The sequence below is a fragment of the Pseudonaja textilis genome, chromosome 3 (genome assembly GCF_049901715.1).
Source record: "Pseudonaja textilis isolate UNSWEBS1 chromosome 3, rPseTex1.2, whole genome shotgun sequence".
NCBI lineage: Eukaryota > Metazoa > Chordata > Lepidosauria > Squamata > Elapidae > Pseudonaja > Pseudonaja textilis.
In genome coordinates, this window is record NC_141992.1 from 151,705,372 (window position 1) to 151,993,729 (window position 288,358).

Here is a 288,358-nt window from a genome sequence, read left to right on the forward strand (position 1 = left end):
GTATATATTCAGGATACTGGCTATATAGAAGAAGACCATGGATATCAACTAGCAGTCCATGAACACCAACTAGCAGTCTGAAGACATGATGAAAACTCTTTAGTTTTACAACATATGGACAGATGTAACCACAGTTTTAACTGGGGAACTGTGAGCATCCTGGATTAAACCAAGTCCAAAGACACTGGAGAAGTCCTGGAAGTTTGGTATTCAGAGAAATTGGCCATCAATGGGCATATAGACATAGACAACATAGACATATTACTCAAAAGACACAATAAAACAAACAAACAAAAAGGGAACAAAAAGACCAAAATACCTCCTCATGAGCAATCAACACCCAGATGAGCAGAGATTAACACCAAAATTAATGTTATACCACAGTCAAAAAGCAATCAATACCCCAATCAGGAAACTTCCAAACAAGCTAACAGTAAACAGCCTAATCAAAGAACGGCCAAGGTCACTCCCACCAAAACTGATAAGGATACCGATAACAGAATTGAACTGATAACAGAATATAAAATGAGAGCAGAATTCCACTCCCTACTAGCATTGATGATGTTACCTAGTTTGGTAACGAAATGTCTGCAAGTAAAACAACTAATAAAGGAAAAGGTCCAAAGGTGCTTTTTAAAGAGACAACTGGACTTTGTTTTTCTTTGAAGACATTTTACTTCTCATCCAAGAAGCTTCCGCTCTGACTGGATTGTGGGGAATGGAAGGATTTATATTCCTTGCAGGAAGCTGGTCATTTCCATTCTTTTAGAGAGTAGTTTAGGTGACTTGAAAGTTTATCTGTGATCTCAGAATTACCTAAGTAGTGCAAATGGGTGTAAATCCTTCCATTCCCTACATCCAGTCAGAGCTGAAGAAGTGTTGGTGCAGATGGTCTTAGAGGTTCTTTGGTTAGCCAGTTTATTGTTGGTTTGTTTGGCAGTTCCTTGACTGGGGTATTGTTTACTTGATTGTTGGTCTGATTTTAATCTTAAATAAATGTATGATCATCTGGCTGCTGATTGCTGGTAATAGGTGTTTTAATCTTTGTTCCCTTTTTGGCTTGTTGACTGTGAAAACAATCAAGTTCAGAAAGCACCAAGCACCCCACACTGACTTTGTAAATTGTAAATTATTTGGCAATAAGCTAAAGCCATTATTATGGCTAACAATTATCAGGAGCATCCAAGCTGAAATTTCATCAAATTTCATCAAAACATTTGCTATGACATCACAAGCTTCACCCTGATATATGTTCCTACAAAATCATGATGTAAGTATAAAAGAGCCTGATTTTTGTGTTATGACCTCACAATGTTTCAACATAACTCATGCATATGTAACTAATATTAGTTTTTTTTAGTAAGACTGGATTAGTAGGACCTCTTGTAAGTATTAACTAACAAGTATTGATACTTCAAGTTAGGTATTAATTGGCATGCCTCACTATTGGTTTGAGGATATTTACACACGATGAGGATAATAACCCACAGTTCTTTCAGTAATTCTTGTGTTATGATTAAACTTTAGGTTTCAAAGATGTTTAAACCTAGGAAACTGTATTTTGGAGGGCAGGGACAAGATTGTTAGTGAAAATTCATGGAATGCAGTACTCACTCACTCACTCACTCACTCACTCACTCACTCACTCTATCTATCTATCTATCTATCTATCTATCTATCTATCTATCTATCTATCTATGAATAGCATTTTAACTGAAAGTTGATTTTCATTACTTCAATCCCCAGCAGAAGAATCCATTAATTCAGAAGGCTTTATCAGAGAAGTAGAGCAGCTATGCAGAAGATCAAGGATGGAAGAGTATTTTCCTGGTAACTGAACAACTAAAGTTGAGTCAGCAACTGCAATACAGATGAACCTGAGAAGTTCTTCTCTTGTTAAACACAGTCTTTGATGATAAAGGCTAGATAGAGAGCTTATCTCTTGAGATACTTAATTAGGTTGTGATTCCACATATTTCTCATTCTCAGCATCATGCCTCTAATCAACAGCTCTTGTTTACACAGAAACACAATCTTCATAAATTAGTAAATGCCTCTTATCCAAATATCAGTTTATGCTGAAAACATTTGCAAGTCTTTCCTTTTAATCAACACAGCAACATGCCAGGTTGCCAAATATTATAAGCTTCATAACTCAATTCATTTGGGGCTTGGTCTCTTTATTGCCCTGTGCTTTGTGATTTGTTCAGTGCAGGTCTATTTATAAACCTTATGAAGTGACTGCCAAAAATGATAGTCTTAAATCATGTTCCTCTCCTTTCCTTAAAACATTTAGCATAGTTTGTTCTTTGTTCTAGTTCCTTTGTTTGTGTCATCTAATTATTTGAGTGGTGACAATGGAATATAGAGTAGTACAATAAAATGTCACAAGTAGGAGGGGGTTTTTTGGTGTCTTTTTCTAGCATGAAACACTTTCTTGTCTTTTCACTACAACATATATTTATCTGAGAAAACTCAAAAAAGAAACCTGTTCATTGCAAAAAGAAAAAATGTTGTAGTTTGGAGAAGTGACATATTTATAATTCCCACTAAGTAGTCCCAAAGACATTGTTTCAGGCAGATGCCATGTTAAAATTATGGCAGAATATTCAGAAGAGATAAGAGGTAACCATGAAGTTATTCAACAGATGATGCTTTGATCTCCTTAATTTGGCAGTCACTGAAATGGAATTAAAATGCATAAGGGGGCTTTGCAATTTTCCTAAATAAATTCTAGCTTGTTTGCACTAATATGGCTTTCAAAATTTCTTCAGGCATAACCCTTAAGTAAAGCATGTGGCAATGATCTAAGTAGAAAGTTATGAAGGCATTGGTGACACAGTCCCCCTCCCTCAAGTTCCACCATTAGCAATGAAAGAAGACACCCTTTCAACACTTATGCCCTGAATGTCAGGAAGCAGCAAAGCGGCTTCAAAACACAATACAGAATCCAATTGTAGCCCAGCTCTTTTAAGGAAACCATACATACCAATATGGATGTCTAGTATGGATTAATATACCGATTTTAATCAACCATTGGTAGGTTTGTGTGTATTGAGTCTTGTTCCTAAAATAATGCATGTAAACTGCTTTAATCTCTTGGAATGCAAAATATAATCCTCCTGGGATAATTGTTGACATTATTATCACTTTTGACCTCAAGAGGTGGAATTTAAAGACTTCAAAGTAGAAGTAAGAGTTTCTTACTTCGCTTCTCCATGGATGTCAGTGACAATCTTCACTATTTCCTAACTGCCACATTGCTCAATTTTTAGTGAAGACATAGTACAGTTGCTGCAAATGACATTATGGTATAGTACTATCATAGCTTAACTTGATAGCTTCTGTATCTGGCCAGCAGATGTTGCTGATGGTGCCAAGACGCTCCAGAAAAAAATAGCTCACCTTTCTCTTTCTTCACCTCCATTCCTTATTTTTACATTATATAATGACCTTTAGTAATGTGGTAGTATAAAGAAGATAGGGAAAGCATGCAAAATGTATCTGCAAAACTTTTTCAAATCCCTTAATAACAGCTCCACTATGAGTCACATGACCTGGAATTTAGAGTTTTACAGTGTAGGAGTAGCAACATTCTCAAATGCTAGAAATGCCCTGAAGCCTTACCGCTCAGCCTTAATGACTTTAAGATATGTGAACTTCAACTCTAGAATTCAGCCTGCCAGCTGGAGAATTCTGGGAGTTCAGGTCCACTAATCTTAAAATTGCTAAGCTTGAGAAATGCTGCTTTAAATTGTTGCTTTACAAAATTTGCAACCATTTTCTAGAAATTGTTTTGTCTGCTGATCCAGCCTGATCCAGTTCATTTTCAAGGTCAATCTTTCTTTTGCCAACTTATCCCTTTCCATTAAATGTGGCCTCTCTTTACATGTTTTCATCCCCCTGTTACTTTTGGTTGGATAAAAAACAAAATCAGGAAAGCCTGCAGAAAATTGCTTTTCCCATTCCTTTGCCAGCAATGGCCATGGAATATAACTTTTTTTTTTGAGTAATAAAGTCACAGATTTCATCTCTTCCTTCTTGTACAGTAGTTTCTGTGCATGTCCAAACAATAAGGAAGGCAGAAGGAAGTAATGGGCAGAGGAAGCTTATAAATGAACAAACAGCAACATTTGACTTACTGTTTTCACCTACCTTTCCCAGAGGTAGGAGGGATCCATTTTTCTGGAATATTTTTTTCTCTGCTGCCCCTACAGATTCAGCCCATTTTGCAACAGGATCTTATTTATTTGCCTAAACCTGCACATCAAATTTGGTTTGTTTCTGTTCTGTTTTTGGAAACAGGTAGATATCCTGCTTATGAGAAGTTAGACAGGTAGAGATGGGCAGAGTAATAAGACTCTTTTTATAATTTCTTTTATTAAACCTTTTATTTAACCTCCAACCTTTTATTGGCTTGGAAACAGTCAAAAGGTAAAAAATGCCCTTGGCTTGAACTTGACTCCTGGGGTGCACACAGTCATATCCATGTCATTTTCTTGGCAACAGCATGGAAGCACTTTGAATGGCTGTTTTCGGGGATGTTTCTTCTCCATCGAGCCTACACCCCAGGAATTTCCTGGAGGTTCTGCCCTATCTAATTCCTAATCCCTTTATCTCTCTGAGCCCAAAGGGTTCATCAGGTCTTAACTATCTGCTACAGTAACGTAGCGCATAGAAAGAAATGCTTAAGATTGATTTGTGATTTTTTTAAAAATTAAGTCGTAAGATTTGACTGAGTTTCAAAGATACGCAAATGGTCATGTTTTCTTTTCTAATTTTTTTTGCCTTTTGTTCTTTGCTCCCCATCTGGTTTTGTGTCACTACAGGGAAGATTCTTCTCACTGACATGCTGTTTCTGGAAATATGTTGACTTTTTCTGCTGCGGATGTTTTGCTTTCTTCTTTCATGCCAGAACTGAAACATAAGCTGCTGGAATGAGTAGGGGAGCAGCTTTCTGACATGCACTAACTCCAAATAATATACTTAATTAAATGGAATGCTCTTATATTTCTTGGGGTTTCTTACACTGATTCCTGACTACCTTGTCTATATATTGTTAGATGTACTTCATATTTTGTGAAATGTACTTGTTCAAAACTTATTAGTAATTACTTGGTACTAAGTTGCCTTTCATGTAGGATAGGTTCCCTCTATTGATTTATATGTATGTATTTGGAAATATATAACCTTTGTTTAGAATGAGTATTTCCAAGACTATGTACAAAAAAACAATGGTAAGAACAATATGTTCAAAATCAACTTATTACTAGGAACCCAATAGTTAGGATTGTAATATGAAGCACAGTACAATTGCCCATAGTTGATTTACTAATTGTTTGCAGAATCCACTTTTCTAAATTCACCTAACATTCTGAATCCACTTTTACAGCACAGGCATGCTAAAATACTATAGACTTATTTGTTATGGAAAAAATTATTGTAATTTATAGCTGCATTGTCACAGTACTTTTCTTTTTAACAAATTATAATTGCAGGGCTGCTTCCACAGTGGCAAACAGCTAAAAAAAATTTCCTAAAAGAAAGTGAGGAAAAAGTTTCAAAAGAAAATGATTCATTACAGATGAGATAATCCATCTTTTAAAACTCTGATGCATCCCTATATTTACAATAACTTCTGTCCTTGGGCGATAGAAAAGTTCATTTATTTTATTTATTTATCAATCGCCTACAAGGTAATAGGTATAAGTATAAACATGAGTAAGAATACAGGAAATAGGTACGAATAAATGGGAACAAGTTAACACCGGACTCTCCTCTGTATCGCTGGATATCCTAAGCTGGGGCATTTTATATAGAAAACGAGTCGCGTTCTTTCTTTTCAAAGATGCATACTATGACCTTTGAAGCTGTGCGAAGTGCTTGCCTCGAAGCTGAATCAGCTGCCTTTACTCTACAAACCGTCCCCGTTTTCCGAGGAAGCGGCTTAAAATCGTTCTGAACGGCTTAGGAATGTTTCCCTCCCGCATCACGAACCCCCCCTCCCCCCACCGCAATCCCCATTTCAGGGTCTTTGGCTACCACAGCTACTGCCGGAGCGAACCACCCCGCAAGGGTGGCGATGTGACGCTTGGGAAATAGCATCATGCCTGGGCGGGAGTCTCAGGTAGCCAGCAGTGTGTCCCTGACATCTTTGAATGGAGAGAACAAATATGTTCACGTTGGGGGTTCCCGCGGGATCCCGGGATTACACTCCGCAGCACCCAAGCCTCAGGGAGGGACCCCATCCTTGTGGGAATGGTTTCCGCCGGACCTGCCGGCTTGCCAAGGGCTGGAAGGCTCACATACTGCAGAGGGCGGCAGAGATAAGGGCGGGTGACAAGAAGGGGCGGGCGCGGCGGAGCCGGACTGCTGCTGCTTCGCGGCAGAGTAGAAAGCGGCAACAAAAGGCATCTCCGGAGCCCGAGACTTCCCGCCCTTCCACCTGTGGAGCCGCTTCGCGCCGCTCCAACCAAACCGCGAGGGAAATGGGCGGCCGCGCCTGCTCGTGGCAGCTGGTGTTCCCGGCTCTGCTGCTCCTCGGCGGTGCCGAGGGTCAGCTTCGAGGTGAGCGCTCCATTCCAACGAAGCTGCGGGGAATCCCGAGGGCCGTTGAACCCCGAGCCGTTGCCGCAATGCTCAGTGCGGCGGCGGCGGCGGCGGCCAAGCCTTTGCCCGGGACATAATCCTTGTCGAAAGCACGTGAGGATGGGTCCGCGTCTTGAAGGCTTCGGGAGTCCCAGTCCTCGAACTACCCCCCCCCTCGGCCTTTGCGTCGGATACCCGCATGCCTGGTTCCTCCGGCCGCGCAAGGCGAGGGCGCGCAGCCGGAGTTAAGGGGAGCGGGGAGGGGGGGGTCAGCGCGCCCAGGTCAGCGGGACGCGATGCTCCGGCGGCGGAGAAACATCTTCGATTTCTTCGCGTGCCTTTTTTTCCCAGCTCAGGCGGGGAGGGTGGAAAAGCTCCCGGAGTTCGTGCTCCGCCGGCAACACGTGCTTAAAAGTTTAAGTTTTCGGTTTCCACCGATGGGGAGAGAGAGACACAAAGGCCAATGTTAAGATGCCGAAAGGGGCTGGAGGCTTCATTGATTTATCCCGGGAAAGATCTTCCTTTGCCCCGAGAGCAGCTCTGCTACCCCTCGCCTCGATTGGCTTTTCCCCACCGCCTTGGCTCTTCCAATTCCCATCCGCCCTTCTCTGTTCTTGCCGGCCATCCTGTTTGCAATTTACAACTCCTTTCTACCCCTCTCTTTTCCAACTCTTCTCCACCGTTTCATCTTTTTGCGGCAATGGGATTTCGCCTTTTGCCGGTTGAGTTGAAGCCCCCGCCATCTGCTTTAAAGTGGGCTTATGTATTTCTTCGTTTTGTTTTCAATAGGGTGAAACAAAACAAAAAAAGACATTAAATATACTTTAAAAAAAAGTTTAGAAATGTTTGTCTTCTTGCGGGTTCCGGTGGAATTGCCCTCAAGGCTGGCATCTTGCTTCCCCACAACAATAGACTGACAGTATTCCCCTTCCAGCCTTCAGATGCTCTTTTCTTTGTAGGTTGGCTGAGTCAGACATGAGAACTATTAGGGGTTCTAGAGCCATTGTAACTCTGAAGGCTGCTGGTTCTCCTCCCCCTCTTTTTTTTCCCTTCCCCCTGGGAGTTTGCCTTTAGCAAAATGGCATTTGGGACTACATAGGCTATGATGCATCCTGGGCTACTCAGACCCAGGAACTACCCACCGCATGGGAGTGTTGGATTTCATGAAGTTGCTTTTGTGCAGCCGAAACAAGTGTGTAATCAGCTATTCACAACAGATAACAGTGATGGAATATAATATTGTGAGTTCTGGTGAACGGGAGAAAGAAAGCTTTGGAATATATATTGTATATGTTCTATGAGAACTAAAAAAAACATGCTTGCAGAGCTGCTGTGGGTGGAAGAATATATTCTAAGCACATTATAAATTATAACGATTACAGCTGGATCTCTATTCTGAATTGGGGATGGATGAGGAAGAGAATAAAACTATTAAGATTGAAAACACATGTTGTTTCTATAAAGATATAATTATTAATGCCAAAAGTTGTTTTTAAAAATTATTTAGTAGAAGAAATCATGCCTTAATTCTCTCTCTGTGGGGGGTCAAACAACAGCATAATCATATCATAAAAGTCAGTCAATATAAGAATAATTTTAAAGTCAAGAATTTAAGATTTAGGGAGATTGAAATAGGTCCAGCGAACAATAATAAAGATGATCAAGGAGTTAGAAACTAAGCCAGTGGTTCTTAAACAGTTTCACTCTATCAGTGTACTCCTATCCTGGTCTCAATGTCATTAACCCCCCCCCTCCCCCCCAAGGCTATAGCTTTACACATCATGGCAGTGTCAGCCTCATTTTACTTCACATTTTATTTGTTTATCAACATAAAACATACAAACAAAAATAATGGGAAAGTAGGGGAGGTAATAGGGAAGGGGAAAAAGTGAAGGGGAAAGAAGAAGAAAAGCATTGACTTCCAACTCTTTTTAGCACAATAGAATAAGATAACATACAACCTCAAAGTTTTACTTTTACATACTAATATATACTCGCCATTTCTATAATAACAAACCTAAAATACAGAAGCGTATTCCAGGTGGAAAGAAAGTTAATTGTATTTTCTTTAATTGAAGCAGTCAATTTGGCCATCTATTTTTACTCCCTCACCTTTTGCAACCAGTTATCTTTTGTGGGAATTAAAGTAGCTTTCCATTTTTGTGCATAAAGCATTCTTGCCGCTATCAGCATACATTTGAAGTCCTTTTAGGAAGTGGCAGTCTCAAACTGGATTCCCAAGTCACAAACTCCATTACATCCAGGAGGGGAGGTGGTAATTAACCCCAGTTTAAGAACACTGAATTAAGCCTAATGAAGAGACAAGGATGAACTGGATAAGTCTTAACAGTAGAGGTAGTCCTCGACTTACAAGAGTGACCATCCCTGTGGTCACATTATTTATATTGATAGCTTGATAACTGGTTCATATTTATGATGGTTGCACTGTCGCGGGGTCAACCTTTTGCAACATTTTTACAAGCAAAGTCAATGGGGAAGCCAGATTCACTTAACAACCATATTACTAATTTAATAACTTCAGTGATTCACAAATGGGGCAAAGAAAGTCGTAAAATGCGGCAAAACTCACTTAGCAAATCACTCACTTAGCAAATTGCTCACTTAACAACATAAATTTGGAGATCAATTGTGGTTGTAAGTTGAAGACTACCTGTATTAGCAGCTATTAAAGCAGGTGATTGAGTCCTTTCAGTGGATATGTTCAAGCAGAGGAATAGCTACCTCTCTGGGTTGCTTTATCTTTGTTTCCTAAATGATGAAAAAGGTCACTTGATGGTCTAAATAGCCCTGCCTTATGTTCGTATGATTCTGCATCCCTTGATAATGCTAAGGTTTCTCAACCTTAGGGACTTTAAGATGTGTGGACTTCAATTTCCATTACTTAGCCAACTGGCTTTCTGGGGAATTCTGGAAGTTGAAGTTCACACATCATGAGGGTGCTAAGATTTGAGAAACTGACAAAAGACAATTATTTCCTTAAATGAGAATTGCCATTTCCAGTAGGTCACTGCAGATCACTATGAAATTGTTATTCATAGTTACGAGTAAACCATTCCTGTGAGCTATTAAGTATGCAATAACGTACTCTGAAGTAACCTATGGGCCATTTTTGCTGGTGACAGATTATCCCAGGAGTAGGATAAAGTTACGTTTGAATAACTGGACTGATGGCTATATATTGTTAGTTTTTCACAAAGGAAAGATTAGCAGACTTCCTGGTGCTTTCTTGATGTACTAAATTACAATTCCTATGCACAGTGTTATAGAATGATAATTAGAATCTGGTAAATTTTTGGGGTTGGAGGAGACTGCTACAGTGGAAGCATGAAATCCCAAGAAATCTTTAGTAGTTGTTTGTCTTGGACAAGAACACCGGTGTATGGATATTACCTTTCTCTGATCTCTCCTTTTCTGGAAGTACTGGAACTCCACATAGCAGAATTTATTATTTGAGAATTGTGTAAGTTTTACTCATACCACATCTGGAGAGAACAGCTTGTGGACATGAGTGTGTGACGTGTATTTATTGTTTATCAGAGAGATTGTGCAAAAATTGTTTTTTTGCCTAAATCCAGATTTCATTATATATTTGCTGTTACGGAAACCTTTTATGTATTCCAAGAAATGCACTTATCTGACAAAAACTCACTGTTAATAGGTAAATGGATGTGATAAATTCAATCATGAGGAATCAACGTATTTATATTTCATAGTAGAAAAGTAATTTTAAATATAATTTTGATATAGCTGTTATACTGCTTACATAATAGATAGTATCTAGATTCTACATTTTTACATTTAATACTGTATTTCTTATAACATGCAATGATGAAAAAAGCAAAATGCTAAAAACATACATTGCTTGGTGTGTTTTATTTATTTATGTCTTTTCTCTCTGCTAGATGTTGCAAAACAAGACTTTTATTTACAAACAAATTTGTGACCTGTTTTTCATTACTTTTATTGGAAATGCTGTGCCCATTCATCAATTTTTACAGTATCTCCTTTCATTTTTAAGTGCTCTTTAATTTCCACCCAATTTTCTGTAATATTTTCCATAGAAAATGTGGAAAAAAATGGAATAACTCTACAGTATTTTTAGTTAATACTGTTTGAATTACTTGCTCAGCAGATTGCGAACAATTTATTCATCTCCTGAACACATTAAAAAAATGACTTGTTAATAGCTCGGTGGTATTATAAGCATTTTACAGTTTTGTATAAGAGTAACTATATAATTTATTTCTGAGGTAATAAGATCTTGGACAAAAGACTATGAAGCACAGATTGTAGTATTCTGTGGGTTTTAAAGGGCAAAGTATTTATTTCTGCCAGTTTGGTATGAGCATTTGGAATTGTCCTTGCATTAAAAATATATGTATCATCCTCTTCTATGAGGAGAATTTTTTTTGTACTAACCATCTAGACCACGGGTGTCAACTTGCAGCATCACATTGCTGTCATGTGACATATAGCAATGTTTTTCCCCTTTGCAGAGCTGGGGTGGGTGTGTCCTGCGTGTGATATATCCAGTCCGTGGGCTGCCAGTTTGACACCCCTGATCTAGACAGTACTAAGAAATAAAAAGGGACATAAAATTTAATACTGGCTGGGTTAGCCCATCAGTGTCATGTTTTAAGCTATGGTTTGCTCAAAATCCATAATACCTGTCTGCACACTAATAATACACGAATCACGGTATTTACATGCTAAACCAGCCATGTCATATTCAACGCCCGTGGGCTGGACCCGGACACGGGGTGCTTAAATCCAGTTCATGGAGCCAGTCTAGAAATATCAAAGCACTGGCCCACAGTGCCTCTGGCAGCTAAAATGGGCCACTTGTGGCTCCTGGTACCCCGTTTTAGCCTCCTTGGCCTCCTGAAGCACTCTGTCTGCCAAAACCAGACTGAAACCAAGCCACAAAATGGGCTGAAAATGGCTGAAAAACGGGCCCCAAACAGGTAAAAATTGGGTTCAAAACGGGCCCATAACATGCTGAAAAAGCAGGCTGAAAAATGAGCTCAAAACAAGCCAAAAATGGCCCCAAAATGGCTGACAAAATGGGCCCAAAATGGGCTGAAAATAGACCAAAAACCAGGCTGAAAAATGGGCCAAAACCAGCTAAAAACAGCCTGAAAATGGGCCACGTGATCTGTTTTTGGCTGGCAGAGTGCTGCAGGTGGCCATGGAGGGAGACAACAGATCCTGTTTTGTCTGGCAGAGTGCTGCAGAAGGCATCCGCCTCCCCTTCCAATTGTATTATTCCCCTTCCATGCTCTAATCTATATGATTCATTACAGTAGATTTTGCAACCAATTATATTGATTATTTAGTAATTGCTTATTTTTATGTATGGAAGTTTTGAAGTTGCTTTTTTAAAGTGGAACTACTGATAGATATAATGGATGGACTGTGGTCATGAACCTTTTTTTTGCAGAAATATCATGACCATCATGTAATTACATACCTGTCCATTTTCTTTGCCACAATTTTTTACTTTTTCATGAATGTATTTGGCAAGCATCTGATAGAAATCTGAATGAATGAATGTCCTCTGCATTTGTAGTAGGGGATATGTTGGCCTCCTTTTCCCTTTTTGTGTCTCTAATGGTTTTATATCTCACCTCTTTTCCACTGTACAACATAATATGGCATAGAGGTAGTCCTCAATCACAATTGGAATTGAAATTTGTAAGTAACTTTTTAAAAGCGTCATTAACTTTGAACAGTTAAACAACCAGTCATAAGTCAAGGACAACCTCTACATAGCATGATGTGAGAAGCAGAGCCTCTATAAAGATAATGAAAATATCACTAAATAGCTATTACTACATGCTCTCAGAACATACCTTTGCCCCATTGTTTTATGAAGAACTTTATAAAAATTTGCTGAGCTCCTGGCAGTGCAGTGGTTAGAATGCAGTATTGTAGGCAAACTCTTCCCACAGCCTGGAATTTGATACCGACAGGCTCAAGGTTTTCTCAGCCTTACATTCTTCCTAGGTTGGTAAAATGAGGACCCAGATTGTTGGGGGAAATATGTTAACATTGTAAACTGCCCAACGTCAGCATCTCATCCCCAACAATTGGACACTATGGGATGGTATATAAGTTTAAATGCTTTTGCTCTTCCTATTATATTAAATTCTTATTTTTTAAAAAAATCTTAAATCTTTTGAGAATGTAGCTGCTATCATTTTGAAAAAAAATACATATTTTTTGTATTAATTTGAATAGAACAAAAATTATTGTTTATTGGTTTAAAATTCTAGGAGCAATATGCCATCTGCCTTATCTAATCAGAATGATAAATTACTTCAAAACTATTTTAATATAACTGCAATTTAATCAAAATTCTTGCAATAATGAGTATGGTAAATAAAAACTAAAGATTCTTTTATGTGCAAAAAAATAGAATACACGAGATGGAAAAGTGATCCCAAGAGGAACATCTTTATATATTTATGCATATACTAAAAAAAGGAGTAGTCTTGCACAGTTAACTATGGCCTAGCTTACTGTTGATATACTGTACATGGGGATCCTATTTAGGCTGTGAAAGATTTACAATTTCTTCTCTGCAGGATGCGCCTATGAGGATTCAGTGGCTTTAGCAACAAACTCACAAAAACAATTCAGCCTAATACGTATAAAGTGTAGAGGCTGATTTAAAAATATCACTGTATTCTGATTCATCCTTCTTCAATATGATACCATTCCAATTTATTTGGTGACTACTCTTAATTTCATCCACAAGTTTATTTTGAGTTATAAATTAATAATGAAATCAATGAAATGTAAATTAATTATGATTCCAGGATTAATCCAATGCTTTTCGGGTTTTTCTAAAAGTTAAGGTTTTCTTAATTATTTTTTTTAGTAATTTTTGTAGAATAGACCTGTAAAATAACAAATTTGATTTGGGGCCTAATATGGGGTGACCCAGAATTCTAGAAATGGACTATTATTATAGTCCAGTCCCACTGATGTCTGGATCTGAAGTAAAAAAAAAAAATGAAATTCTGTTCTCTCAGAGTCTAGAGTTTGAAAATCGATTTTTATTTTTCATCAGAGTATGATAAAACTATTTTAAAAGATGATTACTTTTTCTGAGTTATAGTGAAGATGACTGATGAGTCAGAACTTTTCTACAAATAACTACGTCTCTAGGTCATATCAGCAATACCTGATATAACATCATCACACAGCTGGATAAAGGGCACAGGAAATCCTTCTCAGCCCCCAATTTTTATTAAAGCTTCCTCCCCCACCCAAATATTTGATTGGCATCTCCAAGGCAAACAAGAATTTCTTTTGAAAAATGAACCGACTCAAATGCTTGCTTTTCTCTTATCCTTCCATTTCTTCTTTGTGCTCTTCCTATAGCTTGCCATACCCAGAATGGAGTAGGTAAAGGCCCGAAATTCAAATGTTTTGACTTGTATATTTTGCTCCGAGTAGATGAAAAGCAGTTATAAATAACCCTACTTCTCTTTCTAATTAATTGCACACTAATTTGATTGTCATGCACTGTTTGCAAAATAAATTGGTTATCACAGGTAGTCCTCTACTTACAACAGTTCGTTTAGCGACTGTTTAGAGCTACAACGGCAGTGAAAAAAGTGACTTATGGCCGTTTTTCACATGACCATTGCAGAATCCCCATAGTCATGTGATCAAAATTCAGATGCTTGGCGACTGACTCATATTTATGATGGTTCCAGTCTCCCAGATTTGTGTGTGATTACCTTTTGCGACCTTCTGACAAACAAAGTCAATGGTGAAGCCAGATGCACTTAACAACCATACAACTGTGGCAAGAAAGGTTGTAAAACTCACTCAACAACTGTCTCACTTAGCAACAGAAATTTTGGGCTCTTAGCAATGTTGGGCTCAATTGTGGTTATAAGTTGAGGACTACCTATATTTATAACTCCAGCTAGAATAAAATAGCATTTATTATGCCCATACCTACAAATATTGTGAAGCTGTTTTGAATAGGATAAAGATTAAGTTTACTAAACAAATAATTTTGCCTATGTCAGAAAATGTTGTCTTTTGTGTACCAAAAAAATATCAGCACGTACTGATTAGTTGCAGGTATTTACAGGACTTAAAGACAGAAGGATTCTTCTGAAAGTTCCCTTTGTTCTTTAATAAGGATTCAACAGCTGCTCTCCTTGGAACACTCCTTGCTGTTATCTTCTAGACAGGATAACGAAATACTATATACGTTAGAAAACCATGCTATATTAAGAGGTTACTTAATTTTTTAAAAAATAAATAAATATCAAAAATTGTTAAAAATATTTAATGGTTGTACTACAACTTTTATAAAATCCTCATATTGCCTCTTGAAACAGCAGTTTAGTGTTTGTGACAATTATTTTGTAGATGTAAATTTGTTCCTGTTCTGTTTCTTTTTTTTCTGGGGGGGATATAAAAAAATCCAAGAAATTAGGTATTACTCCAAAATAAAAATCTTGTGTTTTTCCAATATATTTACCAAAAACTGTAGCTGCCCCAATCTTTTATAGGATTTCTATGTATACATCACTTTTTATCTTCTGGAAGGAAGATTTCTTTTTTATTGTCAGCAGGGGATGGTGGTGCCAAACTGATAAGAAATATTATCTGTGAAGTTTGTAACTTGAAGGAGTTTAGAGGATTGTGAGCTTTAATGAGATCACGTCGACACTGAAATATTCAAACAGAAAAGCAGATGGTTTTATTACTTCCTCTTGGAATTAATGGCTTCAAAACGTTGTCCAAAGTATTGCAAAATGCATTGCAAGACAAGGATGCATTCTTTGCGGAGAACAAAAATAATGTACTTATGTCTGTGTATTCAAACCTCTTAAAATTTATTTATTATTTAAACACACACACACACACAAAGAGAGAGAGAGAGAGAGAGAGAGAGAACAAGAGAAAGACAGAGAGATTGCTGAGAATAAAGAGAATAGAATATGTGACAGAAAAATCATCATATTGTCCTAGTGCTATATATAGAAAATGAAATTGACTAAAATAGAATATTGAAATCTATAGCATAGTTTAATAATTTTAAACACACACTCATAGACACACTATTTAAATAATTAAAATTAGTTTATATTTAAGATTTCATACAGCTATTATGCATTGACAGTTGTATTTATTTTTTTGGTATATAACTTCTTTGGGGGACATTTTTGTGCAAGTTACAACAAATATATGCTTTGGCAGTTTTCCAAAAATTAATCTGTATTAACTGTACATTCTTTTTCAAAATTAAAAGTACAAAAGTATATTTGTTATCTCCTGATGCAAAAAAATCTAAAGATTTAATTATTAACAAGATATCTGGACTGAATGATAGATGATATATTTGATACTGATGAGGAAAGTATATTTATAATTTTTGAATAAGCTATACTTCAATTGGTTATAATTTTTTCTCCTAGACAAGTCAGGCATTGTAAGCAAAGTTGCAGCATTAAATAAAGTAGAACAGCTATTTTGTTGCAGGACAATGTGCCATTTAATTTTTTATTACCAGTTTCAAGAGAATGAAAAAATTCGCACAAGTAGAACTCAATTCCTTTGGAAGTGGGGCAGGTAACAAATGCTCAGTTAAAACACTCTCTCAAAGGAGGCCCAATTGAGTGGTAAGATTGAAAGCATTTATTTATTTAGTGTATGACATTAGCCAGGATACTACAGTGTTAGTACAGAGTAATTGTTTGGCTGCCTAAGATTACTCTTGTATGCTTGGTTCATGCTCATGCACTATCCATGGTGCATCACGGGATGAACTAGTGCCACACTCAGAATGGTTAACAGCAATCTGCTGTGTCATCTGGTGTTTTTCCCTCCACAGATATTGTCTCGCGTTTGGGCATTCGGGCAGGTCCTGCACCGGTTGGGATCGTACTTCCACATGAAGCGCTATTATTTCTCCCACCGAAGTGATACCTATTTATCTGTATGCAGTCTATATGTAACATGGTTTTGAACTGTAGCTTGGCAGGAGCTGAGGCATGTGACAGGAATTACTCCATCACATGTTGGTAGGACTTGAATCACCAGAGCACAGACCTTCTCCAGAATTTATGCAACTATACTTAAATGATTAGACAGAATACAACAGCTTGCCCTTAAATAAATAAGAGGACAGGGAAATTTTTCCCCCTGAAAAATTTATCACTTTTTAAATCAAATGTCATTCATACTTGAGTATATATTCAGCCTCTCTAACCCTCTAACCAAGGGTTGTCAAACTTGTGGCCCCGGCCCTGATACGTTACACGCTAGCCATGCCCATGTCTGCTTTAGCCAAGGGGAAAAAGTGATATGTCACATGATGCCACCGTGATGACGCAAGTTTGACACCCCTGCTCTAACCCATTGAAATTTCCGTACTAAGGGTGATAGAATATCATTATGTAAAAGATATCCAGAATATTTGTTTTGAAATAAAATATACACATATCGATGTACTCTTCTGTTTGAATACTATAATAGTCAAAATCTCTACTACTTTCTCCCAGCTCAAGTGGGTACGCTTTTAAAAATTCAGTACTATAATTATAAATGTCAGATAAACTTTCCCAGGTATAAAGGAGAAGATTGCAAAATGAAATTTAAATGCTAAAATGGAAAATGGATCTGTGATTGCAGTCAGTTTTATAACCAAAAATATTTCTCAGCACTAACTATAAATTGAATTATTCCTCAATATCTAATGTGGTCTATTCAAACACGGTGAATTATGCTTTTTGATTTAGCATTACGTAGGTATTTATTCAAATTACAGCAACTTCAGTGAAATTTATTTTCATGCTATATTTAGAAGGCATTTTTATGTTCAAGATACAACTTTGTTCCGAAGTGAAATAATCTTGGATATCCTTCTATCATTTTTAAAAAAAAACTGAGACAACTTATCTGGCTCTTAAAAGAAAGAATGCACAGTTGGGTAAAAAAACACAAATTGAATGCCACATTATTATGGTAGATAAAAAGTTTTGAAAGAACTCCAATTCTTCACAGTTTGCTTGTTTAAATTAATGCTGCCTCATTTGTTTATTTTCCTAAGCACAAATTAGCATTACTATCTCATTAGTGCTTTTTCAACTAACAAAAGTTAAAGAAAAAAAATAAGATCCAGAAAATTGGTAGTCCCAAATCCTAAATATATTTACAGTTTCCTGGGGAGCAACCTTATTAGTCTGTTGCAATAAAAATCACATACAAGTAGTACTCAACTTATGGCTACAACTGAGCCTAAAATATCCATTGCTAAGCAAGACAGTGGTTAAATCTGTTTTGTCCCTATTTTATGACCTTTCTTATTAAGTGAATCATTGCAATTGTTAAGTTAATAACATGATTGTTAAGTGAATTTGGCTTCCCCATTGAGTTTGCTTGTCAGAAGGTTGGAATGTATGACTTTGGGACACTGCAACTTTCATAAATATATGCCAGTTGCAAGCATCTGAATTTTGATTATGTAACCATGGGGATGCTGCAATGTTCGTAAACATGAAAAATGGTTATAAATCACTTTTTCAGTCCCATAATTTCAGTCACTAAATCTCGTTTATTGTGCTTTATGAGGAAGATTTTAGTTAGAAAAATGGGAGCCCCTTTATGACTAAAGATATGCATTACAACTCTACAGCACTTCCCATACTCTGAATTGGGCCAATGGAATTGTACTTTTGAGATACAAACTTTAGTGTGCCATGTGAGGCTTTATACTGTCCGTGAGTTAGTAAGGTGTTGTGTTAATTGACTATCCTTTGTTAAACTTAATATATAGTTTAGGACTATTTGTGAATCCTGATAATATTCTTTATTTTCAAATCATAATTAAACAAATTGGCTTAATGTGATATATTGGAATCCAGCAAACCTATAAAATAGAGCTTGTTGTATTACTCCCAGGTTGTTTAGTCAGTGCAAATTACATTCACTGTATGTCTTTTCAAAGGTGTAGATATCAATACCACCACCAGCACCAAAACTACCACCCATTTATCAGGTTCTGGATTTGAAACATCGACTATTAGTAGTAATGTACATAAGTAATATATGTGCTAGGCCAAGTAATGCAGTCCCAGGTAACGCTTATCCTTTAACCTAGAAAGCACTTTAGGTACTTCCACAGCAAGACTGTGCATAGGAGTAATACAAATCATTATAATTAATGAACTGATTCTATCCATTCCTATAAGGTCCAAGTGCTTTTTCCAGGTTTTCAAGGACACTAATCTATTAAAGGACACTATTAAAACAATTAAAAGGGTACTAATGTTTTTCAATCATAAAGGGTAATAACTACTATTAAAACTAGTACAGTTTTTTCCCCACTGGTCAATCTTATTTTAGTTATTTCTCATTAAGTTTTTATCTCTAGCTACTATTCATTTGTACTTGTTTGTTGCTTAACTTGTGACTGTTGTTGGGCTAAAATCCTATCTATCCTACCACAATCAAATTGAGTAGAGGGGTAAAAAAAACCAAGGATGTAGTTTCTAGATAAACTTTAAGCGTATCTGCTCTAATATCCAAAAAGGTAAGAAAAATCTTCATGAGAAGTATTGCTATTCTTATATTAATGGGACTTTCCTAAAAAAAAAAGCCTATCACAGTTAAAGATTTGAGAAGATTTTTATTTTTTTGTTCTGTTTTAAAGTATCCTCTTAATATAGCTTAGTTGTTGGCAAAAATATTGATTAAATTGGTCTATGATGAAGAAAAACACCCTTTCATAAAGTTCAGAGAACTATTCTTCATATAGTGATTCTCTTTCTGTGATATTCTGTGATATATTATAATAAAACAATTATTTGTTAATGTAGCAAATTTAGAGCATGTTGCTACTCACACATAAGAAATTATTTGAGGATTTGATAAAGACTGCCATAAATATTAATAAAGATTGACATCTAATCTCTTTCAGGTTTATTTCCTGCCATTCTAAACCTAGCTAGTAATGCTCATATCAGCACTAATGCTACATGTGGTGAAAAAGGCCCCGAAATGTTTTGTAAACTTGTGGAACACGTTCCAGGTCGACCCCTACGCAATGCACAATGTCGAATGTGTGATTACAATAGTGCAAATTCCAAAGGCAAGTTTATTACATTGTACTTTTTTCAGATATCTGTGAATCATTGTCAGCCCTATCAAGTAGATCAGACCAGGAAGGAATAGAATTTTGCAACTCTGATTATACTGAATACTGCATAGTATATTGTTCTTATACTTGGCTAAATTAAAAGTGTTCAGCTGCTTCTGAATGTTATCACCTTGTTCTGAATTTAAGTAACTACCTGCATATTTCTTTTCTTATTCTCTACACCACTGGTGTCAAGCATGCTGTGTCATGTTGCCATCATATGATGTTTTGTGACATTTTTCCCATACGTGGAGCTGGGGTGGGCATGGCCTGCGTGTGATGCATCCGGCCTGTGGGCCACTAGTTTGACATCCCTGCTCTACACACAATTTTTTGAATAGAGCATACAGCTAGTAAGGTCATATCATTTGAATGCTCCAATTTAAACATAATTCTGAGTTGTATTTAATCTTAGATTTGTGGTCTGGTCTTATATAGCATAGTCTAGATTGATTTAACTGATTTATTTTCTTTTTATAACTTGTATACATTAATATATGTGAGTGGTTGTAGCATGGAAATAATACATTAAAAGAAACTGGGAAAATTTGATTGTAATTTGTGTTTATTTTAGAGCAACATCCTATCTCAAATGCTATAGATGGTACTAATCACTGGTGGCAAAGTCCTAGCATTCAGAATGGAAGAGAATACCATTGGGTAACAATTACTCTAGACCTAAGACAGGTAAGTAGAGGCAGTTTGTTTTCATTCCTAAAGGACTATTTGATTTTTTTAATTATTGCTCTCTAGTGTACAGTGATAGCAATTGGAAAATTATCTCATGCTTCTTAGAACATGAAGGTCACCCTTATCTTTATCTCTGTAACATTTCTGTGAGGTAGATTGGATTGAGATAAATAAATGCCGATAGCAACTCAATGCATGCATGGTTCAGTTGAGTCTTGCATTTAACATTTTTCTGTTCCTGGTACATATCGACACACTGTACTAGCAAATGTCAGAATTGCTTTGAACTATTGCAGAGCTGACACTCAGTTGATTGACCCTATATATATCAGCAATATATGTGACATATCACTTACATTTTCATCCTTCCTTCATAAGCATTTGATTACTAGAATTCAGCAAGAAGTACTGAGCTTTCTCTGGATTGAGTGCAATATTTGATCTTGAATAGTGTGCTAAGAAATGTTCAAAAAGGCAATGCCTGGGGTGAGAACAAAGATGAAATGAAGGCAATTTCATTTGTATTTAACAACTTATAGAAAACGTAGTAGTTGTTTTTCTTTACTGTTATATTAAAAATGCATTTTGGTTAGTGCAGCTTAGCTATATGTTCTGCACTAACTGAATAAACTGAAAATAAGTGACCAAAATTCATAGATACTCATACATACATTCTTAATATTTGCTAAAATGGAATGATTATCTTTTGAAAAAGAATTAAAGGATTATTTTGAAATTATATATCAAAACCCCATCAGGAGATAAGAAAATTATTTCTCTGGAGAGCTTTAAAGATGAAAGCATACGCAGAAAAGCAATTTATGTCTCAATACTAAGCCATTATTTGTAAAAAAGATCACTTTTCTATGAACAGTTGTGATAACTTAAAATATGAAACAGCTGTTGACCTAGCTAGTTATATAAATATGGAAGCAGCTCTGATTGAGTAATTTGCAGTTGATATATATTTTATCAGCTTTGAACTAGCCTTTCATTATATGGTATTTGATTCAAAATTAAACTTGTAAGAGACAAAATTAACATTGGCCCATCTGCAGTTCACTGCTAAACATATTATCCAGACTTTAATTAACTTTTTAAAAAGAAGCATCATATCATTAATATGTAGAAAGTCTTTCCAAATTGGCATTGCATCTTCTTAAGGCATTCCAGTATTCATTACATTTCTACCTTTCACCATGAAATGCCTGTTTTTCCTTATTTCTTTCTGCTTTACAGCATTTTTTTTAAAAAAAGGATTTCATACCAATATACATTTGTTCTCAGTAAGAAAACATTTGGCTTAATAAAGATTGCTTGGGATCTGTGAATGATTACTTCTCAGTTATTAATTTTAAAATGGGGAAATTGCCGAATGTGTTCCAAGTTCTTCAGCTGTTTGAATTGCCTCAAGGGAGATACATATATAATAATTTCTAAAACTAATCTTGAATTATTAACCATTTTCTAAGAAGATATAAATTAAAGCATTAGTTTGGAGAATTAATACAGTAAGTGAAACAGTTTGATAGTAAATCTGCTCATTGTAAAACACAAGATGATGAAAATCAGCCCTCTTTCGTGGAAGATAGTAAACTGCTAAGAGTGGGAAGAAAAGAGGAATAGATGTGGAATTATTTAATCATTATGTAGATTTAGAACTTGCTTTTGAAACAAAATGACATCTCAAAATTATTTTGTTATGGCTTCCTTTTTTGCCCTGATAAAAGTTACTTAGCAGAAGTTCTTGAATTTTTGTGATTTTATCTAATTAACAATAGTTCAGCCTGTTGGGTAAATCTGACAATTTATGAAATGCTAAGTAATGATTTGTTAGGGTGATCCTTGGATTCGTATTATATTTTCCTAGAAGTATCTTCTGGGAGGAGTATCAAAGTAGGCAAGATAGTAGTCACAGCTTGCAGTTGCCCTGGTTGATGTCACACAAATGTACAAAGGGATGGAATTTCAATCATGGTGACATGATTTTCAGTTAATTATAGTTAAGATAAACCATAGTTCTTAATCAGTTGTGTGCAAACTGTTTTGGACAGTTTCTTGCACCTGGTCTATGAAGTCAGGTTGGTAGATATAAGACCAGGAATAGAAAAGATTGCAGGTAAAATATCTTTCTGGTCAGTCCTGATCTTTCATAACTTTATGTACTTGTTGTTTTCTTGGCTACAGTAATGGAATGATTTCTAGTTGCCTTATTTGGGTATCTGCATTTTTTTAGTTACCAGTCTCTGATATTTTCTGGTGGACTTTATTAAGAGTTTATTTTTCTTTTCCTTAGCTACAGATAATGGTTTTAATCAGGGATGGGATTCAATTTTTTTAACTGGTTCTGTGGGCGTGGCTAAGTTGGTGGGCATGGCTTGGTGGTCATGTTTTTGGCTGGGTGTGGCCAACTCAACATCACTCACATAGAGGCACGCATCTCCTCGCCTGGCCTCTCATGACTATGGGGATGTTGCAGCGGTGGTAAGTGTGAAAAATGTGCCATTGTAACTTTGAATGGTCACTCCACACAAGCAAAGTACCAGCAAAGGAGGGGGGAAAAACTCTGGAGAAGTTCCAGAGACAGGAAGTCTAGTCCTGCCAAGAACGTAATAAAGGTTAACAGGCAGTTTCTGTAAGCAGCACCAGAATGTTTCCTTCCTGCTTTCCTTACAGGATTAGGCCCATAATTTCTTCTAACAACCAGTTCTCCGAACTGCTTGGAATGTTAACAATCGGTTCTAGTGAATAGGTGCGAACTGGTAGAATCCCACCCCTGGTTTTAATAGTATATCACACCTCCAATAATTTCTATCATTCCCTTCCCATTTCATATTGCCAAGTATCATACATGAGAAAACAGAACAAATAAAAGAATAACAAAGTGAAAAGGGGAAAGACCTGGAGGCTAGCAAGAGCATATTAATGGATTTTTTTGTGCCTTGGTAGTTGTGCTGTTGTTCATGTGGCTGTGAAGGGAGAACAATAGAGCAACTGTTGATGGGAAATGCAACAAAAGGTTTCTTTGCATTCGCTGCTTCCATTTATTTCCTACATCCTAACTAGTCATGCATTATTTATCATTAGAACATTATGGTTTGAGGCAACCCTGCAATCTGTAGTAAGGAAATTATTAGCTAACTTTATACAAATGACTGTAATGTTTCCCTAAAGGAGAAAACTCATTTTTGTTGTTGAAATTAAAATTAATTGATTCAAGGAGAATTGGGTGCTGAATAGAAGTTTCTTTATAGTAAGGAATAATCTGTCTAGAAAAGTGTTCGACCTAGACGTACTAGAGGTTTTCAAACAGGGGCTGACCTGTTAATTAGGGTTTTGTGAACTTCTGAATCCAGCAGGAAATTGAATCAGATAACCTACTGGATCATTTCCATCTCATCTAAGTTAAAAAGTGTGCAACAATTTCCGTGCATGACTTAAGGATATAGGGTAATTCAGATTTAACTCCAAAGCATTTGTGCTAGGTCTGTGCATGGACTTGGAACATGTGCATTCTAGCAAAGATCTTTTGGAGTTGTAGAGAGAGAGCTGAGAAAAGGAAAGCTTGCAGCTTGTGAACCTGGAGAATTAGAATGTATGTGTCAGGTGGGTGCTAAGCAATGAGAGCAGGAAAGGAAGGTTTGCACTGGAGATGAAAAATAGGTGGTGCTGGATGGAAGCAGCAAATGGCTATAGAAAAATGGCAGCCAGGAAAGTAGAAAGTAGAGGGTTGGGTGGGAAAGAAGCTTTGCATTGCTAGAGAAGTAAGATATCTGGACCAAGTGGGTGCAACGGTAGGAATGAAGTGGCAGTTAGAAAGGAAAGAATGGAGTGGTAGAGAGAGGGCTCAGGTGGGTATGGGATGACACTGGTGACACAGGAAATTTCAGGTAGGTATGGGTAGACCCAGTGTATGACACACCTAAGTTCCCTTCTGATGGTGTTCAGAAAGTTGCTGAAAATATTCCTGTTTTCCCCATCTTTGAGTCAGAGTATCGGTAGAGCCATCATAGGATGTTTTGTTGTTATATGGAGTTTTCCTTTTGAAAGTTTATGATCTCTTTCATTTCCTTTTCTTTTTAATGTCTTTTGCTTTTAATGTCTGTCACCCTGAGTTATCTGCAGTTGACTGACCTAAGCTGTACATGAATGAATGAATGAATGAATGAATGAATGAATGAATGAATGAATGAACTTGGCAGTGGTTAATGGAAGTTAAAATAATGGTCTATGCAGAGTGGTCCTGCTGAACCTCTGCACCAAAATATGTTTGTTCCATGCATTTTTCATTTCATTTGTATCACTAATTCATTCTCTGATTCTATGAAGAATAGGGAAAGATTTATGCCTCTACTTTTGCTTGGAATCAGACCAACTCCACCTGTGATTTCTTGTAGGGGAAAAGTTACTCAGAAACACTGTAAATTACGAATATGGGAATGGGAAAGAAAGGTGCTATAACATGTGGTCCAGTAATGCACTTCAGCTCCAACTGTTTCCTGATGATTTGCAAATACTGTATCAAAATCAATAACTAACTCAGAAAATTTGTGCATAGACAAAGATGAGTTCAGAGTCACTGTAGAAAAATTCAGTCCTGAAATATGTGGTGATTGCATAGAATAAATAAAGGAGAATATTTGTAGCTCAGGGTTGAAATGAGAGGTCATTGGTGCATTCTGAGCTTGGTTGTTTTCTTGCAGACATTCCGTTACCCGAACTAAGTAATATCATCAGTGCTCGTGATGATGGTGTTACCTAGTCTGGTAATGAAATGTCTTCACTAAAACAGCCAAACTTAGGGAGCACCAAGGACCCCTGATTGCATAGAAGTATTACTGCAGGTTACATTCTTGGCCGTTTCTCCCTGCTGTCCCCTGAAAAGTAGAATTAAGTAGAATTAAAAAACACCATTTACAAGTATTTGCTTAGTGAGTTCTAACATACAACAGCTGGAATGTTAATTCTGATAGTTCCTAAATATTAAGGATGTGCACACTTTAAATTTATTAGGAAAAAAATATTCATCATTGCATAATCACAGCATCCCTGGCCTATTCATTAAGGCACACCTGCATTAAAAAACCTAAAAAAAAGATACAACATGGCATACACAGCTGTATCAAATATATTAAGATGAGAAATTTTTCCTTTGAAGAAAGCACTGAAATAAAAGCTCCCCCCTATTCCATGCAATTATTACATTATGATAGGCTGTGGTACCTAAGGGATCTCAGTTTCCCACAAGTAGTGGGAAAACATTAGAAGTGAAATTTATTTTGAAATACTACAGCTGCATTATGCACATTTTTAAACTCAGATATTGCACCTGAGTAATGAAATAATATCGTTGCTGGAAACTACTTATACATAGCAAACTGGTATAAATTTAAACTGGTACTTTTATGATGCTGTATTATTTGCAATTTGTTGATTATGTTAGAAATTATGTAAATAAGCAATTGCAGAGTTACACAGACCTAATTACAGAATTACCAGACCCATAATTGTCTTAAATCACACAAATAGGATAGTATGGCTCTCATTAGATATTTTATGGTTAAATGGCAGTCTGTTAGATCAAGCTTTTTAAAAATATATGTTGTAGTACTTAAAAGAGAAAATCATGATTTAAATAATCAAACTGTTTCTTGCTATCAGGGCATGTAAATGTTGTGTTTTACTTTCACATGGACTTGTTTTAGTGTATTTTGATGGTGTTCCTGAGAATTATTTTTTATTGTGGGAGCATATAAATATATTTAATAAATAATTAAAATAAATCTTATAAATTAAATTACAATTAAATTTTTAGGAATGTCAAGATATATCTTTGCATATATCTTTGTATATATTCAATCTGAAGGAGACCTTTTAGCATGGACCTATAAGCTAGCACAAACAAGTAATATTAAAATATTTTTAAATTTTAAATTAAAATTTAATTTTCAGCCTTTACTCCTGTTTTATATTTATGATGCTACATTTTAATTCTGTTTTCCCTCAATGCTTGGTTTTAAAGGTTTCATATGATGGGAAAAATATGTAACTTTTTAGTCTGAAAATTAGATCAAAATTAAATTGAACTCTGTATAAAGAACACTCATGGAACTATAATCAGCAGTTGAAATGTAATGCAAAGTATTTCTATAATAAATTATATAATCAAAAGAAGTAGCCTTGCATGTTACTGAAGCCTGTAAACCTGATTTTGGACATGTTTCTGATAAAAGATTGGTCCTTTTTGTTATGTTATTTTTAGATCTTTCAAGTTGCTTACATCATCATAAAAGCTGCTAATGCTCCAAGGCCCGGAAACTGGATTTTGGAACGTTCTGTGAATGGTATTGAATTCAGCCCCTGGCAATACTATGCAATTAGCGATACCGAGTGTCTAACCAGATACAACGTGACACCAAGACTTGGTCCTCCTACATATAAGAAAGACAATGAAGTGATATGCACTTCCTATTATTCTAAACTTGTTCCACTTGAGCACGGAGAGGTATGTTTTCTTTTGGTTCATGTGCCTATTATTTGTGGCCGTGGAAGGAATAAAATGATAAGGCGTTAACAAAAATCTCTCTGCTGAAAAGTTCATTCTGTTTTTCCTCCACCCATCTTTTATCCATCATTAGTAGCAACTGAGGCAAGTTTAATTTCTGAGGATCAAAAGCTTTCCAATTTATGAAACACTTCTTGCAGGGGACACTTTTAGTCTCCTCTGAAGTAGAATTCCACAGATCTGGTAGTATCTGAACAAGGAAATTATTCTTTGTTTTGATACTAAACTAGTGCAACACATTGTATGGTGCTGTATTTGAAAAATGTTTAGAATTTGAAATTAATGCAAAGTACTGCAATGAGGTTGCTAACCCAGAAAAGGAAAAGTACAGAGATTATATGTCTTTATAGAAAAATCTATAATGGGTGTTGTTTTCTAGGCATAATTCAAGGTGTTTATCAGAGGGATAAAATACCTCTTCTGCTGTGAACCTGTTCCATATTTTGGAGAGCCCCTTTGAAGATGTTGACCAAATGCCAGTATCTATTTCTAATAAACGGGAAGGGCCTTGTTCTGGTTACAATTCTTTTGTATTTTTCTCCTAAAGGATGCAAATTTGTCTGTACGCTCTCAGAATTTATAAAAATGATTTTTATTTGTATTGATTATGTTGTTTTTCTTTACACTTACATTTTTATTTCAAATGTTGAGGTCTAGTTTGTTTGCTTATAAAAATAGGACAGTTGATAAGCTTCATAAATAACACAATAGATAAAATGTATATTCTCCTTTAGCTGGATCTCAATTGTTTTGTAGAGAAAGTTTTTAATAAAATTGTTTAATTGCTTTAGGAAAAAAATAACACACTGGAATAAAAATCTAAATGACTGTATGCAGCTTGAACTCTGAAATAATTGTTGGCATCATTTCAAGGAGAGCTTGATCAAAAGAGCTGGCATTGGCAGGTCAACAGTTGATTGTTATTCCTTTCAAGCAGCTCTATTCATACTTGCTATCTGGCATAGATCAGAGAAGCAACCCATCTTATAAGGAAATTGTGCATTGAAAATTAACCTACAATGAATGCAGATAGAACTCTGACTTCAATACAAAGTTACTAGAAAAGAAATCTAAAATTTTCCTTAAAAGAGTATGCATTTGGAACTAAAACACTAGTAACATTAATTTAGTAAATGCTAAATTGCTGCTTTAGGCCCAGTTACAAGCATGGTCCAACGTTAAATTGAGATATCAGATTGCTGGATATTTCTGATGTTTCCTGAGCTGAAACATTTGTTCTAATCCTCATAATTGAAAGAAATTTAGAATAAAGCATGTTAGGAAATTTTACTAGACTTTTAACTGGGTTTAATGCTTTCCTGACTTTTAAAGTTAAATGGAATTAGCGTCTATACGTTCCAGACAGATTTTATATCATGGAGAATTCTTTGAATTAAAGTCAACATCTGGAGAGCATCCAAGTAGGAGAAGGCAGGTTTAAGTTCTCAAATTATTTAAACAAAAATCCAGCTGTCAACTTCATTGTTTTCATCCTCCTGCTGCTGCTGGCCAGGGATTCAGATGAGGGGGGCAGCCCTGAGATGTGCAAGCCGTGCAGAGCACAGGGGAGACTGCCAGGCCCAACAAGGGAGTGAGAGAGTGGGACAGGATGGTGAGGCATGGCATGCTTTGTTGCAGGCAAGGCTGGAGAGGCTGTCGTGTTTCCCTGGGTAGAGGCTATGAAGAAGACATTGTTCAGAGTGGTGGCAGAATTGTAGGAAGTGGAGGGACAAAGGCTTCTTGGAGAGCCAAAGCATGTTCTGCATATCACATTGGAAGTCCTTCAGCAGGCTTCAGTGAGGGGTGAAGGTGAGCCCAGTAACAGCAGAGTCTACCTGTAGGTCCTCTGTTCTTGGCCCAGCCTTCATCCTACAAAGCCTTGCAGGGTCTGCAATTTCAACATGTTGAAATCCGCAGATTGGTTGTTCAGGCTGCTTCACATGAGCGCTCGGTAGCTCACAGCAGGTTGAGGGCATTGAATTGCTCCTGTGATTATAAGTGCAGGCAAGCTGTCAAGTCCCCAAATTCTGATCAGGTGAACAGGAGGGTACTGCAACAGCCAGAAGTTTGAGGATCAGCAGTAACTTTCATTCAATGTTGCTGAAACTCTCAATAGTTACTGAATGAACGGTCATGAAGTATAGCTCTTCCTGAACTTCCCAGTGCACATATACTGATGTAACAGATGAGGAGAACAGAAACACACACACATGCAAACATATGCACAGATGGAATGCATTCCATTATTTTGTTACAAAGAAGAAAATATACATACTTCCAATGTCCAATTTTGCTAAAGGGATATGGAAAAAAAAACAAGAAATATGCTCTGCATACATCTTGGCGCTTTCTCTATAGCCTATAGTCTTAGTGACTAGTCCCTTTTTCTGTCTCATATGTCATTCATTTTCAACTTTGCATTAGACTTTTTTTGAGCTGTGGGATTCTATTGCCATTTCTCATATTTTTTTTCCTCTTTGGAATTTTTCCCGTTCTGCTTTTAGTACCTTCCTTTTAGGAATTGCTACCTACCTTAAAGTTCCTTTTCCTATTATATCCTTTTGCTGAGGGATCCTGCAGTCCTGCGGATTGTTCTTGGGTTTCTTTTAATCTATATTTTTGAAGGATATTTTTGAATACCTCTTTAAGCACATTTAGTGTCCTGTAAAATCCATAAGTTCAGCATGATTGCATTTCCACACTGTTTATTCCTTTGATTCTCCCCTGTTAGTTAGTAACAGGTCAAGGACTGCTGATCTTCCAGTGCTTTTTTCAAACTTCTAAAGCAGCCATTTGTCAGGATTGCGAGTTAGAAATTTCCGGGGAGGTCCACTCTTGGCAGAATTTATCTCCCCATAGAAAAAAAAGAATTTGTATGAGATACAGACAGCTGATTCAACATCTTTAAGAAGGAATGTAAGGGATGTGTGTGTGAGAGGAGGTATTCAGTGAACATAATAGAATTTGAATTTGGTAAATCTTGTGCAGATCAGTCCAGTTCTGTTATTGTGTTCTTGAGTTCTTGCTTTAAAAAAAAAGACTTTGAAAAAGCAGTTTTAAACAAGCAAATATAAAAGAAAGAATTTTATGTATAACAAACTGCAAATAAGAAAATAAAGCACTATTTGGCCTGAGTGTCACAAAATTTTGATTGTTCACCATTTTTCTTTTGACCTGTTTGCTAGCATACAAAAGCTTTTTGTTTTGTTTTGTTTCTGTACTATAAGCTCATTGGCTGGTAAATAATTCTAAATTCCTACAGAAGCCTATGAATGAGGAAACACCAGTTATTTTTACACAGATATGGACAATGTGCTTATAATTAAATTAGTCTTATTTTTTAGATACACACATCACTGATTAATGGGAGACCTAGTGCTGATGACCCTTCGCCAGCATTACTGGAATTTACCTCTGCAAGATATATCCGTCTCCGATTGCAGCGGATAAGAACTCTTAATGCTGATCTCATGACCCTTAGTCACCATGATCCTAAAGATGTTGATCCTATTGTTACAAGAAGGGTAAGCCGGTTCATTTATCAGTGTGCTTGAAACCTGTTATCTCTGCCTTGATGGAATTTATCCTAAAATAGGCTAAAATCCAGAATACTTGTTTATTTTTCAGCATGGAAGAATTAAGACACTTGCTTATCATTGTCTTATGGGGTGCTTTTTCAAATAATATTCCTGGAAATTAGGAGTACTGTGATACACTAATATGCTAAAATAGCATATATGGTGATGCGATGACACATGGGCTATCTTCCATATTAGTCAACTATCTGTTTGGTAACTATGGCAAGGGGTTTAAGTATGGATTTAGAGCTCTTTGGGGGTCAATTTGTTTATTACCTAGTTAATTAAATATTAGTAAACAAGAATTGCTCTTCAAATACAGAACTGATTGCTGAAGCCAACTTGTTAGGCAAGGAGCATGATACCATGCTAAAAATGCTGACAATTAGCTCATAAACCTTGTTCTGCAAAAATACTCAATTTATGCACTGAATGTTCTTTTATATAAAATACAGGTAGTATCTTGATGTCATGATATATTGTGAACAGTGCTTTGTTTTAGAACAGCAACAACAGTGGTGAAGTAGCATTATCTGAAGGGTCTAATACAGGGGTGTCAAACTCACAGCCTGAGGGCCAGATGTGTCATGTACTGGCTATGCTCCTGCCCGGTTTAGTGAAGGGGAAAAAAGTTCTGGTACATCACATGATGCCGCTGTGACGACGCGAGTTTGACACCTCTGGTCTAATACTATTTTACAATTAGGTTAACCTAACAGGTGCCATAACCCTGCTAAAACTATTCTTGTTTCATTTCTGTGAGAATGAAGACATATAGTTACTTTTTAAACTTTCTTTAAAACCAATCTTATTAAAAATATTTCTGTATATTAAAGTAGTTTTAATTTTGAACACATGTAAATCTGAGTGCATACAATATAGTGTGTTCTATTGTATATGTATGTCCTTGAACAGTTTTATGTTATTTGTAGGGATTTTTAGATTTAGCGTAAGAATATGACATAAGAATATGCCCTGACTGATCAGTGTAATTTGTGTGTGTGTGTGTATGAAGACTTTCACATGTAAACCTTATGTGTAAATTCTAACTGAAGTCAATTGCAATTTAGAAACTGGATTTTTAAAAAATTATAATTAAATATTTATGCATCATTATTTTCTAATGAATATTGGCTTATTGTGTTTCTGTTAAATGCATTAAACTTAATGACTCAAACTTTGCTTTATTTAGTATTACTATTCAATAAAAGACATCTCTATTGGAGGCATGTGCATTTGTTATGGGCATGCTCGAAGTTGTCCTTTGGATAAACACACAGAGGTACGTTTTTTTTTTACTTGTTCCTACAGACAAATGTGCATTTTGGCCTTTTTGAAAAGCAAGATTATTTAGAAAGATAATATGATTGTCTGCTGTTTATTGAAATGATAGCATTTCTAACACTTTTCTTTGTCTTATATCATATTAACTTTACATGAATTAAAGGGCCTTTTAAATCAGTGAACAAATATATACAAATCCAAAAAAGCTTATAGGAATAGGAACAGACATCGAGTGGATTGCTTTAACATTGCATAGGAATTAAGAAAATATGCTACATAAGAACGTATAGACTTAGTTCAAATGCATTATGTTTCCTTTTCTGGACATCTTCCTTACCAAATAAAACTATTTTGTATACACAGTTACACAATCATATATAGATAACATCTGCTTGCAAACAAACAGCTGTGCAGACCTGACAAGTGTTAACAATGCCTAAGCATTGCATAAGCACACTGCCTTGTAAAAACTTGTTAAAGTCCCGAATCATTAAAACATCTTAGATTTTTTTAGTCTCTTCACATTTTTTTGCAATTATTTTCATAGCTAAGTGCTTGAAGTATCTGATAAATTATTTTGTAAATGAAATATATACTACAGTTTATCCCTATATTATGCTTTGATGTATTGTTAGCTTTTTTGCCTTCTAGCAAATTTACCTCTCTGGTAATTTGTTCATTTTTATAAAAAAATGCTGAAATTACTTACCTGCAATCATGCGCCACATGTTAATATGTTTTATCCAGAATATCAGATAGGTGATGAAGAATCATGAGATGGAGTAAAATAAGAGTGACATTTTTTTTACTGGGAGTTGGATTTTAAGACAATGAAACTTAACGGGTTTTTATTTATTGCTGGAAAATAAATGTTTTTATTATTTTATAAGTAGAAGGAAAATAGGACAGTGTTCAGGAAATGGACAGTTAAGATCAAAATAGGCTACACAGAAGTAGTGTTTAATGAAATATATAAAGTCACAAAGAGAAGCCAATCATGAGGTCACTCAGAGACATATCATTTTAGATCCTATGAAATATTGAAATGTTTTGGTTTTAGTTATGGAATGTTTTGGTTATATGGAAAACCAATGGTACAAATCAGATATCACCTGGAACTTTGTTTTCAGCTCTAATGAACCAGATAAGCAAAGGACAGAAGCAGCAGTAAAGAATTTTTCAAATTACTACATTGACCTATCAGCTTCTGCTGCACTTCCCCCCCACCCCCACCCCCCAGCTTTCAAGCCCTGGGTTTCCATGTAGTTTGCCTTTTAAATACTAACCAGATCAACCTTTGCTCCACTTTTTTCAGAACAGCCTATGTTGGGTAGAAACAGATGTAACTTTCTCCAATTCTTTATTAAGTCATTCAGTTTCTCACATCTATTTTTAAATAAATGTCCACATTTGCACCTAGCGGTATCTGTCCACGTCATCAACAAGCAGCTTTGCTTGTTGTATCTGGATTTTAAAAGCTTTTCCCTTTCCTTTCTCTTTTGTTTTTCTTTTGTTCATACTATTGAACTACTTGTATTTATCAGTTGCTATTGTTGCTTTTTCATTGGATTCTTACAACTCTTACAGATGAGATTTTACACCAAGGTTTTGTACAAACTTACAATATACACAAGAATCTATCCAGCCCTAAACACTTAGAGGATATTTCAGGTATTTCTTAAATGTGGGATAAATAATTTTGTTTTAAGGTAATTAGTAATAGAATCATATTATAATTTATTTTCATGTAGAAACTACAATGCCAGTGTGAACACAATACTTGTGGTGAAAATTGTAATGAATGTTGTCCTGGCTACCATCAGGCACCATGGAGACCTGGAACTATTTCTGCTGGCAACAAATGTGAAAGTATGTGGTACTAAATGACAGATCTCTTAAAAGTTTACCACTTTACTGATTAGATAAGTAATCCATCCATCACTAAAACCATGAGTTTGACATGGGGAATTCTCTTTAATGATGCATAAATATTTCTAACACTGAAAATTTATAAGTAGTAAAATTTAAACCAAGCTTGTAAAACCAATGAATTTTTCATTTTTTCTTATCAGTCTTATCAGTCTGTCACCTTATTTCATGTAGAATTTAGATATTTGTAATTTTAATTTTCATTCTAATCTTTCAATAAAATATATAATCCAATATCTATATGTTTTGAGGAATAGAATGGATTTATTAAACTGAACATATCATGTTATGTATAAATGTATTATAGAAAATTAGATGTGAATTCATCAATAATCTTATTAGAATAAAATTGGGAATACTAAATAAACACTAGTAGCATAATACTCTTTTTTACTATAAGGTTTACAAATAAAGCTATTTTGATTAGTGACAGGTGGGAGACCAAAATTTTATTTATTTATTTATTCATTCATTCATTCATTCATTTATCATGTCCATCTCCCTGATAAGGCAACTCTACATGGTATTAATTATTATGTATTTTAATAGAAGGTTAAAGTCTTCCATCTATGTTTAATATTGAGTGTTATGTAAAAGGTTAATTTTGCATGTAGAATATAATGTGTTCAGTTTGTTTATCTGGTTGATTCACTTATTTACACACACACACACACACACACACACACACAAACACACTAAAAGAGTATTGGTTTTTTTTTTTAGGATGCAACTGTCACAACAAAACAGAAGATTGTTATTATGACCAGAGAGTAGCAGATGAAAAAAAAAGTATAAACATATTTGGTCAATTCAGAGGAGGTGGAGTATGCATAAATTGTACACAACACACCACTGGAATAAACTGTGATGTGTGTAGTAATGGCTACTACAGACCACAAAAAGTAAGAGGATTCTGAAATATTGTTTATCATTACTTGTAAACAATGCTAAAACTTGACATCTAATTTTTTTGAGCTTTACTGTTCATTTAATATGTGGTTAAAACCATGTGAATTCATAATGAAAGGAAAAGTGAAAGGATTCGGTCTTTGAGAAAAGACTAAGAAGTCTGTCCAGCCATGTACAAACAATTTGTGAAAATAGTATCTTATGTATATTTTGTGTTATTATACCTGTTACCTGTATATATAAACTCAACATTTGTCAAGACTTCATTTACAAATACATATTAGATCAAAAGAAGGGAATTTCTGGCTTATGGGACTTTGTACCCTTCTCAATTTAAGAAACAATCCCACGAAGCCTTTGGCTTTATTATAGCCTCATCTGTGCCCGTTTCTCTGTATGGTGTCTTTTCCCCACAGAGTCATACTCAAGCCATAGGGCCAGGGTTGTACAGATGCTCATGATTTTAGAAATAAATCTCTGTTCATTTCTGTAACATACAGAGAGTTTCCCGGTTCCACAATGGCTGGTTTCAACATTACCTCATTTATGCTTACATTTATCTAGTTTTTGCCTTGCACTCATCCCATGGAAATAACTAATCATCCTTGCCAGTTGAGATGCATATCTTCATATATACTCCTAAAAAGGAACAAAAATTCATTTTCAGTAGCATCAAACAGTTAATAAAAATTTAAAAAAATTGTACTTATTCCAGGTGTCTCCTTATGACAACAATCCTTGCCGTCCATGTGAATGTGATTTATTTGGGTCCTTTGGTTTTGACTGTGTTAAGGATAATAATCATGCCGACCCCGCAAAAGGTAAGAGTAACGGTCTAGGCAATATTTACAAAATCAGGTATTGGATCTATAAGAAACAACGAAACATAAAATTCAATTCAGTTTCTTTGGATCTTATTACTGCTGTACCTGTATAAAGGAAGAATAAGCAACTTTCTTGTATTTCTTTTACTTTTTCAAGATATTCAGCCTGGTCAATGTCATTGCAAGGAAGGGTATGCTGAAAAAAAATGTGACCATTGTGCTTTTGGCTACAAAGGTTACCCAAATTGCATACGCTGTAATTGTAGCCTCGTTGGCAGCATCAATGATGATCCATGTAGTGAACCTTGCCTTTGCAAAGTAAGTATAGCTCTGATTTTTAGTTTGATTTACTATACAGTGGTACCTTAGTACTCAACTGCTTTGAAACTCAGCAAATTTGGTACTCAATGCATTTTATGTGAAAATTTTGTCCTTATACTCATCATTTGTTTGGTACTTTTATGTACAAGCTTGAACTTGTGGGTGTCGGCTATCTTGTGACTCACTACCTTATTCCTTATGGGAAAAATGTGTTTGGTACTCAGCATTTTTGTACTTATGTGCCTCCTGGAACTAATTAATGATGAGCACTGAGGTAACACTGTACTAAAATTTTATTAATAATACACTTTAAAGTGGAATTTGTCCATTTATTTATTTTGAGAAATTTCTTTCTTAATAGCAATCCTACATCTAATTCTAACAATTAATTGGAGTTAAGCCAAAATCTACCAGATGGGGATTTAAACTAAGATACATGATACAGGTATATCATACATTTTAACACTGGCAAAATTATGTATCAGATTTTGTGATTAAATTTTGGCTTGGAAAGAGCAATTCCAAATTAAGATAACATTGGTGGGGAAGCGGGGTGCTTGGGAATACATTAGTTGGTTTTTTTAACCACTCACATTTACTCACATATTATTTATATCTACTATCTATAATGACTTTGATGTTCTAATATGATTTTATTATAAGCTTCAAGAAATTTCATTTCCCTGCCATTAGGCTTAATATTGAGCTTGTAAGTGCCAAAATAAAAAAAACCTGATTGAATGGAATTTAAACCAAAAAATGATAATGGCGAAAGTTGACCTTTTTTTTGTGACCATGAAATAGATTGACCTTTTTGAACCTGACATTCATCAGTTATGTGGAGCCTGTAGTCACAGTATGCATAGTCAGTATGATAATTGGTATCTTTGCTTGTCATGTGGACATTCTCAGTATAAAATACAAGTACTTACTGACACATAACATATAAAGGGTGAAAATTTTCTATTCAATACTTTAGTTCAGAAGAAAAGTTCTAGAAAATGTTAAGGTAAAAATGCTACTATGTTTTATTGTATGTTGGTTCTGATTATGTTCATAGGAAAACGTAGAAGGAGAAAATTGTGACCGTTGCAAATCTGGATTCTATAATCTTCAAGAAAGAAACCCACAGGGTTGCACTGAATGCTTCTGTTTTGGTGTTTCTGATGTGTGTGAAAGTCTTCCATGGTCCACTACTAAGGTATAATATGACTAATATTCCACAATTAGTATCTCATTTGTTTTCTTCAAGCATAAACATTCCCTGTGTTATCTTTGCCTGACAGGCATTCCATTTCAGTCTGATTTCCATAAATGGTTTTAGTCTGTTAATTATTTCACTCAATAAAAACTTAGGTGTAAAAGGCTGCAATTTAGGTTTAAACTAAAAAGCCAAAGAATATCTAAGAAATGGAATGATAAATATAAAGGATCCCAAGTGAGCAAAACATAATTCGTACTTCTACTTTATATGTGTTTGAATGATAGAAAGCAGCAAATTATCTAGAGATATATTATAATATTTGAAAGTACTGTTCAGTTACAAGTTTGCATACAATTTCCCTATTGAAAACCAAGCACTAAAAATTAAAGTAAAAGAGATGCTTGAATTTTAAGTATAAGTACCATATTTTTCGGAGTATAAGACATTCCGTACTATAAGATGCATCTAGCTTTTGGGGAGGAAAACAAAGGGGAAAAAATCTGTCTCTGCCTCCCAGCAATTTGCCTCCTTACAGCAAACAGCCTGGTCAGCTTCAGCACAGCCTGATTAGCATAAGCAGCTGATTGTTGGTTGGATCGACCTTCTGATAATCAGCTGTTTCAGGCTGCAGGGATTGCCATAGCCTATTACCGCCTCTGTGTGTCCCAGTTTTGGCCTCCACATCCCGTTTTCAGCCTCTGCACACCTCATTTTCAGCCTCAACGCGGGCAGTGGGGTTTGGAACCAGAGATGGTACTCAGCAGGTTCTGATCAGTTCTGCAGAACCAGTAATGGAAATGTTGAGTAGTTCAGAGAACCAGCAAATACCACCTCTGACTGGAGATTTTACATTATCTTTCTCCTTCCACGCCCACCAAGCCACGCCCACAGAACTGGTAATAAAAACATTTGAATCCTACCAATGATCGGAACGGACAGAAAATGGGACGCACAGAGACCGAAAAACTTTATCCTGTGATTTCTGTTTTGCTTGGATTATTCTGCCATAACACAGTATCATATTGTGAGCCAAATAAAAATAGAACTTTGCTAAAGCAAAACACACACAAACAACACACTTTCTGTTTCTTGATTACTTGAATGCTTGATCATGTTTCCTGCTTTATTAAGGTGTCTTCTATGATTGGGTGGGAGGTGACAACTCTATATTCTTCAAAAACTATACAACCTCAAGAAGATCACTTTGATAAATCTCATCAAATAAGTATTAACGACACTGAGGTTGCAAAAGTACTAAAACCTCCTTATTACTGGTCTGCACCTAAATCATACCTTGGAAATAAAGTAAGTACTCTGGAGGAAATGTGCTTTTTTCAGTGTTCTGTGTATGTATAAAGTTTTCTGCATTGCATATTCACTTTATTATATATATAATGTAATGTTCAAAAAGCATAGGACATCTTTTCCTAGGAATCCTACCATATTAGGATCATTAAAGTTAAATCTGGTATATATGTCATCTCTGCCTCTTGCTCAAAAAAATGGTGTTGGCATTAAGATGCAAATATTGTGAGCAAAAAGTATCGTGCATTTAAATATAGTAGCTGTTTTCCCATGTCTATATTTCTGATTTACTTATTGTACAGGAAAGATTTGATTTAAGAAATATTCAGAGAACTGTTGCAAGATACAATATGAACGTTAAACAATAATTATATTTAGGCACCTCAGTTGTTCTAAAAACTAAGAATTGGTTTTTGAAAATTTACGATTGTATGTAATAGAAAGATAGTGAAACTAAAAAGAGGCTCGGAATTAAAAAAAATCAGTAAATGTAAAATGTCAAGTGAGACATAGAAGTTAGAATGTGATGGCAAATATACAAAAGAAGATTTTTCTTAGGATTTGTTTTGTGTCTAATCTAGCATTTAACAGATAATTTAATAAGAAATCTTAAAAAGGTGAAATCTATTTTTGATGCAATATTTATATTTCATCTTCATATTGCCAAAAATAAGATTAAAAAATAACATTTTTTATTTCTTGCCTTTTGTGCTTTCAGCTCACTGCCTTTGGTGGCTATTTAAAGTATACTGTGTCTTACGATATTCCCATGGACAGTTCAGATAGTGACTTGGTATCTAGTGTCGATGTTATTATCCAGGTAATTGTATTAAATGGGCAGGGATACAAAATATTCTGAATGCTTTTGAGGGAGGAAATTCCAGACTTAGTACAGGTGGTCCTCAACCTCAAATCGTTAAGTGAAGCACCGTAACTTGATTGTTAAGTTTCCCAATTGACTTTGCTTGTCAGAAGGTCACAAAAAATGAACACATGACTTTGGGAACAGCAATGGTCATAAATATGGACCAGTTGCCAAGGGGCTAAATTTTGATCACATGATCACGGGAGGCTGCTACAAAGGTCGTAAGTGTGAAAAATGGTCATAAGTCACTTTTTTGGTGCTGTTGTAACTTTAAATGGTCACTAAATGAACTGTTGTAAGTCGAGAAGTACCTGTAGTTCCTTCTTCTGGTAGTAGTTCTTGTTCCTTTGGCAGTGCTTCCTAGAGGGTCTTCTGAATTTCTGCAGATGGTCCTTTAGTAGAGAGTTGAGAAAAGATACCCTTGCAACAATGAACTTGGAAATCTCCTCCAACATACAGACTTTTGGCTTTTAAATTTTTCTTTAAAGTTAAAAAAAAAATGTGGTGATATTTGTGTACACTGTCAGTGCATCTGATTCAAAGCCAAGAGCTGTCTTCTCCCTCATGGTGTCTTCCAGTTGTACTGAGAATTGGTTTAGATCAGGGGTGTCCAACCTTTCACCTTCCCTGGGCCACATTAGAAGATGAAAATTTGGTTTGGGCCGCACATAAAATAAAATAACAGTAACAATACCTGATCATCCAAAAAAACCATAGAAAACATAGTTAACATATTAAATTTATTTGGAAATGAAGTTAGTGAGATGTTTTTATTATTTATTATTAATTATTTATTAAAAATTATTTATTTTTTATCATGGTTTTTTTATCACAGTTTTTTTATCATGGTTTATTTTCCGGCCAAATTTTTTTGGGGGGGGCGGGGAGAAAGCTCACCCGCCTCGTGCCTACCTCTCCTCCTGCAAATGGCCCGGCTGGATGAGGCAGGACTGGAAGGCAGAAGCAGCAGCAGCAGTGAGGGCAGAAGCCTTCCCCCGCCACTGCTGCTGCTTCTGCCCCGCCGTGGCTTCTGCCCCCGCCGCCGCCGCCGCTTCTTCCCCCGCCACCACTGCTGCTTCTGCCCCCGCCGCCACTTCTGCCCCCGCCGCTGCCGCTTCTTCCCCACCACCGCTGCTGCCCCTGCCACCGCTGCTGCCCCCGCCGCCACCCCCGCCATCGCTTCTTCCCCCGCCACCGCTTCTTCCCCCGCCACCGCTGCTGCCCCGCCGCCACCCCCGCCGCCGCTTCTTCCCCCGCCACCGCTACTGCCCCCGCCGCGGGGGCAGGGGGGGCAGCAGCAGCAGCGGTGGTGGGGGAAGAAGCGGCGGCGGGGGTGGCGGCGGGGGCAGCAGCGGTGGCAGGGGCAGAAGCGGCGGCGGGGGAGGTGGCGGCGGGGGCAGAAGCAGCGGTGGCGGGGCCAGAAGTGGTGGCGGCGGGGCCAGAAGCGACGGCGGCGGGGCAGAAGCGGCAGCGGGGGCAGCGGCGGTGGGGACAGAAGCGGCAGCGGGGCAGAAGCGGCGGCGGCGGGGCAGAAGCGGTGGCGGCGGTGGGGGCAGAAGCGGCGGCGGGGGCAGCAGCGGCAGCGGCGGCGGGGCAGAAGCGGCGGTGGTGGCGGCGGGGGCAACAGCAGGAGGTGGCGCTCTGACGGCGCCCGCCTTTTCTCTTGCTGCTTGGCCTGGCACTCGCCTCGCCCCGCCCCGCGCCTGCCTCTCCTCCTCCTCCTCGCTGGCTCTGGCATGAAGGTTGGGGTGGGCACTGGGCCGCATTACGAGGTGACCTGGGCCGCAGGTTGGACAAGCCTGGTTTAGATGGAAAAGTAAAGATGTTAAGTGGGTTTTATGGCTAAGTGGGTTTATTTCCATGAAAATGTGTTTAAATTCATGATCTAGGCATTTCTTAATGGATGGTATGCAAAATGTTTTGAATTTGGATTGTTCAGAATACTTTATTTTAAATCCCAAACACCCCATTTGAACAGAGTTTAGAAACTGGAAGGTTTTGCATTTGAAACATACTTTTTTTCTTTAAAATCCTGATGTACTTCCAATATAATTGACATATAGATAAAGATATATGACATTTGAAACTGATGTTTTCCATTAAGAACAATTCAGATTCAAAACATATGACATACTCTTAAAAGAAATGTAAAGTTTGGAAAAGATAGTGTGGGTTTTGGGGAAAAGAGGAATCCTGGGAACCTTGTATGGTTTCCATTAAGTGTAGTTTTAAACAATTTCCAATTATACTTTAGAAATGTATAAAATAACAATACCTGTCATTTCAGGGCAATGGATATATTCTTTCTACAAGATCTGAAGGGCTGTCTTTGCAACCATATGAGGAATATTCCAGTACAGTGCATCTTATATCTGAAAACTTTGTTGATTTTAATACAAAGAAGTCAATAGATCGAGACACACTGATGACAGTTTTAGTTAATGTTTCCCGTATTCTACTTAGGGCCAGTTACAACACTGCAGAAAAATCTGTATATAGGTAATACAAAGATCTGCTTAATATATATATATTTCAGCCATACCAAAAGAATCACAAAAGAATCTCAAAAGCATTTAATGTGTTCTTTTATTAAAATATTCAAAAGTTTGGACAAAGTGCTAATTTTCCATGGGATAATATCAGATTCCCATTTTTTAAAGTTAAATAGGATTAAGTGATAGGAAATGTAAAAGAATAACAGACAAATAATTTGAAATGTATAATAGATTGTGAAATGTATTTTATGTGGAATTATGCATTCAGAACAAGAAACAATGCAAAGTTTTATCTCTGCATTTTTGTATTTTATGCATATGGATTATTTTACACAGTGAAAAAAACCCCAATACATTGTTTACATCATTTATTTCCCATTTTAATGTTATTACAGGTTGGACTCTGTGACTTTGGATACAGCAAATGCTAATCTTATAGATCTGTCTTCAGCTGTACATGTAGAATATTGTGAATGTCCACAGGGTTATTCTGGAATATCTTGTGAAGTAATTTCAATATTTTATTTATTTATTTATTTATTTGTTATGTGATGGTATTGCCTCATTTTAAAAAATGGGTTTTCCAAAGGGATCACGTGATCAATTTACTTACCAATGAAGCCATATATAGAAATACAATCGAAAAATATCAGCATGTAACCTCGTAGTAAGAAGTAAAAATCATCAAGCACAGTCAATGACCACCAGCTAAAAACAACAATAACAAAATAAAATCCCAAGAAATTTGTTTGAAAGGCCATATTTAATAAATATGATCAAAATTAAATAGATTAGAGAATAAAATGTTACTTGCCAGCATTGCCAAAATGTTACAATATGCACAGTCATTACTTCTTTTAGGAAATTCCAAAATTGTGGGGCATCTACAATAAAGATGTACTTCTCAGGGAATAAGACTACCAAAGATTAATTGATTTCCCTCCTTTATTATTTTTATATATGACTCAAGGCAGCAATACTATTTCCTCCTATTTTCCCCAAAACGATAATCCTGTGAGGTGGGTTGGCTGAGAAGAAATGGCCAAAGTCAGCCAGTCAGCTTTCATGCCTAAATTGGAATTAGAACTCACAGTCTCCTGGTTTCCAGGGTAGCACCTTAACTACTGTTCCAAACTGGCTTTAAAGATAATTCTAATAACTGACTCTAAGATAGCCACTTAGCATGCATATTAAGGCAGTGCAGCTTTTAAAGCACCAATTTGCATACCCAGTCATCTTTTCCCCTTCAAACTTGGTTTTGTGTCACATCCCTAGTCTATAAAAGCTTATTAGAAATTTATAGCAGTTAAATTTACATACAAATTGCCTTTTGACCTGCCATTTTGAAAATTGAAATGCCAAAACACCATTTCCTATTCTATCTGTCTAAAACAACTTCACATATTTTCCATTTTGTGAATAACATAACCTTTCTCTTACATTTTAAGGAACCCGGTGAGAGTTCATTTTCCCTGTAGCTAGATCTAAAATTAAAATCATGTCATTGTTATTCTTTCTCTTGTGAAAACTATTATTAATTTGTTATTTATTAATAAAACTCATAAGAATATTAATATATTTAATTAATAAAACTCATAAGAATATTAATATATTTAGAAAATATTTTCTGTTATATCCTATAAGAAAGAATTCACTAGTTTAGCTCACTTTTGAAATTGTTGTCAGACGTGAAATTGTTGTCAGACGTGCAATTAGCTTTTGTTAAATTTTCTGAAAAAGCACTATAGATCTAAAATTGTAAAGTTTATTTATAGGTAACATAGTTTGATTTGGTTTAATGGGTTTTCAAAATATTGTTATACTGAACCGTAAGGTTAGATTTATGATGATTAACACATGCTTGCTGTAATTTCTTTTTTTAATCCTATTTTTAGTCCTGTGTTCCTGGGTACTATCGAGTGGATGCAATACTTTTTGGAGGGATTTGCCTGCCGTGTGAATGCAATGGTCATGCAACGGAATGTGATAGTCATGGTGTTTGTATTGTAAGTTTGTGTCCTGCTTATAAGATCAAACCATTCCTGGTTTGTAAAATGTTGAACTTTTAAACAGGCATTAAACAGGGAGGGATACACATTTTCCTAACTATTTCTGCTACCTTTAAAGCAGGGGTGTCAAACTCAAGGCCTGCGGGCTGGATCTGGCCCACAAGGTGCTTAAATCTGGCCTGCTGGAAACAGCAAAGGACAGGCACACGGTCCCTCTGCCAGTGAAAACGGGCACCCAATCTCTGTTTTTGGCTGGGACGGTCTCCTACATCTCTCTGCAAGCAATAACGGAATTCAGAAAGTCCGTATGTGGGAGAGGCACACCCCTGACAAGAGTGACATCAAGATGGCCACGCCCATTTGTCCACACCCCACCACACACACACACACACACACATCCCGAGGTTAAACACAACCCTGATGCAGCCCTCAATGAAATTGAGTTTGACACCCCTGCTTTAAAGCCTATTTTTTGTGCACATTAAAGTACCTTCGAAGTCTGTCTTTAGTTATAACTAATGTAAAACATATTTTATAAGAAAATCTATGCAAGCTACAGCTTTTTTCCATTCAGGTCAATGGCCAAATTCCTATAGATTTGGATGGAAAAATACAGGAGCATTTTACTTTATTATTTTATTTGTATGGCATCAAAGTAATTCTGGGTGGCTCCTAACTGGTAATTAAGTTATTATTTTAAAAAAAATATTGTGAACATTATTTCCAGATAATATTTTCTTAAGAAATAAACATTATTTCTTTAAGGATGGAAATAAAAATATCTGAATGAATTGTATGATTGCCAAATTAAAATACACTTAATTTTCTTTTATTCCCTATCAAAGTAATGAAGCTAATTTATGAAATCAAATGTGCGTATCAGTTCTGGTAAAGGGCGCATGCTTAAGTTGTTGCTGTGAGTTTACAAAAGCTTATTGCCCCTGGCATCCCTGTTTCTTTGTGTTTGTTCTTTGAATACTAAATCTGCATGCTTTTTCATACTGAGCTCCCTCTGGGAATAAAATTCCATCCAAATTAAGTATCAAAAGGCTTCTTGTTTGTTTATAGGCATGTGAGCATAATACCACAGGGCAATCTTGTGAGCAGTGTTTGCCAGGATTCTACGGAATGCCTTCGAGGGGAACCACAGGGGATTGCCAACCATGTGCCTGTCCACTGAGAAGTGCTACTAACAAGTAAACTGCTTATTGGAAATGATATATAAAAACTCCAGCAATTTCAGAATAGGCGAGGCCACTAAGGGACAAGGGAGTGGAGGAAGGAGAATCAGAATGGGAAGGGGGAAAAGTCAAAAATTTCACTTCATTCTTCTCAAATGGTCACTCTTGTTGGCTCAAATGAGGAAGTTTTGTTTTTCTCAGTTTTTTAAAAGTTAAAATGTAGCCTGTCTTGAAAAGTAGTGTTGTATGCTGCTCGCATTAAAAAAATATCTGATAGAATTTTGCTATTTATATGAAATAAGAGTAATTTAAGCTGAGTCTTGCCAAGTGATTGGTAGCAGTCCAGTAAATTGTTTCAGACATTCTGGAGACGTTTGTCTTTTAAGGGATTTAAACATTTTTTCTCCTAAGTACTGTGAATCTTTCAGATACTGTAAAGTTGTTTATGAAAATCCGCATGCATGTAGCTAAGAATGTAATAGTCAATATACTTACACAGGTGTAATACAATTTGAAACAATAATGAGCGGGGCTTGATTTTAAATAGGCACATGCAGGATTACACACTGATTATATTTTCCTGTGTTCACTAATTACTACATTGTGCAGTCATGAATTGTGCATGTATTTGATGCATTAACTTTGTATAATCTCTCTCATAATTCTTAAGTTATTTATTTTTAGTTTCAGTCCTACTTGTCATTTGGATAACAGAGATGAAGTTGTCTGTGATAAATGTGCTCCAGGATATGCAGGAGTCAGATGTGAAAGGTATGGAGTAGCAGAAATGGTTGTTAGTCAAATGTAATTAAACATAGAGGCAACTCATATTTATGATGTTTGTAATATCCTGGGGTCATGTGATTATTTTTTTAACTTCTGACAAGCAAAGTCAATGAGGAAGCCAGGTTTACTGAACAATCGTGTTACTAATTTAACAACTGCAGTGATTCAGTTTACAAATATGGCCAGAAAAGTCGTAAAATTTCACTTAACAAATCTCTCACTTAGCAAAATAAATTCTGGACTCGATTGTGGTTGTAAGTTGAGAGCTACCTGTAAACGTATTTTGAATGTGTACAATATGGTTTATTCCTTCAAGATCCAATAAGCCCAACTATCTGATATGGCCGATTGTCTCATATTACATCAAAAGCAAATGACCAAGAAGTTGAATTATTTTATATCCAAAATGTATTGCAAATTTGATCCCGAACTAACTCTTTCAAATATATCTAAAGTTTTCAATACAATTGCTAAATAGTCTCAGCATTAACTAGCATATCCAGCTATCAAAATATGATGTTTTGCTTTAACATCTATGACATAGGTATTGTTGGCAGTAAGGTTCTTTTGTTTGAAATGAATGGCTGATTAATGTGACAAAGTAATTTTCTTCAAAGTAGAAGAATTGTTAAAAGGGTTGCAGGAAAATAAAAGACAGTTGTCCTGAACTTGACCAGTCCTTGCTGGAAACATATCCGTAGCTGTTTAAATGTAAAATAAAAAAGAGAAATGAATAAAAAGAAAAAATAGAAAGTGCAGGAAAACATAAGGAAGGAAGGAAAACATAAGAATATAGTAAAGAAATACATAAAGAAATGATTTCCTCCTTCATCACATATATAAATAATTTAGTAACTTATGTAACAGAAGATTATGTATGTCTTCCTTTATTCATAACAAATCCTCAATAACTTCTGTTCAGTTCTGCATTAAAATCAGAAATAACAACATACCTATTTTCACCTTGATAAAATAAATCAGCTTTATTTCCTTCCTTTTTACTTTCAACAATTTTGATCTTTAGTTCCTTCAAAGGGTGTCCTAGAATTTGATTTCTTCCAATTTTTTTCTTTGTTCTTTCTCCCAAAATTCTTCAAAGCTTCCGTTTGTAAATCCAATTAAATAGTAAAGTTATCCAGGTCACTCTGTTGCTTTGTTATTTATATATCCCTTTTAATTATTAAGACATCAGCTCGTTTCATTGGTATCTGCAGTATAGCATCTTTTACATATCATTCTTATAGCCTGTCATTTTTAAATTTTCAATCAGTTTCAGTCTTGTCTTTTAATAGAGTCTGTCTATAGAGACAGATACTCTTAAAATTAACTTCTGGTTGCATTATTCAAAAATTTCCTTCACTGTGTTAAATATTAAAATATTTTGCTCCATTCTATATTAGTAAATCAAATTTAAGTGTTCTTCTCTTTTAATTGTAATCTATAGTTCCTTCTGGTTCCTCTAATGTCCAATCTTCAAAGTCTGGTTTTTTTAAAAAGAAATTCAAAACAGCAGCATTTTCCCATGGGAAGGATTCGTATAATTAATTCCAAGTTTTTATTGAAGATGGCTATTAGTTCACTTGTAAGTTTCTAAAATTTAAATTCTAATCCCCTTTTGCTGTTAATTCCAAAATATTTTTAAGACCTTAAATTTGTGTTTAAAACCTCTTTCACTAAGGATTGAAGGAACTCCACCTGGTGCTATCAAACTTGATTATTGATCCAAAGATTACTAATAACTGAAAAACAGTTAAGAAGCAATTTCTGAAAGTGATTAGAAAAAGAAACATGGAAACCCGGTGTCCCTTTGAAAGTTCCAACCATGATTTGAGCAAAAAGATTGATATTCCCTCATCACCCTGATCCACCAGAGACAACTATCTTGTGGTCTCATCATCAGGAACAACCGTATGGATCACCTGTGGGTGATCTCAAATCCATTCCAGATATGGAAAGGAATTATGACAAGTTGGTCTATTATCATCTCTTTATTCTGCTGCAGTTGTGGACTTTAGCAGAATTGTCTGCAGTTTGCCATTTCTTCCCTGGAAGAGCCAATGTTACTGTATTGATCCATCTTTTGCAGTTTTTATAACTTTCTTAAGCATGGTATCTGCAGTGATTTTTCTTTTTGCACAAATAGATCCAAATTATGAAAATAAATAGGAAATATGATTGTAGTCTTAACCATCTAAACAGACTCACTGTATCAGTAAGATGAGTGGCATAATAAACAAACCAACAAATTTCTACTCTGATGCAATTGTCCTATTTTATGTGCAGATGTGCAAATGGATATTATGGCAATCCTTTAGTGGCAGGAAAACCATGTATTCCTTGTGATTGCAATGGAAATGTAAACCCATTGGAAGATGGCCATTGTCATTCAGTTACAGGGGAATGTTTGAAATGCATTGGAAATACTGTGGGACATCACTGTGAAAGGTGTGCTGATGGCTATTATGGGGATGCAGTGACCAACAAACATTGTTATGGTGAGTTCCTCATGATCAAGTAAATATAAAGTATTTTTAGTTGAATACAGCCAGATTGGTCCCCTGATACTAAATGTCAACTCATAAAATATTTCTATGGTCTTTTTAGAGTTGCCAACAGAAAGGTGCGGGGGGAAGAGCAGTGTGGCAGCTTGGAAATCAAAAGTGCATTCCATAAATAGTTTTCAAAGATAGTAACTAATTTCTGCCACGGCAAAATTCTAACTGGAGAACATGATTGATGACTCTTGGCTATGGATGTGCCTCATTGGAGAATATGAATTATGATACACCCAGGGGGTGGGGGAATACCAGGGTCAAGGGTGACAATGAATTATGTGTGTCAAGTCAGCTACACCCAGGCAGTGCCGGACATGTTAACTCCCAATAAATCCTTTTGAAGTTTTGGAAGTTTGGCTCAAGACTCATGATTTAATTGGGTAATTGCAGAATCTGACACTAAACACTTTCATTGGGGGTATCATATCTTGTTTCGAACTGATGTTCTGCATAAACTTTTCATAGACTTTGTCAAATCATTTTGTTTTACAACAAGGAAATTGTTTACAACAGTTGATCTTAAGATTAGAGTGAAGGATACGTACTTCTACTTTAAAAATGTGAGGTTTTCAGTACAGTATTTACTCTCAATATCTTATCAACAATTACCAATCAACAATGTTTTTTTTTTTCTGCATTTGAGCTCTGCCCACCCCAAGATTGTGAGATTATCATGAATACAGTTTACTCATTAATAAAATTAGGGAAGTCTCCTTCGAGTAAAAATACTTTCCACTTACAGTTGGAGTTCCTTGTTTTGTAACATTAATTTCTTTTTCCAAAAGATATAAATTTAAAATTATAATGCCCAGACTATAGAAAAGTAAGAAATTAAATTCTACATTTTATTTGGAAAAAAAGTATATAATTGTTACTATTGTGTATTTTGTCACAATAATAATCATCTTTTATCTTTGTTCATTTTATATCTAAGTTTGTGAATGTGACATAAACGGCTCGGTTTCCAGCGTCTGTCATCATGAAACTGGCCTCTGCCAATGCAAAGCCAATGTAGTCGGAAAGAGATGTGATAAATGCTTGGTAAAAAACAGCAATTACCTTACTAACATATTATGTTTTTACTAATTATTTGTCCACAGGGTCTAACAATGTACATATTATTTAAATTTCAGTATAATGGTGAAACAATCTAGGTGTAATTCATAGTAACTGAAAGGCACAATCAAACTAAGATGATACACCAAAAAGGGATTTTATTCTTTTTTGCTTGAAGTCATACTGCCCACTGAGAGATCATAACAGACTGGCCTAATTTTAATTCCAGAGATCTTGGGAATAGAGCCTTATCTATTATCAGCCTACATCATTTACATCTGTCTCTCTTTTCTTTATTCCAAATACAGCTGGCATCTGCAAGGCAGGAATGCTGGGAAGTGACAAAAACATATTTCCCAGTCTCCAAGGAATTATGAGATCAGTTTTATAAATCAAATTGATTGAGAAAAAAACATTTAAAATGATAGCTATACTGTCTGTGAGAATGCAACAAAGTTGTTGGATAAAGCTTCAGATAATTGAAGTATCGCTTTATCATTAAACTTTAATTTTTATAGTAATTTAAAATTAGGAAATTAAAAATAGAAACAGATGCCCTGTTCATCTCCATAAAGGCATACTTGAATTGATGTAATTAAACTCTTTATTATAATAGTGTCCTATCCTCTTGTCACATTTTAGAATTGACCCATGCATTAAAAATATAAAAGCTAAAATTAGACAGCCAGAGGATCTGGCATTAATTCGAAAATTAACAAGCTTTTTATCTCACCAATCTTAAATATACCTTTGAAAGTAGTTTCATGTTTTCAACACTGGCAAATTCTAACTATCAAAATATTAAATATCTAACACATTTAGGAGCTGTTTATATGCTAATAAAGGTTGTACTTTCCCGCTAAATGTTAAATTTATGACATTAGCATTTAATTGGTTTGTCTAATCAACTTGATCTTGATGTATTTCTACATTTTGACAGATATTAGTAGATAGTTAACTGTTAAAATGTTTCATTATTTTTTTTTATTAGATGAATCCCAGGGCATTACTTTAAAAAGTACCCAAATGCTTTTTTAAAAAAAAAATTCTCTGTGCTGTAAACATAAGAGAGAAAAACATTCCTTTCTAATGCACTTCCAAAGAGAACAGCAAGAGTCTATAACAGGGGTCTCCAACCTTGGCAACTTTCAATTTAAATGTGGTATTAGAAAGGAGAAGAAGAAGCGGGAGGGGAAAGGATGATTTAAAAAGTATCCAAATTCTTTTTTCTTTCTTTCTTACAGTTTGGTTATTATGGCCTCAGTACTACAGCTAGTTGCCTTCCCTGCCTTTGCAGTAAAATTGGCTCAGCTACAGAAGATTGTAATGAAGAAGGACAGTGTCGTTGTGCACTAGGAGTGGCTGGAGACAAGTGTGGACATTGTGCTCCAGGGTTTTATGCATTTCAGGATGGTGGTTGCAAACGTAATTTTTATCTCATAAACAGATCTTGCAATAACTGAAATTGTTCTAAAAGTGAAAACAGCCCATTGCCTAGGAGCTACAAACACAAGAGTATCAAAGTGATATGAAATGCCTCTTTGAAGATATTCATGTTGTCTTTAACATGGAGAATTGTGCTATCTAATCTGTTTTTAGATCCTACAATATAGTTATTTTATATTTATTTATTTATTTTTATCCTGCCCTTCAAGTAACTCAAAGCGGTGAACGTACTTAACATTTTTTCCTCCTCATAGTTTCCCCATGATGACTTTGTGAGGTGGTTTGGGCTGAGAGAGAGAGAGAGAGAGAGTGTCCCAAAGCCACCCAGCTGGGTTTTCGTGCCTAAGGCAAGACTAGAACTCATGATTTCCTGGTTTCTAGGCCAGCATCAAACTACACCAAATGGAGTTTGTCTCTCTCTCTGCCTCTCTCTTTTTCTTTCATATTACTGTATGAAGCTGGTCCATTTTAAAGGTGAATACAGATGGAAAAGATCAGACAATAAAAAACACCTCACATTTACTTGCAAAAACATTTACTTGATATAGGCACAATAATGGATGATTAAATTTCTTTTAATAAAAATTGGAAAACAAATGTTAGGATTTTGCAAGGCATTGATTTTCAGAATGATTAAATCCTAGATTTTTAAAAACGAACTAATAATTCTTCCAATTTACTTGTTTCTGTCCTGCCCTAATTGCAGCTTGTGATTGTGCTCATACTCACAATACATGTGATAAAGATTCGGGACAATGCATTTGTGCTCCTCATACAACTGGAGAAAAATGTGAACTTTGTGAAGAAAATTACTGGGGTCATGATATAGAAAAGGGATGCAAGGTAATGTGCTAGTAATATGTTAAAAAGGGAAATTAAGAATTTTGAAAAGTTGGATAAAATTTAATGAATTATTTTATATAAAAATATAAATATTATGGTTTTTTTTCCACCATGGGTTATTTCAGAGAAGTTTCTTCTTTTTTAAAATGCATCTAAATGGATAGTTAATAGATAGACAGACAGACAGACAAGTAGACAGACAGACAGACAGACAGACAGACAGACAGACCGACCAACCAGGTTAAACCAAGATAAAATCTACCATACAATCCATGAAATACTTGGGTGTAAGTAAAATAATGTAGCACAAAGATTAAACCTAAAACTAGTTCTTAGGGTTAAGAAAAAACATTAAAATTATAAGTGAATTATAAAAATAGAAATTCAATCTACTGTGCATTAAGTTCAGGATATAGAAAAAAATGTTTTATAAAATCTTATCTAAAATATTAATAAATTGTGATTGTTGGAGCAAATACAAAGATATCACTCTTGTAGATCAATTGGGTATGTTCATATTTGCTATACAAAATGTTGCTACATTAGGTGTAATACGGCTTTTCTTGCCTGATGAAAAAAAATTAACGTAAGATTTCTCAGAAGGCGTGGACCAGAGAATCCGTCTTCTACTATAGTAAAAATGATCAATACAAAGTTTTATTTTTGCTAATCCAATTTTTAGACAATGCAAATGTAAATATCTCAATTGCTGAAGTTCTAAATTATTCTCTAATATGTTAATTGAACTGTAAGAAATCTTGCTATCACAACCTTTTGCACTGTTACCTATAAAAAAAGATTGTATAGAAAAATTTATTTCCTAGTTCATTTTTTTCACATTGTATAGTATATTTCATTTTTGTAATATACACTGCTCAAAAAAATAAAGGGAACACAAAAATAAGACATCCTAGTTCTGAATGAATGAAATATTCTCATTAAATACTTTGTTTATTACATAGTTGAATGTGCTGACAACAAAATCACACAAAAGTTATCAATGGAAATCAAATTTAGCAACCCATGGAGGTCTGGGTTAAATTAAAGTGGAAAAAAACACTACAGGCTGATCCAACTTTGATGTAATGTCCTTAAAATAAGTCAAAATGAGGCTCAGTAGTGTGTGTGGCCTCCACGTGCCTGTATGACCTCCCTACAATGCCCGGGCATGCTCCTGATGAGGTGGCAGATGGTCTCCTGAGGGATCTTCTCCCACACCTGGGCTAAAGCATGCCCCAACTCCTGGACAGTCTGTGGTGCAACGTGGAGTTGGTGGATGGATCGAGACCTGATGTCCCAGATGTGCTCAATTGGATTCAGCTCTGGGGAACAGGCAGGCCAGTCCATAGCATCAATGCCTTCGTCTTGCAGGAACTGCAGCCACGTGAGGTCTAGCATGTGGCTCTCAGTGGAACCCAGGGCCAACCACACCAGCATATGGTCTTACAAGGGTTCTGAGGATCTCATCTCGGTACCTAATGGCAGTCAGGCTACCTCTGGCGAGCACATGGAGGGTTGTGCAGCCCCCTTAAGAAATGCCACCCCATACCATTACTGACCCACTGCCAAATCGGTCATGCTAGAGGATGTTGCAGGCAGCAGAATGTTCTCCACGGCGTCTCCAGACCCTGTCACATCTGTCGCATGTGCTCAGTGTGAACCTGCTTTCATCTGTGAAGAGCACAGGATGCCAGTGGCAAATTTGCCAATCTTGGTGTCAAACGTCCTGCACGGTGTTGGGCTGTAAGCACAACTCCCACCTGTGGACGTCACGCCCTCATACCACCCTCATGGAGTCTGTTTCTGACCATTTGAGCAGCCACATGCACATTTGTGGCTTGCTGGATGTCATTTTGCAGGGTTCTGGCAGTGCTCCTCCTGTCCCTCCTTGCCCAAAGGCGCAGATAGCTGTCCTGATGCTGGGTTGTTGCCCTCCTACGGCCTGCTCCACGTCTCCTGATGTTCTGGCCTGTCTCCTGGTAGCGCCTCCATGCCCTGGACGCTACGCTGACAGACACAGCAAACCTTCTTGCCACAGCTCGCATTGATGTGCCATCCTAGATGAGCTGCACTACCTAAGCCACTTGTGTGGGTTGCAGACTCCATCTCATGCTACCACTAGAGTGAAAGCACCACCAGCATTCAAAAGTGACCCAACCATCAGCCAGAAAGCATAGGAACTGAGAAGTGGTCTGTGGTCACTACCTGCAGAACCACTCCTTTATTGGGGATGTCTTGCTAACTGCCTATGCTTTCCACCTGTTGTCTATTCCATTTGCACAACAGCATGTGAAATTGATTGTCAATCAGTGTTGCTACCTAAGTGGATAGTTTGATTTCACAGAAGTGTGATTGACTTGGAGTTACATTGTGTTGTTTAAGTGTTCCCTTTATTTTTTTGAGCAGTGTATTATAGCTTATTTTAAACCAGTGTTGAAAATATTGTATAAGCCAGCAATATATCTAGCAATTTTAAACCATAATACAATTACAATCATTTATTAGATAATGTACAGCAACAACAGTGCTTTGATGTTTATTGAAACTTTCTGAATTTTTCAAACTCCAACCTAGATTCACAATTTTAAAATCCAGGGAATTTTTCTAAATGGAACACCTCAAGAAACTATTTTCCCTGATTTCATTACAGTCAACTTTATTGCATCCTAAAATCATTACTACAAAGATATATTTGTAAATTACTTTGAGACAACTTTTAAAATAAGTTCCAATAATAATTTTTAGAGAAATAGCTATATTTCTCTTTCTTATAGCAAAACAAACAAATGCTCTTGTAAAAGAAAACAATATTGGTGACTTTTTAATGACTGCAAAAAGTATTTTTAAACATGTTTTTTTTTCAAATTATAGGATTCTATCTTTTTTTTTTCAGGCTTGCAATTGTAGTCATTTAGGTTCCCTCAGTCTCCAGTGTGACCAGCTGACTTCTCAGTGCCAGTGTAAGCAAGGATACGGAGGGGACAGGTGTGCCCTCTGTGCTTTGGGTTACAGGGACTATCCTGATTGTATTCCTTGTGACTGTGATGCGCGTGGGAGTAAAGCCGAGATGTGCAATCAAGGAATGTGCAGCTGTGAAGAGGAAACTGGTGTGTGTGTTTGCAAGGTATAGCATAATAATAAGATAAAGCATTGGCCTATTAGGATTTTCATAATAGTAATAGCAACTTAGACTTAAATACCGCTTTACAGACCTCCCTAAGCAGTTTACAAAGTCAGTATATTGCCCCCAACAATCTGGGTCCTCATTTTACCGACCTCGGAAAGATGGAAGGCTGGGTCAGTCTTGTACTGGTGAGAATCGAACTGCCGAACTGTAGGCAGCCAGCAGTCAGCAGACATAGCCTGCAGCCACTGCCCCACCATGGCTCTTAATGGTTTTAATCATGGTTGTATGTTGTAGGAGAGAGAGAAAGAAAGAAAACTTGGTAATATTTTGAAGCAGCAGGAATTGGGAAGCATTGTAAAGGCACTTCTGCAAAAAAACAAAATTCTCTAATCACTTTGCCATTATATCAGAAAAACTTACCCTAAAGAATCTCATGCTACATTTCTGGTGAAAGAGAAGAGAGAACCAACAGAACCTTTGTCAGTTTCGCCAGGCTATTTCTCTTAAGAGACCAGCTGAAGCCAAGTAATTAAGGGAATATAAAATTGAAGAAATGGGCAATCTAAGTATCTTTCAAGCCTCAGCATTTCAGGGTAAAAAACTTTTTCCAGTTTAGATACACCCGAACTGAGCCATAAATATATTAACTATGATCACAGAAGTTTGACGTTTCCTTTAAAGTGGGGTAGAGTCTTCATGGGGAAGTGAGTTGGCTAGAATTAATAGTTACCTAGGGAATAAATACAAGCTTCTGTAGGTGTCTTATAGAATTATACATACTAAATATCTATTGTTGACATATTGTTAAGGCTACAAAAATACTGTTATTCAAGCCATGATGCTGATCGTGATCTCATCTTGCTTCAGGATAATGTCTTTGGATTACACTGCAATGAATGCAAAAGTGGGACCTTTGCTCTACATGCTATTAATCCTTTGGGATGCATCCCTTGCTTCTGTTCTGGGATGACAGAATTCTGTGCAGAAGTAGAAGGTTATGTGCGAATTCCGGTTAGTAAAGTGTACCGGTCTTATTTTCTTTCTATTCTAATTTCTTCCTCGCTTGATCACACCTGTTCTTGGATTGGGAAGACACCAGAATGTTTGGAAGAGTCTTAATGTTTCATAGTGTTCTGTTCAGAATTTTTCTGCCATCAAGAATTTTCTATTTTATTAATTTAGACATATCCAATTCCAAATCAGTTTATTTTGCTACTTTTAAGTTTCTTAAAATTAGTTGCAAGCTGTTCTGGTTGATTGAAAGTTCAATGCAAATACTTAAGTAACTCATAAATAAGTGAGTAAATCACTTATTTATATGCATTCCACTTGCAGGAAATTTTATATTGTTTTGAATTGTTTTTACTATAGAATTCTCTATGCATTCTTGAAATCCAAGTTTGGTTTCTTTTTGCTTTCTTTTCCTGCAATCTTATCTTCAGCTGATTTATTCGTATATCTAGAGACAGAAGGAGAAAAATATAAACAATGAAACACAATTGTGCATTCAATGTAGAAGCAGCTTTATACTAATACAAAATGTAAGGTGCGTTAATAAAATTCGCTCCAAATTTCGAAGGATGGGTGATGTGTTAGTTGTTTTCAGGAAGCATGTGAAATTGTTCTTAGTCTGAGACCAAATGTAGTTCATTTTATGAAAACGGATAACCTCTTGGCTTGTTATTGCAGATAACACTGACTCTAGAACAGGAACTATTACACGTGGTTTCTCTCAGTAACTTTACTGGAACAAGCGAAGGTGTATTTTCCCAATTTCCAGACATAGTAATGGATGCAGCAACAGTCCGCCAACACTTGAATGCAGAACCCTTTTACTGGAAATTACCAGATCAATTCCAGGGAAATCAGGTAAACATTTATTTTTCTGTCCTTTCTGTAGATAAGTCTGCAACTGAATATCTAAAAATTCTGAAGAAAATTCACTGTGTATTTCTGAATACTTACATTCATTAATATACATTCACTGTATGTTCACAGCAAAACTATTACAATTTTACATATCTTTTATTTTTGAGACCACCTGCATAATTTTGAAAGCTACTAGACTCAATAAGAATCTAGACTCAGAATGAATTTAGAGACAGAGACTGTAGCATATTCCTGGGGTTGTAGCTAGCTAGTACTGTCATTGAAAGCCCAACAAAATGCCGTGGTTTTCTGACTCTGAATTGATGCTCTCTTAGCTGTCTGATGTGTTGGTAGTTGTTTAACATAATTGCTACTTGGATTTTAAAGCATGGTATTTTTTCTAAAAGGAAGATGAAGGTGTGTTTTGGGGGCAAGGTTTCCCATACTGGGGAAGTACAGACAGAGTCCAGAAGAATGAAGAACTAGTTGTATATTTTTACAATAATCTACATTTCCGAAGTTGCATTGTATTGTTTTCATTGTTTATTGTGCTTATTCTTGTACTTGATTTTTATGTAAGGCATATATATTAAGATTACATTAAAGAGAAGTGTGTGACATTTAGGGTCTTCTATTTGCTAAGAATATGGTAATAGAAAAATTGCTGTTGAAAGCAAGCAAATAATGAAAGCAAGTGATTAAAAGGTGACTAAAACTAAGAAGTAGAGAAATAATGAAATTATCCCTCAAGAAATCCAGAAGCAAGGATATCAACTAGTATTGGGGACTGTCGAATTACATATCTTCTTGTAACAAATGTTAATTTGTTTTCATCAAATTACAATATCTTGCAACATAGTTCCTCACCTCATTTCCCCCCCCACCCCCATATTCTCAGTGGAGAAGCTTGTAAATTTTACTTTTACTTTTCTAGAATGAAATGCAATTGTTAGCTTTAGATCAGGGCTGTCAAACTCATGGCCCACTGGCTGGATGCATCATGCGCTTGGCTACGCCCATGCCTGGTTTAGCGAAGGGGGAAAAAGTCACAATACACCACATGATGCTGCCGTGATGCCGCAAGTTTGACACCCCTGCTTTAGATTGTTTTAAACGTGCTTGTTTGAAATCTTAGATTCCTGAACTGGCTTTTTAAAACTGAATATAGGTTAAGCTGATTATATTTCTTGATCCTGATGGCACAAGAAATTATGCTTAATGGAAAGCAAAAAGCAAAACCTAATTATATTGACTCTCTTGAAAAATAAGAAATTCCTGCTTGATTTGTAAATGAAGTCAATATATGAAAAGTAGTAGGAAAAAAGAGATGATTCTGGAGATCAGAGTTTGGAGCAGACCACGAAGAAAAAAATGGTCTGCTACTAAACCTAGATTTTAGTACTTCAAAAGTATCTTAAATTAACAATATATTTATTTATCAAAACAGCTCATGTCATATGGTGGGAAATTGAAATATTCAGTAGCTTTTTTTGCTCTGGATGATCTTGGAACTGCAAATCTTGAACCACAAGTTCTGATTAAGGGAGGTCGCCCAAGGAAACAGGTCATCTACATGGATGTTCCTGCTCCAGAAAATGGATTAAGGCAAGATGAAGAGATACTAATGATGGAGGTAAGACTAAAATTTTGGTTATATGTGTAGAAATGTATCTAGAGTTTTTGCTCACAGTTGAATAGACACATTGTTTGCTCTTTTTTGTGTGAACATAAAAAAATCATAGGCCATTTCACTTCAGGTTATTTATGTTTTATAACGTATGTTGTATGACATCATCATGTGACATATTAAAATGTCTCATGTCCATGAAAAATGTCCTTATTCTCTTTCAAATTTTGATTGGAAACCTATAGAAATTGAATGAAACAATTCTAGAATTGTTTTTAATAATAAATATGTATTAGAAGTTATATATACATACATACTGTACATTCAGTATATACATACGTAATACATACATAAACTTGTCCCAGAACCAAAAGCGGAATACAAATATCAGAGTTGGTTTGGAAATCTTTGCACAAATTACTGAAAGACTGGTTGCTGAGCAACTTCTCAATAAAACGTATATGTAATATGTAAACTTTATGACTTGAAGAGGGCAAAAATGTTATCACAGTTATGGCATAAGCAATAATACTACTTTGGGTTTGAATCTATCAAATAATATTACTATATTTTGAGCAGGAGATATTTTCTTGCGTCAGCCTTGCTCCTTACAGCCTTGTGCATCTGACTTTGAAAATAATTTTCAATATCTTTCAAATTTAGCATAATAATTTAGAATATGCTTAATTTACTATATGTTTGTTTCTCCGGGTTATTAATTTTATTCCACTGGGCTCATAAAGCCAGTGAAGACTTAATTAGGAAAGTGTCATGACTAATTCTTATGATCAGCTTTATTAAATGCAGAAGCACTCTACATTTCATATGCAATTAATTTTGGCAGCTAAGGTGTTGAGGGAAATATTGATAATACTCATTCAGTGACTATTTACAATTACCACAGTGATAAAAAAGGAAGTTTATAACCAATGCTTGCATTTATGACCTTTGCAGATTTGTAAAGCAAAGGAAAACTGAAGTAAAATCATAAAGACAATCGCAGTGCTGACAAAGTTGCCAGCCCCAATTGTGGTCACTAAATGAGGAATACTTATACACAAAAAACTAAAAAACAATATGATTAACCAAGTATGTGTTATTAACAGTTTCTAATTAATTTATGTTTATATTTTTCTTGTCTTTACCAGAACACCTGGAAATACTTTAATGCTGTTTCAGATGAATCTGTTTCACATTCTGACTTCATGTCAGTTCTGAGCCATATTGAATATATTCTTATCAAGGCTTCATATGGTCAAGGATTGCAACAAAGCAGGTAAAGTGCTCAAACTTTGATATTATTTATTTAATTATTTATTAAATTCATATAGCCATCGGTCACAAAACAAGTGACTAGGAGGCATATAACAAAGTTAATAAACAAGAGTTCACAAATAACTATTATTTTTAAAAACATTGAAAACTATAAAATGCAGCTTAAAAATAATGGGTAATAATAATGGAGTCCTTTTATTAGTTCACCACATATTGTTCGGTATATATAAATATAAATATGATATAAAGTTATGCTGTTTTTGATGGTTATGCTTCTAAAAAATGTTTCTGATAATCAGGACATTTTTTCAGAAGAAGCTCTGAATGCAGCATGATAAAATGCGGATTATAGTGCACAGTTTAGCAATCCTTTGTAGGTTATCTGAAAAAATATTAGTGCATATTCAGAGAAACTTTAATAAACATACCTAATGACTACCATATTCAGGAACATTATTATCACAGGATTTGCTATGCAGAGCAGCCTTGCTCTTCTGGTCCTTCTAAATATTTGGGGATGAAAATGTCCAGAAATGTCTAGCCAGGAGGGCCATTTGTTTAAGCCTTTTATTAATTTTTCTTACCTACTAGTACCTCAAGAATCCAAATTTTGTGTTTTGAAATTTATTTCTACCTTTTAATTTTGTAACCTATAGCTCTTTGCAGAAGCCATCCCAATTGGTAGGAAATAATAAGGAATTGTTATCTCTTGTCTGATAAATGAAGATTGCCTCATTTTTACTTTGTTTTTATGGAACACCTTTTAGAATCTCAAATGTCTCCATGGATATTGCAGTGAAAGCTGATTACATGCCTTTGGCCAAGGAACCAGCTCACCACATTGAAAAATGCCTGTGCCCTGGAGGTTATGCAGGATTCTCCTGCCAGGTATGGTATGTCTTAGTGAAAAAAAAATTTTTTAGGGTAACATCTTGTCATACCTTAAATGCCTTATTTAAAAATAAGTCTACCATGTTAATAACGTTCTTTTCTGTGTAGGATTGTGCACCCGGATACTATAGGGAGAGGCATGGAAACGCACACCTAAAAGTGTTACCCTCAGTAGTTTCATTATGTGTGCCCTGCCAGTGCAACAATCACAGCAGTGCTTGTGATTCAGAAACAGGGAAGTGTTTGGTATGTAAACTCCTACAAATAATCCTTTTTGTATCAATATTTGGGAGCTGCCCAATTTGCTTTAAGGTGGACAGTTATATAAATGTTTAAAATAAATGAAATAATTCAAGATAAAAAAGACCTCTGAAAAGTAAGATTTACAAAGCTAATACAAACAAGTATTAGACTATGAGAGGTTATTTTCTGAAAGAAACTAGTACAAGGAAAAAAGGATTGAAACACTAAATTAAACTGAGGCACACAATATTTCAAGATGCTCTGAATTCAAAATAACTGTTTCTATGGAGTGTGCTGCAGTAGTTTAGGTTAGCATGGTGGCCTTAACCACTTAAATTTTACAATTTTAATTGAAACATTATAAAAAATGAATCACTGATGGAGATGATTCAGGTGGCTTGAAGAAATTAGGGCAATCATCAAGGAATGTTAAAATAAGAAACTGAACTAATTACTTTCATTCCAAGGATTACCCATATTGAAATGGCAAGAATTTTCTACAGTTTTACTCCATTGGTTTTCTATAAATACCAATCTTTTTATAATTAAAGGAATACATATATTATCTGTTATTCCTGTCTATTGACATTTTAGGTAATTAGTAGGAGCACTGTGTATTTATGAAGTGGAAATTATTATTATTTTAATTTTAAAATTCATGAATTATTGCTTCCTAGGATTGCAGAGAAAATACAGTTGGTGATCACTGCAATATTTGTGCCCCTGGTTATTACGGCAAAGTTAAAGGATCCATCAATGATTGTTCACCATGTGCATGTCCAAGAACGAACCCTGAAAGGTAGCTAAGTATTCACCTAGCTGGCTTAATGATTATTTTACTTAATATAGTATTATATCAATAATAGATGGTGTGGCCAGCTACATTTCTAGGTGATTATACCTTCTTTTTAAAATCCTTGACTAAAATGGGATTTGTAATTCAGCTTAGTCAGATAATTTAATAGACATTATCATAGTCTAGTGGTTGATCTTGTGGTTGCATCACATCAGCCTTTCACAATGACTAAACATAATAATGCAACATTTTGGGAAAGTATTAGGCTACACAAAGACTGCAACAAGGAACAGATTTTTTTTTTTTAAAAAAAACAAGTTTTATTGATTTTACAAACAAACAAACAAAACAAAACATCATTAAACATTAAAAACATAAAACCTCTTTCCATTGTAGATCTTTACAAGGCAGGTAACATATTGCTTTATATCACGTACTTATAATTTATCCCATTTCCATATAAACACGTAAATTCCCTTTACCAAATTCCACATTGTTTCTCTTTAATCATTATTCAATCGTATTTCCTTTCTAATTTATCTGGTATTCAGTCATCACATTTATATTTTCCTCTGGCTTGTTTATAATTATTCTCATCTAGTCTTCCTCCGAGATTTTATTATTTAATTCTTAATTAAACACACACACATAAGACATGAACATAAAAACATAAAACTTTCTTCTAGAAAGTAACTTGGCCCCAGATTACCTCTTTTTGTATGGACTTCAATTGAATTCATGCTCTTCTTATATACCATTACCCTTCTTATTTACCATTCTATATCTATTATATAACTCCTCTCCACTTTTGCCTCATCTTAATTCTGTTTTATATATTTAATCTTGCTTTAAAGAAAAATATTTTTATATCTTTTGTCCATTTCTCCATTTACATCTGTCTCATTTCCAATTTAAAAAAGAATAGTTTCCCCTGGAATCACTAATCGGAGTATGATGCCTTTCTATCATTCCCCTGAATTAAAATTTAAAATAACACCTAAATCCCAATCAGATTCTGCTTAGTACATTCTACTATTTCAGAAACCAATACTACAGTAATAAATCCATAACAGTCAACACATTAGTCCATTAAACTCTATATTTAAACTAATATTTTAAACATTCTGTTTAGTATTTTATTAAAACTTAATATCATTCATTATTAAACCTTTTAAAGTTATACCTTGATATTTTAGTCTTTTATTAGATCTTAAAAAGTTCTGATTTATCTACTTATAATACAAATACCACTATTACAATACTCATGTGTACTTTGCAGAATCCCCCCCTTTTTTAAAAAAGCCCCATATATTACCCATTATCCCTAAAAAAAATTTCCTTTTCTCTATCTTGCTTTATACCTTTGTAACTTTTTCCTCCCTTTTCCCTTTCCTTGTTAGCCCGCCTAAACTTTTTACCCCCTCCTCTCCAAACCTCTGCCTTCTTGATTTCCCCTTTCTGTTGCATTCCTCTTTCCTTTTGCTTTCTAGCATTCTGTTGTTTTTGCATCTTCTTTTTCTCTTTCATAAACATTTTTTTATTTCTTAAGTCCTTCCTTTTCGCTCCTCTCTTTCTCCTTTCTTTCTTAGTCACACCGTTTAGTTCATTAAAAATGGCTTCTTCTTCCTCGGCTTCTTCCAGCTGTTGTTTAATTTGCTGACACATGACAAGTGCCATATCTAGGAAACAAAGGGCTTCTCCCATAACATCTTTGCCTTCTTTCTTTATTTTTAAATATTGTTTTTTTAGTTCATCAAGAGATAGAGCCATTTTAAACTGTTTCTTCTTCTCTTTCTGTATCCTCTTCTTATTATTAAACCAATCAGTTATTTTCAAACTTAAAACAGTTCCCAAAAGTCCCAAAGTCCCACAGTCATCAAACAGTCCAGGCAGAGTACAAGCTTCTTCTTTTTACAATTTCTCTTCTAGGGTTGAAGTCAAATTAGGGAAAGAAAAAACGTCCAATCTGTGCTTTAGGTCTTTCTTAGAATTAATTTCTGTTCTCTTTATCTTCAAGGCATCCCCTCCAGCAAAGTCTTAGAGTAAAAATTTGTTTTCCCATGCCTCTCCCTTCCCACTTATAACAAAGGAGTTTAAGTTTTACCTTCTATCAAAAGGCTGGTTTCCCTTGTCCATTTGTTAATTCCATAAGGGAGGGAGAGTAACTTCCCCTTTTCGTCACTTTTCTTCGCAGCTGAAAACATCAATCGGGAACATTATAGCTTCCCAGGTGTTAAATATGTCATTAAGGTCCCAGTTCGACCAAGAAAAGACTTTCGTTTCAAAACTCCTTCTTCCTCCTGCGCATTCTTTATCCAGTTGCCGGCTTCTTTATGGCGGCCATAAAGACCACCGCTTCACCGTCTTGAGAGAAGGGGGTTATTGCCGGCTGGGGGGGGGGTTGCGATAGCCCACACCCCCTGTCCGGATCCCCCCTTTCTTCAGCTGCCCCAACAGGGCAGCCTTAGCCTCCAAATCCGTCAGGATCAGAGGCACCAAGGCGGCTAGCACAGCAGGGATCGCAGAGAAGGCGAATCCCTGCTGTCACCGAAGCCGACAAACCGGAAGTCAACAAGGAACAGAATTGTATTTGTGCATTAATATAGTTACGCAACAATCTTATTTACCTAGGGAAATGGCTTATTGTAATCAATGAGACTGTGTGTGTGTGTGTGTGTGTGTGTGTGTGTGTATGTATTCAACTTTGTTCAGGTATTTTCCCAGGTCATTATAGTTGTGCTTTTAAAGTTGTAGCAACGTTTCGGCAGAATCTCATCTGCCATCATCAGACTTCTGTATAGTGAAGCCTGATGATGGCAGATGAGATTCTGCCGAAACGTTGCTACAACTTTAAAAGCACAACTATAATGACCTGGGGAAATATCCAAATAAAGCAATAAAGCTGAATACCATACATATAAATACCTGCGAATATGAATATATATTTATATATTTATATATTTATATTTATATATATTAATATCCCTACATACCTAATTATACCTATACAACAAGATATTGGGGTGATAATGGGGGGATTCAGGTTCAGGTTCACCCACATCTTTTGTAGATCATTGTGTTACTTTGGGTCAACCACACAATGACAGCCGAAATTATTTCATGGGATTATGATGGGGAAAAAATGGGGAAAGCAAGGGCTGTCTATTTCTTTAAGCCCTTGGATGAAACAATACAAATCTAATAAATAAAGGTATATACCAGTTGGGATAAATATGTTTTTCCTAAACCTAATGATTTCTTTGTTCTTCAAGCTTTAGTCCAACATGTGTTGCAAAAGGTATAAAAGATTTCCACTGCAATGCTTGTGTCACTGGATATGAAGGGCAGTATTGTGAAAGGTAAGATATTCAATTCATTAAAACTTTTGCAACAAATGTGCCTACATTAAGAAGAATTGACATAGCTTAATTTTAGTTGATTCAGACAGCATTAGGCAAAAGGAATGCAAAAATTCATTACCTTATTAGAAATATAGTAGATAACAAGTTGCTGTTATGTTTTCTTGTAGAATTAAAGTATTAACATAAAAACCTAATGACTATTAAACCTGATTTATTGGCTATCTCTGTGTTCTTCCGGCTTGTGGTTCTTCAATAGCAATAGCATTTAGACTTATATACCGCGTCACAGTGCTTTACAGCCCCTCTCTAAGCGGTTTGTAGAGTCAGCATGTTGCCCCAACAATCTGGGTCATCATTTTACCCACCTTGGAAGGATGGAAGTCTGAATCAACCTTGAGCCAATGAGACCTGAACTGCCAAACTTCTGGCAACTGGTGATCAGCAGAAGTAGCCTGCAATATTCTAACCACTGCACCACCACGGCTCCTAATGCCCTTCAACATAGGGAATATGTTGTATGTTTAAGTCTCAGGCTATTATGAGATTTGTAGCATGCTAAAATAAAAGACGAGATCCTGAAAGGACAGAGAGGACATTATAGTTTTATGATAAGTGGTATCTCAAGGTATCTTTTTTAAAAAAGAAGGCTAGACATTCAAGAAAGGCTAACTTGTCTTGGTTCTTTCTAGATGTTCTCCAGGTTACTATGGACAACCTAGAGTACCAGGTGGCAAATGTCAGCAATGTCAGTGCAATCAAAATGGTTCTCTCCATCACCACTGTGATCATATTTCTGGGCAGTGTGTTTGTAAGCAAGGTGTAACAGGACAGTTGTGTGATCAGTGTGATTCAAGGCACATTCTTGTGGAGAATGAATGTGTTTGTAAGTGCTTTATTTTTATTTTTCCCATTTGCTTTTTAAGTTGAAGTATGCCTAGAATGGGAACTGTTAAGTGCTGTTTAGTATTATTCAATCTGTAAGATATTGCTGCATGAAGCATATTTGTTCAGTTACATTCTTTAAAAAATGCTGTTTGTATTTTGGATATGACAGCTAAATAGATGAAGCTATTGAATAGTGTAAGTATTCCTGTAAGGAAAAGAAAGGAAATAGTTACAGAAAGAAATGCACATACAGAGAAGGAATAAAATTGCATAAATTTAAAAATATCCACTTAATATATTTATTTGTTGTGCATAGTTTCCACTTAACAAAGTTCTCCACTTAACAAAATTTGAAGGTTAAGAACTCTGTTTTCTGATCAATAAAGAATTATTGAGGAATAAAAAGCAGTGTGGAGGAATGAATGTAAATTCAATTAGTGAGAGAGTTACTCTAGATTCTCTGTTGGAAATAGGGGTTTTCAACATATGCATAGTTACCTGGAGTTATTATTTAGTATAATTATAAAGAAGTGGCAATGAAGAACTCCAAAAATGTTTCAGAAACTGAAGGAATGAGTGTCTAAATGGTAAATGCCATGAATGCCATGAATTAAAGTACATTATAAAATTTGTAACCATGTATATGATGATAATCTAACCATAAAAGAGTCTCTGAAGTTGTGTGGGTTTTTCCTGTATACTGTATTTTGGAGGCCAAGCATGAGACTCTAAAGAGATATCACAAAGGTTGTCATTCTTGTGTTAATCAATGAAATAATCTGTTTTTAAGAGGTACAAATGTGGGGGCTGCCTCTCTCCTTTTTTGTTTTTGGAATATATTTCACTTTCTGTTTAGTTTATGAATATACAAAACTTAATGTAAGCATTAATATAATATGTGTATTAACATGAAAACAAAATCTATAAATTCTTTCTTCAGCTTGTGATGATGACTGTACAGGGCAGTTGTTGAATGATCTGGATAATTTTGACAAAGCTATGCATTTGGTAAACTTAAATGGTGCTATCTTGGCACCTTATGGAGCACTTTCAGACTTGGAAAATGCCACAAAACATTTAAAGGTGTGTAAGCTGTTGCTTATCTTTTATATTGCAGTTTATATTATTGTGTAGGTAGCTGAAGATTAATATATTGATTACCACTGGGCTATTTTAAGTATGGTATGATTGGTTCTTATTCCTTCTATGATAAAACACTACTTCTAATTAGAAATAATTCCATGGAAACAACTGTTCTGAACTTGCCACCCACTAAGCCATGGTTGAGAGCTGGGCTGATAAATATTATGGTTAAGGAACAGCTTCTTGTCTTACTGTAAATCCTATATAAAGTGCATTAAAATAAATCTATGTGTTATTTCATGGAAAGAGACCGTTCATTTCACATGTTGAATTCAGTGACGATGATACTCCTAATAATAACAATGTTCCATATAGTTGTTATTATTTATATAATTACTTGTATAATTGCCTTTATAAAATATTTTCAAATAGAATAAAACTGAAAGGGGACATTTTTGTAGTTAGCCGCGCAGCTATCCAATAGTAATAGCACTTAACGTTTATATACCACTCCATAGAGGTAGCCATACAGCACTCTCTCAATGGTTTACAGATGATAGCATATTGTCTCCAACAATCTGGTCCTCATTTTACCAATCATGGAAGGCTAAGTCAATCTTGAGCTGGTCAGGATCAAATTCCCGGCAGTGGGCAGAGTTAGCCTGTAATACTGTATTCTAACCACTGTGCCACACATATGCTTCCATTCACATTTTGCACTGTGCAACATGTGAATGCGAACATATGTGGTATGCTCCCAGTGCCCCTCATCACTGATTCTCAAGAAATATTTGTTTTAAGGTGTTCCTGAGAGGTTCTATGTATGTGCTTATGCAAGTTCTGAATCACATTATTCCCTTCAAATCTGGATCACCGTGCAGCACTGGTAAAATTACATTGAAAGGTTATTACACATTCAGATTTTCAAAGATTCATCAATTGAATCTATAACTTAATATTTTTTAGACTGTCTCACTAACATCTTGGCTGAATTAAAATCTCACATGTTGATCAGTTTGTTTTTCAGTCACATACCAATGTAATATAGTATTTATTTCATTTTCTATTATATACCAACAAATTTCCTCGTTATTATACAGACATTTTAAGGTTTTCTAGGAAAGTTATTTGATGAAAAGGACTGTTAAAGCAACTAAGTGGGAATAATTGCATGCTAAAAGGTCTGAATTTAAATTCTTGTCTCCAATCTTGAAGCTGTTTGCATACACATTTTATTTCCAGGACGCTTTGGGAGTTGAAGAAAGTCCAAACTCTTTAATGAAAATCATGAATGGCAATCTTGATACAATATCAAATGTTTCAGATCAGTTCTACAACAAGGTAGGGATTTTGCTTCTTTATTTCAAGTTTAAGCTTACCTATTAGAAAAACAGGTAAAGTAAAAATTGGTAAAGTAGACCTGCAAGTAGAAGATACACCACAACATTGAATTGAATTGGGTAATTATAAATGTTTAGCTCTGTATTTACTGAGTGAAAATCTGTTTCAATAAAGAAGCACAAGATTTCCTTATTTACTGAAGAGCTTATCTAAAGCAGGGAAGATTATTATGTACCTTCACAGGTTATTTTATTTTATTTTGCCTGCCTTAGAGATTCGACTCAGCTGAAATATTTAATATTTTTCTGCCCTAGCAGTGTGCATGTATGTAAGTGTGAGATATGTGGAAAATTTGTGTCTGTGTGTAGCTTAAATGCCAAAATACGGCAAAATTAAGAGAAAAAAATCAGCTAATATTAATATATTGATTAAAATTAATTTCTTGTAAAATAAGAGTTGTAGAATTGTTCCTCATATCTGTCAATTCACATGTAATATAATCACATACATCTCCTTGCAACAATTACAATTAGACTGAAATAAGCATGGGCAAGAACAAAGGAGAAAGAAAAGTCTGAAAACAACAAGAAAGGGTTTGAACCTTTGCAGTAAATTGCATAGAGTTTAGTAGTTCTTATTCCCAAGTTGCTGCTTAGTCCAGCCTACTTACTTAGCAGCTCAAAGAAATGTAAGAACACTGTCAAAAGAGTCTTATTTTTGTTACGATAAAAAGATCAGTTAGGCTGTAGGGATAATAATAAATTAATAAAATAACAAAAAGGAAATCCTGGCATGCTTACTATAGAATAAAGGCTATTGAGTTCAATGCCTTTGTCTACATTCATGGTGACTCTTTGGTCGTTCATGGAAAACTGATCTCTACCTCACTTATGGTCTTCTTACACATCTTCTGGTGCATGGTAATTTGTCCCTTCTCCAATCATTACCTTTCATTATTTTCAGCAAAAACTACTACCTCTACCTTTTACTGGCTCTGTTAAGCTTTTCTTAGGGATTATAAGATTATCTCTTCTAAAATTCAAATGCAAGTATTTATAAATGCCGTTGCTTTTCCATTGAAAAAGTTTTTAGCATAGATGTTAAGTATCTGAAACACATCACTCTTTCTGCAGCATTTATTTGATAAAAATAATATAAAATGCTATTTTTACCAAATAAAAGGTTTGTTTTGCATGTAATTGAGTGACAATTGTACATATGTTCCTTATTCTTTGTTACGGTAATTAAGAGTCACAATTTCAATAGCATATTTCATAAAAATATATATTTGCTTTTTGTACTAGTTAACAAGAATATTAGAAAGAGAAGAAAATCTCAACAATGCTACAGAAGGTACCTTGAACAAGAGTAAAGAATTGGCTAAATTTATCAACACATTGCAGGCATCTATGAAAGGTAATGTGATTGGCTTGGGACTGTTATAGTTTTGGAGTAGAAATTAAATAAATAAAAATCTATTGTTTCTGTATTTGTATAAAATGATTTTTAAAATCCTTTTTTCTTCCCAATTATTTTTTTCTTTCTCCACCAAGTGCTTGTGGAAATGGCAGCTACTCTTAACACAACAGGAGATAGTGATTTCCCACAATCAAATAAAACACTTCAGAAATTGCAAGATGATATTCCCATGATGTTGGACATAATGCGTAGAAGGTATTTCCAGCAACTGCGTCAAGATAGTATACATGAATTAAAGTAAGTCTTTTTGCGGCTTGCTGCAGTGATCATAATTAATATTTAAGACAAGTAGAGAAAAATGTATCTGTCCTTTTATGATAAGAATGAATTGCTAAATGTAATTTCTAAGATGCTTAATGTATTAAATCAAATTAAAAGCTTAATGTCGTAAAACAACGGGATTTTCATTAAAATTAGAATTCATAATTTTTTAAAGGCATAACATGATTCATTGATGTTTATATGTGCTTTAAATTTAGCACTAATTTCCAGTTCCAGGAATTATACGGTCTATTGTACATAACTCATACCTCATGCAGATAAATTGTTTCAAGCTGTCTTTAGAGTAAATTGATTTAGAATTTAGATTTAGAATATGTTAGAAGTAGAGGGTGAAATATCTCGTATTAGGATATATATCACAGATATTTAGCAGTCAAGATTTCACTTGTGATAAAATCCAAAACCATGTTTTAATGTAATTTTGTATGGGTTTAGACATAATCAAAATGGGAATTTGTAAAAAAATAAAGGAAAATAATGAAATCTGATTTAATGTATGAATAAATTTGTAAAATATATTTAAAAGAATTGAGAAATATTCTTAAAGTTATAGTCGAGAAGATGCCATCCAAGAAAACATCTTTTGATTCCCATCAAGAGTTCTGATACTTTTCTACTCATTTTTCTGCTCTTGAGACCATGGCAAGAATAAATATTAAGCACATTCACCACGTTATGCCAAACAGATGAGTTTAACAATTTGGAATATGAATGCACAGAACGTCTTATGGAGGTTCTCAGTCATCTGGGTCATGTTGTGCCAAAGGACTAAGAAGCCTCTTGGATGAGAAGCAAAACATCTTCAAGGAGCAAACAAAGTCCAGCTGCCTTTTGAAAAAGCGCTTTTAGAATGCACAGTATGTTAGTGTTCATGGTCTTGTCACTGAATAGGAGATAGTTTCTTTATCTCCTTTCCTTTAAATATTTTGGGAATAACATCTTGTGATATTCAAACACAGGTCATACTTTAGACCAGTGGCCCCCAACCTTTTTTGTGCCACGGCCCGGTACCGGCATCACAAAATGATCCGCGGCCCGGTACCGGCATCAGCACGCATGACAAGGCAAGGCGAGCCGAGCGACCGGCCAGCCAGCCATCCCCCGCTTCTCCCCGCCACCTTCAACTCCTCCTTTGTACCTTTGTCGATGGGCTTCACTTCGGGATGGCTTCAGGACGGTCATTTGGCTCGCCTTGCCTTGGGTGCTGAAAGAATCCTTGCACCTTAGTTTCGTTTGAAGCCCCCCCTTCGATGAAACTAAGGCGCGAGGATTCCTTCAGGACCCAAACGCCGCTTTCCAACTGGAAAAGCTCACCCGGAAGCACTTTCTTGTCAAACAAGATGGCGGCGCCCAGCAAACCGGCGGCCCGGTAGGAAATGTTCCACGGACCGGTACCGGTCCATGGACCGGTGGTTGGGGACCCCTGCTTTAGACCATCCAAACAAGCCAAGATTAAATGCAACTTTGCATTTTATATCATAAGCACTAGTCTGTAATCCTAGGATAATGATTTGATGGAATGATAGGTGACTACAAACAATGTAAATAAACAACAAAGCCAAATTTCTCATTAGCTATATGAGACAGATCTTAACTTCCTCTAGTGTGGCTTTATTTTCAAGAGGATTACATAACTTTGTGTATGTCTTCCATATGTATTAGAAGTGCAGAAAAGTTGCTGACACGAATCCAGAGAGAATATTGGAGACCACAGCAAAAAATTAAGGACATTCAAAAAGCAGCAAAACGTGCCTTATCTGACCATAGCTCCAAACATCAAGAAGCCCAAGATGTTGTGAACGTAGCAAACAGTAACACTGAAGAGGCTAGACGTCTGCTTGTTCCTATTAATAACAACCTCAATGAGTTCAATGTAAGAAGACTCACAGCATATTTTATGTGATTTGTCTGACTGTGTAAAATAGTCTTTAAAGAAGAAAAAATTAGGTTTAATATTCACATTAGGCAAAGTATATTACACTTAACATTTGCATCCCTTTAAGCATAAAGGGATTTTATGTAAGATATACTTACCTCTGTAATAGCTGATATAAAGTTTTAATTATACCCAATATTGTATTCAGAATAAAAAGCTGAATGTTAAAGAAGATGAGGCTCTTTCTGTTATGCTGATAAAAGAAGGAAAAATCCAAACAACTGCTGCTACCGCCTTTGCAAGGGATATATTTAATTCTACATCTGTAAGTCACTGAACACTCATAATCCTAATTTATACATGGTTAATTACCCATAGTATGATACTAACTAAGCTTGAATGTTTAGGATCTAGAAATCCATCAGGATGAATTGATGTTATGGAGTAGTAAATTAAGACAACATGTGGATGACCTGGTTATGCAGATGTCTACTCGAGGCGCTCTTGAACTGGTCTATAAGACAGAAGACCATGTTGCTGAGTTAGAAAAAAATGTTCATGCATTAGACAGGTAAGAGTGTCATCAATAGATTAAGCTTTATTTAAAGAGATAGCAGGCAGTCTTAGTGTCTAAAATGTCTGTCTACTAGAAATGACTTTCTGCCTTAAAGATTATTAGACACAAAACTTTTACATAGGAAACATAAAACTTCCAGTCTAGAGTGTTGAATTCAACCCTTACATTCAAACCAGAAATTATGAATTCTGCATACGTAGAATTTTAAGGACATAGATTCTATATGCATGTGATTCATGAAGTTATGACAGGTGCTTCAAACAGATGGTCACAATTTCCTTCTTCAGCGATTGTAACACTGCAGCTCTTCTGAGTTTATGTTTCTTTTATACTGTACTAAGCTCTAACATACTTAATTGCTACATATACCTAGATAATGTATTACTGGAACAGAAATGCATAAGCTGTTTTATTTAGAATATAATATAATTATTTAGGGAAATAAACTTTCAATTGTGACAGGACAGTGGAATTAATGACTGCATTAGGAATATTCAATATGCAACTTTTATTTTATGTTTTTAAAATAACGCAATGCTATTTTGTTTCAAGTGCATGTTGTTGTAAACCACTAGGCGAGATGGCCATTGTAGCAATTTAATCAATAAAATAAAATAAATAAACTGTTCCAAATATAAGGCTTAAAATAGGTTCTAGGTTCTAGTAAAATCTGAAAAGTATTTTAATAGGTTTAAATTTAATGCAAAAGATATAATTTTCATCTTCTATTGCAGTGGCCTTTTGAATGTTAGAAATGTGACTGTGAATGTGACAAATTCTGTCCATGTGTACTCTACCATAAAAAATCTAGTTGAAAGTGCAGAGAACCTGGCAAGTGATGTCACTAAGATTGTCTATGAACCAATACATGTGGTGAGTGCATAATAAGTCTGTGTAATATCAATATAGATAAATATTCTTCAATATAGATATTCATCATTCAAAACTTATATGGTAGAGTTATTTTGGAACATCTGGGAGTGAAACCCTTCATCTCTTTAAAGGAGCTACATTTTTTTCAGACTTCTAGGTAAACCTGGGAAAAAATGTATGGAGTTGCCTCATGAAAACACCTGTGTCTCTAATGCAACTCTTTAAAGCAGCTGTGTCTTGAGTATGTATAGCTTGTACTCCACAATATCAGATTTTTAAAAATTCTACACATGAATTTGTTTCCTTTCTCAAATAAATGAAAGGCTTTGGAATGTTTTAATGGCTAACCAAAATGCCCAGATTTTCTTTCTAATTATGAAATTATGTAAGCTTAAAAAAAAATAGCTACCACTACCATGCAACAGAAGTAGCTTCTGACTTGTTCAAAAGCTTGTTCAGTAATCATATTTTTTTCTTTGTTGAAAGCTCTGTATTGAAATCTATAAAAACAATATTTTCCTGATCTTCTGAAAACATAATGAAAGTTAGGAATGATAAGTATCTCCTTACTTGTACAAGCTTTTCCTTTTAAGAAATTCAGTTCATTGAGAAGAATTGGAAAGTTTAATTGTTTTCAATTTTAAGCAGACCTAATCTTTAGATCTTTGTGATGTGACACCTGGCTAACCCCTGGCATGATCCTTTTTTTTCTTACTGTGTACATGGGTTAAGGGGCGAGACCCTTCTTCTTGAGGTCAAAGTTCCCAGAAATCCAAATAATTATGCACAATGTAAACATTTGGTACAACCCGTAATTTCTGGGAACAAGTCCCAAGCCACAGTAGCAAGTATGGAATGTGTTGATGAAAGTCAACTACATCTGTACAAGGCCATTTTAGCAAAATATTTGTGTAAGCATTAATGATCTTCACAACACCCTATTTCTAATATAGTTGTGTGTTATGCATGTGAGGATATGTTTTTATGGTTTTCTGTCTTATGTCACATATTAATCTGATGTGTTTGATCATAGGACTGAGATTGAAAGCTTAAGCTAAAATAATATAAAACTATAGAAATGAGGTTTTTTTTATAGCCACATGACATATAGCAGGGTTTTCCAAAAATTATGCTTGAATCATGTAACATTAATACTGCTTTTTCATTATTCATAAATGTTTTCTTGTTGTGTGATTGTTTTAAGAAAAGAGAGCCCTTTAACATTACTGGGAAAAATTTCCTTCACCTTGGCTCCACTGTCTTAACTGATGCAAAACATCTTGACAAGAAGTATGATGGTAGGTTTCATTACATATAGGTTGAGATATTAATTTTTGCTCAATAGTAAAGCTTACTGGGGGATGTTACATCTTTTATCGTCATAAGACTCTTGTGCTAATAAAAGCAAGGTGTTTACTCCACCTGAGATCTTTGCAGGATGTAAATATTGGTTGCTGTATATTAGCATGAGAAATTTTGTAATAAAGAACCTATAAACCTGGGCCACTTAGAAATTGTCCCCCTGGATGCAATAAAACAACCATCTATTTGGCACAGGCTGCAATTATGTTTTAGTACATTTTTATATGTGATCCCTGGCAACCTTTGGCTTTGGTCATTAGTTTAAGCTATATGTAGGCATCTGCTGAATAGGCATCTTTTTAGCATAGAGGGCACAGATTGTATAAGGCACAATTCACTGCTTTTAGTTTCTTACAAAAATTAATCTACTGCTTTGGATTTACAACTATTTTTCTCTGTAGGACTCAGGTCAGGGTTAAATGAAATTAACATAAAAGTGGAAAGACTTAAAGCGAAAGCCAGTGGAATTGCAAAAAGGTTTAATGATTCCCTACTTCAGCTGACTGCATTGCCCAGAGGTAAGGGAAATTCATCTTGATAGTATTGTCCTTCATTCTGTCAGGCAGATCTATTTAACTTCATCAGCACAAGAGAATCTTATCTTTTCATTTCAGATTTTTAAACATGTATTTATTTATTTTGAAAGCATGTGTGTAAGAGAACAATGTACGGTTGCTGTTTTCAGCCTATTTGCATTTGTTTAAAACAAAAAAGAACAACAAAATGAATAGGAAATAATTAGGCTTACATTGCTGTGCATTGTGCTAAGCAAAGATTCATTGGCTGGTTTTCTGGTCATTAAAGCTCTGAAACCTAGCCATGCTGAAATAGGATCGCAGATTTGAATGGTATTTTATTGGTCTTTATGGCTAATAAACCATGATTTAACACTGCATGTATAAGTAATAACAAGTTGTAGCAAGCTTTATAATAGCAGTTTTTTATATTAACAATTAGATGAAATGGTATTCATTTCCTTTTCCAGGATAGTACTACTTTTACTTCTTCATTGCAGTAGACATCACCTAGTTAATATACCAGAGCTAAAAGAAAACCACAATTTAAGAAACCATATAATTTTTATATGAATAACTTTTATATGTATAACTATATATATAACTTTAGTTTTCCACATTAACTCTGGTTTTGATGGTCAATTCTTTAAGTTTAAAACCAAAAACCAAACGAATTCAGGACACTATGAATATGGCTTAAAAAGAACCCTAAATTGAACTTAATTTGACAGGTGTCACAATAGAATGGTGGTTGAGATAATTAGTATTGTTTTATGCCCAAAGTACAAAAGCAAATGAACTGCTTACAGACTCACAATCTTCTTAATTCCAGACCTTGATAGTTATATAGCAGGGTCTGATTATTCTTGTGTTCATTTAATTGTAAGCTGACCAGTTTATGTGGAAAGCCTTTATTTCAATTTATATGAACTTTAATAGTCCCTCCATATAATAGGGGATCAGTAACTAAAGGAAGTGGGCAGGCATATGCTTAGATGTAGCTGCATCAAGAAGTTTTTTATTGTGAGATTACTTGTTTAGTTACAGACATAAGGTAGTACTGCATTTATCAGAGTAGGGTACACTTTAAGTTTAGGGAATTAAAATAAATATGAGATTCTGATCACAGATCTTCTGTACTAGGTTCATTTTGTTCCTGAGGTGATAGTAACCAAGTTGCAAAGATTGAGTCTTCTATTCTTTGCAAGCAGGGTGATAGATAATGAAATTTATGTTGATCATTTGTTTCAGGTACTAATGAAAATATTTTGGCAATAAAAAGGCTGGCTCTTTCTGCTAATTTGACTGTCCTTAATGGTATAAGCCATACTGACGGTTATAGTGAGAAGCTGTGGAATTCCTCATCTGCATTGTCTAAAGTTAATGATACATTGCAGAAAACAAATGAACTTATAATTGACTCAACAAATGCTGGTAGGTTTGCTGCTTGATTGCTTACTAGAAATGTTACTGCATGCAAGAGTGGGATTAATTTTTAATCCAAAGCATTTTTTATTCTATTCACATTGAAAGCAGTTTGTACTAGTATACTTTGACATGGTGAGAACTTGTGATTATTTTTTGTTTGAAAGTTGGCATTTTCAGACTAGCAAGGCTGAATGAAACATCAGTAAAAAATTAAATGTACTTAGTTACATATTTTTTTGTATGTGTATTCATTATTCATTTGCAGTTTAAAACACAAATAAATAGTTAGCAGAATTGCCCCAAAAACTCTTTTTCAGTATATCTCCACTTCTGTTTTGGCAGCAGCATCAGCTGAAAAAAAAGTGAATGAAGTTGAAATCCAGGCTGGTCTGTTATATGGAAGATTGAAACCTTTAAAAATACTGGAGGAGAATTTAAGCAGAAACATCTCTGAAATTAAAGAGCTCATAAACCAGGCTCGCAAACAGGCAGCTTCTGTAAGCACCTAACCTTTTTTCTGTGTTCCAGAAAAGAAACCACTATTTTGTTTCAGGATACATCCTAAATAGTTGCATCATTATAATAAACTATAACTGACAAAGTACGTATGTTCTTTAATGCAAAGTACAGCACATACCCTAAATAGTTATATCTACTATCACTATGGTAGATAGTGAGGGAGGAAAGGACTTGTCTTTTTCTTTAAATAATATTACACTTCCATAGCTGCCTATGAGCTTTCCGTTTAAAAAATGTAGTTTCAAAGAGAACAGGTACATGCAATGTATGCATAATTAGTATAAACTACTGATTTTATTGTCAAAGCTCTCCAAGGCCTTCCTGGACCACTCTATTTTCATCCCAGGACGTTCTTCGTTTCTTTCTAATAAAAGGAGAATATTTGTAGCTCAGGTTTGAAATGAGAGGTCCTTGGAACTCTCTGAATGTGGTAATTTTTTGCAGACATTTCATTGTCCAAACCAGGTAACATCATCAGTGCTAAATGATAACTAGTAGTGATGATGTTTCCTACTTTGGGTAATGAAACATCTGCAAGAAAGCAACCAAGTTCAGAGAGCACCGAGGACCCCTCATCACTCCATTCTGCATAGTGCTGGTTTCAGCTATTCAGAAATCCATGTTCCCTCCTAAAACTATCACCTTAGGGATTACCTAATCCAGAGGTCTCCAAGACTTGTGAACTTCAACTCTCAGAATTCTCCAGCCAGCTATGCTGGGAATTCTGGGAGTTGAAATCCACGAGTCTTAAAGTTGCCAAGTTTGGGGACTCCTGACCTAATCCATCTGTTCCAGTCTTTTCTCAGAAGCCATACTTTCAATATGGCTTTTGTTTCAATCATCTAATTCTCACATCTTAGGGAACATAAGTCCCTAATCAAGTACAACTAACCAGGGTCCTGAAAAAAACATGCATTGTTTTCCACTATCTACTATTTCCTCAATATGTTTTACATTGTAGGATGTACATAGCAGCCCCCACCAACATCAAAGAGAAATACCATTTGTTATTTTGGTGGAATATAAAGATATAGAGAAAGATGCTCCCTCCCATTGGTTGATTTTATTTTTTATTTAATAAATTTATGTGCTGCCCATCTCACTGACTCCTACATTTGATTAGCAATAGCAACAGCACTTAGAATTACATACCACTTGATAGTGCTTTACAGCCCTCTCTAAGCGGTTTACAGAATCAGCATATTGATTATGTCAGGTATTTTATTCATTAATGTGAATAATATTTCTATGATATCCACTATACGTCACCAAATGTATATGTATAGGTGTAAATTGTACCTGCATTATATAAGTTTTTTGTTTTTCCTTTTGTCAGATTAAAGTTGCAGTATCTGTAGAAAAAGACTGTATTCGGGCCTACCAACCCCAGATATTATCTACTAACTACAATACATTAACATTAAATGTTAAAACAATGGAACCTGACAATCTTTTATTCTATCTGGGTAGCAATGGTAAAGTAAGTAAAGGATTTTATATCTTGATTCTTCTATAGTCCAGGTACTCTACCAAGTTACATTGGGTTTCTACTGAATTATATATCTGACATCCATACAATAAATAAATTGCATTTCAGTGGTCGATATAATGGTTATAAAAGGGTTTTTATACATAAGTAATAGTGGCAGTTTTAATATTTGTTAGTATGTGAGGTAATGTTGCAAAATAGTTTGGATTATTATGAAATGTAAGGGTGCAATCGCTTGCATATTTCAAGTATTATAGACTTCAGTTGGTCAGTAATGTATGTTCTCTTAAATTTAATATCCTGAATATTCAAATATTAATGATCAGATCTTGAAACGATATAATTCTCATGTGGCCAAAAACATAGCCAAATGACAAAGATATTATACAAACTGTAATTTGATACATCTAAAGATACTTTGTTGCTTTTACATGAAGTAAACTATGATAGTCAATAGAAATCTATATATAAGTAATGAAAACTTATTTCCTTAACCTTTATAGGTGACAGTAGGTAGCTGTCCAATTGGAAAAAAGAATTAAATTACTTGGATTTCAAAAAACAATACTGCCTTTTTTCCCCTTCCCTTTTTATATTTTTTACCATCACAATTGCTCCCAGTTAATTGTAATCAATTGTATCTCAATTGGTACAGCTAATTTGGATTGATTTTTATAGTATAGTTTATTGTTATGCAATGCTAATTTGTACTTTAACTACATGGCTTGTATTTTATAGCGGAGTTAGAGGTACAATATGTTCATTTAAATGATTCTGTGGTTAATTAAGCCTATATATTTTATGTGGCCTTTACATTTTAAAAATTATTTTGTCTTGAATGCTTCATTTACAAGCAAAATGTTTAACAAGTTCTTAAAATTGAGTTGGAAAAGTTTAGCACAATTTGTGTATACTACTGACTTCTCAAATATGAGTGTGATCGGTATTAATATTATATTATTTTCCCTCTGGGCTTTCCCATATGTTTTTTGTGGTTGGCTAGTTTCAATACAATACAATACAATACAATACAATACAATACAATACAATACAATACAATACACAGTTGGCTGTATAGTCTATCTCATATTTAAGTTGCTGTATTTGAGATGGCCCACTTCAAAGCAGTATGTCAAATAATAAATTTCCTTTGCAGGACCAGAAAGGTAAAGTAAAAATTAAAATCTCTCATGGAGTCATAACAAGGCTGTTTTTGAAATATTTTTTTTTAAAAATTAGAACACTTTTAGACATGGTCCTTCAACATCCACAAACTTTTTTTAGACTGATTTCATGGCAGTGGAGATGAGACGTGGCAAGGTGGCCTTCTTGTGGGATTTGGGCTCTGGATCAACAAGACTGGAATACCCTGACTTATCTATTAATAACAACAAGTGGCATAGAATACATGCTACAAGGTAAAATATTATGGGTGTGATACTATCTATGTAGAACATTAGATATCTAGAAAAGATAAGCTGTGTTGACAATAAATAGCTTTTAGCATTTTTAGAATAATAGTTTAATTTATCTGATAAAGGTATTTATCATAAGATGATGTTAGAGATAAACAGATACAATCCAGAGATATATAGATACTAGTGGTTTTATAATTTCAATAGCTAGTTAATACCAAATTTTGCAGCACATTCAACAATTTTAAATGTTGAAAGTGATGCCTTTGTAAAATATAAAGTAATAGTTCTGCCTTTTAAAAGCCATCTTCATTCTCTCAAATGTAAAAGCATATTTACTTGAGGAGCATAAAAGAATGCTGATAAGTCACACTTAATCACAGAACCCGATATAGACGTAGATATTTTGAGAGCTGTGTGGTACAATGGTTAAGGTGTTGGACCAGGAGAGAGAAGACCTAGACTCTTAATCATCCTCAGATAAGGAAGCTCACTGGGCCAATTTCCCTCTCTCAGCCCAGGAGCCTTCATTAAGGAGTTACACTAGAAGCAGGGAGACTGACATTATAGTCCACTTTCAACCACAGAAGCTTACTCAAATGGCCTTTGAAACTTACGTAGCTTAATGCAATTTGATTCCCAGGTACTTTATTAGCTGAAAAATATCATCATTATGTCATGGCTGTGTCAATTCTATGGGATAGACCAGACTAAAAAGCATTCATTGTGCATCTTGGAATTAAGTGAGAGAGGAGATGCTGTTTGAGGTGTTTTTGTAAATCATCATTTTCTTGGCTCAAGCTAAAGCCTCATTTATCCCAACAGATTTTCTTTTTCTCCTTCTCAACCATCCTGTAAATTCACTATAACCTATTCACAGTTATACATATAACTCAAGCAAATTGTATACTCTGAAGTAGAAGAGTTTTCATACTTTGGTAAAGGATCTGTAATATTTTTTTTTTTTAGAAAAAGGGGGAATCTATATAAATAAACTGAATTTAATGAATGATAAGGTATTCAGAATAGTTGCCATCAAATATTTGCATCTATGTGTAACACCAGTTAGCAGATTTAACTATTTTAGTTCCTTCATTATTCTTCTACTTAGGTTTGCGAAAACTGGCACTCTGAGTGTAGAGGAGACTAGTTCTCCTCAGAAGCCCATCAGAAGTGCCACCTCCCCTGGAACAGCCACTGTACTAGATGTAAATCTGTCAACTCTAATGTTCATTGGTGGACTTGGAGGACAAATCAAGGTGAAAGGTTTACTGTAATGCGATAGTTCACTTGGCAAATATTGAAGATGATTTCCTCTTCACTGTGGTGAATCTGTAAGACCTGTCAAGTATTCGGAAATGAAAAGAAAGACATCTATATGATGGTTGCTTGTTCTTGTAAACCAGAGTGCTTTAAAATATTGCCAGTGACTATAATTTTAATGTGAGAAACTGCACCATCCTTGTGGAACATGGGGTGGGGTGGGGGACAAATTCATGAGACTAATTTCAAGACTCAAGTTCATCTCTTCTGGACATATGTCATGTTGCACACAAACACAAAATTTGCAGCATTGTGCTGCAATATTGACAAAAGCAGCAAGCCCCTGAGGATACCACCGGAGATAGGTGAACGTTATTACATATATGGGGATTAATGATATTAGTCAATATTAACTTGATTTGAATTAAATGCCGTTGTCTCATTTTTGCAGTGTGGACAATGGCATGCTACTCAAATACAGTAGAGTTCATCAGTGGAGCTCAGATAAAACATTGTTCTATTAACTGATTTTGTTTTACCTTACACTAAATCACACACACACACACACACACACACACACACATCAGAGAGAGCGAGAGCAGGGAATAATGAATCAAACTTTTTTTCACTTACCTTTGTAACTGTACCTGAAGGAATTTCAAATAGCCAAAGCTTATTTTACTTACTGTAAACGTGTTCTGTTTTCTATAGAAGTCACCATCAATTAAAGTAACACATTTTAAAGGGTGCATTGGGGAGACATTCCTGAATGGCAGACCAGTGGGGCTTTGGAATTTTATGGAAAGAGAAGGCAAGTGCACAGGATGCTTTGGAAGGTGAGAACTGGAAAGTAGCTGCTGATACCCATTTTATTTATCTATTTTGTGTATTATCATCTCAGTCAATAGATAAAGGAATTTAATTTGCAGCCTAGAACTATTTAGGGTTCGAAAAGTATGCCTAAGGCCATAGGGATTGCTTGAGGCCTTTATAAATCTAATTAGAGTTTCCCCGATCGCTATAAAGCAACTTAAGAAATAAATGATCTTTAAAATTGTTTGGATCATGTACCACAACCTTCAAAAGTGAAGAATGCCATGGGATCCTCCAGTTTTCCTTCTGACCTTGTGAAATAAAGATGGGTCAAGGCATTTCTGTTAAAGTATTTTGATGGGGAATTCAACTGTTCAGAAGGCCAGCAATTTTTGTAGATGGGTTGTACAAGCATTATTGTACATTCAATTTTTTGGTGATTTAAAAAAAAAAAAAACCTGTTCCAACGTTCCATTTTGGGTGCTCCCAGAATTTAATTTTATTGTTTTCCTGTTTTTAAATTATCATAATGATGTATCTTGAAAATTACCTTCTGGATTTCCTCTGAGCTAAGAAGTGATTCAGAGATAATTCTGTAAATGATCATTTTTATATCAAAACCAATTTTAAAATTGCTCATAGCTGCATAAGTATGTTTTAACCAGCAGGGGGAGATAAATGATTATTTTATAAATCTGTTTTGAAGAATCTTAACAAACTGTAGAATTATGGCTGCTGATAATCCTCCTTTAAATTGCTGAAGACACTATCAAATGGTTTATTATGTTGTTTTTTAAATGTAACCATTTTACTGATGGGGGGTATATTTGAAATTCATATATTGCCTTTTTCCTGAAAAAGGAAAATAATATATTAGAAAGTTTCATGTATATATCTGCTCATATGTACTTTTAAACTGTCTTTAATTAATTTAATACAGCTTTACCAAAATTTAGATGTACATTAAATTACACCAAATTAATTTTGTCCTGATCCTTTGCACTATTTTAATTCCTCGGCTAAAAGAGCAATTCGGCAATTTTACATATAGACTCAGTTGATGTATTCAACTGATGTATAGACTCAGTATTTTGACTGTTGCTAAATTGGATTTTCATTACAGAATGTAGTACACAGAGTTCTGTGAGCAGAATGCATCTTGTTAAGAACTTAGTTATATTCTGCCAGTCTCAATCTTCCCTTTGTTTGTTTTCCCTAGCCCACAATATGAAGATCCTTCATTTCATTTTGATGGCAGTGGATATTCAGTGGTGGAGAAATCACTTCGTCCCACTGTGACCCAGATAATTCTATTTTTCAACACTTTTTCAACTAACGGACTCTTAGTATACCTGGCTTCCAATGGCACAGTAAGGAGATCATCCCAATTTATCAAAAAAGATATAATCAGTTCCATAAACTACATTGGGGCTGTTTTTTGATAAGTAACTAAATAAAAATGAATACATTCATCACTATGCCCTACAACCAGCTATGCATTTATTAGATTTTTATCTTGCCTTTATTACTTTATAAGTCATTCAAGGCAATGAACATACTCCTTTCTCCTCCACTTTATTTTCCCTACAACAATGACCCTGTGAGGTAGGTGGGTCTAAGAGAGAGTGACTGGCCCAAAGTTACCCAGCCAGCTTTCATGCCTAATGCCTTATAAGAATGGCATATCGGTGCAGTGTGTTACATGCATAGCATTCTCATAAAAATGAACGGGATTTGATTGTCCAGTAATTTGCATCAAGATAATGTTTGTAACTCAGTCTGAGTTTTCAAATGAAATACAACTGTTAGAAGTTTCCAAAGTTATCTTACTTGTTGTATAGTTGAATAGTTACAGCATTAAGTAGTGGTGCATTTCCCTAACTTTTGATTTCTTTTTCTGCAGAAGGACTTCTTGTCTCTGGAGCTTGTTGATGGCAGAATTAAAGTAACTGTTGATCTTGGTTCAGGCCCCCTTACACTTAAAACAGAAAACCGCTACAATAATGGAACATGGTATAAACTTTCATTCAGACGAAACAAAAAAGAAGGTAAAATATGTTAGCTCAATCCAGACATAGCTGAGTGTGTTTGTCCTGGACATTGATTTTAATTATAAAATTTAAATGATAGGGCTATGAAAATTAGGCACAATCCCTGTACTGCTTTGATTGAAGAATCAGAGGTATCATGTTTTCATGAAATGGAAGAATTAGAAGTGGCACAGTCTGCCTTAAGAAGCATATAGCAGGAGTGACCTGCTTCATCTAATTTTTCACTTCAAAACGATGGTTTCTGCACATACAAGAAAGCTTTGAAAATTGGTTTTAGGTAGAAGTTTGATTTGAATGGTTTATTCAAATGCTATCATATCAGTATCTGATAGTTTACAAGTCTGCACACTGAAAAAAAGCAACTGAAAATGCACAGAAAGGTGAATTAGGATGATGCTCTTTAATGGATTCTGCATGAGCTTCTAATATTGTGTTTTCCCAAAAAATGCAACCTACCCCAAAAGTAAGTCCTTGTTTGATTTTTATATGTGTGCTGCATATAAGCCCTACCCCCAAAATAAGCCCTAATTAAGACCCCACCTCACTCCAGGGTGCAGAGGTAAAAATTAAGCTAGGGTGTGGACGGGCGGTGGAGCTACCCTACTACTTATCTTCGGACAGTTGCAGTCAGGCCTTGAACACCCCAACACCTGCCTTCCGGCCCATTTCTTCTGTAGCTGACAAGGCCAGCAAGGCTTTCCTGAAGGCCTCTGCAGCTGATAACAGAGCTCTGGATCGGCTGCAGAGACCTTCAGGAAAGCCTTGCCAGCCACAGAAAAAGTTCCTGAAGGCATCTGACAGCAAAAAGGAGGCTGGGGGTGACGCATGCAAGTGAGGTGAGTCAATGGATGACATTGTCCCCAACAATAAGACTTAGTGCCTTTTTGGGTGGCAAATGTGTGTGTGTGTGTGTGTGTGTGTGTGTGTTTTCATAGATTTTCACGGTTACAGGTATGTAGGTCTAAGTGTGTTCGGGTCTTTTCCCATGTAAGATTAAGAGTATCTTGGCGACGTTTCAGTGAGGTCCCACTCGCCATCCTCAGGCTGGTGCTTTCAGCTTCGTGCCAGTGCTACCTAAATGCACAATCCCATCACCACCCTGCACAGATCAACTCCATAGCCAAGACCCTCATCTCCAGAACCAAGACCACCTGAGAACAGAACTGCACACCCTCACTAACGTATTAATTTCCAACGGATTCCAAAGAAACACTATCACCAAACTAATCCGAAAAGAGATATCCCCCAAAAACCAAGACACAGAACAAGACAACGGTATCGTACTCCTCCCCTACATCAAAGGTACCACAGACAAAATCAGCAAAATTCTCCACAAACACAATATCAGGACAGCCTTCGGCACTGACCAAAAAACAGCCAACATCTTAAGAAACCCCAAAGACAAGATCCAGCTAGAAAACCAAGGAGTTTATGAAATACCATGCAACAATTGCCCAGCCACATACATTGTGGACAAACCAACAGGGGAATAAATGCACGCATCACAGAACGCAAAAACTCAGTCAGAAGAGAAGAAAATACTTCCTCCCTCTTCCAGCACCTTAAAGCCACAGGACATGAAATTAATTTCAAAGGAACCAAATTAATATCCAACACTGAACACTCCAGCAAGAGAATAATCAGGGAAGCCATCGAGATAGAGAAACACCCCCATAACATGAATAGACAGGATGATACCTCCCGCCTACCAGACATCTGGAAGCTAGCCCTCACCAACAAACGAGTCCCAGCCACGAAAACCAACACCAGACCCAAAACAACATGGGACACCACCGCCAATCCCCCTCATCAGACCCAGGCCCAAGCCCATCCTATAAACGAAGGACAACCACCATCCAGAAAACAGACCATGACTGCTTCGCCAGCTGTCACACACCCCAACCCCCAAACCAAACAAGCTGACACATGCCAAGAACACAGACCCAGACCCCAAACTCGAAGCCAGACTAAAACCCAGAATGCTACATCACAGCCCCCCGCTCAGGATATCACATCAGAAAACCCAGGAAATTGCACTACAAGAACTCAAGAAAGTGCAACACAGCAAATGACCCAGGATATCACAGCACAAGATCAAGGATACTACAGCAATAAATCTCACAAGGTCATCACACAACCCATTACCCAAACCGTTACTACACAGGAGGCTAATGGAAAAGAGATCAAAACACAAATGACCCAGGAGATTATAACGCAGGACCCAGGATATCACAACAAAAGAACTTGCAAACCCATCACACAACCCATTACCCAAGCTGTTAAAACACAAGAAGCTAATGGAAAAAAGATCACTACAAAACAAACAACCCAGGAGATTACCACACAAGATCCAGGATATCTCCACAACAAAACTCACAAGGCCATCACACAGCCCATTATACCAACATCAACTCCATCAACCAATCAAGAGGCAGCAGCGCAGCCAACCAGCCCAGCACACCAGCCCTCACCACCAGTATTTATAGTGAGACAGCAGCTCCAATCACACACTGCTTGCACTGGCACGAAGCCAAAAGCATAGTATTCAGCTTTGTTCGGGTATTTTGCCATGTCATTATAGTTGTGTTTTTAAAGAAGCCTGATGATGGCAGATGAGATTCTGCTGAAACGTTGCTACAACTTTAAAAGAAATACCTGAACAAAGCTGAATACCATACATATGAGTCCCCGCGAAAACTATATATATATATATATACATATACATACACACACACACACACTGTATATGTATATATGCCGTATCTATATATATAAAAACAGTCTTATTTTGGGGGAAACACAGGTATTTAAGAATTATCTTAATTAGATGGAACATCTTTGTATCAGTTTAATAATGAATGAGATGAGGCTGAAAAAAGCAAAGCCTTTATAAAGCAAAATTATTCCACTCTCAAGAGTTGGTTGATTATCTTGACACACACAAAAAAATTGAAGTTGCCACTTTTCCAACTATTACCTGATAAAACTGGATAGACCCTAGGCAGATATTAAATAATGTGGCATTTCTCTAAAATTTTGAGATCAGATCACATTGGGTTACCTGAAAGCCATTTCTCCTAAAATAAACGTTTTTATTTTCTAAACTTTCAATTGTCGAATAGCGAAGGGTAGATTGTTTTCTTGCTCTTTTGTTTAAATTGAAATGTGCTGTAAATGTACTGTCTGAAATAACATGTATATTGTATGCTTCGTATTTCTACTATATGTGAATGGGGTTTAAATGATCTTAATGACTAACAAAACAATGTATTGTTATTTACATTTTCTGCAATGTTTGTTTAAATAGAAATTGCTGAATTCTTACAAACTATTTGCTAACTTCAGACATTTCTTTTATCTTTCAGGGATTTTGGCAGTCATGGATGCTTATAGCCTCAATTCTAAAGAAATCAAGCAAGGAGAATCCCCTGGTGTAGCCTCTGACTTGAATCGTTCTGATCAAGACCCAATTTACATTGGAGGATTACCAAGGTCAAGGACAGTAAGGTAACAATTAACCATGTTCAAGGAAAATCCTTAAGAGTAGTTGCACAAAATGTTCTCAACTATTCTGTGCATGCTAACTTCTCGTACCCAAATGTGCTGTCAGATGGTGCTCCATTCAGAATCCAAGAAAAAATACTTAGGCTCCATTAATTAGAGAAAAGATATGTTTTACTGGAAGTCAAGTGGTAGCAACAAAATAATTCTGAATCTTAGAAAATGAGCGCGTAAATCACATATACAAAGTGATGGCAACGTTCCCACCCCCAATAGTTCAATTGGCTCATCCAATTAAAAGTTGTGTACATCCTGACTTTTATGAAGAATTCAGTATTTTGTTCAATTTTAGCAGCTCAGTATTTCCCTTTATTAGGAAAGGGGTTCATAGCAGAACATTTGTGGGATGCATGAAGAACTTGGAAATATCCCGATCTACTTTTGACTTGCTTAAAAATTCATACGGTGTGAGAAAAGGCTGCATCCTAGAGGTAAGACATACTAACAGTTCTGTTCGCTAGATTTAAGCTGTTTGCTACTGAGAAATGAATTAATAATACATGATGACTTTATAATGACTAGCATGTTGACTGTTAAATAATCAAAAGCTGTGGTTTTTTAAAATTTAAAGTGATGTATTGACTGTTAGTTCCTTTCCTTTTGCAATCTAGCCTATACGCAGCGCTAATATCTTACATAATGGTTACATTGAGTTGCCACCCAAACACCTTTTGGTGGAATCTGAACTTATGGCTACTTTTGCTACAAAGAACTCCAGTGGAATCATTCTTGTGGGGCTTAGCAAAGGTGAAGCAAAACGAAGACGCAGGCAAGTCCATCTTGTGAGTACCCAGTCATCTTTAATTTTACGTTTTTAATTATTTCTGGAATGGATCTTGAGTAATCTCTAAAAGGGCTGCTGTTTAGACTGGGGAAAAAATCACAGACCATCTTGGCAAGCCAGTTCTGCATTATTGCCAAGAAAATACAAGCCTGTGAAGTCACTAGACCTTGAGTTCAGTTCAGAGGAAACACAGATGTTTATCATCAGCTGTTAGATTAAAGGTTAGGGTAGCATTATAGAAATAAGGATGCTCACATATGGGAGTGTTTTCATTTGAATTCTGCGAATAAAATTGGGTTGGTCAGCACAATAAACATGTAAATTTTGAAAACATTTTGAGACAATGAAGGGAGCTTTCCCTTTTCTGTTAGAAACTGGATTGAGTAGAAGAGTGCACACCACTACGGCAAGTAGGTAGTCCTTCTCCTACAGCCATTTGTTCAGTGACCTTTTGAAGTTGGAATGGTCTCTACCGGCTGGTTGCAGCACCCGGCAATCATGTGATTGCCATTTGCAACCTTCCCTGCCGACTTCCAGAAAGTCAATGGAGAAGCTAGCAGGGAAGGTCACAAATTACTGGTGTAAGTCTCCGCCACCTATGCTTTCTCCCTGAGTCCCTTTGTATCATACTGCACCACTCATTTGTACACCCCTGCAACATAATTTCCATTCCCCACCATATCTTTGCACACCCTCCCTGTTCTGTCTGCATATCCTCCCTGACCTTGTACACCCTCTCTGACCTGTGCTGCATTTTTGTGCATCCTCCCCAACCTACAACCTTGTAAAACCTCCCTGACCCTTGTTGTATTGTGTCCTCTACTTTGGTTGTGGGAAACCGGCAGGAAGTTTCATTGCTGAATGACTGGGATTTGGATAACGACAACAACTTGGGACTAAAAGGATTGGAATTGCTAAGCAATGTGTCTGCATTCATCACCATATGGCTTAGCAATGCACTTAGACTTATATATCACTTCACAGTGCTTGACAGCCCCCCCTATGCAGTTTACAGAGTCAGCATATTGCCCCCAACAATCTGGGTCCTCATTTTACTGACCTCGGAAGGATGGAAGGCTGAGTCGACCTTGAGCTGGTTGAGACTCGAACTGCCAAACAGTTGGCAGCCATCAATCAGCTGCAGGACTACATTCTAACCATTGCACCACCACGGCTTAGCAAATTCTAGTTCCAATTGCTGTCATAAGTTGAGGCCTACCCGCATAGTTTTGTGTCAAACCCATTCTCCCAAAAATAAAATAATAAAATAAAATTCCAAGACAGACAGAGGAAAAAAGAGAGATGCCCTTCCCCTCTCCCCACTTTCCACATTTTAACAACATGCCTAGCAATAATGGAACTATTTTTTTTTTCTCTATTCCTTGTAGCCCTTTTTCTCCATCATGCTAGTGAATGGTCACTTGGCTGTGCAGGTCCTTGCTGGTGACCGAGCAAGTGCAAAAAGGGTCATGGTCAAGTCTAATAATGGAACTTACAGTGATGGAAAAGAGCATTCTGTTATCCTTACTCGGAATAAGAGGTACAAGCTGAAGTACCAATTTAATTACCATTTATGCTACCTACTATGTTGTCTAAAGAATTAACTTGCATTATTTCAGAAAAATAATTTACAGTTTCCTGTTCTTCAAAGCAGTTCAGTTTCCTGTGTTAATTATTTTTTGTATCCAGCTACTGATTAAAATGTATGTGATTATTCCCATTATAATTTGTAGATGCTTTGACTTCCAAAAGCAATGTTACCAAATATTTGTAGAACATAAGACAACTTTAAGATGTCTACGCTAAGAAGCCTTCAGGTCTTACATATTAAAAAAAAAAGCCTACAAGATAAATTAATCAGAAAGTCATTAGAAAGTCTGATGTTTCATAGTAGCAAGTCTCCAAATATGTTGGAGAACCAAATTTATGCTCTAGTTATTCAGTGTGGATTATAAAATTTACTTGATTTCTCTTCCTTGAAATTATTCTCTTGAAAAAAAATGTTACTGAATATTATTTCTCTCTGTTTTCTCCCCGCTTCTTTTGCTGCCCAGAATAATAAGTGTGCAAGTGGATGAAAGTAAACCTGAAGAAATTAGACTTGGACTCATGGCAGAAAGCAGACCAATTAATATATCAAAGCTCTTCATTGGTGGAATTCCTGCTGAAGAAAGCATTTCAGGATTAATGATGATGGATTCTTTCTATGGTTGTATAGCTAATGTGATATTTAATACCGAGTAAGTTATCATCCTGGTTATTCCAAAGGTGCTTTTTCCAAAAGGTGATTGAATTTTCTTGGGTTTTTTTTTCTTTGAAAACCCTTCGCTTCTCATCCAAGAATGTTTTTTAGTTCTAAATAATATATATTTCATATAAGTTATTTAATTAACCAATGGATGAAAAGTTACATTATTTTTTTAAAAAATAATCTTTATTTCAGTTTTACTATGCTATCTCCATGGTAGAGAAGGATTCCTTTATTTATTGAAGGGCATCATTTATTATTTTTACCATGATATGATAGTTCTGCTTTTTTTTAAACCAGAATATCTTGTCTGCCAAATGTCAGAGAAGATTAAACTAAAACCACTTAACAGGCACAGAATAATCCAGAAACTCTGATGCAGACTTTTATGTAGAAAAGCCAAGAACCCATTATTAAAGCATTTCAAATATTCCTGAGTATCAAGTGCCAGTCTATTTATAGTGAAACAGTGTTGGAATTCTTGTTTCTCTTTTTCCTGCCTAAAATGCAATTGGCTGGCTGGCCCTCTCTTTTAGGCAGAAGGTCTGATGGCCCATGTCTTTTGCTTTATTAATGGATAGATTTGGTTTTAAATTGTTCTCCTTTGTCCATATATAGAACTGATTTTCACACCAAAATATATCTAAGTTGTTCAGTGGGATAGGAAAGAATATCATGCTTAGCTGGATAATTTTTGGTCTACAGACATTGAGACTATTCTGTAACTATTGACTACAATAGAAGATGTTGCTTATATGGAACATGATAGCAAGTAAGATCTGTAGATATATAACATGGAAATCATGGAATTGCACAGTGTTGGATTGGAGTAAACATGATTAATTCTTTAGAATTTCACATCAAAGATATGTGAGAAAAGTAGCTAGCACTTGATAAATATTTTTGCGTTCTTAGTTTTCAGCTGAAAATAATTCATGTTTCTTGAAATTTGTTTCTTCTTTCCTTCCCTTCCTTTAAAAAAAATACAGATTTCTGGATTTCACCACTGCAGTAAGGTATGAAGGTGTTGATATGGACAGCTGCTTTCCTTCAGAGAAATCTAAGCCTGTTATTCAACCAGAAGACTTTGAAATCCGATCTGAAATACAGATGCTGCCAAGTTCTCTAAAGTCTTTTTCACAAGCTAAGGAAGTATGTTATGATGGTTATATCTGTGCTTATGATCATAATTAAGCTGGGAAAGAAAATTTTCTTTAGTTTCCAATTTCAATTTCATAGTTCATCTCTTTACCACAGGTAAATCATAAAAGCACTTTGTTATGGGTTCTTTTAACTATGCCCAATTTGGTGGGCTCAAGACACAAAAAGAATTAACAACAACACAGGTGCCTAGACAACAAACACAAGTATACATAGTACTTGCATACTATTACTCACTACTCTCCATTACTTATTCTTCCTCAGTATTGCTCCTTGGGAGTACTGTTAGGGAGAAAAAAATTTCTTTCTCGCTGCTTTCTGCTAGTTTACTTCCCTACAAACAACACACATAACTCCTTCTCTCCCCCTCTCTCAATTCTTTTACAATACATCTTTTATAGGCAGCTTTGCTGTAGTGCTACTGGTGAGAAAGCTTAAAGAGAAGGAAAGAAAAAAGCACAGGTTCTCTCAAGTGCTCTCTCACAGGGCAATTTATTAAATACAAGGGAAAGTAATCCTATTAACCATATGGAATTAATTCATTTACTTTTCATTAAATATACACAGAAATAAAATCAATTTTATTTTTATTTGGTTTTTATCTGATTTCTGAATGTTAGTGTGTGTTTTTGCAACTGTATTACTGTATCAATAAGTATAATTTTATATAAATTTAGATATAAATGACTTCAATTATGTGTCCTTGTAATCATAGAGGTAAAAATGATAGAAGCTATTCTGTACTTGGTTCTGCTGCAGATGGTCTTGAATGTAGGTCTAGTTTTTCTTTTAAACATGAGGATATATCACAAATTCAGTTCTTTTGATCATCAAAATGAGAAAGTACCACTGTGCTGCTCTCTACCATAGTCTCCTACAAAAACTTGGAGCAAGTTCCCTGATTTCCAATTAGCAAGGCTTATTACTGGAATTGTAAGAAGCAAGATAACCATTTTGGTGTAGTAGTTAAGGCACCAGACTTATACCAGGGGACTGTGTGTTCTACTCCCACCTTAGGTATGAAAGCTGACTAGGTGACTCCCTCTGTCTATCTGTGAATTCAACCCACCTCACAGGAAAGACATGAAAATGGCCCTTTGTTTTTTTTAAAAAAAAATAATACTACCACAGTTGCCTGAAGAGATAAAAATCAGGCTTCTGTTGTCTTGGATTCTGATAATTTGAAGATGAAATTTGTATGTAGTTTGGGGTATCATCAATATTCAGTAAAACAAAAGAATGAGTATTGGACGGAGAATGAGTTCATTTACCTCAGTTATTTTGTTTACAGAAACAGTGTTCAGAAAATGGAGAGCTGAAGTATGTTTCCAATGCCCATCAGTTTGGCGTTACCAGAAACAGCCATTTAATGCTACTTTTCAATCAGTCTACAGTAAGAAAAAAGTAGGTATATCTTTAATTCTAACAGGAATTCTTAACAGATAATCAGAGTTGGAAGGGACCTTGTAGGTCATCTAGTCTAACCCCTGCCCAAGCGGAGACCCTACATCATTTCTGACAAATAGCAGTCCAATTTCTTCTTGAAAGTCTCAAGTGATGGCGCTCCCACAACTTCTGAGGGCAAGCTGTTCCATTGGTTGATTGTTCTCACTGTCAGAAAGTTTCTCCTTATTTCCAGGTTGAATCACTCCTTGTTCAGTTTCCATCCATTATTCCTTGTCTGGCCTGCAGGCACTTTAGAAAATAGATTGACCCCTTCCTCCCTGTGGCAGCTCCTCAAATATTGGAAGACTGCCATCATGTCTCCCCTGGTCTTTCTCTTAACTAGACTAGCCAAGCCCAGTTCCTGTAACCATTCTTCATATGTTTTGGTCTCCAGTCCTCATATCATCCTGGTTGCTTTTCTCTGTACTTATTACTTTACTACTGTAATTATTGCACAGAATTGGTCCACTACATGTGAGATATTACTCCAATGTGCAGCTAGAAAACATGAAATTAAAGGATAACAATTCAGAGAACTACCTAGACAATATGTGGCACTGTTAAATTCTACTCATTCCTGTTGGGTTATCTATTGCCACATAACAAGAATCTATTTTTCATTCATTTTTTAAAAATGCTTTTCCTGCTCCTATATCCGTATAGTAAAATAATTTTCTGAATATTAAAGATTGGGGGTGGAGCAGGCCTTGACTGAGATTGTTCTCTGTCAGTCATATATAGAGTAGATGTTATATGAACTAGATAAAATTTGCATTAAGCACTTTATTTAAAAAACAGCTTTAAAAGTTCAGTGATCTTTCTCATAGCTTTTTAAAGAAATAAAAGTTATTTCCATTACAACAGACAAAAATTTTAAATGCAAATTGGAATATTGTACAGTTTACTATAACTCCTTTTCCTTAGTTTCTGACTATTTTATTTTCTTCCCAATGGATTTCTTCATGTGTAATAGCTGCCTAGAATTTTATCTTTCTGTATTCTTCTACAGTAATTATTCACCTATTTACTATCCTGTAACACTCTGAAAATGGAAGTATTTTCATTTATGACTACTCCAGTTAATGTTAGGGGAATTTCCCATTAGAGGGAACTAGAAACCAGTGGAAAGTTGCCAGTATTATCTGTAATGCCGCTCCAGGGCATCTGCCAACCTTCCAGAATAGCATAGGTGAGACTATTTAGACTTGGAGGAAGAAGGCTCACAGAATATTTGAACCAAATATCCTTGCAGGATCTACTTTCATGAAGATGGTGAAAGTGGTCTTGTACCATTATGCCATAAACTCTGCCCTTTTCGTATTTGTTTGCAGTGTAATAAGCCACACAATAAAGTGACGGGGTTTGAACTACAACAAAGCAGCACAGCTTTCATCAATTAGTTTATCTTGCTTCCTTTGGAATGCTATGTCTCTGCCGAACATAGCAACAGCAATAGCATTTAGATTTATATACCACTTCATAGTGCTTTACAGCCCTCTCTAAGTGGTTTACAGAGTCAGCATATTGCCCCCAACAATCTGGATCCTCATTTTACTGACCTAGGAAGGAGTGATTAAAGGCTGAGTCAACTTTGAGCTGGTGAGGATCAAATTCCTGCCAGTTAGCATAATTAGCCTGCAATATTGCGCTGAACCACCTCAACATGCTTGAATGACAACAATTTACTAAACTTGTATGCCACCTGACTCTTTACATCTCTGGGTAGCTCACAACAGTCCAGCCTAGAATATTTATTGAATTTAACATTATTTTCTGTCTTTCAAAAGAAAAGATGCTGTTTTCAATGGACTTCACAGGATGTATTGAAATGTCCAAACTTTGATCAGATCCATATCTTATTTTGTAGGTTTTCTGTTCAATTAAGAGTCAGGACCCTTGCTTCTAGTGGCCTAATATACTACACAGCTCATCAGAAGCAAGTTGATTATGCAGCCCTTCAACTACAAGAAGGAAAGCTTCGTTTTTCATTTGATCTTGGAAAAGGACAGTCGGTAGTTTCTCATGGAGCAATGATCAGCGATGGAAAATGGCATAGGGTACATTTCTTAAATTCTTATATTCAACTGCCCAGATACATAAATGTTTTGTTATATTTAATGCCTAAGGGGGGGAAATGTTGCATTAGGTACACAATAGTTTTTGCATTTGACATATTTGGTTGATATATTTAAAATCCCAAACAACCGTGAAACAAGAATATAAATTTCTGCTGGTCACAAATACATATATGGAATACTATTCTTAGTTGCATGTTTCTAAACTATGAACAACTGTTCACAATTAATGTATCTTACCTTACAGGTGGAAACAGATTATGCTAAGAGGAAAGGTGTAATCATAGTTGATGGGCAGGCTACTGAAGCGGTCAATGTTTCAGGTGACGGAAACACCTTGGATGTGGATGGGAAATTGTACTTGGGGGGTCTACCCTTAGGTTACCTTACAAAGAACCTTAGAAATGTAAGGACTTTACTTTCTTATTGATCCTTTTTGTGCCAGGTATACCATATCAGACTATATTCCATGTCAATGTTCTGCTGATCTGAGGAAGTGCTGTAATTCCACTGGGATGTGAAGTTTTTGTCGGGTGGTGTGTTTTGTATATAAATCAGCTCACATCAGCTCTAGAAGAAACATTGTGAAGATAATTTTGCATCTCCTCTGATGGGTAACTGGTTATTTCCATTGATAGGACTTGTGCCATATTTAGGCTCCAGTATTTTCCCTCCTTAATGTTGTCTTGCTCGATCCAAGGGATTTCTCTGTATATATCTTTTGCAAACACAGCAGGGCACTAGAGGGAAGGGGCTGATTCATTTCCCTTTGCCATTAGCCAAGTTGGGAGGATGGGAGTGAGTTCTGAACTATTCAGATGACTCTCAATAGCTAGAATTGAGGGCAATTGTGCCAGTTCAAAATTAATTGGGAGACTAGTGAAGTGTAAATAGTGGTTGTTATTAGTTGTGTGGAAGTTTCATAGGAAGGATAGGAACTGTTGTTTACCATGAGCTGTCAAGTGATAACATATAGAGTGATTTAGGAAATGAATTCCCACTGTAATATATTTGAATGGATTCTGGGTAATGCTGATAATAGGTTCATTTTCTTACATGCTATTTTGCTATTTTATACTTGCTTATCCACATTTGATCTGAAATATTCCAGTTCCTCTGTTTGCATTTTATGTCAAATAATAGGACTGGTTTTTGTTTTTGTTTTTACTAAATTTGTTAAAAGATATCAAACATGTCTATATCTGAAACAGCATGTTCAGCTTTTCCAGTAACCATAATAAGCAGGCTCATGGTCATAGCCATAACAATAGCAGTATTAAATTGCACTCTATGGAAAGAAACTATTTTAAACTGGAAAACAGATGGATTCCCCAACATTTTTTCAAAATAAAACAACTCTTGTAAGTCAGATTTTGATCTCCACAGCGGTAATGGAAAAGAGCAGAATTAATCTTTTGCTGCACTGTTTTTCTATCCTAAATCTTCTCCTTCTTCCAAGTAACTATTCAGATTTACAATAGAAAAAAGCATTGTTGTTTAGACTGCATCTGTTTCCCCCACAAGTTGTTCCAGATAGATGAAAGCAAGACTCAGACCGACAGGGCAAGGTCAGAAGCATAAAAAAATGGCTGGGTGAATGACTGCTGATCATAGATTTTCTGTATCCTATCTTATTTCCCTCATAAAATGCAAAGGTGTACCTGCTGTATTTATTATAGTTCAGCTCTCTTTCCCTGCCCAAATCTAAGATTTCCCAGTCTCTGGGCTGTGGCCCACTACACTATTTAGAATTGGGCCACACGAGTGGCTGGCTGGAGTGCATGCACACACACAGCTCAATCTGTGCAGTGGGCTGGCAGGCAATCGCACAAGTCGAGCTGCATGCACATGCATTGGCTCGCTGCTCATGCAACTTGAGCAGCATGCACATGCGCTGATCTGCTGTTTGCACAGCCCAGTTCCCTCTCCTCTCCCTCTCCCAGCCAGGCCACCAAGCTGCAATGGGACCTATGTGAAAACAAAAAGCTATATAAAATGATGTGCAAATTTACCACAAAATTTGAGTGACTTCCTCTAATAGATGTCTGAATTTCTCAATGATTTAATAATTATAAAGTAGCAAGGCTCTGAATGATACATCTCTGTGGGTAATAACAGATGTCTGTATTATACACATTTTCTATAGCAATGGTTCTTAAGCTTAGACACTTTAAGACAAGTATGCTGGCTGGGGAATTCTAGGAATTGAAGTGCACAAGTCTTGAGGTTGCTAAGATTCAGAAACACCGTTCTACAGGAGTAACTACACTACCAAATTGTCTTTGCAGGTTACTCACAGCATTCCTGCATGCATTAGTGAAGTAACCATTAATAGCAAGCAGTTAGATAGTCTGGTCTCAACTTTTGCTGTGAATAAGTGTTATGCTACAATCCAGAAAGGAACTTACTTTGATGGAAGTGGTTTTGCTGCTCTTGGTAAGTAAAGTATTATTTTATTCCCCCTCCCAATATAGGTGTAAAATGAAATATAGAAAATATCCAGTAACATTAAATGTATTCCTCTTGTTCTTTTATCTCCAATTCTGTGTTATTGTAGCTGCTGGTAGTGAGTAAGAATCATATAATTTCCTTTACTCAGAAATAGAATGGCTTCATTGAAGAACAAGGAAATCTCTGTATTGCAGACAACTTCTGTTTCCAATAAAGCCAACCCACTTGTCTAGTTCAAGGAGAGACTTAAAGTGAGCACACATTCCCACCTAGATAGCTGTGTTTTTTACAGTAACTTTCATGTATAAAAAGATAAGTAGGAAATTCTTTAAAATGGAGGCCTATCATTTTCTGTAAACTGCTAGTGAATTGTCATTTAAACAGAACTTTAGTTTTGAAGTTGGACTAGTGTAACTTTTTGCAGATGGTTCAAGAAGCTCTTATTTTTATATTTATCCTTATGTCTTTATTGTTGTTTTGGTCAAATGATCATTCGATTGGATAATTCCTGGTCTGCTCACTTGGTCAGGATCGCTTTCGAGAAGAACTATTTGTGATATACAGTACTAAGCATTTCTATTAGACAGGCTTCTAGTGCAAGAAAAGGGAAGCATTGTCTTTGGAGCACAAACCAAGATATGTTAGATTTATGGTTTCCATGCAACATACGGACACCATGCAATATGGAGGTCTAATTAATATGGATTGGGCGTGCAATGTATTGTATTATTTTATTCTAAACCTTTTCTCAAAATTATTTGGATCTTCTTATAATGTCAGTTATAGACAACAATTCTCTAACTTAATTATTTCACTCTCTCTTTTGCAGTTAGGGAAGGCTATAAAGTCAGATCTGAAATTAACATTACATTTGAATTCCGTACAAATGTTGTGAATGGAGTACTTCTTGGAATCAGTAGTGCTAAAATAGATGCCATTGGACTGGAGATTGTAAATGGAAAGGTAGGTTTTGAAATGGGTATACTGCAATAAATTTGCCCTAATAAATATTAAGTGGTACCTAAACTGATGGATCTGAATATATATAAGAAATATGCATTTTTTGAGAGAAAAGCTGTGGCAATTATTAATATATAATAATTATTCTGGAATTAATATGTTTTTATGATCTCTGTGAAACATATCTGGTTATCCTACAGCAATAGACTTTTTTTTATTCTGAAAACTAGCTTTAGATTATTAAGCCAATTGCAATTTTCTATTTATACATATTATACATAGGAAAACAGAAATGTTATACTAAAAGAAACAGTTCCATTGGTGATGGTGTGAGAGCTTTGAAATAAAATTATGAAATAGATGAAATGATATAAAACCAATTTGAAGGCAAATGCCTATGATTTTACAAATATATTTATAATCTTGTTAGCGGACCTCGCCCGAGCGCGAGACAAACGCTGAAGAAAAAGAAGAAGAAGAAGAAGATTTATAATCTTGTCTTCAGTGAAAAGTTCAGTGGTTAAAATAAAAGAAATCATGAAAAAAAAATACAAAATGCTCCCAGACCAACATTAGGAATTGTTTGAAAAAAAACGTTGATGTTTATTTTTGCATGGACCATACTCCAAAAATAATCATCTCTACATCCATCAAGATATCACCATTCCCTATAGTATCAAAGGAAGTCTCCACATTTCCCCCTTTTCAGAATCTCTTATGAAAGTTGGTCCAAACTATAGTTAACCATTTTAATCAATTACTGGATAGCAGAAACTAACATTAAAGCTTTCAGGGAAGATACATAGTCAGTGTATGTCTCTTAAAGCTTGTCTGTGCTTCACCATTGTACTTAGAAATGTATCTATCATAAGTTATCAAAGGTGGTGGTGGAGGAAAAATGATTGTAATGTAAAACAAATCTTTCAAAATAGAAATAGGACACATTGAATTAGTTGTTTCTTGGCAAAATGCAAAGCTAAGAAAGTCATATTAAATGAATATTGATTTAATAATTACCCAATCTCCCAGAAGTTATGAAAATGTATTGGATTAAAAGAACCATCTTCTAGCTCTCCATTTGGCTGTTTGGTTGTGATTTATTTTGTTTTTGTAGATTTTATTCAATGTCAATAATGGAGCTGGCAGAATAAGGGCTTCCTATGAACCAAAAGGAATGACTAATCTGTGTGATGGACAGTGGCATAAAGTGCAGGCTATGAAAAACAAGCATCATATTGCTCTAATAGTCGATGGAAATATGGTTCAGACTGATAATCCACATGTTCATTCAACCTCTGCAGATACAAATAACCCCATTTATATTGGAGGGTATCCTGGTATGTAATTTTACTCCTATTCAAAGCAAAGCAGGAAAAAATCTTGACTTAATATTGATTTCTTGGACATTTTTCCGAGTAATTAATGTAAAAATAATGAGCCATATAAAGTTAATTCTCTGAAACACGAAGAGTATTAAAACATCAGTGTCCATTTATCAAATTTTTCTGGTTTTGTTCCTTTTCTTACAGCTTTATACCTCAGGCCGCCAGAGAATCTGTCTGAACACAATCCTGGGCTCAGACACCCATCTTGCCCTTAAGAATTATTTATTCATTGATTTAATAATAATATAATAATTACTCTTATGGTTACAGACCAGCATTTTTATTCACTGATTATATGATCAACAGGGTTCCCTTTATTGCATGAAGCTACTATATACAAATTAGATTGATTGAAGGAATTATTGCATGCTCTAACTTGGCAATTTATCTTCAATTATTGCTTCCAAGATTTACATTCAGTGTCATCCACACAGTAAACATGCCTCCTTTCATTTGTTTTCCAGCTGACATAAAACAAAATTGCTTGACCACTAAGAATTCCTTCCAAGGATGTTTGAGAAACTTTATGCTGATTAAAGCCCAGCAAGCAGATTTCTTGGACTTCAGCGAAGCCTTTGACCTGAGTGGAGTTTTTCCACATTCCTGCCCTGCAGCCTGACTACTAAATGGGAGGAAAAATGTTCCATTTTAAGAGGCTTTGTCTATCAACTCTTATTGAAAAAGAAATGCTTTTAATGATAATACTGATTTAAGCTATTTCCCTCTTACTTTTCCAGCTCAAGAAAAATATATTTTTAGCTAGAATATCTACACATTTTTAAAAATTAAAAAAAACGCTACATTTTCTGAAACTGTCTTTTATGGTTGGTGAAAGTTTTTTAAAATCAGTATTTACAATAAACCTTTTGTTAATTATTTAACCTTTATTACTTTGGCATATATGGGTCTATTTATAGTAAATATGTAATATAAAGTCCTATTCAACAAACAATTCAAGTCATTTTAAGTATGAAAAATAATTCAGCATACATTTAGTGATGAAAACAAATTAGTAGAAAGCTAATTTTCAACAAATTTTGCTCATAACTTTCTTTTATCCCTAATTACTGCTAAAATTGGTGCAGTTAAAATAGAAGCTGATTAACCTCAGACACATTTTCTCTAACACATTTAGCAAAACACAGGTAACTACCGGTGAAATCTACTGATGCTACCGCTGATACTGTATTTAGCTTAGGGGAAAAAATTAATGAGTGGTATAAATTGGAATAGTTACATACAAGTGTTGGCAAGTTGCCCCAATTTTGTTATCAGCCCAGAGTTACAAAAATGTAACCAAATTGCATACATAACAAACTACATTAATATATTTAATAGATTAATGAATTTTATATGGATGTTTTAAAAATAGATGCAGTAATTGAATGGAATTAACTTTGGGTTTGGGAGGGAAACCTGAACCAAATCAAACATACCCGATTCATTTTTTTCCAGTCTTAATTTGCATACTAAAGTGATTCAGCTGAAATTTGAAAGTTTTAAGATTTTTGCAGAACAGATGTTTTGAGGGCTATTAAATAATGTTTATTTTCTACAAAGACTGCAAAACATTTCTAAAAAAAATTTGGGGGTGGGGAGCTTGAGTTTTGTTCTTATTTTGGGGCAAAATGCAGACATTTTGTTTCGTGTTATTATTTTTGCTTGGGTCTTAATGTTATGTTTCTCCAGAGTTGCAGATTTGGAGAATGGATATAAGCAAAAAGTGATTCATATTTTTAGAACTGTTTTAGAACGAGAACGAGAATGTTGACTGCCCAATCAATCTATGTATTATGGTTGTAATTGTTTGCATGCTTAATTCTTGGCTTGGACACTAAGGAACACCAGGCCTGGCTAATGTTTCAACCAGAGACCACCAGGATCCCAAGGCCATAAACTAGATTAAAAACATATTCAAGACAAAGAGACACAGGGTATTTTGATATTGTTGCTAAGGAAACTGTATGTATGTGATTTAATTTTTGAGAAAGTTTGTGTCGTGCATGTATGTATGTCCATGTATGTTCTCTGCACTGGGCCTTCCTTTTTTAGACAGATGGCTATGTGCAAAAGTGTGCTTGGATGTTTGTTAACTGCTATTTTGTTTGCAGGCAGGATGATAAAAGCAAAATGTGTGCACTCCACATGTGCATTTGGAAAAAGCCTCAAGGTCATGTACAGAAGACTGTCCCCCCCCGCCTCCCTTCAGTTAATTTATTTGTGGTCTGGGTTAATTTTTTAAAATCTTCTTTAAATCATCCTTTTTACTTCCTTCCCCCCTCCTCCCACCAAAGATTGTCTTAATAGGCACACAGCACAAATCCTAACTGTACCTAATTTTGTGGTTGTTCACTGTTTAAATCTGCTGTTCTCTAAGGCCTAACACACACAAAATTCTGAAGTTTTGTTTCATTGAAACATTAAATGTTTGAATCGTGCTAGTAACCGTTCTTTGAGCAGATCTAACTTGTTCCAAGTACAAAACATTTGTTTACTGTTTGTATGACTGCTTTCTATATTGTACAGTAGGCATTAACACTGGGATTCCACTAATTTTCTATTCTACATTGGATTTTGCAGATCAGTTTGAAATATTTAATCTCATAAAATGGCCTGAACTACTATATGATAAGTATGGGGCAGAGTACATGTTTGAATGTTCCTCTGCAGCCATCTGAACAAAAAGGTATCACATAAGGGACAAGACTAAACAATGATTAGCCTTTGGCTTATGTTTTTCTATGCATGATTTGCCATGCATCAAATCAGAGTACAGTCCTATTTCTGGCACAAATATAAGGAACAAATACCATTACCTATATGACTGACCTAGTTGCTTAAGAATAAGTGGGATTTATAACAGTGTATTGAATGTTATGCAAATTATATGTTTATATATCACTTTATTTTAATAGATTAAGGGAGTATCATTAATAAATTATTTTTAGACTATATTTTAATGCAAGATTCAATCAAATATATTAGTGGTACAATTAATTGTGGTTCATGTTTAACACAGATTAAATACAGGTTAATTCTTTCCAAAACCTTTGCATTCAGTGACAATGTCTGCATTCAAACTATGAAAAATAGCCAATGGAAACAAACATTAAATTACTTGACTCAGCAGAGTACTGTTACTAGAGAAGTATTTTAAGACTTTCCAAAGGGGATACATTTTTTACATTTACTTCAAATTACTTTGAGTAGAACAACAATAAAACGAAACCCCTCTGTGTGTTTTTTTCACATAGTACATTTAGATTTTATTCCACACGTTCAACATTGGCTAACATTCAGATTTAGTCTCTTGAAAAGACGCAAGAACCTCAGTGGTGAATTATCGTTAACTATGATGATAGTTTCAGCAATTTAGAAGGCTGTCCTGGAAGAGAGCAAGTATCCAGAACGTTAAGGACAATATTAATTTGACTGAAACTTTTCAAAGCAAATAGAAAATTTGGCCTATTTGCTACCTTCAGAGTGGCATTCATTGTATATGCCTGGTGGTATTATACTGCATTTTATTAGTCAAGAGTAAAAGGGTGGCTTCAGTTTTTCATATGTTTTTCTTGATACTGAGGCACGATTACAAAAGGCTATCGAATGGACACTTTTACCTGTAGGATATAAAAGATGGAAGCAGAATAGAGGAAAAAGCAAGGAAATAAGTCTCTGCATAGAATGTCTCCCTTATGTATTTGATAAAACATGGAACATTGAAAGTAATGATATTTTGTAGATGCATTTTTCAAAGAATAATACAATAAAACTTTTAACTCCAGATCATTTTAAAAACATGTAGTCCTTGACATCTGACCATCTGTTCAATGAACATTCCCAGTTACGATAGCACTGAATAAATGGTGGTTATTACTAGTCTTCTGGCCATCCCAGCATCTCCATGGTCGCCTTATCGCTAACTGGGTGCTTAGCATATGATTGGTTGCCAAGCACCCTGAGATCACCTAATTACCATTTGCAAGCTTCCATGCTAGCTTCTACAGAAAGTCAAAGTGGAAGCCAGAGAAGGTTGCAAGTTAGTGGGTAAATCGACCCACCCCAGCCTGTACTCACACCATGCTGGCCACTTGTGTATTCACCATGCCTGGGCTGCACCTCTTGCACAACCCCTGTACCATTTGAGCCACCAAATTACAAGCAGGCAGTAGAAGTAGCCTGCATTACTGCACTCTAACCACTGTACCATCATGGCTCTTAGACTATTATTTAGATATTCTTACATTCCGTTTTGTAGTTTATGGGAAATAACCATACTGTTAGAGTTATTAAAATATAAGAAAAATATCAAAGTAACTTCATGCAGTAGACCTATACCCCTTGAACTAGATCAGCAATTTCTCCCTTTTACAATGTGTTCAAATTAGTTTTGGTTTATTGAGAAACACAATATGATTTAATAAATATTACTAAATATTAAGATTTTATTACAGTTTGCAAACATGCTTAACTAGGTTGAAAACTCTAAGCTGGAGTCACTTGATTGACCCAATTAACCAAGAAATATTAAAATCCAATCTGGTCTTGTTTGCTATCAATTCCACAATATTATGCTGGATGCTCTGCAGTGAATAAGAAGATGTTCCAGAGAGTTATAGCACAAAAAATCATCAGTTGCTCTCTTTCTTCTTTGGAAGAGATTGTGAAGATGAGACTCCTCTTGAGAACACTAAAAATCTCCACAGACCGTTCTCATCCTGGACACTCATATTTCACTCATATAGGTGTCTTAAAATGAGGACTAATAGATTGAGAAACAGTTTTTTTTCCCAGGGCAGTAATTGTCTTGAATCAAACTCTGTGATTTAGTCCTATTATTATAATTATTTTAATTTTTAAATACTCTGTAGTGTGATTGTGATGTGGCGTTTGGGGCACTGTGCTGGAGTAGCTTTCAAATTTCATTGTATTCGTGGAATGCAATGACAATAAAGGTATTCCATTCTTCTATTATGAGAACTATTTGCCAGAGGGGTAAACTGCCTTGCCACTGTCCTTCATTGGGATGAAATCTTCCAGATGCCTGAAAAACTGGCTTCTCCGCATTTTGTGTGTGATCATTTTGCTATTCACAGCCATTAAAATGGGGAAGAAATGGGTGGAATGATGCATAATTGCATCAAAGTGCCACCATGGAAGGAAAGCTTGGAAAATGAGGTGCCATTCTGCTTAGCAATGATCGGAAATCATGGCTGCTGAATGTTTGACAAGATCATCTGAGATTATGTGATGCCACAAAGTGTGTCGATTAGCTGGGAGAGGAGATGAGTGAGTCATATTGTGTCATGCAGATAAGGTTTTTTTTAAGTTACATTTGTTTTAAGGCAAAACGTTTTTAGCACCTTCTCAATTTTCCAGTTGAAACCATTGGGCTTAAAAGCACTAAACATTTAATAAGAGCATGCAAATGATATACAATTCCTTCAGAGAGCTGATATAATAAAGGAATAATGCAAAAACACACAGTCTATTATGTACCATAACACCATTGACCTGGGCCTCATTTTGAAATAATTCAGATTTAATGGACAAAATATACCAGGTCCAAATTTTATCTGAATTTCAAGCAGCTATGGTCTTGGCCTAAAACAGGGGTTTCAAACTCGCGTCCTTATATAACGTATTGCATCTTTTTCCCCCTTCGCTAAACAGTATGGGCGTAGCCTGCGCATGATAAATCTGGCCCATAGCCCGCAAGTTTTACAGTCCTGGCCTAAAACAATGAAGTGAATCTGTTTTTTGGAAAATTCACTCAGTCAACATTTGCTGCTTCCCTTCGAAATGGGTATTTACGACTCCCAGTTTGTTTCTCATCGGTGTCGGTGCGGAATCCGTGATCGTGCACAGTTTCGCCCGAGCTCACTTGCTGGAGGGTCCCGATTATGGACCAGAGCCACCTTGGTGGGGTGGTGAAGAAGGGGGGAATCGCCTGGAGGTTGAGGGGAGCTGCAACTCCCCTCCCTGACAGGAAAATCCCTCCCAAAAGCAAGCTGCAGTGGTGGTCTTAAAATGGCCACCACGAACACGAAGAACATTTCGGGAAACTACGTTTTGTGCTGGAGAGAGAAGTAGCGAGCAGAGTGTGAACCGGGCAAAGAACATCGCTTTTGGGGTACCCCGGTATCAAATTAAAGGGTTATTTTGGAGGAAAGTGTGTGGAAGCAGCGACCAGAGAAGGGGTGAGAAAGAAAATGGGTCTTTAAATTTGGATTTGACTATTGTATTGGACTAATCTGGAGGAGAAATTTAAAGGAAAATACACTAACACAACAAAGGTTTAAAAATTAAACTAGACAGATATTGAACTGTGGGGAGTTAAAGGACATAACTAAATGCTGGAATTGAATGTTGAAAAGAATAGCTAATTATTGAAATTAGTGAACGTAATAAAATATTCAACAAAGAAAGTTAAAAAGAAAAAAAAGAAATGGGTATTTACAATTGTATCAGTAATGTATTTTTACCAATATTTATTATAATTTTATGTATTATTCCTTTTCGCACCACCCATCATTCTGCCATGCTACTTTCATATGTTTTCTCATATGAGAGGTACCACTTTTATATTTAAACAAACTTTATTGATTACAAAACCAAAATATCAAACAAACACAACACACAGAAGAAGAAAAAAAAGGAAATAGAAAAAAAGAAAATGATTAAAAAAAAACCTAACAGTTCTACTATCGACAGTCTATGGTTCCTTGTTTGTTATCAATATTGGTGATACATTTACAAATACATTTTATTGTGAATATATAATTACTACCTCTTTTACATTTTACGTTGTTTACTAATATATTTTCTATTTTTGTTCTATCCAGTCATACCAGCATTCCCAGCCTCTATAATAATCTGATGTTTCTTTTTCCTTAAGTGCTAAGGTTAACTTGTCCATCTTTGCACAGGCTGTTATCTTCTGTATAACCATCTCCTCTGTTGGAATATCTGCTTGTTTCCAACACTGTGCAAGGGTTATTCTGGCTGCAATAAGAATATGCAGTATTATGTATTTGGCATTTTTAGGAATTTGTCTATTAAGTATCCCCAATAGGAAGAATTCTGGTTTTAATTCAATTTGCTCCGCCATTATTTCCTCTAACCATTTTTTTATTCTATGCCAGTATCTTTGGGCTTCAGTGCAGGACCACCACATATGAAAAAATGTTCCTTGTTTCTTTTTACATTTCCAGCAATTCAGATTCATGTTAGGAGACATTTTCGCTATTCTCGAAGGTGAAAGATGCCATCTATAAAACATTTTATAGGCATTTTCTTTATATGCTGCTGATTTTGTAATTTTATTATTCCTTGTCCAAACCTTTTCTCATTCTAATAATGTAATGCTATGTCCTATGTTTCTGCTCCAAGCTATCATGTTGCCTTTGACTACTTCCTCTTCTAATTCCGTCTCTAGTAAATAATTATAAAATTTAGTTATATTTTTTTTATCTGGACCTAATAAAATTTTATCTAATTGTTGTGCCTTAGTATAAATTTCAAAATTTTTCTTGTCCTGGCTATATCTATTTTGAATTTGCAAGTAAGCCCACCGGTCTACTTGTAGACCCTGTTCTTGGAGATCTTGCCAGGATTTTAAAGTTCCTTGCGCATCAAGAAGGTCTTTGTACTTTATCATTTTATTAAGATCTAGATTATTTGGGTGTATCATCGCCTCCATCGTTGAGATCCAGATAGGGATTTTTAAATATTTTTTTTTTATTTTGTTCCAATTAGCCAATAAGGAATCTCTAATTATATGTCTGTGGAAATACTTCTGCTTAATTTTCCCAATGTCCCATAAAAATGCATGCCATCCCCTCTGTAAATCATGGCCTTCTAAAAATAAGATCCTTTTATTTGACAGATTTACCCACTCTTTCAACTAGTGTAAGGAGGCTGCACCATAGTATAATTCCCAATTTGGGAGTGCCATACCTCCCCTGCTCTTCATATCTTGCATTGCCTTTAGGTTTATCCTCGTTTTTTTTCCCTTGCCAGATAAATTTGGTAATTATCTTGTTAAGTTACACGCAGTAATTTTTATGTATTTTTATTGGTATTGTTTGGAATAAGTGAATAAATTTGGGCAGAATATTCATTTTTATAGTAGCAATCCTCCCTAATAAGGAGATTTGCAATTTAACCCATATCTCTAAATCTTGAGAGGTACAACTTTTAAAGGACACTCAGCTTTAATAGGCAGTGATTTAATCGAGTTATATTTTATGTAAACTTCAAAAAGAAATAATTTCCATAATATATTTCAAACTTTAAGCAAAAGAAATAATAAGAAAATATGTTTTGCACAAGGAAGACAAATAACTGGTACTTGCAAAACAACTCTTAGCTGGTACTTGCAAAACAACTACAAGTAGTCCTCGATTTACAACCACAATCGAGGCCAAAAATTCTGTTCCTAAGTGAGGCATTTGTTAAGTGAATATTGTCCATTTTACAATCTTTCTTGTCACAGTTAAGTGAATCTCTACAATTGTTAAGTTAGTTACACAGTTATTAAGTGATTCTGGCTTTTGCATTGACTTTGCTTGTCAAAAGGTCACAAAAAACCAAGACATTGCAACTGTCATAAATATGAGTCAGTTGCCAAGAGCCTGAATGTTGATCACGTGATCATGGGGATGCAGCAATGTTTGTAAGTGTGAAAAATGGTCTTAAGTCACTTTTTTCAGTAGCATTGTAACTTAAAATGGTCACTAAACAAACTGTCGAAGATGGATGAATATGGTGTGGATATTAAACCTGAATGAATATGGTGTGGATATTAAATTTTAAAAGAACATTTTGTGAAGTATCTAACTACATTTACATTTTTTTCTGTACATGGGGATTCAACGTGGTATGTAGGTTCATCATTGGTATATTGTACATTAAATTGTGTTAGCTGTACAATAATAGGCAAAGTCAGAAAAAAATGATAATTTGCAATTCTATATACTGTTTATATTCATATACAATACACCAAATATATTTTACACAGTAGTTTTCCTTCTCATTAGTAGCTAGCAATAGGAACTGAGTCACAAATGTTGTAATCATATTTCACAATTAAAAAAATGTTCTTGAGCAGGAAAAAGTTATAGCATTCTGGCCAACTGCCCTTATTTTCTGTTTTAAAAAATGCTATGCCCTTCATATTGACAGCCTTACTGTTAAAATGTGATTCTTGGTTTTGGGATGCCACCGTACAACTCCCTTCTCAGGGGCACTGGGAAAAAAAAAATCCCAGTTTCTTTTCTCTTAATGTATATTTCAAATTGTATTCTTTAACCATATAAACTGTACCAATAAAACCAGTAAAATCGTATTCACTAAAAATAAATTATTATAACAAACTATTAATTGAAGGTCTCAGGTTCTATAATACTTGAGGATAAATAGCTTAGTTTATGTTAAAAATATACAGGCTACACCTGCTTGAGCTTCCTTATGGCAACATGGCTCCTGATGGAAAGCCTTCTGCACTGTTCTTTTCAGTTTGACCCAAACAGTCTGCCAACATGTCTTTAAAATATTGAACTTCTTTTTTCTTTAATTACCCACTCCGCTTGAGGATTGGCATGGTACACATCCAGCATATATGCATCTGGATCCAAACAGTGTTCCCCTGAAAGAAACATCAGCTGTTAAAAAAAACTTTGAAAAATCCTTACACTTTAGGATTACGCAAAGCATTTACAACCAGTGAAGTATCCCTTCTTGAAGTATTAAAGCAGCCACCCCTTTTGGAGAACTGATGTAATGCTTGGCCTAGGTGTTCAAAGTAGGATGTCTTGAGAAGCTTAGGCTTTGAGAAATATATACATCAATTCTATAGGCTGTGTAAAAGTTAGTGTGTAGACAGAAAATGCTGCAGTTGCCAACATAGAGGACAGATTACTTGACCTTCTACCTTAAGACTGAGCAGCTAGCTGACACACGGTCTTTCATCTTGAAGAATAGTTTAATTCTAAACTTTAAAAAAACCAATTAGGGTGAGTGTTTTTTTTTTTCAGATTACATCATGTCCTAAAATCACTTAGTAAATCCATTTACTTCCTCTGAGATGCTCTAATTTACAGTATTGAAATAAGCACTTATACAGGAAACAATTAAGACTTGCAAAACATCCACTTTGGTGGGCTCCCATATTCATATCTTGCTTTATAAAGATAAATGGATTAGGTACTAAAAGGAGTTTGAGCAATATTATGTAGCCCTATCATACTTGTTGCACATTCTACATTCTTGGCTGAATGTACAAACATAGCATCGACATAGTTGCTATTACTGAGATTTAAGTAAGAATTTACCTATATTTCCTCCAATTTCATATAAACTTTGGATTGGCATTTTCAATTCTTCTGATGATGCAGATCTAAGAATAGAAAAATAAAGCATTCTAGTAGCAAAGAGGTAGGTTTCTGATTAACTCTGGAATTAAAACTCACTATATTGTCTGGGATTAAAACATCGGAAAGAATTACATCTGTTATTTTTGTACAGAATCATTTAATCAAATAGTGCTTCTATATAAAATGGAATTGCTGCTAAAAATTTATCTTAAAATCTTCTGTGAAGAATCAACAGTATACTGTACCTAGCTTCATCCTGTTTATTTCATAATCTGATTGATTTATAGATCTCCCAACTCCATCATGATTCTGGATAGCTACATTTTACAACTATAATAAAATTCTGTGCTAATTTAGGTCAAGCATTTCTGGTGGAGTGAATGTAACATTATGCAAATTCTAGCTGTACATTTTTCTTCAAGATTCACTATGTTAAATCAGAGTATTACATTAATTCTCAGTAAATAAATGCAATTGTTGGGCACGTATATTGGAAATGTGTATCTTTCTCTTTAATTACAAATTACAAACAACTAGAACATACTGAAACTCTTTCTACATTGGTAGAGCAGATATTCACCTTCATAGACTTTGCATCAAAAGAAAGCTCAACTTTCAGCATTCTTCTGCCAATGGAACACTAGCAGCTGCAGTGATTTATGGACCCAAATCCCTGCTAATATTTGCTCGAATGGAGGGAAATTATGCTAGCTTTGGAACTTTTAAACTAATCCAGCTGTCATGAAAAGTGAGGCGCAATGGATGGTGGGAAAGAAAAAGTGAAGTTGTAAAGCAATAAAAAAAAAATATGAAAATTGTCTACCTGCTGTCTCTGTGAGCACCTAATGAGACTTTGCAAATAGAATTTTAAGAACCACGGGTTTTCTCTTAATTGCTCTGCCTGTTGAGAGGAAATGCTGTTCAGAGGGCCAGTACAAAGCTAGTTTTTCTTAGCTGAGCCAGAGAAACTATAATTAAAACCAGCTTGTTGTAATTTTTAGATTCATCCATTTTAATATGAGCAATTTGTGGGGGGAAAGAAACACTGGTGAATGGGTCTCATCTGTGTAACACTTGGCTTCGGCTGATAGTAGAGCAATTCTTTTTTTAATTTCCCTTTTGTTTCTTGGCTCGGAGCTCAGTTCCTAAAGTTAGTAAACTTGGAAATTATTACATGAACCAGTGAATGAAGCTGTAGATTGATGCTCCGGCAGAGCAATCACATGGATGCTTCCATTAATAAAGACTCATCTTAGCCTTGCATATTGACTAGAGTCAAATACACATTCAAGCTTTCTTTACTTCTAAAACCAGGTAAAGCCTATTTTAACAATGAAACTTGAATTTGGGCTATTTGCTCATTGTTCTGCTTCTACTTGCCTGTTTTCACAATAAAATCGTGCCACAATATCTTTGGCTTTTGTTTGATTATTTGGTTGAATTGCCATAGAAACTTTTGAATGTAGGGGAGCATGGACTCTTATCACACCTTCAGGAATATCAGACTACAAAAAAAAAGGAACAAACAATAATTTAGCTAAACAACTACAGTATTTAATATATATTATAGTACGATTGTAAACCATTATTGCATTTTCATGCCTCCTTTTCCTTATGGCAACTTTCTCTCCTGTACAAAGCCAATCCCGGTCTGGATACTTTCAGAAAAGACCAACCCTGAGAAAAAGATTGCAAAGGAAGAGGTAAAACAGCGAAGGCAGAGCATTTCACCGCAGAGCATTTTCACACTTCCAGGGTTTTACAGGGACAGCTACTGTACCTCTTAAGAACATATATGAGGTTTTGTTAGGATGCAGTGGATACAAGTGGGTGAAAAAAAATGGCTGTATTTCTGTAGTGTCACATAAAAAAGGAAGGGGGAAAGGACTTTGAAACTAAGTTAAATAGAGGATTTAAAAGAAGTAAGAAGTCTAAATTGAGAAGTGGTCCAAGTGAATGTAACCCTAGGAGGGAGGGTCTAAGACAACTCAGTGTGGTCAGCTGGAGATGGTTCCCTCACAATGGCCAAGTCCCCTCTGACAACTCATTGCTGTCATCATTGCAGGACAACTCAACATGGACAATTCATTGTGGGGACAACTTTCTGCTGGCGCCCAGATGGAGAGCAGGAGAAGTGGCCAGGGAGGCAAGTGAGTGAGTGGGTGGACAGAATGCACAGCTGTGGCAGGAGTGAGGGAGGGTGGGAATCTTCAAACCCAGAGAATTGTCTCCTCAGTGCTTTGCCATGTTGAGTTGTCTTGGCAGTGAGTTTGCAGAGGGGACTTGGCAGTGGCAAGGAGTTGTTGGCCGCACTGAGTTGTCCCATTTTGTCTAGGAGGACACAGCAAGTGTATTTCTTGCTTGCATGTGGGTTTTTGAACAATCCTTTTGTGTTTGCAAATGTAGAAAAAATCAAGAGACCTTATCAAGAAAATTTCAGGATTTGTACTACCGGTATTACATTACAGTATTATTGCAAGCTCTTATACTGAAGCAAGGGAATAACAACACAGTAAATTATAATAAATGCAAGAGAGAATTAGTTTATATAACTATAAGGGTATCAGTCAGAGTTTAGGGACATTCTTTGAAATGCAACAGCTTTACATACATATGGATCTAAGAAACTAGTGAGCACAAGTTAACAACTAACTTTAGAAAATAAATAATTGCTGGATCTTTTCCAATTGTATGTTGACCAAATGGTATACTGACCATTTACACAGTGTGCGAAAACCATATGTAAACAACACAGCACAGATTTATTGTGAACACTTTTAGTATTCCTGAATAAGCTGGGAAGTCCCCTGTCCCCTGAAGCATTATTACTCTATTCACATAATGCAATGGCCTATAAAATAAATTATTCACTTAATGAGAATTTCAATTACAATTTGATGGCACAAAAAGACAGTAATTTTATTACTGAAGTTAATACTAAAGTAAATTTCTGGTTGAAAAGGTAGTTGCAAACACAATTTGACTGGCCTTATACTAGGTACCTACAGATGTCCAATTTTTTTTTGAAAAGTATCAAATTGAAATAATTCAATTTGTAATGCTTGCTTCCAATCCTTAACACAGTTAGTACCACTGAAAGAAAAGAACAACTATTTAACAGTTTATTTCCATTTTCTGGGGATGCATAATTTAGAACTTCTGAAAACTAACATTTATGCTAAATTCATAAACGTTTTAGCTTACTGATCCAAGCACTATCCGTGTCCATCGCCTACTATGGATGAAGTAACTTTTGTCAATTATCTTTTGGCACACCAGATTTAAAGCCTTGCTGTAAATTTGGTCAAATTATAGACTTACAATTTATTAAATGTTCATTCATAAACACGGAGAATCCATCCATTGGAGCTGCCTAAATAGTGCATGGCAAATAGCTAGTTCATTTATAGCAGAATACTATACCTGCCTCCTGCCTCCTGAAAAATAAATTCCAATAACAAATGTAATTCTAAAGCACAGAGGCTTTGCTTAAAAAAATAAAAAGGCTAACCCCTTAAAAGGCAACCACTGGACTAAGTGCTATTCACTGAGCTTTAGTTAAGTTTTATTCTTTAAGTAAAACTAATATAGATAGTATTAGCACTTCTAAATAAATAACTGTATGTGCAAATATAAAACTTTGATACCTAGGCAATTTTAACCCATAGCACTTAGATTGATTCTTTAAAGACTAGTTAAGCTCCTCTGGATGCCATTATATTATTTCATTTATTTTATTGCACATTATTTGGAATCTATGATGGTTTGTTTAAGAAAATTTATTTTCTTAATAAAATAACAACCTCTGTTCTTTCTGGTCTCTCCCGGTCCATAGTTTTCCTTCTCAATAGTTTTCTTACACCCTTGTCAAACATGAGCTGCTTTTTCATATTGTTCATTGCAGCCTCATTCATCTTTCTCACTTGAGTTATCAGAAATGTTGGGACCTAAATAAAAAAAAATAAAAGGAAGATAAGTTTACATGACAAATAGTTTTCTGAGTGTCATCAGAATCATAAAGGTAAAGAGTTACCCTGAGATAAGATGGACGGCCAATGAATGAATGGATGGATGGATGGATGAATGAACAAATAGCAATAGGACCAGTCACTTTCTTTCAGCTCTAGAAAAGAGTCACATCTGAAAAATCTTGTTAAGAAAACTGCAAGGAGTTGTCCAAGCAGTCTCCAAGAATCAGACACAAGTGAACGAGGTAAAAAAATAATTCTATAGCTCCAGAACCACCATTTTATAAGTGCTTTCACAGGATGAAAACATATATGGTTTCTCATCTTGGTGCCTGCTCTTTTCATGGCCACACAAATCAGATTTTATTTGCATCTACACCATTCACAAATAGTGTCATGGACAGAAGAGTATGAAAAGAGCAATACAGGAATCAGTGAGGTATAAATGTGATATTATTTAATCAGTATTCCTTATAAATTCTTGTAACTTCTAAATATATGGGAAAAACTTACTACTAGGGCTTGGGAAGGCATGACTTTATTGTTGCTGAATTAACACCTAATTCAAACATAAATATCAGCATTATCTTGCAAGGCAGCTAACTTTACATGGGTATATAGATATTTTAACACCCAGACAAAAGGAAGATCTCTGCAAGAAAAAATGGTAATATTATTTAACAGTAAATTGAAATCATTACTTACCATCCATAGGATATCTTGGTATTTAATCAAAAGCCTTACCACATGGGCAGTGGTGGCTGCTGCTAGCATCTCTTCTTGATTGGCATGTTTGCCTTTGTAGATGAAGAGGTTTGGGGCAACAATCATGGAGACATTCCATAAAGTCATTTTATTTTTATTTTCATTAGCAACTACTTTCTTCAAAAACTGCAGAAGGGCCTAAATAAAAATCAATAAAATCACTGATATTTATTGATAAACACTGATGTTAATTGTATTTTGTAACTGTATTATATACTGTGACTGTATACAATAGTATAAAACTATATATTTAAGATATTTTCATTCATCCATCAATGTGTCACTCATCTCATAAGATGATCGAAGGTATCATTAAAATTGTGCAAACTAAAGGTTTGTTGTACAAATTATTCCATTTGGTGCATATATACCAGTACAAAGGGTTACCTACTAAGTAATCAAGTATGAATCACCCAATATCCTATATGATTCTCAACTCAATTTAATGTCCATTTGATTTGAAAAACTGAAGTTTCACTCAGCCTCATTAAATACATTTATAAAGCTCTTTTCCTGAAAATTCAGAGAAAAGGTTTGGCACTCAATAAATCATGGACACAACACTGCTGGTCTTTTCACTTTAAAAATGTAGAAATGATCTGGGAGTTTTGGAAGCTGGGAGGTTCCAGACTGAGGAAATTGCCTAAGAACAAGAAAGTGGCAGGTTTGTTGAGGCTTGGGGAATTTTGTTTATTGCATTTATTACTGGATTGCAGGAACATTATCAAATACAGATTGATGTCAAACCCTGTTGAACAACATGCCTACCTTGGCTGCATCGCGACTAGCATCGGGAAGAAGCATGATCAGCAAATGCAAAGCTTGAAGCTGCAGTTTGATTTTGGAGGTTTCTAAGAATGAAAGATCAGAAAAAGCCCGTAAAACAACTGAAGTGGGCTATCTGGTAGGAATCTAGCATGACATATAAAGCTGTGGTTTTTAGTGAATGTCACAGGTAACTGTTAAAGGTACTTGTCAAATAGGAAGATAGTGGCCCACTGAATCAAATAAGAAGTAAACTTCATTCAGTATTCCTTCCTCAATAGCTTTAAGGAATAGGACAGAAAGGAAAAGACAAAGACTGGTTTTAAGCTGTGACAGAGATGTACAATGGCAATGATATAAATTATATTTTGTTAAAGCTGTTAGCTGACAAGCTGTTACTAAAATTATCTTCAGTGAATGGGTTTAATTTTTTTAGGCATGTTGATTCTAGAGATTTTATTAATTCGTAATTTACTGATAAATTTCCAAATGTCTGAAATAATATAGCGTCTCCTGCTTGAGCAGCCGGTTGGACTAAAAGACTTCCAAGGTCCTTTCAAAATCTGTTATTCTGTATTCTGTATATCAAAATCTTCACTGTTCATAATTTGCACCTAAACCCAATGCTTATGTCAAGAACAACTCTACAGAAAAAAGTGCATATAGAATGACATCATTTGTGAAAACTAATTTTAAAAGGAAATAATAAGTAATGGGGATGATAAGTAATAAATATGTTAATCATGGGTGGAAAAACAATATGGACAATGGGACAAGATTAGCTTATATTTGGGAGAATAAGATCCTGAACAATCTATGTCAGATTTGTGCTATTCCTGAGTTTTAAAGTCATCAGACCTGACATTTGAAGTGACATCTGATCATTCTTGTGTCTCTTCTTTGATGATTGAATCCCTAATCCATTTAACTTTTAAATTTTTAGTTTCATATTATGCTAAATATAATTTTGTAATCAGTTAAGTGAAAATTTTGACAGTGCAAAGTAAAGTTCTGGATATCAATAACTTATCAAATATATCCCAAGAATGTACTAAGGGCATGTATAAAAATTTTTTAGAAAATAAAATGGTGATGTTTGTTGAAAAAGAAAGCCTTAGTAACATGGAGGTGGCAAAGAATAAACCAGGTAGTTAGAAAAAGTATTATAACTCTCATTAGTTTACTTTTTCATACATTGTGCCTATTGAAAAATACTGTGTATGTAAGATGATTAGTTTCTATGGGCATCCCGTTACACACATTCTACATATCAAGTTTGCCTACTGGTTTCCTGCAGGAAACCTACAGCTCTTACAATTTGTTAGATCTATTGTGCAATCTACCTTTAAAAATTGGCAATATGCTGCATACTTTTTAATACCCCACTAAGAGCACTATTTTTAGTCTTAGCTAAATTCTGTTCTATTATTAACGATGTTAGAATTGAATGTGTTAATAGCTCTAGCCTGTCCACACGCTGGCACAAGTCTTAATTATTTTACCGCTCTTGCCTGGGAGCAAAATAAATAAAGAAAAACAGACAAGATCATTTTGATGGCATCAGATGAATAGTCTATTCAGATTGGGACATTCCTCTGGAGTCCAAGCAAAAAACAAAAAAACCCAAATCTCATTATGATTGCATTTGTATATTTATTTTGATATTGTTAATCCTTCTGCCAGAATAGTCTAATTTATATTTCCTTTTCTTAATGTTTTTACTAACCTCTGGATTATTGTAAAGATAATAAAAAAATGACAACCCACAACAGAAGCATTTGATAAAGCAATGATTAAGAAAATATTATTTTGTACTTACTCACATACTATAGATTCATATTCAAGACTAGGGATTTTTTCACAACCAAAACTGAGTATGGATTTACTTCTTAATTTCTATGCAGTATTGGTAATTTTCCCCATTTATTTATTTAGTCAGTCTCAAGTGTGCAGCATTATATAGTGTGGAAAACATCTGCTTGGACTATTAAAATACTATATCCTTCACAAGGAAGCCTTGTCTTTTGTGATTCATTCCCTACATAGCTGATATTATCTGGGTCACATACAGGCCATTTTTCATTATCGCTTGCCAATCAGTTCTTTGATGTCTGAAAAACCATAATTTTTAGTTCAAAGGACAAGTCTTCTATATAACATAATACACCTCTGTCTTGATATCTGAAAATAATTCATTTCAATACTTTGTCTTTCTAAAAGCAGAGTGACTCTGCTATGTCATATAACAGATTTAAATCTTGTCTGCACATGCAGAAGGTGCAAGGATAAGAAAAGAGTCTAGAAATTAATCCTATAATAAAGTGACACTTTTGCTGTCTCTGTTTAAAACAAAACCCTGAAATTACAGAGTCAGCAACCTGTAAAACCCCAGGCATTATTGAATAACTTCAAGCAGTTCTATTCATTAGCTATTCTTTCTAGGAGTTATTCTTGAACAAGATGTAAAACAAAACTGGTTACCTAATTCTGTTACTGACCATGAAAAATAATGGCCTGACACTAAATTATTGCTATTGTTACTGAAGGCTTTGGCATATGCAGTAGGGTTGCATTTTCTCAATTATTTTAATTTAATTAATGATTGGATTGATTAAATGTATAGTGGTCCAGCCCATAATTTTTTAATAATTCTATCATAAATACCAGTTCCACCTAGGTACTATTCAGGTTTTGCTTGCTTGTTTTTATTTTTCGCTATTCTCTTCATTTTGAAGCTAGGCCAGTTTAAATGGATATGAAAGAGTCTATTCTAAATAACAGTAATTCTATTAAAAGCAATAACAACAATAAGCTTTTTAATGAATCCTGAGGCGCCTTACACTGAGGAGTGGTAGATGTATGCTCTCCTTATAGTCTCTTAAGAAAAAAGACCATGACTAATGCTTGCAGAGCTATTTCCAAGATCCCAAAATTAGATTAGGCACAAAGTACTCATGTAATACACCACTACAATCTGGAAATGGTTTTGGAGACTAGAGTAAAAACCCCAATTTACTTTTCACTGATGGGAAAACCATATTTGCTATTGGGAAATGACAATCCAACCTGAACACAATTTTGCAGTCGGTTGAAAAATCTTAACTGAAGCATTGTAAAATTATCTTTCCAAAAATCCAGACAGAACCACTAAATGCTGTCTGTTAATCTAGCTTCTTGCCCATTGAATGAATCTAAAGCAAGACATCTTTCATCCAGTGTCAATACATTTGATTTCTATTTCCTAAGAGCATACCTTTTATCTGTCTCTATTAAAATTCTGTAAAAATTATTTACAGCCCATTTATTTAACCTGTCAAATTCAATTTGAATTCTACTTAATGATAAATCCTTGAGAAACCATTGTTAAAACACTGTTTAAGAGGTATTTTTTGAGGCCACCTAATTGTTGCAACACCATGGTATAACTTTCTTGCTATGTCATGTATCATAAGTTTTACTATAAATCATATGCTTTACTAAAAATCACTTTTAGGTACCTGCAGAGTCTGCCTTAGGAGGCAGAGATAACAATGATTGCAAAGCCTTCTAGACCTGAAACACTTCAAAGCCTATGAAGGACTTTGAACTCTCCTAATTTAATATGCTAGTTGGAAGCAGGATCCATGTCCCTTCAGTGAATCTGTCTCAATGAACTGATTTAATCAAAACGTCATCAGTTTGAAAAATTCCTTCAAATTTTTCACACAGTCCTAGGGATAATTTATCATTCACCATCAGTTTATATGAAAGTACTGAACCATATTAGAAGATTTGTAAATGGAATAGAAGCAACATTGTCTTTCTAACCCAAGATAAAGGGGGCATAAGTGGATTGATTGGCATCAATTTCTGGCAGTTTATTTTAATCCTGTGATACAGACTATCCTGACTCAACCAATTATCTCACTGAAATCACTGGCAGTTTTGCCTTTGGCAGGGAATATATATCCTGCATGGATGAAAGTATAAAAAGTAGCTAGGGGACAAGACATTACAATAATAAACAACATGGAACCGTCTCCCAAAAGTTCCTCTTTCCACAGTCCAAAAAGTGTTTTTTTTTTTATTAAAAGGGATAATGCCACAGACATCATATGAAACATCATAACATTTCTGTCTGCAAAAGATTCTTACTACCAGACTGGAATCATAAAAAATTAACTGTTTTTAGATGATCAGAACTGTTTAAAAATTCACAGAAATATCTTTCAACAAAGCTGGACTTTAGATAATCAGATCTGTAATCTTCCCTTAAAACCACCTCTTAGTACCACACTGAGCGTCTAAAAATCATAGACTAAGACTGTGCACATTTTAAAAGTACAGTTTCATTTAATTGTTTTAATTAAAAATAATTTGAGCTTAAAACATTCTTCAGAGTTAAAAAGGGGTTGTTCCCACTATACCAGAACTGTTTTAAGGCTGAAGCAGCTCTGCTTTTATTATGAAACGGGGATTTTGAGCTGAAAATGTGGCTATTTCAAGCTTGAAATATTCTCCATGTGATAGAGCCTGACATAAACGCAAAGTAGTATGCCAAACAAAATGAAGTTTTTTAAAAAATTAACTTTTGTTTGGGCAAAATTCATTGACTTCAGTTAGCATTACACAATTTTTCTTTCTTCATACTGTACAAATTAAATTGTAATCATAATTAAAATAAAATTATATTTTATTAAAACAAAAAAGGGGGGGAACCCACATAGAATTCCATAGAATTATACCACAATTATATAAAAATATGAAATCTGAAATCACTGAAATTATTCAATGACAATTTAAAATAAAATTGTCTATTATTAATGAGGATATAAAACAAAATATTGATAACAGGGTGCATACTTATGTACTGATATTAGCATATTGAAGTTGAGATATTTTAAATTTGAAAGGTATACTTTGTGAAGTACCATGCTCTCTTGCTTCTAAAAAAGAAACGGGCACATTATTTCTTTTCATGTTGCGCCAATGGCTTCGTCCAATGCTTTCAATGGGGTATTGGAAAATGTTGTCAGAGACTTCTACTCATGTGCACTGCAGGTCTAGAAACTGGAGGAAGTGTTGGAACGACATAAAACACCCCAGTAAGTTATTTCACTTTTGTGTTCTGACAAGTGAAGAGCAGTGTTGCACATCATTATATCACTATTGTCACGTTGTCTAGGTCGAACAACATTGGGACACTAAACTGCAAGTCTGGCTCAAATTATGCCTTGGTTACACACTGAGGCAAGTCATTTTGTGCTTTGTTTACTTCTGGCTTATCATGAGGTAGAACTGCAGCCCTTTGCACTGGACTGTGGAATAATGAGATGTATGTAACTTAAATTATATAGATTATTTTACAATACCGTAGATTTGTCGCTGAGACTGAGTTCTTTCTATTAACAAACTGCTTATACATTTTTCAAGTTATAAATATTATGAACGTGGTCTCTATTTTGAAAGAGTAACACCTAAATCTGAGAGATGGTATCTATAGATATAGCCAAAAAATTCACTTTTTACTTTTCCCTCTCTTCATTTTTCTCTCTATTATATGGCATGCACGGCATATTCTACCCAACTATCCAGACTTGGTACTTGAGCTGGAGATTGCAACCACACAGATTTAATAGAAGCAAATCCGAAATACACATGTCCCCTGTGGCAAAGCAACAGGAGTTACGTGTATTGATATAGAGTTGCAGCTGAAATGGAGATAAGTAGATAAGGCTGCTGAAATTAAAAAATACTACAGTGCTTAATTTTTTAATAAAAACAATTGGTGTGTGAAACACTGAGTCCTCCCTACTTACTTTCTATTAATGTGATAAAAGCAGGCAAATATTCCACAGGGAAGAGAGGACTTGGTAGTTCTCGTACAAACATTTTCAGTAGTCCTGCGGCATCATTATTGCGGACTTGATCCCAGTCAAAAGTATCATCATCAAATTTTGCTTCAATTTCTTGGCGAAGACTCTACAGGATAAGCAAATGTGTCTAATGTTAAACATGACCACTGATAAAAGCAATTGTGTTATATTTTATTGTTTCTAACTTTATTAGACAGAATACAGTATTTATCAATGAAGTTATTATTAAATTGATATAATTAATATAAAATTAATAAATTAATGTTACAAACTATATTTTTTTTTATATATATATATATATATACACATACATACATACATACATACATACATACAGTAGTTTGCTCCTGGATTAAGTATAACACTTTTAAACAGCTTACATAGTTTAACTATCAATATCAAACATATTTAAGTTTTTACAAATAATACTCAATTCAATTAGACAAGCTGTACTTTAATTATATGTAGACTCAAGACTTTGCAATTTAGCAGTGAGCAGTGCATTAGAATAATGAAAGAGCCTCTTTTCTCACAGTATTTTCTAACCCTGAAGCAGCTATCATGGGAAATTTTAAGTTAAGCAGAGCAATTCCACTGACAAAGTAGTGCACAGGCAAAAATAAAATTAAAATCTGCTCCACGTCTGCATTGTGGTGGATACCTCCCATGACAGATCCTTGTTGTTCTAGTAATGTTCATGAAGCAAGAAATATAAAAGATAATAAAGGCATTTGAACTAATGATATACATATCATTCTAAAACCTCTTATTTATCTTCTTAAATTTGTAATCCCACACAATATCTACATAGCACAGCTCTTGCCTGCACTGAAACATGGCCCAGCTGGCACCAACCTTTTATAGATACAAGTAGAAATTAAAGACCACAGAAGCCTCTTTGAGTCTTTATTCAGCTGCTACATTCAAAGAATAATCTTAAATCAGAACCACATGTATTTTCTTTAAGAAATGGGAATGCTTTCAAATGGAAATGTCAACATAATAAACAATGGCTTTGAATGGTTAAATCTGGTTCAGCTTTAAAAATATCCTTTTCTGTTTCCACTTTTTGGCTAACATTAAATGATTCAATAACTGAAATTAAAAGTATTACATTTTCATTTTTCCTAGGGATTTTTGGCTTTTATTCTAATACAGGGAAGTCTAACCTAGTAAAAACATATCACGGTGGCTCAGAAGACAAATAAAGAAAACAGATAAGGCAGTTTATAAACTGTATGAAATCTAATGCTGACAGTATTATCCTTGCTGCAATATAAAATAGTTGGAACAGACAAAATGTTGAATGTTTATGAAATGACTGGCTGGAAAAAAAATCAAAGCTGAAGATACAAGATACTTCAGATAATGTGGAAAGGGGCTTCTAATGCATTTGGGTTTTTTTTAGTTGTAATTAGATTTTTTTTAGATCTGTATCCAGTCGTTCTTCAATGCAGAATGTATAGCATTCACCTCACCTGTTTCCCCTCACAGCAGCCCTGCCAGAGAGGCAAGAGTGACCAATCCAAAGTCACCCATTGAGTGTCCATGACTAGAGGTGAATTTGAACTTGGTCTTCCTTATCCTAGCTTAACACTACATTGCTTCTTACTGGTAATCTCAGCAAATTAGCTCTTTATCAGTAGGAAATCTGATGCATAGAACTGGTAAGATAGAATTATGTATCTGAGACTATAGTAATGTAGTATGGCTATTCGCTCTTGGGTTTTGTAGATACTTCTAAAAGAAAAAGATAGATAAGATGACTTCTTTACAAGTAGTATCAGCTTATATTTTATTTTGAATAATCTCTCCTATAGTAATGGAATTTTGTGTTCTTTGAATTACACATTTGCATAATTGAATATAATTGGCAAGGTTGACAGAGGTGCTTCCAAATTGAGGGCCTTGGTAAGATATCTTCCTTGGAGATTTTGTTTAGGTGGAAGTCTAGGCTCTTTTTTCCTCTGTCTTTGCCTTTCCTCTTTGTCTCCTTCACATCTATTATTTGCTGCTTCACTTCAGCATGTTTATTTAATATTTAAAAGAGATTATATCACCCATCTTCAGGAAAGCATGATGCCGGGGGTGGGGGGGTGGGGGGGGGATAATGCATTATGCTATGATGTGTCTATACCTTCAAAGATCAGAATCATGCAAGCCATGTATTCTCTGTAACAATCCATGGAAATGAAAATTGGAATCTGAAGATTATTGACTTTGGAACTTTGATATTGGAAAAAAATTCCTGAGAATACCATGAACAGTTAAGGGGAAAAAAACAAACGAAAAATTAAAATCCAGAATTGTCACTAGAGGTACAAATGAACAATCTCTTCCTTTGGATACTTTATACAAAGACCCAGTTCTCTGGAAAAAAATTCTAATACTGAGAAAGGCAGAAGGAAAGAGAAAAGGGAATGACCATCAACAAGGTGAATGGACTCAGTTATAGTGACAATAGGTGATCATTGAAAGATCTGAAAGACCAAGTTAGGGACTTACCATCATGAAAAAAATCTATGTGGCTACTAGGAGTCAATAATTACCTGATTTGCAGAAATAGGATACTGGATAGAAAATACCTATTTGTCATTAATTTACCTGTTGTTTTTACTGAGCATATTTAATATTCAATATGGGGAGAGAGCCACTTCGGTAGTGGCTAAAAGATAGGGCTAGAAACCAGGAGGCCTTCTTGGGCACAAGTCAGGTGGGTGAACTTGGTCCAATCACTTTCTCTCAGCCATAAGAAGGAGGGAATGGCAAATCACTTCTGAAAAACTTTGCCAAGAAAACTGCAGGGACTTGTCCAGACAATCTCTGAGAATTGAATAAAAGAAAAAAGAAAAAGAAAAAGAACGGGGGAAAACTCTTAAGAGATTGTTTGGAGTCAATTGGAGAAAGATTGCTTTGGGATGAACAAAGTCAGTTGCATGGGGCAACCATAAGACCTCTTTGCCAATGCTTTATAAAATTGCAGGCTGCTAATGATTTTCCTTTTGCATGCTTTGACGTACCTCTCGGAAATTGAATCCAAAGCTGTGCGTAGATCTAGCATTCAACTTTCTTTTTGTCCCAACAATGTTCTAACAATGTTTTTATCCACCAAACTGAGATTTTTGTGACATTTTTGTTGTGTAACAACTATAACATTGAGAACACTATTAATATATATGATAAATAGTTTATTTTATGTGTGTGTGTATATGTATACGTACGTATATGTATGTTCACACAGAACTTGCCCATAAATGATTTTCTCCGTATATCAATATCAAAGGTCTTTAATTTTGAAAGAGAAAACTGTTTACCTTCACTCTGCAAGCAGATCCAGGCACTCGAAGAATACCTTCTGTTTCCAGACCAGTTTCCTCAAGTTTGAGCAATAACTATGTCATAATAAACAAAGTACTTTTATGAATTTTTTTAGTGCAGAGATTTTTAAAAATATAGAGACATTTTTACAACAATTGGCTCCTGCGAACGTAAAACATTATGCCTCACCAAAATAATCTGTGTGGTTAAGTAATCAGAACTAGTCCAAATTCCTAAGTGGCTTTTTTTTTATTAGTTTTTGAATTCTGTCTACTGAGTGAGAAGCTTAAAGATAACAGATACCCTGAACTTTTGCCCAGACAAAAATTTAGCAAGAAGTTAAAACTTTCTGTTGAAGGAATTGTTAGGACTCTTTAGGAAATAAAATAGTATTATATTCTTCTTAATAATAATAATAATAACAACAATAAGAATAATAACAACAGCAATAGCAACAACTCATCACTAAATTCTAACATTATTCTTAGTAAGCAAAATAAAAGCAAGAGATAAAACAACTGTTCCTATTTTATCATTTAAGGAAGAGTCAGCAAGCTGATGTTTTGTACCTAGTGGTGACTATGTTATTTTTTTCTAGAGCAGGGCCTCCAATTGGAAACTTCTAGAAGGACTGGAATGTAGGTCCCAGAATTCCTAGATATTCTGTGACCAAACTATTGGAATTCTTGGGGCTGTTGTCCAAGATCCATTGGGAGGCTTCAGGTTGAGGAAGCGCAATATACACAGTGAACCAAGAGAGGCATGATTTTATTTAAAGTTACATCTTTCCGACTCAAAACATAAACAACTGCCCTGAAATTATAAGATTAATGACTATTATTCTTTATATATGCAGTGATGATTAAGATTGAGCTCTTTAAAATAGTACTCACTTTTTGAAAAATGAGGGGGACTTTAATTCCAGGAAACTTCTTTTGATCATTTTCCAAGAGCACTGCTAATGGAACTCCAAAAAGACCATTTTCTTAAAGAAAAATAATTTAAAATAAAAATTTCAGCAAAGTAATGTTTTGCTGGTTACTAAAAACTTAAATATATAATGTCAGAACATTGTTTGTAACTACCTCGCCTTTTCATCCTTTCTGTCCGGTTCCTTTTCAACTCTATTCCTAAAGCATCATAGACAGCAGTTAATTCAATCAGAGAAAGATAACGAATTTTCTTCATGTCCTCAGGAGACATATCTCCAACTTCAGTTAATCCAAGTCGACTTTTCCTAATTGTATATTTCTGTAATACATTTTAAATTGTTATTTAACATTAAAACATTATAAAGTATGCATGCATGCATATAGTATTTCATCCTTAAGTATATTTTTACAAAAAAAGCAAGTGAATCAAGTTATAAATAATTCTCTTAAGAAGAGTGCTAATTACAATCCTCAGTCTATAGATGGCATACTTAGTTTCCCCTTATGTTGTAGGAATTTAGGGAGGGGGGAATTAAACGAACTGTATCTGAATTCTTGCCTTGTTAAATACAAATATAGAAGACTTACAAGTAGCATGTAACCCTTTTGCTCTCCCACCCAACTCATTTAGAATTGTTTTTTATTTCTGAATAATTTCTCTATGCATAAGATTAGTCTAAATTTATTTTATATTTAGGGAAATTATTATATATTAATATGCATCCTTGAAACAAGTATCAGCAAATCTGCCTATAAAGAATAAATCTAATAGAAAAGGGAAAATAAATTATAAACAGTATTTTCAAACAAAGATCATGTATCTGGTCTGATACATGGGAATATCTGTACAAATTCAAGTATTTATAGATAGTAGATCTATACAGCAGCCCATTAATTCCCTTCTTCCATTGTACAGGTAATTCTGGAATAATATTTGTATGCATTTATTTATTTTTAGTATTTATGAATTTATTCAATACATCTTGATATATAGCTCTCAGCGCTTCATAAAGTAAATTATGTAATTATAGAGGGCAAAAATCCTGATATAGTTATTTTATTTATCCACTTATACAAAATGCTGTTTTACAATAATTAGTTTTTTAACACTGAAATTTTTCCCTTTTTATATTTTTGCTAATTATTATGTTATGGAATTCCTGAAGCAGCACTCATTCTTCAATTTCTGAGGAGAAAAAACTCTCTAAACCTTGGGATCTTAAACAGTGGTGGGATTGAAATTTTTTTACTACCGGTTCTGTGGGCGTGGCTTGGTGAGTATGGCAGGGGAAGGATACTGTAAAATCTCCAATCAGAGGTGGTATTTGCTGGTTCACTGAACTACTCAAAATTTCCACTACTGATTCTTCAGAACTGCAGTGACTCTCAACACCATCAGCCAGCATACAAGCAGAAATACTGATCTGGCAGCATCAGAGATAAGGTGACATTCTCCACGACTTGCTGTAAGGCATGTTCAGAGCTGACTACGGAGCCCGACAGTCAGAACCTGCTGAATACCACCTCTGACCTTAAAGCCTTGTGCCTTTTTCTGAGCTTGCTTGCCCAACAGATTCTGGAACTTGTGAAAAATTTGCTTCAGGAGGAGAGATAAAGTAATTTTATTGAGTTCTTTGTTCCTTTTAAAACTTTTGATGGATAGAAGAAGGCTTTGTATACCAAATTTGTAGCACCTTGACTAATTTGAATATAGCATGTGGCTGTTTATTAGGCATTTCTAATAATATTTGATAGGCCAGTGAAATTTCTCTTGACTTTCATTATGTGCATAATAAACTTTTTCTTCCAATATGAGTATTTTATGAGTAATTTCAGCAAGGTACTTTATTTCTTAGTTATTCATTTCAGAGTAACCTGTTTAGAAAACAAACTATTATTATTATTATTATTATTATTATTATTATTATTATTATTATTATTATTATTATTATTATTATTATTATTATTATTACAAATCTCTAAAGTCAATGTAACATATTTTATGCTTGAAAGAAACTCAGGCATGATATAGAGTACATAAACTTGAGGAGCTTAAACTTACAGGTAAAGCGGAATCATCCTTTTTTAATCTTTGACTTTTGTGACATTCTCTGTGTTTTGGAGACACTGTGATTGATTCTGAGAAGGAAATTTCAAGGGAAAGCTCCTCTTTCTGCAACTGGCTGCCTTTATTGAGTTCATATTCCATACAGTCACTAGCTGAAATCAAGGGAGAATTTTCATGAATGTTGTATTCTTCATGGAAAAATAACACACTCAAAGGCTGGAGAAACTAATTCCAGAGCATTAACCATATATTTCTGTTCGTTTATAGTAAGAACTACATGGCAATTCATGAAAGAATTATTAAGATATTTGTTATTCATTTATTCCACCTCAGTTCCTGAACTGAGATCCAGGCTCAGAAATCAAGGGCCTGAAGTAGATTGGTATATATGTTTTTTTCCCTTCCCATTTTTAACTCAATGGGTTTTAATCAGGTGCAGACAATATGATGCTCATGGTAACAAAAGCCCTGGTTTGGTTTCTGCCAAAAGGGTTTTAAAAATTGAAATAATATAGCGTATTCTTTTAATATATTTTATGACAGTTTAAAAAGATTAATGGGTAAACAGAAGCATTCCCCACAGATTTCCCACAGATTTTGTGTTTGCAAAAAACTTTGATTTTGTTTTTGCTGATTAGATATGTTTGTTGCTATAGAAATGGCTAGTTTATACTGTGGTATAAAAGTAAAATTTTGAGTAATGTTTCTATTGTGTTAAAGAGAGTTGGGAGTCAACCCTCCCCCCAAGTTTCTATTACTTTAAAAAAATCTTTGTATTTTATATTTTGATAAGCTAATAAAATGTATTATAAAAAATGCCTGAGGTCAGAAAGAATAGCATAAAATTTAATAGACTAGTAAACCTAGGACAAAATCTGATATATAATTAGTCATAAATCCCACAGTGATAAAAGAGACTTATTCTGAAATAATAATATATAGGATTTCTGCATTAAAATTTAAATAAGATACTGCCATCAACAATCAAATTATTTCATAGATTATTTAAAAAAAAAACAAGGTATGTTAACTATTAGTAGATACTCACAGCTAACCATTTTCCAATCTGGATTCTGCACAGAAAAATCTATACCATTGGTTGTAACAGGTAATACTGGTATAGTCTCAAATGTAGGCTGGAAGACAAGAAAATATTAGAATAATTTATTTCGGATACAAATATGCAATTCATTGACTTCAGTTAGCATTACACAATTTTTCTTTGTTCATACTGTACAGATTAAATTGTAATTGTAATTAAAATAAAATTAACTTTCATTAAAACAAAAAGGGGAAAAGAAAATCACATAGAATTCCATGGAATTATTTAAAAATATGAATGGAAATAATTAGTTTTTATTAAAAAATAATTCACACAGTATGACATCTCCCTTTTGCTTAGCTATTATCAAGGTGAAATGTATCAATTCAGCTCTGCTTATTATTAGCCCTTGGAATGTAATATAATTCACAATAGCACTGGAAATTACTGAAATTATATAATGACAATTGGAAATAAAATGATCTATCATTAATGAACAGGATAGAAAACAAAATATTGATAACAGAGTGCGTTTTTGTGTACTGATGTTCCTGAGGCTAAAACTGCCTTGAATATCACAAGTTTTTAAATGTGGGCAAAAGGAGGTTTTGATATGTATTTTATAGAAAGGCATTTTATTTTCAATAACACATTTTCAAACATTTTTTAACAATTATTAAGTCCTATACATAAACTACTTCAGTGAAGATATATTGAAAGAATAAGTAGAGTTCTATTGCAAAATATCTAACTTTTATATATAAACATATATTAAAGTCATAATATTTTTTTTGTTATCAATAACCAATAAGTTTAGAAAAAGAATGAGGTGGCCTAAGTAATTTGATATACATTTGTACTTGCACATACTGTATTCCTTTTTACAAACTTTGAATGAGGTTTAATGTCACATAATTTCTTCATAGAAACATATAAAAGGTGATTAGATAAATCATATATATTTTTAATTCTTTTATTTTCAAGTTTGTAGCTCTTAAAAGAACAAAAATTGACTTGAATTTATGAGCAATATCTGGTGAAAGTTTTAAAGAAAAGCACAATTCCTATCTCTATCATCATCACATTCAAGAGCAGAATATATAAAACAAAAAGGGAAGCAGAAACTACTTTGTGATAGGCCTTCCTAAACGTTTTTGCAGCATTTTGGTACAGAATATTATACCAATTTAAAGTGAAACTTCACAGAGTAATCAACCAGTAACCAAAATAATAAATAAATAAATTTCAAAAATATCTAAAGCATTAAAAAAGTTCACTTACAGAGGAATTATGAATGCCAAAGATATCACGCACATCTCTGACTGTGTGTTTATTTTTCTTTCTCATGGTCTGAGAATATGTGGTATATCTCTTCTGCACAGCAGCTGCTTGAGTTCGGGTCAATGTTGATAGCAATGCTTCTCCATTGTCTTCTTCCGATTCTGATATTAATGTAGACAGACCAACATCTTGCAACCATTCAGCTTCTAGTTCACCTTCTATAGAGGAACATATTATATGAAGCAAGCTCAGTTAATCTATTGTAGCAAAATATAAGGAGTCTGGTCACATCTTTTCTACTAACAAATTTTGTTAAAAGGCTTTTTTTAAAAAAAAAAATTGATAAGATACTTCTAACCTGTTCCACATGCAACCTGTATCTGCATGACCAACTTGTTTCTACTCCTTAGTTCTCAAATCACCCAGTATAAATCTTCTATTAGCCTAGCCATTCTCACTGATGAAGTGAGGTCCAGCTCATGAAAATCCATACCTTTTAATCTATTAGTCTGAAAAGATAAGTCCAGGGTCAGATTAGCATTAGGAATATGATGAAAGGACAAGATTGTCACCACAAAATCCCTTCCTCATCTAAACATCTGACTCTCAAATTTTGATAGGGAGATAACCAGCAAGACCCACAACAAAATACTGTGATGTAAATCAATGTTAGTCAAGTCCCACAAATATGACTCTTTCAACACTATTTTAGTATTTTTTTTCATTCTTCCTTCCCCTCCTGATCTAACTGCTAATCAGCGTGCCATAACCCTAGTCATGCTCACCTCTGGAGGGCTGAGTTCTAGGTGATTACAAATTCTTATAATAAGAATCTGTTAAAATATACTTCTGAAAACAGCTTTTTATGAGCAGGCAGGCACAGAATCTGTAGAACAACGCAGTTTAGTAGAAACATTTCAGAAAATTTGAAAGAACAAATTTGGAAAAGAGAGTGGGGAGAGAAGGACATATCGTTGAGATGTCTAAATGCAAATGCTTTGGCATTGGGAATAAATCAGGGAAATCTTTCTGCACAATCATGCTGAGCTAAGACATCTTGCAGACACGCTCTTTCATCTTTTAAAAAGAATTGGCTGAAAATACTAGTATTTGGCATTCTAGGGTCAAGGGTTGCACAGTGATCTGATTCTGAAGAGGAAAATATGATGTGGAGTATGCAGGGGCACACACATAGCTTCTGTTTGTAACTCTGTAAACCAAAGAGTTTGAGGCCCCCCAACTTGGTTTTTGGGAAGGCTGTCAACGCCTGGCCCCCAGGTGTTAGGACTGAGATGTTAGAGGACTACAATATATGTGACTCTGTCTTGTGAATTTGTTTCTTTTTATTATTTTTAACTATGTTTGTTTGCGGAGCCCTTTTTACATATTGGATTATTGCAATATGTTCTACATGAGGCTGCCCTTGAAGACCATCCAAAAGTTGAAAATAGTCTAGAATGTAGTGGCATTTGCAGTTCTGGGCACTTCGTGGTTTGCCTATGTTAGTGTCACACCACTACTGAATTTGCTGTACTGAGTTGCTTTCTAGGTGTAATTCAAGGTACTGGTTATCACCTTTAAAATCCTACATCACCTAGACCCAGGTTATATTCAGGACTGCCTCAATGTGAGAGCATCTGCCCATCCTACTAGACCAGATAAGGTGGGCACATCCCAGATCCATTCTTTAAATACTGTCATGTGATAGAACCTTGGAGATGCCCTTTTTTGTAGCCACCCTGGTCTTTTGGAATAGCTTCCCAACTGAGATTTTGGGTGGGGTATTCTTTTAACCTTCTGGGTGGCTGTGGAGATCTGGCTCATGTCTAAAGCATTTCTCAACTGTGCTAATATCAGATACATGATATGGGTTCTAGACTGATGAGCTGTATTCAAGTATAGGTCTAGCAAATGTTTTGTATACTCTAGTTAGTAGTGTGATATTACCAGAGAAGAAGCTACGTAGGATTAGATTAACAACTCTTAATTCCTTTTTGGTTATGTAGTTACAGTGGGCTATGGCAGTTAGATCATTTGAGATGAGTACTCCAAGATCCTTGACAGAGTTTGGATCATCAACAAGGTCTTGACTATTCAGCCTGTATTTTATTTTCTGATTTTTTTTGCCAATATGTCGGACAGAGCATTTATTAGTTGAGATTTGAAGTTGCCATTTGTTTGACCATCCTGATACATAGTCAAGGTCTTTTTGAAGGGTAGCAGTATTGTCTGTGGTGTTGAATAGCTTTACATCATCAGCGAAGAGAACGCAGTTGCTCTTAACATGATCACACAGGTCATTTATGTAGAGTATGAAAAGAGTTGGTCCTAGAACACTGCCTTGGGAGACACCACTGTTGACAGGTACAGAATTTGATAGGACACTCCCAGTTTTGACCATTTGTTGTCTGTTTGACAGGAATGCTTCTATCCAGATATGCAGGTGCCCAGAGATACCATAAGATTTTAGTTTTAGGAGTAGTTTGTGATGTATCACTTTTCACAGGTTGAATCAGGGGTCAACTGTCTGGATGGTCTGGAGCAGGAATGAGCAATTAATTTTCCCAAGAGGCCATATGAGAAACTGCAACTGTTGTGGAGGACTGAATCAATAACTCCTGGATAGCTTTGCCCACTTGTGCACAAGGTGGTGCTTCAATCAAGGTGGTGGTGGTGGCTGAGCTCGGGTCCCTTCATGCAATGATCACAACCACTATCTCCTCAGGCTTCTCCTGGTAAGCATACTAGTGTATGATATCCAAAATCAGATGAAATCTGGTAGCAGTTTTTTCTAACAAATTTTATGAAAAGGCATCAACTTTCATGAGCTGAAAATCACTTCATCACAATGAAATGAAATTTAAAAGTTTATGTCTTCTGATTTCCAGAAAGAGAATTACTCTATGTAGGTAATAGAGAAATAGTATTAGTGCAGGGGTGTCAAACTGGATTTCTTTGAGGGCCGAATCAGGCCTGTGGTTCTCTTCTGCAAGCCAGGGTGGGTGGGTTGGATGGAACAGATGCTTCCTGCAGCACTTTGCCATCCAAAACAGGACATGGGGGGTATTTCTAATAAAAAATGTTTTAAAGCATTGAACGAGTTTTATATTAATGTACTGCAGATTCTCCCCCCCTTAAATTTTAGTTGATTATTAATTGTATCATTCATATTCTTTATTGCATTACTTTTTATATGTTATATTTTACCAATATTTTAAAAAAACATTGCCCTATCTCTGCACTAAGATACATGGATAAGCTAAAAGCATCTAAATACTTTGTCTTTTATTGAAAAATACCAATGGAAAGATAATATTGTAAGCTTCCAATAGAAGTCCTTGGGGACAGACTACTGGACTAATTTTGCCTTTGGCCTGACTCAGTATGTATTTTTCTATGTTGTTGAAAATAATATAATACAGTAACATAAAAAGGTATTTGTTTTCTATATTTCTATATTGTAACTCTCCAAAAGGGATTATGGCCACCGAAAAACCATAATCAGACTATTTAATTAATTTATTTAGTGTATGCCAAATACATGTACTTACAATGGTTCAAATGTCAATGTCCAATGCATCCAGCCATTCAAGGACAGATCGTCTATGTTGAAAAAAATCAGACATTGGGCCAGTGTAAGCTCTTGATGGGCATTTGGACACAATGTGATGGATATTTTATTGAGGAGCACCACAGTTACACTGAGGAGTAGAGACAAGACCCCACTTAAACAATGAGTCCTGGCAGACACCATGTTGGGTACGGATCCTGTTCAGAGTTGAACAATGCTGGCAAGGAAGATAGCATCTTTTGAATAGGGTCATATATGAAACTGCTGCCTGGATACAGCTCATTGAAAGTCATGAGAACAACTCACAACCTGATTAAATTTCAGCAAATCCAGCAGGAAAGCTTGGAGCCTACTAAGGAAACTGGGAGCTGCCAGACAACCTGCTTGACCTAGTGTAATTGCCGACCAAGTAGTCTCCTGAGTTGTCTCCCTCTCTAAAGCCCCAAGAGTGAAAGAGCAATCAAGGAAACACTCTCAGCCTTTTGACGGTCAGCTCCATCACACTCTGTATTCACCCACCCTTTCTCCGTGGATGAAATCGACACAGCCATCAACAGTCAAAAGTCTGGCAAAGCACTAGGTTTTGATGGCATCCACCCTGAATTTCTAATTCATTCTGAGAGACTAACAAGGAATTGGCTTGGCAAATTCTTTTCATACATACTTTCTAGTGGACACCTCCCAAAGTAATATTGCTTCTGAAACCTGGCAAACGACAAGACAAACTACAGAGTAGAAAGCTATCATCCCATTGCCATTCTGAGTTCTTGTTACAAACTTATCATAAACAGAACCCACAATAGATACATTTCTGCCTGTGGAACAAATTGGCTTTCATCATAATCAGACTACTATACATTATTAAATCATAAAATCATCACTAAAATTATTAAACTCACAATATTAATAATTTCTAGGCATCCCAATGTCAATGATCTAATCCTCAAGGGCCCTTTTGAAAAACTCAGCTGAACATCTTGGAAGCCTACCCTGTTTCTCCAACAATATGGCCTCCCCTAGTAGGAAGTCCCTGCATGTTTTATAGGCATGAAATGAAATTAAGCCCCTCCCCCCAAATTAAGGCCTATATTAAAACATGCGAAATGGGGGGGGGGGAATGGTGGGGGGGGATTGCCGTTAGGAAGTACTTTTGTTGCACACCCGGATATGGTGCTGCCTGCGTTGACCCCGATATGAAGTGCCCCACCAATGCCGAGGTCAACATCCAAGCCATCGCTGCCCACCCGCCCAAAGATGCAAGGGGCGGGGGAATTAAGTCACCCCCCAAAAGACGGCCTAGCCATTTTTTCGGGGCTCAAAAAAAAAATAAGACCCGGCCTTATTATATAAGAAACACGGTACTAGAAACCAATGAAGAGCACTATACTGGTGCAATGCCACAACTGTAGCTTCCAGGTAGCTTTCAAGCCAGCCATGTAGAGCATGCTGCAGTTATTACTACAAAAGATGACAAGAGCTAAGTTGGAGGTATATAGGTGAAACTCGAAAAATTAGAATATCATACAAAAGTTCATTTATTTCAGTAATGCAACTTAAAAGGTGAAACTAATACATGAGATAGACTCATTACATGCAAAGCAAGATAGTTCAAGCCGTGATTTGTCATAATTGAAATGATTATGGCTTACAGCTCATGAAAACCCCAAATCTACAATCTCAGAAAATAAGAATATTGCGAAAAGGTTCAATATTCTAGGCTCAAAGTGTTCCACTCTAATCAGCTAATTAAGCCATAACACCTGAAAAGGGTTCTTGAGCCTTTAAAGGGCCTCTCAAAATGGTCTCTCATTTGGTTCAGTAGGAATCACAATCATGGGACAGACGGCTGACCTGACAGTTGTGCAGAAAACCATCATTGACAACCTCCATAAGGAGGGAAAGCCTCAAAAGGTAATTGCAAAAGAAGTTGGATGTTCCCAAAGTACTGTATCAAAGCACATTAATAGAAAGTTATGTAGAAGGGGAAAGTGTGGAAGAAAAAGGTGCACAAGCAGCAGGGATGACCAGCCTGGAGAGGATTGTCAGGAAAAGGCCATTCAAAAGTGTTGGGGACTTTCACAAGGAGTGGACTGAGGCTGGAGTCAGTGCATCAAGAGCCACAACACATAGACGGATCCTGGACATGGGCTTCAAATGTCATATTCGTCTTGTCAAGCCACTCCTGAACTAAAGAAAAACAGAATTGGTCGGTTGCTCAATGGTTCAAAGTCCTCTTTTCTGATGAGAGCAACTTTTGCATCTCATTTGGAAACCAAGGACCCAGAGTCTGGAGGAAGAATGGAGAGGCACACACTGCAAGATGCTTGAAGTCCAGTATGAAGTTTTCACAGTCTGTGTTGATTTGGGGAGCCATGTCATCTGCTGGTGTTGGTCCACTGTGCTTCATTAAGTCCAGGGTCAACGCAGCCGTCCACCAGGAGATTTTAAAGCACTTCATGCTTCCTTCCGCAGACAAGCTTTATGGGGATGCTGACTTCATTTTCCAGCAGGACTTGGCACCTGCCCACACTGCCAAAAGAACCAAAGCCTGGTTCAGTGACCGTGGGATTGCTGTGCTTGAAAATCAATGGGGCATTGCCAAGAGAAAGATGAAAGACATGAGACCAAACAATGCAGAAGACCTGAAGGCCGCTATTGAAGCATCCTGGTCTTACATAACACCTCAGCAGTGCCACAGGCTGATAGCTTCCTGCCACACCGCATTGAGGCAGTAATTGCTGCAAAAGGGGCCCAAACCAAGTGCATGCTTATACTTTTCAGAGGTCTGATACTGTTCTATGTACAATCCTTGTTTTATTGATTGCATGTAATATTCTAATTTTCTGAGATTGTGGATTTGGGCTTTTCATGAGGTGTAATCCATCATCATCAGAATTATGACAAATCACGGCTTGAATTATTTTGCTTTGCATGTAATGAGTCTATATCATATATTAGGTTCAATGAAAAAAAAAAAACAACAACAACAAGGAGAGAGCCAAGACATAGACATTTATTTTATTTATTTATTGAATGTATTTGATGCCTATCTTGTAGCAAAGGACTTTGGGTGGCTTCAGCCTTAAAATCATAACAAATAAATATCTTTAAAAGAATAAAAGTAGAAATAATGGGAAAGTAAGGAAAACTTCAGAAATTATTTTGATGTTTAGAAACTTTTACCCAATCTTGAGAAAAAAGAGACAGAAAATTAAATTGCTATTTGCTGCTGCAGTATAAAGGTGGATTTACTTTCAATTAGCTCTGGAAAAATGCTGCCTCATGATTTTATCAACACAATTTTAATAAAGCTGTATAACTAATTCATTAACTCAGCCCCCAAGGCTCAAAAAACTTTACGCTTAGAAGACACAACTGGGACTATTCATTTCCATAATTCCAATATTTAAATATTTTAACGTCTATGTCTTCATACAGATCTCTTCTCCCCACTCTTCCCACTTATGAATTAAATAAATAAGCTGTTTTTTTTAAAAATAAATTCTGGATGCAATCGATTCAAAGTAAAGGACTTCAAGGCTGTGGCATTACCCTACTTGTCAAGAAACAAGCTTTTGCAGAACTGTTTAGAGACTGCAGGAAAAACAACAATCTTTGTAGAAGAATTAAAAACATGCTCATCTTCAGAGTACTTCTCCTATTTAATGTCAGTGGGACGTAAAGAGTGTTAACCGAATTGCAAATAAAATTTTGAAGATATAAGCCTTTAACATAAAGGAAAGATAATGAATCTCTGTTTATTTGCTGCTTTTATCACTCCAGCTGAGCCATAAAAACTTGAATTGAAATGTGCGTGACGGGGACATTTTTAAAAAGTATTTATCTTGTGTGGCTATAGGGAAGACATTTCAGTGGTCACTGAAATGCCCTTAATGCAAACAAACTTTATATCAATCTCTTGCTATGAAAAAGCAAATATCTTTGAATAATATTGTCCTAAATAGGGGGTGTGATGGGTCAGCGGTTGAAGATACTGAGCTTGTCAGTTGGAAAGATGACAATTCAAGTTTAAGACCCGAGCACTGCATGATGGTGGGCTGTCCCTTATTAGTCCTGATTATTCTATGTACTCACACACCCAATTGCCACTTAAATCAGTGTTCCCCAACCTTTTGAGCACCAGGGACCGATTCTGTGGAGAGAGATTTTTCTTCGGATTGGAGGGGGTGTGGTTTCATGTGCTGCCGCATCCTGCTTGATCGAGCTTCACTTGTTTGCACGGCCCAGTTTCTGGTATGCTGAGGACTGGTGTCAGTCCACAGACCAGGGGTTAGTCCCCCAGACTTAAATGAATTAATTGAATCAAGGACCAATATTTCACATTGCTAAACTGTATGTTGAGTGATTATTTAATGCAATAAAATGAAAAAAGGAACAAACTTTGGGGTAGATCAGAGGTGGTATTCAGCAGGTTCTGACTAGTTCTGGAGAACCGGAAAATACCACCTCTGACTGGAGATTTTACAGTGCCACACCCACCAAGCCATGCCCACAGAACCGGTAGTAAAGAAAATTGAATCCCACCACTGGGGTAGATGCTTATCCAGTCTCTCTCCATATTCAAAAGGAGACAAATACCACTTCCAAGAATTAGGCCTGGTAAAAATCATACCATGAACTTCTGTATTTGATTCTTTTTGTATAATTTCTATTGAAGGCTTTTACAGGTAACTATTAGTCAATTAATTAGTCAATTAATCATATTATTATCCAACATAGCTATGCAGTGTTTCTGATTCAGTTCTCAAACATAAATGGACATTTATTACACCAGCACCTCTTTGGAATAAAAACAAGGATCAAGGAAGATCTGAATTATTAATTCATACCATCAGGAGGCTTGACTTCTAACAGGTTTTGCTCATCTTGCCTTTCTTCTGTGCTCTCCTTGATGTTTTCTACCTCACACCAGAAATCCTCCATAGAAGTGCTATCAACAGAAACTTGTGAATTGGAACGGCTATACACGGGAGGGCGCAATGATTCATTGGAGAGCATTCTGCTAATTCGTTGGCAACGAGGGAGAGATTTCCTGAAACAAAACAAAAATAAAGTTAGGGAAAATGATGAAGAAATGTTGTTATACTATTCACTTGATACTCAATTAGCCATGCTTTTAATTTTGTTCTCTGCATATGTACTGTAAAACTGAGTTTTAGGTGGAAAATAAAAATCAGGAATCTCTATCATTCATTCAAATTTCCCCACTGTTTGGGCTCACTGAACTGTTTGGTATCATATTCTTCTGACTCTTAAAGTTGCCAAGTTTGGAGACCTCTGCTTTAAAGCAAGGAAAACTTGAAGTAAAATTGTAAGCACAGTTATGCGGTTTTCTCTTAGCAACTGCTTCACTTAATGACAACTTACAGGAACCAAATGTGGTTGCCACATGAGGACTACCTGCATTGTATTTTATGTCAAGTCAAACATAGTAGAAAAACATATTAATGTTATATGATAGTGTGCCATAAGTTTTGACAGCACAATCTGGGAAATATTAGTGGTTGCAAAAATGGAGCTCATGGTTAAGTTTATAGTAGATTGTCCCCCACTGCCTTAAATAAAGATATGCTAAATAATAAAGAACAAAGACAGTGAGCACATATTCTTTTTAAACATACAAACACACACACACACACACACAAAGATGGAGGAGGGTGGAAGGAAAGGAAAGACAGAAAAAGAGAGAAAGACCTATTTTTCCAGTACTACATCATAAAGGGTTTTAATAATCAAGAGAAAAACTGTCCATATATTGCAAGTAAAGTTTTGTTATTAATGCATTACAATAAATTTCTTGCTTTCCAAGTAACTGTGTCCAACAATGCTTATTGTCAAGATGAAAAGTTTAAGGATAGAGAGAAATCAAATAATATGAAAGGAAAAATCAAATGGTAAATTGTTTGTAAAAGAAAATTTTATACAAGTCAGTGTAAAAGAAAGTTTTATCTAAGTCAGTGAAAAAGAATGTTCCACATAACTCTGTTGTGTGCAAATAAACAATAGTGAAATGATTCTAACCAAATATACCTATTAACCATCTGTCAAATGATAAGATATAATTCAGACATTTAAAGCAGATGGTACATTTTGCAAAAGACAATAACATTTTTTGGTTTTATGAACTAATATTTTTATGGAAGAAAAAATATTAATTGTAGGGAAATGCAAATATTTCATATGCATTAGGACAGTTATTGCTTTGAGATAGATAAGATATAGAACAAATATGATTAAGTATATTTAAATGACTGAAGTCAATGAAGTGGATTCCATCTAGCTTGGTTATTGGTACTGCATGAAAAAACAAGGGAACAAAGTAATTTTGAAGGCTGTTTGTACTGTGATTTTAGAAGATACTAAATCTATGTATGTTTATCTCTAGAGATTATTCCTGTGCTACTACATGAACAGATGCAGTCTACTTTTTAAAAATATCACATGATAGTTAATTTCAGAGAGTATACATAACTGCTGCTGTATAAAGTTGGAGGGCTCTTGTACGCAATCTGCATATTAGACTGAAATAAGCATTGGTCTTAACAATCACAAAGCAATCATGATTATATCAATTAAGGGCTTTATTTCATGAGATACTAGTTGCCTGCTAAGCTGAAGAAGCAGTGCAACTTGTCCTAATTATTTTATTTTATTTTATTATAGCCTATCACAATCCCAAAGAATTACAAAATTCTACATAGGACTCTTCAGGTTTTAGTTACTCCTTGGGTACAATTGCCTGCGAGTAGGGGAATAGGCAGAATCTTTACATAAACCATATAAAGAAATTAAAAAGTTAAAGGTGAATAATAACATAAAGCTGGGAAGTGGGAAGTAGTAACAAGACCAAGTGCCACGACCCAGTAGAAGTAGGAAGTGCAGTGCCATGGTAAGTGCCACAGTAGAAATTAGAAATAGGAAGCAGTGGGAAAGGACTTAAAACAGCAAAGTACTGTATTTTGAGGCACATGCATCTCCAACTTATACTTTATTTACATGCCAGAGTAAGCAAAGCATACGTGTTAGATAATGAACTTCCCTACATAATTTTTTATGGAGACTCAAGAAATATAAAATATAAATCTAAAATAATGTTGTGTGAACAATGTATTTCTGTACATAGGAAACACTTCAGAAAGGATCAGATAACTACAATGACACAGACAACACAGCTGTTCTTTTCATATTATCTTAAGTACAAACATTTTTAGATTTTTAAGTTTGGGCAAGATGTATTTATTACATGTAACAGTTAAGAAAATAAACTTATTGTAAATTATGAAAAGTTGCACATGACAGCAGCTTTCCAAGCTGTATTATTTTTGGACCATTCTTTCATATATATCGGTTTCATGCTGTAGAGGCATCTGAGGACTGAAGAGATGATAGAGGAACAAAATGGTTTGCTTGGATTAGATGGACTGTTAATCACTGTCAGGAAATATAAAACATTCCTGTCTCTCAGAGAAAGGGCCACTAACCATGATCTTTGCCCTCATCTAGCCCCTTTACTTTGTTAGCATAACCACCATATAAGGAAAACAAGAGTTTGTGATTTCAACAGCAGGCTCGTCTTTTTAGTATCGTACCATGTCAGAAACAAAAACAAAACTGATTGTGTCACACTTGTAGCATTTAACTTATTTGTGTTGTTTAAAAGAACATTCACAGCTGTTCAGACCAAATAAGCAAGAACATCTAAGACATGAATGAGTATATGTAGTATTTAATTTTGTGATTATATTGTTTTGTAGTATTTACATCTTATAGGAACATGAATGTATAAAACACGCTGAGGTCTTCAAGACCTTTTTTTACAAAATGGATACTTGGTGTGCATGTTATTTTGCGGTATGGGGGGAAGTTTATATTATATTCATGGGGAAATAATCGACTAGCCAACTTGGAAACTGGTACTCTGTGATTGGCTGCACCCATTGCAACGATCATTATGTGAAAATGTTTGAGTTGTCTTTTTGTCTATGCATTCCCATGGTCCAAGTAGCAGAAGCAATATGCAGATAAATCACAATCAATCAATCAGTTTCTTTTGCCAAAATAATTAATTATATATATTTTAGTACCTCCATTGATCTTCACTACCTTTCAAATGATGTGAACTAGATTACAGAATCATTTCTAAATCAATTCAATAGAAAATCATCTGGGTCTAATGTCATGCTAGATGAACTGAGCCAAATACCTGTAGAAAAATAATGCCTGAATTGGATAATTGAAGAGGATGTGAAACAAATGCTAGTATCCAGCTGTTCTTTGCTAAGTGTTTACTGCAGGTGAAAGACAGGGAACTGGCAGTATAGCATCATGGTGTTAGTTTGAATTAAAAATATGCAAAACAAAACCCTTCCTAGAAAATCTGGAACCTGAAAAAAAACTGAATATTCCCTGGAAAATCCTGGAAAAAAAATTATGAGCTTTAAATGGCATTCCATTTCAAATGGTTCATCAAACAACCCAGATATTTCACTCAAGGCACAAATGAGCAGGCTCACATTATCCTACTTCTCACACATTATGCAAGACCTAGCAGAATAACTCAATTACAGTAGCAATGATTGTTGGAAGACCTGAAAGACCAGGTTAAGGACAGATTGTCTTGGATAAAATCTATGGGGTTGCTAAGAGTCAACAATGGCTTGATGGTACATAATATTTCTTCCGAAGGCACTGAAGACCTGGTTTTGCCAGCAGACCTGAGGAAACCAGAGCGGGATGGAGCCCATCAAATGGCTCGTGTGATCTGCTGTCATGGGGGGAGGGCAGTTGGGAGTGATTTTTTTATTCATTTCCCCCCCCCCCCAGATTTTGTTCTATTATACTTTATTAATTTATTTGATTGTTTTTGTTAGTTTTATTGGGTTTTTTTTGTTTTTTAAATATGGTTTTCATTCTGTAAGCCGCCTTGAGTCACCATGGACGAATAAGCAGCAATATAAATTCAATAAATAAATAAATTTCAGATTAACTGGATGAGAAAATGGGTGGGTATACAATTAAAAAGGAAGTGTTATCCATCAGTGTTATTGTATTAGTCAATTCTTCCTTCAGAAAGGACTCACATATTGAATTTTGAAATATTAAGTGTACTGGATGCAATTTGATGTTAGCCAGAGGAGCTTTTTTTTTTTTTGGCTTTCACAAGAATCATGAAATAGAAACATATTATAAATGTAATTCTTTCAAATGCCTTTTGTATAGCTCTATTAGCATATAGACCATGTAATATCAAAGTACAGGTAAAACTCGAAAAATTAGAATATCATGCAAAAGTTCATTTATTTTAGTAATGCAACTTAACTTAAAAGGTGAACCTAATATATGAGATAGACTCATTACATGCAAAGCAAGATAGTTCAAGCCGTGATTTGTCATAATTGAAATGATTATGGCTTACAGCTCATGAAAACCCCAAATCTACAATCTCAGAAAATAAGAATATTGTGAAAAGGTTCAATATTCTAGGCTGAAAGTGTCCCACTCTAATCAGCTAATTAAGCCATAACACCTGAAAAGGGTTCCTGAGCCTTTAAATGGTCTCTCAGTCTGGTTCAGTAGGAATCACAATCATGGGAAAGACTGCTGACCTGACAGTTGTGCAGAAAACCATCATTGACACCCTCCATAAGGAGGGAAAGCCTCAAAAGATAAATTGAAAAAGAAGTAGGATGTTCCCAAAGTGCTGTATCAAAGCACATTAATAGAAAGTTATGTGGAAGGGAAAAGTGTGGAAGAAAAAGATGCACAAGCAGCAGGGATGACCCCAGCCTGGAGAAGATTGTCAGGAAAAGGCCATTCAAAAGTGTTGGGGACTTTCACAAGGAGTGGACTGAGGCTGGAGTCAGTGCATCAAGAGCCACCACACACAGATGGATCCTGGACATGGGCTTCAAATGTCATATTCCTCTTGTCAAGCCGCTCCTGAGCTAAAGAAAAACAGAATTGGTCGGTTGCTCAGTGGTTCAAAGTCCTCTTTTCTGATGAGAGCAACTTTTGCATCTCATTTGGAAACCAAGGACCCAGAGTCTGGAGGAAGAATGGAGAGGCACACACTGCAAGATGCTTGAAGTCCAGTGTGAAGTTTCCAGTCTGTGTTGATTTGGGGAACCATGTCATCTGCTGGTGTTGGTCCACTGTACTTCATTAAGTCCAGGGTCAACGCAGCCGTCTATCAGGAGATTTTAAAGTACTTCATGCCCTCCTTCCGCAGACGAGCTTTATGGGAATGCTGACTTCATTTTCCAGCAGGACTTGGCACCTGCCCACACTGCCAAAAGAACCAAAGCCTGGTTCAATGACCATGGGATTACTGTGCTTGATTGGCCAGCAAAATCGCCTGACCTGAACCCCATAGAGAATTGCTGGAGCATTGCCAAGAGAAAGATGAAAGACATGAGACCAAACAGTGCAGAATAGCTGAAGGCCGCTATTGAAGCATCCTGGTCTTCCATAACACGTCAGCAGTGCCACAGGCTGATAGCTTCCACGCCACACCGCATTGAGGCAGTAATTGCTGCAAAAGGGGCCCAAACCAAGTGCATGCTTATACTTTTCAGAGGTCTGATACTGTTCTATGTAGAATCCTTGTTTTATTGATTGCATGTAATATTCTAATTTTCTGAGATTGTGGATTTGGGGTTTTCATGAGCTGTAAGCCATCATCATCACAATTATGACAAATCACGGCTTGAACTTTCTTGCTTTGCATGTAATGAGTCTATCTCATATATTAGGTTCACCTTTTAAGTTGCATTACTGAAATAAATGAACTTTTGCACAATATTCTAATTTTTCGAGTTTCACCTGTATATGGAAGAAAAGATGAACCAAGGAGGTATTTTCAAGTGTGAAGAATGAATTTGGGGTTTTTTCTCTCTCTTTTGATAGGTGTTTATTTTGCTAGGCTACATTTGCAGACAGGTCACTACTTGGGATTCTTCATTCAGCAACCATTCAACACTAGGACAAGCACTGAACAAAGGGACTTAACAATCCATACCCCAAATTCCATCTGTTGCAGGGCCCACACAGTTGTGATCAAAATTCAGGCACTAGGCAGCCCAGCCATACTTGGGAGCATTTCAACTCTGCTTAGCTGCCTATTTTCGTCCATCTACACCCTTTGGGCTCCTTACTGTCCTGCACTCTGCCACCCCAGGTGACCTTCACTGCCTTCTTGCTCCCATGAGACATGCCTAGCAAGAGCTGGCCTGAGGCTGGATTTTGCTGCAGTACTGGGGCTGCTTTTGTAGCCCTAGAGGTACAATGCATCAAAATATCCCTTTGCTCCTCACTTCTGGTCCAGGCTTGGGCTACCATCATGTTGAGGGGGAAAAAACCCAAAACATTCCTTTGCAAGGAGCTCCTGGCAGGTTGAGCTCCATAAAGGAAAAGAAAAAAAGACCAAAGCACTCCCATACCTGACAGGTATGTGGCTTATTGATGTACTGCATGGTCACAACCTTTTTCAAAAGGGCATTTTGGTGCATAGCAGCTCTGGGGTTGCTTTTGGCTTTTGTTTACGCAAGTGAAGATCTGCTCCTTTTGTCCTCACCACTATTTTAAAAGAGACAGTTTATCTGTTCTAATATTTAATGAAAACAATGCTAACATAATATTTATTTAGTATGTTATATGACCACTATTTCTGGTTTGCAAAAATTCAGACAAATACTAGATGGCAGTGAAGACTTACATCTTGTGATCAGCCCAGATATAGTAGTCTTGATAAAATCTTCATTAGTTGACTAATTTTTATCTGTTCAAAACAATCTGAACAAAAATACATTCTGTTCTTGTTATGATATATATGTGCATAAATAAACATTTTAAAAAGACATTTGATTTTGAAAAGGACACCTTGAATGCATTGGAAAATTCTCATCATGCACACAGCTATCAGGCTATTTCATTTTGCAATAAGCACTGTTAGGCAATTTACAGAAAAGAAGTAAAAATTAGAAAGCCGAACAAAATTAAAGGCAGGAAAAAATAAAAAAAAATGAAAGCATTTGTTCACACCCAAACCATTCATCAGATTACTCCATAATTTCCTATCGTAGTAATCAAGTGTTGTTCCATCACAGCAATGCACCATTTCATATATTCCCTTTTGTTCTTTAAATTTCTCGACTTCCTCCTTTTGAGGCTCTCATCAACTCCATAAACCACAACTTTCCTTTTTTCTTAACCCTATTCACTCTTCTTTTGGGAATTTATTTCAATTGTTATTGAATCACCTTATATCATCAGATTATCTTAACATTCTTTCTTCCATTTATTCATTTAATTTATTGTATTTAAAATATTTATATAACTGCCCATCTTTCAGTCAACTCTCTTGGGCTCCCAATCAAAGATTAAAAAACATAAAATCATTTTTGAAAAAAATATAAAACACAATCAGCTAAAACATAAAACATTCAAAACAACAAAAACCTGGCACTAATGCATGCATTTTAACCAGTGGTGGGATTAATTTTTTTTTTACTACCGGTTCTGTGGGCATGGCTTGGTGGGCGTGGCTTAGTGGGCATTACAGGGGAAGGATTCTGTAAAATTTCCATTCCCACTCCACTCCAGGGGAAAGATATTGAAAATCTCCATTCCCACTCCACTCCTGGGGGAAGGTTACTGCAAAATCCCATTCCCTCCCCACCCCATTAACCTGCTCTCCAGATCTGTTCTCCTGTGCAGGGCAACAAAAGAAGACCCAGCCAATTAGCTGGGACTTGTGAGGCAAGGGAATAGATGGGTCGGGGCCAGTCAGAGGTGGTATTTGCCAGTTCTCTGAACTACTCAAAATTTCCACTACCAGTTCTCTAGAACTGGTCAGAACTACTGAATACTACCTCTGATTTTAACATACCATCATCTAATCTCCTGCTTGGGGAGAAAGTCAGATTTTTAAGGCCTTACAGAAGGCTAAAAGGGTGGAGGCCTGTTGAACTTCAGAGGGCAGAGGTGTTTCATAGAGCAGTTGCTGCCATGGAAAAGGCCTGGTTCCTAGCTCCTATTAGATGATATATAGATATTCTTATTTCATTTATTGTTGTACTGAATTAGTATTTATTCAGCCTTTTCATTCTTGGTTTTATCTTTTATTATTTTGACACAAATATTTTAAGTACCCAATTCCTATAGCACTGAACTTTCTATTATTCTTCTCCTTGAGTGTCCAAGTTGACTCCTATATACCTAACTGAGCAAAAGACACAGCCATTTGAGCTCCTTTTAGTAAGCATAAATTGCTCAAAACAAAATACATATGACCCATAACTATTCTACTCATGACAAATTTCTGCATTTGTCAATATACTAAAGTAAACAAATCCATTTACATGTTCCATGTTTTTTTAGAAAACCATTTATGGGTGAATCGCTGTGTTCTCTCAGTTTTCTTTGTCAAACACAAGTACTGTGGTCTTCCATGTATTAATTTTCAGATCCATGCTACATTCCTGTTTGCATCATACAATCTCTTTTATATCGACTAAAAATTATCTTTCAGCCACCAATAGATTTTGTCTGCAGATATAAACGCTCATATGTTCACATCCTTAAATGGAATACTTCTGTTGTTACCATAAATATTCCTATATATTAAACAACCAATGTGACATCCTACATTCTTGTCTTACTCTCTTAGTGCAGAGTAATTGTCTAAGACATTTACTTTCACTAAAGTTTAGTTCCATCATACCCTACCACATTTATTACATTTAAAGACCAGATTTCAACTCCAACCACTTCTTTTGATAAACATTAATTGGTCAGAGCAAAATTTAATTAGTTACTCAATTTATCTTTATGTATCAAATTGCTATCTGCCCATCTCACCTAAGTAATTTGAGGGGGGGGTTAAAATTAAAAATTGTAAAAAGATAGAAGATTAAAAATCACAAATGTTAAAAATAGGGTAAGGTGAGCCCTCAAGCTTCCAACTACCTGCACAGGTACATGCAACTTTTAGACCCCAATGCCAATTGGCAGAAGCAGATCTTGACACTTTTCTAGAAGACCAGAAGAGTCGGGCCCCATCTCAGTTCATAGAATGGAGACAACAGCAGAGAACGTTCTCTTTCTAAATCCTGCCAGCCAATATTCTTTTAACCATCAGTTTCCCTGCTTGACCAGGTAGGATAGGTCAATAAGGTAGGGACAAGGTAGTTCCTCTGGTATTCTGGTCCCACAACTTGAATTGGTTTCGGAAGCAGAAGGACACCCAATGCAGTTTGCGTGGCAGATATATATATATATATATATATATCTGCCACATATAGATAGATAGATAGATAGATAGATAGATAGATAGATAGATAGATAGATAGATATCTGCCACATATATCTGATATATATATATATATACACACACACACACACACACACACACATACATATAATACTACACAGTATCTTTTTATTGTTACATTTTAAAATTGTAACCTATTTTGCAACATACCAAATCATTTAGTTGATTAGTTTTTTACTACAGAGCAGCCTATAATTCAAGCCTATTTGTTTTATCTAAACCAGAGAACACAATAAATTTTATTTGTGACATCAATTCATTTCTCAAAGACCTGCTGAAAAAACATCTGGCATGTATATGCTTGCCTGGTATAACTATGTTAACTATATACTGCATTTTCCAAATTTGTTCATTTCCAACTCTTGTATCTTGCAGTTTCCAACAAAAAAAAATCATGTCACATAACTGCACAATATTGCATAAGCCATAAAGGCGAGTTGGTTGCCAAGCATATGAAGTGTGGTCGTAGGGGGTGGTGGGATTGCTGCTACCAGAATTCTGGAACTGGTGTCATAAGTACTTTTTGGCAGGGGGTCCATCATAATTTTGAATAGTCTCTAAGGGACCAGTCATTAAGTGAGAACTACCTTCTCTTTATAGAACAAAACATATTTTTTTCAAATCCAGTTGTGAACGCCATCTTCACATACATTAAACAAGTTTTAAAGCCGTTCTATTAGTAAAGCACATTCATATTTTAGTAGTTTCCCAATTATACCATCTATACCTGAAGCTTTATCACTTTCAATATTCTCACAACATTTATTTTGTCCTTTTAAAATCATTTTTCCGCTGCTATTTATAGATTTGTTTCAGTTGTAGTGTTCACAATGTATTAGAATAGTTACAAAACTATTTTATTAGAAAACCACATTCATATTTCAGTAGCTCTAATTATAGATCCTTCACCTATGATGTGCTATAAGGCCTTGAGCCCAGATACAGAAATGGAATGCTAATAATGTATAGAAAAACACTAGGAGATCTAGAGTTTCAAAACATCAGTTTCAAATTATTGTTATTAATGGATCAAATAAAAATGTAATGTCTCCTTGAACAGAAACTCACAGACTTTGTGTTTGTAATGAATGATAGATTAAAATGATTATGTTGGGAAATCTTGGAGGAATTAAAAGAAAAGGTAGTAGAAGAGAAGATGGGATGGTGGGATTAAAATGATTGTTAAATAATAATAAATTGTTATTAAAGACAGGTTAAGGTGGCAAAGATTTTTCTGCACAATCACCTCTTGACTAGATAAAACAGCACCTCAAAATCAATAGAAAAGTGCAAATTAACAGCTAATGCGGGATATAATTGAGATTATTTAATATGATGTAATTTACTAACACTTTCATTTTATATTAAAAGTTTAATTTTGGGAGCTTACCTCCAATTAGCATCATCAAAATCCTTAATTAATTGATTTGAAGAGAATTTCTAATTGTATACAAGAAGAAGTAATATATATTGCTATAACTGTTATTTTCCCATATAAATCATGACATATACTAAATTTAGACTTGTTATAAGTATGTTGATATCTTCTGAATATATGGCATGAATTGGCAATCCTAATTCAACCTCTTTGTCTTCCACAAACAAGAAACATAAATATATTTGCAAGCCATTATCTGCACTGCTAACAGATAAGTGCATGAATAATGTAAAAAGATGGCAGATTTCAATATATTTAAGAGATTGACATAAGAAATCAAAGAGGATAAAACCCTATGAGAGACTTTTTATGTAGTCTTCATAAAATATTTGACAAATTAGCATCACAACATGTTTTGCCTCTAAGTTTGTTAACTAGAACAATTTTCAAGTCTTGAATAGCATAGAACCAACTTCTAGTATGCTGTACTTTAATCTCCCATTTTCTAAAGTAATGACTTAGTAATGATTAAAAATCATAAAAATTATTTGCTGGAATTATACATACATGCATTCCATAGTTTTTAAATTGCAAATTGAAATATCAATTTTTTTCTATTACTGAAGTTTTGTTTCTATATTTACTGATAATAATGAACACTCATATAATCATATAGATAAAAAGTACTATGACATTAGAGTTTCAACCTTATGAACATTCAGTTAAAAATAAATCCGCAACATACATTCATTATAATTTTCCACAAACTTTAGTTCAAATGCCCTGTAAAAAAATTGTCGTTTTTTTGATAATATCCATCATTTTGAGATTTTAAAAGCATATTTATATATCTACACAATATGTAATGTGCATAGATAGTTTGGATTGCAAATATTTCTTAAACACTCACCAGCATGTAGACAGTTTGGGTCCGATTCACAAAATATTAACTCTTTGAAAAATGCATATAATCTTACTTTTCATTATTATAGCCTTTTTTTAAAGCTATGTTTTACTCATTATTGTGGTAATATAGATTGTAACTGCATCATTTTTTTTCCTGCAACCACTTGTTTTTTAAAATGAGAGGAAAATATTGATGAGCTATGTCTGTAGAACAACTTACCTTAGTGGGTTAGAATTTTAATGAAAATATAGAGCAAAAATCATTCCTTTTGTCATAAACCCCGGCAACTGATCTTCTAAGAAACATACATATTCTGACACTCTTCTGCCTCTGATAAGATAGACTAAAGCTTTGTGTTTCTGGTTTTAAAAAAGGGCTCTCTTCTCTGCAAAAAAAAAGAAGGGCCTGTTGGTCTTTGAGACAAATAGAACTTCTCTTCACAGTAACTAATTAAATGCTTGATGCCTTCAGGACAAATGCTTGGACTACATTTTTCTGGCTGTGTCAGGACTTAAACCTTTCATACACTTGCCTAGTAAAGAAATTAAAGCTCAATCGGCTGTGAGTAATCCTGATGATTCATAAGAGCTCCGGTTGTCAAAATGGGGGAAACAAACCAAAAATTATTTATTACAAGACGATAGTATCTCATTTAGTTAAGAAACTAGAATCTATTGCCATCATCCTGCCCTATAATAATAAAATGCACTGAAAATATAAGCTCATAAAACATGAAAAGAATCCTTATTAAACATAGACTTTTGGGATCATTCTTTGGAAAAGTTTCTTGCAAAGTTTCCCTTTTAAAAGTTGCAAAACAATAAGAATACTTCAAAGAGTCCTTTCTTAGCTACCACAATTGGGATCAGCAAAACTCCATCACTAAGTCCCATAGTTGCTAAATGAAAAATTATGTGATTACAACATACTTATTTCCCATTTGTCCATTAAGAAAGTCACTGTGGTCATTCAGCTAAGCACTATGTGACTGTGACTTATGGTTTTATTTCCACATTTTCCACTAATACTAATTGTTGCAAGCTGATTCAGAAACATGCAAATAGCAATCACATGACTTTGGATATTTCAATGGTCATAAATGTGAGAATTGATTCCAAAACTGTTTTTTTTTTTAAATACTGTTGTAACCTCAAATGATTTATAAACAAGAAGGTCATTAAATAAAATACATCTGACATAAAATGTTTAGACAATTTATCAGCAACATTAACAATATTAGGTGATCAAATTTAGGGAATCAATTGATTAGAATCTGAGGAATTCAAGTAAAGCTAGACACCAAGTGACAGAACTTGGTTGTAAGTACCGTTTGAGCAGGTCTGTTATAACTTTGACCGGTCAGTGTAGTTAACCGAGGACTACCTGTACATGGAAAAGTTCCAATTTTAAAAGCATTCCAGTTTGAAAGTAAACATGTTTCATTATTTGAAATAGATTTTCAAAGATTTTCAGAACATGGTGATCAAGAGGAGATGTCATGTTACAGTAAGTTTAAAAGGATGTCCAAAGGATTTTTTTCTGAAAAAAAGTTTGTGTTCAGAGATACTGTGATAACTGGAAATAATATTTCTCTCTCATATAGCAAAATATCTTATCCTTTGTTTCATACTGAAGTGCAAAGTCTGTAGACTATCATATGACAAAAATGATAAATCATGTATAGGACTAGTATCGGGACTTGCTGGAAAAATATACTGTACAGTATTGTTCCAGTTATTTAAACGCTATCAGGAAACAAGATTTGCTCAAGGTTTGAAGACTGTATTATCTTTATCCTGAGGCAGGAAAATTATCCTTTGTTCAGAAGTGATGACATAGCTGTCTTGAGGGGGAAAAATCAGTAAGATTTCCTTGCAAAGAGAAACAGAAATTATTCCAAGGCATACCTCATAATTCTCCACATACTGAAAGAGTATCCACTGAAAATATTTTGAACTCATTCTCATACTATATGTGTATCAAAGAATCATGAATCATTCATAGTCTCAAAATATTTTTCAACTTACACATTCTGTAGGCTCTCTTAGCAACTTCATCTGTACTGAAACCTGCAATTATGTCCACCCACAGACTAATCAAGCAAAGGCTGACTACAGAGATATTTGCTTCACCCTGTTGTGCTTATCCAGTCTAGGCCATTGCTGTCCATAAAGTTAGAAATTGAAGTGTAATTGCAGGAGACAGAAATAGTGTGTGATAACAGCTATATAAAAAGTCCATGGTATATGATTCTACACCCTTATTAAAGAGAATGATATAACTACACACAAAGAAACAAGGAGGCCTTTAGTCTAGTTTGAGATGTCAAGTAATGCTATCAACATCTTTATCAAACTGACTTTTCATCATATATAAGCATTCTTGTCTATATTATTCAATCCATTAAAAGGGATTAATTTCCTTTTTAGGTGTCTTAAAAGTACTTTTTCAAGAGGCAACTGGACTTTCTGGTTTTTCTTTGATAGACATTTTGCTTCTTATCCCAGAAGCTCCTTCGGCTTCTTCCTCCTTAGGTATTTTGAATTTAAGAGGTGACATCTGTAAATGCAGATAGCATTTTATATCCAAATGTAGCAATTTTAGTGTTTTTTCTTGTTAGCTTATTTGAGACTGAATATGTGGAACTGACCGCACAGTACCCATCTATGATTTATGATGACATATTTAAAGATTTGAAATATATTGATTACTAATTATTTTTACATATCTTTAAAAAGAATTTACTTCAGAACAGCGTTTATCTGGTGTTATAGACTTTTTACTGTACTCTAATACAGAGGTCCCCAATCCCGGGGCCCCGACCACTACTGAGAATTAAGTCGCTGAAACAGCAAGTGCACAAAACTTCATTTGCATATGCATGGGATTTAGGTTGTGCACATGAAACCGTTCCCCTTTTCCACGGCCAAAACTGCCAAAGCCACTGCTACTGTTACCGGTTCACAGATCCAAAAAGGTTGGAGACCCCTGCTCTAATAAAACTTTATATGGATAATTTGGAAATATTGACAAGCTTTTTGTATCCAACAGCTTCAATAATGCATTGGCAAGCTTCACAATGTGCTAGATCAAGCAGGCACCTTTGCATCTATGAGACTATTTCATGGCAGCAGTAGTAGTAATTTTGGATATCAGTACTCAAGTGAGTGAGTTTTGCATGAAATGTGCTGCTACATTTGAGGCAACTGAAATAGGAATGAGGACAAATGATGTTTATGTCTGGCATAATGGCCAGAACAAAATAGAAAATGTTAATGGCCAACGATTTGCTTCAGAGGAGATTAAATGTTTTACACTTCACAATGGCTTTTGATACATTGCTTTTGCATCACAGCAATCAGTTGTGAATTAATTATGTGCCATTGGTCACAGTCAACACTTAGCACCCATATAGTTTCAAAGAATGGTTGACATTTGTGTACATAATGTTAAAGTAAGTTCTTACAACAAAAACCGGTATACTTCTTATGGCATGTTACAACAATGCACACAGTGTATCTTGCAGCTATAAGTATAACCAGAAAATTATGATTAATATCAAGTCATTCTATTGTTGTGAATAAGCATAATCTTTATAATAAACAATTTAGCCATCTGCTTTATAATTTGATGCTGTATATTAATCTAGTACAGAGTTCAGACACATCAAAATGGGCAGGCAAAACAACAGATTCAAAATCTTAGTGGTACTCTGCAATATTAGAATACTATCTAAAGTACTAGAGTACTTCCTCTAGTGCTTGAAGCCAAAGTCAATATAAAAAATGCCAGAAAGGATGTAACATTATCCGGACTAAAAATACAAGCTACTTGAAAAATTATTTATTCATGTAAACTCTATTGATAAGGATATTTATGTAATTCTATTGTCAGTACAGTAAACCTCACAGAAATGGAGGATAAATATTATATATTTGATTCTGTGAAAATGAATACATGTATCAATGAATTTTTAAGTATTGTTCAATTTATTATTTTGGTGTAGTATGTATATTTTTGGTTGTTATATAATGAAAATGTTTATCTATAATTCCAAACTTACCTGGACAGGTATGGGTATATTTGTGTATTTGTCTCATGTGTGTTTGTGCATGTGTGTATATGTGTGTGTGTATGCAACAAGTTGTTTTACTGAATATTTTCAAATATCTTTTATTAACTGTAGCTATGTTGATCCAGCCCAGCTGCTTAATTCTCCCCAGAAATATATTGGTGAACATTTTTAAATTTATTCTAGGATATATTAAGAGTTTGTACCTTAGAGAGGAGAGGGGAGTTTGTATCTTAGTTGAATGACATCATTTTGAACAACTGTAGAAAAATAGTGATATACTGAATATAACTTAAAAGAACATTTTAGAATTTTTTTATCCATCTAAATATGTTATTGCACTTAACATACTATTTTAATTAACAATCTACTTTGTAATGAATAATTATGCTATTTGTCTTCTTTCTAAAATCTCACCTAGAGACTGATCTACAAACCAATCAAAACTGCAGGTTTCCATGTAGTAAAATGTATTCATGTAAATGTAACATGATATATATAGACAGCAATAAAAAAAGAAATCATACAAAGAAAACATTTTAAAAAATATGTAAAAATCAACAATCTCCTATAACATGTCCTAGTGTAAACTTTAAAAATATTAAGAAAAATATACTAATTGAACTTCCCAATCATTATGAAATGACCGAACTGGACTGCCACAAAACTCTCCTAGGTAAAAAATACTTATTAGAAAAGGAAGTCTCGGGAAGTGCAACTCCAACTTTGATTCTAAGATACCATTTAAAGAACTATTTAAAGTGCAAACACATAAACAACTATACTTTATTCCAATACTTTAAAACACGGAATGACCCACAAACTTTCCACAATGCCAGTTTTGATCTCTGTGATTCTCAGCCGTATCGATGAACTGAGGAAATAAATAAGACAAAAACAATGAAAAATGAATCTAGTTTACTATTGCTTTCCCATTATAATAGCACATCAGAGGTGGTATTCAGCAGGTTCTGACTAATTCTGGAGAACTGCTAGCAGAAATTTTGAATAGTTCAGAGAAAGTTCAAATACCACTTCTGACTGGCTCTGTCCCCATCTATTCTCTGCCTCCCGAGTCCCAGCTGATCAGCTGGGTCTTCTTTTGTTGCCTTGCATAGGAGAATGGAGCTGGAAAGCAGGTTACTGGGGTGGGGAGAGAATGGGGATTTCACAATGCCCTTCCCCCAGGAGTGGGGTGGGAATAGAGATTTTACAGTATCCTTCCCCTGCCATGTCCACCAAGCCACGCCCACAGAACTGGTAGTAAAATAATTTGAATCCCACCACTGGCCTACAGTATTTTAGCCTGATTGTGTGTAAATTATGCATCTTGCATGAGTTGTCAGTTGGAGCAGAAGTGCTATAATATTCACTATGTAACTAGGCAACAGGGTTATGCCCTGCTTTTATCTTCCCCACATACACACATCAAAAACAAAACAAAACAAAAAAACCTGTCATGTCTGGTGAGGTAATTCTCTTGCTATTTGCCTGCCAATAAGATGTAGGTCTGTGAAAACCAGCTTTGATTTGGCTTGATGAAGCTCTTCATGCTCCAGACACACTGTTATTCCATTCACTGCAGTGAAGAGGCAATCTGATTTGCCTCAATGAGGCACATTGCATCTCCTAAAAACCTTGATTTGAAGCTCCATTAGTCAAAAGTGACATTCAGCAGCTGAGGAGAAGCATCAGAAGAAGATTTTGCACATATGCAGAATACGCAAAAACTTTTTTTGAATATTAGAATTACAGAAGGAAGCTAAAGGAAACAAGGTCACTTTTTTATCTCTAAGCGAAGTGACAAGGAGGCAAAGAACAGCTCAAGTGAAAGACACAAATTTTTATTAAACTAAAGCATCCTCCTCAAAGATTTGCATGGTCTTTACGACTTTATGGTAATACAATGTACATGCACAGATTATATGTCTTCACTGAATAAAAGTATTCCTGTGAAATGGAATATTCCTCCAAGCAATGCAGATTATTTTGAGCAGACAATTCCACACACACATAAACACCTGCCAGCCCTGAGAGGACTATATTGGTAAAGTACCTCTAAAATCTAAGATTATTTTTTAACTATAAATTTTTACATGATAACGTATAAGCAAAATTAAGACTGTGCTGCTTGCTATGAGCGATGGGACATGCTACAATTATTTCCTTTGCAAACTTATATATGATACCTCCCACTTTTAAGAAACTAGCAATTTGATTTCAAAATGATTGAAAGACTTATGAATTATTCAATGGGATTTATTATGATCACAGAGTAGAATTGAAAATAAAACATGTTAAAAATAAAAATAAGAAAACCGCAAAATGAGATAAGAATGTTACAAATGGTGCATTTATTGAAAGGAACTCAAGGTGTCTCTGGTTTTATCAGTATAACAAGATTTTGCTGTTTAAGGAAATTAAATCATATGGTTATTTAAGCAGTAATTATGAGAGGGATCTTGGAGTATTAGTGGACAACCAGCTAAATATGAGCCAGCAGTGTGCAGCAGCAGCCCCAAAAGCTAATGCAATCCTAAATTGTATTAACAGAAGGATACAATCAAGATCAAGGGAAGTACTAATACCACTCTATAAAGCCTTACTAAGACCACACCTGCATCCAGTTTTGTTCACCACATTATAAAAAAGATGTTGAGGTTATAGAAAAAGTACAGAGAAGAGCAACCAGGATGATTCGGGGACTGGAGACTAAAACATACAATGAACGGTTGCAGGAACTGGGCTTGGCTAGTCTAGTGAAGAGAAGGACCAGGGGAGATATGATAGCAGTCTTCCAATATTTGAGGGGCTGCCACAGGGAGGAAGAGGTCAAGCTATTTTCTAAAGCGCCTGTAGGCCAGACAAGGAATAATGGATTGAAACTGAACAAGGAGGGATTAACCTGGAAATAAGGAGAAACTTTCTGACAATGAGAACAATCAAACAATGGAACAGCTTGCTTGGAAGTGGTGGGAGCACCATCACTTGAGACTTTCAAGAAGAGATTGGACTGCCATTTGCCAGAAATGGTGTAGGGTCTCCCGCTTAGGCGGGGGGTTGGACAAGATGACCTACAAGGTCTCTTCCAACTCTGATTATCTGTTATCTGTTATAGTTAGTAACTGTATAAATTATAAACTATAATTCTGGAAAAGATTTTAAAAATGACTAGCAATTATAATCTATTAGATAATGAACTACATGCTAACAATTATAAGACAATGAGATTTCCATTAGAAATAAATTGTTTCTGGATATTTTTAAGTAATATTTTTGTTTTTGAGCCAATAGATTAAAAACCAGAGAGATAACATTAGGAAAATTTTTGTTCACTCACCTGTTTAGATGCACATTTAAAAATATTATCTAAACAACATAATTCTATACTGTCTCTATACTTCTACCCAAGGTTCCTTTAGACATTCCAGTTACCAATCTATTTTCAAGGCTCACAAATTTGTATAAGAATTAATCATTCTTCTTGAATTGTCAAGTATTTTTAGAATTTATATTTGATAACGAAACTCTCTCTTAGACATTATGCAAGTACAAGTGGTACCAGTCTGCTGCACATTTTTTCTCCTTAGAGATATATGAGTACCCTCATCAAAACTATCTTTCCATTAGGAAACTAAAATTAATCCTGTTTGCCCAAGAGTTAATATATCTGTGTTAGTAGGATAATTGACTTCTTTTTCAATTTGTTGCACATTGACTGCTAAACTGGTGAATTGCATTAAATTAATATTTAAATTATTAGTTTTATATTAAAACTTAATTTAAATTTAAACACAAGAATTTTAATTTTCATGTTTAAATATTTTGTATTTATTTTCATATGTAATATTCTTTTTTTTTTTTAGTACAGTCAACTCTGGTGGGCATAAATGAAGAGCTCATGAGCATGCAAACTTATTATAATCCAAAATTAGGAAAAAAAACCTGGATTCAACTGTAACAAGCTTTGGAAGAGTACGATGTCAGGGAATGTTCATTTTGGTAAATCTAGGGATTACATATTTGGTTCTAATTTTTGCTATTTTCATGGTCAGACAATACAATCCCATGTGTTATAAACATAATTTTTATTTCAGTACAGGGTCCTCACTTAGTGACTATTCAAAGTTACGACACTGAAAAAGTGACTTATGACTGTTTTTCACACTTATGACCCTATCATGACCCTTATGACCCAGCAACCCTATAATCATGTAACCAAAATTCAGACTCTTGGCATTGTATTTATAATGGTTGCAGTGTCCCAGGTTCATGTGATCTCCTTTTGGGGCCTTCTGACGAGCAAAGCCAGTGGGGAAGCCAGATGCACTTAACCACCATGTTACTATTTTAACTGTCAGCTTTGGAAGCCATATTAACACCAGAAGCTTCCACGCTGCCACATTCCTGTGTCTGGGAAATTAGAAGGGGGGATTTTTAGAGTGTTAGCAGTTCAGCATAATAGCATTCTTCTTTTCGGTCAAGGTCATGTTATTCCTGCACCTGAAGGAGGAGTGGTTGAAGAAGTGGTTGTCTCAAGTTGGGATGGATGGTGATTGGATCATGTGATCGACTGATGGGTGCAAGCGTTGGGTTTGATTCTTGATTTACTGAGGGAAAACCCGGAGCTCTCAGATTCAGATTTTCCCAGATGTGCCAGTATGACTTTTCCAATAAAAAGAAACTTTGAGGAAATGCCTGTTGGATTGGAGTCTGGTTTTGCTGAAACGCTGACGTTAACTGCAGTTATTCACTTAACAACTGTGACAAGAAGGTTTGTTAAGTGGGGCAAAATTCACTTAACAAATGTCTCACTTAGCAACAGAAATTTTGAGCTCAATTGTGGTAGTAAGTCGAGGACTACCTGTAAAAGGAGTGGACTAAAGCACATTGCATCAGGCATTCCAGGAGGAAGAGGTCAAAAGAAAATTAAGAGATGTGCAAAAAGGTTCAGAGGTTGGATCGATGGCTGCTATATTTACAGATATAGCTATGTAAGAATTTTGACTATAAAATATAATATAAATTATAAAAGAGAAATAAAAAAAAATCAATGACTCTTCACCTCTCTAAGATTACAAAAAATTATCTATTCATCCTACATCCCATCCCTTATTAATAGACAAATTGGTTACTTGTCCTTGCTGTAGTTGACAGATCTACTTTTGCACAGCTGGCTTAAATTCACCATACTTCCTTCAACATTTTTCATACTTCAGAAAAAAAAAAGCCCTCATCTGATCTTTCTCTTTCTTATTATATCCTAAGGATTGAAAGCTACTTGATTCTGCATCGTCTCCCAATACTCCTATTCTCAAGTACTTTTTACCCATTTTCATCATTCAATTTACTGTTACTAAGAAACTGAATTTACTAACTTAACTGATAATCTTTCAAACTTTCTTCACTGACACTTTCAACAATCAGTAAATAAAATTTCCTGAAAAAGTCCTATAGCACAGACTGGAGAAATGTTACAAATTTGAATGGAAGAATTAACAAATGATTATGAATTGTTTAACATATACTGTATTTTTACTCACGCCGTTCACATTTCATGTGGGAATTCTATAGTTTATTGTGATATTTGAAATACCGCTGTTTATTGGATAGTAAATTGGATAGTAAACCATCTTTCCTATATACAAAGATTGCTTCACAATTTTCATCTTTGAATCTTTCAATGTCATTATTAATTCATCTTGATTCTTATACAAATATTGTTTCTATATACAAATATTTGTTTTTGTTTGTTATACTTTATTGCAGCACATCTTAATTACTAATAATCAGGTAATCTACTTATGATGCCTGAGACCTATGTGCTGAGATACATCTTTTTTCCAAACTTACTCAGATATAACATATTCTGCTCTGTAACCTTTAGGTAATTATCCAGTTAAAAGTTAATCACATTTTCATGTTATAATATCAACAATTTTAAGCTCTAGTCAAATAATTATGTTTCTTCTGACTTAATAGTGTGATACAAGTGGAATCCACACACACAGAGAGAATTACCTTTCCATAATTTTAGCATGCAGTCAATTGTTTATATATCCAGCTATCACTGAATTAAATATAAACACTGAAAATTGCTAATCCAGAGAACAGTGTTACCATTTTCCACCATCTGGTTACATTTTTCTGATTTCCAATCAAAATAGATGGAGAAGTTGGTTTAAATTCATATTGTCACATATTAAAAAAAGGTTAAAAGTAATTTAGAACTGAGCAGTGGATTGCCATGAAACAGTTAAGAGCTCTGTTTCTTTGATACTTCTCTTTCAGAACTGTATTATTATAAGGCAAGCTTTCTGAAATGTGTAGTTAGGCTTTTCAAGAATATAAAACCTACTATTTCAGCCCAGTCTAGCCCAGACCATTTCAATATCTGCTTTAAAATAACCAATGATTACTGGGAATGGCTTTCACAGATTCAGCTAATTATCTGAAAGTGCATTCCTTTCTCTAACTTGTTGAAAGTTTTTTTAAACATCACAATACTTTTGTTTGCTGGCCTGCACAATTTTAAATGAGGTAAGCATTTTATCTATATGTAGGAAAGTTTAAAAATGATAACTCAAATTCTTTTGTCAGCTTTTGCAAGAAAAAGTTGCTGATCAGAGTTTGGAAAGAGGAGGATCAAAAAAGAGAACTTTGCAAAGTGATAAGCTATCATGGTTCAGGTGGAGCTGCCAGCAACTCATTTTTTCTAATTGCAGTGATCACATTTAATCAAGCTTTGTAATTATACACTTTCCAAACACTCTTCAGCACTTGTTACCAAAATGTGAAATATGTCTTGCTGAAGATATAAGAGTTGTTGCTTGAAAGGAAAAGGCTCAATTTCCCAACCATTAATATGGACTTTCCTTTACATTAAGGGAAGCAGGAAGAAGAGATGGAAAAGAAATGGGGAGCCATAGAGACAAATATATAAATTTGATAAATAAAATACTGCCAATAGTTTTGATTCTCAAAACTGGCCTTGGGGTGTGTGTGTTATATCTATTGGTTTCTTGCTTCTATAGCAGACAGATGCAAATGGTATGAATTGAGTGGTCTTTGGATTGAAGGACTGGGAGTTTAGGCATCATACTATTGGTTTCTGTAGGGTGTCTGGCTTTTTGGGGGGGATTTTGAGAACATAAAATACAGTTTTAGTTGATTCTCTACTAGCAAATGCCACTCATCAGGGTTCACGTGACTTTGGTCCCCATACATTTTAGAACTGGGAATATAAATGCTGATTCATGCAGTTTGAAATGATTTAGTTTTCCTACCTTCTGTTATGGCTGAGTCAGACAGATCTGTCAGTCTCTAGGAATATAAATCAATACAATTGTGAAAATGTTCAGCAGAGTTAAGCTGTGTTTGGGTAATTATTTAAAATTATAAAATAATAATAACCACACATATAATCCCTAGTGTAATATACTTTGTATATCATTTAAAGATTTAAAAGCACTATTTAAATTTTTAATTTAAAAAAGGTTATTTATTTTTTACCTTTCCTTAGGTTTTTGATTTTACAAAAATTTGATACAAAATACTATTTTCCATAAAATTTAGCACATTTCCGCTTAAACATTCTCATTTATGTCAAGGGCAGTTCATGGGATACAACAACAACAAAAAAAAACACCTTCCCATTTTAAATACAGACTTGAAATCAGTGGGTATATTTACAAAATTAACGATACATGCAAACTGAAGGATAATGATCTATGCTTACAGGTGAAAAAAATAGAAAAACTGTAAAAACATACTCACAATGTAGCTTAACCAATTCATTCCAAATGCTCAGGCATTGGTATATTTGAAGCAGAAGCCTTGTTCGTATCATCATTAAACAGGAATTCCAAACCTGCTTACATCTCGGGTTTAGGGACCACAATAGTTGTATTGCACAAAGCCAGCTTGCAAATAAACTGCACCTGTATTTTCCCCTCTTTAAAAAGTAGTACAGTAATAATGAGGCTATTTATATGCTATTATAACTGCATTGTACTTAACTTCATTAAATTTAATTTCATGTAATGAAACCCACAGATGCAGAAGGATTCAGATGCTAAAGCATTAAGAGCTAAAGAGTTTTTCCCCCCTTCGATCCCTTTCTTAGCTAGGGATTCCAGTGATGCAATCAGGAAAAGGAAGGAAGAACTGTGTTGCTACATTGTTTTATTTTGAGTTTTATGTCCAAGGTTAACATGTGATAAAATTTCCATTTGTAACATAAGGAAACAGTTTTGTGCTACTTCCAAAACAAAGGGTGAACATTTTGTTATGTAAATAAAAGATGAATAGGAGTTCTAATACATTCCCCTAAGCAGCACTATGGTCTCAGAATGATTGTATTAATTAGCATATATAATTTATAATTAAAATACAATCTCTGTTGATTGTAATTCATACTATAATGAACATATGACACACTTTCTGAGGTGGTGTGGGGAAGGTGTCTATTAAGTCACTTCAGCTGACTTGGCAACATTTTTGGAAGTGGTTTGCCGTCTGGGACAATTAATGGCCTTAAGCCACCCAACTAACTTCTTTACCTAAAACATAATTAGAATGTATGATCTCCCAGTTCTAGTCAGTGTTTACAATTACTACACCAAATAGGCTCTCATTTCTACTTTAATACATTTAACTTATTTGACCCAGATTAATAACATGCTAAGAACACTTTATGGGAAGGTCACATCAGTAGGGCTTTTCTACCTAAACTACAGTTATGATGGGACTTTTGGTTTTCTCTTTAAGGTACCTTTTCAAAAGGCAATTGGACTTTGTTTTTCCTTTAAAATGTTTCACTTCTCATGCAAGAAGCTTCTTCAATCCTGACTGAATAGACCTCAGGACAAGATTCAGCAGTCCATCTATATTTGGAAGACAACAAAATCCACATTCTGGACAGAAAGAACTACTGGTTTGAAAGAGGGATCAAAGAGACCATCTACAGTCAGACTGAACAGCCTTCTCTCAACAGAGGGGAAGGGGACTTCCGGTGGTAAGTCAACAGAGCGAAAGGGATACGTCACCACCTATCTCCTGTTTACAACACAGTCCTTTCAGCAGTTCCAAGAAGGTTCCACACCCATTTGCATTATTCAGGTGATCCTCTGGGCACAGATAAACCTCCAAATGGCTTCAACAACTCCCAGAATGAATGTTAACAGCCAGGAAAATAAATCCCTCCATTGTCCATTCTTCAGTAAGAACTGAAAAAGTTTTTGGATGAGAAGCAAATGTCTTAAAAGAAAAACAATGTCCAGTTGCCTTTTGAAAAATAAGCTTTGGGATAACTATGACCTGGATGACTGAGAATCTCCATAGTCATGACCTACTAAAGATCAGATATCTTGTCTGTATATCATTTGTGGATCGTAAAATTATACTGCATTTCCCAAATGTCACCACTAATCTGCTTTCAGTCAACATTCTGACAAAATCCAGTCAAGCCAATCTAGTCTTTGCATTTTATTAGTTTTCTCTTTGTAGGGAAGAACAACAGCATACTTCCCTATCATCAAGTGCAAACAAAAGCCACAGACACCCCATTAGTAAAACATATTTATAATATATTATATAATATTATAATTTATAATATATATATAAGTTATCATTTTTGCAATTATACTTACAGTGTTGTAATTGCTTAATATTCTTATTGCATTTAAGTCTTAATTTCCACTTTGGTATATCATTATTTTTCTCATAGACATCTCTAAAATATTTTTTCCAGCATTCCCTCTCATTCCTTAACTTTTTCCTTGTTTTTCACATGTTGAAAGCAGCTTTTTGTGGGAAGAGTGTGTTATTTTTTTTTACTTTTGTCGCAAGGCTTGGTTCATTTTGAGTCCTGGCTTTCCTGATTTTATCTTTATGGTTATTTTCTGCCTTAGTTATGTGCCCCTCTCTCCACTTTTTATACTTGTTCTTTGATGGGGGAGAAACATCTGCAGCTACTTAGAATTGAACAGTCAACCTTCTGAATGGGAGGCAAGCACCTTCACCACTAGGCAACCGTACCACTCATCTTTCATATATTCAATACATATGACTACATTATGCTTCAAATAATTATATATGAAACATATATATATGAAACAGAACATTTAAATTTCTTCTTGATGTCGAAATGGCCCAAACATTTTCAGGTTTCATTTATATTCCCTCATTTCATGTCACCTAGCAGAATAATTTTTATCCCTACAAATCCCATTCATTCAGAATGTTGCACAAATTTCCTCTTTGGTCCTTCTATTATCAACATTCGCTAGAACAGAATAAGTAACTATCAATTAACTTATGAATTCTGTCTTTATACATGCCAACAACAGCTTAGATGACACTGATTTATATTTTCTTAACCTTTTTATTCATAATTATATCTACATATTCCCTGCCTTACATGTATTCATAAATTCCTTTTCACAAAAATAAGCAATCTTTATTCATCTCTATTAATCCTTTTCCCTTTTTTTGTTTCACAGAAAAGCAAAACATTTCCTTCCTTCCTTTTCATTCAGCCATACTCTTTACTACTTACTCTTTAATTGCTTATCATAATATTTTACACACTGCAGGCCCCATCAGTTGGCTTCTTAAATACAATATATAGCTCTATGCCTCTGCCACCTATTATGGCTCTGGTCAGTTTAAGCTTTTACATCGTATCTTATAATAATATAGAGAAGATGTAGACCAGGTAAACAGGCTTACCAGTACCACATCAGCATTTTCTGCTTACGACACAGAAAATGGTTTGAAAGAGGGGTCAAACAGACCATCTACAGTCAGACTGAACATTCTTCTCTCAACAGAGAGTAGTAGTAAGAAATAATATCACTCAATTTAAGGAAATTTTGGCCGGTGTATTACAGGTGAAACTAAAGTCCAATTTAATCCCAAGCATGTTCATGCTATTTATAAAAGTAAGAGATCAAATGTAGAGACTACATGTCAAAACCACACACTTTTGCTTGCATAGACCAACCATAGACCAATCTATATAGAAGATATAGACACACACAGAATGTAGATGTGAAAGAGATCATTCACTGTTTTTTGGGTCTTTTCAGCCCTAAAATAATCTTTTGAATTTAGATAGAATAAATAACTCAGTAAATAAAAATAAATATACGCTATTTATGATACAATGAAATATATCCTGATTATAAAAAACAAAAAACAAAATCTCATCTAAAACAACCACCGAGAATGCAATGCAGTCTAGCTCTATTCTGATACAGCCAGGAATGTACTTTGTCAGCCTACACAGGCTTAGTTGCAGTTGGCAGGCTTAGTCTAAAAGGAAGCTGTTATTAGCAACACAAAATTCCTGAAATAATTTAAGTGGGCATTGCCCACACCAACCAATAACTTCTTAATGACTTTTCATTTGAATTTACAATAAATACTATAAATGTACTATTTTTCATAACAGTGTATTTTTCAGTGTTTATGTAGAAATAAGAGAGAATTACAACAATGTATTACTGTTTTTAAATTATATAAACTATTAATATCTCAAGAAGAGATCCATTTTGAAGTAGTAGTATGAGGCCTACTAGAAAAGTGAATTGCTGTGAATTTGCAATAAATCAATTGCTAAATTGTACCACTATGCATTCAGTTTGCAGTCAATTCATTTTTGCATTTCCTAACCTGTTAAATGTAATCTTTCCCTAACTTTTTTATTTTATAGCAATTTCTACAATACAAATTGTATATGGAAATTGTCCAGTCATTGTTAAGGCCAGTGGGAAATACAACAGACTTGCTGACAATAACAGTGTTAATGAATAATACAGAATGTCACAATATAATTTCAATATTTCTCATGCTTTAACACCTATCACATTTTGTAATATTTTTTTCAGCAAAAGATATATTTAAAAGCTTTGACTTTAAATATACATTTCTGATATGACTAGTGATTCCTAAAAATCACACTAAGTAATAGAAAATATAATTTTACTGAAAGCTTACAAAACAGAGAGACAATAGCAACTACATATATACATATAAAGTGAAAGTCAAAAGACACTTCCTTTATGGCTAATGACTCATTATGGACCAAATGTATGTATGCATTTACATATGAAATTGTCATGCCCCTAGTGAAGACTGACTCTAAGGGAGAGGAGGAACAGCCGACAGGGAGTGGAAGTGTGGCTCTGGAGGTTGTGGAGGAGGCTGGGGAAGGGCAGAGGCCGGCTGGGCAGTCAGAGGAAGACCCAGGCCCATCCCCTCTCCATCCTAGGGCATGCAGGGAGGAGAGGATAAGGGAGAGATATGGTCTACTGGGGAGGAGAGGGCCTTGATCCTCTTCATGGGCTGCAGCTGTGACAACTGGATAAGAGGATGGGCATGCGTATGGGCAAGTGCTGGAAACAAAGCATGAAAATATCTCTAGTTTATTGTTCCTCTCTGAGTTTGGCATCCTTCCCATCCTCTGATGTTCCAACATATGCATTCCAACATATCCAACACGCACAATAACTAGAATAGATAAATTAAGGAACATATACGATAGTATGACTAATTCAATAATACTTAAAGAAGAGAGAATGGAAACAAGTGCCTGGGATTAAACAAGAACCAAAGGAAGTGTACACATGCTCTGGGTGCAGAATCTACTTTGGTTATTTAAAGTAATATGTCTTAGCAATTCTACTAGATCACTTAGAAACAAGAGCCACCTTAGTTTCACTGTAAAACACCAGTAAAAGTTCCATATATTCCTAGAAACTAGTATGTAAATGATCCCTTGAGTGAGTATTCTGGAATGGTTAAGTTATATTCTGAAAGTCATGTTCTAATGGAAGTAATGACTAGTTAGAATTGTCTCAATTTATAACTAGTTCAGCAGAAAACTAACTTCAGGTTAAGGAACTAGACTAGAAAGTGGAAGATAGTGAGTTCAAATGCTGCCTTAGGCCATGAAAGACAACTGGGTGACCCTGGACGAGTCTCTTTTTCTCTCTCAACCCAGGTTGGAGACAAATTATTATGGAGAAGATCCATCTACCATCAGTCAATTGGTGTTCATACAGTATGTCTCCCTTATTAAATGTATCCTAAATGCCACGTTAAGTTATAAGAGGTTTCAAACATGCTAAGAAGCAAAACTGGGTATTCTGTAACTTACCAAAAATGTTACATCTTATTAAACATTTTTAAACTATTAAAATCTCATTCTCTAGCAAAAAAATAAAGCTTCTTGTCAAAGAAATTTATAAGATTTTTTTCAAAACAAATATATGAAATTATTAAATTACCACCAGCGAGACTTTCAAAAATGTTTCCTAATAATTCGACAAAATGCTAGAAATGTGGTCACGAGCAGGGAACCTACTACCACATGTGGTGGACCTGCCCAAAAGCAAAAAAATATTGGCAGAAAATTAGAAATTGGCTTTAAGAAATTACAAAAATCAAAATTGAATGGAAACCAGAGATATTTTATTAGGAATATTAAAACAAAAAATTAGTAAAAATAATATTATATATTATACTCCACATATTAACAGCAGCAAGGCTTGCCTTTGCCCAAAATTAGAAATGTGAAAATAATCTCCCCAACTTTATGATTATAAAAAAAAAAATTATACACATGAAAGGAATAAAGTCAAATGAAAAGGTATGATGGAAATTGGTAATATTATGTGTACTATATAATGTAAAATTAGATGAAACTTTGTGTTATATATATACATATATATTAATGTAGCAATGTAAATGATTATCTTACAACAGCTTGAGAGATGTCAGATTGAGTGAACATGGTCTTGCCTACGTTGCAATAAATGAAATGTTTAATTTTATTGTATTTGTATATTTTTGCTTAATATTTTTAAATTTTAACAAAAAAAAATATTAAAATTAAGAAAACCATGGTTTACAAGCAGGGAGTTGGATTAGAAGACCTCCAAGGTGCCTTGCAACTCTTGTTATTCTATTCTAAATTTTGGTGGCAGGATTCACACATGACCTTCATGGGTGTAGTACCATATAACCCAAGGCTGTCAAACTCCCAGCCCATGGGCTGGACGTGTCATACAGCTGGATGCGTCATGTACCACGAAAGGGACGGAAGTCACGTTATGTCAAGTGATGCCACCCTGATGACATGAGTTTCACACCCCTGATATAACCCTTTGAACTATAGAATGGCTTTTACAAGGCTCTGGATGAGTTTCCCTTCGAGCTATTTACTCAGAAAGGAAACCACCGTAGTTCTCACCAAACAACAAGGTTACTTAATGTAGCAAAGCTGTTTATAACCATTTCCAAAGTTCTGATGGACATGCAGGGGATGATTGCATTTTGGAAACTTGCTTGTATTTAGGGCCTTTGGTAATATCCCTCAGTCACTTAACTCTGATTTTCAACATATTTTATGGGTTTTTAGAGTTTATTTCTGGTTTTCAGCAAAAAAAAAAGCCATTGGAGAAAACAAGACTTCTTTAATTACCATGGTATTTATCTAATGACTGTGTAAAAAAGGTCATAAAATCAGACACAGTCACATCGTGATCCACTTAACAACCACTGCATCTTAGTACCATAACTCTGATATGTTTTTACAGCTTTTTAAATGTTTTTTGTAACTTTTCGCAATACATAAAAAAGGAGTGACTTTAGATTTGTTTTCAAAGAGTTTAACTGCTAAGGCTTTGTGAAAATGGTTTCAAGAAAGACTTTGAACAAATCAGGAAAAATCCTCTTGTGAGGGAAAAAAAACTACTTTGTTTTAATGTAGGATTTAAGGATAGCTGGGAGGAAGACAATAAAAAAGCATACAATTGGCTTGCCTATGAATTGCTACCTTTAGTAATATTTAATGGTTATCTGGATTGGATAGTTTCTCTTCTGGAAATGTTCAATGTTGTAATGGATTAGTTTGTAATATTTACACTATTATTTTTGGATACTTAAATAAGAGAGAGTATTTGTGGTAATGTTTAATAGCTCTGCACATACACAAATATATCTATATATCTATGTCTATGTATGTATGTGTTAGCTTTGTTTTTTTCTGTTTAATATAATTCTTAATAATATTATTGTAATATAATGATCTACAAACTTGAGTCCAGTTTCAGAAACAAACCTTTTCTTCTCTCTGCAAGTAATTCAAGCACATTTAATCAATGTATAGTAAGTGACATTGTAAAAATAAATGGAAGGCAGCTGCTCAAATGTTTAATCAAACAAGCTAATCAAAAAGATAATGCCAGATGTTTCCCATAAGTTCTGCATATGAAGGCACCAGGGAAATCAGCAGGGCACTAATGCTAAAGAACCCAGAGAAGTTAAATCATAACATGAAATTCTATCAAGACTATAAATACTGCATTTCCTTAGTCAGTGTCTCAAAGAATCAGTCTGTAAAGTGTATAGGAAAAATTGAATTTACCATTGTCTGGTTTACTTTAAGTGTTACTTCCTATATAATTTAACAATAGTTTGTGGTTGAAAAAAAACTAATGGCTTGCAAAATTCTGGTTAAAAAGTGACTTTTACATCCCATTCTTTTAAAAAAGACGTTTACTATTTCCCCAAGCCAAATGAAATACAGACATTTCATATTTCTTTAGCTTGATTTCTGTTTTATTTCATCTATTTTTCTAAATTACTTAGCTTTTTAAATCAATGCATAATTAAGAAAAACACATGTTTATATTTAACTTTCATACACTTTTTAAAAGTGACACTTGAAATCATTCCATTCTCGTCTACTGAGGAGTTTATGGTCTAATGAACTCGATATCAAGAATAGTCTTAGACTATTTACACGGCACCTCAACAGAAGGGCCTTGCCAATCATTTGTATATCAAATGGAACTGTAGAACTAAGCTGCTGAAAATCAGCCAAAGAACCTTTCGTTTTCTTGGTGGGTTTTCTCCATATCAATGTTTGTTAAGGAAATAGATACGAATAGCTGCTCATGAAACAATACACCATGAACTGTTTGCATGATAAAGTAGCCTTGCAATGTGCTTGGAACATATTTTTCTAAATATCAAAATAGGAACATTATTTAAAATGTTCAATTAATGATGCCTGAAGTAACAGCCCTGAATTCTGTCTTATTATTTCAGCTATCTAAAAAGGGTGAACCAGAAAGCAATTGGCTATTGCTGTAAACCAGTAGTGAAGGTAGTCCTCAACCTACAACCACAATCGGGACCAGAATTTCCAGCACTAAGCAAGGCAGTTGTTAAGTGAGACATGCCTTAGTTTACTATCTTTTTTGCTATGGATGTTAAATGAATCATGCATCATTACACCAATCCAGTTTCCCCTGCTTGTCAGAAGCCATCTGGGAAGGTCGCAAATGATGATCATATGTAGTAGTGCGATTCAATTGGTATAACAATTGGTTCGGTAATTGCGTGCTTTGCACATGTGCATACCATTTTAAAAAGCCCATTTTCAGCTACAATACTTACCTTCTTCTGCAGCCCCAGTGAGCAAAAAGCTGAAGCGCGGCAAACGGTTATGCCGCGCAAATCAGCTGTGCTCCAAAACAAGGAAATAAAGCACAGGAAAGAGCAGGGGTGGTCGGGCAGGGCCAAATGATCACCGGAACAACTGGTTCACCTGAACTGGTCCAAACTGGTAGAATCCCACCCCTGATCATATGACTTTGGAGCGCTATTCTCATTGCTAAGTGCCTGAATTCTGATCACATGACCCTTGGAATGCTGCAAAGGTCATAAGTGTAAGGACCAGTTGCAAGTCACTTTTTTCAGTGCCATTGTGACTTTGAGTGATTGCTAATGAATGGCTGTAAGTCAAGGACTACATCTGGCCATTACTATTCCTTAACTGGGCTGTATTACCACTGTTCATTTCACTGCATGTTTTGGTGAATTATTGCAAATTAGAATAAGCAAAAAAACAAAGAACAAACACCACCTTCCTAAATTCTTATATACCAAAGGTTTCCTATGACACTCAAATCAGGAAGCTGCAATTTAAGCACTGCTTGGTTTATAAACTTGGTTTACATAAATACCTGAACTATGCTTTTAGAAAAGTTGTCATTTAAACTAACACATTTCTTCTGCAGCTTGTCAATCAAAACATAGATGGAAGATAACGTGAAGAACATTTTGTGTTACAGGTATATTTATGTGCATTTGTGTGTATACACCAGAGGTATGGTATTCAGCAGGTTCCGACCAGTTCTGGAGAACCGGTGGTGGAAATTTTGAGTAGTTCGGAGAACCAGCAAATACCACCTCTGACTGGAGATTTTGCAGTATCCTTCCCCTGCCATGCCCACCAAGCCATACCCACGGAATCGGTAGTGAAAATATTTGAATCCCACCACTGGTATACATACATATACAAATCCACCAAATAATCCACTTTTGGAATAAGCAACATTATACAGACTGCAGAAGGAAGTATGAAGTTGTAATCCAAAACAATGGCTTGAGGTAAGAAAAATAAAACATCTAAAACTACTGTAGTTTACATCAACAATATTCTTCTAAATAGCCTTTCATTCCTCAAAGTGATCCTTGTTCCACCTCTTCCATACTCTTGTTTCATATATTACCTTTTATTCTTTAAATTTCTTACCCCTCTCTTCATTAAGGCTTTTTCATTTCATAAAACTTTTTGTAAATCAATTAACATACATTAAACTGATCTTCTTATGGACTTCCATATGTACACACATAACTTTCTCAATGATCCAATTGTAAAAAGATTGAGCATTAAATGTCATTTCTTATTTTCATCCAATGTACTGATACTGTAACCCCATGACTGTTCTCTCTCAACTAGGACATTATGCGCTAATTTTTATCACTGTGTGAGAGAGTTTACAAAATATGTAAAGAAATATGAGGAACATATATTTCGTGGTATATAACACTGTGTATAATGAATAAATAAGATTGGTAGACATATTTATTTTATTTCTGTAAAGAGAAATATATCACCTGATAGAGCAAAAAAATTTATTGGGAATAACCTCCTTCAAGAAATAAAGATGAATCATTTTAAACTAGATTAATATCCTCAATTACAGTAACAAAGGAAGTTTGCTAAAATCTTGTGTTTATGAGAAACAATATAAAATAAAGAAGACAGAAATGGATTATGAAGCCAGTTCTGTTTATAATTTATGGAACCATTACACTGTGAATTCAAGAAAATATTTCAATAAGAATTACTGTTTTTGAATTCATATTGATTTTTCTGCATTTCTAATATTTAAGAACCTCTTTCCATTGAAGTTTGCAGTAGCTTTGTGAACTGTTAATCACTTCATGATATTTCCACAAAGGTACTGATATATTAGCAATCCATAATTCCTATTTGAATTGTGAGGTTTTTTTCAGAGCATTATACACTTATGATTTGCTAGCTGTGAATGCATGCTTTATTTCCATATATTTAAAAATCAAACACATACAATACACAGCACAAATGAAATAAAAGGTGGTATTTCCTTCTTCCAGATAATCTATATATGACAACATAGTTACATTTCAGGAATTTTTTCTATCCTCATTTTTCATTATAATATTCCTGTACTTGTCATGTCATGACTATGATTATATAACTTTATGTATTTTATTTAGTCACATTTTATGTTGCATTTTCACTCTTTCTTAACACTTAAGAATTCCCAATGCTATATAGCGGTACTTCTCAACAGTTTTCTTCACCGTAGACCCTCTTTAAATACTTTTTGTGGTCATGAATCACCAAGACTTAACTCAAAATTTAAATCATAATATTTCTTCAATATTTTGTGGACCCCCTGCGACAATATCACATCCCCTCAGTGGTCTATGGCCCTCTGATTGAGAATCACCCCCAGAGCTAAACAGCTAGACTTCTGTTTTAGCCACATCAAGTTAATATTTTATTTGAGGATTATTGTTCCTATTTTTCCTCTAAAACCTGCTGGCTTCGCAATTTATTCATGGAGCTAAAATAGTATTTTATGAGAGATCCAAGAATGCCAAATCCTAAAACAGAAGTATTTTTGAAGAATGTATAAAGCAGTATAAATAGCAATATTAAAAAGTATAAATGTCATTATTTACAAACAATTTTATGAAGCACATTTTCTATTATTCTTTAAATGCATCTCATTTAACACAACACAAAAAACATGAAATCTAACTCTGTCTATATTAGGATTTGCCCAAGTTCTAAGATTTGTTGGAGTAGAGAGTTTTTCTGTTTTTATTAGAACTGTTATTAATACATTGTGTGGAATGCAAGAAAGACCCTTATTCCTGATGGCTACTAATTCACAAAATCTCTTCCCAGAGGGGTCAATCTTGGCCGGGGCCAATATTGGTTTAATTTCATCATAAATTAACACCAGGACTGAGTAACTGCAGCTCATTCTTAATCTACCCCTAATTTATGCTTGTTTGTGGTTTATGCTTTATCATCATTCATGTTCTGCTTTTCCTATCCACTAAAAGTTTGTTACTTTCAAAATGATTTGGAGGAACTATTTAGGACCTCAATTGACCACACATCACATTTCATCCCAGCCTGTAAAAAGAAACACCTGCTTGAAGAGGACGTGCTGCTTGTATGAAAGTCGGGGGGGAGTATACTTTAATGCAGTGGTCACCAACCTGTGGGCCGGGGACCACTGGTGGTCCGCAAGAAATTTTTGGTGGTCCTCAGAGAAATGTCCCCCTCAAAGTACACATACCTCCCAAGCAATTAATCCAGACTGCACAGGAACACAAGGCTGCGCCACCCACATGGCCCACCCACCTGCTGCCCCCCACCCTTCAGCCGAGCACAAACCTTACCTTGATTAGAGCCCCGCGAGCTGTAACTGGAAGGTAAGACCAACAGCAGGGGAGGGAAATCCACCTGGGGTGGCTTGCTGACGTTGGTGGGAAAGTCGGTCCCATATTCCAGAGCTGCAGTAGTCACAAGATTGGCCCTTTGGTCACCCTGGAGCAGCTGCTCCTCCACCCGGGTGCACCAGCCTGCCATGGACTGGAGGAGCAGCTACTCCGGGAGGACCAAAGAGCCAGTCCTGTGACTACAGTCCAGCTCTGGAATATGGGACTGACTTTCCCACCAATGTCAGCAAGCCACCATCAATCAAAATTCATATTAGTGGTCCATGGGATTTAAAATTATGAGTTTGGTGGTCCCTGAGGTCCAAAAGCTGGATGACCCCTGCTTTAATGAACAGCAAATAGGTGGTGTACCTCTGTGAGATCAGGTGAATTTCTTTAGGAACAATTTTCAAAGATTATATAGCCATATTACTTACATCTTTTCTAAAATAAGGTAGATTGTTAATATTTTCAGGCCTATGAACATAAATATATATTATAAATATTGGAATAAGGAATTTTATACTGATTGTGCTCAGTGGTGGGCTGCAACCGGTTTAATAACCGGTTCTGTGAGTTCACTTTTCACATGCACGAAGCATTCAATAAATACCAATTTGAACCTTTCCAGCTCACCTTCCTTGGTGAGTAGAAGAGCTGAGGCGCTGTAATCCACTTTGCCATGCAAATCAGCTGAGCTGCAAAAAAGGAAATATAAGACAGGATAGGGCAGGGTTGTCATTTGTACAGGTTCACTAGAACTGGTACGAACCAGCATCAGCCCACCACTGATTGTGCTCATTATAAAGACACAGGATATTCTAGCTTCAGCCATGAAATTGCTTTCTCCTACTATAGTGAGGTCAGAAGGAACTGTTCAGAAGTCTTTGCCTTTGTTGATTAAAGCATAGCTAATGGCATGTGTGATTAATCTGCAAAAACCATGGTTTTGAAACTTTGTTTCAATGAATCGTTGTTAAAATTAAGAGGTAGTGCTAAACTTTGGGATCTGAAACCTTTGGTAACTGCTACATTTTGGGAGCTGAAGCTGGAAAGCTGTCTTCTTTACAGCTTTCAAAATGATGAAATAGGAAAAAAAACACCACGTGCTCCAATTTCAAGTAAGTCTTTGCTCGAACAGCATTTTTAATCAAATTACATGTTCCAAAACATTCTGATAAAGTGCTTCCTGCCTATAAAAGACAGAAGAGCAGTATTATTTTGTTAAAACAAATGGAGAGATTTCAGCAATTTCTAGAAATCAGGTGCCAGTTGAGAAAACCCTTTCTCCACTTCTGGTCAGGGCAAATCGCACCCATGGTGCATATTTCCTTGGTACAACACAGTGTACCAAGCTTCACCTGGAGAAAACAGCCTATTCCACACAGCCTATTCTTTAGACCCATCATGACTCATCATAGAGTCATCATTAATTTCAGGCATAGCTATTCTGTTGAAATGAAACTTTGGCTATATAGGTGAAAACCATCTCAATTCTGAAAACCTATTGTCTGAATTTAAAAATTATTATTTCTGTACACTTCATACACGAACACAACGTGACACATACTAAATTCAGTATCTTTGGACATCAGTGTAAAATTGTTCCAATAATTCCACATTAAAGTTTTTACTTCTGCAGAAAACATAAGCAAAAGAGCTCCAAGATTCTGTTATCAGATGATTATTTTACGCAGAACAATATAAAATTACAGCTGCAAATACTTTATCTGGTCTTCATACGCATGAAGTTCTTCCACAAACTAAGATATTGTAATGTAACCAGTGTGGCATTTTGTAATTGACAGAGGAAAATGTTATCAATACACAGATTTTTCAAGTTCTGTATAAGATTTTTTCATTTGGTACTCAAAGTGCCAATAACCACTGGGGGTACCCACACCAGTTTATGCCATAATCTTTCAACTTCAAATTTCAAACCTGATATTTTCTGTGCTCTCTAATGCTTTCTTATATTATTATTATTTCTATTGTAGAAAATTTCATCTAGATTACTGTCTGCAAATGAACCAATAGGAACCATAAATAAGGAAGAGAGAGAGGAAGAGAATTAATATGACAGTATTTATTAAAAAAAGATTTGGAAAACATTCCCGCATCTAGTCTTTTGAAGTCTGACACCACCAGTTCATTTGTTTCATGCATTCTGCATTCCGCCAGGCCAATGCTGAGGTAATATAACCTTGCACAGCATGTTTTGGAAACACAGATGGAGTTTCTGACTGTCCATATGGCAATAACTAGCTATTGCAACCAGACAGCTGCAGGAAGTGGGCAACCTCACTAGGATAGCCATTCCAAAGTCCTGTTGGTGTTCTGAATTTTGCAGGAACTCATGAAATGTGTTACTCATATTATCTCACATGGAGCTCCTGTTATAATATTTTACTTGCACATATATTTGTTACAGATTGTATATCATATTGTAACTCTTTGAGCATATTTCAGAAAGTTTAGAATTCTAGCCAATTTTGAATCTGTTTTGGAAAATGTGTAAACTGATTCTCCTTAACTGGTACTTTAGAAGCAAAATCATATTTTAAATTGGATCCAGTCTGTTCTTCACACAAATAGAAAGGGCTATCTTTTAGTAGGGTAGGGGGAAATCATAGAGAGAACTTTCAGATTTAGTTTCCTTTCCCTCTTTTGACTGGATAATAATAATAAGTTTCAGCAATAAGTGAATGAGTATGTTTTGATCATTCGGGAGGTGAATCAAATAACAGTAAGCATTACGAGTGAAAATCAGAATACAAACAATAAATGTGGCACAGTACATTTACATTGAAACAAAAGGCTGAGTGAATGTCTTAAACTGGCAAGAAAATCTCATAAGGCTCTGTGCCAGCCATAACTGGACAAAGAGGAAATTCCACAACTGGAGTGATTTTACTGAGAATACCTCTCTAGGGTTGCCTGATGAATGAGATCATTGGATCTTAATTGATTGGCAGGATAAAAAGAAAGTGTTCTAATGGAGTACTCAAAGTTGTAGTCCCAAATAGTGTGGAGGACACAAGTTTGGAGAAGCTTTGTATATAACTTCTTTTTGTATAATATTTCTGTTCCTAAACAGAATCAACAATGGTAACAAAAGATACATAGGAATACTGCTAGTCTTCATTTGGCAGCACAGTTGAGAATCAATAACTCCATTAATAAGTAAAGTAATTGCTAAATAGGAGCTCCTAACAATTCCCCCAGCCTTTGGAATGATCACCCTGAGAGTGAGGGTGGGATAGTTGTTAGGAGGCAAAAAAATAGTAAATGGTTAGTCTTATCAGTTTCAAACTGGAAAGCACAGTTACAATCACATGATTTCCCACTTACTGAATTATTGCTAATTAACAAGATGTTTGTCTTACAAAAGAATAAGCAGGCATATAATGGGGCATATGCATCAATACCAATGTGCTGGCACCGGCAGCCATAAGTCCACTTCAAATAGCCTGGTGTAGTACCCATTGTATGCCTGCTTACTCTCTTGTAATCCCTTCTCTACATTCTTTTCACTTTGTGGTGAGGAGAGTAATAAGATTGGGCACAGGAAAGCTTGTCTATAGAATGTATTTTCTGCCCCCCCTCCATAGACCACAGGTACCAGGGAAGAAGGGATTACAAGATAGTAAGCAGACTTACAATGGGGAACACAACAGGCTGTTTACGTAGTCTGCTCAGAGCTGACAGTGGTAGCACATTGCTTCTGATAGGCATTCCCAATTGTACCTCTTTGTTTCTCATTCCTTGCTTTCCATTTTTGTCACTCTACAAGGGGGTGCAACAATAAGCACAGGTCATGTATTAACCGCAATAGTGATCATGTGACTGAAGGACACTATAAAGATTGTATGTGCAGCCATTTATCATAAAGTTATTTTTTTCAGCACCATCATAACTTTGAAGTAAGGACTATCTATACTACCTTCTATCAGTTCTAGGTAACACTTCTTTTTCTCTTGAGATCCAATATTGAACTGGACCAGGAAGATACAATTTGAAATCATTATTTGATCAGAAAATTCTCTAGCCTGACTTTTAGCTAATCCTTTTCTCTTCCTCCAGCCTATCTCACAGGAACAGAATGAAGATAAATGAGAGGTTGACCTTACATTACATCATCTTGTGCTCCTCAATGGACAGGCAGAGATATGCAAAACAAACAGTGATAGTTTAAATACTTTACCTTTGGGCTGAGATGGTGCATTCCTTATATGTAAGTGCACTGCAAGAATTATTTCAATTTATAATTCCAGATATTCAATACTTCCCTTCTGCAGTTTTTTACACATATACATGTGCATGCTATACACACACACACACACACACACACACACACACACTCCATGGTCAAGGCCGGTACTGCAAGACACACAACAACTATCTATTTTATTAACAAACTCTTCTTTTTGGCCATCATTAGGGCCTTAGTTTTTAAATACATTAAAGTTCTTCTTATGCCAAAAGTGAAGAGAAAAACCTAAACCTGAGCAATACAATATGCTAGCATATGATTAATGTAAATCATCTGGAAGATCCATATTATTATACCTGGAATATATTATTTCTTTCCTCTCCAACCAATTCCAGATTGTACAAGGAGCTAACAAGTATTATACAAACACACATACATAATGCAGCCATTATAATAATGCCAATTCTTTGACTGAAACTTCTATTTCATGCAAGTCTTTTTGTCTTTAACTATAAAATAAACAAATATAGTATTGTGGTATAACAAATATAAAATAGCATCTTTTTATGAACACCATTAAACTGCAAAGGATAGAAAAATTAGATTAAGATAGAGAGAATAGGCTTTAAAAAGCTATTTTAAAAGTCCAATTGGCAACTACCCTATCCAAATGTTGAACCAATCGTGATAAGCTATTTGATAGGTTAGTTTATCCATGTTGTGCTGGTCATTGTTAAAGTGCTGAATAAGCAGCATGAGTGAATAAATTGCATCCAATTAATAAACTAAATTTATCACAAATACTAGGTCTGGAACATTGCAGTATTGTGATTCTCTTACCTTTGATTTATTCATTTTATATTATTTTTGAAGCAACCAATCTCCACATTTCAAGGGCAATAACACCAACCTTACCATCTCTATTTTATAATTACATTTTTTTTTAATAGTTACAATTTGCAAAGCCTATCCAAACTCAAGATTCCCAAGGGGAAGAGAGGTCAGCTTCACTGAGTCTAAAGGTGTTGCCGGTGAAGATATTACCCAAACTATTTCCTTTATCAGCAATTTTATCTGGGACAAATGCTAGGAATGTCTCCAAGATACACACCAACATTGTGAAACCTTTTGCCTTGCAGGGGAAGAAAGAAATGAAGTGGCTGTGTGTGAGTTGAGAATCCCGCATCCCGTTTTAAGTCAATGGATGGATTGGTATTCGAATTACTGGTTGCCTCCCTTCGGAGTGAGCACAACTGAGCATTATAAATTAGATCCAGACACATATATTTATAAAATCAACAGGTGCGCAAATAATAAGACCCTTCAACCGCAATCCTAAACCCTAAACTCTAAGCCACTATTCTCATTAGCTTAGTTCTGAAAGACGGGGAGGGGGGGGATCGTTGGGGTTGTTTGAAGGTGAGGGACGCTCCGTCTGCCAGCCAATTCCCTAACTCGGAACTGAGCCTCTTCTTAATAAGTGACCATTTCCGCGTCCCTTCCGCTCTCTGTGCCCTCATTACTTTTTAGGTTATCTCCAGGCTCATCTCGGTTAGCAAACAAACTTGATCTGCAAGCTCTCTCCGGCGCCTTGAAAGGGAGCCATTTGGCCATTTGCGCCACACATGCCCACCACACACACACACGCTTCCCCTCGCCAGGGCACCACCAGAAGAACCGCGCATTCCTTCAGCTGGACGCGGGCTCCCTCGGGTTGCGCCTCAGAGCGGAACGGCGATAAAACCCGGCGCAACTAATTTGCAGCTCCCGACCGAAAGTCGACTCAAAACTCCCCCGCAATGGCAGCAGCGTCCGCCAGGCAGGCAGCGACCGCTCAGGCAAAAGCACGGCTGGCCCGACCAAGTGCTTTCCCCCCCCCGCCCCTCCCGCTTTACCTGAGAGGAGACCGGCTTGGGGGACCCTCTGGAACGAAGCTCTGCTCCACCCTGCTCGGCAGCCGGGATGGAGTGTAAGAATGATAGGCTGTCAGCACCACGCTGCCCGAATCCTTTATCTCCATTATGGGACGCGCATGTCTTCCTCAACGCCTGGCGGCCGACAAGTTGTCTACTCGGGAAGCCTCTGGCTTCTTCGGATCAAAGGACTCCGTCAAGCCAGCCAGGCATGGCCTTGCCCTTTAAGAGCCCGTTCCCTTGTTACGGATTGCCGGGCAGGCGAGACGAGGCTCTTCTTACTGCCAGAACATATGAATTAACATAGATTCCAAAACGCCGCCCCCTTGCCCGCCTCCCTCGAAGAAAGCCCCGAGTTTCTAAGTAACTAGAAACCAGAAGGAGCCCTGCCCTGCGTGGCACCGAGGTCCAGAAGCCCATACGCCTCCGTCTACTCCCACCTCCCCCCCCCCTCCACCCGCATTTTGCTGTACTTTTCTAAACTTTTCCAAGAAAATGCGAACTCAGGGTTCTTCCTCCTTTTACACGCGTAGCGTTTGTTACCGCTGGAGTATGTAGAAAAGGAGAAAAAGAAGAAGAAGGAACTGCCCCCCCAATTATACTATTTATTTTTCAAAAGATCTGTTTCTAAAGAAAGTGTGGATCACACCAAACAATATTAATCAGTTCCTTTCATTGTATCCATAAAGAGACAGTTCAGAAGCAGAGAGCAAAAATATCTCAATCCAAGATTAAATCCAGGGTGGCACTGCTTTTTCATTGTAAAACAGTAAATCTTTTTTGTTACAACACGTTGTGCTAATTTCATAGTTTTTTTTTTCTTTTCTGTACCAAAAATTCCAAACGTGGTCTATTTGATTTAAAATTGTATACACTTTTTAAAAACCTACATTACTCTTTCCAAAACCAAATAGTATTAATAAACACATTAGGGGTGTCAAACTCGTGGCCCGCGGGCCACGCTGGCTCCGCCCTGACCCTGTTTAGTGAAGGGGGAGGGAAGCCCCAATATGTCACATAACACCGTTGTGACAACATGAATTTGACACCCCTGCAAAAATATGTGTAGATGTCTCTTACATCATTTTACACCTCCAATGAAATCTCTTTTTCAATGAAAAACTGTTAATTTCATTTAGAAACCTTGCAAACACACTTTATCCACTGATTCGTTAATATGGGACATTATAACTCTACCAAAATGTTTGTAACCAATGTTCACTTTAGCAATACTTTAATTTTCTATGGAAAGAGTACTGTAGATTTGGAATCACTCCAAAACACATTTCAGTGCCAATTGTAATTATGAATGTTTAGTTATTTCTAATACATTTGTTCCAAATTGTAAAATGAACAAGTGTTATAATTAAATGCCTAACTATTTTTGTCATTTTTGCAGTGTGACATGACAATTCAAGTGGTTTAAAAATTTCACTAGGAAGTTGATCTAAAATATCAATATATCAACTAATTAGAAAGGAAAGAAATATCTGATAATTTCAAACTAGAATAATTGAAAAATATAAATATAACATATGAATATAGGCCAAATTTGTGCCTCCAACCAGCAACATTTAAATATGTCTTAGAGCCTTTTACGCTGGAAATATTTTAAAATTCCAAGCAGTTGACCTGGGTTTGATTCCAACCCAACACAGATATCCTTTGCAAGATAATTTGTTCTAGTGGTTAAGCCTAGAAACTGGGATCCTGTCCCACTCTTTCACACCCTGACACTAGGCCATCACACTCTTTCAGCCCAACCCAACTCATAACTAGGTAGGAATAATAACAATATAGTCATTGACAAAATTTCCATTTGTCAAAAGGCCATGTTGCTTGGATCCACACATGTACTATACCAATACATGATGATATCTTAGATTCTGGGAATATTTTGATGCACATGGAGAACGATACTGGCTAAACAGCTGGCAGCTATGATTTTCCCTTTTTTGTGAATACAGTAATAACATAAACTACTCTGTTAGCTGCTGCAAGAGGATCATACAATCTGACTACAAACAATGACCTGACAAAGTAGCAACAATAGTGCATTGGAATATCTGCAAAAATATCATGCTGCAATAGAAAATGAAGAAGCTTAAATGCCCTGAGGCTTTAGAATTAAACAGACAGGCACTTGCTCAGACTTCACAATGTCAATAAGAAATACCCCCCCAAAAAAGTCTGGATAGCAGATATGGCAGTACCTGGAGATGGCAGAACGGAAAAGAAAGTAGTGGAGAAAATCACAAAATATAGAAATAGAACGACATTGGGAAAAGGAAGCAAAAATAACACCAATAGTAATAGATTGCTTGGGTGCATTCCCAAAAGATCTGGAGCACCACTTGAACATTATGGGCACCAACAAAATGACCAGCATTCAATGGCAAAATCCAGCTTTAACTGGGAACAGCTAACATCTTGTGATGAGACCTTTAACAGCATCAAACAACAGAATATTCTCTTCTCAGGTCCTTGAAAAGGACTCAGTAAGTGGGTAAAAATACCAAAACCAATCTAAACATCTCGCTGACTGTGTGACCAAATATAATTTGCCATGATATTGGGTGAAGGGGGTATCACATTCAGGGGTGAGCTTCAAATTTTTTAGCAACCAGTTCTCTACCCCGTTGCTGGGGTAGGCGTGGCCATGGTGGCCATGGCCCAGTTTGCCTCATGTACCTTGGTGGGCGGGATTTTTGCCTTACCCGGGCTCTGGAGGCTCTCTGGAGGTTCTCCTGAACTTCTGGGAGGCCTGTTTTTTGCCCTCCCCGAGCCTCTGCGCATACCCTGCACTTACCTGCATCCAAAACAGGCCACATGGGGACTCCTGGGAGGGAGGGGTGGGGCAGGCATGGCCAGCCAGGAGGGGGATTTGGGGGTTCTCCAAACTGTGCAGAATCTTAGAGGATCTCCCGAACCTCTGCGAACCCCCAGCAGCCCCCCTCCAGATCACATTAGAACTTTCTAATTGGACCCACAGTAGTTTTTTGACTTGATCATTTACATTCCTTGAAGAAATAAAAAAATTAAAAATATGCTCAGTTATAAAACTGAAAATTAGGTAAATTAAAACTTCGACCAATTCATAGTAACTGTAATTTAAAAACTCAATATTTTTTCTAACACTTTATTAATAATTTGGCAACATAGTTAAAGTTTCTTCAAGATATTAACATAGGAATATCTGCAAGTACAAATATTATTTATTTTATAATATGTGTCTCTTTCCATAATCTCAGTGGGATTTTAACCATTTATAATAACATTAAGCAAATAAACTGATATATTTACAAAATGAAAATATATCCTTGGTTAATTATAAGATGTCAAACCCTAAATAAAATCTCATTTGTAACACATTTTTATAGATACCTTAGAACATATAGAAAAGAGATGAAACATAAATGAACTGAATACTCTGCTAATTTGCCAATGATTGTGCTACATCGCCCCATTTTATAATGATATTTTAAAGTAAATTATCAGCATATAATAATAATTCCATCTGCTGTTATGTTAAAAAGGTCTTCCTGACAAGAGAAGCCAATGGTTCTTATCAGTCTCCAATGGTACTTATCAGTCTTAAGTTAAGAATAGAACATCTTGATAGATCAAGAGATAATTTCATTATAATCTTTCATGAAAGATGCAAAACCACAATTAACCCAATTAATAAAAAGGAAATCCATGTTTGAGCAAAATGGGCTCCAAAACCTTCCAATGTGCCATATCAATAGCTTTTTCTACATAGTGATTGATGTAGAAATCTGTTGTTAATTTAGTTAATAAGCTAATATCCAATGCTTTTTGTCTTTTGATAAAATCATATACCACAAAATGATGAATTAGAAGTAATGTGTACTCTACATGTCAAGCATTTGGCATCAGCATTAAACAAAGAAATAAGCTAACAACTTGACCAATTAGCAGACTTTTGACCAGTCTTCACTGTTTTGTAATGCTTTGGGGGGTGGGGAAACATTCAGTGTTAATAGAGACAAAAAGATAATGTATGTCTTGTATTATTCTGCTAGATAACCATCAGGACTAGGAAGTTTTCTTGTGTTCATAGATTTAATAGTATTTTTATTTCTGAAAAGTATAATAGCAATAGCACTTAGACTTACATACTTTTTCACAGTGCTTTACAGCCCTCTCTAAGCAGTTTAGAGTCAACATATTGCCCCCAACAATCTGGGTTTTCATTTTACAGATCTCAGAAGGATGGAAGGCTGAGTCAACCTTGAGTCTGGTGAGATTCGAAGTGTCAAACTGCAGGCAGTCAGTAGACAGCAGAAGTAGCCTGCAGTACTGCACTCTAACCACTGCACCACCGTGGCTTAATTTTATATGAAACTTTATTAGAAAAAATATATATAACCAAAAATAAGAATTAATTTCTTATTCAGCTGTTGTTGTCAGCAGGACAAAACTGATAGCAATTTTTTTAAAAATATTGATTTGTTAAATCAGAACTTCCTTGATTATTTTATTTTTGCTGTTTTAGTTGAAAGGCTAATAATTTATCAGGTCTTTCTCTTCATTTTCAATATTTTCATTTCTTACTATTCCATTAACCCAAATTTCAAACCTTCAAGGAATCAGTTACAGTGTTATGGAAACAATTAATGTTAATTTTCTAAGGCTTCTAAGGCTTCTTCCTTTTGTTGCTTACATTCATGTAGTTCTTAGTCATAGTTTGTGGATTTAAAAACCTCTATAAGCTTCATCTGAAAGGGATGTTGCATTAATTTATTTATCTAATGAAGTTCTGTTTCTTATATGCAGCATTTGCTCTGTTCAGTCTTTAGAGCTGACATAATTGCTGTCTGGTTTGCTAAAGCAGGAAATAAACATTAACCAATGAATGCTGGAAGCTCAGGGAAAACTCTAAACAGATCAGTCATTTTTGTACAACGGTGTGACTCTAGAAAAACAGATGAAGAAGGTGGTGCCTATTCAGCAAATGGTACAAGAATAAAATAACAGTGGAGAGGGAATTTGCAAACAGCAGCAAAAGCGAAATAACACATTGTTAATGTGGGTTCCACTCTTCATTTTGTTCTTTAGTAATGTATTTCATTGCAATTACTTATACTGCAGCACACTTGTAACCACTAACATTCTGGGGCAACTATTTCCCTGTTTTTCTACACCGCAAAATATTTAGCTTCTACAGGATCTAAACCATAGTAGGAAAAAAACCACCCCAACATATTGTACATCAGATTTCTAAACAAAAAGAAATTATGGAAGCATATGAAAAAGCAGATAATGTAACCCAAATGTAGAATGCAGTACACATTTTAAAAAAGAACCTAAATCAGGGTGAATGGGTATACCAGCCATCTATTTTCAAAGCACACCACCTAAATATTTAATGAATTTAGAGCCAAGCTATAATCTGTTAGTTGATATAGAATTTTTTTTTATTTCTGCCTTTGAATTAACTTTTCAAGAATAGACAAACAAGTGAAAGCTGCATTGGTTGAAATGTTAACTGTTCACATTATAAAAATGACTAGTATTAAACTAGACCTCAAATGTACAACTTCCATTGGCTCAAAGGCCACTTCAAGTTCAGGTAGCATGGCAAGGTCCACATTTCAAAAATGGAGTGGGCAAATCTTTTTTGAAAAGATAGATTCGGGAATTTAAAAAGAATCTGCAATGCAACAGCATTAATTTTGTCCTTCACCAGCACCCGCCTACCCTCCCCACCACATGCAAGAAAGAGTCCAGATTTTTGGTCAGAGCATATTTTATGATATATCGAGCTCTTCTGTAAATGCACCAACAGGTAAAAGCTTGTATAAGGGAATGCTATGCCACTTTGTCTCAACTAAAACAGTTTGAGCTTTATGGCATTCAACGTTTGTCAGAAATCTTTAATGAAGTGAAAAGATAAAGAACTTTCCATTCAGACACGCACTACAGGTAATCCTCAACTTACAATGGTTTAGTCAGTGACCACTCAAAATTATAATGGCACTGAAAAAAGTGACTTATGACCATTTTTCACAATTCCAACCATTGCAGCATCTCCGTGGTCTTGTGATCACAATTCAGATGCTTGGCCTCTGAAGTCTTATTTATGACAGTTTCAATGTCCCAAGGTCATGTGATCATTCTTTGCAACCTTTAATGTCAATGGGGAAGCCAGATTCACTTAACAACCATATTACTAACTTAACATCTCCAGTGATTCACTTAACAACGGTAGCAAGCAGGGTTGTAGAATTGGGCAAAACACACTTAATGTCTCAATTAGCAACAGGAATTTTGGGCTCAATTGTGATCATAGGTTGAAGACTACCTGTCTTTTGTCAAATAAGGATATCATGAGAGCTACCTTCAGTTGGGTCCAATCACTTATATCAGAACAGTAATAACACTGAAAATGTAGTAGTGTAACAAACAGATGGCAAATGAGAAATCCTCATATTATCATGAAATAAAATGCATATTAATATTTTGGACCATTAATATTATTCAACATTACCATTCAAGTGTAAACAGATTATAACTTTGTATTCTGTATTGTGTAGGCCCTAATTAAACATGAAGGAATAGCATGTGGAATTCTGATTTTTGTTCCATGTATTCACTCTTACACAATTGGAAGATATGTGGAAAGTGTTCTATTAATAATATTTCTGTTGAATATAGAACCTATAAATAAAAGATGTTCTTGCATCTGAAGAATTTCATGTTTCTATATTATGAAAATAGACATGATCATATTGCTCTCAACTGACATAATTCTTTTTTTAAAAAAAACAGAAATAGTTACAGACATTGAATGTCTTCGTAAACCTATATTTTGAGTGGGAACAAATATGATACTAATGTAAATTTAAACTGGCCCCAATAAATGTTAATGCACAAATAATTCCATTCCGTTGCTTGAGGGACTGAATCTGAATATATTGGCTCATACCAATATATTGGTAAATTTAGTACATACAATATAACTTTCCCTGAGTATTCAATGACAGTTATAAAATTAATGATGCTATTGGTCTGAAGTAATATAAAATGATACGTAAGTTGCTAAGTAAGAAATTTGCTAAGTGAGTTTTGTCCCATTTTACAACTTTTCTTGCCACATTTTTTAAGTGAATCCCTGAAGTTCCTAAATTAGTAACATAGGTAGTTAAATGATAATAGTTCCCCATTGACTTTGCCTGTCAGAGGGTCACAAAAGATGGTCATATCACCTCAGAACACTGCAACAAATATGAACCAGTTGCCAAGCATCTGAATTTTGATCCTGTGACCATAGGGATGCTGTAATGGTTGTAAGTGTGAAAAATGGCCATAAGTCACTTTTATCAGTGCCGTTGTAACTTCAAGCAGACCTTCATAAATTGTATTAGAGTTTTATTAGAATTATTTCTCTGGATTTGACAGTTGAAGTATAACAAAGACACAGTAAACATAGGTTTTCATTTAATGTCATGATGTGAGCTTTTGAAATTATGGCTCAGTTTTGTGCTGAGGAATTTAATATCCCTAACATTCAGGTTTGGAGAAGTAAGTAAATATGTATGTTTCTTTTGTTTCAAAAATTATGAACTTTTAAGGAACTTTTCAAACTGGTTATCATACTCATGGAAATAAAAACAGAACTAAGTATGTTCCTTTAAAATATATGATTAGGGAACAGACAGAAATGTTTAAGATCAGAGACAGGAAGAGATTTCACTCAATATGTCTCTTGAGATTGGCATTTTTAAAAAATAAAATCATCCTAAATCTAATTTACTTTGTCATTACTTTGGGTTTTGCTTCACTTTTACTAATTGGACTTACTAAGACATGCACAGGATTTCACCATTTAATGCTGCCTGAGAACTTTAAAACAAGTTGATGATGGCAGAATTGTACTGAGACATTACACTTTCGCAGGATTACCTCTAACCAATGTAACATAGGGCAAGATAGACTTGGGATATCTGCAGGAAATAAGAAGCTGGCCATACACCCAGGACTTTACCATAACCAAGAGGATTGAGTAAACTGTATTCGAAAAGTTACAACATGGATAACTTGGCTTCTCCCAGAAAAGAAATGAAACACAATTCTTGTTTCCCCTTTATCTCAGATGAATGATTTATGGATTGCAAAAGCTAAAGAAAGCCATGGTCCAACTATATTCCAACAGATGCATCATATGCCTTTTCTTGTCATACAGCTATAGTATGCCTTTGATATATATTTTACAATGAGAGATTCCCCAAATCTCCTTATTTATAGAATGTTGCTTTTAATATAGCAAAAATTTCAAGAAACATATTATTTGATGTCACTGCTGAAAATAATCCCCAATACTTTCCCCTGAATGACAAGGAATTTATATGCTAGGAGTATTTATCCTCAATAGGGTCACTTTATTAATCTGTAACATTAATTGATTATTCTATCTTACCAGAGGTATAATGCTATGCTGGTATGATTATCCATGTATGACATTATCTTTATGGTGGAGACAAAGGTAAAAAGTCAGGTTATGTAAATTTAAGCTTCTATTTAAATAAGTACACTTTTAATATTTTATTTAAAAGAACTATAGTTTGTATTTATTTTGAATATGATGTTTATTTTGGCTTTTTGTCAGAGGCACGAAGGAATGTATTATTGGAGATATTATTCAGATATTCTGAAATCACATTAGTTAAATAAATAATAGTTCACCAAACGCTAAAGTTTTTTTACTAATCAATTACAAAGTATTAAATCAATAATTACTGACAGTCTTTCCAAAACAAAATTCCCTAAACAATGAGTTTCTTCATTTTAATTTCACACTTTTCCTTCTTCTTCTTTTGTTCATCATTTTTACATGAATAATTTATTTACTCTTGTATTGCATTTAGTTTTATAGGAAAACAGTTATTTTACTGTCTGTTTTCTTTATTTACCCCAGACTATATCAAAAGCCACTCCAATTATATTTCCTATTTCTAACCTTTTTATTTATTTATTAGTATATATTACCTGAGTTTTCCCTCAATAAAGATTATTTCCGCTCAAATTTCTGAATTCTCTTTCTTCAAAAATGTTCAATTTCAGTTTCTTTAAATCATAAATCAGCCTATAAATCAAAGAATTTCTCAAATTATTCACTGGTTATTCTACCTGCTTATTAACTTCTTCATTCATAGCAGACATGGTGTAGAGATTGATGGTAGGGATAAAGAATCTGAACATTTATCAGTATATATTCTTCAGGCTACTGTATAGTTAACTGTGGCAAACCCAGATCTTCTCAGTCAGTTATAATCTAGTAGGTTTCTCAGCCTGAGCTGCTGTCACTTCTTCAACATATCATAGATAAAACTCTTGATTAAACGGAAGAGGTAAGCTCAGCCATTATGATTCATATAAGGATGGTTATCATTATTTCAAACACAGAAACTGGGATCTCAACCACAGAGGCTATGATTGAAACAATACTGCCTGAAGTAATTTACAAAAAAAACACATTTGCATATTTGAAAAAGTCAAATTTTAAAATGTCAGAAATTCACCACTAAAAAAAAGTAAAATGTAATTTTGAGTCAGGAAAATACGTCAAATAAAAATATCCATGCTTCAGTGCAGAAGATGGATATAGATTCTCAAATATTTTAGAGTACAGTTTCTACTTAAATTGCAGTATACAGTAAATGATAAGCATTGAAATGGGTTATATAGAAAACAGAACAAAAAGTAATGTTAAATTATAACCATTCATTCCGTTAGTTCTATGATTAAAAGCAACCATGTTTTTGTAGAAAGACAAAGTTGTATAACTGCCAAAAAAGGATTTCCTAGTAAAACAAAGCTGACTTTAATCTAAAAAGAGAGGTAAGTTTTTATTCCAGTTACATTTGAATTTATTTAGCAGTTATTGTTTAAGGCATATAAATCTTTAAAAGCACAAGTTTTTATAGAAGTAAAGAATCATTTCTAGCATCTCTTATTTATGTTAAGTTTATCTATTAATGAAATAAACATTTTGTCCTAGATAAAAAAATCCATGATTCATATTATGTACACTGTAAAAGCAAAATGGATGCAATTATGTGTTATTCTTGATAGATTTAGAACAATGGAGTGGAATGATTAATATTTGGCAAATATAGTCTAAAATAATCTATACTACTTCATGCAGCTCAGCACAATTAGAACATAGATTGTATGTTGTTTTCAAATTAGTCATTTTTCTCCAGAAACATTGTCTCCTTCTACTTTTTAGAGTTTGCAAAAGGTTAAGGCAAATTATTTTTATTTCACTAATTTCTGCGTTCTTCTAATGCTATCAGACTTGTGAAGACAGCACTAGCCTGTCTAGTTATATACTGTAAAATACTGTACCATATTTCTGTTTGCAATACTATTCCTTTCATATTCTCTCTTTCAGTAAGCCTGGGGGACCACAGGCTAACTTCCATCAAGGGAGCACGTAACAGAAGGAACACTTCTGATATCAGAAGCAATTAGCTATCTGCTGTAGTCCTGCTTTCCACAAATGCAGTGGCATTGAAAATTTATCCAGAATAGATTGTCTAGATGTTGGGAAAAGTGTCACTGAAAGATAAAGCAAATATTAAAAAAATAAGAAAATGTGAATAATCAATATGCAGCACATAACTATCAGTTGATAGAAGGCCTCAGAAGGATTCATCTCTGATAACAGAAAGTGCAAACTATGTATTATATTTTTTTAAAAATTATACCACCTACACTTTCAAAATTTATATTCTTTTTTCCTTTTTTCCTCTTTTTTCTGTTCCTTTTAACTGAAATAATATAAATAAATATTATTATGTCCCTTCCTAAATAAAACAAATATTAACTGAAATATAAGTAGAATATTGCTTGGTTCTTGGGAATACTATTTTGGGAACATCCCAGAGAAATTCCTAATTTTAAAAGTAATATGACCTAGTGATGGCACAATAAAAATAGACTCCCCCGTCTACTCGGAACATGTTAGAGAAGAGTTGTTTTTTCATAAAATGGAAGAGTTGTACAGTACTTAGAAAAATAGGGAACAGGGAAGAAGAATGGAGAAAGGATGGATGCCTAGATTAGTCTCATCAAAATTGACAGTGCCCAGCATCTGTCTGGCATCATCCATGACTGCCAATGCATAGTCAGGCAGCATCAAGTAATATATACTAAAATCTAGTATTGTAAATTTCATGCCTAAGAGTTTTGTCAGTTTTCCACTCCTAGTTCTAGTCACACAAAGGACAGAAATTCTTGTCATAGCCAGAGTTAGGTATAGTGCAGTGGAGAGATGTCAGATTGTTTTCCATTTATATTTTTAAAAAAATAGGAGGAGGGAAAGGAGACAGATAAGTCTGGAATTTGCATTTGGCATATCTCATAATAGATGATCTAATTACTAGCTGTGTATTTAAGAAATAATATTAGTGGCCTGGCTCCAGTTCCTCTTTCTCCTTACAGAACAAATGGTTAAAGGCAGAGATTTCTGATGAAGCTAAAAGACCGAACTGAGATGGCACAAATTCCATATTCAGGAATCTAATTCTTACTTGAGGAAAATATACTGCAACTTTAGAACTGGAGGATAACATATCAAGGAATAACTCAGACCCCAGATTTGCCATTCATTTTATTATCAGAAGACACTAGCCTGAGTCAACAAAACAGATGTCCAGCATTCACTGCCTTCTCTATCATACCACGGTAGTCTTAAGTCTAGAATATTTATTATAAGAGGCATCTGTTCTATGAGCAGCTGTTGACACATCTGCCATATCACATAGAATAAGGAATAACTGCAGCCCTGCACTGTTTGCTAAAGGGAAAAAACTATTTAGAACTTCTGGTATTCAGAGCATATTTCATATTTACAAAGCAAAAGTACCTACTCAGACGTTTTAATAGATAATAAGTAATTTCTTTCACTGGTATTAAATGCTTTTTAAAAAACTTAAAGATCATGAGATGTGGAGACTGGAGACTAAAACATATGAAGAATGGTTACAGGAACTGGGCATGGCTAGTCTAGTGAAGAGAAGGACCAGGGAGACATGATAGCAGTCTTCCAATACTTGAGGGGCTGCCACAGAGAGGAAGCGGTCAAGCTATTTTCTAAAGCTCCTGTAGGCCAGACAAGGAATAATGGATGGAAACTGAACAAGGAGAGATTCAACCTGGAAATAAGGAGAAACTTTCTGGCAGTGAGAACAATCAACCAATGGAACAGCTTGGCCTCAGAAGTTGTGGGAGCACTATCACTTGAGACTTTCAAGAAGAAATTGGACTGCCATTTGTCAGAATTGGTGTAGGGTCTCCCGGTTGGGTAGGAGTTTGGACTAGATGACCTATAAGGTCCCTTCCAACTCTGATTATCTGTTATCTGTTAATTATCTGTTAATGTATTTTACTGGAAAATAAATTGTACTTTGCTGGATAAGTTCTTTGCTGGATTAGGCACAGCCTATCTAATTCAACATTCAAAAACCAGGTTGTACTGGATGACCCACTGCTGGGTGATGAAAGTTGTTTAACATGTATTAAATGTAAATGTTGATGATAAAGACATTCTGAATAGATAATGACCTCAATTAAAATATCTTAAGTTCAAAATAAAGAAAACAGCACATATCAATTAAAACTTATTTACCATACATCAGCTTTACCTACAAAAATGTTAACTACTTGTGTCTGCTTCTAGAAAGTGATCCGATGTGTCTTTCCAGATGCATTGTCAGGTACATAAATACATGCCCTATGTGTTAAATAACAGTTGAAAATAACCAACCACATGTAGCACCTTAAAGATATATGCATTTGTTATAGTATTCATGATGTCCTTGCTTTCAGAGACAAAGGTTTACTCCATCAAATTCCCAAGTTGGTAGGTATGTAGGTATGCAATGACAAAGAAAAGGTGAAAAAGGAAAAAATGGGATTAGAATTCCACCCCCCCAATTTTCCATTAGAAAAATGGAACTAGAAGTGTAAAAGAATAAAATACTCTTTGACAACTACGTCAAAACCTGAAAAATAAACATATGCAAAATAAATATATCTATGTAAATAAGTTTACAGGATAAAGTTATTTTATGAATTGAAATAATTGGCAGCATAAAATTATATCATCACTTTCTCATTTCATTTTGCCTGAAAATGGAATTTGAATGGTTAGACTGCATTCTTTATCTAAAACAGAGGAATCAACATTACTATGAATTAATCTGTGCATCTATATTATAGGGTGAGTCAATAAAAATATAGAAAGCATTGAAAAAATTGTCAGGAAATTAAAACTAAAAGTAATGTCTTTACTTTTCTCCTATTTCCTGTATCTATTGCTGTAATATATAAGAAAAAACTGGTGTCTATGAGGTAGGGAAGAATACTTGAGAAGACATTAACAGCTACTAAGGAAAGAAACTAGACTGGCAGCCAGAGGAACTAGAGTAACACAACTTACTTATTAACTTGTCTCAAACACTGAAAGTTCTTCACTCTTAAGGTAATCTTCTGAAATCTCTTTTATTTCCATTAGTTCCGCTTATTATTATTCATTTACTATGCAACTTTTACCTTTTTGTGTTTGTGGGCTCACAGCCATTCAGTTTTATAGAAAGAGAGATCTAACTATTGATTATATGAAAAGCAGAGCTAAATCCCAAGGGTTTATGAAATCATCTGTGTGGCAAAGCATATGCCGGAAACATATTTTTATTGAGTAGATTAAATATTAATTACCACTATACTGGAATGTTCATTTGAAAGTCTTTGGTTTCAAATACTTTATGTAGCTTTCTCCAAGTAAGTACCTTTCAGATGTGATGGATAACAATTCCCATCATTTACAGTAGGGGTGCCCAAACTTGGGGTATTGTAAGACTTATGGGCTTCAACTTTTGACTGGCTGGAGAATTCTGGGAATTGAAGTCTTCAATTATTAAAGCTGCCAAGATTGGACACCCATGATCTGGGCCTACAGTAGAAGTGGGCTGCTGCCAGTTCAGATGAACCAGTATTTAAGATTCTGTGCACTTCAGCGAATTGGCAAATCCTACCACTGGCTGGCCCTGCCCCTGCTTGTTTTTTGGCCTGTTTTCCAGGATGTTTTGCGAATCATTTGAAAATGATCCCCAAAATGGCTTGAAAACGTCCCTCCAAAATGCCTGAAAAAAAGATGGAGGCAGGTCAGCCAGTAGTGGGATTAGTTCCCACCGGCAGAATCCTACCTCTGCCTTTGAGGCGATTGGCCGGGAGGCAGGGCTGGGTGTGATAAGTGACATCACCCACCCAGCCACATGACCAACCGGCCACACCTACCCAACCAGAGAACCGGTTGTTAAGTTATTCAAATCCCACCACTGTCTACAGTGGAATTCTGATGGGAGATGGTAATTGTAGGCTCCTATAGAAGTCCCAGATGGTATTAACATCAGCTAAAGAAAGCACAGATAAGGAGAGACCTTTGAAAGGCACTCAGAGAAATAAAAATAAATAATGACTGGATTGAAAGGCATTCAGAGAAATAAAAATAAATAATGCCTGGATTGAAAGGCATTCAGAGAAATAAAAATAAATAATGACTGAATTTTTTGAGGCTTATAGTTATGGTGTACACAGAAAAAATATGCTACATATCTATTTGAGGAAGAGTTTTATATTATTTATTTTGCTTTTTTGTTCTTTTTGGGCGGAGGCAAAGCTCCTGAATAAAATCACTATCTTAAATGAGTGTCTATTGAACCCAAACAATTAGCTGTAGACAATAATTTATTTTTAAGTTGAATATTTAAAAAGACATTCATGATTTTTCATTTATGTGATACTTTCAAGCTCATGAAATATTGCTATTTTGGCCTTTAGAACATAATTGTGTTACTATGATACTATGTTTCCCTGTGGCTAGATTAGGGGACAGCTGTGTCCTCCTTCAGCCCTTGGATTTCAGTGGGCTAATGTATTTATTTATTTGCTTTCTTCTGATTTGAAAGTTGGAAGAAGGTGTATGAAACTCTTCTTACAAAATCTGGGGGAGGGGAATACGGAGCAAGCAAAACAAAGTGAAACCAAGCAAAATATTCCTTCAAAGCTAAAAACAATAACATTTCAAAGTATGCACCCACCTGAAAATAATGTCCCCCTGTGTGTGTGTGTGATTATATAGATATAGATATAGATATAGGTAGTATCCAGCTTTGTTCAGGTATTTTCCCACATGCTTTTAGTTGTGCTTTTAAAGTTGTAGCAACATTTTGGCAGAATCTCATCTGCCATCATCAGGCTTCTGTACTGGGTTCGTCTGTGAGTCAGACTGTAAAACAACTGTAAACAACTGTAAAAGTCTGACTCACAGACGAACACAATACAGAAGCCTGATGATGGCAGATGAGATTCTGCCGAAATGTTGCTACAACTTTAAAAGCACAACTATAATGACGTGGGAAAATACCCGAACAAAGCATGGATGCTACCACCACACTTCCATGTAGAAAGCAGACTCACACCCACACAGATGATGAGACGTGACCACGGACCAGAAGCCGTACCGCAGCTACAACACTACCTCCCTCAAACCCCTCCGACCCATACATGAAGTGAACGGACGCCCACAATGAAGATGTGGCATGACCACGAACACGAAGCCAAACAACAGGATCACAGCTCACCAGCTCAAATCCCCCAGCAATTAAGACTAACCTGAGCACAACCAAGCTCCCACCTGAACAGAACACACACACACCCAATCAGAACACAGCCAAACCCCCAACCAATGAGAACACCCCCCCACCCAATCAGAACACAGCCAAGCCCCCACCCAATCAAGTCACACCCCCACTAGCAGTTAAAAGGAAGAAGCAGCTGCAAGCTCACATTACTCCAAGAAGCACAAAGCCGAAGACACAAGCCTGAAGATGACGAATAAGATTTTGTCGAAACGTCGCCAGGATACTTCCAATCTTACATGGGAAAAAACCCATGTAATAACCCATGAATAACCAAAGATCCACATACAAATTCCCGCGAAAACCTCAGAAAACATATATTTATATCTATATACACACACACACATACATGCATACATACATACATAGATATATTATTTATAAGATTCAGAATAATAATATATTTAAAGGCATATTAAGACAAATAGGTAGACATTTAGAGAAGCCTTTATGGATTCCAACAAGAATCATAACAAACCAAACCATCATACATGCTGGATCAGAATGATGTTTCAGTCTGGTACTGTCCAAATCAGTTGTCTGCGTTCAGTACCACAAGAGACAGGACTCTCCGTACCTTTTGGTGGTACTTTTTTTTTCTTTGAAGGTGGACATCAGTGTCCAAGAAGCCCTCAAGCAAAAAAAAAAAAGTGAGAGATTTCATAGAGTCACCATAGAGGAAAAAACTACAGTGATAAATTCTTTAGCAGTTTTTTTCTTTCTCACTTAAATTTTGTTCTTACAAATCATGTTTCTGTGATGATTCCCTAAAGCTTTTTTCACTTTCTTACAAATCATGATTCTTCTTCAACAAGAGATACAGATTTTGGAAACTATAGGATAATCTCAGTTTGAAAATATAATTAGTGCAGGGGTGGGATTCAATTTTTTTTAACAACTGGTTCTGTGGGTGTGGCTTAGTTGGTGGGTATGGCTTGGTGGTCATGTGACTGGCTGGGCGTGGCCAACTCAACATCACTCACATCAAGGTATGCATCTCCTTGCCTGGCTTCTCGTGACTGTGGGGATGCTGCAATAGTCGTAAAGTGTGAAAAATGGTCATAAGTCACTTTTTTCACTGCCATTGTAACTTTGAATGGTCACTCCACACAAGCAAAGTACCAGCAAAGGAGTGGAAAAAAACTCCTGAGAAGTTCCTGAGACAGGAAGTCTAGTCCTGCCAAGAATGTAATAAGGGTTAATGGAGAGGCAGTTTCTGTAAGCAACACCAGAATGTTTCCTTCCTGCCTTCCTTACAGGATTAGGCCAGTAATTTCTTCTAACAACTGGTTCTCCGAACTGCTTAGAATGTTAACAACCAACAACTAGCAAATAGGTGTGAACCTGTAGAATCCCACCCCTGAATTAGTGTTTTGTAAAGTTGCTCTTGATTTCTGTTAAATATCAAGAGATTTATAGAGGAAAGGAAATGAACAGGCAGTGCCAACCCTTTGGAACACCCTATCCTACAGGGCAGGGGTGATGAATCTTGGCCTTTATATGACTTGCGGACATCAACTCCAAGAATTACTGAGCCAGCATTGGAGTTGAAGTCCATGAGTGATAAAAAGGCCAAGGTTCACCTCCCCTGGTCTAGGGTAAGATCTGCCCCCACCCTTCTATCCTTCACCAAGAGCCTGAATACTTGGCTCTGCCAATTGGCCCAGGGACCACATGGAAGAGTTCCACAGTGGAGGTGGCTGTTGGATTGATAGCATACTCCATCCCCCTTCACCTTGTTTTCTGCTCTCCACCCTCTATCTTTTTCTTATCACATTGATGTATCCTCATTGTTTATTTCATTGTTCTATTATTTTACTTCTGTTTTGTTTATACTCTTTTTATTTCATCCTTTTCATTCTTGTAAGATGCCTAGATTATCCACGTGGCAAGATAGGTGGCAAATAAATTTAACAAATAAAAAAATCAATAAAATGTGTACTTGTTTTCGTTCTGCATGAAATTATGACTGGAATGAGATAAAATGGAACAAATCTTTTCAGTGTGGTCACTGGAAAGTTGCTGGGAAGGAACCTCAAAGTTTTCCTACATTCATTTTAATTCAGGAATATGTGCAGGGAAAGAAGGATTTTTTAAGAAGTCAAGATGATGGTTGAAATGATAGTCACAACTGAATCTTGATTTTTTAATCTTCCTCTTGTGCACATCTGTTCCCATTACTCTTATAGTATTTCTCTATCAAGGCCTAATTCCAGTATCTTCTTCAAAGATATTGTATTTCCAATTTTTGATGTTTTGTCTTGATTTCTGCTAAATTTTGAACACCTTCAATGCATTTCTGTGGCTGTTCAAAGTTAGTTTATAGACAAGTGGGTAGAAAAACATGTTGCAAACTTCTCAGGCTCAAAATATTTTAATCATTAGCAGATCTATTTGTTTTGCATAGACACCAAGGTAGACAGGACCCCTTTAGTTTTAATGTAATTTTTCCATTTTCATTTCACTTGCAGTAGGTATCAGATACAAATATTCTAGAGAGTTCCCAGTAATTCCAGCAAATATGATAAAATGCCTCCCCACTGATAAATTTGAAGGTGTATCCACCCGTTCTTTAATCTACCTAATCCCATGCCTATACCATAGTGTGGTATAGTGGTTAAAGCATCAGGCTAGAAACCTAGAGATGGTTAAGTTCTAGTCCTGCTTTTGGCATGAAAGCTAGCTGGGTCATGTTGAGTCAATCATTTTCTCTTAGTCTTCAGAAGCAAATCACTTCTGAAAAACCTTGCCAAAAAAACTATAGTTGCCAGGAGTTGAAAACTGAAGGTAGAATAAAAATATTTTTTAAAACTCCTATTACTAACTCTATTGGTGTAGTTCCTGTTGGTATTACCTCAAGTGCCCCATTTCAAATCTTTTCCAGTCACTTGGCCCCCCTCCTATGAAACAGGGAACAAGGCCTAACATATTTCACATAGTTTGAAGTCACCTTGGACAATGTTAGAATAAGGGAATGAGAGACGTACTACTTATAATCTAACTAAGGACAATTTAAGCAAGTCTTACTGGTGACCTGGGACTTGGAAGAAAAAAAATGTTTCTGAGATGTTATTATAGTTAGATTTGGAAATATAATTTCACTTGCACTACACTTAACTCTTTAATCTCATAACCACAAGGGGCAGTGGAGTGCATAACGATAGTTAGAAATTTCTTCCATGTTCCCTATTTATATATTGCTCTGTCTGCTCTTTGTCTGTAAGATTGTTAATCTCAGGATGCTTCCTTCCAGGCTTTGTCATTGCAAGGGCGCTTGATCTCTAACTCTTTGCCTGATAGATGTTGCTAGCCCAGAGCTAGGATCTGTGTTTCCTGTAATAAATCACTCTATTATTAAAGTCGCAATGAACTGCTTTGCTATTCTTTGCTCAGATTAGGTTCTCTGGGAACACTTCAATTAACCCATCCTCAAACCACAGTTGGTGCAAGAATAGAAAGGTCTCAAGTGTAATGAATGCTGAATGTTCTGGAGACTCACAAGAACATCATCCCTAAAGCTAAAGATTAGACAACACAAAGAGATAACTAATACAAATGTATCCATTGACTGCAATCCAATCCATACCTGCCTTAACCCCTCCAAAAAAATAGATATTCTGTTTCTCTCATAGAGGTTTGTACAGAAGGGAAAATGAGGCCAACATTCATAATATTATCTGATTGGACTGACCTGTTGTCACAGAACATACATCAATATTCAACACTCTAAAAGAAGCTTTCAGATATAATGCAAAAAAAATCATGATAATATAATAACCTAAAATTCTGATGGACTGGGGGTAGGAAATATATATCTGTTAGTATTAAAATAAAGGAAGGAAAACCACTTTTTGGTAATGATGAAAGTAACAGGATAGAAACTGAAATTGTGAATTCTAATCCTACTTTAGGTATAGAAGTCAGCTGAGTGACTTTGGGTCATTCAGTCATTCTCAGCCCTAGGAACCAGGTGATGGCAAACCACTTCTAAAAATATTGCTAAGAAAATTCTATGGACTTGTCTAGGCAGTTGCCAAGAGGCAAAAATGATTAGAGGGCACCAAAAGAAAGATAGGGAGAGGGAGGGAGGGGGAGGGAGGGAGGGGAGAGAGAGAGAGAGAGAGAAGAAGAAAATTAAAAAGAACTGAGAAGTCACCATATGAGACAAAAATGAGAAACTTGTTTTAGCTCAAGAGAAGAATTGGCTCCAGGCAAGACCGAAGTCATTTGAATATCAGCAAGTAGTACAGTTACAGGACATTAAATCACCCCCCACCGCATGAGATCCATTCAGCTTCATATGTATTTGTCCAGAGCTATATCTACTATTCACATACAAACAAAACTCTTTGGGCTTCTAGTACATTGTTCATCCAGTAGCAATAGCACTTAGACTTATATACCACTCAATAGTGCTTTATAACACTCTTTAAGCGGTTTACAGAGTTAACATATTGCTCCCAACAATCTGGATCCTCATTTTACCAATCCTCAGAAGGATGGAAGGTTGAGTCAACCTTGACCCAGTCAGGATCGAACTCCTGGCAGTGGGCAGACTTTATATATCCACTTGCAGTTTTTAAAAATGACATGAAAGAGGTAGTAGTTACCTGAGAATTAAGACTTTGAAAGGATGCCTTCCATGAAGCTAATTTGCTCCCCTTTATCAGAAGGTCAGAAACGAGTAGAATTCTAGAAAGCTGTCACTTCAAGATGCTTTAATGTCCGATTGCATTATTGTAATGATTGGACAAAAACATAAATTGAGGTCAAATAGTGAGAACAAATGATTAGACCAGCCACTGGTGCAAAGATATTTTTTTTGCCTCCTCCTGTTTCTCAAAAATCCTATTTTTATCCCTAGCTGATTAAAGATATTTATCTGACTCCAATATATACTGAGCATGAAACTTTGCTCAGTGAAATCCATTATAGAATTAAATAAACAATTTAAACCTAAAGAGCTTTCTTCTTTTGCTAAAACATTGTTTGGAATCATTTCAAAAAGTCTTTTTGTGTTCCACTCATGCCAGTTGAAAAAGCACAGCAAATATGCTGTGAAAGTGGAAGTTGGTTTAGTGTTCAGTTTCAACATTGCTAGATTAAAGCTGAGGTAAAATTTCATGCAATGTATATTAGATATGGAACATCAGAGATTCTAACGAGTCAGCATTTGTCAAGTCTTAATAATTTACATATGAAATAGGCATACATAAGAAGGACATGTTTTCAAGATGGATTGATTTCAGTTTCTTATGTTAATTTATATTGTAGTCCATGTAGGATATGCCATTCACTGAATAAATGACCAGCATTTTGCATTGCCTTCTACTCTCAGCAGGACTGTTATAAGTACAGCAGTTCAGAAACAGGTACAACTATGCACATGATAGCACTTCTTGGTTACATCTGTCATAATTCCCCCTGAGATTAGATTAGCTTTGTCCCTATTGTTCTTTCATAAAGCCTTAAAAACTTGGTTTGTGCTTAAAGCTGGGGCCCTGATCATGAGTTAGAGCCTATTTCTGGTTGTAGAGGTGATAGGTAGGACTATGCCCGGCTGCTGTGCATTTTATGTTTGTTTTATGTTAAAAATTTGGGGTTTTTTAATTGTTTTTCATAAGCTGCCTAGAGTCAAGTAATAGTGAAATTGGCAGCTATACAAATCAAATCAAATCAATAAATCAATCTCTTTGAACAGAAATTAAAAGTACAGGAAGCCTGCAACCTCATTCAGAACTAGACATGAAAAGTCTCTGGATTTGGAAGGTCTGTGTATCCACAATCACCCAATCTTGCTGGTGTCAAACTTAAGTTTGTTTATGCCCATACATACCTTCAGTTGCATGATTGGAGTCATGATAACCATAGTCATCATGAACTCATGATTTTCTTGAGATTCTATCTCATGGCTAAGGTCTGCTCTTGAAAACGTCACTGCCCACCCAGCAAGTAGCACAATCAGGGGTGTCACTGTGTAGTAGGGAGGCCATGACAACAACCAACTCAGTGACAGCTGAGGGTATTACATCAGGCTAACTGCAGTACTCAACTTCTGAAAGCCAAATATCATTTTAACATTTAACTCCTGTAAGACTGAGTCCCTTATAACTGCCGAGGTCTCCAGTGCATTATGGGTAAACAACCGCCATTATTTTGGATTTAAGGCTGAACCATTCTGCCAGATCTAACTGGAGATATCTCCTTTTTCCCCTCTTTGTCCAGCCAGGTCTTTTTGTTTCATATAAAGTAAGTATATCTTGATACAAAAAGGAATGTCCTACATTAGAAAAAAATGTGATTTCTTTGTACTGTGTTTTCCTTCTATATGTATGTGCATTGTATGCAAGCTGTATTTGTGTTATCTTATTTTTGAATATTGACATATGTGTGGACATCTGTGTATATTTACTGACGTAGATAGCATCATGAAAATCTTTGCTGATATACTGCGTATAGAAAGTATATAGCTAGACAATTAGAATTCAAGTTCAGTCTTTTCTTTGTAATCAGTTTTGGCTTTCTTGGCTGATCTACTTCATTTATATTTGATTCTCATCATTTTTTTTTCTGTAAAATTTAAATTTAAAATTATGTGGATTCCAGTCAATAGTTTATCATATTGGAATACAATATTGGGACTTATTAAGTGAAAGCTGCTTTCATGTGCTTTTTTCTCCTTAAGTTGGTGGAAAAGTATATTAACATAAATTACACTGTGCTTGACTGACAACACTGGCAATATTGCTGCCCCTACATTGTTTTAAACACAGGACCATGTTATGCCCACCAATGATTGGTGATTGATTCCTTGCACTCCTTATCCTTCCACTGAACACTCCCTCCCAAAACAAAAAACAGGTACCCAAAGTCCTACAGGGCAGCTGCTTGAATGAGGCTTGACAGTAGCTCTCTCTTAGAATGACTGAGACTGAAGGACCTTTGGGGGAAAGAAATAGAAACCCAAAATAAAGCATCCCTTTTGCAAAATAAGGAAAAATTGCATGTAAAAGATATTAACTATCTGGAACAACTGCTCTGATCTCCTTTCCTTTTACTGCTCTCTCCTTATTTCTTTTTATTTACTTTGGGAGACCTTCAACAGCCTTATCGTTTCCCCACGGATGGCACTCAAGATAATTATTTAGTTTACCTCCCAAAAAGCATTTTTACCAAGCCTTGAATGGACTACCTATAAGTATGCCCCCCCCACCCTAATTCACTTTTACTGAGTAAATTTTGTTGATGAGAATAAGCCTAGGTTTCCCCTACCCCCCCCCCTCCCATTTCTCTTTCCTTCTCCTTTTATTTCTTTATTTGGAAAATTCCTATTATCTGGCCAGGGAGGGTAACATTCTCCCCATCTTTCTTGAACATGTTTTTTCCTCTCTTCCAAGCTATTTCTCCAAATTTTTGGCAGACTACAAAACAAACTTGGGTGTTAATTATGTCACAAGCAACCTGCTGAGTTGTATTAGAAAACCACTCAAGGTAGCAAAGGGAAATATGAGTATGTGAGAGAGTGTGAATCTGGTGAGAGATTCACGCTATAAAGAAGTTGCCAGTAATAAGCGATTCTAAAAGTGTTTGACCCAAGAGCATAAAACACATAGAATAGGTAGAATATTTCCATCCAAATACTCATACTGCGGGGGAGGGGGGAATCCACTAGTACTTGTCATCTTCCAGGACATTAGTGAAGCTGGGAGACCATGGAAAAGAACTGGTCTCATCTCCTTTCAGAAAAATGCCTCTCTCAGTAAGGCATAGCAGGATTGTATCAGCCCAATTCTGAAGCAACGATTGCCTTGGAGGCTGATATTCTATTCGGAGAGGGAAAAAAGAGAAAATTAGGAAGCCAGATTAGGTTTTTCTTGCATAAAAGATAAAATGGTAATAGTCATAATACTCTATAACAAACTTACTCAGCCATTAGGGACTGAGCAGATGGGTGCTTCTGATGGTGTCAGCATCAAGGTGCCCTCAGTTGTCCATATGGCAAATGCGATATTGGAAGAAAAGCCTCACTTTTTCATCAGATCAAGTAAAACAACTCTTCTGTGCTGCCATAGCAAGCTGAAAATGAGATGTGAGTGACAATACGAGGAAATAGTCCTTTAAACTAGTAAGCAAGCTGTCCTTGTTCTGTGGTAAACAGGACATTATGATAAATCTTGTATATAGAGCTGAGCTCTGTGATCAAAATGGGAATCTGTCTGCAAATATAAAACAGTTTTAGCAAATTGCTGAATTAGTAACAATAATAACTTGATAAATTTATCTATTCTGAATCGTTTATTCCTTTGCAGGAATGGATATTTTACTGTATTTTAGTTTTGCATATTCTGATCTTTGTGCATGCATTTATGGGTGCAAAACTCAGGTACAGAAATTTGAATATCTGTAGTATAAATTCATGTCTCTAATATACAATAGAGATATACAGTAACATAATATGATAGATATTAATGGCATCTTAGGGCAAAAGAATGGACTTCATTATATCCTTTCAGAAGTAAATGAGATCTTTTTCCACTTGAGGGTGAATACTAGCTTATTCTACCAAAAATTTCATTGTTCATTGACTTCACCTTCTGGAAGTCCAAATTTCAAATCTGGATCTTTTTTTTAACCTTCTGAAATGTGAATGAAATCAACTGACTGACATCTGTAAGCTTAGAATATTTCTATATTTCTTATCACTTTTACAAGAGGGCTGGTTCAAAATGGTCAACTTGTTAGTTTTTATTTGAGACCTAAGATTTTACGTGTGTGTGCGCGTACGTGTGTGTGTGCGTGCGTGCATGTTGTAATCTGTATGTACTATGTATGCATTATATACATTTTATCTTTTACTGATGTCCTAGTTATTTTGGTGAATACATTGTTCAGTATGCATCCCATCATTTTTCTAATATTGAGCTTGTGCTCTAAAAATAATTTAAAACTATATTAAATTCCAGTATAATTGGATTTTATTCACTGATAATACAATTTCATAGTCAAAGGTCTCGGTGTTACAAGACTGAACTTTGCTGTTAGGTCCAACTAAATTCTGAACAGTAGCCAGTGTATTCTGCCTAGTGTATTAGCATGGGAAGTATATAAAAAATATCTTGGGAAATTTGTGATGTAATAGGATTTCCTGGAAGCTTTTCTCCTATGATTCCACAGAAATAACTATATCAGTATTTTATGAGAAAAATTAAGACTCAAATAATTTTATGGAGAGTTCTGGGATGCTTCCAGATGAGATTTTTACTGAGTAATCTCTCTGTCTCAAAGATTTTATGAGAACTCCAGATCTTATCTCCTTTTTATAATTCTCACATTATTTTGTCTTCTTTTTTATCTTGTAAAATATCTGGAATGTGGGGTGGAATTCCTGTACAATGTCTTGTTGAATGATATGGCTAGGAGCTATTGACCTCAAACAGTATCTTTTTAAGAACAGGGGAAGCCCAGGGGCAAAATGCTAATTTAAATTCTTCATCTTATTTTTTCACTATATTTCTCAATGTATTTTTTTCCTTTCTATTCTGCTGTATACTTTGTCCATTCAGAACAATGGTTGATAAATTGTGTGTGTGGGGGGGGATGTATTTAAAAACTCAGAATAACTCTTGGAGTTTTATTTATCTTATGTGTTTTATTGTTTTGACTGAAAAGGATTGCTCCATATGATCTTTACCACATATTGAAGCATATTTTGGATGGATGGAGTTCCTTCCATGTAGGAGACCTGGACAAAATCAGATTTTGAAACATTCCAGGGAATTTCCTCCTTTTCACCCCCCTTTTCCCCTTTGGGCATTATTATTTGTTTCAAAAGACATCCATTTAAAAAAGTTTGATATATTCAAAATTCTCCTTCTTTTTTCTTATATAATCTTCTATCATAAGAATTGCTGTTTCAAAATAACCTTGAATCTAGAGTTTAGAGACTTGAGAAAATGTCAATCAGCCATGTGGTTTATCATTGTTAGCACTATACTAATAAATTGCAGTCATTTTTTGGGCAGAATGGAATGAAAATAGCACAGATGGTACAAATACATCCTTTAAAGGATATTAACTTTGCCAAGTTTCATCCGAATAGTCCAAAGGGTTTCACCAAAATATTGTAAACATTTAAAATGTTCCCTTGCAGATAGCAAGGATGACCAAAGGCAGTAAAGAAACATCTAAATTATCCAAGAAAGAACATACAAGACATACTAAACCAATGCAGGAAATAACTTAGTTCAACCTAAAAGTAAACACATTCAAAGCAAAACTTGTTTACAGAGAAAGCTCCTACACAAAGTATGACACCTCCTGTTCAGTCTTATTGGCTTGTATCATTGGTGAGGTTATCCTTTTCTGTGTATATTATCACTGTTGTCTATATTATACCGTGTCCTATAATTTCTATTGCGTGATCTAATCTAAGAGTAGACTAGATCATGTAATCCAGTGGTGGGATTCAAATTTTTTTACTACAGGTTCTGTGGGTGTAGCTTGGTGGGCGTGGCAGGGGACGGGTACTGTAAAATCTCCAGTCAGAGGTGGTATTTGCTGGTTCTCCAAACTACTCAAAATTTCCACTGCTGGTTCTCCAGAACTGGTCAGAACCTGCTGAATACCATCTCTGATGTAATCATAGTTTTACTCAGTTTGATTTTTCAGAATGGTTCTCAGCCTAAACTGCTGCCCTCCAACTGTGTAAAAATTCTCATGGGTTGCTGTGTGAGAATTCTAAACGTTGTAGTCCTAAAACATCAGAATCATGAGTTCAGATATCTGAATCATGGCTTAATATAGATGCATTTAAAAAGTGATGAAAATGAAAGAATAAATTCACAAAAATACAAAAATAACTAAAAATAGAAAGCTTCTGCTTTCATTCATTCATTCATTCATTCGTTCGTTCATTCATTCATTCATTCATTCATTCAATATGCTGCCCATTTCACTATCCAAAGTGACTTTGAGTGGCTTCTAATGCTATAAAATAATAAATATAAAAGTATTAAAATTAATAATTAAAAAGGCTAAACTAAAACTCAAGAGCATGTAGAGAACTGGGGGAGGGGTGGGCTCTTATCTATCTCTCCACCAACTACTTCCAGCATATTATGCCCCATCTGGGGGTGCAAGCCAATCACAGAGCCAGGTTTTAAGACCCTTCTGGAAGGCCCAATGGGTAACGGCGGATCCCACTTTGGCAGCAAGATGTTCCAGAGAATCGGGATCATGGCAGAAAAGGTTCTTTTCCAAGAATCCACCAGCCAAAATTCCTTGATTGACAGTTCAATTAATTACAGTTAATTATGTGGTTAATGTACTATCACTCAGTACTGAGGAAAAATGTTCCTCTTCTAATGAAAGAAATTAGCATTTAATGAAGAAAAGAGTGACTTTCTTATGAACCATGAATTCTTTTGATGGTCTGTACTTTAAGCCTGGTGTTTGTTTTCTATAATTGAAGCAGGATCTCTGGTCTCTGAAGACTGGATTAGTTTTAAATCAGATCCTTTGTTTGTAACTGAAGGAAATTTATAATACTTAGGATGGTCAGAAAAATTCTGAATCCCTGTTTATCATTGTTATATTTCAAATTAAATCAAATTATCATTATAAACTTTCTTTCATGTGGAGATTGGATTTAACATGCTAGCTACCTTCAATTCTAGCCTATTTTGAAACTTGTTAGCATATATGTAGGATTGTCTCTGAACCACATCTTTCAATTTTTCATAGGAAAATACCTTATGAATAGTGTATGCAGGAGACCCAGGCTTGCTAGCACTTTTCCTATTAGTTCTCATTCAATAGTATGAACAGAAAATTCTGAAATTTTCTTCTAATATTTCGTTCTCCGACTCCCAGTTCCAGATTTTCTCATCTGCTTCTCTTCACTTGACATAGGCTCTTACACTATCCATCATCCCCCTATATTAGCAACAGATAGAGAAACTTCCACTATGTTACAAAGGGTAAATCATTTCACCCTTGTGGTGTTTATTTTATCACTGCATCAATATTCTTGTTTGAATTACTCATTTGTTGATACATAACAATCTGATGACTCTTGTTACAGCTGAGAAAAACAGGAAAAAATAGTGAAAACAGTCATAGAATGTAATGAAATGATGCAGTAAAATAAAATGATGGAAAGAATTGTACCTTTTTTTTTAGTAAGAATAATTAAATATATTTGCCAAAGAGTCAGTAGAGATGACCTGTTGGCAGTACATTTTATCAAAATAAATGTATGTTTTTATGTCATTACTCTGTACCCATGAGAAACATGTGCTAGATAAGATACACAATCTTCTTCTGCAGATTACCTTTCACAGACTTACTTGTATCCTTTCAGGAAATTATGGAAATTCCTGACATGGGGAACAGAAAGTGGGAGGGGGGAGAGAAATCTCTCTCCCTCCCCCCCCTCTCTATCTTGGAGCATTAAGTATTTAAATATATTCACTATAATCATATTTTCTTTTAAAAAAATTGGAAGGATGACTCTCTATTCCCCATGATCCAACCAAAATTTCCACCTTCAGGAACTATTATTTGGCACAGGAAATAAGTTTTCTTTGGCACCAATGGAAATTTCCCTTTCCTTTTCATAGAAGAAACATGATAGAAATATATATTAAAAATGCCATGTTCCCGTTCTCGCCATTTTGTCTGCTACTGTTGAGAAAGGAGAAACAAGTATAATAAATATAGTACTACATTTAATATCATGTCTGTTTTAGATTTCAAACCATAGAAGAACTGAGATGATGAATCATACATATACATTTTATGCATGCAATTACACTTATGGCCTAGAACAGATGTTCTATGTGCTGAAGTGAAGACTTCTGTATTTCCCAGCCAAGATTGATTTTAATATCATTACTGGAGAAAGCAAAGTGTTGCTTATCAAAAGAAAACAAATTAGTTTTGACCAATTCTTTCTGTCTATGTTATCAATAAATTATAGTTCTGGAAAAATCTACAAGTACAACTTTCTAAGATGCAGCAACTATGAAATGTTCAACCTTTAGAGAATGTTGCGTAAGGAATGAGCATATAAATTTAGGTGTTTGTCAGGCTTCAGAATAGAAGGACTTCACTTTTCATTTATATAAGTACTTAAGAGATTTTCACAGAAAAATACAGTGAAGTTAACTAGGTTCTTATTAATATTGCATTTGTTCTACAGAGTTCATTGTTCTGTTTAGTAAAACATGAAACCATATAGGTGAAGACAAGCAATACTATTCAATGAAATATGCAATTTTAGGCAGCTAACAATGTTGGTACTTTCTCTTATTACCTTTAAATTATTCATATTTTAAAAGTGCAGATGCTGCTCATTAAATATTAAAGAATAATTTAAAACAATATAACTACATTAAGTGAAGATGATGTATTAGAGGAGAACCTTCTTTATGATCAATCATATAGATGTTCTTTAAAACGACATGGTATCTATGTCTTCCTATAGGATGACGTGGAATTCCCATCAGTTCCATGTACTGTGGTTAATGGGTGGTGATTATGGAAAAATATAGACTTTTGGAGGGTTTAATTACTCATCCTGCCTTAGAAGAACAGAAAATGGAAATATGTTTTATTTCCCACCTTTCCATTCTTTCAATAGATTGCATTTCTAACAGGCCTCCATTTTGCCTCCTCTGCAACAGATTCCTTCCTTGAACTTGAAGGGATGATCTGTGTTCTGATTCAGCTCCATCATAGTGGCATGCTGCTGCCATGCTTGAAGGAGAGAATCCAAATGCAAAATGGACTGCATGCCACAGGAATGCAAGTTTCCCATCATGGTACTGTTTGCAAAATGGAAAAATACTAGCACCTTATTTCTATTAAAATGATGAGATTAAAAATCATATGCGTCTAGGCATGGGTTTGTAGTTAATTCATTCAGTTCCTGGCAAGCAAAAGAATTACAGGCCAGAAAGGGTCGAATGCTGTTAGTATCTTCTCTCTAGTAAACACTCATATTAGCCTGTACTCCTAGCATCCTGATGTCCACATAGATCTACGGTAAAAATATAGATCAATTGCAAATGCATTTTGGATTGATGAGGATATAGGAATTTTGTTGTCTGAAAACATAAATTATGTCCCTAAATTTTACCTTAAAATGTATCACTTCCCAATTTTTTTGTTACAACTCTTAGCACATGTATCTAAAATTCTACTAAAACAAGCATGTAATATTTTCAGTCAAAGTTGTATTATTTGTCCTCTCCTCCACTAAATTGTAATTTGGGCTGTAAGTTGAATCTAAACTAAAACAATATACTTTTTTTCCAGCAAATATCCCAAAGATCCCTGGCTGAGCTATGGACACAACAAAAATTTTTCTCATGCACTATATAAGGGTGAAACTGCAGATTTCCTTCCTGACTTAACTTCGGAAATGGGTCTGGATAGCATTGACTCCATGGAATTAAAACACATCTCAAAATCCACAGCCAGAAATTTACAAGAAGATAGATTGTTTTGCATTTATTACATTCAACTTCTAGTGTATTATAAATGCAGAAAAATACACACAAACGTACACACACAGAAGCTTTAGTCCTTGCCAGTTCACTCACATGAATATCTGGATAGTGAAATTGCTTCATCAAGAAAATCATGATGGAAAACCACTTGCAATTACTCATCTTCAGATTAAAATATAATGTTTCATCATTGTCAACACACTTTTCTCCATAGAAAATGGAAGCTGCACAGTACATGTCCATCAGATAAGGATAACAGTTGCTAGAAGGTCCATTTTAGAATAGAAATTGTTCTCCCACACATCAGTTGTTTGGCTTAACTGAAAATAGCTCTTTCTGTGCTAAAAGCTGTGCAAGTTTCTCCTATTCATCTACAAGGGGAAGGAGATGTCTGAAGTAAAATAATTAATATAGACTTTATCACAAAATTTTGGAAGGAATTCATATTTCCCCCCTTTTATAATCTTTATTCTAAAATGACTCTCATGGTTATATTACATATGGTGGTGCTGAGCAGAAGATAAGATGATAGAAGCTGGAGTTGTCTTCCAGCTCCCTTGCTAATTCTCTCCATCTAGCTCTTTCAACAGCCCAAAGATATTGGTTTGTGTTGTGTCTATAGAACTGGCTGGAGTTCCCAACCAGGTCCGCAGTTCGAGCGGGAGCGCCGACCGCTCCCATTGGCTGATGCCGTTTGACAGCCGGCTATAAAGGAGCTGTCAAACGGCATCAGCTGTTGCCGCCAGCTGATCTGCCGAGTTAGCCTGGCAGATGCAGCAACCTTTTATTCACCCGAATAAAGCCTCTTTAAAACGAACGCTCTGGCTCAGCCTCGTATCTCCGCCGCTCTACAACACTGGCGACGAGGATGGGATACAATAAGAGGCTTCCAGACGTCCGATCGTTGAGCTGGTCACTAAAAAAGAGCGAAGCCACCGAGCGCTGAAGCCACAGCCACCGACGCTCACCAAGAGCGTGAAATTTAAAGCCTCCTCAGCCGAGGAGACAGACGCCGCCTGACAGGCGCAGCCGCATAACACTCTTCTAAGAGCGCGATTTTCGAACCGCAGCAGCTGAGGTGATAGGCACTGCCACCTCATGATGAACACCAACCTGACATTCCCACCCTTCAAGCCAGCTGAAGAAACGTGGGAGTCATACAAAAACCAGTTTATCTACTTCCTGGATGCTATCGACCTCGCAGACGCTGCTGAGCATAGGAAAAAATCTTTCTTCCTCAGTTACTGTGGGGCTGCGGTTTTTGACACCGCTACAGCACTAGTTGCCCCTCGCTCTGTAAGAAACATCCCTTGGGAAGAGCTCCAAGAGATTTTTTCCAATCACTACTCACCTAAACCCTCCCAGATAGCTAGGAGGCATCCAGGGAGTCAATTAGTGAGTATATGGCAGCCCTGAGGTCAGCTGCCTTACAGTGTGGGTTCAGAGACTACCTAGAAGACATGCTTTTGGATCAGATTGTCTGTGGGGTCAGGGACCTTAGGCTCCAAAGACGCTTGCTAGCCAAAAAAGACTTAACCCTAGCCTTAGCTATAGAAGAAGCCCAAGCTGCTGAGCTCTCTGCTCAATCAGCAGCTGAGATTCAAGGAGCTCCTATCAGACCTGGCAGCTCCACTATTCACTCAGAGGAAGTTTCCCTTGAAGAAGACCCCATAGGCACAACAGACATAAACCGCCTTAGGCAGCAAAAGCCCCCACAAGAAGGAGCAGGGCAAAGGAACAACTTCATCCCCAAGCAACCTCCCATTTGTCTGAGCTGTGGGGGTTCCCACCTTAGAGCATCCTGCAGGTTCAGGAATGCCATTTGTCTAAACTGTCAGAAGAAAGGCCACCTAGCTAAAATCTGCCAAGCAGGGAGAACCTTCCCTCAGAGACCTCAACCTACTGCTAATTTCCAAAGGCAAGTGGAAGACTGCTATACTTGCTACCATGCAGACCACACTTCTAAAACCTCTAACAAAATAAGTATTTTTGTTTTCTTAGAAGGTAAGCCTTGCAGAATGGAGGTGGACACGGGATCTGCACTTTCAATCATCTCCTGGGAGACCCTGAAGAAGATTCACCCCAGAATTTCAAAAAAGAAGCTCCAGAAATGCCACCTGACCCTACGGGACTACCAGAGCAAGAACATCTCTGTCCTCGGGAAAGGCAAGTTTTTAGTTCAGTTCCAAGGTTTTAAAGGCCATTTGCCTTTGGTGGTTGTTAAAGGTGCCCTCCCCAGTCTGCTGGGACTAGATTGGTTCCCTTCCCTTGGCCTTAGTATAACTGGAATCCATGCTGTCTCAACCTCTGAAGTAGACACCCTATTCACAGACTATTCTGATGTCTTTAGCAATGAATTGGGTTGCTATTCTGGCACCCCCATCTCCTTCACTGTGGACCCCCAGGCAATTCCCCTTCGCCTCAAGCCGCGCAGGGTACCCTTTGCCATCCGCCCAAAATTAGATTTAGAATTAGACAAGTTACTAAAGCAGGGGTACTAGAGCCAACAGATTTTGCCAAATGGGAGACCCCCATAGTCACCCCACTCAAAAAAGATGGCAGTGTGAGAATCTGTGCTGATTACAAGACCACCCTCAATCATTTTCTGCAGGTCAGCACATACCCTGTCCCTGTTATCCAACACCTATTACACACTTTCGAACCTGGCACCATCTTTGCCAAATTAGATATGTCCCAGGCATACCAACAGTTCTCTGTTGATGATCAGACAGCTGAGCTGCAAACCATAGTCACTCATAGGGGAGCATTCAAATGCAAGCGCCTCCAATTTGGCGTAAGTGTAGCCCCAGGTATTTTCCAGTGTCTCATGGAAAGGATTCTCCAAGGACTCCCAGGGGTAGTCCCTTACTTCGATGACATTTTAGTTTCAGCAGTTAACAAACCTCAGCTCATACAAAGGGTTAGAGCAGTCCTAGACAGGTTCAGGCAGCATGGCCTCAAACTCAAAAGGGAGAAGTGCACCATCACCACTAAGCAAGTGGACTTTCTGGGGTACAGGATTGATGCCTCTGGCATTCACCCAATTGAATCCAAAGTCAGGGCTATCCACGAGGCACCCACACCAACCAACAAGGTGGAGCTCCAAGCCTTTCTGGGGCTGCTGAACTTTTACACTTCATTTCTTCCTCATAAGGCATCCATTGCAGAACCCTTACACAGACTGTTAGACAAAGAATCCCCCTGGCATTGGGGACCCAGGGAAGCCCACGCTTTCAAATCAGTCAAATCCTTACTAACATCTGACGCAGTTTTAATCCAATTTAATCAACAACTCCCCCTAGTCCTGGCTGCTGATGCATCCCCTTTTGGTATTGGGGCAGTTCTGAGCCACAGGCTCCCAAATGGTTCTGAGGCACCAATTGCCTTCTTCTCTAGGACTTTCTCTGCTGCAGAAAGAAACTACAGCCAAATTGATAAGGAGGCCTTGGCTGCAGTAGCTGCAGTTAAAAAGTTTCATGAATTCCTATTTGGGCACCACTTTGAACTCATAACTGACCATAAACCACTTCTGGGACTTTTGTCAGGGGACAAGCAAACCCCACAGGTTCTATCACCTAGGATGACCAGGTGGACCTTGTTCCTGGCCGCATATTCATTTAAATTAGTGCATCGCCCTGGAAAAAACTTGAGTCACGCAGATGCCCTTAGTCGCTGCCCGCTGCCAGTTCCAGTCGAAGACCCAGCACCCATTCATGCCATTTTTGAAGTAAATGAACTTAAATTGCCTGTTACAGCTGAAGACATTGCAACGCACTCAAAAAAAGACAGGGTAATTGCCCAGGTTCTGGACTGGGTGGGAAGGGGGTGGCCTGAAACACAATACACTTCTGACTTCACTCCCTTCAAAATTCGCAAGAAAGAATTGTCAAGCCTACAGGGTTGTCTGTTGTGGGGGACAAGGGTGGTCATCCCAGCCACTCTCCGTGTACCCATCCTAAAGGTCCTTCATGAAGGCCACCCGGGCATCGTAAGGATGAAGGCCCTGGCCCGCAGCTACGTTTGGTGGCCAGGCATGGATGCCCAAATCTCCAGCTGGGTAAGCTCATGCCAACCTTGCCAAACTACCAGGCCTGCCCCACCAGCAGCCACCCCTACCAGGTGGGAAAGTGCTGGGGGACCTTGGTCTCGCCTGCACATAGACCTGGCTGGACCAGTACACGGAAGGACCTTCTTGGTTTTAGTAGACTCGTATTCCAAATGGATAGACTTGGCCCTACTACCTTCAACAACCACCCAAGCAATTGTTAAGGCTCTAACCCGTTTGTTTGTTACCCATGGCCTCCCTGACACACTGGTGTCTGACAATGGCCTCCAGTTCACATCTTGTGAGTTTAGTATGTTCGTTGCTAACTTAGGTATCAGACACATTCTCACAGCCCCTTTTCACCAAGCCAACAATGGAATGGCTGAGAGGGTAGTCAGGTCAGTAAAGGAGGCACTTGCTAGGTTTGGTCAGGAAAACTGGCACTCCAAACTGTCACGTTATCTTCTAAGCCAGCATACAACCCCATGCACCACTACGAATAAATCTCCTGCTGCGCTATTAATGGGGAGGCGTCTTAGGACCACCTTGGACAGGCTACATCCCCATTACTGCCCAGACACCCCCCTGGGATCTAACAGCTTGGTCAGGAACTTTGCCCTGCATGACCTGGTATATGCCAGGAATTATGCAGGGGACCCGCTGTGGGTACCTGGACAGGTTGTGTCAGTTGCAGGGACAAGATCCTACAGAATCCTCCTAGAAGACGGATGCTTGTGGCGCAGGCACATGGACCAGCTGAGGAGAAGGTGGAGAGGCACAACCGATGGCTCCTGCAACCAGCCAAGTGACCCGATCTACCCAGCAAGCACCAATGATCCAGCCTACCCGATAACTGCCAAGGGGCTGGTCTACTCAGCCCAGCCAGCCAGCACCGAAGGCTCCCTGCCAGGACCGATCTACCCAGCCGAGAGTTCCCTGCAGGACCCGATCTACCCCGCCGATGCAGAGAGCTCCCTGCAGGGCCCGATCTACCCAACCAATGCCGAAAGCTCCCTGCAGGGCCCGATCTACCCAGCCGGCGCCGAAAGCTCACCACCGGGCCCGATCTACCCGAGAGACACCGAGCACTCCCTACCGGGCCCGGTCTACCAATGAAGGACTTTAGACTCACAACCGAGCGAGCTGGTCTACCGCCCCGGCCGAACGACACGCCAGAAACAAACTGAACGGAGAGGCCTACCTGATCCACCGAAGGGCCTCGCTGACCGAACCCGCTCTCCTACAGCCTCCGAGACGCTCCCCGGGGCCGAGGACTTCACTCCAGCCAGAGACTTTCCTGGACTCTGACAGTCCTGTCGCCATCGTAGATGACCGGCCTATTTGCGGGACTACGCATGCTCCTGGTCGGGGGAAAGGAGTGTTGTGTCTATAGAACTGGCTGGAATTCCCAACCAGGTCCGCAGTTCGAGCAGGAGCGCCGACCGCTCCCATTGGCTGATGCCGTTTGACAGCCGGCTATAAAAGGAGCTGTCAAACGGCATCAGCTGTTGCCGCCAGCTAATCTGCTGAGTTAGCCTGGCAAACGCAGCAACCCTTTATTCACCCGAATAAAGCCTCTTTAAAACGAACGCTCTGGCTCAGCCTCGTATCTCCGCCGCTCTACAACAGTTTGCCTCTGAAGAAATACTTCCAGCTTCTTGATAAACCTGCTGGGATCCAGCATGCTGCAGCTGTAGTCTTTGCTTAGCACCCAACTGGCTGGCTGAGAAGTCATCTGTGGCGATGGACCATGGAGCATCAAACTTTCCACTTTTTCTTTTCCAGAGTGCTACCTGTCCCTTCAGGCATCTGGTGCTGATGTTTTGGTTATCCTTACTCATTTGCTTAGCAGTTTGATCCTCAATGTTCAGCTGCCTTTTGTTCTTTGCTGCAAAGCTTGATCATGAAGACAGGAGGATGGGTAAACATAAAGCAAATTGAAGATCCTAAGCTCACTGAGAAGGGTTATTGAGGGCATGTTGTGCATATTCTTCCAGTAGGGCCCCAGATGTATTGACTGCATTAGCAAGTTCAAAAATCTCCCCCACCCAAATTAAAGGCTTCTAAGGTTTTTTTTTTTTCTTCCTTGACTTCTCTGTAGCATGACCCTGAGTGGAATCACTGGCTTTCCACTAGTATATGTTCTCTATCAGCATGAGGAAACTATGTGGATAATATGTATATGCATATAGGATACATCCAGGAAGAAAGATTTGAACATTGTCAGTGGAACAATGGTGGCCTATGTCAACATGCAGGGCTTGCAAAAAAGACATTTCACTCCTGACATTCATGAAGAGTGCAATGAACACTGCAGTTTCTTGGCCTTCTTAGGAAAATGCCTTGATAAAGGCAGATCATTGATCCAATTAGCTAAGTATTGTCTACATCAGGAGTGTCAAAGTGGTGGCTCATGGGCTGGATGCGTCACACACAGACCACGCCCATTCCAGAGGGAAAAATGTCATGAAATGTCACATGACAGCAACATGATGTGACAAGTTTGACTCTGTGGTTTAGACAGAGTTGCAAGTACATCTCAAGAACATCAGATAAGAGCCTATCTTAACCCAACATAAGCATGGAATATTCTGTATATAAAGTGATTGTTCTAATTTGAGCAGTGGCTTATCTCGTATATATACCTGGACAAATTTAAGAACCTCTTCTGTCTCATGAGCAATTTCAAGACCTCAGATAAATTTCAAATATCTTAATAATGTGTTGACCTAGGTTAACTGTAACTCTAATTCTACCTGTAATCCCAAGCATAACCCACAAATTAAAAAATGAGAACAAAATAATAATAATTTTTTAAAAATACTACAAATATATTGTATAGATTTCCAGAAGGAGCATCTCAAGGCACAAGGCAGAAAATTCCTAATGAGCTAAGGACCAAACTATTACAATAAAAATAATTTAAATTATAAAACTTCTCTTTCTTTTCTTTTTCCAAACCATGTGCTAGTTTAGCATCTAGTCCAAAGACTCTTTTCTTTCTAGAATATAGAGATAAACAAAAAATGCCAGGCTCTTAAAAAGTTTTTCATCTTTCATCTTGATGCAAGATGAATCTCACAAAACTATCTGTGTTTGTTGATTAACAGAGGAAATGAACCAGGAAAAATCATCTTTGTTCCATTTTCAGTTATTTCAAAGAGCTCAGATGCCTAGAAAGCTGCAAAATATTATCAGAACAGATTGATCTAAACCACTGTTTTTCAATCTTGGCAGTTTTTAGATGGGTGGTCTTCAACTTCCAGAATTCTCCAGACAGCAATTGCAATTGTTGTGAATATGGCAAAGCAGCACTTATAGTTCACCCTAGGTGAAGAAGGCTATCTGGAGCCTTTCCAGTTTGGGTTCAGGCCCAGGTATAGAATGCAGATTTCATTGTCACTATTATGGACTATTATTGTATGTTTCTCATTACAATTTAATCTACCTTCTCTGGCCAGGAAGATAACTTAGAAGCTACAAAATGCAGCCCTCAGTTTGCTAACTGGTAAGTAGTGGTACAGGAGAATAACACTTATCTTGTGAAAGTTGCCCTTTCTGCTCATCAGGCTACCAGAGCCACTTTAAGGTGGTTAAAGTTATTATTTATAAAGCTTTGTAGGGATTGGATCCACTATATTTACAACCTGATTGAGGTAGATTTTGACCAGAGGTTAAGAGGACAAGCTGAGAATTCCTCCTTCACAAGAGGTTAAGGAGAGGGAGCCAGGAAACAAGCTCCCTCACTGTGGAGCAGCTTGTCTGTTGCCTAACTTCTTATTAGAAAGCCACATTTTATTTGGAATTAGCCAACTTAGGGAGCATGTATTACATAATTTAATCATGTGATCTATTTTATGCTTTGTTTTGAGGTTTTCAATGATTTTTATACTATTGTAAGTCTTAAGAGTAGATGTCATTGTGTAAATAAATTCTAGACAATGAACCTTGGAAACAGTATTTTATCTTGGTGAATCCCAATATCTTTTTCTATTTCTTATCAGTATTTTTCAAGTTGCCTGATCCTTATCATAGAGGACTGTGTAATTATCTTTTTAGCTCTTTCATTTCTTTACAGAAGCCATCCATTTTCTGGTTAATTATCTCACCTTTAGCTAAATATGTTTGTAGCTGCTGAATAAGAGATTTCAAAAGCACCAAGAGTTCGGAATTAGAAACTTCTAAAGCTTCTGGAATGCTGACGGGATCAGAATTAAAATAGCTCTCTCTCATACATCAGAAATGTATCAGTTTCACTAGGTTTATCAGCAATTTCAGCCATGTCAGCCCTTTGGGGTTTATTTTCCAGCTTTTCAATAAAAACCATCCTCCTACATGAAGAAATTGTTAAGTTCGGATAATGAGAGGCTCGACCAGGGCATTGGTGCAACAAATACTTTATTTAAAAATAAAGGACTGATTGTGCTCGCCCCGCCTGGAACGGGTTCGCAGCAACCAGCGACTAACCGAACCCCGCAGCCTGCTTATATAGCCGGCTACTGGGGATGGTCAGCCAACGGGGAAGCAGCAAATGCCCCCGCAGCGCGAGCGGACCTGAGTGGGAACTGTGGAGAGTTCCAGGGACATAACACCCCTTCCCCCCAGATGTGAACACGCATAATCGTTCAAATAAGCTGGAGGTCTGTGTGGGCTCCCTGAGCGACGTAACTCTGGTGAGTTGACCACTGGCCCAGAGTCCGAAGTGGATGGTTGAACTGGTGTGGAAACGTGAGCTTGCCCAGCGGTCTGCGTTGGCCTGGGAGTCGAACAGCTGACCGGTAAGAGTGCGTCCTCGTTCGTTGGCTCGGGTGACATACCCGTCTGGTGGTCTCTGTCTGTGCCCACGCTTCTTGTCTCTCGTGGTGGTGGTGAGGGATCTCTGGGACTGAAGTCGAAGGAAGTCTGGTGTGGTGTCTGTGCGCTGGACTGTGCCCATGACTCTGCGCTGGTAATAGTGTCTTGGCGCTTACGTAGCTGGTCCAGGTGCCTTTTCCAGATGCAGCCGTCCTCTAGCTGGACTCTGTATGACCTGGGACCGGTGATGGCTACGACTACTCCAGGGATCCATAGGGGGTCTCCCGCATAGTTCCTAGCGAAGACACGTTCCTGCAAAACAAAACCTCTGATCCCCGATGATGAAGCAAGGGGCGAGTCAGGGCAGTAATTTGGGTGAAGCCTATCTAACACAGTTCTTAGGCGTCTACCCATCAGTAGTTCGGCTGGGGATTTATTAGTGACCGTGCACGGGGTTGAGTGCTGACTCAGCAAGAAACGGGACAGCTTATGGTGCCAGTCTTCTTTGCTGAATCTGGCCAATGCTTCCTTCGTGGTTCTAACGGCTCTCTCCGCCAATCCGTTGCTGGCAGGGTGAAAGGGAGCCGTGAAGATGTGACGGATGCCAAGGTTTGCGGTGAAACGACTGAATTCAGCTGAGGCAAACTGGGGGCCATTATCAGAAACTATAGAGTCAGGAAGCCCGTGTGTCACGAATAGGCGGGTCAACTCCTTGGTGACGGCTTGTGTGGTGGTCGTGGATAGTTGGGCCACGTCAATCCACTTAGAGTATGAGTCTATAACCACCAAGAACATTCTGCCGTGAATTGGACCCGCTAAGTCAATATGTAGTCTGGACCAGGGTGCGTTGGCGCTTTCCCACTTTGTGGGGGTGGTGACTGGAGGGGATGGTCTGGACTCCTGGCAGGGCTGGCAAGAGCTTACCCATTTGATGATGTCGTCGTCGAGACCTGGCCACCACACGTAGCTTCGTGCCAACGCCTTCATCCTGACGATGCCAGGGTGGCCCTCGTGTAGTGCCTCCAAGACTCGGGTGCGCAGTTGGGTCGGGATGACCACTCTCGTGCCCCACAGCAGACAGCCCTGCAAACTAGATAATTCTTGTTGGTGGGTTTTAAAGGGTGTGAATTCGCTATCGATACTAGTGCCCGGCCACCCCCTCCTCACCCAGTCCAGTACCTGGGCGACCGTTTTGTCCATTTTGGATTTGGTGGCGATGTCGAGAGCAGTGATTGGGAGGTCGAGCTGGGTGACCTCGAAGATAGCATGGACCGGGGCCGGGTCTTCAGCTGGAGCAGGCAGGGGGCAGTGTCTGAGAGCGTCTGCGTGGCTTAAGGTTTTTCCTGGGCGGTGTATGAGTTTATACGAGTAGGCTGCCAGGAATAGGGTCCACCTCGTCATTCTTGGAGACAATACTTGTGGAGTCTGTTTGTCTCCGGCTAGAAGACCCAGGAGAGGCTTATGATCCGTGACTAGCTCGAAGGAGTGGCCAAAAAGGAATTCATGAAATTTCTTTACTGCTGCCACGGCAGCTAAAGCCTCCTTGTCTATCTGGCTATAGTTTCGCTCTGTTGATGAGAGAGTTCTGGAAAAGAAGGCGATTGGTGCTTCGGAGCCATTAGGTAGTCTGTGGCTTAAAACAGCTCCAATCCCAAAAGGGGATGCGTCAGCTGCTAACATTAATGGAAGATGGGGGTCAAACTGAATAAGGACTGCGTCTGAAGTGAGTAACGACTTGACTGCGCGAAAAGCGGTGTCTTCCCTGTGACCCCAGTGCCAAGGAGAGTTTTTATCTAAGAGCCTATGCAGAGGCTCTGCCACTGAAGCCTTGTGGGGCAGGAATGATGCATAAAAGTTCAATAATCCCAGGAAGGCCTGTAACTCTGCTTTGGTGGTTGGTGTGGGTGCTTCATGTATTGCCTTAACCTTGGACTCCAGGGGGTGAATGCCTGAGGCGTCAATTTTATAACCCAGAAAGTCCACCTGTCTAGTGGCAATGGCACATTTCTCCCTTTTTAATTTGAGCCCATGCTGTCTAAACCTATCCAACACAGCTCTAACTCTCTGGAAGAGTTGGGGTCTGTCCCTGGCCGAGACTAAAATGTCGTCGAAGTAGGGTACTACGCCAGGGAGGCCCTGAAGTATGCGCTCCATGAGGGATTGGAAGATACCCGGGGCAACACTCACGCCAAATTGGAGACGCTTGCACCGGAAGGCACCCCTGTGGGTGACGATAGTTTGAAGTTCGGCTGTTTGATTGTCAACAGGGAACTGTTGATACACTTGCGACATGTCCAATTTGGCGAAAATGTTGCGGGTTCAAAAGTGTGCAATAGATGCTGAATGACAGGGACTGGGTAAGCGCTAACTTGTAAAAATCGGTTAATTGTGGTTTTATAGTCCGAACAAATTCTCAGACTGCCATCCTTCTTAAGGGGGGTGATGATTGGTGTCTCCCATTTGGCGAAGTCTGTTGGCTCAATGACCCCTTGCTTTAATAACTTGTCCAGCTCCGCATCCAGTTTAGGCCTGATGGCGAATGGGACTCTACGAGGTTTCAGCCTGATTGGAACTGCCTGGGGGTCGACTGAGAATGAGATGGGGGTACCGTTATAACACCCCAGCTCATTGCTGAATACGTCTGAGTAGTCAGCGAATAAGGAGTCAGTGTCAGAAGTTGAGACAGCATGGACTCCTGTTAAACCTAGGCCGAGATGGGGAAACCAATCAAGCCCCAATAGAGAAGGGAGATTGCCGTTAACTACCACTAGAGGCAGGTAACCTTTGAAAGTTTTAAAATTAACATGGAACTTGCCTTTGCCAAGTACCGGAATGTCCTTCCCCTGGTAGTCCCTCAAGGAGAGCTGGCACTTCTGGAGTTGGTTTCTGGATAGCTTGGGCTGTAGCCTCTTGAGGGTGTTCCAAGAAATAATTGAGAGCGCTGACCCCGTGTCAACCTCCATACGACAAGGTTTACCTTCTAATAAAACGGAGAGTGAGATTTTACTAATGGCATGGCAGGTATGTTTAGCAAAGTAGCGAGTGCGACAGTTTAGTACTTGCCTTTGTGGACCAGATTGTGAAAAGGAGGGGCCCCCATGCGTTGAACTGTGAGCAGCCTGGCAGACCCGGGCGATGTGCCCCTTTTTGTGGCAATTGTTGCAGGTGGCTCCCTTGAACTTGCAGGTGGCCCTCGGATGAGATCCGCCACAGGACAGGCACAGGGTGATGTGCTTAGGTGGGTGGCTGCTTTCTTGCCTGGCTCCTACCTGTAGTTGTCTGGCATGAGCAAGGCGGTGGATGTCAGCCTGATCGCTGGAATCCTCTGCGTTGACCACCTCTTCTGAATGGATGGTGGCAGCGGGTTGTTTGTGCACGGGGCCTTGGATTTCAGTGGCTGATTGCGTAGCCAATTCTGCTGCCAAGGCTTCCTCGACGGCTTGGGCGAGGTTGAGGTCCTTCTTGGCCAATAGACGTCTTTGGAGATGGAGGTCTTTGACCCCGCAGACGAGCTGGTCGAGGAGCATGTCATCTAGGTAGCTCCCGAACCCACAGTGGAGCGCTGCAGTCCTCAAGGCAGCCATGTATTGGTTGATAGTCTCTTTTTCTGTTTGCTTCCTCATGCGGAAGGTGAATCTCCTGGCAATCTGTGAGGGTCTAGGAGAATAATGGTTAGTAAGGATTTCTAACAGTTCAGTCCAGGGAACGTTTTTTAACTCACGTGGAGCTACCAGTGCTGTGGCGGTGTCGAAGACGATGGCCCCACAATAGCTCAGGAAAAATGATTTTTTCCGGTGCTCCCCTGCATCAGCCAGCCCTATGGCGTCGATATAGTGGTTAAAACGATTCTTGTATGACTCCCACTTCTCCTCATCCGGCTTGAACGATGGGAAAGCTGGGTTGGAGTTCATGATGAGAATCTTGTTGGATAATCTGTTGAGAAAATCTCTCTGGGGCAGCAACAGGAAGGTTTTTTGTGCCTATGGCAGGCAAGTGACTTCAGCTCTGGAGAGGTTTTCACAACTCTCTCCCTCTCTCTGGGTTAACACGAGGTTAGGCTGCAACGGCCGTTGGCAGCGTTTTGAATTTCGCGCCTGCGTGGGCGTCAGTGACTTCGAAATACAGCACTGCGCTGTACTCTTGAGCGGAAATTCAAATGACAGCCGTTTGAATTTCGCGCCTTAGAAAAAAACGAGCGGCTGCGGCTCGCAGCGCTACACTTTCCCTGTAGCTGGCTAACTAGCGGCTACAGATGCTGTCTCACTCTCACTTGTTCGCTGACCGCTCTCTCTGGCTGCGGATCAGCGTTCGCTCTCGTTGCCTGCTGACCGTTCTCTCTGGCTGTGGATCAGCGGCTAGTGATTCAGCGGTTGCATTTTGCCTCTGGTAGCCATCCCATCCTCGTCGCCAGTGTTAAGTTCGGATAATGAGAGGCTCGACCAGGGCATTGGTGCAACAAATACTTTATTTAAAAATAAAGGACTGATTGTGCTCGCCCCGCCTGGAACGGGTTCGCAGCAACCAGCGACTAACCGAACCCCACAGCCTGCTTATATAGCTGGCTGCTGGGGATGGTCAGCCAATGGGGAAGCAGCAAACGCCCCCGCAGCGTGAGCGGACCTGAGTGGGAACTGTGGAGAGTTCCAGGGACATAACAGAAATGAAGGGGTTTTTATGTTGCAGTGAGCTTTTTTCTGCTTAACAATTAAATAAGACAAAAGTCTCAGAAAAAAAAAGTTTTTAACAAGAAGAATATAAGACCTGCAGCAACTGCAGCATGTCTTAATGTTAAATCCATCTCAGTAACAATCGCTATTGTAATTACCTGATCACATGAAATACTGGACTTCTCCGGTTGATTTGTTACTGATCACTGTACATATTTTTTTCTCCAATAGATTTCTGCTGCTCAAACTGTAATTAGTTTAAAATGTTATCTGTATTCTTTGCTATTATCCTTGTTGTTATCTGTGGGTTATAGCAAAGTATTCTATATGATGTAGTGTGCACCAGTGCACACATTGACAGTCAGAACAAAACATAAAAAGAACTTAATGGAAGTGCGCAAATAAACTCATCAAAACATTTCATAGTTCAAAATGGCAACTCAACATTTTGTTACATTAAAACGTTGGAGTTGATCTTATTTATGTTCCCCTCTGTTTCTTTAGATGTACCAGTTAATGTATTTTGTATGATTATAGATTATACAGTAAGTCAGCACTTCATTAGTGAAAAAAATATGAGCAAATAAATAGAACTTCCTGTCAGGCAGTGGCGACCTTCCTGTGTTGAATGTACTACTGTACTTCCTGACCATGTACTAATTGCAGAGCTGATTCTCTTACTTAAGGCCTATGTTTACTTACATGATAGCATTCTTTAAGAGGTCGAATTCATGAATAATCAAAACAAAGTCTTTGTACAGCCAATGTAAAATGGAGCATTTCTATTATTTCTGGCTCAGGCATCCAGTCCATCTGGTCTCAGCCATTCCCGGTTGGCATAACACAAAAGCACAGGCTCTCTGTGAACTTTCATTAACTATATGTCAATTTATCATCTTTTATTCAAAAGGTTCTTTAAGATCCCATGTTCATATGGCTATTGGTCACTCTGAATCTGAAGGTGAAATTTCTGCTCTGTCAATTACCCCTTCAAGATATTATAGAGTTCATGACATGCACTGGCTCACACATGATGTAAAGTGTATATATTTTGCTCCTCACAGGTCATTAATGGCCCACCAGCTGGATCCCAAAATCTTTCCCCTGTGCTTTGTGAGTTAGACACATTTCTGGTTTCCATGGTTCCTATGATATGAAATAGTAGTTTGCATTATACACAGGTAGACCCTGTTATCTGAAGTCCTTTTAGCTGTGAGTTTGCAGAGTCCCAGAAGGCAAGTAGAGAGTAGACCTTATTATTCATATTAAAGGTTTTCATGAATTTTGACAAGCAGTTCAGTTTGGAGGAAGACTTCTCAAGTACTGTTTGTGCATTTTGCACATCTGTAAAATGGAGGAGAGCCTTTTGAATATGAATAAATTATGCTTTGTTTAGGTCTTATCCTCAGTGGTTTTGGTATCCACTGATATTGCCATGTTGGATCAGAATTATTATGTATGACTACGGATAACTTAATGGCTAGTCTGAGTTCCATTCATGCTTGGAAGATATATGATAAGACAGAGAAGCAGCTGAAGGAAAACATAATTAAAAAAATGATTTTATAGGAGAGTGGGGTGAATCAAATGGAAATTAAAGAGGAACTGAAATAAAACTAACACCATGAAAATATTAGTGTACATACTTCACTACAAGTCAGGTAAAATAAAAAAAAGCATGGATTTGGTGAAAAAGAGACAATTTATCACAAACGAAGAAGGGAGGAAGCGGTGTTCAATGATCTGAAAAGCAGACCCTGCACCCGTGGGAATACACTAGGAAGAAGGAGAAGAGGAGTGGAGGAAGGTGGTTTGTCTTTTCCTCTCTCTGTCTTCAGATGAATCTGTCAGAAAAAAAAATATGGTTAGAGAATAGAGCGACACAAACAGCATAGAAGGGATAGAACAAATACATCACATCCCTTTACCAAGCACTCTGGCAGCAACAGTTGTAAAACTGATAAAAGATTATGGCAGCTATTTATGCCAATATTTAGGGATGAGCTAAATGAGGAGGGCTCAGCTGGAGGAGAAGCCATTGAGTTCCTCCTCCAGCTATCTCCATATCAAAGAAAATCGTGACTTTATTGTTAAACTCCTAAGTATCTGAAACTCCACCAAACAAAGCTATTTCAATCAAATATTTAATTTGAAGATTCTATCTGAGGTGATGCCTCAAATGAATCTCCTTTGAAGTGAATGTTCATGCTGAATCTTCTCATAATAATTGTTCTTTACAGCAGTGACAGATCTCAAGCATTTTTGACATTTAAGGGGGTTGGTTGTCGTCCATTTTATCAGAGGATTGATACTTAACCACTTTGGACAAATGCAGTAGATGCAGTTGCTCTTACTTTTCCTCAGCCTGCCTTGCAGCCTTTTGCTTTGCATGAAAATATGAGAAGGCTAAAATATACTATTGCAGACTCTCATCAACACAATTGTTAATTTGATATTTCATGAATTGATTTTTCTTCCTTTTATGACCTTCCTAGCCACAGTTGTTAAGTGAATTGTTGCTATTGTTAAATTAGTAACATGATTGTTAAGTGAATCTGGTTTCCCCTTTGACTTTGCTTGTCAGAAGGTTGCAGAAACTGTTCACATGACCCCAGAGGCACTGCAATCATCTCAAATATGAACAAGTTGCCCAGCATCTGAATTTTGATCATATGGCCATGGGGATACTGCAACTGGTGTAATTATGAAAGATAATCATAAGTCACTTTTTCCAGTGCCATTGTAACTTTGAACAATGACTAAATGAACTGTTGTAAGTCAAGGACTACTTGTATACAAACCTCAACTTGCAACAGTAAGTTGACCTGGAAAAACAGGTCAAATAAATATTTTAGCTCATTGAATTATACTTACATTACCTTTCCAACACTTTGCATTTTGAGAATGGATGCTGAATCGATGCCATCTAGTGGCTGTAGTGCTCTGAGTACAATAGTTGGTGTTTCAGTAGTTAGCCTTTTGGCATTATTGTTCCTAGTAAAGAAGCAGAATAATGCATCAAATCCACTCCTTAAAGAATTTTTCTTGCTTCATAGATGGAAGAGAATACATTATTATTAACCATAGTTCATTGCACAGCCAAACATTTAGAGTGGTTTTGGCATTTTTATCACCTACTATGTCCTTCCTAAGGATCTGATCTAGGTAGATTTGTTGTTTGATGGTGTTAAAGATATTGTTGCAGGATGAAAGTTGTTCCAAGTAAAGTTGCCTTTTGCAAGTTGGTTCTTCTTCTTCTTCTTCTTCTTCTTCTTCTTCTTCTTCTTCTTCTTCTTCTTCTTCTTCTTCTTCTTCTTCTTCTTCTTCTTCTTCTTCTTCTTCTTCTTCTTCTTCTTCTTCTTCTTCTTCTTCTTCTTCTTGACACAGTCAGCCAGATGTTTAGATTGGATTTGGTCTGCTGAACAATAATACAATGCGATCTCAATTCATCACCAGAAATCACTTTAAAAAACTAACTACTGAAGTCCTTGAAGAAATACAGTTCTTAATGCTTTTCAGAAGGCCATCACATTGGGTCAATAGTTTTCATGTTCCATAAAGTTGAAGCCATAACAGACAACTTCATTTTCAGGCTTCCCACATCCCATCTTAGAGAAATGCAGGATCCTCAAGAACCTCTCCCAGTACAGAACCTAGGCAAGTCCTGGTTAGATATGGCATTCCTGAAGAGATGTTGGTGCTGAGTCATACATGGCTTTTAAGTCAAAACAGACACTCTAAATTGTACTTGGAAGTCTATTGATAAATGTTATGTAATGAGACCTAGGAAGCAAGCCTTCTTGTAGTTGCCCTTGCCCTGTGGAACACTCTTTTCCCAGAAATCGGGTAGACTCCCACTCTCTTTGTCTTCCAGAAGGCCTTGAAGAGCTGGCTTCCCACAAGCATTGGGATAGGATGAGGCTGGAGGCCAGGAAAATGGTGTGTAGATATATGGGAGAATGCTCCCCTGGGGTACCATGAGTTTTTCTACAGTTTTTATTATTTGTATTTTTTGTTTTGTATATTATTTAATGTTGTTATTATACTTTCTTATTAAAGAAATTTGCTCCCATTGTTTAATGAAATATGAACATTAAAAGCTAACTTTGTCCAGATCTGCCATTTTCATATAGTACATGATTTCTGAGATATTTCATGCACCAGCAATCATCATCCACCAGTAAATCCAACAAAAAAGTACTGCAATTTGACATGAAAAAAAATGCTAGAACCAATTTGGGATGTAAAGCCTAATGCTAGATGGTGGCAAATAAAGTTTTCAATGTCTGCTGTAATCTCATTTTTCACTCAAATTGGGTAACCCTAAAAATGCCACGACTGCAAATAGAATAAATATTTGGGAAATACTTTGTAGCAGGTGATAATTTTAAATGCTATTTGAAACATTAGAACTATACTTAAAATTATACAAGATCACTCTACAAATACAGATATTATTTAGGCAGCTTTATAGAGAAGGGAGGCTCTTACTTTAGCAAGTGGTCAAAGGTAAGGGTGTGATCTGAAGCTTTTCACCACACTATTCTTCATGTATAGACTCATCAGTTACCTAGTATCTAGTGACACTTTCAAAAAGTCTTCTTTCTGTGATTGTACTTCATAAATCACATCCACCTTCTCATGTATATGGGTTTTCATTACAAACACATTTCAGATGTGGAAAGTAATATGTGTAGTAGCACCCATTGTGAAATTAACTGGGTGTTGCAACATAATTATTTTTGCATGAAAAGCTAAATGAGATGTAATCCAGGTTAGGCAAGGCATTTGTAAAATTACCCAATCTAGAAAGTTTTCATCCTCCCATCCTTTTAAATATATTCTAGGAATGGACATTTCTTTTGCATACATATTTTTGGAAATCAAGAGAACAAAGGTGATAGTAGGATGTTAGGATCCAGAGATTTTGATTATGTTTAATACTGAATTGTAACAATGCACTCATGTTGACAGTCTTTATCATAAGTTCCCAAGCTGTTTATAAGACTGGAGCTGAAAGATATTACAAAAAAAAAAAAAAGCTGCTAGGAGATTGTACACAGGCAGAATTTAGTTAACCGATTTGGCACTTGGCCACTGTGCTAAATTTAACAGTCCTTTTTCAATGATGAGGGTAATTTTCTAGTCACATAAAAATATCTTTGCAGTTGCTGTTTTCTTGGAAAAAAAATACCCTAATGTGAAAAAAGTATCCACCTACTAATCTAGAATTCTTCTGTACTTTATTTAGATAGTTCATTGAGAATGACTCATTGGCTGAAACAGGCAGGAAATTCTGCCCTGTATTTTTGCTTTCCTTGTTTCCTTTAGTGTTACTCACCTGCCTCCTCACAATAAGACATTCCTCTCTGCCCCGCCCAATTATAATTATGTACATTTTTTTTCTCCCTGGCTTTATTTTTTCTATAACTAAGAATTCTGTGACAGCAGATATTTATTGGGTAGAGTTTATCTGATAGACACATAGGCTTAGAGGTCTTGTAGAACAAACTGTGAGGATACACATAAACATGTGTAACAAGACAACAAATCAAAACAAAAGGGAATTCTACTTTGTAAGTAGAGACCTCTTCTATCTAATAGTGATAATGTTCTAAGCTATTGTTTTGACATTGTTAACTAAATATTGTTGTTGTATCTGTACCATAAACTATAACACCAGGTTCAAATGACACTACGTACCCATGCTTCAAATTTCAAGCATTGCCAAAATAATACTAAACATGATATCAAAAATAACTTATGCAATACAATCAGAAGGTTATTACAATTGCCAAAATGTCAAAAATCTGCAGACAGATGGCACTCTTTCCTTTTTACTAGGAAATACTGATTCAAATGCAGGAAAGAAACAGGAGGTTGTAACCCTTTTGTTAGAACTGGGTCATTTACTGAAATGAATTAGAAAATGGGAGTAGGGCCATCTTGAACCAGATCCCAAATCCATCCGATCTAATCTTCTGTTTCTACAGTGACCTATCATTGTGTCTGTTGGCATTACACAACAGTATATGAGAACAACCCAGAAATTATTATCAACAAGATCAGCAGCTCAACAGCTGGAAGCAGTCAGTCTTCATCACCAGTGGTCATTGAGAATCTTAACTTTTATGAATTTGTGTAAGATGGGCCACCCATCCTACAAGTGATTCTGGCAGCAGGTTCTGCAGTTGTATTATGGAGTTTGTAAACATATCTTTCCTTTCACTGGCTTGGATATCCCTCCTTTATGCTAATAATGTAAATGGATGCAGAAACAGCATTTGTGTAAATATGATTTTAATAATGAACCAACAGATTAGTGTTGACTCTTAGCAACTACATTATCTCCAGCCCAGCTCTTCAGGGTTGGATGCATACACTATTGCTGTAACTGACCTTTTCTTGGTTTCCTTTCACCGTTCCTAGCATGACAGACTCCTTAGTCAAGCTTAGGCTTTGTGTAAAAATATGATCAATTCTCTGTTCCTTAAGTGAGATCTTTGAATTGATTTGTTCCATGATATAGGTATGTATGTATGTATATACGTATGTATGCATCTATTTATTTCTTTTTTGTTGACTATTCATGGTTTTGGGGGAGCTTTTTCCAATATCAAAATTCATAAATGTCAATATACTTTATCTCTTTATTCTTCAAAATCTAATTTCTATAAAGTGTCACAAGAAAAAAGAAACATTGCTTGCAGGATTCCAATCTTTGTACATATAGACACATCCCAGAAACCGAGTATTTTTTTACAATGCTTTCAATGCTATTTACCAAGTTTATACCATGTTTATTGATGACAGCTTCCTTTTAGCAGATCCTAAAAGTTTTTCATCACTTCTGTATCTTCATTGTCAGTTCTAAGATATTTGCTGTAGTTTTTGTAATTAGTTTGGTTTTGTGTATATATAATCTTAATCCCATTTTATTCACTCAGTGCAAAGCGAACAGTTACTAGAATTTTCAGATCATTTCCATGTTTCATTATTAGAATAGTGTCATGAGCATTATGCAGGTTTCTTAGTCCAATTTTAAAACCATACTCATTTTCTTCCAATCCAGCCTCCCTCAACATATATTCAGCATATAATTTGTACAAATAAGGACATAGTTTTGTCTCACTCCCTTGTTGACTTGGAACCATTCTATTTTGCCATGTTCCATCTGTTTTGCGGCTTCCTATCCTGTTTCATGTGATGGCAATAAGTTATTCAGGGTTTCCCATTTTACTAAGGACATTCCACAGCTTGACAAAATTTCACAGCATAGAAAAATAATGCTTAGCATCATCCAGAGCAGATTAGAGCTCTACGTGGAAAGACAGATGGCAAGCTGGTTTAGTAAAGGCAGAGCAACAAGAAACACTGCTGATGCATACTGGAGAATTGAGAAACCCAAAGAACATCAAAAAGAAAATAATATGTGCTTCATTAATTATAGATTATAGTAGTCTTGACAGAAATTTACTCTGGTGCCTTTGAACTCCACTAAATGGCAGTTGTGAAACTGAGGTTGTACTATGTAAGAATTGTTTTAATCACTTCATATATTCATCCTTTATAGGGGTGGGATTCAAATTTTTTAACAATCGGTTCTGTGGGTGTGGTTTAGTTGGTGGGCATGGCTTGGTGATCATCTGACTGGGTGGGCGTGGCTTGGTGGTCATGTTATCAGCTGGGCATGGCCAACTCAATTTCACTCACATCAAGGCACACATCTCCTCACCTGGCCTCTCATGACTGGGGGGATGTTGCAACAGTTGTAAGTGTGAAAAATGGTCATAAGTCACTTTTTTCAATGCCATTGTAACTTTGAATGGTCACTCCACACAAGCAAAGTACCAGCAAAGGAGGGGAAAAAAACTCCAGAGAAGTTCCTGAGACAGGAAGTCTAGTCCTGCCAAGAATGTAATAAAAGTTAACGGAGAGGCAGCTTCTGTAAGCAACACCAGAATTCCTGCCTTCCTTACAGGATTAGGCCTGTAATTCCTTCTAACAACCGGTTCTCCGAACTGCTTAGAATGTCAACCACCATTCTAGTGAACAGGTGCGAACTAGTAGACTCACAACCCTGATCCTTTATATTTTAAATTTTAAGTGAATTTATACCATGAGCATGTTTCCATGTTTGCAGGCTTATTTTTGCTATTTCCCAATGGTGAAGCCACCATTTTCAAAGTAGCACACTGAGTCAGTGTTATCAAACTGTACACCCCAAACTCTAATATAAAAATCATTTTCTTGGTCAGTCTCTACTAATTAAACATATATATAAAATTAGGATTTTTTTAAAAATGTGTTTTCTGCACTATAATATATCAGTTTACACATACATCAAGTACATTTGCTATCGTCATTCCAACTATGATTTGGTGATATCCACAAATTCAAGTACCGTAGTGCTCATTTCTTATTCCAGATTCATTCGGTTTCTATAATTTCTGTTCTGATTAAAAGGATCAATTTCCTTAATGAATATTCTGCCTACTTCATTAACCAAATGCATATATAATGCCATCTTGTTCATTATCTTTTATAGTATGTATATACAGCCTTGAAAAGTAATGATTTTATAATTAACTATCTCCCAATGCTTAATTTAAAAGCTAAGCTAAAGGGGTAGAATTATATAAATATTATATTTCTATCAGGGATACATGGAACTTCATATGACATACAACCAGTATGATCTAGTGGGTAAGGCACCAGGTAGAAATGAGGACACTGTGAGTTCTAGACTCACCTTAGGCACGAAGGCTGACTGGGTATTAAGCCACTCTCTCTCAGCCCAACTCACCTCACAGATTTTTGGTGTGAGGAACATAGGAGTAAGAAGGAATATTAAGTATGTTTGCTGCCTTGAGTTATCAACACAAATAATAAAGGCAGGATAAAAATATATAAAAGATTATTTCTGCTCATAATTAGGTAGAAATGATGCTTATCCTGAAATTTTAGTAGAAAATGTCTATACTGTCCTGAATTTCAGTATATTTTACTCTATCTGAGCAAAGTATATTTTACTCTATTTGAGAAAAGATCCTTTATGACTGCAATAATATATTTACTGAAGAGGAATGAAGAAGAGAAGATGGCTTTTTTTTAACTAACCAAGTAATTGCAAACAATCTTACATACAATAAGTGTACAGGGACCATTTTTATACACTTTGCATTAAACTGTGGTTTAATACTTAGCTAGAAACAGGACTATAAACAGACTAGATGATTGCAAAGAAATATTATCCTTCCAACCCCACCTCCCCCACCCTACAAACTAATCCCTTCATAGCTCCCACCATCCAACCAGAACTGATGAAACTTCTTGGATGGGAACAAAACTTCTTCTTCAAGGAAAAAAGCAGTCCAATGGTCTTTTGAAAAAGCATCTTTGAGACAGCTGTAACTAAAAAACTCCACTGACATTTATGGGTGTTATAACCTAGTTGGTCACGATTAGGCAAGCTTCCAGAGAGATCTTTATTTCTTTTGGGAATGGTTAAACAAATGACGCACCACCGATCAGTAAGGCTCTACCCCCAAACAACAGTTCATAGATTACACAGCCAGGCCACAAGGCAAAAGTCCAGGCATAAGACAAGGACAGTTTTGAAGGTAAACTCTCCAAGGCTAGGACAAGACAAGAACAGTCCTCAAAGCAAAGGCAGTTGCTCCGGAGCTCATTTGCTCCTCTGCTCCACTGCCTTCCCTTTCCCTCTTCTTCCCCCCTTGCTCGGTCATCCTGAGCCCCTTTCTTCCTCCCTGCCTATTCTTCCAAGGCCTGAAGGACCTGAGACTGCTTCCTCCTCCTCCCCAGGTCTTTCCTCCTGGGCCATAGTGATTGTCTCCCTCCAATCAGCCCCCAGTTCTATCTCCTACTCCCAGGGGTGGGATTCAAATTTTTTAACAACCGGTTCTGTGGGCGTGGCTTATTTGGTGGACATGGCTTGGTAGTCATGTTATTGGCTGGGCATGGCCAACTCAATATCACTCACATCGAGGCACGCATCTGCTCGCCCGGCCTCTCATGACTGTGGGGATGCTGCAACAGTCGTAAGTGTGAAAAATGGTCATAAGTCACTTTTTTCAGTGCCATTGTAACTTTGAATGGTCACTCCACACAAGCAAAGTACCAGCAAAGGAAGGGAAAAAAACTTCAGAGAAGTTCCTGAGACAGGAAGTCTAGTCCTGCCAAGAATGTAATAAAAGTTAACGGAGAGGCAGCTTCTGTAAGCAACACCAGAATGTTTCCTTCCTGCCTTCCTTACAGGATTAGGCCAGTAATTTCTTCTAACAACCGGTTCTCCAAACTGCTTAGAATGTTAACAACCGGTTCTAGGAAATAGGTGCGAACTGGTAGAATCCCACCCCTGCCTACTCCTCAGACTCAGGCTCCAACAGGACCATGGCAATGTGTCATGTTCAAATTAAAAATAAGGATTGGAAAGTAGAAATGATAGTGATGATGGTGGTAGGGTGAAAGGGTTATAATGGTAACAATTGAAAAGAACTCAATAAGTAATTTAACTCAAAATGAGCAAAAGATGTACATGGTTCTGCTAATTGATCTCTAGTTAGCTTGAAGGAGATCAGCCACACCGCACAATATGAAAATACTGTCCCCTGCTCTTATATTATTAAATTCTCATTTGAGTACTAAAATTCATGATCTGAGCATATGCTCAAATTTATTTTACATTTCTAGGAGTTTTTATAAGGGGATATACCCCTTATTAGAGTTAAATATACACTGTGCAAAAATTACGGTTGCTTTTGTTTTTAACAGAGGACAGATGTGAAATCCCACTCTAGTTCTGGAGCACATATCTAGATAAACTTCACAACTTCTTCAATTTTGAATCATCCTTTAATGAGATAAGAATTTATTTAAACAGAAATAACTTCCTTTAATTCCACTGTATTCTTTTATAGATTTAGGTTAGAGAAGATGGACGAAGTGGGAAAAAATTAAAGAGCTAATTTTAAGGAGTTCAACCATCTGATAGCTTCTACATGCTTCCCCAAGTGGTTTAAATATAAGCATTTCATTTTATTTTGCATCTGGTTCTGAATGAGGGATATTTGAACAAAGGAAAATAAAATAGAGGCTGCCCATCCAAAGCATAATGCAAAATATTAAGGAATATAAAAATACACTAAAGAGTTGGCAATAAAGCTTGGCATTCTTTTCAGTGAGTGAAGATAAATTTCTAATTAATTGGTAAAGTCCACAATCTGGATATTGATGACCATTGGTTTGAAAGAGGGGTAAAAAGGCCTTTCATATTAACATTAAGCAGCCCTGTCTCTCCCTCAGAGAGGGAGGAACAGGACACACACCACCTATTTCCTATCTACAATACAGTCCTTTCAGCAGTTCCAAGAAGATACACACACATACCCTATGTGTACTCTGATACAGGTGACCCTGAGAGCACAGATAAACCCAAGATGGCTGAAGACCTCTCAGGGAGAATGCTAAGACTAGATGACTGCAAAGAAATATGATCTTTCTAACCCCGCCCCCTCATCCCTGATCCTGTCAGAAGTAATCCCTTCACAGTCCACCATCCTGCCAGAATTGATGAAGCTTTTTGGATGAGAAGTGAAATGCCTTTTTCCTCAAGGAAAAAACAGTCCACTTGGCTTTTGAAAAAGCACCTTTCAGACAACATAACCCGCAACCGTCTCTTCATCTATTAGCTCACGGCATGAAGAATCACTGTCATGTCTCAATTACTTTTTTTCCTAGAGAAATACAAAAAAAATAAACCCTCCTCCTTCTTCCACACCCCTAGGCAAAAGGGAAATAAAATAAATAGCTTACATCTTTATTCTGCAGATCTGGATTTTTGATATTTTTATATTCAGTTGTCTCATTGTACAGTATAAAGTAAATCATAGCAGTTGAAGTTTCTTTATTATGGACAAAGGTCAAAAATGTGCAAACATTAAAATAATAAAATATCTTTTTTTAAAAAGAGCCAAATATATTAATCATATGCAATTATCTCCAAATGGATTTTATAGGCAATGTAAGAATATTTAGAAAGCTTACATGAGATTTTATCATTATTTTCTGACTAACTACTAGAGACAGAACAAATTCAAATGTTTTGAAAGCTAACTGTATGGAGTTTTAGTGGACAATCACTTAAATGTGAGCCAGCAGTGTGCTCACATTTAAGGAGCTCCCAAAAAAGCCAACACAGGCTGTATAAACAGAGGGATAGAATCAAGATCAGGTGAAATGTTAATACCACTTTATAATGCCTTGGTGAGGCACACTTGGGATACTGCATCCAGTTTTGATCGCCAAGATGTAAAAAAATGTTGCAACTCTAGAAGGAGTGCAGAGAAGAACAACAAAGATGATTAGAGGACTGGAGATTAAAACATAATAAAAGAATGGTTGCTGGAATTGAGTATGTCTAGTTTAATGAAAAGAAGGACTGTGGTGACATGATAGTAGTGATCTGATATTTCAGGGCTTGCCACAAAGAAGAAGGAGTCAAACTTTTCTCCAAAGCACCTGTGGGCAGGACAAGAAGCAATGGATGGAAATTAATCAAGTAGAGAAGCAACCTAGAACTAAGAAGAAATTTCCTGACAGTTAGAACAATTAATCACTGGAGCAACATGCCTCCAGAAGTTGTTGATGCTCCAACACTGGAGGTTTTTAAGAAGAGATTGGACAACCATTTGTCTGAAGTGGTGTGGGGTTTTCTGTTTGAGCAAACTGTTGGGCTAGAAGACCTCCAAGGTGTCTTCGAACTCTGTTATTCTATTCTATATTGTGCAAAATGTCTTCATAAAAATACAATATAAGAAAAAAATAACCCATGGTTTCCCTAAATATTGCATATTGCACAAGGGCAATCTTCATATGATATTTTCTTCTATTTCCTTTCCAGTACAGCTGCTGGTAACATACAGGTAGTCCTCAACTTATGACCACAATTGGCAACCATCATAAAACTGAGTCAGTTGTCAAGCATCCGAATGTAACTCATAAGACCATGGGGATGCTGCAATGTCATAGGTGCGAAAAATGGTCATAAATAACATTTTTCAGTGCTGTTGTAACTTCAGTCACTAAACAAACCATTATAAGTCGAGGACTATCTGTATTAAAGTGTTTTAATGGCATAGCTGTCTTGTATTTTGATATTTCAATTAGATTTAAATATGTGGTCACAGTGCAACTAATAGCCTGACAACGGAGATAAATCCACTCAACAGGCAACTTTGCATTTCTTGACCTCTCTACATAAACTGTGACTCAGTCTGGACAGAACCCAAGGTGATAAAGCTTCTGATGAATATCAGCTTTAGCAGAATAAAACTTCTTCATTTGGAGATAAATTATCTGGTAAAACTAAGAAAATGAAACTAGTAAGAAAAAGTAATAATTTTAACTGCTAACTTAAGATGTTGATTCGTATCATAATATTCTTGACTTAGAATATCAGTCAAGACTTAGAACCACATTTTGAATACAATGAGACACCTGGAGTATTTCATACAAAAGCTGTGATTGTAACAACACAAAGGCTGTGATATTATTAAGGGTCCCTATCTGATGTCTGTGAAGCAGCTTGCATTCAAGCTTTTGTTGAAAATAATTTAATTGTTAATACATAGAAAGTATTCCAAATCAAGAAAACACTTTTGTGGTTCATTGTTGACTTTTGTGTACTTGGAGCCATGAAAGGGTCAAATCCTAACTAAACTTTTTATTTTAATAAAAGTTTTATTTAAGTTTTCACAAAACATACAAATACAAATAAAATATCTTTTTTTGAGAACAGCGTGGCCCCAGGTTATCACTTCTCCATACAGACATAAGCTCAATACATATTTATCTTATACATTCTAATCCATATCTTATAACTATTTTCACAATTTTTTCAATAGTTTTTCCCTTTCTTTACTCCCTATAGCCTTATTTTAAATTATCTCATTCCTTTCTTAATTCAATTACATATTTTTTTCTAATTTTTAAAATCTTTCTAATCGATGTTTTTATACTTTCATCTGTCCTGTTTACAATTTCATATTATCTTTTCACATAAAACAAAATTTCCCCTGTAATTATTAGACTGGAGTGTAACACCTTTGTATCTTTTTTCAAATCTTATTTAAAAATTTAAGTTACATCTTTACAGTTATAACATTCATTTTCTAACCTCTATTTTATAACACATACCTATTTTCAATCGAATTCTGCTTGGTACATTCCCTTAAAATACACACTAAATTCTTAAAAGAAAAAAGTATAAATATATGTATAGCAATAGTAAATGGAATAATTATTCTATTCAAGTGCAGCTCTGCCATTAATATTAATAACAATCTTTTACATTTCTACTTCTTTTAACAAACATTACCTAGTAATATCAGTTGTCTTTCACTTTAATCATCTATATTTCATATTTTACTTATTACAGTCTTTAAATAAAAAACCAAACAATAGTTATTAACAGTAGTCAATAAAGTTATTATTCTTATTCAAGTTCATCTTGTCAACTGATAAAAATCTTCCATGTTTCTTTTCAGTTTTTTAAACGTTCTTTTTAAATCATTGAGAGCCTTATTCTCTTTAAAAACAAATATTCCATTACACATCAATAGAAATTTTTTCTATCACTTTAATCATCTAACATATTTTCTAACCCTTTTCTATATCTAATATAAAAATGCTATCCCATGCACCCTTGCAGAATCCTCTCCTTAAGTTAAATTTTAACCATTGTCTCTGTGTCTTTTAAATAGGTTTATACCTTTAATTCTTGTACGTTTTTCCTGTACCTCTATATCTTGTTTCTGTCTTTTGTAGCTTCTTTTCCTTTCCCTCTTCCCTCTCTTCTTCTCCCTCCCCTTTTTATTCCCTTTTCTATCTGATTCTCCCTTCTGTGATCCTCCCTTCTGCTTCTTCCTGATATTATGATTGCTTTTCAAATTACTCTTTTTTTGGTTGTTGCTTCAGTGCTTAAGTTTTTAACTCCCTTTCCCCCCCTTTCACTTTTTACCCCACTTAAAATTGTTTGGTCATTAAAGATGGCTTCTTCGTTGTCCCATCCTTCTTGTTCTGCCAGCGTTTCTTCATAGTTCAAGATCTCCATTTCTAAAAATTGAAATACAAAGCCAAAAGATCCTCTTCTGTCTTGTGCTTCTTCTTTTTGTTCTTTAAGTTTCATTTTTAACTCTTCAAGGAGTGATGCCATTTTAAAAAATTTTAAACAACCCCCAATTGATTTTATTTTATTTCATTAGGATCCTCCATCCAAAGTTCCAGGAATCATCCAATAATCCAAATCTGTTTCTTGCTTCTTTTCTCACTTTCTCTTTTCAGGGGCTTTGTTATCTTATAACAAAGTTTCAGTACAATGTATCTTTTGCAAGCCTTGTTAAAATTCCACTATCAATTTTTTTTAAGTTCCAGGTGGTCTCCTCCATTTTCCAGATTCCACCCTCTTTTTTCTTTTTTTCCTCGCTGCTTTCTTTCTTTTTTTAAAGGAAGATTTTAAATTATTCAAGAATCTTTATCCCCTTGACACTTTATTTTCAGCTAGGAATAGCTTATTAATGTCAAAGTGGATTAGTATCAATTTCTTATTTGAATCTCTTCTTCTTAATGTTCCAAGTCAGTAAAAACTGTTGATGTTAGAGATAAAAAAGCCAATTCCATTTCCTTTCCCTTTCTCTTTCACAGCTTAAAATCTTTTTTAGGAATAGAATTAGTCTTTAAAATTCAGGTTCCAGGTACCTTAAATAGATGTTCTCCATTCAACCCGGTCAGTCAAACTTTCTCCTTTAAACTTCCTCCTGCACAATCTTGTCCGGTCAGGTTCTTTTTTGAGGTGGCCATTTCTGACCACCACTGCAACTGCCTTTGGAAAAGGGAGTAATGGCTAGCCGAGGAGGAGAGATGTGGCTCTCCTCAACCCCACTGACGGCTCCCCCTTCTTCACCACCTCTACCGGGTGGCTTCAGCCCCAAATCCAGGTGGCTCCGGGCGCTCCAGCAGCAAGCACGGATCAAAACCATGGATGATCGCGATTTCGGTCCATCACCGAAAAAGCCTAAACCAGAAGTCACCCTAACTGAATTTTTTTTTTTAAATGGTTTGTAGGGACAGTGACAAAGCCATCAGGTGAACTTTCCCTTTAAGAGAGCTACTCAAGCAAAAGATGGAAAATGTGTGACATGGTCTCTCTCCATATGGGGAACTCGATTGACCACAAGTTTCCCCAAATTTCAAAGAAAATATTAGTTTCCCTAAATTGTGAATCATTTACTGCTGAGCCAGAAAAAAAAATGGTCTCAGCTTTCATATGTAGTCAGTAGTGTAAGATTTTAGAGGTCCAGAGCAAAGTCCCTTGAAGTGCCTTTACTCTCTACTCTATGATGAACCATTTTGATGCATTTTATGTATATTCTTCAATCTACAGTAGTCTTTAACATAGGTGTAATACATCTCACATTAGAATATACTGTGGAATTAGTTTTAGTCAAATGTCACATGATTTCCAGGGACGTGGTGGAACGCAGTGGCTCAGTGGCTAAGATACTGAGCTTGTCGATCAGAAAGGTCAGCAGTTCGGTGATTCGAATCCCTACCACTGCATAATGGAGTGAGCTCCCATTACTTGTCCCAGCTTCTGCCAACCTAGCAGTTCGAAAGCATCTAAAAATGCATGTAGAAAAATAGGGACCACTTTGGTGGGAAGGCAGTAGTGTTCCATACGCCTTTGGCCATGGAGATGTCTTCAAACAGTGCTAGCTCTTCAGTTTTGTAACTGAGATGAGCACTGCCCCCTAGAGCCAGAAATGTGTAGCACGTATCTGCGAGGAAACCTTTACCTTTACCTTATGAATTCCAGAAAATTAATCTTGTTATACTATTGCAGAAAATATAACACATTAAAAGACTATTATAAATATAACACATTAAAAGTGTTTTAGGCATAAAACTTGACAGATGAATTTGATGAAATATTTCAGTTCATCATGACAACTCTCCAATGAAATTCTAATTCTTGAAGGTGCCACGGGCTTATAAATTGTTGTAAATTCTGATTAGCACTTCAGATTCTTGCCGATTGGATGTTTCTTCCAAGGAGGGAAATAATTCCTGTAAAAGAACTGATAAAATCTTCTATTTTGTCATCAAATTATAGGGTAATCAATTGGAAAGATTATCCGATGGCTCAGAGATATTCTGAAATGGGAAGCTATTAACTCATTTTCATGCAGATAGATGATTAAATGGACCCCAGTGGGAAGAAGGCGAATTAGAGGATGGATAAGCTGATGCAAAGCAGAGCTACCGGCCACCCCAGTTATGGGGTAGGACTACAGAGCAGAAATACAGCAACAGCAGCCCAGAAAAAAAAAAAAGAAGGGTAACACTTTATACTGATATTTCATCTCAAATCTTGAATAACTCTAGAGTACTTAATAGAGTCTGAGATGCCTGGAGTTCTTAATAAGCTACTAAAATGGTTATTTTATGTTTTATGTAGCAGGAGTGAATAATTTTGTAGGAGTCAAGGATTGGATTTGGCTGCCAGGAGTCCTACTGTTCTACTGTAGAGAGTGATGGGTTGGACCAAACAAAATCAAAATGTAGGTTTTTTTTAAGAAAACCATCTTGTTAAACATATTTAACAGGGTTGCTCTCAAGCCATCAGTTACATATTTTTTTTCTTTTTCATTTTCACTCTAAAAATGGCAATTGAGAAATAAATATGAGACATTTCTGTCTTTTAGGGACCTGGAGTTGCTTGTGGTATCTAAAGGCACTTCTGTCAGGAAGCATGGGCATTCGTGTTCATATACATTTCTGGTATATGCATAGTTCTCCATTCCTTTTTATGGATTTGACCTACACACTCAAGAAAAAAAATGCATGAGAATATAGAAAAATGTTTGGAAGTGTGGATGGATAATTATAATTCCTCTTCCTTCGATAGTTACATGGTACCTGAAATCATTTGACTTTTGTAGCAGAGCAGTTTCCTTTTTTCTAACTGCTCCTTCTAAATTTACTTTTCTTCATCTAACATACTACACTCACTTGAACCTCCTAGGCAATGTTGACTGGTGCCCTGTCCTAACCAATAGTAGTGCTAGTATACTGGCCATTCACAAGTGTAGATTCTGTCAGGACTGTAGTGCTGTACATTTTTTTTTTTTTTAAAGGAACATGTGCTGCAGAACTGTCATTAATCACAAATTCATTTTATAATTCCTTCAGCAAACATAGCCTGAAGGCAGCCATAAGGGTATGGAGTTTGTGCACACACCTAGATCTATATCTATCACATGCAATCAGGAGTATGGAAGTAGCAGCAATTTTCTCGAGATAAACTGCACTGAAACGGCATATAAGTGCAAATAAGTGATCCTGGGATTTTTAATGAAAATGCCACAAAAATGTGCCACTTAAAAATTGCTTAAAAATTCAAAATTCTGTTTCTCTCTGGATGAACTCATATGCAAGGGTACACTCATTTATACTCATTGGTGAGGCCAGTCACAGGTCAATCAAATCCAATTTTGGGATTATTTTTGCATCTAAAATTCTTAGTTTATCTGCACATATATGCAGTATTTCATCACTGAGTGGGAAAAAGAGAAGATACAGCAAATACTATAACTAGCACAAAAAGTTGGATCTCTTGCAACATTCTGTGTCTAATTTCTTCAACAAGAGGCAATTTCCATCTGGTAATTTTTCTAGAGTCAGCGATGCAAGAGCAGAAGGTAACAGAAGAAGACCTTTCAAAAATCCACTAGTGCTAGAATGCTGGATTTTATGCTTCTTTGCTAAGAGATATAGCAGCTACAAGTATAGCCAGGAAGTCCCTGGGCTGGTAATTTGTGAAGCATGTGAGACCTTAAAGCAAAAATACACCCCAGGATTGCTCCAGGTTGCATTGTCTTCATCAGTGTGATACAACCAAAGTTACAAATGCACACATTTTCAGCTGATCTATTACAGACATGTATAAAGTCATTTGCCTGGAATATTTTTTTTAATGACACATGGATTTTCATGGTTCTAACATTTTAATTTCTCCAGGCTGCTCAATAAACAAGGGAAAATACAGTCATTTTCTATTATATGCCTGATATTAGCCTTTTCTAATGAATTTAGTCTCTGTTTAATACATCCATCCATCCATCCATCCATCCATCCATCCATCCATCCATCCATCCATAGTGACACGTTGGTATTCAACTGCTGTGAAACTCATTGAATTTGGTACTCAATGCATTTTGACATGAATATTTTGTCCTGATGCTCATAGTTTGTTTGGTACTCAACACACAAGCTAAAACTTATTGGTGTCTGCTGCCTTATTACTCACTACATTATTCCTTATGGGGAAAAATTGTTTGGTATTCATTATTATTGGTAATCATTGTACCTCCTGGAATCAATTAATAATGAGTAAGACCTACCCACTTTGTAGTCATGGTCACACACACGTGTGTGTGTGTGTGTGTGTGTGTGTGTGTGTGTGTGTGTGTATCTTTGGTTATTTGGGTTTTCTCCCACGTAAAATTGGAAGTATCTAGGCGACGTTTCGATGAAGTCTCATTCATCATCTTCAGGCTTGTGTCTTCAGTTTTGCGCTCCTCGGAGTAATGTGAGCTTGCAGCTGCTTCTTCCTTTTAACTGCTAGTGGGGTGTGACTTGATTGGGTGGGGGATTGGCTGTGTTCTGATTGGTAGGGGGGTTGGCTGTGTTCTGATTGGCTGGGGGTGTTTTCTGTTCAGGTGGGGGCTTGGTTGTGCTCAGGTTAGTCTTAGTTGCTGGGGGATTTGAGCTGGTGAGCTGTGATCCTGTTGTTTGGCTTCACGTTCGTGGTTGTGCCACATCTTCATGGTGGGCGTCAGTTCGCTTCATGTACGGGGCGGAGGGGTTTGAAGTGGGTAGTGATGCAGCTGTGGTACGGCTTCTGGTCCGTGGTCGTGTCTCATCTTCTGTGTGGGTCTGAGTCTGCTTTCTATGTGGATGTGTGGTGGTAGCATCTTGTGTGGCCCTCGTGGGTGTGGGTCTGGTGTCATTCTTCATGTTAGGTACTCGTTTGTATGAAGAACATGAAGAATTGATGATACCAGAATTGATGATCAGCCCAGAAGCCTGATGATGGCAGATGAGATTCGGCCAAAATGTTGCTACAACTTTAAAAGTGCAACTACAATGACGTGGGAAAATACCCGAACAAAGTTGAATACCATACATGTAAGTACCTGCGAAAACTTAAGAAAACACACACATATATATGCACTGCTCAAAAAAATAAAGGGAACACTTAAACAACACAATGTAACTCCAAGTCAATCACACTTCTGTGAAATCAAACTGTCCACTTAGGTAGCAACACTGATTGACCATCAATTTCACATGCTGTTGTGCAAATGGAATAGACAACAGGTGGAAAGCATAGGCAGTTCGCAAGACATCCCCAATAAAGGAGTGGTTCTGCAGGTGGTGACCACAGACCACTTCTCAGTTCCTATGCTTTCTGGCTGATGGTTGGGTCACTTTTGAATGCTGGTGATACTTTCACTCTAGTGGCAGCATGAGACGGACTCTACAACCCACACAAGTGGCTCAGGTAGTGCAGCTCATCCAGAATGGCACATCAATGCAAGCTGTGGCAAGAAGGTTTGCTGTGTCTGTCAGCGTAGTGTCCAGAGCATAGAGGCACTACCACGAGACAGGCCAGTACAACAGGAGACATGGAGGACACCGTAGGAGGGCAACAACCCAGCATCAGGACCGCTACCTCTGCCTTTGTGCAAGGAGGGACAGGAGGAGCACTGCCAGAGCCCTGCAAAATGACCTCCAGTGGGCCACAAATGTGCATGTGGTTGCTCAAATGGTCAGCAACAGACTCCATGAGGGTGGTATGAGGGCCCAACATCCACAAGTGGGGGTTGTGCTTACAGCCCAACACCGTGCAGGATGTTTGGCATTATCCAGAGAAACCAAGATTGGCAAATTCACCACTGGTGCCCTGTGCTCTTCACAGATGAAAGCAGGTTCACACTGAGCACATGTGACAGACGTGACAGGGTCTGGAGATGCCGTGGAGAATGTTCTGCTGCTGCAACATCGTCCAGCATGACTGGTTTGGCAGTGGGTCAGTAATGGTGTGGGGTGGCATTTCTTTAGGGGGCCGCACAACCCTCCATGTGCTCGCCAGAGGTAGCCTGACTGCCATTAGGTACCGAGATGAGATCCTCAGACCCCTTGTGAGACCATATGCTGGTGCGGTTGGCCCTGGGTTACTCCTAATGCACGACAATGCTAGACCTCATGTGGCTGGAATGTGTCAGCAGTTCCTGCAAGACAAAGGCATTGATCCTATGGACTGGCCCGCCTGTTCCCCAGACCTGAATCCAATTGAGCACATCTGGGACTCCATGTCTCGCTCCATCCACCAACTCCACATTGCACCACAGACTGTCCAGGAGTTGGGGCATGCTTTAGTCCAGGTGTGGGAGGAGATCCCTCAGGACACCATCTGCCACCTCATCCGGAGTATGCCCAGGTGTTGTAGGGAAGCCATACAGGCACGTGGAGGCCACACACACTACTGAGCCTCATTTTGACTTGTTTTAAGGACATTATATCACAGTTGGATCAGCCTGTAGTGTTTTTTTCCACTTTAATTTTGAGTGTTCCTCCAAATCCAGACCTCCATGGGTTGCTAAATTTGATTTCCATTGATAATTTTTGTGTGATTTTGTTGTCAGCACATTCAACTATGTAATGAACAAAGTATTTAATAAGAATATTTCATTCATTCAGATCTAGGATGTCTTATTTTTGTGTTCCTTTTATTTTTTTTGAGCAGTGTGTGTGTGTATGTGTGTGTGTGTGTGTGTGTGTGTGTGTGTGTGTGTGTGTGTGTGTGTGTGTGTGTGTGTGTGTGTGTATGGCATTCGGCTTTGTTCGGGTATTTTCCCACGTCATAGTAGTTGTGCTTTTAAAGTTGTAGCGATGTTTCAGCAGAATCTCATCTGCCATCTATATATTATATATATATATATATATATATATATATATATATATATATATATATATATATATATATATATGTGTGTGTGTGTGTGTGTGTGTGTGTGTGTGTGTGTGTGTATGTATGTATGTATGTATGTATATATGGTATTCAGCTTTGTTTGGGTATTTTCCCACATCATTATAGTTGTGCTTTTAAAGTTGTAGCAATGTTTCGGCAGAATCTCATCTGCCATCATCAGGCTTCTGTATAGTGTTTGTCTGTGAGTCAGACTTTCACAGCCATTTCTGTTTTAAATTTGGTGCTAGCCTACACTGTGCCAGAATGGTTTTTTCTTCATCCTGATTGGTTGGGAGTCTTGGTCTGTGTTTATTGGTCTTGGAGTTTGCTGTGTTCTGCTTAATTTACTGCTCCGAGTAAACGGATGTCTATCATTTATTAGGAAGCTAGGTTTCATCTGGGTGCCTGGTTGGGGTGTGTTTGAGCTGGAGATATGGGGGGGGGGAGTCTGTTTGTGCCCAGGTGTTTGCCTGGCTTGTGGTGTGGAGGTTTTGTTTGTTTGTGAGTGCAGGCTTCCAGATAATTGACAGTCTGGTGGAGTCATCTCTTCTATTCATGCTTTCAGGTCTTTTTTCAATCTCTATGGCTTCTCTGATAATTCTGTAGCTAGGGTTTTCTATAGTGCTAGGGTTTTGGTGCCATTGAAGTCGATGCTATGACCTGTGGCTTTCATGTGTTGGACTAGTGAGGAAGTGTGTTCCAGCTTTTTTACTGCATTTTTGTGTTCATCTAGGTGGGTACTTATTCTTCTATTGGTCTGTCCAATGTATGTGGCAGGGCATGATGCACAGGGGACTTCATATATGCCTTGGTTTTCCAGGTCAATTTTATCTTTGGGGTTTCTTAGAATGGCTGCTATTTTTCTGTCTGTTTTGAAGGCAGTCTTGATGTGATGCCTATGTAGTATCTTACTGATTTTGTCTGTAGTACCTCTTATGTAGGGCAGGACGGCTGTTCCATAGGTCTGTTCATCTACTAGGTCTCCATTCTGTCTCAGTGTGTTTTTGTGGATCAAGCCAGTGATTTTGCTTTTGTGGAAGCCATTGGCTGTCAGTACTTTAGTCAGGGTGCATAGTTCAGTCTTTATGTGTGTCTTGTCTGCCAGGCGTTTGGTTCTGGCAATTAGTGTTTTGGCACAGAGTTTATCTGTGCTGGGTGGTGGTGGGATTGGGCGTTGAGGTAGCGGTTGGTGTGTGTTTTCTTCTGGTATATGGTGTGTCCTAGTGTGCCATCTGTTTTTTTGTAGATTAGTACATCTAGGAATGGTAGTTGTTCGTTTGTTTCCATTTCCATGGTGAATTTGATTTTGGGGTGTGTGCTGTTTAGGTGTTAGGAAATTGTTTATTTTTTCTTTTCCATGGAGCCAAATCACAAATGTGTCATCGATGTATCTTAGCCATAGTTTGGGTTTGTGGGTGGCATTGGCTAGGGCTCTAGATTCGAATTCTTCCATGAACAGGTTTGCAATGACGGGTGACAGTGGTGATCCCATAGGGGCTCCTTCAATTTGCTTGTATCTTTGTCCTTTGTATATGATATATGTGTTGGTTAAGCAGTGTTCTGCTAGTTCCATGAGGTGTTTGGGTGGTTGGTATTTATTTTTGATGATTTCGAGTTTCTTTTATTGAGACTTGAGTGAATATACATATACACACATTATATATATGTGGGACCATGACTACAAAGTAGGTAGGTCTTTGAAAAAGCTAAATTTATAAATAACAATACATTAATTAATTAATTAATTCCCATATGTTTAGTGCCTCCTTTTTTTGTCCCACTAAAGACAAATATTCAGTTATAAACTACCAAAGAAAGAGCATTGAAATTACCAATATTTCTTCCTCGATTATCATTTTTGGAATTATGTAGCTAGTTGTAATAAATTACTAAGACAAGATTGGGATGCGGGATGCCTGTGAGTATTGGGAGCCTATAGATAGAATAGAATAGAATAGAATAGAATAGAATAGAATAGAATAGAATAGAGTAGAGTAGAGTAGAGTAGAGTAGAATAGAATAGAATAGAATAGAATAGAATAGAATAGAATAGAATAGAATAGAATAGAATAGAATAGAATAGAATAGAATAGAATTCTTTATTGGCCAAGTGTGATTGGACGCCCAAGGAATTTGTCTTGGTGCAAATACTCTCAGTATACATAAAAGAAAAGATACATTCATCAAGAGTCAAGAATCATAAAGCACAACACTTAATGATAGTCATAGGGTATAATATGCAATCAAATCATATTAGGAAACAGTCAATATAAATGTAAGGATACAAGCAACAAAGTAACAGTCATACAGTCACAAGTGGGAGGGGATGGGTGAGAAGATTAACAGTAATAGTAGTGCAGACTTTGTAATAGTTGAACAGAGTGATGATGGCTTTCAGGAAAAAAAACTGTTCTTGTTTCTAGTTGTTCTGGTGTGCTGTGTTCTATAGCATCATTTTGAGGGAAGGAGTTGAAACAGTTTATGTCCAGGATGTGAGGAGTCTGTAAATGTTTTCACAGCCCTCTTTTTGACTTGTGCAGGATAAAGGGCCTCAGTGGAAGGCAGGTTGGTAGTAATTGTTTTTTCTGCAGTCCTAATTATCATCTGAAGTTTGTGTCTGTCCTGTTGGGTTGCAGAACCAAACCAGACAGTTATAGAGGTGCAGATGATAGACTCAATAATTCCTCTGTAGAACTGTATCAGCAGCTCCTTGGGCAGTTTGAGCTTTCTGAGTTGGTGCAGAAAGAACATTCTTTGTTGTGCTTTTTTGATGATGTTTTTGATGTTAGGTGTCTATTTTAGGTCATGTGATATATAGTAGAACCTAGAAATTTGAAGGTCTCTACTGTTGATACTGTGTTGTCTAGTATTAAAGGGGGTGGTAGTATTTCTTCCTGAACCCATAAAAACAATTAAACAGGTTTTTGGATTTTGTAAGACATTTATTCACAAGAATGGATATGAATGCTCATAGGTGTTTAAAATGCTTTATGAATGATTCCAAGTTCCAATCCAGTACTTGTTTGAAGGAGTAAATACTTTTCTAGGAATAAAGACAAAGGTATGCTGGCATTGGTAAGATGGCAGGGAATAAGTTCACTAATTTGCCTTCTGTTAAATGAATATGTTATTGGGATCATGTCCAACCTGACAGTCATTTTGTGAATGGTTTCATTCTTTTCTCAGAAGACATTTTTCATGCCATTCATGACATGGTCTCAAAATTCAATCAGTGCTCATTTGGACCCAAACTTCATTTCTCACTATCTAAAGATCAGATCAGATGTCAAAAACGCATATAAAACCCGATTTTCAAACTGTAAAATGGGAACTCACATTGAATATCCCAACTTCTTATGAATGTATAGATTGCAAAACTATATGTAGAGTGATAAATAAATAAAATGCTAAATTATGAGGTGTGAGAAGAAGATAAGTGTTGTACCTTATGATTCTTGACTCGATGAATGTATCTTTTCGTTTATGTACACCGAGAGCATTTGCACTAAGACAAATTCCTTGTGTGTCCCATCACACTTGGCCACTAAAGAATTCTATCTATCTATCTATAAAGTAGTTTTAAAGTCAGTTTCTTCACTGACATTATAACTGGTTGCAGTTGATTGCTTCTTTTCAAAGTAATAGCTTTTTCCAATCAACATCTTTATGCATTTGTTATAAATATTGCAAGGCATCAGCTCAGATGTTGGTACAGTTATCTGACTAGATATTATACCAGTTGAATTGCAGGGTGATTTTTCTTTAGAAGTCATTTGGAGTTGGAAGAACATGCATGATTCCTAAACTTCTTTTTATTACATAACAGCTGCTTCCCAGATGAAATCTATTTGCAATCAGATCCTGCTTGATGTTTAAAGGAAAAAAAAATCAGTCTGCAAAACATTACCATAATAGTTCAAATTGAGATGCAACAATTTTAACATCTGCAAAAATATTATAGCTTGTATATCAAGCTTTCCTTTTTGTTAATCACACATAGACATTTGTATATCATTTAAGTATATTTGAAGTTCCATACTCAACTTTATTTTTATAAACCTGTCTTTGATTGTATCATTGATGGTATCAAATGTTGCTACCTCAAATTTGAATTGCAAGAGCATACAGGGAAGTTTCCAACTGAAACTTTTTTTTATTTCTACATTTCTTTTCTGCCATTCAGAAATGTCCTCCCAAAGTAGTTCAACATTAAGTTAAAACCCAAACTTGATTCAATATATCATGTTAAAAATGTGGGAAGTTGTAACATACAATTTACTATTACTGGATGTCTAACTTGTGCAAATATTTTATTTATTTATTTTTTTTATTTTGTCAAGCGATTATAAGATAACAGGTATAAGTATAAACATAGTTATGAACACATGAAATGGATACATATAAGAAAAATAAAAAGAAACAATAGGACAGGGATGGTAGGCACATTGGTGCGCTTATGCCCGCCCCCTACAGACCTCTTAGGAAAGGGGTGAGGTCAATAGTAGACAGTCTACGGTTAAAGTTTTTGGGGTTTGGGAAAGAAACCACAGAGTCAGGTAGAGCATTCCAGACATTGACCACTTTTGTATACTAACTAGAGCATACAAAACATTTGCTAGACCAATACTTGAATACAGCTCATCAGTCTGGAACCCACATTACGTATCTGATATTAATAGAGTTGAGAAAGTCCAGAAATATTTCACAAGAAGAGTTCTCCACTCCTCTACTCATTGCAGAATACCTTATGCTACCAGACTTGAAATTCTAGACCTAGAAAACTTAGAACTATACTGCTGTTGAGTTGTATTTCCTGCAATCAAGTTTGGTGCGGTTTACCTTGAGTTTGTATCTATTGTTTGCTCTTGTATTGTTATGGTTGAAGCTGAAGCATTCATTGACAGGTAGGACATTGCAATGTATGATTTTATATACTATACTTAGATCGGACCGAAGGCAGCATAGTTCTAGCTTTTCTAGGTCTAGAATTTCAAGTCTGGTGGCATAAAGTATTCTGCAATGAGTAGAGGAGTGGAGAACTCTTCTTGTGAAATATTTCTGGACTTTCTCAACTGTAATAATATCAGATACGTAATGTGGGTTCCAGACTGATGAGCTGTATTCAAGTATTGGTCTAGCAAATGTTTTGTATGCTCTAGTTAGTAGTGTGATATTACCAGAGAAAAAGCTACGCAGGATTAGGTTAACAACTCTTAATGCCTTTTTGGCTGTGTAGTTATGGTGGGCTTTAGCATTTAGATCATTAGAGATGAGTATTCCAAGGTCCTTGACAGCGTTTGGATCATCAACAAGGTCTTGACTATTCAGCTTGTATTTTAGTTTCTGATTATTTTTGCCAATATGTAAGACAGAGCATTTATCAGTTTAGGTTTGAAGTTGCCATTTGTTTGACCATTCTGATACAATAGTCAAGGTATTTTTGAAGGGTAGCAATATTGTCTGTGGTGTTGAATAGCTTTACATCATCAATGAAGAGAACGCAGTTGCTCTTAATATGATCACAGAGGTCATTTATGTAGAGTATGAAAAGAGTTGGTCCTAGAACATTGCCTTGGGGGACACCACTGTTGACAGGTACAGAATTTGATAGGACGCTCCCAATTTTGACCATTTGTTGTCTGTTTGACAGGAATGCTTCTATCCAGTTATGCAGGTGTCCAGAGATACCATACGATTTTAGTTTTAGGAGTAGTTTGTCATGTACCACTGAATCAAAGGCTTTACAGAAGTCTATGTAAATTGTGTCTATTGCTTTGCCCTGATCAAGTTGTGTAGTCCATATATTTTTGCAATGTAAGAGTTGCAGATTACAGGATAGTTTTTTTCTGAAACCAAATTGTTTATTAGAGAACAGAATAACTGTTGAAAATTATACATGTGTAAAATACTTTATTTTAAAATTTGTTCCTCCCTTTCAACTAAGGGTAAAAATACCATTCTTCAGTATGCTCCACAATTTGGGTAACTTGGGAATTACCGGTACTATAATTTATGTTTGCTAATCCATATATCTGTGGATTCAACAAAATTATATGATAAGAAAACCTACTCAACTCACTCTTTTTTCTGAGAAAAGGGAAATGCTTCCTCGGTGAAATCAATTGGAGGATCAAAGGACTCAGTACATTACATTTTCCTAAAGTTGTTCACTAATGCTCATCATCTCCTGAGACATACTTGATAAAGGAAAGCTCCTTCCAGTAGAACTTTACTCTGAAACAATTTTCAAGATAAATGAGGTAGTCTAATAGTTAATAAAACTAATGCGACATTTTTAGATTGGTCAATTCTCATTCATTTGTCCATTGCAGTTTATAATATGGATGGCTCTGAGATTTTCCAATGTGAGGAAACTCAATTGTGATAAAATGTCAATCAAGAGCTATCCTGACAGCCCAGTGGGAGATGATGTGAATTGCCTTATAATACCTCTGGAATTGAAGCTGGATTGAAGGAAGCTTACCTATATTCAGATAGTTAAAGGGAAGGTATTGCTATCTATAGTTCTTTTTTCAGTATCACTGATTATCCAGCTAAGTGGAAACACTTTTAATGGTTTTCTAGCATAACCCATTATGTGCTGTTTCATTAATAGAAGGGTGTCTTTTTTTTTAACTAAGTACAAAAGCACAAGACCTCTGTTTTGACTGAAGATAATTTGCCATCTCAGAATTAAAAGAAGTCTGCTTCTAGGGCTTGTTTTTCTTAGCTTTAATGGAATTGGCCTTCTCCTCCCCTCCCCAAAATCAACTGAACAACATATTTTATCCATTTGCTAACACAACTTTACACTTGTTTTGCAATATAGCTAGCTGGATAATTACATACAGTCTACATTTATAGTGTTGCAGTAACTATGAGTCATAACAACTAAAATGATACATTATTTACCAGGGAACTTTTGCTGCTTTGCAGTAATTTCATTATAGTTGGCTTTTATTTAGTCTTGGTACATAAAAACTTCACTGTTCTAATGATAGAACAAATTAAGAGTCATGAAAGTTCACTTCTCCTAATGGGTACAGTGCACTTGTGATCATAAAACAATATCAGTTACCCTATAATATATGAAGACAGAATGGTTTGGAAGTATTTCTCAGGCAAAAAGATATCAATTAATTAACAAACTTTTGTGTGCTGCTTATTCAAAAAGATAAAGTATGAGAACACAACAATTGAATGAAATTAAAATAAAACATCCATGAATTCAGCAGGCATCTGCACCAACTGCTATTCTACCTTGCTGGAATTCAGTCTGCATCTCACCCAACCTGTCCCTCACATTCTCAAAGCACCAGGTCAAATTTCAGAATTATATTGTCTCTACACAAGAATGTCTGGGCCATATAATTCCCACTTGACAAAAAACATCTCCACCTTTGAGCTCATAGAACCTAATACTAAAAGGTATTTTAGGATCATTTCAGTGAATGTATTATTAACAAATAGAATTCTGTCCTTTGGACAAGCCAATCTACAAAATAAGCTATAATTCATACTTCTTCCAAGAAGATAAGAAGTTTCTAAGAAGTAGAACCATTATTTCATTGTCTTAAGAAGGAACACAAAAATGTGAATGCACACAAAAATAGAATAGCAATGACTCCGATATGAAGATAATAATAATACACTCATTTATAGCTATCAAATATGAAATGAAAATTCGTTTTCTGATTAGATTCAAAATTTGAGAGTGAAGCTGCTGATGAAAACCAAGTAAAAATTCCTGGTACTTTTTGTTATAAAGATCTCATGAAGAATGACTGGAGAAAGATTAAAGGTTATTCAAGGTGTAAAATTTTGATTTTGACAATTTGAGGTTGTTTTCTCACTCACTGTGTGTGCACATATATGAGTATGGATTTGGTGTGTGTATTCTCATCCCACTTTTGAAAATAATTACCAAATTTTAAAAGGAATTGTTGCATGGCTAGTGGAGTAGAAAACAAATACACATAGGATTATCCATCCTGTGGTCTGAAAAATACTGGGAATTGTATTCCGGTAATGTCTGCAAACTTGCAATTTCCACATCCTTGTTGTAAGTAAAGCCTTTCGCACTATGTAGAAAATTCGTTTCCTAAGTAGCCAGACTCTATTAGGCAATAATAATTTTTGCAGTTTGTAATTGACTGATTCTCTTTTCTTAGTACAGAAATGAAACAATTGTTGAACTACTGAAGTGATAAGCTCTTACTTTTTTTACAATAAGGCCCAAAGGAACTACTGCATGGTAGATATTAATGTTCTTTGAAAGATCATCAGTCAGGATTCTGTGTTTTTTAAAAAATATACAGCCTGAGGCTCATGTAGATTTATTTCCTTCCTTTAATGGAATCTTGTACAGCTTCCAAAAACATTTAAACATGTCCTCAACAAATGGGTAGAATTGCAAGGAAAAAAATTACAATGTGAACAATAACTGAAGACAAAAGGTTTAGCTCAGTGAACTGGAAGACTGTACTAAGGATGAAATGCAAGATTGGCATCAAGATAAGTGTTTGTGATGGAGAACAAGAGCTAGATTCCAAGGCATACTGTCAAAAAACTCAAAGGCAAACTTTTCATTTCTTTAGTTCTAAGCATTATAAGCTAAGATGTGAACAATTAATGTCTTTCTGTTGGTTGAATTATTTAGTTATTTTTAATGAAATTGCAATTCTTACTAATCACTAAGTAAATAGACAACAAAATTATCAATTTTCCTTCATAGTATTTCTTAATGTATAGATTATTGATTCATTCATCAGTGGAAATTGATTTGATAATTAAAATTATTCTGAGGAAATTGTGAAAAGGGCACATTTATTTATAACATTAAATACATACAAGGAAAGCACATTGTATAAGATGTTCAGATAAATAATACTTCATCAATAATTTGATATACTATGTCTTTTTCAAGAAATAATATTTCACAGGAACAGTGAAGATGACTCTATGTATGAACTATTGGCAATATGGTGACTTCTACTTTCTCCCACTCTTCTGCATTATTATTTATATTCAGGTGCTCAGGACAGTATATGTGGTGCTGCCTCCTCATAATTTATTTTCCAAACAATTCTCTGAGCTAGTTTGGACTGAGAGTGACTGGCTTGTAATTGCTCATTAAGCTTCTGTGTGTGACAGTTGAATAGAAACTGCTTATGTTCACAGGCTATCACAGGTAACAGACATTGGAATTATTGGCCCAGATTTGTTAAAATTTGCTCTTGTCCACTTCTGGAGGACATTTTGTCTGCTTTTTTTGTATACTCTTCTTCTGTCTTTAATTCCACAGGTTTACTAAATCTGGACTGCAAAAAGTCTAGAGGAGTATCTCTTTGCTTCTGCAGCCCACACCTGGTAGCCTAACTCATTTCCTAGTGTCATGTAGGATAAGGCAGCAAGAGTTTACCCAAGAGAGAGATTGGTTGGCTGCCTCCCCAAGCTGGCCTCCATGCCTTTCTTCTTCTGAAGCAAGCCTCCTGCCTTTCTTCTTCTCTATGTCTTGATAGAATGCAAATATCAAATTAAAAATCTTAAATTTGACTGCTATCATTACTTGCTACTAAGAAAACTAAACTTCTAGTATACTGTTGTCCATTCCTAATCATGATTAGAAAATATTAATACATGGTCAACCCTTGTTTTGCAACATCACAAATGAATATAAAAGGGACAAAATTTGCATTGTGATGTTATGACATGTTAGTCATTAGTGTCCTTGGTCTCTTCCTGAAGACGCTTGATATTCCTTGTTGGTATATATGGGGATGGTGGTAAGAAAATTGAACGTTGTATGAGAAAACATATATATCTGGGCATAAATATATAAGAAAAGGAATCTAAATACCATAGGTTTGATGGGTACATATCTTAATCTTGCTTTTCATTGGCTTTCCAAACCTTGAAAAGAGTGACAACAAAACAAAGACAGAGAAGGAGGAAAAGCTCCTTCTACTGACACTTCTATTGTTCAATGGGATTTAATCTGATTGATGCTCTATTTGCACTTACATTTTGCATGTGATGCATGGTCAAAATGAGAGGTTTTGTGATGAACCTTTTCTAACATTTCAATGGACGAAGATATTAGTGCTCTGTGCAATGAGCTGTCAATGACCTCATAATCCTCAGTGTTATTAGTGCAGAATACTGACTTGTCCTTCCTCTTTCTCCAAGCCCTGAAAACCACACTTTGTTTCTTCACTACCATGTTTTCCACTACCCTCCACCCACATATAATGGGTTTCAAGTAGCTAGAAGGTTATTCAGCCTCTGCTTAAATATCTCTAGTGAAAGATAATCTGATTATTCTGCAACAAACTATTTAAACAGTTTATTGCTATTAAATTTCACATAACAAAAATCTACTGAAATCTACTTTCCTGAAATATCCACCCACTAGTGTAATGGGCAGTAGAAATAACCTTGAGGAACAATGAGAACTGCAACCAATACAAAGTCAGAAGAAGAAAAAGTTGAGTTCAAGACAAAAATGTAATTTAGTCATGGATGACTATAGAAGTAGTGGAGAGAGGCAAACAATTGGCAAACAATGATAATGTCATCATGCAAATCATGTCATTAATGTTTAGGTGTCATGACGCAAATCTATACCTGTGGCAGTTGCATGATGACATAATCCTGACATGTTATTATTTTCACATTATTACAAATTATCGTGAAAGCCACTGTTTGAGTGTTAAAAGAGCATCCTTCTAATGCCTGTGATGACATTGATCCTAGCTGTGCCTTATTACAGGAACCATTTAACTATAATTCAAAAGTCAAATAGTTAAATAATAGTTTATTTAACTATTAAATAAAGTCTGTGGGCTTTATCTAAAACATAGGCTAGCTAACTAAACTATTGTGCAGAAAAATAATACTAATCCTGTTCCATAGTTCCATTTAGGCCTTGATTCAGTTCCTAGGTTTGTTTGCTGTTTCATTATTAATGAAAAAGCAGCCTGAATGTTTTTTCCTACTGACTCCATGAGACCTAATCCTACTCAGCTGTCACTTTTCTTTTTCCAAATATTGGTCAAGTTGGGAATACCACCAGTAGCCCTAAAAGTCCTGGGGTAGATACCCAGATGAGAGATGGCCTTCTTTTCCTCTATTAAGTATGGCAATGAATATGTTGTTATAGCGGCAGTACAAGCAAAGGAATAGTGGGGTTACTAAGCTGTTTGGGGCAGTTACAGAATTCTTAACACTAGGGAGGAAATATAACTAAATGTTTTTGTTATGTCTGTGGGACTGGTTGGAGTTCCCAACCAGGTCCGCTGTTTGAGCGGGAGCACCAGCAGCTCCCATTGGTTGGCTCCATTTGACAGCCGGCTATATAAGCCAGGACTTGACACAGACTGGCAGTTCACCTGAACTGTGACGCTCTGGGCGCCAGCGAAGACAGCCCACGTACCTACAAGACTATGCATGTTCGCAGCTGGGGGGAAGGGGTGTTATGTCTGTGGAACTGGTTGGAGTTCCCAACTAGGTCCGCTGTTTGAGCAGGAGCACCAGCAGCTCCCATTGGTTGGCTCCGTTTGACAGCCGGCTATATAAGCCGGCTGTCGAGCAGAGCCAGCCTGTTGTCGCCCGCTGGTCTGCGAATTAGCTAGCAGACGCGACAACCCTTTATTCATAGCAATAAAGCCTGTTACTTGTACGCTCTGGTCTCATGCCTCGTCCTTACCATCGCTCTACAACAGTTATTCTATTGTTAGAACCATCAAGGACAGAACTAGCTTCAAATGCAGCATCTGGAGCCAGGAGTGGTGGTGGTTGTCATAGGGTGATATTTTTCAGAAGTGAAATTTTATGAGACTTCATATAATAAAGCCCTTATTAACGACTAAGTTTAATATTAGGAGGCTCCTTGATAAGTTCCAGTTGTATTTAGGAAGATCACAACATACATAAATTGACCAGTAAGGAGTATATACGTTTGACTGAAAAACATATGATCCATTTTGCGTGTCCTTTTGATCACATTATGAAGGCCTTAAGAAGGGTCAGTGCAAATGCAGTAAAAAGTCATACTGAATGGTATCCCTATATTACTCCTGCGGTAGTTAAATCAGTTCTTAATTGTCTCCAGATGACTATAAATCTTTTTAAAAACTATTTGGTAAGTATGACTAAAATGAGTTTAGCATAAATTTAAGGAAGATTGAAGGTGAAGGGCCATTGGAATAAAGGCAATCACAACATTGCTGCATATTCTTGTGTTTGGGGTGGGTGGGTGGGGGATAAAAAAGAAAATTAATAGTTCGTGATTTATTAAGACAAATGAGTAATAGCATTTGTGTTTGTTGTTTGTCAAGAATTATAACATTAATAATAATGTAATGATGATGCAAATTGATGATATTCTACAGAAGTTCTTCAGGACTTTGAATTTCAAAACTAAAGAATACCTGGGGAATAATGTCCACTAATTTATAATTTCCCTGATTGGCTCCTTTCTTTTACTACCAGGTTCAAGGAAAAAAAAGAAACATTAAAAGGATTCTCAAATTCTTTTGATTAGAAAACATGTTTTTCATGCTGTGTTGAATTTCAAAGTTCAGTTTCTGTTAGGAAACTTGCCAATATCGAATGCTGCAAACATTTTAAAATTCCATACCTTACCTCTTTTCACTTATTTTTTCCCCATTGTTTCCTAAAGGATTCGCACTCAAAAGAAGAGCTGACAATTGCTCATCCTGCAGAGGCAACTAGGAAAAAAACTGCCAAGGTATTTCATCCATCACCTCTGACTTTGTAATGCTTACGTACAACAAGACAAATAAAACCCAAGTGAATTTTACAAATGGAATTCAAGTAGTCCTCCGCCTACAACAGTTTATTTAGTGAACGTTCAAAGTTACAGTGGCACTGAAAAAAGTGACTGAAGATTGTTTTTCACCCATATGACCACTGCAGCATCCTCAGGGTCATGTGATCAAAATGCAGTCACTTGGCAATTGACTCATATTTATGACAATTGCAGTGTCCCAAGGTCGTGTGATCACCTTTTGCGACCTTCTGACAAGCAAAGACAATTGGAAAGCCAGACTCACTTAACAACCGTGTTCCTAACTTATCAACTGCAATAATTCACTTAACAACTATGGCAAGAAAGGTCATAAAATGGGGCAAAATTCACTTAACAAATGTGTCACTTAGCAACAGAAATTTTGGGCGCAATTGTGATCATAAGTCGAGGGCTACCTATACTTTAAATTACAAGCAATCAATTTTAACTAATTACTATTAATTCAACTATTAGTTTTGGAATGTGATTTCTGATATATATAGAAACCCGAATAATCAAAGATCCATATATATATATGGCATTCAGCTTTGTTCGGGTATTTTCCCACGTCATTGTAGTTGTGCTTTTAAAGTTGTAGCAACGTTTCGGCAGAATCTCATCTGCCATCATCAGGCTTCTGTATTGTGTTCATCTGTATTGTGTTCACCCAGACCCACACCCACGAGGGCCACACAAGATGCTACCACCACACTTCCACGTAGAAAGCAGACTCACACCCACACAGAAGATGAGACACGACCACGGACCAGAAGCCATACCGCAGCTGCATCACTACCTACTTCAAACCCCTCCGACCCATACATGAAGCGAACTGACGCCCACCATGAAGATGTGGCACGACCACGAACGCGAAGCTGAACAACAGGATCACAGCTCACTAGCTCAAATCCCCCAGCAACTAAGACTAACCTGAGCACAACCAAGCTCCCACCTGAACAGAACACACCCCTAGCCAATCAGAACACAGCCAACCCCCCCTACCAATCAGAACACAGCCAAACCCCCAGCCAATGAGAACACACCCCCACCCAATCAGAACACAGCCAAGCCCATACCCAATCAAGTCACACACCCCACTAGCAGTTAAAAGGAAGAAGCAGCTGCAAGCTCACATTACTCCGAGAAGCACTCTGAGAAGCACAGAGCCGGAGACAGAAGCCTGAAGATGATGAATGAGACTTCATTGAAACGTTGCCTAGATACTTCGAATCTTACGCGGGAGAAAACCCGAACAACCAAAGATCCACATACAAATACCCGAGAACCTCAGAAAACAAATATATATATATGGATCTTTGGTTGTTCGGGTTTTCCAGCGTAAGATTCAAGTATCTAGGCAAGCTTCGATGAAGTCTCATTCATCATCTTCAGGCTTCTGTCTCCGGCTCTGTGCTTCTCAGAGTAATGTGAGATTGCGCTGCTTCCTCCTTTTAACTGCCAGTGGGGTGGGACTTGATTGGGTGGGGGCTTGGCTGTGTTCTGATTGGGTGGGGTGTGTTCTCATTGGTAGGGGTTTGGCTGTGTTCTGATTGGTTGGGGGTTAGCCGTGTTCTGATTGGTTGGAGGCGTGTTCTGTTCAGGTGGGGGCTTGGTTGTGCTCAGGTTAGTCTTAGTTGCTGGGGATTTGAGCTGGTGAGTTGTGATCTTTGCTGTTTGGCTTCGAGTTCGTGGTCTTTCTGCATCTTCATAGTGGGTGTCGGTTTGCTTCATGTATGGCTCGGAGGGGTTTGAAGTGGGTAGTGATGCAGCTGCCGTGCAGCTTCTGGTCCATGGTCGTGTCTCATCTTCTGAGTGGGTGGGAGTCTGTTTTCTACATGGAAGTGTGGTGGTGGCATCTTGTGTGGCTCTCATGGGTGTGGGTCTGGTGTCCTTCTTCATGTTAGGTACTCGTCTGTTCATGAGGGCAGGTTTCCAAATGGCTGGAAGGCGGGAGGTGTCATCTCGTTTGTTCATGCTGTGTGGGCGTTTTTCTATCTCTATGGCTTCTCTGATTATTCTGCTGTTGAAGTGTTCGGTTTTGGCGATGGTTCTGGTATTTTTAAAATCAATTTCATGTCCTGTGGCTTTGAGGTGTTGGACCAGGGAAGAGGTCGTTTCTTCTTTTTTGATTGAGTTCTTATGTTCTTCAATGCGTGCACTTATTCTTCTGTTAGTTTGTCCAATGTATGTGGTAGGGCAGGCAGTGCAGGGGATTTCGTATACTCCTTGGTTTTCTAATTCGATTTTGTCTTTGGGGTTTCTTAGGATGGTAGATATTTTTCTGTTTGTGCAGAATGCTGTTTTGATGTTGTGTTTTTGGAGGATCTTGCTAATTTTGTCTGTAGTGCCTTTTATATATGGGAGGAGGGCTTTGCCGTTTTCTTGTTCTCTGTCTTGGATTTTGGTTGGGGTTTCTTTTTGGATTAGGTGGGTAATCTTCTTTCTTTGGAATCCATTGGCTGTAAGTACGTTGGTGAGAGTGTGTAGTTCGGTTTTTGGTGTTGTTCATCGGCTAAGCATTTTGTTCTGGAGATGAGTGTCTTGGCTACGGAATTGATCTGTGTTGGGTGGTGGTGTGAGAGTGCATGTAGATAGCGGTTAGTATGTGTTTTCTTCTGGTAGATGGTGTGTCCTAGGGAGCCATTGGATCTTTTGTATACCAAGACATCTAGGAAGGGAAGTTGGTTGTTGGCTTCTGTTTCCATGGTGAATTGTATTTTGGGGTGTAGGCTGTTGAGGTGTGTGAGGAAGTTGTTCAGTTTTTCTTTCCCATGTGGCCAGATTATGAAGGTGTCATCTACGTATCTGAGCCAGAGTTTGGGTTTGTGGTTGTATTTTTCTAGAGCTTGTGTTTCAAAGTGTTCCATGTAGAGGTTAGCGATGACAGGTGAGAGGGGTGATCCCATGGGTGCTCCTTCTATTTGTTTGTACTTTTGTCCATTGTAGGTGAAGTATGTATTGGATAGGCAGTGGTTGGTTAGATCTAGGATGTGCTTGGGGGGGTTGCAGAAGGACCACAAGATGCAGAAGGACCACGAACTCGAAGCCAAACAGCAAGATCACAACTCACCAGCTCAAATCCCCCAGCAACTAAGACTAACCTGAGCACAACCAAGCCCCCACCTGAACAGAACACGCCTCCAACCAATCAGAACACGGCTAACCCCCCAACCAATCAGAACACAGCCAAACCCCCTACCAATGAGAACACACCCCCACCCAATCAGAACACAGCCAAGCCCCCACCCAATCAAGTCCCACCCCCACTGGCAGTTAAAAGGAGGAAGCAGCTGCAATCTCACATTACTCTGAGAAGCACAGAGCCGGAGACAGAAGCCTGAAGATGATGAATGAGACTTCATCGAAACGTTGCCTAGATACTTGAATCTTACGCGGGAGAAAACCCGAACAACCAAAGATCCACATATAAATACCCCGAGAACCTCAAAAAAAAAATATATATATATATATATATATATATATATATATATATATACACACACACACACACACACACACACACATACATACATACATACATACATACATACATACACATAGACATGTGAAAGTATATGTATCTATTTAAGGGTGGGAAAATCTCCAGCATTTATTTCATTTGGAAGCTGGACAGTTTATAATCTTTTTCTCCTCTCTGTTTTTCCTTGGGAGACATTGTCTAGATTTGGAGTCATCTTCATTTGGAGTAACAATAATAATGATGATAATATATTATCCTTGTGATGACCTGGAGTGTAACACAAATGTAACAAAATCCAAAACATAATAAATGTCGTTTAATGCCTCCAACTTGGTCCCACTGTTCAATAATTCTCAGTTGGAGATAAAACTTATTCAAAAATAGTCTTCAAAAGTAAGCAATACAGTCCAAATTTAATGAGCAGATAGAGGTGAAATAAAAAACCAAAACAAACTACAATGAAGGAAGTTCCACAACGGATCAGGATAAGTAATTACCAACTTCAAGGAGATAACAAGGCACAATCTGTTGGAAGGACACCAACCAAGATAACTTCAGCCCAAAATAAAACACGGTTTGCTTTTGGTAACACTGTGTTTTAACCGTCTCGCTTATATACTATTTTCTCCAGCTGCAACCAATGAGGGGGATCATGGCCTCTTTCTCTCTTGCAAGCCAAGTTGTTTCCTTTTCCATTCCTCCCTGCGTGTCCCAGGATGAAAAGGGGATGGGCCTGGTTCTTCCTCTGACTGCCCAGCCAGTCTCTACCCTTCCCCAGCCTCCTCCACAACCCTCTGGAGCCACACCTCCACTCCCTGTCAGCTGTTCCTCCTGTCTCTCAGAGTCCAGCTCTAACAAGGGCATGAAAATCCCTATGTTTTTGTTTTTCTGGGACATCCCCATCTCTTCCTTCCCCCCAAAAAGCATATTTCCTAGCTTTAAGCAGTGTATGTTTTTTTTTAATTGTTCCTGAAGAAATATAGGCTTTATATTGAAGGCTGTAGGCATGATGTGTAGTTATAGAAATCACAGAACATGGAAGGAATAGACAGAAACCTGCCTCCCCCCCTTCCCTCTATTACTGGCAGTTTTGTTGTTTAGAAGCTAGAGGAGAGCATCTGTTCTTTCTCCTTGGACCCTCTGCTGTAGCATTTGATATTCCCTGAGCCAAGTAACAGGAAAGGCAAATGGATGTCAGTTTGCCCCTCCCTTTCCCAGTATGGATCGTATTTCAAATGCCATCTCTCTTTACTCCTTTATTTCATTTGGATGCACATCCTGGAGTGAAGAATTGTCAGTCCTGTTATTTTGGCAAGGGGAAAATATTCTCTCTGTCCTGGTATTCATTCCTTTGTGAACAGTTCTGAACCATTTCATTAGAAAGAGGTAAAAAAACCATTACAAGTATGAAACCTATTTTTGAAGCTGCTGAAATATCTGTGAAGCTTGTCTTGTGCATTACACCTTAGCATAATATTTTATGCGTATGAGTATGATAATGTGGGGATGTAACGCAATAAATCCTTTGATGTTAAGCAAATTCTGTGTACATACTGTGTTTCTCATATAATAAGACTGGGTCTTATTTTTTTTTGAGCCCCGAAAAAAATGGCTAGGTCGTCTTTTCGGGGGTGACTTAATTCCCCCCCTTTGCATTTTTGGGTGGGCGGGTGGCAGGCAGCACCATATCCGGGTGTGCAACAAAAGTACTTCCTAACAGCAAGCCCCCCCACCATTCCCCCCATTTTGCATGTTTTAATATAGGCCTTCATTTCATTTCATGCCTATAAAACATGCTGGGACTTCCTATTGGGGGAGGCCGTATTGTTGGAGAAACAGGGTAGATACATGCTATAACTCAGGGGTGGCTTCAAAAACTTTAGCAAGGGGTTCTCTGCCTGGTTACTGGGTGGGCATGGCCATTGTGGGTGTGGCCTAGTCAGCCTCCTGCACCATGGCAGGGGGATGTTTTTGCCCTCCCCAGGCTCCAGAGGCTTTTCTTGAGCCTCTGGGAAGGTGAAAACGGTCTCCCCAGGCTCCAGAACCTCCCTGGAAGCCAGAAACGGGCCCATTTCCACCCTTCCTGAACTTCTGGGAGGCCCATTTTTTGCCCTCCCCAAGACTGCACTTACCTGCCTCCCAAATGGGCCACATGGGGACTCCTGGGAGGGGACGGGAGGGGTGGGTGGGTAGAGCCAGCCAGGAGTGGGATTTGGGGCTTTTTCAAACCGCACAGAATCTTAGCTAGGGGCTCTCCTGAACCCCTGCGAACCCCCAGCAGCCCACCCCAGCTATAACTCCCATTGGTTCTATCTTCTAACAAACATTTTGCCACACGACAGAGGTCTATATCTCCACCTATTCTTGACAAAGCAGATTTTATTTGGCTCACAGCAAGGGTGGGAAAATAATGTTTGATAAGAATATATATAAACTAAAAAAACACTATAAGCATTTAATTGTATATAATAATATTTTCTTACTTTGTGTACACTTTTAAAAATCATTTGAAATGGCATAATTGAGGGCCATTTGATGTAAATACATACAACGACATTATTGAAGGAGACAAGTCCAAAATGTTTGATTTTTGAAGGTGTTTTTTTTTTAAATAAAACCAAACAGATAATTTAATCCTGTTTGAATTTTACTGCTCTTATTTTATCCTTGCCCCTTAGTTGAAAAAAAGTGCACCACTGTTATCTGGTGCACCTCAAATTTTTGGCAGCATGATACTGAAGAATCTAGTAGCTGCAAAGAAAAAAATTGTCTCAGCATCCCCAATTTTGTTTCTAAAAACCCTTCCAAACCTTTTCCCTTCCTGCTGAACATGTTGGCTGTGCAAACTTTGGTTATAGCCTAATATTATTATATCTTAAAAGATCTTGAAATCTCCCCCTGCAATTAAACTGTTGCAACCAAAGCAGGAAAGTTGCCCATTGTGTATTTGAGGTCAGATTATTTACTGGTTTCCATTTGCATTGCAAGAGAAAGGAGAAATTGATTGCATAATATTGTTGCTGTGTTGTCTTTTTTTTTTTTAATATATGCATGCATTCATACATAAGCTGGGGTTCATTAATCTGCAGTTAGGAAAAGATATAAATCCTTTCAAGGCTGTTCCCAAACAAAAAATGCAAATAACAATGAGTTTTAATTAAAAGAAAAATATTGCGTACTTTTGGTTAAAATCCAGTGCCAAAACAAAGAAATAAAAGAAAACCTATTAGAAGCAGTGTATAATTAAAGAGACATACTAAAGTTTAGTCGCATCTCTTTATTCATTGAATGTGACCAGCCTGGATGATTGCCTTCTTTTTTTTACAGTGATGCTATCTATATTTTTCTGTTTACTCGTCCCATCCTTTACTTATCATTGAGAAATGAGTGTCTCTTGCTTGCAGTTAATAACAAGCAAATATAATCCAATAACATCTCATTTTATAAATGAGCTTCAGAAAAATAAAGTGGTCTTTCAACTTTTAAATATTGAGCAACCATTGTTCCAGTATTTTACAGAAAACATTTCTGTTAAGATCACTGAGAATACAGGATCGCCTTGGAGTTTCCAATTGCACAGAATTCTAGAAGTAGCGAATGCAGTGTTGCATATTTATTCATTGCATTCAGTGTAATGGAAACAACATTGCTTTTGAGCATTATTTTAAGGAAGAAGAAAACTTCAGCCTGATGGGGTTTTTTTCACACAAGGAAGCTGGAGTTGCTGCTTGAATAGCAATTACCCAACAGAAACAACAATAACAATAGCGCCCTCTGTCACATCAGCAAGAAAGTGCCACCCAAAAAAGGTTGAAATAAATTCTAAAGTAGGGGGTCCCAATCTGTAGTCCACAAACTGGTCCTGGTCCTTGGCCCATTGAAAACCAGGCCACAAAAGTGGCAGGCAAGCATGCAAAGGTCCATTTGAGCAAGTGACAGATGTGTAGATAAAACTATCAACTCCCCACCACTGCCACACTGCCGGTCAATGGAGCAGAAAGGTTGGGGACTGCTATTCTAAGAATGAGATTGAAAAAAGCCTTTTCAAAGACAAAACCAACATTCAAGAAATTGGAGGGCATATATTGGCACAGATGTAATTTTTTAAAAATCTAATATACACAGTGGGGTAGTAAGCCAACAAAATTGCTCAATATTTCCTCTGAAGCAATACAGACACACACATACATAGAGTGGGACCTCAGGTCGCAAATGCTTCTGATCACGACCAAATTGGGTGACGACCAAAAGTTTCAGAAATTTTTTGCATCTTTTTGTGAACACGTCTTTGGGTAGAGACCAAACATAGCCACAACAATTTTCCCTGCCGTGACGATTTCCCCTTCCATGCCATTTTTGGGGGGGTCCATGCATGCTCAGTCAGTCTTGCTTCCGGTCACGACCGAATCGGGTTGTGACCGAAGTCCCTGGAATGGATTACGGTTGTGACTGGATGTTTCACTCTGTGTGTGTGGGTGGGTGGGTGTATATGTATACATACACACATGCACACACACATACACACACACACACACACATGTAGAGAGAGAGACTTTTAATGAGATAGTTTCAAAATCTATTTTTTTAAATTTTCCTATTAACAAAAATATTCATTATACTTTCAGCTAAAAAGTAAATGCATTTGTTGTACACAGAATCCTCATGCTGGAATCACGCTGTCACAAAATAAATACCAATTAAACATGAACAAAACTAGCAAAAGCTCTATAATTTGAATAAGTTCAAAATGTATCGATCTTTATAAGGCTGAGCCATTATAATACCCCATTTTTTCATAACTATTAAACAATAGAAAAAGGATTGATCACATGATTCATTTTACATGATTTAGCAAAAAGACTTGTCAGTAGTTTTTTGCTTTGCTTTCATAGTGGCTGAAGAATATAGTGGAGCAGAGATCAACAAGTTAAAGTATCTTCTTACCATTTTAACTCATGAAAATTAACATGTTTTTCTTTCCATTCTTCATCCTTGGTAGTAAAATGTAGGTAGAATTTGTCAACAGTCACTATGAAGTATTCTTTTCCAAGCAAACAAGCTCATTTCATATGCTTGAATTTTATGCTTTTAAAATGCTTTTACCAAAAATGTTTATTCATATTCCTATTAACTGAGGATTTGTTGTCTTTTGTAAAAAGTTTCCAAAAAGTCAATATCTGAAAGAAGTCAAATTTTGCATCCATTCATAATGTAATGCTTTGCATTTCTAGCCAGAATTAGTTCCTTTGAGTTCTGTAGGCTTTTATTCAACAGATATTAATCTGATGAAATGGGTAGTAGCTCACAAAATGTATGCCTTTTAATAAAATTGGAAAAAGGTGCTACTAGACTCCCGGCAATTTTTTGCCACCATAGACTGACATAACTCTCCTACTGCAGTGTCAATAGAAACAGAATTTTTGTATGTAACCTAATCCCATCCCACTCAGTAAATCTTATTAAAGAAAACTCTGTGAGAAGTATGATTAGAAATGAATCACCTCCAGTTTAGGAAACTGTCATAAAGCCTGAAGCAGCTTCTGCCACAGTGCCTGTTCTGTACTTTTAACGCATAATTGACATGTGAGACATTATTGTCCCAACACTTGAAAAAGAAGAAAAAAGTTTCATCCAGTTAAGCAGAATATGTAGAAATATTGGGTAAAATGATGACTAATCAGTAATTCATATCTACCATTTACTACGACTGTCAACTAACCTCTTTAAGAGGCTGTAACTCTTAACTAACCTCTAAGAGCCCCTCTTTGAGGGAGATGGGAAGTTTGGAAATATTAGCTATAAACAAATAAACAAACAAACCTCACCATAATCGATACAATAACTTTGCTTGGTATGATTATCTTAATAGTATTACTTAAGGAATGATTTGAAAACAATTGCAACTGCCAGGTCCTAATTTTAGACTTGAGAACTCATTTACTCTGTAATATAATGGATTAATTGGGAACTTTCTTTTAAGGAAAGGAATCATAAAGTTTAGAAGACTTCTGAGCTACTAGGAATGGATCAATAGCCTCAGTATAAAGTTCTAAATTTATCAGAGCCATGGTGGTGCGGTGGTTAGAACTGCAGGCTGACTTTGCCCACAGATAGCAGTGTGATCCCAACTGGCTCAAGGTTGACTCAGCCTTCCATCCTTCTGAGGTTGGTAAAATGAGGACCCAGATTGTTGGGGGCAAGATGCTGACTCTGTACAACACACTTTGAGAAGTTGTAACCACGGTGGGTTGGTATATAGTTCTAAATGCTAGTACTATTCTTGGATTTGGGCAGGGAGATTTCAAAGTATGTTTATCCTCAAAATAAACTTGGAAGAAATTGTCCAACTACCTCCATTATAGGTAGAACAATGTAGTAGTATCAGTAACACTTTATTGTCTTCCATTTGTACCTTCAGCAATAAAAATAGGCTTAGGACCATATTTTCATTCTTAATTATTTTAAAATATAGAATTAATAAGAGAAGGACTATTTTTGTCTGTGCTGGCTGCTGGATTCATTGCCTCTGCAGGGATTAGATTAGTTGACCTTTGAGGCACATTTGCAAAGCCTAACTATTATCTTATCATTCTGTACAATAAAGGAAGGAGGTGTCCTCTACATGCGCCAGAAACTCAATTAAAAAACAAACAGGACACAAGTCATGTTACAGCTGCTTAATGATAAAGTCATTTTTCTTCTAAAAGAAAACTACTCCATTCTTAATTATTCCAGTCCTTGATTGATACAACTTTAAATAGGAAGCAGTAGGGAGCTACTATATCTATTTTTCCTGACAACTGCTTTACATTAAGCAAGAGCACAAATTAGCAAGCTGTGGCTTGAAAACTTGTCAAAGGTAACACAGCAATTTGCACTTATTTTCTGCAATTTGTATTTATTTTGCTCTAGGCAGACACTGAAGATTTTAATATTGTTTTTGTATGATTCAATTACGTTTGTGGTCGATGCCTACTTTTAATTTGCCTTCAAATGTAACTGATGGTGATTATATTACTATTCAACTGAGTGATTATTTCTTATCTGGCAAAAGGTGCACCTTTTCATTTACCCTCCACACAGCAACTGAAATTTATTGAAAAGCTTTTAATAATCCTTGACTATATTGACAAGGATGGAAATCTGCTCTTTTGTCTGTGGAGATTCCTCTTCTTCCCTTTCAAATGCTCCAAACATCATGGAGAGCTGTTTTGTTTGCTTGTTTTGAATTATGGGGCTCTTCTTTTATGAAATCTCACCAAGAATTAGGTAAGTTGAAGATCCCGTCCAGGCAACCAATCTGAGAGACAATTAAGGGAAAACTTTTGCTCTCAAATTTGCTGCCAAGGTTCTCTCATTATGAATTATCAATATGCTTCCAAAACAGTTACAAGCAAGTTTATTTTGCACATTGTGCAGTTGATTCTTAAGGACTTTAATAGCAATAGCCCTTAGAGTTATGTACCACTTCATGGTGCTTTGCAGCCCTCTCTAAATGGTTTACAGAGTTAGTATATTGCCCCCAACAATCTGGCTCCTCATTTTACTGACCTTGGAAGGATGGAAGGCCAAGTCAACCTTGAGCCAGTTAAAATCAAACTCCTGGCAGTGGGCAGTTATTCTGCAGTACTGCATTTTAACCATTGCACCATCATGGCTCTTAAATAACGAGAAGTTTTTTCTTTCCTACCATCAGATTTCTGTTTTAGAAAGCCTTCTGAGTTCCTAACTGCATCCTCTCTAAGGACAAAGATATAAAAATATCACATTAAGATTATAAAATAACAGTTGGGAAAATGGTCTAGTTTCTCAATAGCCTTTCAATTCTTGGACATAACAGGAGCTTCTGTCAAAACAGCTGTTTGGTTATAGGCACCCTATAACAGATTTTTCTCAGAGTGGAAATTAATTTAAAATGTAATAGCAGAAGAAATAACAACAGAAGCACAATATAGCATAAAACGAGAGGCAGTAAAAACAAATTTGGGCTGAAGTAGTGTCCGTGATAGGGAAGATAGAAGTTCTGCATCTAGCAAGGCACCCTCTCTTTCCCCACAGCATAAAGCTATATGTTATTCACAAATATTTTATTATCTTAATATGACTATATTAGAGCATCCTTGTGTATGAGGATCCAAGATGGTGGCATTATTAAAAAGTGCATTTGCTATTTAACAGACAGATAATTAATATGTTATTAATATATGACCAGAAGGTGTACAATGAGAAAAAAATGTCAAAACTAATGAAAACATAGGAAATAGGAAGCTTTGATGATAAAGAAAGAAAATATTGATTGCTAACAACTCTGTTTTTTTAAAAAAGTAGAATGCTGAACTATATATAGCAAGGAATGACGGCTATAGAAAGAAATCCCTTTCACAGAAAATAAGTGCCCCAATGGATTTAAGAAATGTGGCCAATATTTCAATACAAAGGTAATTAACATTATGAACTTTAACAAAATGTAGCTGTCATAATTTGGAAAGCTATAGAGAGAATGTACAGAATTCATCAGGTTAATTAAGGATGGGTTTTGCATCAAAAAGCTAGTACAGATAGCCCTTGCTTAATGACTCTTACAATGGAGTCTGGGATTTGAATTTCCAAAGGCTGCCCCTCCTGGTCATGTGATCCCATTTGGTGCACTTGGCACCAGTCTGGTGTACCACATCACATTTATAGCCATTTGCAGCATCTACAGTCACATGGTCTCAATTTATTTATTTATTTTGCCAGAAACCCATGTTTACCAAAAAGTAAATTGTAATTGCCCCTTGAGAATGAGGGATTTATTTAATGATTATGGCATTTGCTTAATGACTGCCACAAAAAATAAATAAATCATAAAATTGGGTCAGTTACCATAATGACCCGCTTACAATTAGTATGACTTGCATCTGTAATTCTGGGCTCAGTTACTGTTATATGTTGAGGATTACCTGCAGTAGGTGGAACGTTCTTTCCTAGTGGACTGAAAAAGCAGTAAAGAGTGTCTCCCAGAGTGTGTCTAAACAGGGCTTGTAAACATTTAGTTAGTATACATAAAACATTTACAACCCGTTCATTAATTATTGTTATTTAAAATCAGTGTTTTAAAAGATACAAATGTAAAATATAATTGCAAAATGCTTTTTTAAATGATGAGATTAGCATGATTTTTATATTCATGTATATTTTATTGCAGTAACCATATAATAATTCATTTATTCATTATTTATATATTTTAAGGATGCATAACCTCAATTTTCTAATTCTTCAACTTTAAACAAAATACATCATTTTAAAGGAAAATGAAGCCCAACAGTATTTTAATATAGTTGTATATTATTAAAAACATCCTAAAATAATATAGCCTGTATCTTGTAGTATTGTTGATTAGGCAAAACTACTGTTTCCTAATTTTGATTTACTATTGCATTCCAAGAAGAAAAGACATTAGGGATAGTACATGATGACGAATAAATATTTCACCAATGTGCAACAGTTCAAATTTAAGTTACCTATACTTTTTAGATTGCAAGAACAGTTTGTTTATTTATTGGAGAAAATGGTTTAAAGAATGGCATACAAACAAATCAAGAAGCAGGGATGCCAAGAGCCCTTTGATGCGAAGCATTTCAAGTGGTTTCATATTGGCTATGTACCACTCTGGCCTCTTGATTTTGGAATTCTTCAGCCTTTCCTCTATAGCTAAGCCAATTAACTTCCATCTTTAGAGGAACCACCATAAAGATAGTTTTGCAGTGTTAATGCTGAAACTGCAAGGCAAGTAGATTCCCACTGCTGAGATGTTATGCTTTCCCAGGCTTATCAGCTGCTACTGTAAGATTTTTGAAAATCATAATCATATTCAGAGAGAGAGGGGAATGGGTGTGGGGGCCAGATGTTTGACATTCTGTCACACAGATGTTTTGTAATAGGTTCTTATCTTGTCTTCTGTTCCTCTTTTCCCAGTACATTATCTTAGTCATAATGCTCAGTTAGCACATTGCACAGACATCAAGACCAGGAGTCATGGTCTACTAACTAAGTTGATGGTGTAGTACAAGTAAATCTGAGGCTAACATAGACAATATAATTTACATTTGTGTTGCTGAAGCATACCCAGCTTTTGGGAGAAATTTAAAGTGAAGAAAAAAAGCACCCAGAACTTTGGCAATAGAAGTAAGCATGAGGTATGGTGTCTAAAGAAAACTACAGAAATTGGAGCAATAAGATACCTACACACAACACATAATAAAATGAAAATTTGTGAAACTAAATACAGATGCTGTCAGAGGAAATGATTCTACAGTATATAAGGAATGGAATAAAACAGAGAAAAACATGCAGGTATGAAAATGAGAAACAAGAGAGTTAAAAGATATTCTGCAGTACTAGAACTCAAAAAGTGTGTAGAAGCCATCACAAAATAAATATATTCTAAGCATTCAGATAAAACAAAACAGATACTGCTGGATAGCTCCCTGAAAAGAAGATATATAATTTTAGTACTGAAGTATAGATTCTAATGAATCAGATACCACCTTAAGTATTACATCAAGATCTGAACAGCATACTAGAAGAATTTGGATAAAAGGGAACAAGTTTAAGAATTAGAATTAGAAGAACAATAAGGATAATTTTTGTTAATGCCATGGTTTTGTCAGCAGGCTTAGGGACCACCAATGGAGGGTCAAATGGTTGATTTTATTCTGTTGCTGCTTTCATGGAAGGGAGGAGAGGATTTGGGTCAGTTTTGTAATGTTGTAAGCCATGCAGAATCACTTGTGTGTGAGTTAGGTGACAAATATATTTGTATAATAAATAACATAAATAATAATGAGGGGATTAAAAATTAGATTGAGAGATTAAAGGAACTGAGGCTCCAAGGCTCATCCTCATACAGAAAATGGCCAAATTTAGTTCATTGTCATCTTGGAAAGCTGAATATACAATAATGCATTGCACAGATTACATCAACATTTTTTTAAAGATAAGGTTAGTTTGACACAGAGATTGTAGTTGAAACTGAAGTAGAGGCTGACAGCTACCTGCCACAGACACTTTAATCTGGATTCTTTTAGATGAAGAAGTTGAATTCAACGGGCTACACAATCTCTTCCAGCTCTAGCACTCTATGAGTGGTATATGGCTGCCATTAACCATGATCAATTGCCATAATAAGGTGGTTGGTGTATTTTTAAATGACCATTTTCATTGGAATAAAATAGATTTAAGGAACAGTAAATTTCCAGCTACCGCAGAATTACAACTCTTAGAATCTCTTTGTCATGATGACTGAGACTGCTCAGTTAGTTTAGATAGGTAATTTCAGCAATCCATGAAGACTGATAAGTCTTTTCTCCTGGACTACATTTAGGCTGAGGTAAGTATTTGGTGGTCAATAAAATTTTGCTACCACAGACACCATAGTTTTCTTATTTTGCTTTACTTAGCAAGACCTGCATCACATTTTTGGATACTCTAAGCTTTTAATTCCATCTTTCAGACCACTGTCCTACAGCAGTCTATGATCCTATATTACAGAACACAAAGTGCATTTGGCCCTTGTTTCTTTGTATTGACAGACTTCAAGTCAGAGGGAGAAGGGGCTATGTCTTATCTTCAGAGCTTATCCTTGAGCCTGGTGAGATTCGAACTGCCAAATCTGATTTCCGTTTCTGCTCTAGGAATCACAGAATTGACAGTGATGGAGAAAGACAATTCTTGTCGACAGGTATCTCTTCCTATTTCTTTTAAAAGGAAATAATTGTGATCTTTTTTTCAGACGAAAAGTGCAGTCTATATATGAACCTAGTTGATTCATATTGTCTGAGATTGTAACTTCCTAGCTGAAATTCTGATTAGTAGACTAAATGGCATATTGTAGTTTTGAGATCTGAGACAGGAAAACTTAGCAGCCAACCAGACTAATGTATTCATGTACTGGAAGGCTGAATGAAATGCAGTAGGTAGACCAGTCTGCCCTCTGGTGGAATGAGGAAATGCCTTTGAGGTGGAGCAAAAGAATTCAGATGAGCATCGCCTTTCCAGAAGCCTAGATAGTAATGGGTTCAGTATGGTGTGATTGGTTCTTCTCTCCCCATTCTTGCATTGGGGCAAAAAGGAAGTGCAGATAACAGCACTTAGTGCTTAGATTTATATACCACTTCACAATGCTTTACAACTCTCTCTAAGTGGTTTACACAATTCAGCATATTGCCCCCAACAATCTGGGTCCTCATTTTACAGACCTTGGAAGGATGAAAGGCTGAGTCAACCTTGAGCCTGGTGAGATTCGAACTGCCAAATTGCAGGCAGCCAGCAGTCAGCAGAAGTAGCCTGCAGTACTGCATCCTAACCACTGCGTCACCATAGCTCTGCAGGTAAGTCCTAAGTATAAATGATACCTTTTCTATTTTTGTTTTTTTTTAACTGTCAAAAATCTGGTTGAAATGCATCTAAACATAGTTGGATAGATTCATATGGTAAGGGTAAGGGAGGGATAAAGAAAATAAAAGCAGAATTACCATTAATTTTTTATTACCAGAAGATCTGATGAGAGCTTATTAACTCTCTTAAAAGTTGAACATTGAAATGTACTAATGGAAGAACATATGGCAAATTAAAATTGACAGTGTCCCCAGTATAGCAAATAGCACTTGGAGGAAGCTCATAGCAATTAGTCCTCCTTCTTTGCTTCCGTTGCCTGAAATCATTAGAGTTTCAAACGCAGAGAAAAATAAGGGTAAAAATGGAAATTGGAAATTTTTACAAGGGAATTTTTGGACATGTTATTTAAACCCCTTTCCATTACAATTCCATTTCCATCCAATATAAATAGAAGTCCTGACACAAGCATTCAACTATTATTTTATTACCTTGAGCATATCAGAAAACAAAGTAATTAGATGTAAACCAAGTAGCAATAGATCGAGATTCTCCTTAATGCTTTTTTAAAAGATCAATTTGGTACACTGCCATGAAAATGCGAAGCAAATGGTTTGTTAGTCATGAAAGCAGAAAGTAGACATCCTAAGGCTGTAGCCACATTGTGGAAATAACATCTAACCTGATACATCCAAATTGATAAATAGAAGTTGCTAGTGACTCCTTTTCCCCCAGTATCATCTTAAACAAATGTCAGTTGTCCCTTCACTAATATGGATGAATGCATTGAGATGGACTGGCTTTAGACCAGTGGTGGGATTCAAAAAAATTTATTACCGGTTCTGTGGGCGTGGCTTGGTGAGTGTGGTATGGCTTGGTGGGTGTGGCTTGGTGGGCATGGCAAGGGAAGGATACTGTAAAATCTCCATTCCCACCCCACTCCAGGGAGAAGGTTACCACCGTTTTCTCTGAACTACTCAAAATTTCCACTACCTGTTCTCCAGAACTGGTCAGAGCCTGCTGTATACCACCTCTGCTCTAGATTCTGAAATGAAGCCTTTTTTTCTGATGGGAGCAAATCTATCAGTAAAGACAATGTTAGCAAAATTGTATCAAGCAAAATATCTTTGCAAAACCTGGTTTCAATTTCATAGCCATATTGTAACTTCAGCATCCTAATAATACAACATAGATATTTGTGGGAAAGGATGTGCATGCCAGAAATAATACATGCTGCACTTATTTTTTCTCTCTTAATTATTAGGAACAGTAGACGCATATTTCCTATATTTATTGGCTGTTAAAATTTCAAGCAAATTTCTAAGAACATATTTAATTTATTTATTTATTTTGTCAAGCATGCATTTGAAAATATATATAAGTATAAGCATAATTATTAATACATGAAATAGATGCAAATAAAAAGGAACATTAAGACAGGGATGGTAGGCACTTTGGTGCGCTTATGCATGCCCCTTACAGACCTCTCAGAAATGGGGTGAGGTCAACAGTAGACAGTCTGAGGTTAAAGTGTTTGGGATTAGTGGAAGAAACCACAGAGTCAGGTAGTGTAAAGTTTCTACATTAACTTGGAATGCTTTCATATTGTGAAAATATATGGGAAATACTTTCTATTTAGATGTTATAAAAGCATTTAAATGAAAGAATTTAGAAGTCAGCTTGTTTCTCAGTTTTCCTTCTCCCCAAGACAGAGAATGAGAAATAGCACTAATAGTTGCTTTTTGCAATGAGAATGCATTAAACATAAACCCAAAATAATCAATAAAATGTTTGTTGGATATGATAGAAGTTAGCTCAAACTTTTTAAATCTATCTATCTATCTATCTATCTATCTATCTATCTATCTATCTATCCATCTATCTCAATCTGTCTATCTATCTATCTCTACTGATAGATAGATATAGTTTCTGAAATATCACACTGTGATATGTCTGATAATTAGTTACTTTAGGATAAAAGCTGTGTATTAGTAGACAATAATCAGGAGGAATCTAATGGCAGACTTTCCAGACTAGTGTGATGACCCTGGGTGGGATACAAAACAAACACAGTCACAGAAAACAGGTGAAGCCCCTTTTATTCCTTCAGTTTGCTTCCAAGCTCCAAATATCTTTGATGGAAGACAAAAAAACTCCCACACAGTTACATGAAGAAGGAGAAAAAGCAACACAAACCAGGTAGGATAAGGGCTGGAGGATGTCCATAGATAACACATACTGGGAAAGACGCCAAACTCAGAGAGGAACTATAAACTAGAGATATTTACATGATTTGTTTCCAGCGTTTGCCAGTATGCAGGTCCAAACTCTTATTCAGTTGTCACACCTGCAGCCCATGAAGAGGATCAAGGCCCTCTTCTCCTGAGAAGACCCTTATCTCTCCCTTATCCTCTCCTCCCTGCGTGCTCTAGGATGGATAGGGGATGGGCTTGGGTCCTCCTCTGACTGCTCAGCCGGCCTTTGCCCTTCCCCAGCCTCCTCCACAACTTCTGGAGCCTTACTTCCACTCTCTGTCCGCTGTTCCTCCTCTCCCTCAGAGTCAATCTCCACTGGGGGCATGACAACTAGCATGTTTATTAAAAGTTTGATAAATATGTTTATTTTTAAACAATACTTTTATTAAACCTTATAAATAAAATGATGAAAACTAATGCAAATTGAAAAAAAAAAAGAATAAGGAGCAAAAATAGGAAGTGTAGAAAAATAGAAAAGAAAATATAGTAAAGAAAATGAAAATATATAAATAAATGACTTCCCTCTTGATCGCAGCTATAAATTTTTTTAGTAACATCACTTTCTCTTCAATTTCATGAATAATTTTTTCTTCCCATATTTCATATTTTATCTACAGTATAAACAAATCCTTCGACTCTTGTCATTTAGTCCTGATCAGCAAAAGTCCACTAAGAGTTACCAGAGATAACAGTATATCTATTTTAACCTTAATCAAATAAACCAACTTTATAGATCTGCCTTTTACTTTTAACAATCTCGATCAATAATCCCTTCATAATATCCGAGAACTTGATTTCATTTTTTTTCTTTGTCGTTTCTTTTAAAATCCTTCAAAATTGATCTAGCCTATTCAGGTAACTCTTTGGTTTTATTTGTATATAAAGGCTGTTTTCATTTGCATATCGAGTGCAGCATCTTTTTATTAAGTATGATATTATTCAGATAAGACTATAAAATCTACATGGTATAAAAATATATAAAGAGGAAAAAGAAGAAAAAAGTGCAGAAAAAGAAAAAAAGATGCCTCTTCTCTTCCATCCCCAGCAAGCAAAATCAACATCAACATCTTATTACCTCCTTTTATAGTAAAACCAATAAACTTTTCATCCCATCTCTCTCTCTCTCTCTTCTCTATTAATCAACCTTTCAAATTTCATGACACCAGCAAAAGTCTACTAAGAGTTATCAGAAATAACAAAAGCATTATAAATTCAGTTTGAATCTTTTCTTCTGCATGTATATCTCCGTTTCTTATCTTCTATCCTGAAATAAACTGAACCTTTAAAACATTGCCATTCATTCTTAGTCAGCAAAAGACCATTAAACATTACCCAAGATAGCAACCAATTTTAGCCTTGATCAAATAAACTGATTTTATATTTCCCCCTCCCAATTATCTTTAGTATGCTACAATATCCCAGTACAAGTAGTCCTTAACTTACAACAGTTCGTTTAGTGACCATTTGAAGATACAATGGCACAGAAAAAAAGTGACATGACCATTTTTCACATTTATGACTGTTGCAGCACCTCCAGGGTGACGAGTTTTCCATTTGAAAGCTTGACAACTGACTCGCATATATGACGGTTACAGTGTCCTGGAGTCATGTGATCCTTCTTTGCAAACTTCTGACAAGCAAAGTCAATGGGGAAGCCAGATTCACTTACCAATCCTGTTACTAATTTAAGAACTGCAGTGATTCACTTAACAAATGTGGGGAGAAAAAGTTGTAAACTGGGGGCAAAACTCACTTAACAAATTTGTCCCTTAACAACTTAAATTTTGGGCTCAATTGTGGTTTTAAGTTTATATTTGCTTTTTCCTCATGCTTGTCTTGTCTCTTTTGCCAGAATAATGACCCTCTCTAATGAGCCCCTTTTGTAACTCCAGGGTATAAAGGTTATTTTTACTATTTTTCTTCTGGGATAACTCTTCTGGTATCAGTTTCTCTTTTATTTTGTAGATACTGGAAGGATTTCTTTTAAAGTTCCTCTTTATCAAGAATTAGCAAATCTTAGTGAAAAAAATATCCAAGCCACAGTTACTTGAACTTCAAAATTTTAGTTTGAAATTCCAACCTATACTGTATTAGTTAAAAATTAGAATACAGGAAGATTGGTCACTAAAGTTCTAAATTTTACTGAATGTTAAAAAAACCCACTTGCATTTATTACCTGGAAATGATAGTCATACATTCTTCAAAACAAAGAAATCTTGCTTATAATATCTTTGATGATGACATTCTAGTCTGACAGCTTCATCTAGGAGAAAACACACAGACAGTGGAAAAGCTAACTGTGTGTGCTGTGCACATCCTCGTGAATAAAATATGACCTACATTACATAACTGTATTACACTACTAGAATCATGTATTCATTCCCGGTTACCATGGTGATATGCATAATAAAAATACATACAGATGAGCGATGAATACAACAATGCACTTTTATACATAATCAGATATAGCAGAGATAAAAATATTAATTCTTAGCTCCTTGCTATATTTGTTGCTGAGTATTTTTAATCATATCCTGTGAATGCCTCCAGATAATAAACTTTTATTCTGCAGTTCCTATTGCTCCATGATGGACAGCTCATTTCTATCCATATCCTTTATCTACTACAGAGCTGAATTTTTGTGGCTCCTCCTACGTATTGTTATTATGTTAATTACTAGAGTTATAATTTTTATCATTTTCAAGAATGGAAGGAAGTCAATTTTTCATCAGTTTTCCTCATTCCACATATAAACACTGTCCCAGAGACAACCAGTCCTCTAGACCAGTGGTGTCAAACTCAAGGCTCATGGGTCGGATGCAGCCCACAATGTGGTCATATCTGATCCACAAGGCTGTTCTGGTCTACCCAATGCAAAGAGGAAAGATCAGGCCTGTGTAGCTTCAGCCTGGTCTACCCAATGTGAAGAGGAAACATTCCTTGGGAACAGATAGGTAAGGTTTCATGGGAGCTTGGGAGTGGGCAACGGTGGATTAGTCAATCTTGGATCTCTTATAACTCTGCAACTATTCAAGGCTAATTCCCCACTTGATCCTTCCATTCTTTCTTCCCAACATCTTATAGCAAAGAAATCTGATCTGGAAAATATAAGGTTGGAGCATCATACAGTTGAGAGGAAAAGTGCAGTAGCTGCTAAATCATTTTGGATAGATTTCCGTGAAGTGCAACCTGATGGTATTCAGTTAGTGGCTATTTCCTACCTTCTTAATATCTAACCTAAATCTACCCATTTCAACCTATTCTGAAGCAATAAACCTACTCTATTCTGTATGTATCTGAAGACTGGCATGATACCACCCTTCAGTATCCATTTCCACAAGCTGGCATATCCAATTTTTTAAATTATTCTTTCCAAGACAGTTTTAGGCCTTTTTAAAAAATCTTGGTAGCCATTCTCTGAATTTGTTCCAGTTTCTGCTTAGTTTATGATGAAATAGTTGCATCTTAAGATTATCCCTAACCATTAGTGTGCAGGATAAATCAACAAGAACATATTGTTTTCCTAGCTAAGTTCTAAGGAATGCACCAATTTTCTATTAAGTTGCTATTTTTTTCTCAATTTCTCTCAATACACTAAACTTGTTTAGTAGAACAGAGCAAAGAACAAATTCTTTCCAGGTGTTCTTTATAACAATATTGCTATTCCACAAACCCAGCAATTTTTGTAGCCTCATAATTTGCAAGCATATTTCAAGTTCTTTTATTTTAAATAAAAGTACATTCAGTTCCCATGGATCAAAGTAAGATACAAAAGACATAAAAGCAAGCATAACTGTCTCGTTGGATAAAGTCTGCATGAAAGTAATGAAAGCTAACATTACAAAGTTTTCCAAATTGTCCAAAATAACCAAAGAAAAATGACACAGTTGTGCTGAATATTTGGCATTATTTGAAATGTGGTTTGTTTTCTCCCCAAATTCTAATCCAACATTTAATAAAAGAGACCTCCTCTAACTATGACTTTTAGTTCTTTTAATTCTGATTAAAGTGTCAGTGAAATGAACTTATTTTTGAACCTAGACGCATACATTTTGGTTGTTAATGAAACCTGCATTTAGTCATTCAGAACTTTAATTTGGAAAAAAAATTGTATTTATTACTCAAACACATATACACACATAAACACATGCAGTGACAGGAAATTATTCATTTTCATTTTGTATTTTTTTTAAAGAATATTTTTTACAAGAACGAAATTCTCATTTATATGGTGACACAGACTCTTAATGATCAAAAAACATTTTATACCCAAAATGAATTGCCTTGTGCATAAAGAACCTCTGAGAAATACACCACTGCTTTCTTTCACTGAAAATTGCCTTGAATTTCTAATATAAGGAAGAGTTATCCTCATTTCACTTACAAAAAGTATTAGTTATATGTTATCGTGTTAACAAAGTTCACCTTGAGATGAAAGATAGAGCAACAGAAAAATAATTGAGATTCCAAGGAAGTCCCAGCAAGGCAATTGTAAATACTAAATTACCCAGCAGAATGAAAGAGGCTGGCCTGATAAAGTAGATGTTGGAAAGAAGATAACACTCCCAATGCACATTTATGGTTATGATAATTTAGGTACTCAGGAAGAACGATGATTTCTTAAGTCACTCAGAATTATGAATTAATAACTATTACAGTTTGTAAGCATTCATGAACTTCATCAGATATAGAGAACTGGACTTTTAGAAGGGAAGTTGAGCAGGACTTTATTCTGAACAGGGAGATGGACACTAAATAAATAAATACTCATATAAAATAAAGATATTCCTACCCATTACAGGCCAAATATATCTGAACATTCTGACTGTGAAGGCCAGAAGAGTATGAAAGAATATACAAGGTTTGTCTCGCTGTGTCTCTTTTGTATTTGCTGTACTGAATCTTATCTGCTGCAGATGAAGTTTTGAATTCCTAGGATAGCTCCAACTTTTGGAGAAAGAGGTGATTGCAGGGAACCTAGGACAACCTTCTGGGACAGATCAAGGTTAATAAAAATATTTCCAAATAGTACTGTTACAATTAATAATACTAGCAACAGTAACAGTAAGCAACAGCATAAGTGAATGAAATTGATAGACCAAGCAATATAACCGTTGAAGTGACTAAATTCCTAAAAATCAGAGCAGAAACCATGCAATTATTTTTAGAAAATTCCCCAATCCAATGTGACTTTCACATCAGATTAGGTTACCTTAACAGTTTCTGATGTGCACATGCTGCAGGAGGAAACTCAAGGAGAAACTGTTCTCTCTTGGATCACTGATACTTATAGTATATCTCCAGAGGAAAAAGAATAGTCTCTGTAAATATATATTGTGTAAATTTCATCAAAATTTTCCATGAAAGTTGATTATACAATATATTCTTACTTTCAGACTGAATTGGAAAGTTATTCTGAAAATTAATAGGAGAGCAAGAAATCACCTAACTTGAACTCTGACATACACTCCCCTGAGATTAACCCCCTGAATTCTGATGGATTCATTTCTGAGACATATATTATTACAGATTTTTTTTTCTGGTGTTGTGGAGATTTAGAAATATGCTTGCTGGCTGAGGAATTCTGGGAGTTGAAGTTCACACATCTTAATGTTGCCAAGATTGATAAACAAGAAATCTTGTATGAATGGAAACAAGATTTCAAAAGTTTATGTTATTGCTTTTCTGGAAATAGTCTGTTGCCTCTGTTATTCACACGGAAACAATGATTTTTCTAAATCTATTGCATTATTAATGAAGTCTACTTGTAGGCAGAAAATGTATTCTACAAAACAGAAAAGAAGCACGGGTGACAACTGAAAAGCAAGCACTTGGGGTTACACAAACATTCAACAACTAAGAAGAGGATCTTTGGTAAAGACAGTTTTGAGAACAAGGAGCCTGTTAAAAGTTGGATCCAAGGGAACAAAGTCCACAGGATTCCATGTTTTGGTCTTTGCCATCTCAATTATCCCTCTGCTGTCCCAATGGAATTGTTTTAACATAATTATTACACCCTTTTATTCAAACAACTGAGACTGTAATTTAAGCAATAATTTAAAGTAATTACTTGCTAAATAACAGCAGCATCATGCTCTGAAAAACAAAACTGCTTGTCATAGCCTGTACTGATAGCCTTCCTATGTGAACTGGGAGAAGCTCGAGGGAAAACAAGCGGATCTGTGATTGAGTGAGACAAAAAGTAGAACGGCAGCTTGCTAAATAATAGGCCTGCATAAGAAAAGCTTTGCTTTAGCCAGGTCTCAATAGACTGCCCTTTGGAGGTGGCTTCATAAAAATAAAGTGGCATCTGGCTTCAATGCCACTGCATCATATTGGATCAGACAGTCCCTTGGCTTTCAGAAGTCTGATTTGCTTGCGTGAGTGTGTATAAATCCCTTTTCCCCAAGGTGAAGTGGACCATCTTAGTCTGTTGGATCAGAAGCATTAGAGCGCATCCCTTTGTTTTGTTTTTACAACGATGTAAAAAAATAGATCACTGCAGTAACATTTAGAATCGGCAAGCTTTCTGAAGCAACTGCTTCCCATTATACTCTGTTGCATTTTTTTTCTGGGTTCTAATCTCTATCTTGAGATTCTAGCAAAATAGTTAGAGCAAGTACACTTAAACGTCTTCAAGCCCTCTTTCCATTCCAGGCCTTTAACTGAAATTTTAGAAAGCTTTGACATGAATGAAATCAACAGCCCTCTGGCTTTTTGAGAGGGCCATTGGGGTACTCACTGTACAATCAAAGGGTTTATGACAAGTGTAGAACTAGTAGAATAATTATGTTTGCTTTTCCATCTCTACCTTCTCTAGATTTCACATTTAATACTGTATACACCTATTCATTCACACACACACACACACACACACACACACTCGTCAGGTTCTTCTCCCTTAATGAAATCTCAGATCCCACAAAGCATAACAACTCAGTGCAAGGTTGAATCAATTTACTAGATCCAAACATTAACAATTTACATTAATATATTATAATGAAGTATTATCAATATTTAACATGTTTATATGGCAACAATTAAGTTCCAGGCTTAGAAGTCCCTAAGTAGTCATTATCTTAATAGCAAATTTAAAGTATACTACTTTGACAAATTCCCCAACCACCAGTTTACACAATGGACTTTTCTGGTGAGTAATTGGGTATTAAAACATATTAATATACATTTGTTGCCATCTCTGCTTATGGGTTGTACTAAATTGTATTTAAACAGGAGGGGAATAAAATTGTACACACTATAATGTTGCCTCTGCTTTAGAGGCTGTGGAAGTTTCCAGATATTATTTGGGAAGTATAAATATAAATTATATACAGAAGAGAACAAAAAAAGCTTTCATAAGTGGATACCCTAAACTTAAAATTGCCAATTATTTCAATTTATTAATAGAATAAATTACTGAAGTAATCTATATTTTACTTTTTGTGAGAGTAGACAAATAAGATCACCTATGGCTCAAAAGTGTTTATCTCTTCAAAGCATGATACAATAATAAAAGAAGCTTTTTCCCATGTCCTAATCAGTGTTACCTGACTATGTGAATCAGGAATTCAGTTAAGTTCAAAACATTTTAAACTTTTGCTTTCTATTTGCTTGATGAATTTCCCATACAGATTTTGACTGAAATGTAACAGAGGAAATTTTCACGACAGAAGGGTCTGATTCTCCTTTTTTAGGAGATGATGTTGGGAGTTCAGACAAATGGAAAAGGAAGTACCAAATCCATTCTGCCAGCCCTCTTTTATTCAAGGAAGTTGATTCCTCCTCTTCTATCCTCATCCTCATCTAGACTTTCTCCATCTAGAGCAGGGGTTTCAAACTCATGTTGTCACAGCGGTGTCACGTGACGTGTTGGGACATTTTCCCCCTTCGCTAAACTGGGTGTGGACACGGCCAGTGCATGATGCATCCGGCCCAGAGGTGTTATTCAGCAGGTTCTGATCAGTTCTGGAGAACTGGTAGCGGAAATTTTGAGTAGTTCGGAGAACAGGCAAATACCACCTCTGATTGGCTCCGCCCCATCTATGCCTCTTGAATCCAAGCTGATTGGCTGGGTCTTCTTTTGTTGCCCTGCACAGGAGAACAAAGCTGGAAAGCAGATTAGAGGGATGGGGAGGGGATGGAGATTTTACAGTATCCTTCTCCTGCCACACCCACCAAGCCACACCACGTCCACCAAGCCATGCCCACAGAACCGGTAGTAAAAAAAAATTTGAGTCCCACCACTGATCCGGCCCGTGGACCAGGAATTTGACAGCCCTGATCTAGAGTGTATTCAGCAAGCTTGGTCTTTTAACAGGCAAGCTTTTCTTACTGCAGCTCATTTATAGCTAAGGCAGTTCTTTGGCTTCGGACTTTAATGAGCCTCAAGGTTTCAGTTCCCCATGGAGCTTCCCAGCATGCTTGACTTGCATGCTGACTTGAGTCTTGTGTGATGCTAGAACTCTGCTTTGTATTCACTTTTTTTTTTTGTTCCTCCAAGGTCTGTTTTGCTGAGGCAAGGACTTAAGATAACTGCTCTCCTCGTTCATTTGGACAGAAGCTTCTGTTCATGGTTTAGAAACATGGCAGAGCGAGAAAAAGAAAAGATTAAATTGAAGGTGACATAGGAAAGCATAAGAGAGAATCAAAACTGCATTATGTCCTTAATTCACTAAGTCCACAGCTTTGTCACATCATTTATTTGGGACTAAATCCCAATCAAGGAAATGGGATTTAATTCTAAGTAAGCATGTGTAGATTGTTTTAACAATCTATACAGAATTTAAGAAACAATATAATTCTAATATCGCACAGCTGAATATGCCTGAAATGCATGTAAGGTGGGTTTTTTTTTAATGTTTTGATTCATAAGTTTATTAAACTGGGCCATTCAGAAATACACCTAACACCTTAAGCAAATTTGCATCATAACTGAATTTACTATACTATACTATTAATGTCAGTTATTGTATGATATACTAAATAGAATTAATCGTCACCTGTCATATCTGCTGTCTTCTAATTCCTAACCTGTAGATAATTGCACATAAGTGATAAGTATGAGTTTATTTACAGAAAAATGTCATGTTTAATTTTGTATCCTGTAGAGGTTGTCACTTTTTGCTCACTTAAAGATTCATTTGAAACAGTTTAATCTTTGCATTCAGCTGTAATATATTTCCATAAGGGTCTTCTTTAGAATTAAAATGATGGAAAGGTGGTATTCAGCAAGTTCTGACCAGTTCTGTAGAACTGGTAGTGGAAATTTTGAGTAGTTCAAAGAACCAGTAGTAGAAATTTTAAGTAGAAAAATTTGGAATTTTCAGAATACCACCTCTGACTGGCCTCCCCCCTATCTATTCTCTGCCTCCTGAGTCCCAGCTGATCGGCTGAGTCTTCTTTTGTTGCCCTGCACAGGACAACGAAACTGGAAAGCCGTTTAGTGGTGTTGGAATGGAGATTTTGAAGTATCTTTCCCCTGTCATGCCCACCAAGCCACGCCACGCCCACCAAGCCATGCCCACAGAACCCATAGTAAAAAATTTTTAATCCCATCACTGAATGTAGCATGCTGAAGAATCATCCAGAGCCAGTGCAAAGTTTCAGAAACAGACAAGTTGTTGTCCAGTCCAAAGGTGCAAAGAAGCAGAAATAATACATGAATATCATGGATTAGGGATGTCAAACTAGCGTCATCATGGTGGCATCACGTGATGTATCACAACTTTTCTTCCCTTCACTAAACTGAGCATGGGCATGGCCACCACATGACACATCCGGCCCATGGGCCATGAATTTGACAGCCCTGTCATGGAGGATCCAATGTCAAACATTGTTTTCAGCAAAGAGAACAAAATCAGATCAGATTCTTATGTAGGCTGCAGTCAGCTGTCACTATTAAAAAGTATACTTCTTTGCTGAGTATAATAGATCTTCTCTATTCTGCTCTTCTCTTTACTCGTTGTGTGGGTGCACTCAGGTCTTACAATCATCCTTATTCTCTGACTCTTCCAGCTGTTCAGGTGTTTACCTGTGTTTGATTAGCCAGAATATGAGGCCTGGGCCATGATATATAGCACAAAGATAAGAAAGTTCTGGATAACTTCAGAAGGAATGTTAAATGCTACTCTCATAATCAGCTGCAGTCAATGATCCTCACTTTTAATGTTCCCTCAGAGCTTCCCAAAAGTCAGCTGGGAACCCAGAAGGAATTATTATTATTACTACCGTGTTTCTCCAACAATACAACCTCCCCCAATAGGAAGACCCAGCATGTTTTCTAGGCATAAAATGAAATTAAGCCCCTCCCCCCAAGTTTAGGCCTATTTTAAAGTATGCAAAATGGGGGGAAGGGCGGGGGGACTTGCTGTTAGGAGCGCACCCTGGGCAGCAAACGCAGCAGCAGCTCCAAATGCAGAAGCGGCAGCTCCAAACGGCAGCGGTGCTCCAAACAGCAGTGGTGCTCCAAACATGGAAGTGGCAGCTCCAAACGCGGCAGTAGAATGGGCAGAAGGGAAAGCAACAGCGGTGGGTGCCAAAGGTCTTGGGTCTGTAGCAAAGGTGTTTGGTGAGAGTAGGGAGCTCTCTGTGCTTCGCCATGATCACCTGTTAGGAGCAGCTGGTAGCGAGGCTGCCTGCGGGGCGCTCTAGATGAGGATGCAAGAGGGGGAATTAAGTCACCCCCAAAAAGACAGCCTAGCCATTTTTTCGGGGCTCAAAAAAATATAAGACCCAGCCTTATTTTATGAGAAACACAGTATCACTCTTTATTGTCTTCCCATTAGTAAATGCTTTACTT

The 288,358-nt window shown here is 36.4% G+C and overlaps 2 protein-coding genes across 4 annotated transcripts; one reads left to right on the forward strand and one right to left on the reverse strand.

Moving 5' to 3' along the window:
• The first annotated feature begins 6,313 nt into the window (after nt 1-6,313).
• LAMA1 (laminin subunit alpha 1) lies at nt 6,314-101,013 on the forward strand. Of its 2 annotated transcripts, none has more exons than XM_087931097.1 (63): nt 6,314-6,567; nt 19,562-19,732; nt 20,355-20,467; nt 26,733-26,975; nt 30,380-30,559; nt 31,806-31,895; nt 33,649-33,766; nt 34,550-34,728; nt 35,451-35,556; nt 35,717-35,877; nt 36,941-37,081; nt 38,216-38,389; nt 39,108-39,209; nt 41,542-41,753; nt 42,145-42,256; nt 43,645-43,755; nt 44,827-44,954; nt 45,624-45,710; nt 48,009-48,220; nt 49,215-49,321; nt 50,581-50,761; nt 51,489-51,625; nt 54,519-54,749; nt 55,620-55,763; nt 56,442-56,621; nt 58,069-58,254; nt 59,397-59,524; nt 60,291-60,411; nt 60,523-60,660; nt 61,335-61,456; nt 64,726-64,812; nt 65,505-65,698; nt 66,641-66,783; nt 68,026-68,124; nt 69,429-69,540; nt 69,678-69,840; nt 71,548-71,758; nt 71,970-72,086; nt 72,169-72,332; nt 73,073-73,211; nt 74,416-74,509; nt 74,975-75,091; nt 76,340-76,522; nt 76,859-77,013; nt 78,372-78,515; nt 79,809-79,942; nt 81,051-81,198; nt 81,914-82,038; nt 83,235-83,385; nt 83,919-84,063; nt 87,432-87,573; nt 87,944-88,058; nt 88,239-88,409; nt 89,800-89,951; nt 90,466-90,651; nt 91,649-91,811; nt 93,112-93,224; nt 95,134-95,323; nt 95,589-95,747; nt 97,630-97,777; nt 98,622-98,755; nt 99,867-100,089; nt 100,602-101,013. In XM_087931097.1, exons 1-63 carry the CDS (start codon nt 6,489-6,491, stop codon nt 100,754-100,756), a joined length of 9,270 nt encoding a protein of 3,089 aa, XP_087787223.1. In that variant the 5' UTR covers nt 6,314-6,488; the 3' UTR covers nt 100,757-101,013. The 2 variants fall into 2 exon arrangements, with proteins under 2 accessions (XP_087787223.1, XP_087787224.1); XM_087931098.1 differs by having other exon boundaries at nt 76,862-77,013.
• A 5,704-nt stretch (nt 101,014-106,717) lies between these two features.
• On the reverse strand, nt 106,718-181,208 carry ARHGAP28 (Rho GTPase activating protein 28). 2 transcript variants are annotated; one of them, XM_026699157.2, is made up of 15 exons: nt 180,757-181,208; nt 138,929-139,131; nt 130,508-130,725; nt 129,233-129,320; nt 128,179-128,336; nt 126,270-126,435; nt 126,078-126,169; nt 125,181-125,258; nt 121,810-121,972; nt 116,015-116,097; nt 115,187-115,384; nt 114,317-114,460; nt 111,894-112,018; nt 110,472-110,536; nt 106,718-109,786 (listed from the first exon to the last, which is right to left on the reverse strand). In XM_026699157.2, exons 1-15 carry the CDS (start codon nt 180,879-180,881, stop codon nt 109,686-109,688), a joined length of 2,007 nt encoding a protein of 668 aa, XP_026554942.1. In that variant the 5' UTR covers nt 180,882-181,208; the 3' UTR covers nt 106,718-109,685. The 2 variants fall into 2 exon arrangements, with proteins under 2 accessions (XP_026554942.1, XP_087787225.1); XM_087931099.1 differs by lacking the exon at nt 180,757-181,208 and adding an exon at nt 162,562-162,890.
• Between the last annotated feature and the right edge of the window lie 107,150 nt (nt 181,209-288,358).

Excerpts from the sequence above, each read along its gene's own strand:
- ARHGAP28 (XM_026699157.2), bottom strand. The coding sequence starts at position 180,881 with ATGGAGATAAAGGATTCGGGCAGCGTGGTGCTGACAGCCTATCATTCT. Across the intron at positions 129,321-130,507 it reads TTGGCATTCATAATTCCTCT|CCTACATTTGAGACTATACC; the intron begins GTAAGTGAACTT and ends CTTGTCTTCCAG. Across the intron at positions 126,170-126,269 it reads AGAAAGGATGAAAAGGCGAG|AAAATGGTCTTTTTGGAGTT; the intron begins GTAGTTACAAAC and ends TTTTTCTTTAAG.
- LAMA1 (XM_087931097.1), top strand. The coding sequence starts at position 6,489 with ATGGGCGGCCGCGCCTGCTCGTGGCAGCTGGTGTTCCCGGCTCTGCTG. Across the intron at positions 88,059-88,238 it reads GAAAAGGCTGCATCCTAGAG|CCTATACGCAGCGCTAATAT; the intron begins GTAAGACATACT and ends TTTGCAATCTAG. Across the intron at positions 93,225-95,133 it reads CAGTCTACAGTAAGAAAAAA|GTTTTCTGTTCAATTAAGAG; the intron begins GTAGGTATATCT and ends CTTATTTTGTAG.